The 285,696-nt window shown below is 46.5% G+C and overlaps 4 protein-coding genes, 2 long non-coding RNA genes, 1 other non-coding gene and 1 pseudogene across 12 annotated transcripts; 3 read left to right on the top strand and 5 right to left on the bottom strand.

Moving 5' to 3' along the window:
* Positions 1 to 26,281: 26,281 nt before the first annotated feature.
* Positions 26,282 to 28,094, bottom strand: LOC105466044 (DNA damage inducible transcript 4). Its single transcript, XM_024787991.2, has 2 exons — positions 27,887 to 28,094; positions 26,282 to 27,613 (listed from the first exon to the last, which is right to left on the bottom strand). The coding sequence occupies exons 1-2, from the start codon at positions 28,092 to 28,094 to the stop codon at positions 27,120 to 27,122; spliced, it is 702 nt and encodes a 233-aa protein (XP_024643759.1). The 3' UTR covers positions 26,282 to 27,119.
* Positions 28,095 to 28,364: 270 nt separating this feature from the next.
* LOC139356267 (uncharacterized) lies at positions 28,365 to 30,663 on the top strand. Its single transcript, XR_011607837.1, has 2 exons — positions 28,365 to 29,453; positions 29,790 to 30,663. It is a non-coding gene; the product is annotated as an uncharacterized lncRNA (long non-coding RNA).
* Positions 30,664 to 70,159: 39,496 nt separating this feature from the next.
* LOC105466048 (anaphase promoting complex subunit 16) lies at positions 70,160 to 90,025 on the bottom strand. Of its 3 annotated transcripts, none has more exons than XM_071069723.1 (5): positions 89,886 to 90,025; positions 87,433 to 87,711; positions 81,202 to 81,370; positions 73,841 to 73,915; positions 70,160 to 70,977 (listed from the first exon to the last, which is right to left on the bottom strand). In XM_071069723.1, exons 3-5 carry the CDS (start codon positions 81,341 to 81,343, stop codon positions 70,862 to 70,864), a joined length of 333 nt encoding a protein of 110 aa, XP_070925824.1. In that variant the 5' UTR covers positions 81,344 to 81,370; positions 87,433 to 87,711; positions 89,886 to 90,025; the 3' UTR covers positions 70,160 to 70,861. The 3 variants fall into 3 exon arrangements, with proteins under 3 accessions (XP_070925824.1, XP_011713185.1, XP_011713183.1); XM_011714883.2 differs by having other exon boundaries at positions 87,655 to 87,711; XM_011714881.2 differs by lacking the exon at positions 87,433 to 87,711 and having other exon boundaries at positions 89,886 to 90,009.
* On the top strand, positions 89,703 to 205,763 carry LOC105466046 (activating signal cointegrator 1 complex subunit 1). 4 transcript variants are annotated; one of them, XM_071069720.1, is made up of 11 exons: positions 89,703 to 89,817; positions 92,658 to 92,802; positions 95,075 to 95,174; positions 103,287 to 103,384; positions 108,998 to 109,176; positions 142,509 to 142,645; positions 153,283 to 153,402; positions 167,840 to 167,964; positions 172,831 to 172,916; positions 199,110 to 199,201; positions 204,328 to 205,763. In XM_071069720.1, the coding sequence occupies exons 2-11, from the start codon at positions 92,691 to 92,693 to the stop codon at positions 204,356 to 204,358; spliced, it is 1,080 nt and encodes a 359-aa protein (XP_070925821.1). In that variant the 5' UTR covers positions 89,703 to 89,817; positions 92,658 to 92,690; the 3' UTR covers positions 204,359 to 205,763. The 4 variants fall into 4 exon arrangements, with proteins under 4 accessions (XP_070925821.1, XP_011713181.2, XP_070925823.1 ...); XM_071069721.1 differs by lacking the exon at positions 89,703 to 89,817 and adding an exon at positions 90,098 to 90,247; XM_011714879.3 differs by lacking the exon at positions 199,110 to 199,201.
* On the bottom strand, positions 114,947 to 131,505 carry LOC105466045 (large ribosomal subunit protein eL15-like; annotated as a pseudogene).
* LOC112423920 (small nucleolar RNA SNORA36 family) lies at positions 125,266 to 125,399 on the bottom strand. The gene has a single exon (XR_003014526.1). It is a non-coding gene; the product is annotated as a small nucleolar RNA SNORA36 family (small nucleolar RNA).
* LOC139356266 (uncharacterized) lies at positions 196,306 to 199,403 on the bottom strand. Its single transcript, XR_011607836.1, has 3 exons — positions 199,304 to 199,403; positions 197,745 to 197,808; positions 196,306 to 196,442 (listed from the first exon to the last, which is right to left on the bottom strand). It is a non-coding gene; the product is annotated as an uncharacterized lncRNA (long non-coding RNA).
* Positions 205,764 to 213,407: 7,644 nt separating the features above from the next.
* Positions 213,408 to 242,816, top strand: LOC105466049 (SPARC (osteonectin), cwcv and kazal like domains proteoglycan 2). Its single transcript, XM_011714886.2, has 11 exons — positions 213,408 to 213,876; positions 229,405 to 229,413; positions 229,763 to 229,808; positions 230,053 to 230,167; positions 232,101 to 232,215; positions 234,224 to 234,338; positions 234,793 to 234,912; positions 235,406 to 235,624; positions 238,024 to 238,086; positions 238,978 to 239,115; positions 239,237 to 242,816. The coding sequence occupies exons 1-11, from the start codon at positions 213,688 to 213,690 to the stop codon at positions 239,380 to 239,382; spliced, it is 1,275 nt and encodes a 424-aa protein (XP_011713188.1). The 5' UTR covers positions 213,408 to 213,687; the 3' UTR covers positions 239,383 to 242,816.
* Positions 242,817 to 285,696: the final 42,880 nt, after the last annotated feature.

Below are 285,696 nucleotides of genomic sequence, written 5' to 3'. Positions count from 1 at the left end.
GGATGGCGACGGTCCCCTTGCTTGGCTGCCTAGCAAGCACCTCTGCATCTTGTGTTGGGGCTGCCTTCTCTGTGAGGCCTTCCCTGACTTCCCTGGGCCGACTCAGGCACCCCTTCTCCTGTGCTCCCCTGTGCTTTGTCCACGTCACCCCTGCAGCATTTCTCACATCATGTGGACCCTGTAGGGTCCCCATTAGACTGTGGGCTTCTGGAGGCCATGAGCACGGGGCAACACTGGACTCCCTCCCAGAGTGACTGAGGAGGGAGTTAGACACATCCCCACCCAGGGCCATCAGAGGCCGGGGCAGGGTTCCAACCCCAGCTCACCTACCTTGTTAAACATGGGCTCAGATGGCCCTGACATCCCTGCACCATCAGCAAGGGTGGGCAGCGTCAGAACTGCGGCCTGGGGCTTCCCTGGAAGTGTCCTGCTTGGGCCCAATGCCAGGCCCCAGGGCCCAAGGGTGAGCTACTTTAGCAGGCAGGCATTAGTTTTCTCATTTATGAAATGGGGACAATGAACCTGGTCACCTTCCTCTTCCTGGGAAGAATACGAGGTTAATGAATGCTCAAGACCGGACATGACTATACCTGAGGTGGAGCGCAGGCGGCCTGAGGCAGGGGAATGACCCTAGTGATCCTTAGCTCTCTCTGCCTGTGGGACACTGAAGGACGTGTGAGACCCACAGTTCAGTGCACCTGCTCACCTTGGCTTCCCACCCTGCCCTGGGTGCGTCTTGGCTTGGAAACCCGAATCTGCTTACTAAGCACTGACCCCACTCCATGCCCTGCCCGTGCCACGTCCACTCCACTGCACTAAACTGGGTTTCTTTGTTCGTTTCAGCAGACCCTCCTCATCGTGTCCGTCTTCCAGGCAGCCTTCTCATATAAATTTTGGGCATGCTGCGACTTGTTTACACTCTTGGCAATTGTCAAGGCTTTAGGTCCGTGTTGCTCCTCAACTTTCGACCCCCACGTCATGCTGACTTAGGATTGGGGCCACAACGTGTGACTACAATGTGGCCCGTCTTGGGAGAGCCGGCCCCGGGAGAGCCGACCCCGCCCCGCGGAGAAACAGGCGGCCCCTCCGTTGCCATGGCAGCCGGGAGCACCCCGCGAAGCTCCTCATTGGCCATCAAGTCGAGGTCCCGCCTCCACCATCAGAAGGGACCAACCAAGGCAGGCCGGGTGCGACCCAGTTGACGGATTAGAGGGTGACGCGTCTCCCCCCGTCGCTCAGGGAGACCCACGGACCCGCGATCCCGTTCCTCGCTGCCTTCCTGTGGGGTGCAGCCGTGGCCCTGGGTCGGGGTCGCGCTCGCGGGGCGCGCCTCGGGCGGGGTTGAGGAGGCGCAGAGCTGGGGGGCGCCGCGAGAGAAGGCCTCTCGGGCCGCCGGGGAGGGCGGGGCTGTGGCTGGGAGGTTTCCGAGGACCGTCAGGCGGAGGCGGAGGCCGTGCAGGAGGCGGAGGAGGAAAATATTAAGGAAGGTGGTGGAAGGGCCCCACTGGCTGAAGACCGCTGGGCTCAGGCGGTGGAAGGACTCTGGCCACGGAGTTGCGTGGAACCCTGTTCGAATCCCGCTCTGCACCTGCCTGCGGTGTGGCCTCGTGCCGCGAGACTTCCTGCCCGTGGTGCGGAAACGAGGGAGGGGAGCGGCGAACATCTACTTTGTGCTGATCCTTGTGCTGAAAACCCTAGTTTTCTCCCCAGGATTCCCTCAGAACGACCCTGAAATAGGTGGATGCTATCCTTATCCCCATTTTACAGATGAGGAAACAAGTTCAAGGAGGCTACGTGAGAAAAGCCCCGAGTGAGCTCAGTTCCCAGACGTGAGAATGATGTGGCCGGGTTGGTGGTTATCTGGGGGGGAAGTAGGAGGTGCCACGCCCACCCCTACGTGCGGGCATCCTGGCCGGCCCGGAAGGAAGAGTTCGTGCCAAGCCGTGAGACTCGGTGGTTTCCTGTAGCAAATCTGCGTCAGGCTCTCTCTCCGGGGTTAACCGCCGCAAACTGGTAACAGCGTCAGAAAGGGGAAACCGAGCTTTATCTGCAGAGGTCCCAGGGCCAGGGACAGCGGATTAAAGAACATGGAGGCAGGGCGCGGTGGCTCACGTCTTAAACCCAGCACTTTGGGAAACCAAGGCGGGATGATCGCTTGAGACCAGGAGTTTGAGACCAGCCTGGACAAGATAGGGAGACCCCTTCTCTAAAAATAAAGAAAGAAGATGGAGTCCGCCCCTCAGCGGAAGGAGGAAAGGGAGAAAGTGTTTCTAACTCCTTGTCCTTTCTTTCTTTTTTTGTGACGGAGTTTCGCTCTTGTTGCCCAGGCTGCAGTGCAATGGCGCGATCTCGGCTCATCACAACCTCCGCTTCCCGGGTTCAAGAGATTCTCTTGCCTCAGCCTCCTGAGTAGCTGGGATTACAGGCATGCGCCACCACACCTGGCTAATTTTGTATTTTTAGTAGAGATGGGTTTTCTCCATGTTGGTCAGGCTGGTCTCTACTGACCTTGTGATCCGCCCGCCTCATCCTCCCAAAGTCCTGGGATTATAGGCGTGAGCCACGGTGCCTGGAACCTTGTTGTTTCAAAACAGGCTGAGGTTCCCTCTGGAAGCCCCATTTAAGAAGAACAGACCCATGGCCTGGCGCGGTGGCTCACGCCCGTAATCCCAACACTTCAGGAGGCAGAGGCGGGCAGATCACCTGAGGTCGGGAGTTTGAGACCACCCTGACCAACATGGAGAAACCCCGTCTCTACTAAAAATACAAAAGTAGCCAGTCATGGTGGCACACGCCTATAATCCCAGCTACTCGGGAGGCTGAGGCAGAAGAATCGCTTGAACCCGGGAGGAGGCGGAGGTTGTGGTTAGCCGAGATCGCACCATTGCACTCCAGCCTGGGCAACAAGAGCGAAACTCTGTCTCGAAGAAGAAGAAGAACAGCCCCATTTAGCTTAGCCTAGTTGGGGTTGAGGCCTGGCAAGGTGTGATCCCCGTGGGACAGCACTGATGTGCTGCAAGGGAGGGCCTGAACCAGGACAGTGGCTGGAGATGACATTAGACTGGACCTAATCTCTAAGCCTCACGTTCCTCATCTGTAAAATGGGTTTGATCAAATTCTGAGGGTAATGAAAAATAATCCTGACACCCACTAGAACCTTTCTTGGTGCCACCCTGCAGGGGTGCCCTCCCATAACAGAGTTTCCACATAGTCAGGAAAAGGCTTTTTCCCAGATGCCCTCACAGTTCACCTCCTAGGGCCAGTGCTGCCTGCCTAGTCATTAACAAACACTTATGGAGCACCTGAGAGCTGATGTTTTTTGAGCCCTACCGTGCATTGGGTCCTATGGCTGGACTCTGGCTGACCCTTTTAATCATCCCAGAACAACCCTTCATTTGTCCTAAAAAAAAAAAAAAAAAAAAAAAAAATTCTCATTCCCATTTTGCAGATCAGAAAACTGAAAATCAGAGAGGTAAAAAAAGTTCACTGGTCGCGCGCAGTGGCTCACACCTGTAATCCCAGCACTTTGGGAAGCTGAGGGGGTGGATCACCTGAGGTGGGGAGTTTGAGACCAGCCTGACCAACATGGAGAAACCTCACCTCTACTAAAAATACAAAGTTAGCTGGGCGTGGTGGCGCATGCCTGTAATCCCAGCTACTCAGGAGGCTGTGGCAGGAGAATCACTTGAACCCAAGAGGCAGAGGTTGTGGTGAGCCACGATTGCGCCATTGCACTCCAGCCTGGGCAACAAGAGTGAAACTCCATCTTAAAAAAAAAGAAAAGAAAAGTTCACCATATGAATGTCAGACTCTTAATGATACAAATGCCAGAAAACCTGACTCAAACTGATTGATGCTAAAAAGGGAATCTACTGGCTCAGGAAACTGAGAACTCCAGGCATGACTTGATCTGGTGACGCCACAACGTCATGAAGACTCATATCCCAGAGTCTTTGCACTTGTTTGTACTTTGCCTTTGCTGTCTTGGGAAGTGTTTGGGCTCCATGAGCATCTGCTGCAGCTGCAGGAGTACATCATCGCAAGTTCTAGTTGGGTAGAAAGAGGCTCTGTCCTTGGGAATTGTGACACATGTCCCAGGTTTCACTCTAACTGGACAATTGGGGTCATGTGACCACACAGATACCAGAGGCAAGGAAGGAATAACCCTGTGTTGATTGGCAAGTCTGTTCACAGGCCCCACACCTGCAGCCTCACCTGCTCCAATGGGCTGAAAAGGAAGGAGGGAAGAAGGTTTCCCCAAAGGAGGAACTGAAGAGATATTGAATAGATGCCTATTGCTAACGCCCCAATGCCAGGGCTGCAGAACCCACCTCCTGACCTCCTCTGCACCTTCTACTACAGGTGCCAGTCAGGGAGAAATGGATTGGGAAGTGCGACTGTTGCCCTGGGAGAGTGCCCACCGCTTCCTCGCTGGTCCCATGTTAGTGGTCCCAAGTCGGTCCTCACCACATCCAGTGCCCATCCCCCTCTCCACCACCCCCCCACCCTGGCCCCTGTTGCTCCCTGGAGGGTCCTTGAAGCCCTTCTAATTGCTGTAGCCCGGGCGACTGCCTGCCATGCCTTGGAAGGCCCTCCATGTTTAGCTGGAGTGATGCAGTGTTGGGGGGGCCATTGCCTCTGGTTTCTCCAGCAGAGGGGAGTTTCCTCGGGGACTGGCACTGTGTTCTCCCTTCTTCTGTGTGTGGTCCCTGTCTGGGACCAGGCAGGATTTGTGCAGTGGGCAGCAGGTGTGATTTTGAGGGACACTAGGAAGGGCCTTACCTACCCCCTGTATGCCTCTTTTACTTTTTAAAATCCCATAATTAGATGGGATTTCACTCCTTTAATTCCTGTTAAGATTCATATGCCTCTGAGACAGAGTATAGTAGATCATCTTTTTTTTTTTCTTTTTTTTTTTGAGAGGGAGTTTCACTCCTGTCGCCCAGGCCGGAATGAAGTAGCGTGATCACGGCCCACTGCAACCTCCACCCGCTGGGTTCAAGCAATTCTCCTGCCTCAGCCTCCTGAGTAGCTGGGATTACAGGCATGTGCCACCCCGCCTGGCTAATTTTTGTATTTTTAGTAGAGACGGGGTTTTGCCATATTGGCCAGGCTGGTCTTGAGCTCCTGACCTCAAGTGATCCACTTGCCTCGGCCTCCCAAAGTGCTAGGATTACAGGCGTGAGTGGAGCATAGTAGATCTTATCATTCATTCACACTTTAGTGTGAAGTAGTTCACAGCATCCTTCCTGAGAGCAGGCACATATTAGGCACTTGATCATGGACACCATGCCTAATGTGTGCCCTGCTCTGATTCAAAACCTTCTCGTGCATTATCTAATTTAATCTTCACAACAACTCTATGAGGTAGGAACTAGTATAATCCCTATTTTACAGATGAGAAAACTGAGGTCCAGAGTAGTTAAGGACCTTGCCAAAGGTCTCCAAGCAGTGGAGCAGGGATGTGAACGCAAGAAGTCTGGTTCCAGAGCCTGCACTACCTATCCCTCCACTGAGATAATCCCTAACACTCTTTGGTTGACAAATGTATTCATATACATTTTTTGGGTCTCCATACAATTCAGCAAGGTAGTTGCTACGATCACTCCCATTTTATAGAGGAGACTATTTAAGTGGCCAAGTTCAGTCGATGGTGAGCAGCAGGTCCAGGGTTTAGACCAGTGCCCCATTTCAAATGGGCTCTTCTCCCTGGACCCCATGCAGCACCTGGTAAGAGGAGAGCCTTGAGTCAGTTCCCTGGTGTCCTGGGGACAGAGGGAGAGTGCGGTTCGGATGGAAGCTGGGAGCTTCCAGGACAAACTCAACCCTTCCTTCATTCTTCCTCTTCTCCCTCCTGTCTTCTCTTCCTTCTCTCTACTCATTCATTCATCCACCTGAGCACCTAGTAAGGGTCAAAGCTGTGGGTACCCAATGACCATAACAAGTGTCCCTCAAAGAGCTGACAGGCTAAAAACCTGGCCGGGCAAGGTGGCTTATGCCTGTAATCCCAGCACTTTGGGAGGCTGTGGGAGGATCACTTGAGCCCAAGAGGTCAAGGCTGCAGTGAGCCACGACTGCACCACTGCACTCTAGCCTGGGCTACAGAGTGAGACTCTGTCTCAAAACAAAACAAAACAAAAACTAACAACACGTGCTGTTTGTTGAGTGTTGATGGTGAGGGGGGCTCTGTGCTGAGTGCTGAGCGTGCCACACCCTCACAGCCATCTTTTTTAGGTAGGAGACAGGCTTAGGAAGGACTGCCCCAAGCCGGGCGTGGTGGCTCAGGAAGCGCTTTGGGAGGCCAAGGAGGGCAGATCGCCTGAGGTCAGGAGTTCTAGACCAGCCTGGCCAACATGGTGAAACCCTGTCTCTACTAAAAATACAAAAATTAGCCAGGCGTGGTGGTGGGTGCCTGTAGTCCAAGCTACTTGGGAGGCTGAGGCAGGAGAATTGCTTGAACCGGGACCCAAGAGGCGGAGGTTGCAGTGAGGTGAGATCACGCCACTGCACTCCAGCCTGGGCTGCAGAGTGAGACTATGTCTCAAAAAAAAAAAAAAAAAAAAAAAAAAAGGAAGGACTGCCCCAAGGCCTACTCCAGCCTGACTCCATAGTGGGAGCATCTCACCCCTAGGCTGGACTGCCTCCCTCTTGGAGTATAGTGAGGGCCAAGTGGATACTTAAGAATAATGAACACACACACCCTCTGGCTCTTTGACTCCAGCTCCCAACACCAGAGGCAGCCATCTCGGCTGTCTTCCAGCACTTGCCTACCACCAGGAGCCAGGCCACCTCAAAGAGGAAGCAGAATGGGGAGGGCCACCTTACACAGCAGGGACAGGCCACACACTTCAGGACCTGTGGATGGCACCTCCCAGGGGGACTGAATGAGAGTGACTTAACCAGAGCTTCTAGAAGGGCTTGCAGGGTGTTGGGGAGGCCTTGACTGGTCACCCTGTACAGTCTTCTAAGCATGACTTAATTGCGCCTCAGTTTCCTATTCTGTATTTGACCTGCTTACAAGCTGCATCTGAAGGATTAGCCATCGGAAATTTCCTGGAACCGGCTGGATGCTTCATCCTCTCTGCCTTCTGACCTGGTTCTTCCCTGTTCTTCATGGGGATGGTTTGCCACTTTACAGATGTGGAAACAAGGCTCAGAGGGGTGGGCCCAAGCCACCTAAGAAGTGTTAGAAATTTAATGTGAGAACCCACCCGGGTTTCAACTTTAATACCCTATCAAGTTTCTACCAAGCACTCACGTATGCCAGAGTCTGAGCTAAGCCTAGGAGATAGAGCAGTGAGCAGGGTAGGTTTTTCCCACCTCTGGGGCACCAATTCTAGGAAGAGGTGCCAGACAAAGAAACGATGTAGGACAAAGTGACAAGAGTTAGAAGACTTGGCAGGGCAGAGGACAGTGGGCTGCTCAGGGCTGTGTCAGCTCCCACACTTGGGAGGACCCAGTGGAGCAAAAGTTTCGGGACTGTGGAATTGCAGTGGGGGGGGCTGAGGTCGGAGATCTCAGTATTTCTGGCTTAAGTAGGGTGATGACTCAGAGGGAGAGAGTTGGAGCTACCTCACTCTCAAAAATACCTAGACCAAGCCCACTTTCAGCCTCTGCCGCTGCTCTGGGGCCATACTCTGCTTGCCTGGAGTTTCAAACCCAACAGTTTCCTTGTCTTGGGTGGTTTCCAGCCCCACCTGCTTTCCTGGAGCCTAGCTCATCCATCACTCCTGCCAGGCTTGTACCAGTGTCACTCTGAGTAACTCCAGGTACCCAGGTTGACATCACCTGCTCCTGATTCAGTTTGAGTCATTCTCCTCATTTATGGAAGGTGACTCTTGGTCATTCTTTTTTTTTTTTCTTTTTCTTTTGAGACGAAGTTTCGCTCTTGTTGTCCAGGCTGGAGTGCAATGGCACGATCTCGGCTCACCGCAACCTCCGCCACTCGGGTTCAAGCGATTCTCCTGCCTCAGCCTCCCGAGTAGCTGGGATTACAGGCATGTGCCACAATGCCCGGCTAATTTTGTATTTTTAGCAGAGATGGGGCTTCTCCGTGTTGGTCAGGCTGCTCTCGAACTCCCAACCTCGGGTGATCTGCCCGCCTCGGCTTCCCAAAGTGCTGGGATTACAGGTGTGAGACACTGCACCCAGCTAACTCTTGGCCATTCTTACCTCATGCTCCAGCACCTACAGCCTCTGGGAGGAGCAGGTCCCTCCCCAACCCTTCTGATTAACCAAGTCTATGGAAGCGAAGGGTGGGGAAACAAAGGCAGGCCTGGGCCCACCTAAAAATGAGGCAGGATCCCCAGCAGATGTGGGAGAGCCCTAGAAGGGAACTCTCAGCCATGAGAATTAACTCCTTCCCTCTTCAGCTCATCTCTGCCATCTCCTTTCCAATAATCACCAACATTCTCCAATCTACTTTCCTATTTTGAAATAATTTTTAAGTTTTTAATGTTTTTGTAGAGATGGGGTCTCGCTATATCGCCCAGGCTGGATTCAAACTCCTAGGCTCAAGCGATCCTCCTGCCTCAGCCTCCCAAATATTAATAGCTGGGATTATAGGTGTGGGCCATCACGCCAGGCTTACTTTCCTGTTTTTAACAGGAAAAGGACATTACCTGGGAAGAATAGCAATTGTTAATTGATCATTTGATTGATTGAGCTGGGCACTCTCTAGACATCATTAGAGTCTTACCACATTTCATTATTTGTTTTCATTTTCCAGATGAGGAAACTGAGGTTTAGAGAGGAGACCTGACTTGTCCAAGGTCATGCAGCAAGGAATTGGCTGAGCTGGGGTTGGAACCCAGGTGTATCTGACTTCAGAGTTGTTTAACCAGGGCCATGTACTTAATCACCCCACTCCCAGCTGCCAACAGATGGGAGAGATAAGAGGAAGATCACTCCACCCACAGAGCTGGAGCCTGCTTGGATCCAGCCTCATGCACCCTCCCAGGTCCCTTTGCAGTAGTGTAGGAGGGGACAGGAGCTCTACGCAAGAGTCTGAGGGCCATCACTTCCTTAGTGGGAAGAGCCCACCACAGGCACTCCCCTTGTGAGCGAGTGGGCCAGACCTGTGCAGCTTGGTAGGAGTCATGGCTGGGGATCCTGCCTCAGTTTTAGGTGGGCCCAGGTCTGCCTGTCTCTGTTTCCCCACTCTTTCCTCCCACAGCTGGTCCCTAGTCTGCTACGGATTCCTCCTACCAGCCTCTTGGACTCCAACCTCCCTTTCCCACCCATCCAACCTTCATGCCAGACGAGGTTGTACAGCTTGGAGCTGTCCCTTCCAACATGGAGGCCACTGGCCATGTGTGACTGTTGAGCCCTTGACATGTGCCTAGTGCCGCTGAGGAGCTGCACTTTAAATTCTATTTAATTTTAATTAATGTACATTTAAGTTTAAAAAGTGATACTCAGCCAGACAAGGTGGCTCATGCCTGCAATCCTAGCACTTTGGGAGGCCAAGGCGGGCAGATCACAAGGTTAGGAGTTCAAGACCAGCCTGGCCAACATGGTAAAACCCCGTCTCTACTAAAAATACAAAAATTAGCTGGGCGTGGTGGCAGGTACCTGTAATCCCAGCTACTCTGGAGGCTGAGGCAGGAGAATCACTTGAACCCGGGAGGCGGAGTTTGCAGTGAGCCAAGATTGCACCATTGCACTCCAGCCAAGGTGACAGAGTGAGACTCCATCTCAAAAAAAAAAAAAAAAGTAATACTCATTTCAGATATTGGAAAATGTTTAAGTATGTTTGTTTGGAACAACTTGGGTACATGAATCTACTTTTTCAACTGCAAATTTTATGAAATCTAAATACAGATGATTTTTCTGATGAAAATTTAGCAAATGCTGTAAATATAAGCTAGGTAACAGATTTTGGAGACTTAGTTAAAGAAAATGTAAAATACCGCCGGGCGCGGTGGCTCAAGCCTGTAATCCCAGCACTTTGGGAGGCCGAGGCGGGCGGATCACAAGGTCAGGAGATCGAGACCACAGTGAAACCCCGTCTCTACTAAAAATACAAAAAATTAGCCGGGCGCGGTGGCGGGCGCCTGTAGTCCCAGCTACTCAGGAGCCTGAGGCAGGAGAATGGCGGGAACCCGGGAGGCGGAGCTTGCAGTGAGCCGAGATCGCGCCACTGCACTCCAGCCTGGGCAACAGCGTGAGACTCCGTCTCAAAAAAAAAAAAAAAAAAAAAGAAAATGTAAAATACCTAATTCATATTTTTATATTGATTCATGTTTAATGATACCATTTTTATGTCAGCTTTTTTTTTTTTTTTTTGAGATGGAGTTTCACTCTTGTTGCCCAGGCTGGAGTGCAATGGCGCGATCTTGGCTCACTGCAACCTCCACCTCCCGGGTTCAAGCGATTCTCCTGCCTCAGCCTTCCTGAGTAGCTGGGATTACAGGCATGCAACACCACGCCTGGCTAATTTTGTATTTTTAGTAGAGATGGGATTTCTCCATGTTGGTCAGACTGGTCTCGAACTCCGGACCTCAGATGATCTGCCTGCTTTGGCCTCCCAAAGTGCTGGGATGACAGGCATGAGCCATCAGGTCTGGCCTTTTATGTCAGATTAAATAAAATATGTTATTAAAGTTAATTTCACTTGATTCTATATTTTAGTAAGGCTAATGGAAAATTTTAAATTACTTATATAGCTCTTATTATAGTTCCTTTTTTTTTTTTTTTGAGACAGAGTCTCGCTCTGTCCCCCATGCTGGAGTGCAGTGGCATGATCTCAGCTCACCACAACCTCCACCTCCCGAATTCAAGCGATTCTCATGCCTCAGCCTCCCGAGTAGCTGGGATTACGGGTGCCTGCTACCACGCCGAGCTAATTTTTGCATTTTTAGTAGAGACGGGGTTTCACCATGTTGGCCAGGCTGGTCTTGAGCTGCTGACCTCAGCGATCTGCCCGCCCTGGCCTCCCAAAGTGCTGGGATTACAGGCATGAGTCACCGCACCCAGCCTCGTATTATATTTCTATTGGACAGTGCTAGCCCAGAGGTTAAATGTGGAGGTTCCCTGGCTGTGGTGGCTCAGGCCTGTAATACCAGCACTTTGGGAGGCCGAGGTGGACAGATCACCTTAGGTCAGAAGTTCAAGACCAACCTGACCAATATGGTGAAACCCCGTCTCTAATAAAAATACAAAAAAAAAAATTAGCCGGATGTGGTGGTGTGCACCCGTAGTCCCAGCTGCTCAGGAGGCTGACGCAGGAGAATTGCTTGAACCTGGGATGTGGAGGTTGCAGTGAGCCAAGATCGGGCCACTGCACTCCAGCCTAGGCAAGAAGGCGAGACTCCGTCTTAAAAAAAAAAAAAATGAGGAGGTTCAAATTCTGTCTCTGTGTGTCCTTGAGCAACTTCACAAACCTCTCTTGGCCTCAGTTTCCTGACCTATAAAACAGGTGGCACCTCTCCCATAGAGTTGCTCAGAGGAATAAATGAGATAGTTTGTAAGGCACTTAGCACAGTGCCTGGCATATAGTAGGTGCTCAGAAAAAAAATAATAAAAAAAATATATATGTGTATATATATAGCTATTATAGACTTCCTGTTATCAAGACATTCCAAAATACAGTTCAGTTAATCTCAACAATATTTACTGAGGCTGGGTGCAGTGGCTCACGCCTGTAATCCCAACACTTTGGGAAGCGAAGGTAAGAGGATTGCTTGAACCCAAGAGTACCAGCCTGGGCAACAAAGTGAGATTCCCATCTCTACGAATAACAATAAGAACAATAAAACATTTAGCTAGGCGTGGTGGTGCATGCCTGTGGTCCCAGTTGTTCAGGAGGCTGAGGTGGGAGGATCACTTGAGCCTGGGAAGTTGAGGCCACAGTGAGCCGTGTTTGTGCCACTGCACTACAGCCTGGGTGACAGAGCAAGAAAAAATAAAAACAAACAAACAAAAATGATTGACTTAGCTATGTGCCAGGCCCTTGGGATTTGGTGGAGAACAAGCCCAGCAATATTGTCTGCTGTCATGGAACTCCCATCCTATAGAAGGGAGGTGGCCACTGAACAAAGACACAGGCTAACTTCTGGTGCTGATGAGGCCTGTGGAGAAAATGAAATGCGCAGCTGTGCTACAGGATGGCTGCTTTCGCAGGGGAGGCAAGGACATGCTGTCTTGTGGAGCAGGGGACAGTGAGCTAAATCTGATCCTCTAGTAGCTGGCCAGGGGATGCTCTGAGGGAAGAGCATTCCCTGCAATGGGACGGGCCAGTGCAGAGGCCACAGCACCAGCCCCTGCAATGGCTGTCTGTCTTCTGTATTCTACAATCGGCTTCACCATACTTTCCATTTCTTGGATCCAATTCTCTCCTGGCCACTGCACTGTCCCTGCGTGCATGACAACCTTTCTAAAGCTGGTCCACGTTATTTTCTTCCTCGTTATGTTCTTTTTTTTTTTTTTTTCTGAGATGGAGTCTTGCTCTGTCACCTAGGCTGGAGTGCAGTGATGCTATCTGGGCTCACTGCAACCTCTGCCTTTCGGGTTCAAGTGATTCTCCTGCCTCAGCCTCCCAAGCAGCCGGGATTACAGGCATGCGCCACCACGCCCAGCTAATTTTTTGTATTTTTAGTAGAGACAGGGTTTTACCATGTTGGCCAGGCTGGTCTTGAACTCCTGACCTCAGGTGATCCACCCGCCTCGGCCTCCCAAAGTGCTGGGATTACAAATGTGAGCCACTGCACCCGGCCCCTCATCTGTCATGCACTCTCCTGTCTGCCTAGCAAGTCTCCACCCTCCTTTGCCCCTCCAACTCTGGTCCCTTATTCTAGGAAGTTGCCCCTGGTGGTTCCTATTTCCCCTGGTCTCTCTCTAGGGTTCTTGTAGACTGAATACTTGATTCAGTACCATCCTGCCTCCAACCCCACTTCGTCTTTCTAGATCAGTTGTGGCTCCTCAACAAACTTGCCCCTTTCCTAGGGCAAGAACCAGAACATTCCTCCTACCACTGAGTTGAGCCATTTGATAAAACCTACGGATTGCCAGAGCTCGGCTCTGGGGAAACCGAGAAGCATGTCTGCCCAGCAGAATGGAAAATCCCCCAATGGGGGAAGGGCCGTGGAAATTTCTTAACGTTCTCCTTCCAGATTTGGACATGCCCCAGAAAGCAGTCAAGCATTTGCTCAGTGACCTGCAGGAAGGCTCTGTTCTTCCCACCCTGAGCCCTGTGCCCCGCCCCAGGCTTGAACCCAGGGAGGGTGACTGGGCGGGGCTGGAGGAAAACAGCAGCAGTGGAGGCTGGCAGCTGAGCTTTGCCTCAAAGAATCTCTCTTAGGTGTCATCCAGTCCCATCCCCTCAGTTCAAAGATGAAGAAACAAGGTCAGTGGAAAAATCAGGCAAAACCACAAGTCTCCCCATTCCCAGTTCAAGCTCCCTCTGTTGCCCCCTGTTGCTCGATTTCCTCATCTGCAAAATGGGAATAATAATAGTAGTAGCTATTTTGTAGTCGGTGATAGGTTAAGTGAGTTGAAGATGCGAAATATTCCATAAATATGGGCTATTTATCCTCTCCAGTCCTGAGCCTGACCTTTCTTGCAGCCCCGTGGTACAATGTGCAGTTCTCAACCCTCTCCTCTGACTTCCTAGAACATCCTTGAATACTAGAAATCCAGAGCTCTCATCTGGCCCCTCACCACTTACCGCCTTGTAGGAGTGGGTGCAGCAGGACTTGCCTGTTGAGGTATTTGGAGTGGGACTGGGGTGTAGCGGGATATGAAAGTGCTTGGAAGTATTGTGCACTGGTGGTGGGAATATAAAATGGTGCAACCACTATGGAAAATAGTATGGCAGTTTCTCAAAAGGTGAAAAATCAAATTACCATATGATCCAACAATTCTAATTCTGAGTCTACACTTAAAGAAGTAACAGCAGGGACTTGATGAGGTAACTATATACCCACATTCATAGCAGCACTCTTCACAATAGCCAAAAGATGGGAGCAACCCAGGTGTCTGTGACAGATGAATGGATAAGCAAAATGTGGTGTGTGCATACAACAGAGTACTATGCAGACTGAAAAAGGAATGGAATGATGTCACATGCTACAACATGTATGAACCATAAGGATATTATGCAAAGTGAAATAGGTCAGGCCGGGCGCGGTGGCTCAAGCCTGTAATCCCAGCACTTTGGGAGGCCGAGACGGGCGGATCACGAGGTCAGGAGATCGAGACCATCCTGGCTAACATGGTGAAACGCTGTCTCTACTAAAACATACAAAAAACTAGCCGGGCGAGGTGGCGGGCACCTGTAGTCCCAGCTACGCGGGAGGCTGAGCCAGGAGAATGGCGTGAACCTGGGAGGCGGAGCTTGCAGTGAGCTGAGATCTGGCCACTGCACTCTAGCCTGGGTGACAAAGCAAGACTCCGTCTCAAAAAAAAAAAAAAAAAAAAAGTGAAATAGGTCAGTCACAAAATGACAAATACTACCTAGTGGTTGGGTACGGTGGCTCACACCTGTAATCCCAGCACTTTGGGAGGCCAAGGTGGATGAATCACAAGGTCAGGAGTTCGAGACCAGCCTGGCCAACATAGTGAAATCCCACCTCTACTAAAAAAATACAAAAATTAGCTGGGCATGGTGGCTTGTGCCTGTAATCCCAGCTACTTGGGAGGCTGAGGCAGAATTTGCTTGAACCTGGGAGGCAGAGGTTGCGGTGAGCCAAGATCACGCCACTGCACTCCAGTCTAGGCAACAGAGCAAGACACCGTCTCAAAAAAAAAAAAAAAAAAAAAAAAAGACATGGCCAGGTGTGGTGGCTCACGCCTGTAATTCCAGCACTTTGGGAGGCCGAGGCTGGTGGATCACCTGAGGTTAGGAATTCAAGACTGGCCTGACCAACATGGTGAATGCTCTTCTCTACTACAAAATACAAAAATTAGCTGGGTGTGGTGGCATGCGCCTGTAATCCCAGCTACTCAGGAAGCCGAGGCAGGAGAATTGCTTGAACCCGGGAGGTGGAGGTTTCGGTGAGATTGCGCTATTGCCCTCCAGCCTGGGCAACAAGAACGAAACTCCATCTCAAAAAACGAAAAATAAAATAAAATAAAAAAGACAAATACTACATAGTGCCACTTATATGATGTACCTAGAGGAGTCAGATTTCTAGAGACAGAAAGTAGAATGGTGGTTGCCACGGGAGGAAGAAATAGGTTGTTGGGTATAGAGTTTCAATTGTAGAAGAGGGAAAATGTTCTGGAGATTGGTTGTACAATGGTGTGAATATACTTAACACCTACTAAATCATATGCTCAAAATGGTTCAGATGGCAAAATTTTTATTATGTGTATTTTACCACAATAGTAATAATAATAATAATAAAGTGCTTGGGTCGTGCACGGTGTCTAGCATGGTATGGTGGCGGGTGCCTGTAATCCCAGCTACTTGGGAGGCTGAGGCAGAAGAATCACTTGAACCCAGGAGGCAGAGGGTGCAGTGAGTAGAGATCGTGCCACTGCGTTCCAGCCTGGGAGACAAGAGCGAAACTCTGTCTCAAAAATAATAACAATCATAACAACAACAACAACAACAATAAAGTACTTGGAAAGTAGTCCAAATGGGCCTCTCCAGGAGATGTTGGACTTGAGCTGTCATGGTCTTTTTCATCCTTCCTGCCTTCCACAGGTGTTCTTTTAGCATTTTCTATAAGCCAGGCACAAGGCTAGGCACACAAAAACTGACATTCTATTGGCCAAGACAGACAATAAATAAAATTTGCACCAAAGTAATCATAGCTTCTCTTTGCTTTCCTTTTCTTAGTGAAATTTTACCATATTTACACTAAAGGAAACCATAATTATGAAGCCATAATTTACTTTTTAAACTTCCAGAGCTTTCTTTTTTCTTTTTTTTCTTTTTTGAGACAGAGTTTCACTCTTGTTGCCCAGGCTGCAGTGCAATGGCCCCATCTTGGCTCACTGCAACCTCCGCCTCCAGGATTCAAGCGATTCTCCTGTCTCAGCCTCCCGAGTAGCTGTGATTACAGTCACATGCCACCACGCCCGGTTAATTTCTGTATTTTTGGTAGAGGTGGGGATTCATCATATTGGTCGGGTTGGTCTCAAACTCCTAAACTCAGGTGATCCACCCACCTCGGCCTCCCAAAATGCTGGGATTACAGGCATGAGCCGCTGTGCCTGGCCCAGAGCTTACTTTATATGCTTTTTTGGGAGTGTTAAATTTTTTTTTAATTGAGGTATAATTTGCATGTAGCAAAATGCACTCTTTTTTAGATGTACAATTCCATGAATTTTGACACATGTGTATTATAAAAAACTCTATTGATATAATTTACATATAACAAATTTCAATGGATTTTAGTATGTTCAGACTTCTGCATCCATCACCACAATCAGTTTTAGAATATTTTCATCACCCCAAAAAGTAACTCGAGACCCATGAACCATCACCCACTCTTTTCCTCAAACTCCCAGCCCTAGGCAACCACTAACCTACTTTCTGTCTCTATGGATTTTCGTATTCTGGACATTTCATATAAATGGAATCATACAATATGTCATCTTTTGTGACATGCATCTTTCATTTAGTCTAATGTTTTGGAAGCTCATGCATGTTGTAGCATGTATCAGAACTGCCAAATAATGTTCCATCGTGTGGCTATGCTACACTTTGGTTTGTCTATTGATGGACACTTTTTGGCTATTATGAATAATACTGCTATGAACATTTGTGTACAAGTTTTTTTGTGTAGACATACATTTTCATTTATCTTGAATGTATACCTAGAAGTGAAATTGCTAGGTTCTATGGTAACTCTATGGTTAGCTTTTATTTTTTATTTATTTATTTTTTTGAGATGGAGTCTCGCTCTGTCACCCAGGCTAGAGTGCAGTGGTGCGATCTCGGCTCACTGCAACCTCCACCTCCCGGGTTCAAGGGATTCTCCTGCCTCAGCCTCCCGAGTAGCTGGGACTACAGGCGCGTGCCACCACACCCGGCTAATTTTCTATTTTTAGTAGAGACGGGGTTTCACCATCTTGGCCAGGCTGGTCTCGAACTCCTGACCTTGTGATCCACCCGCCTCGGCCTCCCAAAGTGCTGGGATTACAGGCTTGAGTCACCGCGCCCGGCTTATGGTTAGCACTTTGAGGAACTGCCAAACTTTTTTTTTTTTTTTTTTTTTGAGACAGAGTCTCGCTCTGTCACCTAGGCTGGAGTGTAATGGCAAGATCCCAGCTAACTACAGCCTCCAGCTCCCTGCAACTCCCACCTACCAGGTTCAAGCGATTCTCCTGCCTCAGCTTCCCGAGTAGCTGGGATTACAGGCGCCTGCCACCACGCCTGGCTAATTTTTGTATTCATATTAGAGATGGGGTTGCACCATGCTGGCCAGACTGGTCTCGAACTCCCAACCTCAGGCGATCTACCTGCCTGGGCCTCCCAAAGTGCTGGGATCACAGGCATGAGCCACCGTGCCTGGTTGCCAAACTGTTTTTCAAAGTGGCTGCACCTGGCCGGTGCAATGGCTCACGCCTGTAATCCCAGCACTTTGGGAGGCCGAGACGGGCGGATCACGAGGTCAGGAGATCGAGACCATCCTGGCTAACACAGTGAAACCCCGTCTCTACTAAAAAATACAAAAAACTAGCCGGGCGAGGTGGCGGGCGCCTGTTGTCCCAGCTACTCAGGAGGCTGAGGCAGGAGAATGGCGTAAACCCGGGAGGCGGAGCTTGCAGTGAGCCGAGATCCGGCCACTGCACTCCAGCCTGGGCGACAGAGAGAGACTCTGCCTCAAAAAAAAAAAAAAAAGTTCAAAGTGGCTGCACCAATTTACATTCCCTCCAGCAACGTGTAAGAGTTCCAGTTTCCCTGCATCTTCACTAACACTTGCTATCCTCTGATTATTCCCATTCTGGTGTGTTGTGGTACCTCAGTGTAGTGTTGATTCTCATTTTCCTAATGACCAGTAGTGTTGAATATCTTTTCACGAATGGCTGTTGTTGGGCACTTCCATATGTTCTTTGGAAAATGTCTATTCAGATATTCAGATCCTTTGCTCATTGTTTAATTAAACTGTAAGAGTTTCTTATGCATTCTAGATGCAAATCACTTATCAAACAAATGATTTGCAAATGTTTTCTTCCAGTCTGCGGGTTGTCTTTTCAATTTCATTCATTTTTTTTTTTTTTTGGCCCCCTGTGGTTGATATTTCAGTCTTTTCACTTTCTTGATGGTGTCCTTTGAAGTACAATTGTTTTTAATTTTCATAAAATTCAATTTGTCAGTCTTCTTTCTTATCATTTGTACTTTTGGAATCTTATCTAAGAAACAATTGCCAGGCCAGCGCAGTGGCTTACGCCTGTAATCTCAGCACTTTGGGAGCCCGAGGTGGGCGGATCATGAGGTCAAGAGATTGAGACCATCCTGGCTAACATGGTGAAACCCTGTTTCTACTGAAAATACAAAAATTAGCTGGGTGTGGTGGTGTGCGCCTGTAATCCCAGCTACCCAGGAGTCTGAGGCAGGAGAATTGCTTGAACCCGAAAGGTGGAGGTTGCAGTGAGCCAAGATAGTGCCACTCTACTCCAGCCTGGCGACAGAGCAAGACTCCATCTAAAATAATAATAATAAAAATAATTGCCGGCCGGGTGCGGTGGCTCTAAGCCTGTAATCCCAGCACTTTGGGAGGCCGAGATGGGCGGATCACGAGGTCGGGAGATCGAGACCATCCTGGCTAACACGGTGAAACCCCGTCTCTACTAAAAAAATACACAAAACTAGCCGGGCGAGGTGGCGGGCGCCTCTAGTCCCAGCTGCTCGGGAGGCTGAGGCAGGAGAATGGCCTGAACCCGGGAGGCGGAGCTTGCAGTGAGCTGAGATCCGGCCACTGCACTCCAGCCTGGGAGACAGAGCGAGACTCCGTCTCAAAAAAAAAAAAAATAATAATAATAATAATTGCCTAATCTGAGATCATGAAGATTTATTCCTATATGTCTTCTAAGAGTTTTATAGTTTAGCTCTTCCATTTAGACTTATGATTCACTTTCCACTTTGAGTTAATTTTTGTGTACAGATATAATTTTTATTTTATTTTTATTTTTTAGGGACTGGGTCTCCCTATGTTGCCCAGACTGGCCTTGAACTTCTGGGCTCAAGCAATCCTCCTGCCTTAGCCTCCTGAGTAGCTAGGCCTACAGGCACATACAGCATACCCAGCTATGTATATATACTTTTTAAAAAATCAGGTTTATTGATGCATAATTTACATTTAAAAATTTTATTTTTGGCTGGGCGCAGTGACTCACACCTGTAATCCCAGCATGTTGGGAGGCTGAGGTGGGTGAATCACAAGGTCAGGAGTTCGAGATCATCCTGACCAACATGGAGAAACCTTGTCTCTACTAAAAATTCAAAAATTAGCCGAGCGTGGTGGCACACGCCTATAATCCCAGCTACTCAGGAGACTGAGGCAGGAGAACTCCTTGAACCTGGGAGGCAGAGGTTGCAGTGAGCCAAGATTGCCCCACTGCACCTCAGCCTGGGCGACAGAATGAGACTCTGTCTCAAAAAAAAAAAAAAGAAAAGAAAAAGAAATCTCAAAAATTAGCTGGGCATGGCAGCATATACCTGTAATCCCAGCTATGCAGGAGACTGAGGCAGGAGAATCACTGAACCCATGAGGCAGAGTTTGTGGTGAGCCAAGATTGCACCACTGCACTCCAGCCTGGGCAACAAGAGTGAAACTCTGTCTCAAAAAAAAAACCACATATATACATTTTTGGCCGGGCACAGTGACTCACACCTGTAATCCCAGCACTTTGGGAGGCTGAGGCGGGCAGATCACTTGAGGTCAGGAGTTCGAGACCAGCCTGGCCAACAGGGTGAAACCTCTTCTCTACTAAAAGTACAAAAATTAGCCCGGTGTGGTGGGGGGCACCTGTAGTCCCACCTACTAGGGAGACTGAGACAGGAGAAATCGCTTGAATGTGGGAGGCAAAGGTTACAGTGAGCCGAGATGGCACCACTGCACTCCAGCTTGGGCAACAGAGTGAGACTCTGTCTCAAAAAAAACACAAAAGTTATTTTTTTCTTGAGACAGGGTCTCTGTCACTCAGGCTGGAGTGCAGTGACACAACCTCAACCTCCCTAGGTTCAAGTAATCCTCCCACCTCAGCCTCCCAAGTAACTGTGTGTACAGGTGTATATCACCACGCCCAGCTAATTTTTGTATTTTTTGTAGAGACAGGGTTTCACCGTGTTGGCCACCTCTGCCCATCTCAACCTCCCAAAGTACTGAGCTACCATAGCCAGCCCATTCAGTAAAATTAGTCAATTTAAAGTATACAGTTCAATTAGTTTCATTTTATATAATTACATATCTTATATACTTTAAAGGTTTTTCTTGGCTCATGCTTGTAGCACTTTGGGAGGCTGAGGGGGGCGGATCAGGAAGTCAGGAGTTCGAGGTGAGACTGGCCAACACAGTGAAACTCCGTCTTTACTAAAAAATACAAAAATTAGCTGGGCGTGGTGGCAGGTGCCTGTAATCCCAGCTACTCGGGAGGCTGAGGCAGGAGAATTGCTTAAACTCAGGAGGTGAGGTTGCACTAAGCCAAGATCGCACCACTGTACTCCAGCCAGGGCAACAGGGCTAGACTCTGTCTGGAAAAAAACGTTTTTCCTGGGAAATTAGGGATAGGGAGATTTGAGTGCAAGCCCATTTTCTCTTCTCCTTATGCCCCATGTTTTACTTATTAAAAGTATGTGTGATTATGTAGGTGTGTGTGATTGTGTGTGTGTGTGAGTGAGATAACTTTTTTTTTTTTTGAGATGGAGTTTCGCTCTTGTCATCTGGGCTAGAGTGCAATGGTGCCATCTCGGCTGGCTGCAACCTCTGCCTCCTGGGTTCAAGCGATTCTCATGTCTCAGCCTCCCGAGTAGCTGGGATTACAGGTGCCCACGACCACACCTAGATAATTTTTTGTATTTTTAATAGAGACAGGGTTTCACCATGTTGGCCAGGCTGGTCTCAAACTCCTGACCTCAGATGATCCGCCTGCCTCAGCCTCCCGAAGTGCTGGGATTACAGGTGTGAGCCTCTGTGCCCGGCCAAAAGAACATTTTGATAACAGCTTCTTAAGGGTTCCTACTTACTTTGGCTTTCTCTTGCAGCCCACATGGACCTATTTATACAGTACATAGGTTGAATGAATAAATGAGTGGCCGAGTGAATGCAGCCCACCGACCTCTACATTCAGAGCCACCAGCTCCACGTGGCCACAGGCTGCATACGCTGCCCCAGAAGTTTCCATAAAGCTGCCCATGGCTGGGATCAAGATGGAGGCTCTTCAGCTGGGCCCCTGTATGGGCATGTCTAGGGTTAATGGTTTTCTGATTTGTGATTCCTTCATAAAAAGCCCTTCCATTTCGGGATAATTACAGAGTCCTGTAATGGTCTATTAATTGGGCCTGGTTTTTGTGCCCACGTTTCCTCAGCTTCCTCAGGGGTGCCCCAGCAGTACTTGGCTTCCTCCAGCAGCCAAAGTAGGATGTGGCTGACCCAGGCTGCACCTGAGCTGGGAAACTGGTAGGGCTTGTGGGGGTTGAACGGAAGGCCCCAGAGGTAGGAGACCACACACTGCTCATCTTAGTCCTGCAAATCCCTCACTGAGCTCCTCTGCCCCTTGGCATTTCCTCCTGATCCATGAAGTAGAATTAAAGGAATTTTTTTTTTTTTTTAACGGAGTCTCGCTCTTGCCCAGTGGCACGATCTTGGCTCACTGCCACCTCTGTCTCCTGGGTTCAGATGATTCTCCTTCCTCAGCCTCCTGAGTACCTGGGACTATAGGCACACACCATCATGGCCCGGCAAATTGTTCTGGTTTTAGTAGAGACAGGGTTTCACTATGTTGGTCAGGCTGGTCTCAAACTCCTGACCTCAGGTGATCCACCTATCTCAGCCTCCCAAAGTGCTGGGATTACAGGCATGAGCCACCACGCCTGGCCTAAAGGAACCTTATATATAATGCTTAATATGTACCAGAATTAGAATAATGCAACTTAGAAGTATAGCTGTCTGAACACATCCCCCCAAGTGGAGAGTTTGGTTTTCTTTCTTTTCTTTTCTTTTTTTTTTTGCGACTGAGTCTTGCTGTGTCTCCCGGGCTGGAGTGCAGTGGCGCGATCTCAGCTCACTGTATGTAACCTCCACCTCTGAGTTGAAGTGATTCTCCTGCCTCAGCCTCTCAAATAGCTGGGTCCACATGCATGTGCCACCACACCCAGTCAATTTTTGTATTTTTAGTAGAGACAGGATTTCACCATGTTGGCCAGGCTGGTCTCAAATTCCTGAGCTCAAGTGATCCACCCGCCTCGGCCTCCTAAAGTGCTGGGATTACAGGTGTGAGCCACCGCACCCAGCCTTTTTGTTTGGTTTTTGTTTTTTTGTTTTTTTTTGAGACGGAGTCTCGCTCTGTCTCCCAGGCTGGAGTGAGATCTGGGCTCACTGCAACCTCCGCCTCCGGGGTTCACGTGATTCTCCTGCCTTAGTCTCCCAAAGTGCTAGGATTACAGGCGCCCACCACCACGCCCAGCCTTGTTTTTCTTTTGAATTCATTAAGGTTGTATGTTGACATGGCTGTTAAAAATTTATTTATTGATTTGTTTGTTTGTTTATTTAATTAGAGGGGTCTCACTGTGTTGCTCAGGCTGGTCTTGAACTCTGGGGCTCAAGTGATCCCCCCACCTTGGCCTTCCAAAGTGCTGGGATTACAGGCATGAGCCACCGGCACCCAGCCAATGTGGCTGTTAAGATGGTAACTTTGAAAAGCTGTTAGAGGAACGTAAGACAAGAGGGAACAGGAATCAAAGGGTGGTCCCTATTAAAGGCACTTGCTATGCAGCCAGCCGTGCCATGCTCAGGCTGCCATCTCTATCCAGTCATGGGCATCTTATCTATCCAGTCATAAGACCCACAAGGGGCCTTAGTAATGTTGTTATATATATCATTTCCTCACTGTCATTCCCACTTTACAGATGAGGAAACTGAAGCTTAGAGAGGTAAAGTGACTTGCCCCAGGTCATTGGCTAGGAAATGGCTGAACTGGGATTTGAATCCAGATTTCACTAATGCAAGTGGCTTTAGCCACTAACAACACTACCTCCCTTCCATGACTTTAGCCTTTAATATTCCTCTAAACTAGGCGGTAGGCTAATGAAAAAACAAAAAACAAAAAACAAAAAGCAACAACAACTCTTTCTAACCCTGCCCTCCTCTCCTCCTAGCCTGAGAGTCTGAGGCTGGTGAGGGAATCTTATGTTCTCTGAGCTTAGAGAGAGGGCATGACCCAAGGCTCAGACAGCCAATGCTTAATTAACCAGTGTGTGCCAGGCCTGAGGAGAACCTAGGGGTGTTCTATAGAGCTAGGGGGATGCAAAACAAGCGCATACAATGAGATCATTGTATGCCATGTTTTCACACTGCAATTGTGAAAGATGCGGGGAGGGGAGGCAGAAAAGAGCCATAAAAAGGCTGGAACTTGCTCTAGGCCTTAAAGGACAGGGCTTGCCAGCAAAACACAGGAACCATATCCTTGGTGGAAGGCACTAGAATGAGCAGAGTCTGGGGCTAGAGAAAAGGGCAGTCCAGACTGACTTGCCCCAATTAAGGGGAATGGGGGGAAGTAAGCCTCAGTAGGGAGTATAGGGCCCAACACCGAATGTCCTAAAAGGCCAGCAGTGGAATCTGGCAATAGGGAACCATTGCAGGTTCTAGAGCATTGACCCGATGAGGTGGAAAATAGATAAGAGAGGGAATCCTGTATAAAGGGAGGTAATCAGTGCACATTTTCCAGGCCAAATAGGGCAGTCTTTTTCCTTTCCTTTCCTTTTCTTTTTCCTTTCCCCTTTCCTTTCCTTTCTTTTTTTTTCCTTTCCTTCCTTTCTTTCTTGATCAGATAGGGTCTCACTAAATAGGACAATTTCTGATAGCATTTACCAAAGTTGATTTTTTTTTTTTTTTTTGAGACAGAGTCTCACTCTGTTGCCCAGGCTGGAGTGCAGTGGCACAATCTCAGCTCACTGCAAGCTCCGCCTCCTGGGTTCACGCCATTCTCCTGCCTCAGCCTCCCGAGTAGCTGGGACTACTGGTGCCCACCACCACGCCCGGCTAATTTTTTGTATTTTTTTGTAGAGATGGGGTTTCACCGTGTTAGCCTGGATAGTCTCGATTTCCTGACCTCGTGATCCGCCCCCCTCGGCCTCCCAAAGTGCTGGGATTACAGGCGTGAGCCACCGCGCCTGGCCAAAGTTGGTTTTATGTGTAGGTCTTTATAAGCTTTCTTAGCTTTCCGGCTTAGTAACAAATAAGCCTGCCCCATTTTCTCTTAGGGAGTCCAGTACCTGGAGCAAAGCTCCCTGCCACATCTTAGGAGACCTCAGGACCCAGAACTGTCTTGGGCCTCAGCAAGCCTCTTCCCTTTCACCCAGACTCAATCTACAGGTTTCCCACTTGCGGACCCTTCTGTCCTGCTGCAGGAGGATTTTCAGGCTCTGTGAGAATGAGGAAAACCAGTTTGGCTCTGGGAGAGGGTATCTCAGCTGAGCTAGCCTGGGAACCCAAGCTTTGATTTGGCCTCAGTCTGACTATCTAAGAAAAGGTGCGGTGCTGGGCTCAGCTGCATCCTTGGCTTGGAAAGCGGCTAATGCTGACCAATCCATCACTTCAGAGTAGAGTCTGTCTACTCTGAAGACAGACAATTGTTTCCTTGCTTCTCTTTTGAGACTGCGGAGGCAGGGTCATGAGCGTTGGCACATATCTCAGTTCCTGGGAAAGTGCCCTTCAGACTCAGCCCGGGTGTCAAGCTTGCTTCACTCTCAGCCCTGAATCTCAAGAGGCTGGCAGTGGACAAAGTCAGCCCTTATCCAAGAAGATGACCATTCCAGGGCTTGGGCCTCCATTTACTAATTTGTAAAACATTACAAACCCCTGCCGCCCCACCCACCCCTCACAGGGTGGCTATTAGGAGTATGTGCTAAGAAAATGGATGTGAGGGCTTTCCTAACACTGCTCTGGGCATCTTCACTGTTCTCACCATCCATTTCCAAATGCACTTCCAACCCAAGTTTATTCATTTCAGGGACCAAGTCATTCAGTTCTACCAAAGGGAGGTGGGTCTTCCAAGTCGTCGTAAAGTTTAGGACCCTCCATTGGAATCCCTGATGTAAATGCAGATTTCTGGGGCCCTGGCCCAGATGCACTGAGAATCTCCAGGAGGGCCCATGTGATCTGATTACATACACTCAAGTGGAAGAACCACTGTTTTACAGTCTTGAGCAAACAAAGCCTGTCTGGGACCAGGAAGAGAAACAAGGGAGATAAGAACTCTCCAAAGGCCAGTTGGTGTGGGTGGATGTAGTCCCAGGGAAGAAGGGGGAAAGGCCTTGGACTTCATCTGGCCCAACCCCAATTTGCCAATTTCTCTGATAAGGAACTTAGGACCCAGAGTGCACAATGAATCTTTTGTTTTGTTTTTAGAGACAGGGTCTTGCTGTCACCCAGGCTGCAGCCTTGAACTCCTGGACTCAAGCAATCCTCTGGCTTCAGCATCCCAAGTGACTGGGACAGCAGGTGCATAGAGGGCATCTGGGTGACCCAAGGCATCGTTAAAATAGGCCTGCTGTCTCCTTGCTCTCTAAGCCATTAGCACTCCTTCCCTCACCTGTGTGTGTGCAGGGAGTTCTGCACCCGCCTGGTCCAGACTTCCTTCCAGTGGCAGCTCACGCCCCTCTTGGTTCCTTGTCCAGTGAGAGGCATGAACTAAGTAGCCTTTTTCAAACTCCCCCTCTTAGCCTTTTCATATCCAGAGATAAGATTTGTAATTTTCATGATGGCAGAACAACTGTGATTTTTTCTCCCAGAAAGAAAAAAGGTATTTTCTAGTTCTTTCACTATTTGTTAAAGACGTTGGGCTCAGTGGGCCCTCCTGTCTGGGCCTTCTAACTTGGGCAGCCAGGTGAGTTCTCCCTCTGGAGACTCTGGCATGGTGGGAGGTCTGACTCACCCCCTACCTTCAGGGGTTTCCAGTGTTCTCCTAGTAGCTTCAGCCAGCACAGAGCCAAGGGTTCTTGGCACAGATGGCACACGGTACACATACCTCTGTCACCAGGCTGGCAGGCAGTCCCAGAAAGGGACGGAGGAACACACAGGTGAACCCCAGGGCCTGATGAGATCTGCCTTTCACTAGCACCCATCTCCCTCCTTTTCACTTCATGGCACTGATGAGAGACTCAACCAACTGTTTTAACAAACATGTTTATTAGAAAAGTAAAAAATATTGCATAGGTCTTAATACTTGAACATCAAGTGTATTCATGAACAGTGAGTATCTTATCTTCATGTAAACAGTTCTAGATGGAAGACCCGGATGGCACTCCTCCCAGGGAGGGGTTCCAGCCCCCACCCTCTCGGCCCCTCCCTCCCAGCTCAACTCCACAGCACACGGTGGGGGAAGGGTTGAATGCAGCTCCCAGGTGTATTTTTTCAAGTGTCAAAGATCCCAAGTGATCCCAGACACCCACCCCTTCCTACTCTTATATTCATGCGTCTGTAAGATAGCTGCCTACAACAGGTCAGTAGTGATGCTCCGATCAGAAAGACAAAAGATACAAAACAAACAAACAACACACTTGGTCCCTTCAGACCAGTGAGATACACAAACCACCTCCACGACCTCCCCCCTCCCTCTGGCTGCTCTGAGGAGCACGTGCCCTTTCACCCTGGGCCAGGCCGAGGCCTGAGCAGCCCAGCTGCTCTCTGGCTGTCACACCACTGTTAACTGTCAGTAACAAAAATAATAAGGTACATGCTACACACACATCCAGCTGGAAGCCTTGTTGGCCCCTAAGCCTTTGTTTCATGCTACAGTACTGAGGGGTATGTGTCCCCAGTGCACAGCCACCTGCACACAACTCAATGAACTTCCTGGGAAACACTGTTCCCCCACCTCCACCTTAGGTGGCTGCCTCAGTTTTCCAACCACAGGAATCAGTCCCTCAGCTCCTGCCTCTAGTCTCCACCCCAAAAGTTCAGCTGTCTCTGCCTTGGGGGGCACTGTCAGCCCCCGCAGGTTGAAGTTCAACACTCCTCAATGAGCAGCTGTTCCGAGCTGTACAGCTTCTTCTTGATGACTCGAAAGCCAGTGCTCAGAGTCAGGGACTGGCTGAAGCCAGGGAGGAAGGGAGAGTTGGCGGAGCTAAACAGCCCCTGGATCTTAGGCCAGAGTCGTGAGTCCAGGCGCAGCACGAGGGTCAGCTGGAAGGTGGGCACCAGGCTGGGGTCGAGTGCCAGCTGGCCCACGCTGTGGCAGCTCTTGCCCTGCTCCACGCAGACGTCCAGCAGCGCCCCCCGCAGGCCGCACGGCTCGCTGTAGGCCAGGCGTAGTAGTTCTTTGCCCACCTGGCTCACCAGCTGGCCAGGCATCAGCAGGCGCGCAGGGCGCCGCGAGCCCAGACGCGCCTGGGCCAGGCTCTCCTGCAGCAGCTGCATCAGGTTGGCACACAGGTGTTCATCCTCAGGGTCACTGAGCAGCTCGAAGTCGGGCAACGACACTCCATCTAGGTAAGCCGAGTCTGGAAAGGAGAGCACACAGGAAGGGGTATTAGAGCGGCTTCAAAAGGAAACGCACAGGCGGGGGAGGTGCTGTTTCCTTAAGAAACCAACGCTCCTTCCCACTCCGTGCCTCAGTTTCCGCCTCACTCACCTAATACTCCAATTCCCCCTGCCCCCAAGCAATCTGGGTCCCGATGGGATAGGAAGCCAAGGTGGTTCTGACCCCTTCCAGCACCGGCGCTTCCCCACCTTCCCGGCCCCTCGAGTCGCGTCGGCACCCGCCCACCGCTCACCTTCCTCCGGCCCGAAGCCACTGTTGCTGCTGTCCAGGGACTCGCAGTCCGAGCTCTCCAGGCTCGTGGAGCGGTCAAACCCCTCCTCTCGGGCCGCCGACCCCCAGGCTGAGCGCGGCGGCCGATCTGGGGTGGGAGTTCCGGACAAGGACGAGGGCGAAGACGAGGTGGACGACGACGACGAGAAGCGGTCCCAAAGGCTAGGCATGGTGAGGACAGACGCCAGGGCGTTTGCTGATGAGCACAGAGTGCCGGAGCGCAGAAGCCGCTGTAAGACAAGAGGGTCACCGACCAGGCGTCAGTCTGGGGACCAGACCAGACCGCGAGCTCTAGGACCCACACACAGAAGGGACGCTCACCAGCTAGCGCGGCCAGCGAGAACTGCTAAGACAAGTGCGTCCTGCCGCTCGAATGGGTGTGCGAACCGGTGCCAACCACCGAGAGCTGCCCAGACCTGTCCCTGCTCCACACTCGCACCTCCCCCTTGGCCTGCTGCTCCCTAGCACCAGCGCGGAGCAGCCTATAAGGACTAGCGCGGCAAGGCCACGCCTTCTCTGCGCCACGACCCAATCCAGACCCGGGAGTGTGGCCCGCCTTGGCCAATGGACTCCGGGCGCACGTAAGCAACGTTCTCTCCTGCCCGGTGACAGCGGCCGGGCCCCGCCTCCATTGAGCCCCAGAACGCTCGCAGCCGAACCCCGACCCACCGCCACGCCCCCTTTCTGGAAAGGATCCGCGGCGGCTGCAGCTGCCAAGGTCCCCGAGGGCGCTCGCGGCAGGGGAGGATCAAGGAAAGACTTGTTTATTATAGGGTTGCATTGCTGGGGGAGGGGACAGCCCGTGACCAGGCTAGGAGGAGAGGCAAGGAAGCGTGAGGGGGCGGCGGGCAAGGAAAATGGTTGCCCCCAGCGTCTTGGATCCTAAAGCTTCGGGCACAACTGGGAACACACGAGGGGAATGCCCGTGGGACGGCGGCGCGGGAGCAGACGTTAGCCCGGCCTGCCCTCGCGCCCTTACCCACTCTATTCCTGCTATGCAAAGGGTCGGGATATGGGGGTGGGGTCCACAAACTGGGCAGCTCCGGGCACCATGCTGCTGCTTCCCTAAGGCCCCACCTGCCCATCCTGGCGTTACTCTACAGCCCCAGGACATGGGTTAATGGGGATCCCTGCCTCCCAAACCCTATCCGCTTCCACCTTCTAACTGCTCCCAAGGAGAAGGCTTGAGGAGAGTGGTTAGAGGAGTGTGGATGGGCCTGGGTTCATAGCGCCCAGTGCAGGGATGGAAACGAGGATCCACAGCAGTTGGACTCACAGACCCGTCCTCCCGCCCGGCTGACTGCAGGCAGCGAGGCCGGGCCTCCCTGCCCGGGCGGCCCCCGGGTCCTAGCGCCCAGCCCTCGCATAGCGCTTTGTGTAAAAGACCCAGACGGTTGCATCAGGACCGAGGACCGAGATCTCTGGAAATGCCAGGGAGTGCAATGGCCATCCCCTATTTCGTCATTCAGGCGGGGCCGCAGGAAATCTGGCCTGGCAGCAGTGCTCGGAGGCTAACAGTGGTTGCCGAGGTGGGTGGAGGTTGGGACGGACTCGACCTTTATTGCTCTAAAGGTTTATCAGTCTGGGACACGGGGACCCTGATGGAAGAGGGAGCCAAACTTACATCAGACGCCCAGGGCCCCCGGGGCAAGCAAGGAACCTAACCAGATAGGCGGGCCTTGCCTCGGGTCAGGCTTGCTTTCGCGTGACAAATGACACTTGCAGGAGATGTCAGGCCACTGCCCTCCTCAACCTTCATCCCCACCCCAACTTAAAAAGAAAAAAGAAAAAGTTGACACTTGGGCCAAGACTTAGAACCTGAAAGAACCAGAATCCAAGCCCTGCACCCTACTCTCATTTTACAGGTGGGAGACCCACTTACGGAGACAAATTTATGGATAAAAAAAGAAATCGGGGGATCCAGGAGACATCTTAAAGACAGCTGCAGAATGGAATAGTTTGTGAGCCACTGGGACTTTCACGGCCTTCTCTTCCCATTCTTCAAGCTGTGTCACTTGTTGGAGCCTGAAAGACACCAGATTGCTTAACAATGGGGATATAAAAATTAAAAATAATAAATAAAAAGACACTGGATCAAGGCGGCTAGATGAAGTTCTTGGAGGGCTGGAGTAGATGACATGCTCTTGAAATCACTCTTTACAGAGGTGACCTGCATAGGTGCATCTTCCTGCTGGCCAGAGAGAAGATCTGAATTAATCCATCAGAACATTCACCTTTCCTCCAGGCTGACGGGGCAGGACACCTAAACACCCTCAGGAGATAGTTAGGATGTTTCTTCTTCTTTTTCTTCTTTTTTTTTTTTTTTGAGATGGTGGTCTCACTCTCTCGCCCAGGCTGAAATGCAGTGGCGCTATCTTGGCTCACTGCAAACTCCGCCTCCAAACTCCGACGCCTGGGTTCACGCCATTGTTCTGCCTCAGCCTCCCGAGTAGCTGGAACTACAGGCACCTACCACCATGTCCAGCTAATTTTTTGTATTTTTAGTAGAGACAGCGTTCCACTATGTTGGCCAGGCTGGTCTCAAACTTCTGACCTCAGGTGATCTACCAGCCTTGGCCTCCCAAAGTGCTGGGATTACAGCCGTGAGCCACCATGCCTGGCCTTTTTTTTTTTTTTTTTTTTTTGACAGGAAAAAAAATTTTAGGAAAATGTGGAACACTGACCTAAAGAAAGTACAGGCTTTTTTTTTTTTTTTTTTTTTTTTTTTTTTTTTTTTTTGAGACGGAGTCTCGCTCTGTCGCCCAGGCTGGAGTGCAGTGGCCAGATCTCAGCTCACTGCAAGCTCCGCCTCCCGGGTTCCCGCCATTCTCCTGCCTCAGCCTCCCGAGTAGCTGGGACCACAGGCGCCGCCACCTCGCCCGGCTAATTTTTTGTGTTTTTAGTAGAGACGGGGTTTCGCCGTGTTAGCCAGGATGGTCTCGATCTCCTGACCTTGTGATCCGCCCGTCTCGGCCTCCCAAAGTGCTGGGATTACAGGCTTGAGCCACCGCGCCCGGCCTTTTTTTTTTTTTTTAAGTAGATATTCATAAGAAAAAGAATCCGGGTTCGGTTTGGGAAGGTCAGTGTATTAGGAATCATTTATTCATTCAACAAACACCATCAAGACTGCCTAACAGTGTTCCAAGCACCTTTTTTTCATTCACTGTCTCCTTCTGTTAATAAAAGTTTCTTTTCAAAAGAAATCTATTAGTGTTATTTTCTCACTGTGTTTCTAAAAGGCAATTAAAAAAATAATAATAGGCCGGGCGCGGTGGCTCAAGCCTGTAATCCCAGCACTTTGGGAGGCCGAGGCGGGCGGATCACAAGGTCAGGAGATCGAGACCACAGTGAAACCCCGTCTCTACTAAAAATACAAAAAATTAGCCGGGCGCGGTGGCGGGCGCCTGTAGTCCCAGCTACTCAGGAGGCTGAGGCAGGAGAATGGCGGGAACCCGGGAGGCGGAGCTTGCAGTGAGCCGAGATCGCGCCACTGCACTCCAGCCTGGGCGACAGCGTGAGACTCCGTCTCAAAAAAAAAAAAAAAAGACTTTGTAACCATCCTCCCTACACTGAACACCCCCTCCCCGCACAACTCTGCAAATGGAGCCCTTCTGGGCAGGAGGAAGCTCCATCTCCTGGCCTCAGACCTCATTGGAGCTCTCACAGAACCTAGAAACCCCGCATTTAGTGTCCATCCACCCGCTCCTCCTCCCCTCAGGGCAAGGTGGGCTTAGCTGGACATGCTTCCACCAGCAGCCTTGGCCACCCAACTCTGGCATCCCTTCCTCCAGGAAGCCTTCCCTAGCACCCCCATCCCAACACTCCATCCCTTAGGTGCCTTCCTCAGAGCATCCTTCCAGCCTGTGTGTATCTTTGTTATTAATAATTCTTTCCACTTTGGTCTTCCCACTAGACAGTAAGCTACTTGAGGATGGCGTTCTACTCATCCTAACTTCAAGTAGCCAGCACTGTGCCCAGTACATAGAAAAGGCTCAGCAAATGTTCCTTGGATAAATACATGAATGAATGGATGAATGAATGGCTAGATGAGGCGAGAACGTGGCTTCTCTGGCTGTGGTGGCTCACACTTTTAACCCACACACTTTGGAGGTGAGAGGATTACTCGAAGCCAGGAGTTTAGGACCAGCCTAGACAACACAGTGAGACCCCGTATCTACAAAAAATTTTAAAATTAGCCAGGTGCAGTGGCTTATGCCTGTAATCCCAGCACTTTGGGAGGCCAAGGCGGGCGGATCACAAGGTCAGTAGTTAGAGACCAGCCTGGCCAACATGGTGAAACCCTGTCTTACCGGGCACCGTGGCTCACGCCTGTAACCCCAGCACTGTGGGAGGCTGAGGCGGGCGGATCACCTGAGCTCAGGAGTTTAAGACCACCCTGGGCAACATGGTGAAACCCCGTCTCTACTAAAATACAAAAAGTTGGCCAGGCGCAGTGGTTCACATCTGTAATCCCAGCATTTTGGGAGGCCGAGGCAGGCAGATCACAAGGTCAAGAGATTGAGACCATCCTGGCCAACATGGTGAAAACCCCATCTCTACTAAAAATATGAAAATTAGCTGGGTGTGGTGTTGGGTGCTTGTAGTACCAGCTACTCAGGAGGCTGAGGGAGGAGAATTGCTTGAACCCAGGAGGGAGAGGTTGCAGTGAGCCAAGATTGCACCGCTGCACCCAAGCTTCGGCTACAGAGTGACACACAGTCTTAAAAAAAAAAAAAAAAAAAAAAATAGAAGTAGAAAAGGAAAAGAAAAACCCTGTCTCTACCAAAAATACAAAAATTAGCCAAGTGTGGTGGTGTGCGGGGGGCGGAGGTTGCAGTGAGCTGATGTTGCGCCACTGCACTCCAGCCTGGGTGACAGAGTGAGACTCCACCTCAAAAAAAAAAAAAATTCTTGGGCGGGTGAGGTGGCTCATGCCTGTAATCTCAGCACTTTGGGAGGCCAAGGCAGGTGGATCACCTGAGGTCAGGAATTCAAGACCAGCCTGGCCAACATGGCGAAACTCCATCTCTACTAAAAATACAAAAAAATTACCTGGGCGTGGTGGCACGTGCCTGTAGTCCCAGCTACTTGGGAGGCTGAGGCAGGAGAATCACTTGAACCTGGAAGGCGGAGTTTGCAGTGAGCCGTGATCTCGCCACTGCACTCGAACCTGGCTGACAGAGCGAAACTCCGTCTCAAAAAAATAAATAAATAAAAAATAAAAATTAACTGGCCACGGTAGCACACATCTTTAGTCCCAGGTACTCAGGAGGCTGAGGTAGGAGAAACGCTGGAGCGGCCAGGGTTACAGTGAGCTATGATGGTACCACTGCACTACAGCTTGGGTGACATAGTGAGACAAAAACAAAAAGCACATGGCTTTCCCCAGAATTGCAGACACCTGCATCTAGATTCCCAGGATCTAGTGGGGCCTATGGGGTGCCTTCAAGAGGACCTTTCCATCCTCTTTCTGGCAAGTGCTGCCAAGAGCCTTGGATAGCTCTGACCATTTCCCTTCCTCCTCAGCTGGGGTCCGGGAATGGGGCTTCTAAGCCAATCCATTTCTTCCTCTGGAATACAGTCAGCGACTGCCGACCCCAGGAAACTGGGGAGAGAGGTGACACCTTGCAGAGGGCTGATCTGTTGCAGGGAATCTTTTTTTTTTTTTTGAGACAGAGTTTCGCTGTTTCGCTCTTGTTGCCCAGGCTGGAGTGCAATGGCACGATCTCGGCTCACTGCAACCTCCGCCTCCTGGGTTCAAGTGATTCTCCTGCCTCAACCTTCCGAGTAGCTGAGATTACAGGCATGCACCACCATGCCTGGCTAATTTTGTGTTTTTAGTAGCGACGGGGTTTCTCCATGTTGGTCAAGCTGGTCTCGAGCTCCTGACCTCCAGTGATCTGCCTGCCTTGGTCTCCCAAAGCGTTGGGATTACAGGCGTGAATCACTGCACCCGGCTTTTTTTTTCTGAAACAGACTTTTGCTCTTGTTGCCCAGGTCTCAGCCTCCTGAGTAGCTGGGATTACAGGCGTGCGCCACCACGCTTGGCTCATTTTGTATTTTTAGTAGAGACAGGGTTTCACCATGTTGGTTGGGATGGTCTCGAACTCCTGACCTCAGGTGATCTGCCCACCTTGGCCTCCCAAAGTGCTGGGATTAACACTACAAAAAACAAAAAAGTAAAAAAAAAAAAATTATCCAGATGTGGTGGCCCACACCTGTGGTCTTAGCTACTCAGGAGGCTGAGGCGGGAGGATCACTTGAGCCCAGGAGGTGGAGGCTGCAGTGAGCCGTGATCACGCTACTGCCTTACAGCCTAGGTGACAGAGTGAGTCCCTGTCTCATAAAAGAAAGAAAGAAAAGAAAGAGAAAGAAAGAAAGAAAGAAAGAAAGAAAGAAAGAAAGAAAGAAGGAAGGAAGGAAGGAAGGAAGGAAGGAAGGAAGGAAGGAAGGAAGGAAGGAAGGAAGGAAGGAAGGAAGGAAGGAAGGAAGGAAAGGGAAGGAGGGAGGGAGGCGAAGGAAGGAAGGAAGGAAGGAAGGAAGGAAGGAAGGAAGGAAGGAAGGAAGGAAGGAAGGAAGGAAGGAAGGAAGGAAGGCAGGCAGGCAGGCAGGCAGGCAGGAGGGAAAATTAACCATTTCAAAGTGAACGGAGGCCGGGCGCGGTGGCTCAAGCCTGTAATCCCAGCACTTTGGGAGGCCGAGACGGGCGGATCACAAGGTCAGGAGATCGAGACCATCCTGGCTAACATGGTGAAACCCCGTCTCTACTAAAAATACAAAAAAACTAGCCGGGCGAGGTGGCGGGCGCCTGTAGTCCCAGCTACTCAGGAGGCTGAGGCAGGAGAATGGCGTAAACCCGGGAGGCGGAGCTTGCAGTGAGCTGAGATCCGGCCACTGCACTCCAGCCTGGGCGACAGAGCGAGACTCCGTCTCAAAAAAAAAAAAAAAAAAAGTGAACGGTTCAGTGGTATTTAGTACATTCACAATGTTGTGCAACCACTACCTCTATCTGGTTCCAAAACACCTTCCTAACTCCCATGGAGGTCCTTTACCCATCAAGCAGTCACTCCCCTCAGAATGCTTTGAAGTTGAAATGTTCCCTTGTTAGCAGAAGTAGGGCTGGGTGTGGTGGCTCATGCCTATAATCCTAGCACTTTGGGAGGACAATGTGGGAGGATTGCTTGAGGCCAAGAGTTCAAGACCAACCTGGCCAACATAGTGAGACCCTCATCTCTATTTTTTTTTAATTATAAAAAGAGAAGAAGAAGAAGCAGGGCTGCCTCTTTGCACAACTCCAGAGGATGCTGCTACCATTAGAGTCTGCATGAACATGTGTCTTCTGGAGAGTAGTACTCCAGGGAGCAATCATCACATAGACACAACATGCAACATGGCAGCCGCAAGACAACCCTGGTGGGGATACTGGCCAACCTCTGAGCAGGAATGGGCTGGTGTCATGTCCCAGATGACTCAGGCCTCTGGAGTTGGTGATCAGGCCCCATGTCCCAGTGTCTGTGGCCAGGGCCCTGACCATGCAGAAACCCCGTCTCTTCCAGGGTTGCACTCTATTCCCATGGGACTCGCAGCAACCTGCAATTTAAAGTCAATGAGCACTCACTCCCGGCCACCTGCCCCTCCCTATTCAGGCGGTTCTGTCCTGAGCACCGGTTCCTACGGCTTCGGTCTGGCAAGTCGCCCCAGTCAGGTTTAGGAAGTTGAACCAGATCTTGGGGTGGGGGTGTGATTCCAAGAACCCCAGAATTCAGGATGGAAGCCCCTGGAGGTCAGCCAGCTCGCTCACATGTCTCTGCTTGGGGCGCCTCTGCAGCCCTTTGGACATTTCTCATTGCAGCTGGTGGAAGTGGCTGGTGGAGGAGCCGGTGGGTGGGGGCAGTAAGCAGAGGGTGGAGTGGTGGGAGGAGGTGGAGATGAGAAGTCAGCAGAAGTGTTCCCAGGATTCTGTGGCTTTCTTGAAAAAAAACAGGCCGGGCGCGGTGGCTCACACCTGTAATCCCAGCACTTTGGGAGGCCGAGGCGGGCGGATCACAAGGTCAGGAGATCGAGACCACGGTGAAACCCCGTCTCTACTAAAAATACAAAAAATTAGCCGGGCGCGGTTGTGGGCACCTGTAGTCCCAGCTACTCGGGAGGCTGAGGCAGGAGAATGGCGTGAACCCGGGAGGCGGAGCTTGCAGTGAGCCGAGATCGCGCCACTGCACTCCAGCCTGGGCGACAGAGCGAGACTCCGTCTCAAAAAGAAAAAAAACAAACAGCTTGGTCAAAATAGCATGATTATAAATGCACCTGGTTTAGGAGGCTTGTGAAAAGCTGAAGTGAGGGCTTCAAGGAGGATTTTGACTACCCTACTGGAGGGAAAGTTAAAAACTCAGCGGGGAGTCTTTTTGCAAATGAGGCTGCTTTTTGAAATGGAAATACTAACAATACAATGTATTGTGCAGTCTTTTTTTTTTTTTTGAGACGGAGTCTCACTCTGTTGCCCGGGTTAGAATGCAATGGCACAATCTCAGGCTCACTGCAATCTCTGCCTCCTGGGTTCAAGTGATTCTCCTGCCTCAGCCTCCCGAGTAGCTGGGACTGCAGGCACGTGCCACCACGCCCGGCTAATTTTTGTATTTTTAGTAGAGATGGGGTGTCACCATGTTGGCCAGGCTGGTCTTGAACTCCTGACATCAAGTGATCCAACCCCCTCCGCCTCCCAAAGTGCTGGGATTACAGGCATGAGCCACCGGGCCCGGCCTGTATTGAGCAGTCTTTCAAAGCAGTTTTTAAAAATCCGTTGTCCAGACTGGGCGCGGTGGCTCATGCCTGTAATCCCAGCACTTTGGGAGGCCGAGGCGGGCGGATCACCTGAGGTTGGGAGTTCGAGACCAATGTGACCAACATGGAGAAACCCCGTCTGTACTAAAAATACAAAATTAGCCGGGCGTGGTGGCACCTGCCTGTAAACCCAACTACTAGTGAGACTGAGGCAAGAGAATTGCTTGAACCTGGGAGGCAGAGGTGTGGTGAGCCGAGATCGTGCCATTGCACTCCAGCCTGGGCAACAAGAGGGAGACTCCGTCTCAAAAAAAAAAAAAAAATCTGTCGTCCAAGTATGCCCTGAGGAACAAATATAGTGCCATTCTACAGATGTGGACATTGAGGCTCAAAGTGAGAGTCCCATAATCTCTCCATGAACCAGTGGCTTTCATTTCAGGTCTGATTAATAATTAGAATCAGGCTGGGTATGGTGGCTCACGCCTATAATCCCAGCACTTTGGGAGGCTAAGGCGGGCGGATCACGAGGTCAGGAGTTCAAGACCAGCCTGGCCAACATAGTGAACTCTGATCTCTACTAAAAATACAAAAATTAGCTAGGTGTGGTGGCATGTGCCTGTAGTCCCACCTACTCAGGAGGCTGAGGCAGGAGAATCGCTTGAACCCAGGAGGCGGACGTTGCAGTGAGCTGAGATCGCGCCATTGCACTCCAACCTGGGCAACAGAGTGAGACTCTCTCGGAAAAAAAAAAAAATTAGAATCAGCTGAGGAGCTTGTAAAACCAAGATTTTCATCTCCTCAAGTCCCATTCTGATTGGGTAGGTCTGGGTGGGTTCCTTAGGAGCAAAATTCTCCAGGCGATTCTGATGCTTATCTTTAGTTGGGGTGCTTATTGACCTCTAGGAAAGAAAGATAGGCATGGGTGGGTTGGGGCAGGTGACAGCTTACAGCTGTGTAGACAGGGCTCACACGTGACAAAGGTGAGCTCACAGAAAACCAGTTCTACTTGGTTCTGCCCGGGGTCCTAGGTTTCCCAAGAAGTCATTTCCTCTGGGGAGAGGGCAGGGCAGTGCAAACCCCACAAAGGGTTAGGTTGATAAACCACCCATGCCAAGGAATAAAGGTTTTGAGAGATGGGAGAGTAGCCTGAGGATTCTGGCAGACCTCTGTATCCCAGCAGTAGCAAAGGCACAGACGGCCTACCAGACTTCATGCAGCCCACCCATCTCCAGCCCGTGCGGTCAAATGAGTTGTCCTGGGGACCCAGCCAGGCCTGGAACCTCGTCCTTCTGACTCCAGCACTGTCTCTTTTCTCCTCACCTGCCCCACTGGCTGTCAGGAAGGAACCCCATCCACTTAGGGGCCAGGTTTCTGCCAGCCATTACTAAGATCTCTCTCCATTCCTGGGTTCTGAACCCTTGTGAGGAGAGAAAGCAATAAAGTACAGGGAGGGCTAGGCAACCCCCTCTCTCTAGTGAGTCTCTTAAGCCTCGACTATCCCGGGGCCTGTGGGGTGAGAGGACAGGAGTCAGCAGACCTGAGTCAGGCTGTTTGGCCACTAAGGATGGATCGAAGTCTGGGCTGTGGCCCAGAAGCAGCCCCCAGGAAACATACTATGTCTTTGAAGCCCAGAAGTTTTATTACAAATAACGCAATTTTGGCTGGGCGCGGTGGCTCACGCCTGTAATCCCAACACTTTGGGAGGCTGAGGCAGGCGGATCATGAGGTTGGGAGATAGACTAACACAGGGAAACCCTATCTCTACTAAAAATACAAAAAATTAGCTGGGTGCAGTGGTGGGTGCCTGTAGTCCCAACTACTTAGGAGGCTGAGGCAGGAGAATGGCATGAACCCAGGAGGCCGAGTTTGCAGTGAGCCGAGATCGCACCACTGCATTCCAGCCTGGGCAATAGAGCGAGACTCTGTCTCAAAAAACAAAAAACAAAAAACAAAAAAAACCCCGCAATTTTGCATTTTATTGTACATTTTATCTGTGTTAATTTCAGTAGCAAATGTTTAGATTTCTTACTAGATTACTTAATTTCTCCCTCCAAAAAAAGAAAAAAACTTGTTTTTTTCTTTCTGCAACCTCTGCCTCCCAGGTTCAAGAAATTCTCCTGCTGCAGCCTCACGAGTAGCTGGCATTACAGGCATGCGCCACCACGCGGCTAATTTTTCTATTTTTAGTAGAGACAGGGTTTTGCCATGTTGGCCAGGCTGGTCTCTAACTCCTCGGCCTCCCAAAATTCTGGGATTACAGGCCGTGAGCAACCAAGTCCGGCCTTCATACTGAAGTTTTGAAAACATGGAACTAGAGAATCTCAAAGACCTCTTCAACCTCTACAAGGATCATAGCAGAGGAGGAAGATATGATAAATTCCATGGAGTTGCTTTCCCCCAAACCCCAGGCCTAGCCCATAGGACTGTCTGCAGGAGGCCTGCCAGAGAAGGTAGAAATAGGCATTTCAGCCATTTCAGTGTTTTTGCCTTTTGAGGGCTTCCAATTGGTCTACAATATGGAAATATTGATGATATCCATATAACAAAGGGAGAAGCAGGGATGAGGGTTTTTCCACCAACCTAGGGCATCTATGACAGGGGATGATGGAGATGATCAGGACCTGCTGCAGTTGGGACAGCCCAAACCCAGGCTCATCACTTGTCTGGACAGCAAAATGAGCTCACTTCATTGTTGTTGATTTTCCTTCCGGAGAAGAAAGGAGACCAGGAGGACCTGTCTGGCCTCTGGGTTTCCCAAAGGGCTGGGGTGAGTAGTGTTAGATCAGCAGAGAGAAGGGTCAGCCCTCTCACAGTCAGGATTCTTCTGTCAGTAGAATGAACCTTAAAATATTTTTTTCTTTTCTTTCTTTTTTTTTTTGAGATGGAGTTTCACTCTTGTTGCCCAGGTTGGAGTGCAATGGTGCAATCTCGGCTTACCGCAACTTCCGCCTCCCAGGTTCAAGCGATTCTCCTGCCTCAGCCTCCCAAGTAGCTGGGATTACAGGCGTGCGCCACTACACCTGGCTAGCTTTTTTGTATTTTTAGTAGAGATGGGGTTTCTCCATGTTGGTCAGGCTGGTCTCGAACTCCCAACCTCAGGTGATCCGCCCGCCTCAGCCTCCCAAAGTGCTGGGATTAGAGGCGTGAGCCACCACGCCCAGCTAAAATCTTTTAATGTTAAGATAAGCAGGTCCTAAGAGAGTACTCCTTCCAGCCCCCAACCTCCCCACTTTATGGACAAGGAACTGAGCTGCAGGGCAGGGAGCCTTAGGAGGTTCCAGGATCTCCCTCTCTCCTGGCATTTAGGCCCTACTCAGTCCTCTGGAACTTTCTTCTCCCTGCCTTTGGTCTCCTTCCTCACCCTTCTGCCACACCTCTAACCTCACTCGGAAGTGCATTTTTATCTCCAGTGGCCTTAATAGTCAAAGGCTTGGGAAACTCAGGTATATGCAAAAGGTAAAAGGCAGCTGCCCAGGTCTGCATGTTAAGCCTTTCTCTAGAACACCTGGGCTGGCAGGAAATGGGAGCTGCCAGCCCACCTGGCAATTTGCCATCTCCTCACAAAGATCTTTTTTTTTTTTTTGAGGTGGAGTCTCACTCTGTCGTCCAGGCTGGAGTACAGTGGTGTAATCTCAGCTCACTGCAACCTCTGCCTCCCGGCTTCAAGGGATTCACCTGCCTCAGCCTCCCGAGTAGCTGAGATTACAGGAATGCACCAACACGCCCGGTTTACTTTTGTATTTTTAGCAGAGACGGGGTTTCACTGTGTTGCCCAGGCTGGTCTCAAACTCTTGACCTCGGGTGATCTGCCCCCTTTAGCCTCCCAAAGTGCTGGGACTACAGGCGTGAGCCACCGCACCAGCCTCCTCACAAAGATCATTGACCCTTATGGAGCTCTTTAGGATTCTAGAAACACTTGCATAGGCCGGGCATGGTGGCTCATCGCTTGAACCTGGGAGGTGGAGGTTGCAGTGAGCCTAGATCTCCAGCATGGGTGACAGTGCAAAACTCCATCTCAAAAAAACCAAACCAAACAAACAAAAAAACACACTTCCATATTTTTTAGGGCTTTCATAATTTTTAATTTTTTTTTTTTTAATTTTGAGATGGAGTCTTGTGTTTCCCAGACTGGACACGATCTCGGCTCACTGCAACCTCTGTCTCCTGGATTTAGGCGATTCTCCTGCCTCAGCCTTCTGAGTAGCTGGGATTGCAGGCGCCCACCACCATGCCCGGCTAACAATTGTATTTTTAATAGAGACAGGGTTTCACCATGTTGGCCAGGCTGGTCTTGAACTCCTGACCTCAGGCGATCTGGCAGCCTTGGCCTCCCAAAGTGCTGGGATTACAGGCATGAGCCACTACACCCGGCCTTAAACTTTTTATTTGTCTTTTTCCACATGTTCTAAAGGATTTTCATAACTTTGTCAATAAAAATAACAACTGGAGGCTGGGCATGGTGGCTCATGCCTGTAATCTCACACTTTGGAAGGCCAAGGTAGGCAGATCACTTGAGTCCAGGAGGTCAAGACGAGCCTGGCCAACATGGTGAAACCCCATCTCTACCAAAGAGACAAAAAGTTAGCTGGGCATGGTAGAGTGCACCTGTAGCATCAGCATCTTGGGAGGCTGAGGTGGGAAAAACACTTGAGCCCAGGAGGCTGATGTTACAGTGAGCTGAGATTGTGCCACTGCACTCCAGCCTGGGCCACAAAGGGAGATTCTGTCTCAAAAAAAAGACTTAGGCTGGGCAGTGGCTCACGCCTGTAATTCCAGCACATGATTTGGGAGACTGAGGCGAGTGGATCACTTGAGGCCAGGAGTTCGAGACCAGCATGGCCAATGTAGTGAAACCCTGTCTCTACTAAAAATAAAAAAATTACCCAGGCTTGGTGGTGTGCACCTGTAATCCCAGCTACCTGGGAGGCTGAGGCAGGAGCCCGGGAAGCAGAGGTTGCGGTGAGCCAAGATCGTTCCACTGCACTCCAGCCTGCGTGACAGAGTGAGACGCTGTATCAAACAAAAACGAAAACCAACAAAACAAAAATAATGGCCTGGTACGGTGGCCCACACCTGTAATCCCAGCATTTGGTAGGTGGAGATGGGAGGATTGCTTGAATCCAGGAGTTCAAACCAGCCTGGGGCAAGTTGTGAGACCCCCATCTCTACTAAAAATTAAAAAACAACGACTAATATACCTGTGTAGAGTTTGTAGGCAGGACAGACCTCATCAATGTCACTGCACAGGTGAGAAAACTGAGATTCAGATAGATGCAGTGACGTGCCTACAGTCACATGGCGTCAGCAAGGCTGGAGCCAGGACTCTACATCTAGGCTCATTTCCTGATCCCAGGCAACCCACACTCTTAGTTGTAAACTAAAGGGGACTGTTAATGCTGGAAAGAGGGGGGTCGATGTTGTAGGGTGGGGTGTAGAACAGTCAGAGTGATCTTCTGTTATCGCTAAGAAGATGTTGACCCAAGAGACTTTCTCTAGGTCAGCCCTTGTTTTATCTGATCAGGTTCTTCCTCCCCCTGCAGAATTCAGCAGCACCTAGCAGTGCTGACTCAAATGGCAAGGCCGACTGACACTCGAGGGGTTTCCCTTTAGCTGACACCCTCAGTCCCAGAAGTGACAGTGATTCTGTTACCCCATCCCCCTCTGGAATCCTCCCCCTGGGAGCTCTGGGGTCCCATAGGAAGGCCACTCTGGGAATTGGTGCCTGTGAAGAGGGGCCCTTCCCCACCCCAGCTGTCCCGTATGTAATCCACAAAGGGCCAGACTCTGGCATAGGCACCCAGGAACCACTGCTGAATCTTTTTGTACTTAAAAGCAGCCGCACAGAAACACAAAAACTCTCAGACTCTGCTCCGGGAACTGGTGCACTCAGGAGCTTAACTGATTTCTCCGCGGTCTGCGGTGGCTTGTCTGGGGCCAGCGGGATGGGGGAAGGGAAGACCCCCCCCCAGCTCCCTCTCTCCTCCCTCCACAGCTGAGGTGCAACCTCAAGAGAGCGCTGCCGCCGGGGTGACAGATGCAGAGCAGCTGACTGGGGGGAGGGTCCAATCCCCGTCGACCCCCTACTGGGGGAAGCGGGGACGTGACTTGGAGAACGTGCGACTGAGGAACGGGAGGGGGATGGAGGGAGATGGGGAACGGGGAGGAGGGCGGGGCTGGCCCTGGCCCCGCCCACCCTCAGGAGGAAGGAGGCTCCTCCCACTGCCCGGGAGGAGGGCGGCCAGGCCACAGAGATGCTGAGCTCAGCATTTGGGGCCCCGGCGGCTGGGTGGGGGCAGGGCGCAGGGTTGGCGCCTTTCTGGTGAGAGCCCTAGAGAGGAGAGAGGGGGAGGGAGGGAGAGGCCGAGGAGGCCCTCACAACCCTGAGGCTGTAACTCTTCTCCAACCGGGTGGGTCGTGCTAACAAAGAGGTCTCTGTTGGGGAGGGGAAGGCTTCCTGGGTGTGCGCAAACCCTAAGGGATAGGGGGAAAGAATGTCTGTGAGTCACTACCCTAAACCCTGACTTAGCCCCGAGAACTCACGTCAGAGAGGCCAAACCTTTGTGCCCTCTGACCCCAGGATTGATTTGGTGGAGGGGGCGCAGGGCGCAGGGCTGCCCCTGTTGGGCTGCAGTCCCTACTGCCCCGGCTACCTCTGCTAGTGCAGGAAGGAGTTGTATTTAAGGCAATCTTGAAAAGTGCAGGGGGCATCAGCTTGCGAAGGGAAGCAAGGAAAACCTTTGAACCCACCTGGCACAAGTGGCTACCCAGGCCAGGCGGATGGGTGGCTATTTTTGAGTGACCTACATACCTATTTGCCTCTTTATCTTTTTATTATCACACATGGTTATTATGGGAGCTTTTCTTCAGCACTTAGTGCAGCTGATGCGTTCGTTGAGGGCTGCACAATAAGGTGTGTCGCCTCCCTCGCCAGGAAGTTTTAAGAGTGTCTGGGCCAGGAAAGAAGGTCATCAGTAGGCCTGCAGCAGCTTCCCCAAGCTCTTGCCACATGGAACAGGATCCTGACCCTGACACCCCCATCCAGATCTGGTCAGCCCTGGAGGCAGATGATGACATTCAGATTTGACAACAGGGTCACTGGGTTTTGCTGGGGCCTGAAGCCCCTCAGCCTCTGGGCTTTGTTGCTTGCAGAGGCTGACTCCATAGTGCTGCGGCCCCACACTATGGCTTTTCTGCACAGATGGAGCAAGGGATGCTCATCTGCAGATGAATTGTGGGCAGAACTGGTTTGGGATTTACTGCTCTGATTTTTCTTAAGTATAAGGAAGGAGAGCCTGGAACTTTCTGTTTATTTAACTTCTGTTCAGCCTCACTAGGGCCTCCCTCTCCAGACCTTTTTATAGCTCCCCATTGCCTTTAGAGCCAGTCTGGCTGCTTAGTTCAGCCTCGCAAGCCTCGGGGGCAGGCTCTAGATTCATCTCCCACCCACAGCCCAGAAGGGGAAAAACACATATGGTTCTAATTATATCTGAAACGCTCTTAAATTTTCCATAAAGTACAGTATGCATGGCTTTGTGTATACAACTTTGCATAGTAATATGTATGTAGATATGCAAAATATATACAGCCACGTAAGATGGATCCTAAAGAGAACATCAACAAAGGATAAGCATATAATTTACAGTACTTTAATAATGCTAAAGACAGACACATAGACCTGGAAGTGAGACTGGCAGAGGTCACAGCAGATTTTTCTCTTCTCTCATCTGGTGCTCCCACTGGGATAAAAAAATCTTTGGCCCTGAGAAAAATGGATGCCTGTACTCCTTAACGTGCTCTGTTTTAAAAAAAAATTTAATTAATTTTTTTGAGACAGGATCTTGCTCTGTCCCCCAAGCTGGAATGCAGTAGTGCGATCTCAGCTCACTGCAACCTCTACCTCCTGGGTTCAAGTGATTCTCCTGCCCCAGCCTCCAAAGTAGCTGGGATTACAGGTGTGTGCCACCCACCCAGCTAATTTTTGTATTTTTAGTAGAGATGGGGTTTCACCATGTTAGCCAGGCTGGTCTCAAACTCCTGTCCTCAAGTGATCTGCCTGCCTCGGCCTCTCAAAGTGCTGGGATTACAGGCATGAGCCACAGTGCCCAGCCATAATTAACCTTTCCCAGGTTCCCTGTGCCTGGTGAGATGCCATTCCTGTGGGGCCTCAGGTGGCTTCCATTCCAGCTTGCTCCTACCTTCACACCAATTACTCTTCTTCAATGCACTTCTCACCTTATAGCTGCAGCTCACACTCCAGGCTTGTGTTAAGCTCCAGGTCCTTTGAGAAGCCCTCCTTGAACAGGCTTGGGAACCCCCTTGTTCCCCTGCTGGAGAATTCAGGGTAGGGAGTCCAGCCCAGGCCTGCTTGCCTTGGAAGCCTGTGCTCAGTCACACAGCTGTGCATGAGTTGCTCCCTTCTCCTTCAATAGTTTTTTTTTTTTTTTTTTTTTTTGAGATAGAATCTTGCTCTGTTGCCCAGGCTGGAGTGCAGTGGTGCGATCTCGACTTACTGCAGCATCCGCCTCCTGGGTTCAAGCGATTCTTGGGCCTCAACCTCCTGAGTAGCTGGGATTACAGGCACCCGCCCCCATGCCCAGCTAATTTTTGTATTTTTAGTAGAGATGGGGTTTCACCATGTTGGCCAGGCTGGTTTTGAACTCCTGACCTCAGGTGATCTGCCTGCCTTGGCTTCCCAAAGTGCTGGGATTACAGGTGCGAGCCACCGTGCCTAGCCCAATCGCTAATATTGAAAGGATCCTATCCTGGGTCTGATGCTCTATCAGATTGTAAACTCTTTCAGAGGTCACATATTTTATTTTATTTTATTAATTAATTTATTTATTTTGAGATAGGGTCTCGCTCTGTTGCCCAGGCTGGAGTGCAGTGGCTGGATCTCAGCTCACTGCAAGCTCCGCCTCCTAGGTTTATGCCATTCTCCTGCCTCAGCCTCCCGAGTAGCTGGGACTACATTAGCTGGGACTACAGGTGCCCGCCACCTCGCCCGGCTAGTTTTTTGTATTTTTTAGTAGAGACGGGTCTCACCGTGTTAGCCAGGATGGTCTCGATCTCCTGACCTCGTGATCCGCCCGTCTCGGCCTCGCAAAGTGCTGGGATTACAGGCGAGCCACTGTGCCTGGCCGAGGTCACATATTTTATATCTTTTTTTTTTTTTTAGACGGAGTTTTCACTCTTGATGCCAAGGTTGAGGTACAGTGGCTGGATCTCGGCTCACTGCAAACTCCACCTCCTGGGTTCAAGCGATTCTTCTCCCTCAGCCTCCCGAGTAGCTGGGATTACAGGCACGCACCACCACACCCAGCTAATTTTTTTGTATTTTTAGTAGAGACAGGGTTTCACCATATTGGCCAGGCTGGTCTCGAACTCCTGACCTCAGGCGATTTGCCTACCTCAGCCTCCCAAAGTGCTGGGATTACAGGCGTGAGCCACCATGCCTGGCACATATTTTAAATCTTAAAACAAAACAAAACAAAATTGTTTTTATTTCTAAAATGTCTCACTATGCTGACCAGGCTGGTCTTGAACTCCTGGTCTTAAGCAATCCTCTTTCCTTGGCCTCCCAATATATGTATCTTTTTTTTTTTTTTGAGATGGAGTCTCACTCTGTCACCCAGACTTGAGTGCAGTGGCACAAATCTTGACTCGCCACAACTTCCACCTCCTGGGTTCAAGTGATTCTCCTGTCTCAGCATCCCAAGTAGCTGGAATTACAGGCACATGCCACCATGTCCAGCTAATTTTTGTATTTTTAGTAGAGACAGGGGTTTCACCATGTTGGCCAGGTTGGTCTCAAACTCCTGGTCCCTAATGATCCAACTATCTCAGCCTCCCAAAGTGCTGGGATTACAGTCATGAGCCACCACACCCGGCTGTCTTATATAAATCTTTAAATACCCTCTACCACCACCACTATAATTGCCCCCAATACACCCACACACACCCCTGTCCCAGTGTTGGGATATATACAGTATATGCTCAACAAGTGTTTGACCCAGAATTGAATGGAACTGGAGCCCACATGTGACTCAAGGTCAATGTGGAATCAGCAAGAAATCTCCGTGACCCCTCCCAGGCGGTGGGGAACTCTACTCCCTCTGAACTCGGCCAGCACTTGTTATTGTCATAGAAAGTTAAAACTGAAAGGGGGATTCCCCTTCTTGTATATTTGAGGAGAATAAAGGGGAAGTGTCCAGAATCTGGTTCCAGTGTGGGAACCAGATCCCACAGTCTGCTGGTATCTCTCCACTGCAGCTTGTTACCTCTTCAGAGAGGGTTGCCCCGCAATCCCTTCTTCTCGGTTGCCCGCAATCCCTTCTTCTCCCATGCTGTTTCCTTTCAAAGCACCAGTTCCCTTTGTAATCATTCATTCATCTACCTGTGTGAATGTCCAATGCCTGACTTTCCCACTAAACTGCAAGCTCTAGGAGGCCAGGGTTTGTATCTATTTTGTCCTGGATCTCCTGGTGCCCTGCACAAAAAGCCCAGCCCAGAGTTTCCAATAATAATATATGAAAACACAAAAACAAAACAAAACAAAACAAAAAAAGAATGAGGCCAGGTGTGGTGGCTCACACCTGTAATCCCAGCACTTTGGGAGGCAGAGGGGGGTGAATCACCTGAGGTCAGGAGTTCAAGACCATCCTGGCCAACATGGCAAAACCCTGTCTCTACTTAAAAAATACAAAAATTATCTGGGTGTGGTGGTGCATGGCTGTAATCCCAGTTACTTGGGAGGCTGAGGCAGGAGAATTGCTTGAACCCGGGAGGCAGAGGTTGCAGTGAGCCAAGATTGTTCCATTGTACTCCAGCCTGGGTGAGAGAGTGAGACTGTGTCTCAAAAAAAAAAAAAAAAAAAAAGAATGAGTATCTATATGGCCTGAGAACCTCCGTACATTTCCCCAGGGCAGCGCTGAGACTGGCTCAGAAAGTGCTGAGTTGACAGGTCTGGAGAGTTCCTTGCCAGGAGCTCCAAGGCAACACCTGGTCTTGAGCAGCTTAAGGTATATGGGGGCAATAGACACCTAGTGAATAACCCTACCACCAGGAAGAGGTTTATGCTGGGGATGACAAATCAGATTGGGGATTGGAATCTAGTAGTGGTGTGAAGGGCAGATTGGAGGTTGGAGACCTAAGGCAGGGAAACAATTAGGTCATGATTGCAAAAACTGAAAACCACCTGAGTGTCTCTGGTAGGAAAACAGTTAAATAAATTACAGTACATCCCAATCATGAGAAATTATGTGGGTGTTAAAAAGAGGGAGGTAGATTTTGGAAAGATGTCCAAGATCTGCTGTGAGGTGACAGGAACAGGTTGCAGAACAATTTGTACACTATAATCCCAGGCTGAGGGGAGACAAAAGAGGACACTCCTCTGCAGATACACGCACTTAAACATGCTGAGAAAACATCTAGAAGGATACTGGAGAAGCTGTTGAAGGATGAAAAGGCTTTTTCTTTTTCTTTTTCTTTTTTTTTTTTTTTTTTTGAGACAGAGAGAGTCTCACTCTGTTGCCCAGGTTGGAGTGCAGAGGTGCAATCTCGGCTTACTGCAACCTCCGCTTCTTGGGTTCAAGCGATTCACCTGCCTCAGCCTCTCAAGTAGCTAGAATTAACAGGCTTGTGCCACCACACCCAGCTAATTTTTGTATTTTTAGTAGAGATGGGGTTTCGCCATGTTGGCTAGGCTGGTCTCAAACCACTTACCTTAGGTGATCTGCCCACCTCAGCCTCCCCAAGTGCTAGCATTACGAGTATGAGCCACCACGCCCAGCCTACTTTTTCTTTCTACACCTTTTGCACTGGTAGATTTTTACCATGAACTTGTATTCTTTTCACAAGAATTGTATTTTTTTTTTTTTTGCTATGGCAGGATTGGGGGTGATGGGTAAGGAGGTGGCGTGGGGTCTGGACAACTGAGCCCCAGTGAGCAGTGCCAGGGAGGGAGGCCCATTAACAGATGGACAGGACTGGAACCAGGGAGGAGGCCGCAGAGCCATGGCACCTGGGATGTGGAATGGGGGGAAGCACAGTGCCGTGTAGGGGGCCTCGCTCAAGGTGATTGATCTCCACAGTGCCAGTGACCCTAGGCAAGGGACAAGCAGCCCATGGCCAGGAAACCCTGAATTTGGGGAACAAGGGCAAGGAAAGGAAGTAGGTCGAACTTTAGGACCCTACGGATTCCTTGGCCGTTAGCACCATCCTTCGGGTACAGACCGTTCTGGCTGTAGCAGGGAAACAAACAGATGAAGGAGGGGCCAAACCCCAGCCCCCGTGGGAGGAGGTCGGCTTCCTACCAGCCCTGGTGTTCCTGGGAGCGTGCCCTGGTTCTCTGCTCGCTCTTTTGGGCTGCCCGCTAGCAGGCCAGGCTAATGTCCAGGCCCAGGGTGAGAGGCCAGGGCTTCTGGCCCCTTTTGGAGGCTAAGCCCCTTCCCAGGACCCAGAGCAGAGGAAGCCAGAACAATGCTTTTCATGGAGAGATTGCAGGGGAGAGAGAGCTGGGTGGGGGCGGAGAAGGTTCTTGGCTCGTAGAAGCCAGTGAAAGCCTGCAGAAGGTCAAAGGTAGAGGAGTGCTCTGTGATTTCTGAGATGGCACCTCATTTATCTCATAAACACTTGCTCTGAGCCCAAGTCCGGTGGTAATGCTGCCCCTATGCAAAGCTGGATAAGTGGCTCAGAGGGACTCTGCCTGGGTCTTGTCTTCAGGGCCTCTGCAAAAGCTCCTGTGTACCAGGAGCAGCTGAGGCCTTTTCACAGGTGTCTATTTATTATACACTAGAACCTTCTAGAAGAAAAAAATTTTTTTTTTTTTTTTTTGAGACAGTCTTGCTCTGTCACCCAGGCTGAAGTGCAGTGGCATGATCATAGCTCACTGCAGCCTCAGACTCCTGGGCTGAAGTGATCCTTTGCCTTAGCCTCCTGAGTAGCTATGACTACAGGCATGTACCATCATGCCTAGCTAAATTTAAAAATTTTTCTTTTGTAGAGATGGGGTCTCTCTTTGTTGGCCAGGCTGGTTTTGAACTCCTCCTGCCTTGGTCTCCCAAAGAGGTGGGATTATAGGCATGAGCCTCCATGCCTGGCCTAAAGGAGGTGTTTTTTTTTTGTTGTTGTTGTTGTTTTAACAAAGCAAGAAACTGAGACGAGTGCCTTGCCCCTGACCACATTGTTAGGAAGTGATAATACTGGGATTCGAGGCCGGGTGCAGTGGCTCACACCTGTAATCGCAGCACTTTGGGAGGCCAAGGCGGGCAGGACAACTGAGGTCAGGAGTTCGAGACCAGCCTGGCCAACATGGTGAAACCCTGTCTCTACTAAAAATACAAAAATTAGCTGGGCGTGGTGGCGCACACCTGTAATCCCAGCTACTGGGGAGGCTAAGGCAGGAAAATCGCTTGAACCCAGGAGACAGAGGTTGCAGCAAGCCGAATTTGCACCACTGCACTCCAACCTGGGCGACAAGAGTGAAACTCTGTCTCAAAAAAACAAAAAGCAAAAGACAAAAAACAAACAAACAAAAAAAACAACTGGGATTCGAACCTGGGTGTGCCTATTTCCCACTTATAATTTGGTTGCTTAGAGCTCAGAACACATTTTCCCATAGAAATTATTCTGTAAGTGGTGGTTTGGCTGCCATAATGGCCTAGCTCACCCAGGGTATAGCCAGAATTAATTCTATGTTTCAGTACGGTTGTGGATGAATCAAGCTTCCGCGGGCTAGCCTGGAAACCCATGAGAGAGGGAAAATGTGTTGAGGGTTTGCCCAGCTGGGAACTCTTGCCCTTCCTATAGACACCTGGCTCAGGGCAAGCTGGCAGTATGGTGGATCAGGAGCATTTGCCCATTTCAGAGCTCTGCCAGCAGACCCTGGTGCATTTTAGTTGTTTACAGGAGTGGGACAGAACATCTGGCAGGTTTGGTGTTTGTAAGACAGAAAGTACAAAATGAGACATGTGTTAATTTTCAGATTGAAACTCAGTCTTTTTCTTTCTTGTACTACCTCTCAACTCCATACAGAGTCATCTTAGATCTTTTTCCTCTAGGATAGAGCACTAAAGGCATTAGCCAGGATTTACCTTCAACAAAACCTGACATCTGCCTTTGGAGTGGGTGAGTGACAATAACTGCACAGGGTTAGGAGTGCTGGAGATCACAGCAGCTGTTGAGAGAAGGAAGGATGGATCACAGCTCTTATAGTGATTTCAGGGGAAATACTCACTCATTCGTTCAACAAACATTTGCTGTGGGTGTGCTGGGCACTGTGCTGGTTCCTTTCATGGTGCTTCTGTTGCTCAAAGAGTCCTGGGCAGGGATGACTGTGGGACTCAGATCCAGAATCTTAGCATTGCAAGGAATCTTTTTACAAATGGAAACTGCAGTCGTTCATTAATTCAAAAAAGCTGGAGTATTGGATGTTGTGCTAAATACCGAGGATCCATAAAGTATGAAAATTGAGATCTAGGGAGAGGTGGGTAGTGATTTGTCCAGGGTCTTAATCCAGGATTCCAGCACCTGGACCAGAAGCTACCTTCCCAACCACAACCATGGCATTCTTGCCTCAGTGTGCCCCAGCCATTTTTGAGGATTCCTTCTGTTTCCCAGGACCGGGGTTTGGGGCCTGGGGAAAGGCCACAGAAAAGCAGTAGATTCCTTTCTTTCTGGTAACAACAATGCCTGGGGTCTCCCCTGGAGTGAGGGTTGGAAGATCTTCCTGTTGGCTGGAGTTCAGAAGGCTTAGGAAACTTCTGTCAGTTCTTTCTTTCTTTTCTTTTCTTTTTTTTTTTTTTGAGATGGAGTCTTGGTCTGTCACCCAGGCTGGAGAGCAATGGCGTGATCTCGGCTCACTGCAACCTTCGCCTCCTGGATTCAAGCGAGTCTCCTGCCTCAGCCTCCTGAGTAGCTGGGATTACAGGCGCCCGCCACTATGCCCAGCTAATTTTTGTATTTTTAGTATATACTGGGTTTCACCATGTTAGTCAGGCTGGTCTCAAACTCCTGACCTCAGGTGATCTGCCCGCCTCGGCCTCCCAAAGTGCTGGGATTACAGGCGTGAGCCACCTCACCTGGCCCTGTCAGTTCTTTCAATGAGCCACGTGCTCTCTGAATTCTGGGCCTTCATAAATACTGTTAGTTCTGCCCAAACCGCTTCTCCCAGTCTCCTTCATCTGGCAGATTTCTCTCCCTCCCCTCTGCGTCTCAGCTTAAAGATCTATCTCTTCTTCAAGGAAATGTTCCAGGGCCCTCAGCCTTGGATCCCCCTGCTCTGCGGTCACCTATGGTACCTGGCATGAGCCTCCATGCCTGGCCTAAAGGAGGTTTTTTTTTTTTTTTTTTTTTTTTTAACAAAGCAAGAAACTGAGGCTGGTGCCTTGCCCATGACCACATTGTTAAGAAGTGTTAGGAAGTGTTAAAACTGGGCACCTTGAACCCAGGAGTTCAATACCAGCCTAGGCAACACAGTGAGACCCTGTCTCTACAAAAAAAAATGAGAAAATTGTCTGTGCACGGTGGCTCACACCTGTAATCCCAACACTTTGGGAGGCTGAGGCGGATAGATCACAAGGTCCCCTGAGATAATCATGAGCCCTCAGGACCACTCCTACTTACTAAATGTCTTTGTTTCCACTGGACTGTGATCTCTAGGAGGGGCAGACACTCTGTGTTTTCGTTTTTGGCAATTGTGTGCCCATTATCTGAGCCAGTGCTTAGTATACAGTAGGTGTTCATTGTGTAGTTATTGAGTGACCATGAGCTGTAGCTAGGGGAAAGGCTTTCTAGTGAGTGGCTTTAATTTGTCATTCAATGACTGTGGATCAAGGACTCCACACACACAAGGCAAAGGGTGTGACTGGAGAGGATACAAAGATGACTTGGAAAAAGAGATTTGCAGTCTAGTAGAGGGGGTATAATCTAGAACTCAGTTCAAAAATTGCAAAGATGGGCCGGGAGCAGTGGCTCATGCCTGTAATCCCAGCACTTTGGGAGGCCAACATAGGCAGATCACCTGAGGTCAGGAGTTTGAGATCAGCCTGGCCAAAATGGCAAAACCCCATCTCCACTAAAAATACAACAAAAATTAGCAGGGCGTGGTGGCATTCACCTGTAATCCCAGCTACTTGGGAAACTGAGGCAGGAGAATTGCTTGAACCTGGAAGGCAGAGGTTGTGGTGAGCCAAGATTGCGCCACTGCACTCCAGCCTGGATGACAGAGTGACTCCATCTAAAAAAAAAAAAAAAATTTCAAAGACAGCCATGCACAGTGGCTCACGCCTGTAATCCTAGCACTCTGGGAGGCCGAGGTGGGAGGATCACTTGAGCTTAGGAGTTTGAGACCAGCCTGGGCAACATAATGAGACCTTGTCTCTATTATTAAAAACAAAACAAAACAAACAAAAAAGAAAGAGAAAAAGAATTGCAAAGATCTCTTCTAACCAGTGAGCCTCCATCCCCTCCTAAGTCCCCTCTCCTTCTCTGCTGGCCCACTGATCCTTGGCTATAGGACCCAGCATATGCCTGAGTTCCAGGACCTTACACAGCACAGAAGAATCCAGGAGCTGATGTGGCTGCTGCATAGAGGCTTATGGCAGCAGATCAGCAGTTGAGGGAGTTCATGCAGAGGGCAGACTCTCCTGGCTCTGAGCAGGGCAGGGCGGGACTCAGGCTCAGGCTCCTCTGGACAGCTCTGGGCCTACCTGCCTGAGCTTTTATCTGTTTTAGGGAATTCATTAAGAAAATACCAACCAGGTGTGGTGACTCACACCTTTGTAATTCCAGCACTTTGGGAGGCTGAGGTGGGAGGAAGGCTTGAGCCCAGGAGTTCAATAACAGCCTGGGCAACGCGGTGAGACCCTGTCTCTACAAAAAAAAAAAAAAAAAAAGAAAATTGGCTGGATGCGGTGTCTCATGCCTGTAATCCTAACCCTTTGGGAGGCTGGGGCAGGCAGATCACAAGGTCAGGAGTTTGAGACCAGCCTGGCCAATACGGTGAAACACCGTCTGTACTAAAAATACAAAAATCAGCCGGGCGCGGTGGCTCACGCCTGTAATCCCAGCACTTTGGGAGGCCGAGGCGGGTGGATCATGAGGAAAGGAGATTGAGACCATCCTGGCTAACATGGTGAAACCCCGTCTCTACTAAAAATACAAAAAAATCAGCCGGGCGTGGTGGTGGGCGCCTGTAGTCCCAGCTACTCAGGAGGCTGAGGCAGGAGAATGGCGTGAACCTGGGAGGTGGAGCTTGCAGTGAGCCAAGATTGTGCCACTGCACTCCAGCCTGAGCAACAGAGCAAGACTCCGTCTCAAAAAAAAAAAAAAAAAAAAAAAAAAAAAAAAAAAAATTAGCCAGGCATGGTGGCACATGCCTGTAGTCTCACCTACTTGGGAGGCTGAGGCAGAAGAATTGCTTGAACCCAGGAGGCAAAGGTTGCAGCGAGCGGAGATTGCACCACTGCACTCCAGCCTGGGTGACAGAAAGACTCCATCTCAAAAAAAAAAAAAAAATTAGCAGGGCTTGGTGGCACAAACCTGTAGTCCCAGGTACTTAGGAGGATGAGGCAGGAGGATCACTTGATCCGGGCAGGTTGAAGCTGCAATAAGCCAAGATCGCGCCACTGCACTCCAGCCTGGGCGACAGAATGAGATCCTGTCTCAAGCAAACAAACAAAAAATAAAAAAGAGAAAGGACCTTCAAAATCACCTGGAGAGAAACTTTGAAGGAAAATGCTCACATTCATTGCAAGAGTTTGAAATAATGCCTCAAAATCAGTTATCCTGAAGTGACATGAGACCTGCATCCAAGAACCTTTAATAAATAGTGGCGGCCAGGCACGGTGGCTCACGCCTGTCATCCCAGCACTTTGGGAGGCCGAGGCAGGTGGATCATCTGAGGTCAGGAGTTCAAGACCAGCCTGGCCAACATGGTGAAATCCTGTCTCTACTAAAAATACAAAAATTAGCCTGGTGTGGTGGTGGGTGCCTGTAATCCCAGCTACTCAGGAGGCTGAGGCTGGAGAATCACTTGAACCCAGGAGGCGGAGGCTGCAGTGAGCCGAGATCATGCCACTGCATTCCAGCCTGGGCAACAGAGGCAAAACTCCATTTCATAAATAAATAAATAAACAAAACTGGCATAGGCCAGGCACACAGTGGCTTATGTCTTCATCCCAACATGTTGGGTGGTTGAAGCAGGAGGGTTGCTTGAGCCCAGGAGTTTGAGACCAGCCTGGGCAACATAATGAGACCCTGTCTCTACAAACTATACAAAAATGAGTCGGGGTGGTGGTGCGCGCCTGTAGTCCCAGTTAGTCAGGGGGCTGAGGTTCACTTGAGCCTGTGAGTTGGAAGCTGTAGTGAGCTATGATCGCACTACTGCATTCCAACCTGGGTGAAAGTGAAACCCCCCTTTCTAAAATAAATAAATAAATAAAAATAAATACTGATGTTAGTTGTTCCTCCCAGTTTCTCTGAACCTCAGTTTTGTCATCTGAAGGACGTTTTGTTATGAGGGACATGAAACGCGACTGTGTGATGGCACCCAGCATGCTGAAGACGCTTTGGAAATGCGGGGTGGGTCAGAATCTTAAGTGCTGAGAGTCTGGTGGCTGGGGGCCTCACCTAGCAGGAGGACGCAATGGAGACAACCTCCCTGGGTCACACAGTGGGCTGCACACGGGTGCAGGCAGGGGAGCCAGGCCTGAGGCTAGGTAAGAGGCAGCACTAGGACCCAGGGGCCACGTATGCAGCAGGCTCTGCCGGATAAGTTCTCAGCCAGAACACAATGTTCTCAGTGTACCCACAGGAAACCCTGAAGAAGAGAACTGCACATGGCCTCTGCTGGGTGTGTTCTGGTCACAGCCTTTTATTCTTTTTCCTAACCTCAGTCCCCACTTTCACATCCTGTAACCTGCATTGCTGCCCCACCCCACCCTTGCTGGGCTGGTCCCAGGCCCCAGGAGAGCAATCAATGCAGGAAGTCCAAGGCCTGGCCAGGTTTTACCATTTTCAAATAAGACCCGTTTGCTTCTAACCTTGGTTTCCTGAATCGCGACCCTTTGAGATGGAAACTTTTTACAGTGCAGAAGGCAGACACTGGGGACAAAGTTGTATTTCTGCCATGGCAAAGGTCTTGGCCCAGAGGCAAAGGAAACAGCTGATGCCTCATACCACCACCTCCCTTCCTCTCTGAAGGCCGGGTCCCACCTGGGACAGGGGAGGGCCTCCACCGCCACTGCTGCCTGAATCAGAGGGAACTTGGAGCTGCCTGGGGGATCAGTGCCAAGTTTGGGGCAGAACATCCTATGATGTGGTTCCTAGTTTTTATTTCCACGAATGCTATAATATGTTGTCCCACCGAGCTATTTTTATTGAATGAAAAAAAAAAAAAAGCAAACCTCTGCAAAACCAGCAGTCCTCTGTTAGAAGGAAGGACAAGGTGAACTTTTCACTTCCTTCCCTGCAGCCTATCAACTCAGTCTGTGGTTTGATGTCACCCACACTCTGTGCTATATTCAATCTCAATTTTTGCCTCCTTGTTTTTGAAGCTGCAAGAGCAAGGCTCTTAAACCTATGTTTCTCCTGCTAGTTGCATGAGAATTTGAGAAGTGCCTTTTTAGTGAGTTCTCACAACAGCAAAATAGAGATCTATCAGCCTCTGGCCAGCTGCAGGCAAAGGTGGGTCTGAGGAGAGTGAACAAGGAGGGGAAGCTGTGAGAAACTCAGCACAATCCCAGCCAACTTCTGGCAAACTGCACTGTTGGGGGCTGCAGGTAAAGGGCAGAGCTCTGCACAGGCTGCATTCCTGCCACGTTAATAAGAGGCCTGGCCATTGAAAATAAGACCCAAGCCCGACAGGGTGGCACACGCCTGTAATCCCAGCACTTTGGAAGGCTGAGGCAGGTGGAGCACCTGAGGTCGGGAGTTTGAGAACAGCCTGACCAACATAGAGAAACCCCGTCTCTACTAAAAAAATACAAAAATTAGCTGGGCATGGTGGCGCGTGCCTGTAATCCCAGCTACTCAGGAGGCTGAGGCAGGAGAATCTCTTGAACCCGGGAGGCAGAGGTTGTGGTGAGCCGAGATCACACCATTGCACTCCAGCCTGGGCAAGAAGAGCAAAACTCCATCTCAAAGAAAATAAGACCCAGTGACTCTACGAAGCTCCATGAATAAGGCTCCTTCTACCCTGGCATTGTAGAGTCCCTTTCCAGATGTTGGTTGGTAAGAGGGTTTTCATGTGTCCTAGGCCTGTAGATTCAACTGGTTGCTTCCTAGACTGGCCCAAGCTCAGGGATTCCCTTCTCAGGGAAGAGGTTTCCAAAAGCAGGCAATACTGCTACTCCTGGGGAAGTCTGCTGAAGGCTGGGGGCCCCAAAAGACCTGTGTTCCGGTCTTGGTTTTGTCAACCTGATGGAGCCTGTGCAAATCACTTTCCCACTCAAAGATTTTCATAACTTTGTCAATAAAAATAACAACTGGAGGCCGAGCACAGTGGCTCACACCTGTAATCCCAGCACTTAGGTAGGCTGAGGAGGGGGATTAATTGGGTCAGGAGTTTGAGACCAGCCTGGCCAACATGGTGAAACCCCATCTCTACTAAAAATACAAAAATTAGCCAGGCATAGTGGCACACACCTGTAATCCCAGATACTTGGGAGGCTGAGGCAGGAGAATTACTTGAACCCGGGAGGCGGAGGTTGCAGAGGGCTGAGGTCATGCCCCTGAACTCCAGCCTGGGCGACAGCGAGACTCCATCTCAAAAAAATAAATAGCTGGGCGTGATGGCTCACGCCTGTAATCCCAGCACTTTGGGAGGCCTAGGCGGGAGGATCACCTGAGGTTGGGAGTTCAAGCCCAGCCTGGCCAACGTGGTGAAACCCCGTCTCCACTAAAAATACAAAATTAGCTGGGCATGGTGGCACATGCCTGTAATCCCAGCTACTCAGGAGGCTGCAGCAGGAGAATCACTTGAACCCGGGAGGTGGAGGCTGCGGTGAGCCAAGATTGCACCATTGCACTCAGCCTGGGCAACAAAAGCGAGACTCCATCTCAAAAAATAAACAAATAAAAGTAAGTAAATAAATAAATAAATAAAGAGAGGGTTGGGTTAGAGACTGTTGTTGTGGGTTGAATTGTGTTGTCCCCACTCCAATTTGTATGTTGAAATCCTAACCCCAGTATCTCAGAATGTGACCTTATTCGGAGATGGGTCTTGAAAGAGGTCATCAAGTTGAAATGAGATCAGTAGGGTAGGCCCTAATCCAGTGGGACTGGTGTCCTTATAAAAAGGGGACATTTGGGCCAGGCACGGTGGCTCATGCCTGTAATCCCAGCACTTTGGGAGGCCGAGGCAGGTGGATCACGAGGTCAGGAGATCAAGACCATCCTGGCTAACACAGTGAAATCCTGTCTCTACTAAAAACATAAAAAATTAGCCGGGCGTGGTGGCGGGCGCCTGTAGTCCCACCTACTCGGGAGGCTGAGGCAGCAGAATGGCGTGACCTCGGGAGGCGGAGGTTGCAGTGAGCCGAGATTGCGTCACTGCACTCAAGCCTGGGTGACAGGGCGAGACTCTGTCTAAAAAAAAAAAAAAAAGGAACATTTGGACAGAGACATGCATAGAGGAAAGACTAAGAGACATTGGGAGGGGATGGCCAAGGAGACAAGCCTGGAACAGACTTTTTCCCTCGCAGCCCTCAGAAGAAACCAATCTTGCTGGCACCTTGATCTTGGACTTCTAGCTTCCAGAACTGCAAGACAATAAGCTTCTGTTGTTTAAGCCACTCAGTCTGTGGTTTTTTGTTATGGCAGCCCTGGCAAACGAATATAATAGCCAAGGACCCTGCAGTCTTAGGCTGTAGGATTTTCTCCTGCCATACCTGCCATAACTTGGTGGCTTCCTCCCATCCCACATGGTCTTTCTGTAAATGACATCGTGCGTGAGGAGTGCTTGGCATAATGCCCCACATATAGTAACCCCTCACTCACCATGTGTTAATCATGATGAATGTTCCCAGGGTTCCCAGTGCCTGGGTGCTACTTGTACCTACCCTGAGACACGGGGTACAGAATGAGAGGTGTGAGTTCTGAACCCAGGCCCTCCTGATCACTCCTACCTTTGTTATTGAAGACTTTCCATCACCCTCAGCAACTTCCAGTTAGGCTCCTTCTAGGAGCCTAACTTTTTTTTTTTTTGAGACGGAGTCTCACTCTGTTGCCCAGGCTGGAGTGCAGTGGTGCGATCTTGGCTCACTGCAACATCTGCTTTCTGGGTTCAAGCGGTTCTCCTGCCTTAGACTCCTGAGTAGCTGGGACTATAGGCGCGTGCCATCATGCCCATCTGATTTTTGTATTTTTAGTAGAAGCAGGCTTTCTTTTTTTTATCTTTTTTTTTTTTTTGAGACAGAGTCTTGCTCTGTCGCCCAGGCTGGGGTCTCACCATCTTGGCCAGGCTGGTCTTGAACTTCTGACCTCATAATCTACCAGCCTCGGTCTCCCAAAGTGCTGGGATTACAGGTGTGAGCCACCGCGCCTGGCAGAGGCAGGGTTTCACCATGTTGACCAGGCTGGTCTTGAACTTCTGACCTCAAGTCATCTGCCTGCCTCAGCCTCCCAAAGTGCTGGGATTACACACATGGACTGGCCTAACTCTTAAGTGGAAAGTGCACAGTGGCCACAGAGCCAGCAGGGTAGATAAAGAGACTGCAATAACTCAGAATGGGAGATTGCTTATCTGCAAGAAATCCCCCTTTACAGTTGGAGGAGGAGTTGATCCCCAGGGTCAAGTGAAGCTGCAGACCTTTGGGGCTCAGCCTCTGTTTTCCTATTTGCCTGAGGACACTCCTTGGCTGGCAGGGTACCTGATAAGGCTTAACTACAGGTGGTGTCAGGGCTCTGTGCTTTCAACAGCAAGGCTGTCTTCCTCCTTGATCCTTCATCCTCCTCTTCCAGCATCTTTTCTAGCCCTCAGGATGGATACCTCTCTGTGTTGAGAGATGCCTTGGGGACAATGTTCTGCCTTCTTCCTGGCTCCCGAATCTATAGGTTTCTGGAGGCCATAGTATCTTGTACTCCAGCTGTGGTCTTGGGCTGCTCCCGAGAGTCTGATTTTCCTTTTCATTAACAGGAGTACAGGCAAAAAGCATTCTCCAGCCTTGAGCATTGGAGCAGGATTATAGACTGAGCCCTGAGTCCTTTCTGGGGAATGACATTGGCCTGGGATGGCAAAGTCCTAGGTTGTCCTCTGATCATTGTGTTTTTATTTGGAAAGCTAAGTCAATCTGACTTCGTAAGATATTACAGATTGACTCTATTTTGGAGACTGCAGAAAGTTTAGTGGGTAGAGTGTGACTTGATCAGCCCCCCAAACGTAACCTTTCAGTTTGCTAAACAAATGAAATGTCTGTGTTTGTTGGTTTATCTTCAAATATATGTCTGGAGATTTCTGAGAACAGAGTGGGAGAGAAAGGGTGTGGGAGTCCACTTCAGGCTTTTAGGGCCCAGGGCAAAAGGGAGGAGAAGCCATTTGGGGGAAAAACATCTTTCCATGATGTCCATATACTTTAAATGTGATCACTTCGGGCTGTCTCTTATCCTGGTTTTGGCTCAGAGCCCAGAAGGAAGGCTCCTTCTATAATTCTTTGTGTGTTTAGGACATATGCCTCTCCCTTAAAGTAAATAAACAACTAAAAATCTGTGAATGCTGTCTGCAGTCACAGCAGAAATACTGCTCACCACCTAATGGTCTGCAAAGATCACATTTGCTGCATTATACCAGCCGATGGGTCTAACCCTTCCAGACCCAGACAAGCCTGCTTTCTAAGTTATTTATTGTGCAAGTTGGGATTCTTGGCCTCTTTCTTAGGTGTCCCTGGCTCTTTCAGAGAAATGTGCTTTGGATGGAAAGTGGAGCGTGGTGAACAATCTCAGACAATCTGGTTCTTGCTTCCTTCTCCCGATGCTTCTCACCACACCCCCGTTTATGTGCTGTGCTCCAGCCACACCAAATGAGCTGCAGCTCCACATGCGTGTTCCAAGGGACCTGGAGTTCCTGACTTTGATTATGCTGTTCTCTGTGCTTGGAACACTTCCTTGGCATCTTCCCCTTTGTGGGTGGCGCGCTGTCTCTCATCATCACGTTCAAGAGCAGGCTCGCCTTCTCTAGGAAAGGCTCCTTGTCATCTCCTCGGCATTCCCACTCCCAAGTCCTCTTGGCTTCCATGGCAGCCTGTACAGACCATGGCCATGGCCTCATCCCATGGTATATACTGCATGCATCTGTTTACTCCTCTGCCTCTTCCATGGGTCCAAGAGGCTTCCAGATCTGACTACATAACTGTCATGTGCAACCCCCCTTTCCCTTAGACCTACTAGGCCCCAGGAATGAAGCCAGGAGTCTGCATTTTTTTTTCCAGCTTAATTCTGAAGCATGCCAGGTTTGGAAACTATTGCCCCCCCCTTTTTTTTTGAGACTGAGTCTCGCTGTTTTGCCCAGGCTGGAGTGCAACAGCACAATGTTGGCTCACTGCAACCTCCGCCTCCCTGGTTCAAGCAATTCTTCTGCCTCAGCCTCCTGAGTAGCTGGGACTACAAGCGCCCGCCACCACACCCGGCTAGTATTTGTATTTTTAGTAGAGACGGGGTTTCACCATATTGGCCAGGTTCGTCTTGAACTCCTGACCTCAGGTGATCCGCCCGCTTCAACCTCCCTAAGTGCTGGGATTACAGGCATGAGCCACGGCGCCCGGCCTGCCCTTTTTATTTCTCTTTCCCTAAACATTGCCTGTGCCACAGTAGACCCTCAATAAGTGGTTGACCCTGTTAGTTTCTCTCTGGGGGCCTCTTTTTGTTTTCACTTCCTTTCCTCTTCACCCTAGTCCAACAATTTGCTTAGCCCCTTACCCCTACCATGCAAGACTTTAGCCACCAACTGCTCATTTTTTCCATTCCTCCTGCTAGGCTGCTGGGAGCTGCTGGTGGACTTCCCCAAAGAGTGGTGCTACTGCAAGGCCTCTCACTGCAACAGGCTCCTGATTGGGTTTGGCAAGCCTTCTGACCTTAGGACACAGGCAGTAGGCCAACTTGCCTCTCCTTTACTGAGAAAATAGAGGCCATTGGATGGGAATGCCCCCTCTTCCTGCTGCTTCTCCTACACATTTACCCACATCAGCATCATCCTGTTCTCCTGCCTCATGCCAGCCAGGCTTTGGCTCCCACCTCCTCCCACTTTCTCAGGGATCCGTCCGTCAATTATCCCTTTTCTTTTCTTTCTTATTTTGAGACGGAGTTTCACTCTTGTTGCCCAGGCTGGAGTGCAACGGCGCCAACTCGGCTCACCGCAACCTCCGCCTCCCGGGTTCAAGTGATTCTCCTGTCTCAGCCTCCCGAGTATCTGGGATTACAGGAGCTTGCCACCACGCCCGGATAATTTTTGTACTTTTAGTAGAGACAGGGTTTCGCCATGTTGCCCAGGCTGGTCTGGAACTCCTGACCTCAGGTGATCCACCCGCCTCGGCCTCTCAGACTGCTGGGATTACAGGCGTGAACCACCGTGCTCGGCCAATTATCCCCTTTTTCTTTTTTTGACCTCTCCCATCGTAAAAGAAAAAAATGAGCTCTTCACTGTGCATTCTCCTTTAGCTGTCCCCCTCTCAGTCCCTCATTTTTGCCTCCCCTTCCCGTTGAACTTCTGGAAAGTGTTGCCCGGATTTAGCCCCACTTTCCCCCCCTCCCCGTCACTCTGCCCCACAGCATTCTGGCTCTGGCTCTGCTACCCAGAGATGGCTACTCTTAACACAAGGTCACCAGCCAGGCACGGTGGCTAAGGCCTGTAATCCCAGCAATTTGGGAGGCCGGGGCGGGAGGACTGCTTGAGCTCAGGAGTCTGAGACCAGCCTGGGCAACATGGCAAACCATGTCTCTACTGAAAATACAAAAATTAGCCAGGTGTGGTAGCATGCACCTGTAGTCTCAGCTAATCAGGAGACTGAGATGGGAGGATTGCTTGAGCCTGGGAGGGCAAGGTTACAGTGAGCTGTGATCTCACACCACTGCACTCCAACCTGGGTGGCAGAGTGAGATGCTGTCTCCAAAAAAAAAAAAAAAAAAAGTCACCAACAGTCTCCGTGGTAAGATCCCAATGGCAGGGAGTCGTGGCTCATGTCTGTAATCCCAGCACTTTTGGAAGCCAAGGTGGGTGGATCACCTGAGGTAAGGAGTTAGAGACTAGCCTGGCCAACATGGTGAAACTCTGTCTCTACTAAAAACACAAAAATTAGCTGGGCATGGTGGTGGGCACTTGTAGTCTCAGCTACTTGGGAGGCTGAAGCAGGAGAATCGCTTGAACCCAGGAGGCGGAGGTTGCAGTGGGCCTTCTTAATCCCTTGTCTCAATTGCTTGGCTGCACCATATATTGCTATTTGCAGCCTTCTTCTCAAAATGTGCTTTCCCCTGGGCATCTGTGAGGCCGTATTCCTTGTTCCCTGTCTCTGGGATCTTCTTGCTTTGCCTGTCCCTTACATGTCAGCATGCCCTGAGGGTCCCTCCCTGGTGTGATTCTCTCCTCACTCCATGGGCTCTCTCCCTGGACAAACTATCCACTCTCCACCTTTGTCTTAATAAACGCTTCCAGGCTGGTGAGTCCCAAATCTAACTCCAGCCCAGCTCACGCTCCAGACTATAGACCCGGGGAGTCACCTGCCTCTTGAACATCTCTGTAGCCTGCTGCCCTCTCTGTACCCAGTGAATGGTACCACTAGTCCCTCAGCTCCTGACGCAAGAAAACTTGGGTGTCCTCTGAGTTATCCAAGTTCCACCAGTCACCTAATCCTGTATATTACATGTCTTTTTTTTTTTTTTTTTGAGTCTCGCTCTGGCCCAGGCTGGAGCACAATGGCGCAATCTCGGCTCACTGCAACCTCTGACTCCCAGGTTCAAGCAATTTTCCTGCCTCAGCCTCCTGAGTAGCTGGGAGTATAGGTGCCCACCACCATGCCCGGCTAATTTTTCTCTTTTTTGTAGATATGGGGTTTCACCATGTTGGCTAGGCTGGTCTCAACCTTCCTGGCCTCATGTGATCTGCCTGCCTCCATCTCCCAAAGTGCTGGGATTACAGGCATGAACCACTGTGCCAGCATTATTTTGTTTTTGAGACAGGGTCTTGCTCTGTCACCCAGGCAATAGCACAATCATAACTTACCCTAGACTTGACTTCCTGGGCTCAAGCACTCCTCCTGCCTCGGTCTCTGGAGTAACTAGAACTACAGGTGTGTGCCACCATGCCTGGCTAATTTGTACATTTTTTTGTAGAGGTGGGGGTCTTGCTATGTTGGCCAGGCTGGTCTTCACTCCTGGCCTCAAGTGATCCTCCCACTTGGGCCTCCCAAAGTGTGGGATTACAGGTGTGAGCCACTACCCCCTGCCACTTCTCAAATCAAATCCATCCTCTGTCTCTCTCTTTTTTTTTTTTTGAGGAGTCTCTGTCGTCCAGGCTGGAGTGCAATGGCATGATCTGGGCTCACTGCAACCTCTGCCTCCTGGGTTCAAGTGATTCTCCTGCCTCAGCCTCCTGGGTAGCTGGGATTGCAGGCACCCACTATCATGCTCAGCTAATTTTTGTATTTTTGTAGAGATGGAGTTTCACTATGTTGGCTAGGCTGGTCTCGAATTCCTGACCTCAAGTGATCTGCCCGCCTCAGCCTCCCAAAGTGCTGGGATTACAGGCATGAGCCACTGCGCTCATCTTTAATTTGGCCTACAGTCATCTCTTACCTGGATGACCTCAAAGGCTTCCTAAGGAATCTGGCTCTCGCCACCACCAATTCTCCATCATTGCCTCCCAGTAAATTATCTCAGGTTTAACCAGATCTTGTCATGCTCCTGCCTCAAGCTCTTCAGTGGTTCCCCACTGTCCTCTGGTTGAAGTTCAGATTCCTTAGCACAGCCCACGAGTCCTACCCTCTGCCTTATTCTTGCCCTTATCACCTATGAATCAGTCATAATGAACCACCCGCAGCCCTACAAAAGTAGGATGCCCTTTCCCACCCTTAGGCCTCTGAAAATTGTATTCCCTCCACCTATAAAGTCCTTCCTTCCCACCCCACTTACTTTTTCTTCAGGTCTCAGCCTAAACCTCATCCTTCATTAAAACCTTCTCTGATGCCTGGCCCAGCTGGATTAGTTGTCTCTGCTATGGTATTGTCCAGCACCTCATGCTTTCCCCATTAGAGCAGTTATTACACTTAAAATGACCTTTCTGTCCCTCTTAATATTTATTTGTAAACTTCTTGAGGTTGATGACTGGGTCTTGTTTTACAGCATATCCTTGGCATCTAGCAGACACTAGACACACAGTGCTAAGTGTCTGCTGAAAAGAATGACAGGCATTTGGAAAGGAATATCCTCTCTATTACTGTTAGTAACAAATTGTATGTTGTTTCATTACCTGCTCTAAACAGGTTTTTTTTTTTTTTGAGACGGAGTCTTACTGTCACCCAGGCTGGAATGCAGTGGTGTGGTCTTGGCTCACTGCAACCTCCACCTCCCAGGTTCTACAGATTCTCCTGCCTCAGCCTCCTGGGTAAGTGGGATTCAGGCATGTGCCACCACACACGGCTATTTTTTTTTTTCTGAGACAGTGTCTCACTCTGTCTCACAGGCTGGAGTCCAGTGGTATGATCTCGGCTCACTGCAACCTCTGGCTCCTGGGTTCTAGAGATTCTCCCACCTCAGCCTCCCGAGTAGTTGGGATTACAGATGTGCACCACCACACCAGCTAATTTTTGTACTTTTAGTAGAAACGGAATTTTGCCACATTGACCAGGCTGGTCTCAAACTCCTGACCTCAGGTGATCTGCCCAACTCAGCCTCCCAAAGTGCTGGGATTACAGGTGTGAGCCACCGTACCTGGCCTCATCTAATTTTTGTATTTTTATTAGGGATGGGGTTTCACTATGTTAGCCAGGCTGGCCTAGAACTCCCGACCTCAGGTGATCTGCCCGCCTTGGCCTCCCAAAATGCTGGAATTACAGGCATGAGCCACCACGCCTGACCTCTAAACAGCTTATATTATAAAAAGAACCAGGCTGATTTGGGAAAACTCCTCCTTGGGAAACTTGACAGACAGGAGAAATTAGAGTACCTGTGAGGTGAGACTAGGTCGTGGATGCTGACATATGACCCTACCACCAGGCCCACGGCCCGGGGCCCATGACGGTAGGGAACCACCGGTGCCCTTTGCCTTGGCTCATCGCGTGGATGGGATCATATGACATATGAATGCTTTGGAACAGCTTCCATTTGTTCCACAGCCTCCACCTGTCAAGGTGACGTTATAGCTCTGGGCTGATATCTGGGTGATAGTCTTGGCTCTGCCCATTAACTATCTGAATTACCTCAGGGATTACTCCACTATGGATTTTGCCCTAGAAATAGCTAGTAGTTTCATTTATTTATTTATTTATTTTGAGACGGAATCTCACTCTGTCACCCAGGCTTGAGTACAGTGGCGTGATCTTGGCTCACTGCAATCTCCCTCCCAGGTTCAAACCATTCTCCTGCCTCAGGCTCCCATGAGGCTGGGATTACAGGTACCCACCACCACACCCGGCTAATTTTTTTATTTTTAGTAGACACGGGGTTTTGCCATGTTGGCCAGGCTGGTCTTGAACTCCTGACCTCAGGTGATCCTCCAGCCTCGCCCTCCCAAAGTGCTGGGATTATAGGTGTGAGCCATAGCGCCTGGCTTAGAAATAGCTAGTAGCTTCTAAAACAAAGGTAACACACAAATTCCTATGTCACTCACTTAGCAGAGACCTATGATATACCTACTATGTGCCAAGTAGTATCTTAGGTACTGAGGATGCAGCAGTAAACCAGACAAACAACATCCCTACTTCCTATATGTAAATGAGGGGTGAACTAGATGACCTCTAAGGTCTCTTTCAGTTCTACAATTCTGAGACCCTCTCTTTGACCAGATGCTAATAAATGTATGCACAGAAGGCTAGTGGCAAAGCATCAGGCTCCTTTGATGCAATCTCCATCCCAAACTCAGCTCTGGGAAAACAGGAAAAGATCTGGTATCATTACAGTCTGCCTGTAGCCCAAGCTTTTAACTCTCCCGAGTACCTGTTATTTAAGACTTACCTCTTTTATGAAATGAAAGGCTTGGTTTTGGTTGAACTTTAGGCAATTAAAAGGTGTGGCAAGATATTTTCGGCAAGGTTAGGTGCTTTGGCAAAAGGACAGGGAGAGGCAAAGCAGCCTCCTCTAAGTGTAGTATTTCTTTTCTTTTTTTTTTTTTGAGACAGTTTCACTCTTATTGCCGAGGCTGGAGTGCAATGGCACGATCTCGGCTCACCACAACCTCTGCCTCCTGGGTGCAAGCGATTCTCCTGCCTCAGTCTCCCGAGCAGCTGGGATTAGAGGCATACGCCACCATGCCCAGCTAATTTTGTATTTATAGTAGAGACGGGGTTTCTTCACGTTGGTCAGGTTGGTCTCAAACTCCTCAGGTGATCTGGCTGCCTTGGCCTCCCAAAGTGCTGGGCTTACAGGTGTGAGCCACCATGCCCAGCCTTAAGTGTAACATTTCCTACATTTGCCCAAAAGGGCGTCAGCTTCTTAAGCGGCTTCCTCCTTTTCCTCTGGATGACAGGAATCTCCCAGTTCTGGCCCCTTCCCTTTACAGAGGTGAAAGTCCTAGCCGTAAGGCCCAAAGTTTCTACCACTTCAGTATCTGGCACTCTGACTGGGATCAGCAGATTCCAGGACTCCCGGTCATGGAGGGGAAGGGGAGCCACAGGCTCCAAGTAAATGAGCAGATAAAGAGAGATACTTGGGTCAGGATCTTGATTTAGTTTCCAGACACTGTCATTCCGGTGTGTCAGCTATGGGATGGCAGTAATCAATAACACGTTTGTGTATTAGTAAAAATTCTGGACTTTAAAGCTGATGCTGGATAATTGTGAAGTCAAAAATGGGAAATTTTTTGTATGACTGTGTAAAACTAGCTATTTTACTGTTGATATCTCATCATCATGAGACAAAACAGTTATATAGGATTATATGTCAGACTGACATGAACAATTTTTTTTTTTTTTGAGGCAGAGTCTCGCTCTGTCACCAGGCTGGAGTGCAGCAGCTCGATCTCGGTTCACTGCAACCTCTGCCTCCCGGGTTCAAGTGATTCTCCTGCCTCAGCCTCCCGAGTAGCTGGGATTACAGGCATGCGCCACCACGCCCAGCTAATTTTGTATTTTTAGTAGAGACGGGGTTTTTCCATGTTGGTCAGGCTGGTCTCGAACTGCTGACCTCAGGTGATCCGCCCGCGTTGGCCTCCCAAAGTGCTGGGATTACAGGCGTGAGCCACCGCGTCCGGCCCCATATTGAATTTTAAGAGGGTATGCAGAAGCCAACATACAGCTAATTCCTGTCTGTTTCTGAGGAAGCCGTTCCTTCCTCATGCTCGAGATCTCTTTTTGTCAAGCCCTGGGAGGGAGGAGGGAAGGTAGCAGAAGGCTTATTTTCTCCAGGTAGTTACTTCATTCTACCATTTCATCAAAAGTTTTAGGATTTTTCCTAATACAGTGTGCTGGGTTGGGTTTGGTGGGATGTGGCATAGTGAACCTAAAAGAAGCTGCTTTGGATTCTGGCCGAGTTGAATTGAAGTCCAGATTTGGCTATTGACTTAGCTGTGCAGCCTTGGCAAGTGACACTTGCTCTGAGCTTCAAGTTCCTTTTCTATATTAGGGGGTATTATGTATCTTGCTGTGTTATTCAGAGGATTATAATTCATGCCTGTGACTGACTGGCACAAGAGATAACAGATGACAGATGAGCAACTGGGACCATCTTTGAGCCCAAAGCATGGTAACAGGCATTGTGGACGATGCAACATAATGACTGACAGAAAGGTACAGAGAGGGAGGTACTCTCTTTAAAAAACTGTAAGAGTCTTATTCTTGGTAAGACTAAAATAGCAGCTAAGTGATCAATGGTAAAGGTGTTTCAGAAAGCATTTTTGTTTAATGCTAAGATCACTTCAGTTTCCAAGGTCATATTAAGAAACATCCAATTTAGAGAAAAAACTCTGTAATAAGTTCAAATACCAAAGCGTAAAGATGAGGTAACACAGTGCCTGTGCTGCATGGTTATACAAATGAAGCAAGAGAAAGGTAGTGATTGCTTCTAAATTCTCACTGAAAATCCGATTTAAAGGTTTATTGCAGTCTAGGTATTTTTAATTTTTCCCTTGATTATCAAGATGGTTGATGCTAATAAGTACTGTTAAAAAACTAAAATGCTTTTGAATATGGAACTTCTTTTAGTTGAGAATTATTAATATGGAAAAGGTGAGTTGGACTGGTACTTCTCGTGCTCTGATTTTTTTTATTTTTATTTTTATTGAGACAGAGTCTCGCTCTGTCACCCAGGCTGGGGTGCAATGGCGCAATCTCGGCTCACTGCAACCTCCACCTCCCGGGTTTAAGCGATTCTCGTTCCTCAGCCTCCTGAGTATCTGGGATTACAAGCATGTGCCACCACGCCGGGCTAATTTTTGTATTTTCAATAAAGACCGAGTTTCACCATGTTGGCCAGACTGGTCTTGAACTCCTGATCTCTAGTGATCCACCCACCTCAGCCTCCCCAGGTGCTGGGATTAAAGTGGGGAGCCACCGTGCCGAGTCTCCAGTTTGCTTTAGAGGCAATAATGAGATGAACTATCAGGCAACTGGGATCTATTCCAAGTTCCGAGATTTTCTTCTGCCTGGGCTATGTGACCATGAGCAGGTGTTTAACTTCACAGGGCTCAGGCTCTTAACCGACTGAATGAGGTCACCACCTCCTGTCAGGTAGAACGTGTTAAACATTTTGAACTCTTCGGATTAAGGATAATTGCTACTGGGATTATATTTACTTATAATTAAGCAACTCTAAGCAGATCAGGTGCAAGTTATTAACAAGGAACAGACAAATGCTGTCTAAGGCAAAATTTGCATACAAGGTAATATATGATTATCCCAGTTGTTTACTGTGGAACGTGGGGTCCCATGAGGGAAAACAAAGTACATCTCTTAGCCTTCCAGGTTTTTCCCTATCATGGTATAAAAACTTACTTGAGGCCAGGCACAGTGGCTCATGCCTGTAATCCTAGCGCTTTGGAGGCCGAGGTGCGGGGGGGATCTCTTGAGGCCAGGAGTTCAAGACCAACTGGGCAACAGAGCAACACCTTGTTTCTTAAAAAAAAAAAAAAAAAAAAAAAAAAACCTACTTAAATTATCAGTAAGATAAATTCATGTATTCCTATAAAGACACATATCCCTGAAGAAAAGCCAGTCTACCATTTGTTTAGGAGAAACGGTTTTTAGATTCTCTTCTTCTAAAAAGTAATTTGACCTCTTAGCCTCATCCCAAATCCCTCAGATTTTGAAAGAATAAAGCCACCAACTTGGAGCTCTTTCAAAGGATTTATTTGCTACAGAATTGCTTGAGTCCACCAATGAGAAGAACTCAGGATTTCTGTGTTTAAAAGGATTTTGCTTACTGCTTTATTTTTACAAGTGTTGCCATATCCAAAAAGCACTTCTTTTTGCCAGCATTTAGCATGTCAAGAAGAGGTTAGAAAAAGTTAGAATCTATAGAATTGATGTCTAAAAATAGGAAAAAAAATGAATATTTAATCCTCATTTGGATAGCTCCTGAGTTGAAATCACATTCATCTGCAAAATAATTTTTTAGGTCAGAATGCTGTATTTTTAACCACAGATGCTGACCTTGACCTTGACTGGTGAATATTTCCAGGCACCGTATGGATGACAGGACAGATGCCAATCAGTTGGCCAAATCTGATATATGCCCTACCTGGCTTGTGAAAATTTTTAAGTATCTCTTAACTCTAAACCTTCTGGTTCTCTGAAACCGACTGTCTTAATCTGATTCCCAATACTTTTAAAAACAAACAAAATATTCCCTGAAAGATTATACATATAAGTATTTGTTGCCTGTGAATAGATACAGAGAAACCAAGTACAAATGTGCATTAACAATTCAGCGATGTAGCTGTGGATCTCTGGATGGCTATGCAAGCTGTGAGAAAGTCCCCCACTGGCTTTGCACTTGCTGCGCACCAGAGGCGACCATCCAGGCAGCATCAACCTGAAGAGGGGGTGAATCCCAGCAGCTGCTCGATGGGCTTAAACCGCCACTCGTCAGCCTCCAGCTCTTCTACCAAACCAGCTAGTTTTTCCATCCGAGCAACTTGCTGATCTGTAAAGAGTCGAGGAGAGAATACTATACAACAATGTATTACCCATGAGACTGCCACCAGCCACCAAGATGATGACTGGTATAAACATAATTTCTAGGCTGAGTGCGGTGGATCATGCCTGTAATCTCAGCACTTTGGGAGGACGAGGCGGGCGGATCACGAGGTCAAGAGATCGAGACGATCCTGACCAACATGGTGAAACTTCGCCTCTATAAAAATACAAAAAATTTAGCTGGACGTGGTGGCATGCGCCTGTAGTCCCAGCTACTCGGGAGGCTGAGGCAGGAGAATCGCTTGAACCCTGGAGGCAGAGGTTGCAGTGAACCAAGATTGTCCCACTGCGTTCCAGCCTGGCGACAGAGAGTGAGACTCCGTCTCAAAAAAAAAAAAAGTCAATTTCTAGATGGATTTTTTTTCCCCTCAAGATTCTCTCTTTTTTTTTTTTTGCGGGGGGATGGACTTGCTTTGTTGCCCAGGTTGCAGTGCAATGGCGCCATCTCAGCTCACTGCAGCATCCGCCTCCTGGGTTCAAGTGATTCTCCCGCCTCAGCCTCCTAAGTAGCTGGGACTACAGGCATCCACCAGTGCCCGGCTAAGTTTTGTATTTTTGTAGAGATGGGATTTCACCATGTTTGCCAGGCTAGTCTCGAACTCCTGACCTCAGGTGATCTGCCTGCCTCGGCCTCCCAAAGTGCTGGGATTACAGATGTGAGCCACTGCGCCTGACCCTCAAAATTCTCATAATGGGGTCTTATTCTATGCTGGTCAGAAGCTTAATTTTTTTTTTCTTTTTTCTTTGTTTTTGAGACAGAGTTTCACTTTTGTTGCCCAGGCTGGAGTACAATGGCATGATCTCAGCTCACTGCAACCTCTGCCTCCCGAGTCCAAGCGATTCTCCTGCCTCAGCCTCCCGAGTAGCTGGGATTACAGGCATACGCCACCATTCCTGGCTAATTTTGTATTTTTAGCAGAAATGGGGTTTCTCCATGTTGGTCAGGCTGATCTCGAACTCCCGACCTCAGGTGATCCACCCGCCTTGGCCTCCCAAAGTGTTGGGATTACAGGCGTGAGCCACTGTGCCCGGCCTATTCTTTTTTTTTTTTTGAGACGGAGTCTTGCTCTGTTGCCTAGGCTGGAGTGCAGTGGCGCGATCTCGACTCACTGCAAGCTCCGCCTCCCGGGTTCACACCATTCTCCTGCCTCAGCCTCCCGAGTAGCTAGGACTACAGGCACCTGCCACCATGCCCAGCTAATTTTTTTGTATTTTTAGTAGAGACGGCATTTCACCGTGTTAGCCAGAATGGTCTTGATCTCCTGACCTTGTGATCCGCCTGCCTCGGCCTCCCAAAGTGCTGGGATTACAGGCGTGAGCCACAGCGCCTGGCCTTTTTTTTTTTTAAGTCGGAGTTTCTTCTAATGTTAAAAGTCATTTTAGGCTGGGCATGGTGGCTCATGCCTATAATCCCAGCACTTTGGGATGCCAAGGCAGGTGGATCACAAGGTCAAGAGATCGAGACCATCCTGGCTAACATGGTGGGTGAAACCCCGTCTCTACTAAAAATACAAAAATTAGCTGGGCGTGGTGGTGGGTGCCTGTAGTCCCAGCTATTTGGGAGGCTGAGGAAGGAGAATCACTTGAACCCAGGAGGCGAAGGTTGTAGTGAGCCATGATCATGCCATTATATTCCAGCCCAGGAGACAGTGAGAGACTCCATCTCAAAAAATAAAAAAGTCATTTTAAAATAAAATGATCACATTTTCAGGATGTGCCCTATTCTTTTTTTTCCAGAGACAGGGTCTCACTCTGTCATGAAGGCTGGAGTATGCCTCCTGGGTTCAAGCAATCCTCCCACGCCAGCCTCCCAGGTAGCTGGGACCACAGGCATGTGCCACCACTCTCCACTAATTTTATATATATATATATTTAGAGATGGGTTCTCACCATGTTGCCCAGGTCAGTCTTGAACTCCTGGGCTCAAGCAGTCGTCTTGCTTCAGCCTCCCAAAATGCTGGGATAAGAGGTGTGAGATACCGCACCCGGCCCGGATGTGCTCTGTTCTTAAAAAAAGTATGCATCCTCCATGCCATAGTGATTTGTGGACTAAAATCCTAGTGTTAGAGGCAATTACAGCTTTTCCCCCTACAAAATGTTTCAATGGAGAAATGGTCTGGTGGGGGAACACAGTTTGTTGATGCAGAAATGAAGGCCTAGTGAGGCTTAATGTTAACAGAAAAGGTGTTACCAGGATGTTAGAGTATAGATAGACCAGGAGGTATTGTACAAATACTTGGAGATAATGATGGTAACCAGTGGAGGACAACAGTAAAAGGAGGTTTCGGACAGGAGAGGAAAAAGCAACACAAGAGAAGCAGGAAGCACTGACTCCCTGGACAACCAACTTTTTTGTTTTTCAGACAGGGTCTCACTCTGTTGCCTAGGCTAGAGTGCAGTGGTGCGATTCCAGCTCATTGCAGCCTCAACCTCCCGGGCTCAAGTGATCCTCCCACCTCAGCCTCCCAAGTAGCTGGGACTGCAGGTGTGCACCACCATGCTTGACTAATTTTTTTTTTGTAGAGATGTGGTTTCACCATGTTGGCCAGGCTGGTCTCGAACTCCTGACCTCAAGTGATCCACCTGCCTCAGCCTCCCAAACTGCTGGGATTACAGATGTGAGACACTGCACCTGGCCCCAAACTTAAGGCTCAATGTGGACATTATGACCAGATTAAGACCTAGAATGTTCTTAAATTTAGGAAGTCCACTAAAATAGCCTTGCTGAGTTTGGGGGTTTTTGTCACAGCCTCATCCAACCCCCAGCAAATTTATTCTCACAGTCAAGTACACAACACTCATGTGCTTACCATGTTTCACCTGTTTAAGCGTGGATGCCACTTGATAGCTAAAAACAGATTCGCAGAGGAATCTCTCAGAGCCATCTACAAACAAAAGGAGAAAAGGTTTTAATCTGCTGTAAGGGTTTTATGGCTTCTGATAAACCAAGTAAACTTGTTTATTCTTTTCCCTACTTCTACATTCAGGGTCTAGTTCTCAGTGTTTACAAAGATGGTATCTGTTTCATTTAGAACTAAGACTGTTATAAAAGCTATTTATTCTATACCTAGAATATTAAAATAGTCCCTCTACTTAAGAGTTTAAAAATAGTGTTTAAAAAAACAAAAACAAGAAACCTCAGTCTGATGTCCTGGTCAACACTTCCCTCTTCCCAACCTGAGAGTTCCTTAATGTTCTCCTGTATGTCAAGCAAACACTGGCAGCCGACACATTTGGCCATGTGGCTGGCTCCTGTGGTATCAAAATATAAAGGTTCACCAAAACTCCAAATCATTTTCAGTCTAAAAAACAAAGCTGAGGAAAAAACAATTGTTGATTTTTAATATATCAAATTACATCACTCTGATAAACACAGAGCACTGCCGGGAAATGTCATTCTGTGAACGCAAACTGTAACCTTGATTTTCCAACTGAACCAAAACACTGCAATTTGGATGATGATAAGAGTATGGTGCAAGTTCAGAACCTAGCATTGTACTGGTGCCAAGAACTGCCCAATAAGAAGTGGCCAACTCAGTTGCCACAGCAGTTGGAAGATGATCATGAAACACAAGCTAGTTCATGTTATTCCTTGTCAGGCAAGAGCTGATACAGCAAAACATATTCTCAAAAATTTACGGCTCATGTAGAAACATTTGATTTTTAAAAGGGTAGCAGAAACCATTTGGGGGATGTACCTTATTGCGAAAATCCTAAAACAAATGGGGAGAGAGGACACAGCTGTCCTTTTTCAGGCAGTACTTCATGTCAGCACTAATAGGCCTCAAACATTCACCCATCAATCACGGGTTGTTGTGTTGGCAAGGTATTAAGTGGCAAGGAGACAGGACTAACACATTCTGGCCTCATGCTGAGTTTCACACAAGGGAGATCTTATTTCAGAAGTCACAATAACCAATTACAAAAAAAAAAAAAACAAAAAAAACTATAGCTACTGTATCCAAAGAGCTTGAATATATAACCAAGAGGGCATCCTTCCAATATTGTCTTCAAAGTGATCAAAAAAAAAAAAAAGAGAAAAAGAAAAAAATGAAAGTATAATTATTGGGATGTATACTCTTTATATTCTTCAGAGAGAGTGTTACATTCTGTAAATTCAAACTTTTTTTTTTTTTGAGACCGAGTCTCACTCTATTGCCCAGGCTGGAGTGCAGTGGCACAATCTTGGCTAACTGCAACTTTCACCTCCTGGGTTCAAGCAATTCTCCCTGCCTCAGCTTCCAGATTAGCTGGGACTACAGGCGCCCGCCACCACGCCTGGCTAATTTTTATATTTTTTAGTAGAGACAGGGTTTCACCATGTTGGCCAGGCTGGTCTCGAACTCCTGACCTCAGGTGATCCGCCTGCCTTGGCCTCCCAATGTGCTGGGATTACAGGCATGAGCCACCACGCCCGGCCTTCAAACCTCTTTTAAACATACTGTGTGATATGGGATATGATCCCATCTTCTCCACCCAGTCCCATTTCTCTGGCTGAATATAAGTCACTTCTGAGCTGCTGATCGCCAAACTGGGCAAATAAATATTTTCATTTTAAATTAACAAAATAATAGCTGGGTGTGGAGGCAGAGATTGCAGTGAACTGAGATGGTGCCACTGCACTTCAGCCTAGGTGACAGAGTGAGAATCCATCTAAAAAAAAAAAAATAGTAACTATTACACTGACAATTCAGTTTAAAGATCTAGACAAGGTAATACATAACTTTTTTTTTTTTTTTTTTTTTTTTAGATAAAAGCAATGAACAGCAAATAACTATAAATTCCATGACAAGAAGAGGGACTGTTGAGAACATTTGACACCAATGATGTAATTTATTATAGGTCTTCTGTGTAAATGGTATGTCAGTAGTCATCATCCTATTCATACTCTTGCTTAAAAAGTCCAATTATAACTCATACTTTTAGAAAGAGGAAAGCATAGCTAGAGTTTACCTCCCAGGTGGTTTGATCCTGAACTTTAGGATTACACACATGGCAGTGGGAATTATGGACTATAAGGATCAGGCCAACATGTATATGGAAGCTCCTGAAGTGCCCCCTCTCACTTACATTTAATCACAGGCACCATTAGGATAAAATGGTTAAGTTGTGATATTTGCATATTTTCCTTGGTAATGAACTTCAAAGCAAAAGGATATAAGCTAAACTTTCAAAAAGGCACCTCTGCATGTCACTCTACCACACCATATGCCTGTGGAACACACTTTTGCTGATTTGCCGCTCCCTATTAACCACAAAGTCCAACTACTTCTTAGCCACCCTATTAGATGTGATATCAGTACCAGTCTAAAGCCTGGAGAGCAGAGTCAGCTGGGGGCAATCTCTTCCATTTAGAAACTGTAATGAAACCCTTTGTAACACAGCAAGTAGCAATACATCAGCTTTCCTCATAAGGGACAAGCAAAGGTTATAAACAGGGAAAAGTTCAGTAAATTACCCAAATCTAACACCATCGCCAACTCCAATAAATTAGGATGGTAACAAATACATTAAAAAGAATATTACCTCACAGTAGGAAATTAGACAATGCCAGACAATTTATACTTTAGTGGCTACAATGTCTCTAAAATACAGCCACTGATGGGCTGAAAGGCAGTCTTTAATGTGCTCAGTAACTGGGTGAGGACAATTTTGGTCAAGGGCAGGAGAATGCTGAAAACTGCTGCTTATGTGAGGTGTCTGTTCTCAGACAGCAGAGGCACAAAAAAGTTAATTCACAAGGTTAACTACAGATGATTTGGGTTTACTATCCTAGACTCATGAGGATATAACATCAAGTTGAACCTGCTGAGATTAAAAACAGCATCCATCCTTGATTCCTAACTGGTTTTGTTCCTTACTCTTGACAGGCAACCCTGTGCTCTATTTTCATATTCTTTTTTTTTTTTTTTTTTTAATGGAGTCTCGCTCTGTCGCCCAGGCTGGGGGGCAGTGGCATGATCTCAGCTCACTGCAACCTCCGCCTCCTGGGTTCAAGCAATTCTCTCAGCCTCCCGAGTAGGTGGCACTATACGCGCATGCCATGATGCTTGTTTTTATTTTGGTATTTTTAGTAGAGGCCAGGTTTCACCATATTGGTTAGGCTGGTCTCGAACTCCTGACCTCAGGTGATCCGCCCGCCTCGGCCTCCCAAAGTGCTGGGATTACAGGTGTGAGGCACCATGCCCGGCCTCTATTTTCATATTCTATTAAACTATTACTGGTCAGGTACATGTGTGTTAGATTTATTGTATAATAGAATAGTATCACCTATAAACATGGTAGAAAATGCTTCCAAATCCAACATCCTTACATTAAGAGTACTCTTTTCAATTTAATATTCTTGATTTGACCAAGAATATTAAATGGGTTTAGGGGTTGCTATATCTACATTATTTTTCACAGTCTTTAAGTGTAAGCAGCTTTAAGATTATCAGTAAAACTTGAAATCTAAGAAACACAATCAAAACTGTGCACTGTGTATTTATACTTACTATAAATGTATCCTACAACAGAGACCCAACACATTTCTCCATGAAGCATATTGAGATGGAATAAAAATGGATAGATCTATAACTCATTAGAACATCAACATTCAGACTAATCTTAGAAGCCTTTCTTCTTCAGTATCTCCACATAATTTGGTGTATACTGACAAAATGCTGATAGCTTTGAGACTGTGGAGGTACCTCCTGTATTAAATTCCTCTTATAGCTAAAATTTAAATGACTTTAATCTTAGAGCTCCATTATTGAATACTGATTCTTCTGCTGCTATAAAACTCATTAAGCAATTTAAATGTCTCCCATTTTTGATTTGTTTTGTGGGAAACTTCCTCAATACTAGATCTCTGCTGCATGTAAATGAAGTCATAATACAGTTTTAGCACCAAATATGGTAACAGGGCCCCAATTGTTCACTACTTCCAACCAGACTCAGTAATACTAACTTGAGTGTTTAGTTAACACAATTAAATAAAAAGGCAAAGAGAGAAGTATATATATCACTAATTACATATGCTACCTGGTCATCTACCTCACCACTAGTCATAATCCAAACCAATGCTAGGGAGCTCTACGGTCCCAGAGTCCCCCCGTGGTTTCCTGTCACAAATGATTTTGGGCTTAACCCATAACTCTTTTTATTATTTCTGATTATTCATCATCCCCAAAGCCAACTACAGTTTGTATCTTTTTTTTTTTTTTGAGACAAGGTCTCCATCACCCAGGCTGGAGTGCAGTGATGCAATCACAGCTCACTGCAGCCGCCACCTCCCAGGCTCAGGTGAACCTCCCACCTCACCTTCCTAAGTAGCTGGGACTACAGCCACATGCCATCACACCCAGCTAATTTTTGTATTTTTTCTAGAGACAGGATTTCATCATGTTGCCCAGGCTGGTCTCAAACTCCTGGGTTCAAGCAATCTGCCTGCCTCAGCCTCCCAAAGTGCTGGGATTACAGGTGTGAGCCACTATGCCTGGCCGATAGTTTGTATCTTTCTCACAGATATTCCTAGATTAGTTTAAAAATATATTTGTGTAAATTTGAAATATTAAGGCCAGGCACAGTGGTTCATGCCTGTAATCATAGCACTTTGGGAGGCTGGGGTGGGCAGATCACTTGAGGTCAGGAGTTGAAGCCCAGCCGGGGCAACATGGCGAAACTCTGTCTCTACTAAAAATACAAAAAAATTAGCCAGGTGTGGTGGTGGGCACCTGTAATCCCAGCTACTTGGGAGGCTGGGGCAGGAGAATCACTTGAACCTGGGAGGCAGAAGGTGCAGTGAGACAAGATTGAGCCACTGCACACCAGCCTGGGCAACAGAGCGAGACTCCATCTCAACAACAACAACAAAACAACAATAAAAAAATTGCAATACTTAAAGGAAAAAAGATCAATATATAAGTAAGCACTAAAATGCTAGAATCAAGTAAATTTTGAATCTTTAATAGGTTATTCCCCAAAGCTTTTTTTTTTTTTTTTTGAGATAAGAGTCTTGCTCTGTTGCCAGGCTGGAGTGCAGTGGCATGTTATCAGCTCATTGCAATCTCTGCCTCCCAGGTTCAAGTGATTCTCCTGCCTCAGCCTCCCGAGTAGCTGGACTACAGGCGCGTGCCACCACATCCAGCTAATTTTTTTTGTATTTTTAGTAGTGATGGGGTTTCACCATGTTAGCCAGGATGGTCTCGACCTCCTGACCTTGTGATCTGCCTGCCTTGGCCTCCCAAAAATGTTGGGATTATAGGCATGAGCCACCGCGCCCGGCCTCCCAGTGCTTTAAAAAAATTTATTATTATTTTTTGAGACACAGTCCCATTCTGTCACCCAGGCTGGAGTGCAGTGGCATGACCATGGCTCATTGCAACCTTGAACTCCTGGGCTCAAACAATCCTCACGTCTTGGCTTCCCAAAATACTGAAATTTTAGGTTTGAGCCACCACTTCTGGTCCCAGTGTTTTTCAAAATATGGAAGACTGCCTTCATGAGAAGAGCTTAGATGCTGGTAAAAAATGAACTCCTGAGCTACACCCTAGACTAATTCAGAAGCTCTAAGGTGGGCCCAGAAATATGCATTTTATTTATTTATTTATATATTTTTTTGAGACGGAGTCTCGCTCTGTCACCCAGGCTGGACTGCAGTGGCACAACATTGGCTCACCACAACCTCTGCCTTCTGGGTTCAAATGATTCTCCTGCCTCAGCCTCTGGATTAGCTGGGATTACAGGCACCTGCCACCATGCCTGGCTAATTTTTGTATTTTTAATAGAGAAAAGGTTTCACCATGTTGGGCAGGCTGGTCTTGAACTCTTGACCTCAGGTGATCCACCCGCCTCGGCCTCCCAAAGTGCTGGGATTACGGGCGTGAGCTACAGTGCCTGGCCAGAAATGGGCATTTTAAGTAAACTCTTCAGGTGATTTTTATGCCTCCTGGTAAGAATTATTAGTCTAGCTCTTCAAATGACATGGTTACAGCCTGTACCCTGATCTTGGCTAGTCAGTTAGCCAATGATGCTGAACAAGATGGTGAATGATTTGATGCAAATCTGGCTCTGGTGCTAGAAAAACCACACAGCATCATGCTGCAGTGGGTCAGGAGTCATGTTCACATAAAAGGGCACTGTATTAGCTTTTATTCCCTCTTAGAACCTTTCTGACAGGGTGAATCTATCTGTAGATTAATCATACTATAAAAAGACACATCAAACCTACTACCATGGGAGGTAGACAGGTGCCAGGATAAAGCAAACTGGAGTAGGAGGTCAAGAGAATTCCTGGATTCAGTGCTGACTCTGTTTTTTTTTTTTTTTTTTTTTTTTTTTTGAGACAGAGTCTCGCTCTGTCACCCAGGCTGGAGTGCAGTGGCTCGGTCTTGACTCACTGCATGCTCTGCCTTCTGGGTTCATGCCATTTTCCTGCCTCAGCCTCCCGAGTAGCTGGGACTACAGGCGCCCGCCACCACGCCCAGCTAATTTTTTTTTTCGTATTTTTTAGTAGAGACGGGGTTTCACCATGTTAGCCAGGATGGTCTTATCTCCTGACCTCGTGATCTGCCCGCCTCGGCCTCCCAAAGTGCTGGGATTACAGGCGTGAGCCACTGTGCCCGGCCAACTCTGTTTTTTTGAGACAGAATCTCATTTTGTTGCCCAGGTTGGAGTGCAGTGGCATGATCTCGGCACATGGCAACTTCTACTGTTCAAGTGATTCTCCTGTCTCAGCCTTTCCAGTAGCTGGGATTACAGGCGCCTACCACCATGCTCGGCTAATTTTTGTATTTTTAGTAGAGATGGGGTTTCACCATGTTGGCCAGGCTGGTCTCGAACTCCTGGCCTCAAGTGATCCGCCTGCCTTGGCCTCCCAAAGTGCTGGAATAACATGGATAAGCCACGGTGCCCAGCCCTACCTCTGCCTTTAACCTGGTCAAATTACTTAACTTTTCTGGATCTAAATAACTTTAGATGACTTCCTTGATTTCCAAAGTCCTTTTCAGCTCCAACATTCTGATTCTGGAGCAAGACTGTTTTTAAATATATTATTTTGAGATGGGGACAAGAGATGAAATGTAGAGCTGAAATCAGGGCAAACTCATCTTTAATCCACTTAATAGCTTCTTCACAATTAATATTCATTGCAGGTCTGAATCCAATTATTCAGAAAGCAGCATGAGATCACCTTCTAACATCTCTCCAGCTCCTTTGGGGTAGGTGAAAAGGGCTTTCCGTGGTGGGGCAAGGTCTGAGACACTGAAACCAGATCCAGTGACAGAACTTCCACTGACCCCACCAGCTGAAGAGGATGATGATGAAGCAGCCATTTCCTCTCTAGCAGAGTTCTTACTTCACTACAGAGAAAGAAAAACAGCAATTGGCAAGTTTATGGAAGTGAGAGTGACAACATTTCATTCGAGCTGCCGTAAGGGTCAGCATGCAGTTTTATAAAGAGTTAGCTCCCCGTTTTTCTATCCTCTCTACTTTCATGATATTTTATTGATGTCTCAGGCCAAAATATCAGTCAGGTTTTGAATTGAAAATAAGCTTAAGAATAGTATATCTACTTAAAACATGAATTCCTACCATTAGCAAACTGTTTATGTCAACTGAGATTGACTGTGGGTGATTCATGAGTTATGAAGGGGTGATATGGCAGTGCCAAGGCAGAAATTTGACTGAGGAAATAAGTTATATGAGGATAAAAGCATCACACTTCACAGGACAGTTTGTCTTGGATACATCCTGATCAAGCCACATAAATAAATTATAATATTTTCCAAATAAAATTCCAGAGTAACACTGTGTTCTGTTCCCAGGGAAGGGGAACTAGTTAGGAAATACCTATTGGCCTTCTCATTAAAAATTAACTTTTGGCCAGGCACGGTGGCTCACGCTTGTAGTCCCAGCACTTTGGGAGGTGGAGGCAGATAGATCACCTGAGGTCAGGAGTTCAAGACCAACCTGGCCAACATGACGAAACCCTGTCTCTACTAAAAATACAAAAAAAATTAGCCAGACGTGGTGGTGGGCGCCTCTCATCCCAGCTACTCGGGAGGCTGATGCAAGAGAATCGCTTGAACCCGGGAGGCAGAGGTTGCAGTGAGCCTGGGTGACAGAACAGGACTCTCTCTCAAAAAAAATTAACCTTTTCATTCAAATGTAATACCCAAACTTATCACTTGGTGGCGTCCCAAAACCGGAACAAAAAGTTCAGGAAACAATCTTGGAAATCATTGCCTATTATGAACAGAGCACCTGTGAGTGTTTAACCTTATTGCATATCAAAAAATGCAAATGTTATAGAGAAAACTGTCCTGAATACATGACACCTTACTAAAGTTCAAAACAAACACTCTCTTTGCCACAGAAGCTTACACGACTTTAACAAAAATTCTAAAAAGTGTATATGGTATTTTATTTTTTTTTTTTTTGAGACACAGTCTTGCTCTTGTCACCCATACTAAAGTGGCACGATAGCAGCTCACTGCAACCTCCACCTCCTAGGATCAAGCGATTCTCCTGTCTCAGCCTCCCAAGTAGCTGGAATTACAGGCATGAGCCACCATGCCCAGCTAATTTTTGTAGTTTTAGCAGACACGGGGCTTCACCACATTGGCCATGCTGGTCTCGAACTCCTAACCTCAGGTGATCTACCTGCCTTGGCCTCCCAAAGTGCTGGGATTACGGACATAAGCCACTGCATCTGGCCTCTTTCCATTTTTTTTTTTTTACAACAGAGATGAGGTCTTGCTATGTTGCCCAGTCTGGTGTGTATATATGTATGTACATATGTATTTATTTACGGAGTCTCACCTGTCGGCAGGCTGGAGTGCAATGGCGCGATCTCTGCTCACTGCAACCTCTGCCTCCCAGGTTCAAGCGATTCTCCTGCCTCAGCCTCCTGAGTAGCTGAGACTACAGGCGCCGCCACCAAGCCCAGCTAATTTTTGTATTTTTCGTTGAGACGGGGTTTCACCATGTTGGCTAGGATGGTCTCCATCTCTTGACCTCGTAATCTGCCCGCCTAGGCTTTCCAAAGTGCTGGGATTACAGGCATGAACCATCGTGCCCAGTCAGTCTGGTCTTTAACTCCTGGTCTCAAGTGATCCTCCCACCTTGGCTTCCCAAAGTCTCACTGCGCTCAGCTCTCTAAAAAGTGTACACAGTATTTTTTTTTTTTTTTTTTTTTTTTGAGACGGAGTCTCGCACTGTCGCCCAGGCTGGAGTGCGGTGGCGCGATCTCAGCTCACTGCAAGCTCCGCCTCCCGGGTTTACGCCATTCTCCTGCCTCAGCCTCCAGAGTAGCTGGGACTACAGGCGCCGCCACCTCGCCTGGCTAATTTGTTATATTTTTAGTAGAGACGGGGTTTCACCGTGTTAGCCAGGATGGTCTCAATCTCCTGACCTCGTGATCCGCCTGTCTCAGCCTCCCAAAGTGCTGGGATTACAGGCTTGAGCCACCGCGCCCGGCCGGTATACAGTATTTTTTAAAGAAAAAATGGCCAGGTGCGGTTGCTCACACCTGTAATCCCAGCACTTTGGGAGGCCGAGGTGGGTAGATCACGAGGTCTGGAGTTCGAGACCAGCCTGGCCAACACAGTGAAACCCCATTTCTACTAAAAATACAAAAATTAGCTGGTCGTGGTGGTGCGCGCCTGTAATCCCAGCTACTCAGGAGGCTGAGGCAGGAGAATTGCTTGAACCCGGGAGGTGGTGGTTGCAGAGAGCCAAGGCTGCACCATTGCACTCCAGCCTGGGTAATAGAGTGAGACTCCATCTCAAAACAAACAAACAAACAAAAAAATTAGCCGGCTGTGGTGGTGGGCGCCTGTAGCCTCAGCTACTCAGCAGACTGAGGCAGGAGAATCACTTGAACCTGGGAGGTGGAGGTTGCAGTAAGCTGAGATCACTCCATTGCACTCCAGCCTGTGTGACAGAGCAGACTCTGTCTCAAAAAAAAAAAAAAAGGTTTAGTGCCACGCTGTCTAGTAGAACTTTCTGCCATGATGGAAATGTTCCAGTGTTCTATTTCTGCACTGCACAATATGGTAGCCACTAGCTTCATGTTGTACCTATAAACTGGTATGACTGAAAAACTGTATTTTAAATTTTATTTAATATTAATTAAAATTTAAGTAGTCACATGTGGCTATTGGCTGCTGTAATGGATAAAGTTCTAGTATTTAGATTAAAAATAACTTTATATTGATTTGTACACTTGAAAATGGCTAGTGGTTAATTTTATGTTATGTGAATTTTAACCCAATTAGAAGAAAGGACTTCAAAAAGGATTGTAGGCTGGTGGCTAATGCCTATAATGCCAGTACTTTGGGAGGCCGAGGCGGGCAGATCACCTGAGGTCAGGAGTTCAAGAACAGCCTGGTCAACATGGCGAAACTCCATCTCTACTAAAATACAAAAATGAGTTGGGCATGGTGGCAGGTGCCTGTCATTCCAGCTACTTGGGAGGCTGAGGTAGGAGAATAGCTTGAACTCAGGAGATGGAGGTTGCAGTGAGCCGAGATGGTGCCATTGCATTCCAGCTTGGGCCACTAGAGCAAAACTCCATCTCGGGGAGGTGGGGTGGGGAGGAGGAAAATGGATTGTAAATGAATTTTTCTCTATAATGGTCAGACAGAATTTTAGCTGAGCTGTTTTTTTTTTTGGCCAGTCAGGTGAAGCAGTGGGAGCGGAAAAGGAACAAAGAAATCTGTAACTGGTGGTGATCAGTTAGTGGAAACACCACTGTACCTAGACCAGACTGAATTTTTTTCTTTCTTTTTTTTTTTTGCTAGTTGCAAAATGAACATATTTATTATAAAAGAGTTGAAACCTATTGTTTTGAGGCAAGCTCTCACTCTGTCACCCAGGCTGAAGTGCAGTGGCGTGATCATGGCTATTGCAGCCTCAATCTCCTGAGCTCAAGCAATCCACCAACCTCTCAACCTCCCAAGTCGCTGGGACCACAGGTGCATTCCACTATGCTCAGCTATTTTTTTTTTTACTTTTAGTAGAGACAACTTCTCACCATGTTGCCCCCAGGCTGGTATAGCTCTCCTGGGCTCAAGCAATTTTCCCACCTTGGCCTCCCAAAGTGTTGAGATTACAGGTGTGAGCCACCATGCCTAGCTGAAACTTATGTTTTTTTCTTTTCTTTTCTTTTGAGACAGAGTTTCCCTCTTGTTGCCCAGGCTGGAGTGCAGTACCGCAATCTCGGCTCACTGCAACTTCTGCCTCCCGGGTTCAAGCAATTCTCCTGCCTCAGCTTCCCAAGTAGCTGGGATTATGAGCATGTGCCACCATGCCCAGCTAATTTTCTATTTTTAGTAGAGATGGGGTTTCTCCATGTTGGTCAGGCTGGTCTTGAACTCCTGACCTCAGGTGATCCACCTGCCTTGGCCTCCCAAAGTGCTGGGATTACAGGCGTGAGCCACCGCACCTGGCCATGTTTTTTGAAAATAGAAAAAAGTGGCCAGGCGCGGTGGCTCAAGCCTGTAATCCCAGCACTTTGGGAGGCCGAGACGGGCGGATCACGAGGTCAGGAGATCGAGACCATCCTGGCTAACACGGTGAAACCCCATCTCTACTAAAATACAAAAAAAATTAGCCGGGCGAGGTGGCGGGCGCCTGTACTCCCAGCTACTCGGGAGGCTGAGGCAGGAGAATGGCGTGAACCCGGGAGGCGGGGCTTGCAGTGAGCTGAGATCCAGCCACTGCACTCCAGCCTGGGCAACAGAGCCAGACTCGGTCTCAAAAAAAAAAAAAAAAAAAAGAAAAAAGTGAGGAAATGAAATACAAATATAAAATTTATATACATAAAATCCAGTTTCCTAGTAAGGAAAATGATATAGTATGTCTTGAAACACTGGCTGTTCTGTTTGCTTAATTTTGTGATGAAGATTTAAGGTTGTTAGAGAAGCAGAGCTTGCTTTCTGACTTCATTACATGTCTATAAGTAACACTGATTAATAGTGAAGTGGGAACCCGGAACAACGGTAGAACAGCTATTATAACAAGACTGTCAGCAAAAATGCAAATTGATTAATGACATTTTATTTTATTTTATTTTTTTGGAGACAGAGTCTCACTATGTTTCCCAGGCTGGAATGCAGTGGCACGATCTTGGTTAACTCCAGCCTTGACCTCCTGGGTACAAGTTATCCTCTCACCTCAGTCTCGCGAGTAGCTGGGACTACAGGCATGTGCCACCAAACTCCACTAATTTTGTTTATTTTTTGTGGAGATAAAGTCTCACTATGTTGCTCAGGCTGGTATCCAATTCCTGAGCTCAAGTGATTCTCCCACCTCAGCCTCTCAAAGTGCTGGGATTACAGGCCTGAGCCACTCTGCTCAGCCGACATTTTCAATCTTGTTATTAGATCACTCTTCCTTTTTTCTCTGAGCTAACTTTTCAAATTGTACTCATATCCACAGAGGCAACAACTTTTGGAGTTAGATTAATATCCAATCTTCCGGAATACACTGGGTCAAAATATAGCCTGACAAGTTTTTGAATTGTTTTTGAATTTAAGCAGTAAGGGATCAGGTCCAAATCTCTAAGTGAATACCTGGTGGGATTCAAATAAAGTATACAGACAACTTAGCCACCTTTTGGAGAGTAGCTCAGTCTTTATTTCCCATCAGTTCAGAGTAGAACCCATGGTGAACTGTTTATATATCTCACCTAAGATTTAAAACTCTATAATAAATGCTCTATTCAGTTGCAAATGCTTTATACTTTATATTTTGAAGTCAGGTGCTCAGCAGAGCACCCAAGCAACTGCCAGAGTGAGGACAGCTTCTAAAGGTAGCCACAGTGTGACTTCTAAGCTGAATATAATCAAAGGAATTCCCTTTCATCCTGTTTTCTTTCAAACTCTCAGAACTTCTATCGTTCCATACACAAAACAGCCAGAGTTAAAAACTGGAGCACAGAATTAGCACAAAGCTAACTTTAAATAAGCAGTTTTCTGCTGAGGTGGAAGGATAAACCTAAATAATTTCTAGCTCTAAAGATTTCAGTTAAATTTTGAACGCTACCAGCAAGTGGTAAATGAGAGTAAAGCAAAACTAATAAACTCTAGGTTGTAACTGCTCTCAGGGCAGGCATTAACTGATCACCAGAACCAAACATAACACCTGGTCTATGGTAAGGAAGTAGCTGTTCATTTCAGTAAATGTTTGCTGAGTGAATTAAATATTTCACAGAAACCAGATTCCTTAAAAGTCATCTAACCCAACTTCCTCATTTTATACATGAAAAAATAAAACTGAGGTATAGAGACAATTTTAGCTTATCTGCTGTGACATTCTGAAGCAATGGCTTGTTGGCATGTCATTTGTCATGTGCAAGGTAAAGCAGCATAGTGGGTAAGATTATGAAGCCTCTCTGAGTTCTGGTTTTGCTACTTACTTGCTGCAAGACTGTGGACAAATCATTTCACCCATTTATGCCTAGTGTTCCATTATTGGAACGCTAAGCATGTGGGAGTTATTTATATCGTACTGCTCAAGGTCATTGCCAAGGTCTGATGGCAAAAATGTAAAAAATTGCAACTTCTTTTTTTTTTTTTTTTGAGATGGAGTTTCGCTCTTGTTGCCCAGGCTGGAGTGCAACGGCACGATCTTGGCTCACCGCAACCTCCGCGTCCGCCTCCCACTTCGGGATCTTTTTGTTCCTTGGTTGTCTTATCTGCAAAACGGGAAACAGGTTGAGTACCCTTCATCCCAAATGCTTGGGACTGGAGGTATTTTGGATTTTGGATTTTTTCCCAGGTTTTGGGATATTTGCATTATACGTAATGATTAAGCCTCCCAAATCCGAAAATCTAAAATTCAAAATGCTCCAAAAAGCACTTCCTTTGACCATCCCGTCAGTGCTCAAGTTTTAAATTTTGGAGGATTTTGGATTTCTAGATTAAGGATACTCAACCTGTAATAACATCACCTACCTCACACAGGTGTGACAAAGATTAATTAATACACGTAAAACACTTGGAACGGTTACAGGCTTAGTAAACACTTCATAAATCTTGGCTGTTCAAAATCATTAACGGAGAGTTACTCCTGAGTGTTTTTTCCTATGCAGATCCCAGTTTTTCATACTTACTATGAAAAAACTTCATGAAAAAAGTCTTAATTCTCTCCATCTAACAGAGTTAGCAAGCTCCCAGAGGGGAAAGAATCTGCTCAGGAGGAGGGCCAATACCTTCTATTAAGCACTTTACACTTTCATTTTTATTTATTTATTTTTTTTGAGACGGAGTCTCGCTCTATTAAGTGCTTCTATTAAGCACTCCAGGCTGGAGTGCAGTGGTGCGATCTCTGCTCACTGCAACCCCTTCCCGGGTTCACGCCATTCTCCCCTCTCAGCCTCCCGAGTTGCTGGGACTACAGGCGCCCGCCACCACTCCCGGCTAATTTTTTGTATTTTTTTTAGTAGAAACGGGGTTTCACCATGTTAGCCAGGAAAATCTTGATCTCCCGACCTCGTGATCCGGCCCGCCTCGGCCTCCCAAAGTGCTGGGATTACAGGTGTGAGCCACTGCGCCCGGCCTACACTTTCATTTTAAGGTTCATGATCTTAAGAAACATCCTGCCACCTTCGAAGTCTTTCTACCCTCAATGCCGAGCACAGAACCTGGGTCACAGTGTTTCCACAGTGCTTCCTGAGCATTTCGGATGAATGAATGAAGAACAAATGACAGAACGCAGGGCTCAGCAAAGGTTATGCAGGAGATAAGACAAGCGTGGTGTCATCAGTATTGGTTCATTACGGATTTTTTTTCTCATTGTGCAGATCTATTCGCACAACTCTATTTTCAACTAGTCTGAGAGGCCCACCGGAGGTGCTCAGTAATGTTCTGTTGAACAAATACTGATGAAGTATCCTGGGATTTGGCCCTGTCAGGGAAGTTGGGGCTGACAGTGGAGATCCTCACAGGAGAGTAACGATGCTTTGTGGACAGATTGCTGTGTCCGAGCTAAGATGCTTAAACATTTACTTCATGTACGGCAGGGATGACCTCGCATTCGTAGTTTTTTTTTTTTGAGACGGGGTCTCCCTCTGTCGCCCAGGCCAGAATGCAGTGGCACAATCTCGGCTCACTGCCAGCTCCGCCTCCCGGGTTCACGCCATTCTCCTGCCTCAGCCTCCCCAGTAGCTGGGACTACAGGCGCCTGCCACCACGCCCAGCTAATTTTGTTTTGTATTTAACACGGTGAAACCTCGTGTTAGCCAGTATGGCCTCGATCTCCTGACCTCGTGATCTGCCAGCCTCGGCCTCCCAAAGCGCTGGGATTACAGGCGTGGGCCACCGCGCCCGGCCTTCATAGTTTTATGAATATAAATTCCTTTCCTTTCTAACAGACATATGCCTATTTTCTTAAAAAGAGTAATTCCTTAAAAGTTCCTACCCTAGTACAAAGGCAAATCATTACAAGCAATCATTAAATTCCATCATCAAAAAATCGTTCCACTTCAAGACAGCTGGATTACAACCCAAACCAAACAGACGCCGCAGCTGTAACCGGGGGTGGGGTGGGCGTGGAGAGAGAGTGGCCAGAGAGGGGAGCGGTCAGAACACCAGCGGCTCCCAAGCTAACTCCGAGCCACATTTCCCACCCAGCTGGGTCCACAGGAAACGACGCCATCGGCGCTGTCCCACTGCGCAGGCGCCACCCCTTGGCCCGCATGCGCACTCAGTCAAACCCGGCCTGGGAAAATTTCCTGTCGCACGTCTGCTACAGCAGTCTCCTGTTTCTCCTCCTACCTTCTCCATTTTTCTAGTCCCTGCAGGTAGGATCCTAAGGGTTAACTCCCTTTTCACCAAGCTCCCGAGGGCCCTTCAGCCCTCGGCCTCTTACCTCAGCGGCTTTAGCACTTTCCCCTACAGCCCCGCCCCCAGGACCAGCCGGAGCGGTCACGCTCACCACGACAAGGACGGCGGCGTGCTCGCGCCTCCACGGAGGGGCCCGCGGCGAAGGCGGCGTGCGCGCGCCCGTGCCGTGGTGGGCGTGGCCGGGGCGGAGACGCGAGGAGTGGAGCCGAGAACGCGCTCGTGGAGAGGAATTCCGGTTCCTTTGCCTCCTCGCCCTACCTTGGTTTACCTGCAGCCGCCTAGTCCTCTTCTGCTCCTTCTCTTTGATGATTCGGGGTCTCGGCTTCCCTCACGATATTGCAGAAAGACACGGCTTTCCTCTTCCTCTCCAAACCACCTCGAAGCAGGGTTAAGTTGGTTATTCCCGCCTTTTCTTCCGAGCAGTCTCGTAGCGCAAGGCCATGTAGGACTGGTAGATGCTGCGTTTGCTGTCTCCGCGACGACTACCTGTTTTTCCGGAGCTCTTGTTCTGAGGGCCCGACTTTCACCTTAGTCTGCTTTTGTGGGGAACTTTTTTTTTTTTTTTAGCTTTCGCCTTGAAAGTGTTTTTTCATTGAGAACTTTAGAGGCCTCAGGGAATAGACCACTGGGTTGTGATGTCATCGACTATTGCTAGTGATGTGCTCTTTTCCTCTATCCATGTCGGTTTACCTTCTATGTTGTTATTTCTCACAAAACCTCTTCTTGGTCCTGTAAGCACACAAATAATCAATTATTATTTTATTTTATTTATTTTTTTGAGACGAAGTCTCGCTCTGTCACCCAGGCTGGAGTGCAGTGGCGCGATCTCAGCTCACTGCAACCTCCGCCTCTCAGGCTTAAGCGATTCTCGTGCCACATCAGCCTTCCGAGTAGCTGGGATTACAGGCGCCCGCCACCAAGCCCGGCTACTTTTTGTATTTTCAGTAGAGACGGGTTTCACCATCTTGGCCAGGCTGGTGTTGAACTCCTGACCTCAGATGATCCACCCACCTCGGCCTCCCAAAGTGCTGGGATTACAGACGTGAGCCACCGCGTCCACGTTGGCTTGAGCGTTAGTGTATTTAGTAAGGATCAACTTGTTTTCTTTGGAACTCTGCAGTATTTTGGGCTTCAAGACTAAGCTGTACGTGGTAGGAATACTAGCTGAATTTAACTTCAGCTAGCCTATAAGGAACCTTTGTTTCCTAAATTATGGATCCATTAAGTGGTGTGACCAGAAGCTTGGCTTCTCAGTGAGTGATGTGCATTTTGTTGGGCAGTGGCCTGTAGAAACTGGATTCCTCCCCTCAGCAGTATATTGGTCTGAGAACCATATTGGTTAAGTTGTTATTAATTTACTGCTTTGACAGGCAACTGGAACTGATTGTTTTGTGTGAATTTCTAGCACCTCTGAAAGTACTTAGGGGCTTTTTTTTTTCTGGATGGTTAAGTGTATTAAATATCCCTCATTGTCTTTATCTTGCTAGATAGAGTCTGCTGGAGGCAGTGGCTTACTCCTGTAATCCCAGCACTTTGGGAGGCTGAGGCTGGTGGATCACCTGAGGCCAGGAGTTCCAGACCAGCCTGGCCAAAATGACGAAACCCAGTCTCTACTAAAAATAACAAAAAGTTAGCCGGGGGTGGTGGCGGATGCCTGCAGTTCCAGCAACTTGGAAGGCTGAGGCAGGAGAATCACTTGAACCCGGGAGGCAGAGGTTACAGTGAGCAGAGATTGTATCATTGCATTCCAGCCTGGGGGACAAGAGCGAGACACCGTCTCAAAAAAAAAAAAAAAAGATACTGTGCAAATGGTTAGATAACCACTGAAGTTCGCATTTTACTTATTAGGTTAAAGTAATAAAGAGAGCTTTATTCTCTCTTTCAAAGGCTGCCTTTTATTTTTAATCTCTTTGTTTTTGAGAAACAGGGTGTTGCCATGTTGCCCAGGCTGGTTTCAAACTCTTGGGCTCAAGCAGTCCTCCTTCCTCAGCCTCCCAAAGTGCTGGGAGTACAGGTGTAAGCCACCATGCCCGGCCCTTTTCTCTTTTTCTTTCTTTTTTTTTAAGACGGAGTTGCGCTCTGTTGCCTAGGCTGGAGTGCAGCGGTGCGATCTCGGCTCACTGCAACCTCTACCTCCCGGGTTCAAGAGATTCTCCTGCCTCACCCTCCTGAGTACCTGGGATTACAGGCGCGTGCCACCATGCCCAGCTAATTTTTGTATTTGTAGTAGAAACGGGGTTTCACCCTGTTGGTCAGGCTGGTCTTGAACTCCTGACCTGGTGATCCGCCCACCTCGGCCTACCAAAGTGCTGGAATTACAGGTGTGAGCCACCGCACCTGGTCCTCTTTTTCTTTTCTTAGAGGGGAGGCCTCACTATGTTCACAAGGCTGGTCTTGAACTCCAAACTCAACCAATCCTCTCACCTTGGCCTCCCAAAGTGCTAGGATTACAGATGTGAGCCACTGCTCCCCTCCCTCCCTCTCTCCCTTCCTTCCTTTCTTTCTTTCTTTCTTTTTTTTTTAAAGAGTATATGCCTTTTAATCCCTTTTTTTGGGGGGGTGGGTGATAAATAGTTTACAAATTACTTTGCTCTCTAGAGTGAGCCAGTGTGGTAGAAAATACAGCAGTTAACCTAAACTGGTTTACAGATGGGAAATCCAATGGGAAACAGTGCTGCTTTTGTGTGGGAGATACTGTGAACTGATGCCCAATTCAGACCTACACAATGGTTCAGATACTAGAGATAGGACGTTTAATTCTCACTAAGAAGGGTAAGATGGTAATTATATTTTTCAGGACGTCATCAGAATATTATTTGAAGAAAGTGTCATGGAAGTTCTGCGTCCACAGCTTATAAGAATTGATGGCCGGAATTACAGGAAGAATCCAGTCCAAGAACAGACCTATCAACATGAAGAAGATGAAGAGGACTTCTATCAAGGTAATCCTAGTTGCTTATTGGTCAGATAAGAAGTAAAATGTCCTGTGTATTGTAGGATCAATTTTTTGTTTGTTTCAATGTGTTTCTGTGTCAGCACTGAAATTTGAGATGTTTGGCCTCATATAGCTCTGTTTTTGTTCATGTCTAAGGGTACTGATGAGTTTGAGTTTAGCTGAAGTGTTTTTGGTTGCAATTTATAAGTTATGTTTCTTCTTTGTACAGAGGTTTAAATATCATAAGGAGAAATTTTAGTTATTAATATTAACCATTAATATTCTATGACAAAATTAAGTTCCTTTGTCTGTGGAGTTGTAATTATTATTATTATTAGAGATGGAGTCTCGCTCTGTCACCTAGGCTGGAATGCAGTAATGTAATCTCCACTCACTGCAACCTTTGCCTCCCAGGTTCAAGTGATTCTGGTGCCTCAGCCTCCCAAGTAGCTGGGACTACAGGCATGTGCCACAATGCCCAGCTAATTTTTGTATTTTTAGTAGAGACAGGGTTTCACCATGTTGGCCAGGCTGATCTTGAACCCCTGACCTCAAGTGATCCACCTGCCTCGGCCTCTCAAAGTGCTGGGATTATAGACGTGAGCCACCACACCTGGCCCTAAAGTAATTATATATAAATTTTTGAAATAAATGAACATATGTATTTAGTCCATTGCCCAGTAATGTTACCAAAATCCTCAGATGCCTATGTCCCTTTTGTAGAACATCGTGGTATTTGCATGTAACCTACACACATCCTACTTTAAATCCTCTCTTGTAATACATATGATACACAATACAATGCAAATGCTCTGTAAATAGTTGTTGTACTGTATTGTTTATTATTATTATTATTATTATTATTTTTTGAGACAGAGTTTTGCTCTTGTCACCCAGGCTGGAGTGCAGTGGCATGATCTGGGCTCTCTGTAACCTCCACCTCCCGAGTTCAAGCAGTTCTGCCTCAGCCTCCCCAGTAGCTGGGACTACAGGCGCCCACCACCACACGTGGATAATTTTTGTATTTTCAATTGAGATGGTGTTTCACCATGTTGGCCAGCCTGGTCTCAAACTCCTGACTTTGGGTGATCCGCCTGCCTTGGCCTCCCAAAGTGCTGGGATTACAGGCATGAGCCACCATGCCTAGCCTGTATTGTTTTTTAATTTGTTTTATTTTTATTGCTGTGTTGTTATTTTATTTTATTTTTTCCAAGTAATTTTTTTTTTTTTTTAAGAGACAAGCCCATTCTGGAGTGCAGTGGCACGACCTTGGTTCACTGCAGCGTCACCTCCTGGGCTCAAATGATTCTCCCACATCATCTTCCTGAGTAGTGGGGACTACGAGCATGTGCCACCATGTCCAGCTAATCTTTGTAGAGATGAGGGGTTTTACTTTGTTGCCCAGGCTGGATTTTTTTTCAAATATTTTCAGTCTGTGGTTGGTTGAATCCACTGATGGAGAATCCCTGTATATGGAGGGCCAACTGTATATAGAAACCTTTGGTAAAGTTTAGTTTGTTAATCAGGCACAGTGAGAGATTAATAACAATCACTAACAAAATAGAACAGTTATAACAATACATTGTAATAAAGGTGATGTGAATGTGGTCTCTCTGTCTCATGCCCAGTATCTTATTGTAGTAATGGTTTCGGACAGCAGTTAACTGCAGGTAACTGAAAACTTGGAAAGCGAAACCACAGATGAGGGGGAACTACTGTATACATGTGCTACCTTCCCAGGGTTCCAAGACTGAAAGATTTAAAATAGTCATTATGTGTTTTTTTTATGGTTTATTTCTTATAAGATCAGGTCAGGCCGGGCGCGGTGGCTCATGCCTGTAATCCCAGCACTTTGGAAGGCCGAGGCGGGCGGATCAGAAGGTCAGGAGATCGAGACCATGGTGAAACCCCGTCTCTACTAAAAATAGAAAAAAATTAGCCGGGCGCAGTGGCGGGCGCCTGTAGTCCCAGCTACTCGGGAGGCTGAGGCCGGAGAATGGCGTGAACCCGGGAGGCGGAGCTTGCAGTGAGCTGAGATTGCGCCACTGCACTCCAGCCTGGGCGACAGAGCGAGACTCCGTCTCAAAAAAAAAAAAAAAAAAAAAAAGATCAGGTCAGAAGGAGTATCAGAGCAGTGTCATGGAATGTACAGTGTCTGGCTGTTTTTTATGCCTGTGTATTGCTTTTTTTAAACCCCAACAGCGGTTGACAGCTGAGGCAAAAGCTGTTGTCCACAGAGCAACATTGTTTCTGAGTGAGATGTCATGGTTTCTGTGCAGGCTCCATGGAGTGTGCTGATGAGCCCTGTGATGCCTACGAGGTGGAGCAGACCCCACAAGGATTCCGGTCTACTGTGAGGGCCCCCAGCTTGCTCTATAAGTGAGTCATGTCCCCAACAGCTTCATGGGGAGAGACTTCCAGGAAACTCAGTGGGAAGTGGACTCTTTGGTCTTCCATACTTATTGCGATGCTTGATTACTAATGATAAAATGATAAAATGTCCTAAAGTGTCAGAGGACTGATTACAGATTAATTTCATTGTTCCACATGCATCACTAAGCTGATTTTGCCTCTTGTGTTAGGCCATTCTTGTGTTGCTATGAAGAAATACCTGAGCCTGTGTAATTTATAAAGAAAAGAGGTTTCGGCCAGGTGCGGTGGCTCATGCCTGTAATCCTGGCACTTTGGGAGGCCGAGGCAGATGGATCACGTGAGGTCGGAAGTTCAAGACCAGCCTGGTCAACATGGTGAAACCCTGTCTCTACTAAATATACAAAAATTAGCTGGGTGTGGTGGTGAGCACCTGTAATCCCAGCTACTCGGGAGGCTGAGGCAGGAGAATCACTTGAACCTGGGAGGCAGAGGTTGCAGTGAGCAGAGATTCATGCCATTGCACTCCAGCCTGGGCAACAAGAGTGAAACTTAGTCTTAAAAAAAAAAAAAAAAAGAAAAGAGGTTTCACTGGCTCATGACTCTACAGACACTACAAGCATGGCACCGGCATCTGGGGAGGCCTCAGGGACCTTTTACTCTTGGCAGAAGCTGAAGTGGGAGCAGGCATGTCACATGGTGAAAGCAGGAGCAAAAACCATGGGAGGTGAGGTGCCACACACTTTAAACAACCGGATCTTGTGTGAGCTCACTCATTGCCAAGGAGATAGTGTTAAGCCATCATGAGGGATCTACCCGCATGTTCCAAACACCTGCCACCAGGCCCCACTTTCAACACTTGAGGGTTACATTTCAGCATGAGATTTGGCAGGGACACAGATCCAAACCACATCACCTTTTATTTATTTTATTTATTTGTTTATTTTGAGATGGAGTTTCGCTCTTTCACCCAGGCAGCAGTGCAATGGGACGATCTTGGCTCACTGCAACCTCCGCCCCCAGGGTTCAAGCCATCCTCCTGCCTCAGCCTCCTGAGTAGCTGGGATAATAGGTGCCTGCCATGCCTGGCTAATTTTTGTATTTTTAGTAGAGATGGGATTTCGCCATGTTGGCTAGGTTGGTCTTGAACTCCTGACCTCAGGTGATCCACCTGCCTCGGCTTCCCAAAGTGCCAGCATTATAGGCATGAGCCTCTGCACCCAGCCTATTTTTATTATTATTATATTTTTGAGACAGAGTGTTTCACTGTTGCCAGGCTAGAGTGTAGTGGCACAATCTCAGCTCACTGCAGCCTTGACTGCCCAGGCTAAAGTGATCCTCCTACCTCAGCCTCCCAAGTAGCTGGGACTGGCACACACCACCAAGCCTGGCTAATTTTTTGAATTACTTGTAGAGATGGGGTTTTACTATGTTTCCCAGGCTGATCTTGACCTCCTGGACTCAAGTGATCCTCCCACCTTGGTCTCCCAAAGTGTTGGAATGAGCCATGCCCAACCACCATATCCCATGTTACCTTTTAAATATCTTTTTTTTTTTTTTTTTTTAAAGGCAGGGCTTTGCTTTTGCTTTGTTACCCGGCTGGAGTGCAGTGGTGCGATCTTGGATCACTGTAGCCTTGACTTCCTGGGCTGAAGTGATCCTCCCTGCTTCAACCCCCCAAAATAGCTGGGACTATAGTTGTGCGCCACCACACCTGGCTAATTTTTTGCATTTTTGATAGAGACAGGGTTTCTCCATATTGCCCAGGCTGGTCTTGAGCTCTGGAACTCAAGCAGTCCACCTGCCTTGGCCTCCCAGTGGGCAGGTATTACAAATGTGTTAAATATATTTTGAATCTACCAGCTATCTGTATCTTCACTGCTACCCCTCTGCCTTTTCTGTGGATTACTTAAAATAGCCTGCTTATTGGTCTCTGCACACAGATACACACACACACATATATTTTGAGACAGAGTCTCACTCTGTTGCCCAGGCTGGTGTACAGTGGCATGATGTTGGCTCACTGCAACCTCCTCTGTTTTGGTTCAAGCGATTCTCTTGCATCAGACTCCTGAGTAGCTGGAACTACAGGCCTGCACTACTACACCTGGCTAAGTTTTGTATTTTTAGTAGAGGTGGGGTTTTACCATGTTGGCCAGGCTGGTCTCGAACTCCTGACCTCAGGTGATCCGCCCGCTTGGCCTGCCAAAGTGTTGGGATTACAGGCATGAGCCACCGTGCTTGGCCACAAATGGTTTCATCAACCTTGATAGCAGTCTAAACACCTATTAAATATAAAATTTTCCTGGAATATGACCAAATCAGGCTCTAGTGACGTTTTTTCCTAAGAAACATGATTTTAGAAAGTCGTGGCTCAGTTTCCTGAAGAAAAAAAAAAAAAAAATCAGTGTAACAGGTCTTGGTTTGTATCTGCTACTACTGAGGTGTGTAAAAGTTCCTTGCATGATTCTAACTTGATAATCTTTTGATTTCTCTATATTCTAAGCACTCCTTATGTGCCAGGTGACTTGCATGTTAGATTAGGTATTGGCTCTGATAAATCCTAATTAATAGATAATATTTACTCAGAAGGCTGAGTGTGGTGGCTCATACCTGTAATCCCAGCACTTTGGGAGGCCAAGATGGGAGGATTACTTGAGCCCATGAGTTGGAGACCACCCAGCTTGGGCAACATGGTGAGACCCCGTTCTACAATAAATGAATGAATGAATGAATGAATGAACAAATGAATGAATAGAAATAGGTAAATTAGCCAGGCTTGGTAGTGAGTGCTTGTAGTCCCAGCTACTTGGGAGGCTGAAGCCGGGAGTATTGCTTGAGCCCAGAGGTTCAAGGTTACAGTGAGCTATGATTGTGCCATGTAGTTCCACCTGGGCAACAGAGCAATATCCTCTGTCAAAAATAAATAAATAAATAAATAAATAAATAAATAAATACTAAGAAGATTTTCTTTCTTAGGAAGAATTTCTGTAGGCTTATTTGGATCAAGAAAGAAATTACCTGGCCAAACTAATTTATAATCAGAGCCTAATATTGACAACACCTGTCCATGGGTTAGGTCTCATGCTGTGGTTCTTAGCCTCAGGTGCACAGGAGAATCATCTGGGGAGTTTCTAAAATTCCCAGTGCTTGGGTGCACCCTAGACCAATTAAATCAGAGTCTGTGGGAGCAGGACTCAGATATCACTATTTGAAGCCCCCCAGGTGATTCCAGTGTATAGCCAAGACTGAGAACCACTTGACCTGGTAGGAGTTTCCTCTTATGTATTCAACTAAGGAGTCACCTTGTCACTGCTTATTTGTGTTATTGTAGTGAATATTTTATTTATTTTATTTTATTATTTTGACACGGAGTCTCACTCTGTTACCCAGGCTGGAGTGCAGTGGCGTGATCTGGGCTCACTGCAACCTCTGCCTCCCCGGTTCAAGCGATTCTCCTACTTCAGCCTCCCGAGTAGCTGGGACTGCAGGCATGCGCCACCATGCCTGGCTAATTTTTTTGTGTTTTTGTTAGAGATGGAGTTTTGCCATGTTGGTCAGGCTGACCTCAGGTGATCTGCCTGCCTTGCATCCCAGAGTGCTGGGATTACAGGCAAGAACCACTGTGCCTGCCCTATAGTGAATATTTTAGATTTTCCATGGAAACCTCTTTTCAGTCCAACTATACTTTTAACTGGAAAGATACCAGTATGGGTTTAATGAGGATAGCATGTGTCATGCTGCATACCTGTTGACTTCAACAGGGATGGCACCATGTTAGTCTGGGGAACAGACCCAGAGCCAGCAAGTGAGACACAGGGTTTATTGAGGGGACTTGCATAAAGGGCGGTACCGTGGTGGTGGGCTGGACAGAACTTCAACTGCTTGGAAAAAGCATACAGTTTATATAACATTTCCACTTCGCACCCTGCCCCTAGCAGACATCACTTGGCAACCTTTATTTAATCCAAAGCAAAGGCCCTCGATCCCCTGTATGGCTTGGGTTCCATAAATGGGTCAGGGATTCAGATGTTCCTCATGCATAAAGGAATGGATCTCTGGGTTGGAATGAATTCAAGCCAGGTTCTGTAGCTTGGAACTCTGAACACATATTCTTCTTAGATCATAGGGTGATTCTCAGGTAGGCTTAAGTTATTACTGTCAGGTGTGTCTGCCATACAGGGTCCTTCTCCTGGTATGCTTAACCTGCTAACGTTTGGGGTATCTGCCCAATGGCATGGACTGTATGGAGCTCTGTGCCACTTATTGGGAAGCTCTTTCATATATGATCACGTTTAATCCTTATGACAACCTTATGACAAATAGGTACTATTCACTCCATTTTAATTTAATTTAATTTAATTTTTTTTTTTTTTTTTTTTTTTGAGACAGAGTTTCGCTGTTGTTGCCCAGGCTGGAGTGCAATGGCACGATCTCGGCTCATTGCAACCTCCACCTCCCGGGTTCAAGAGATTCTCCTGCCTCAGCCTCCCTAGTAGCTGGGATTACAGGCATGCACCACCATGCCTGGCTAATTTTGTATTTTTAGTAGAGATGAGGTTTCTCCAAGTTGGTTAGGCTGGTTTCAAGCTCCTGACCTCAGGTGATCTGCCCGCCCCAGTCTCCCAAAGCACTGGGATTACAGGCGTGAGCCACCATGCCTGGCCTCTTTTTTTGTTTTTTGAGACGGAGTCTCGCTCTGTCGCCCAGGCTGGAGTGGAATGGCACAATCTCGGCTCCCTGTAACCTCTGCCTCCTGGGTCCAAGTGATTCTCCTGCCTCAGCCTCCTGAGTAGCTGGGATTATAGGCATCTGCCACCACACCCGGGTAATTTTTGTATTTTTAGTAGAGATGGTGTTTCACCATGTTGGCCAGACTAGTCTTGAACTCCTGACTTCAGGTGATCCACCCGCCTCAGCCTCCCATAGTGCTGGGATTACAAATGTGAACCACCATGCCCAGCCAACTTTAATTTAATTTTATTCAGTTATTTTTTTGAGATGGAGTCTCCCTCTGTCGCCCAGGCTGGAGTGCAGTGGTGCAATCTCTGCTCACTGCAACCTCTGTCTCCTGGGTTCAAGCAGTTCTCCTGCTCAGCCTTCCAAGTAGCTGGGATTACAGGTGCCTGCCACCACACCCCACTGATTTTTTTTTTTTTTTTTTTGAGATAGAGTTTCACTCTTGTTGCCCAGGCTGGAGTGCAGTGGTGTGATCTTGACTCACTGCAACCTCCGCCTCCCGAGTTCAAGCAATTCTCCTACCTCAGCCTCCTGAGTAGTTGAGATTACAGGCACCCGCCACCACCGCTGGCTAATTTTTGTATTTTTAGTGGAGATGGGGTTTTACCATGTTGGCCAGGCTGGCCTTGATCTCCTGACCTCAGGTGATCTGCCCACCTCGGCCTCGCAAAATGCTGGGATTACAGGCATGAGCTACCACACCACCTTGAGCCACCTTGCCCGACTTTGCTAATTTTTGTATTTTTTTTTTTTTTTAGCAGAAAGAATTTTTATTTATTATTATTATTTTTTATTATTATACTTTAAGTTCTAGGGTACATGTGCATAACGTGCAGGTTTGTTACATATGTATACTTGTGCCATGTTGGTGTGCTGCACCCATCAACTCGTCATTTACATCAGGTATAACTCCCAGTGCAATCCCTCCCCCCTCCCCCCTTCCCATAATAGGCCCCGATGTGTGATGTTCCCCTTCCTGAGTCCAAGTGATCTCATTGTTCAGTTCCCACCTATGAGTGAGAACATGCAGTGTTTGATTTTCTGTTCTTGTGATAGTTTGCTGAGAATGATGGTTTCCAGCTGCATCCATGTCCCTACAAAGGACACAAACTCATCCTTTTTTATGGCTGCATAGTATTCCATGGTGTATATGTGCCACATTTTCTTAATCCAATCTGTCACTGATGGACATTTGGGTTAATTCCAAGTCTTTGCTATTGTGAATAGTGCCGCAATGAACATACGTGTGCATGTGTTAATTTTTGTATTTTTAGTAGAGACGGGGTTTCTCCATGTTGGCCAGGCTGGTCTTGAACTCCTGATCTCAAGTGATTCATCCGCCTTGGCCTCCCAAAGTGTGGGATTACAGGCGTGAGCCACTGCACCTGGCCTATTTTTATTTTTTTAGAGACAGGATCTCACTTTGTCACCCAGGCCAGAGTGCCATGGTGTGATCATAGCTTACCATAGCCTTGAACTCCTGGGCTCAAGGGATCCTTCTGTGTCAGCCTCTTACTTCATTTTGATAAGTGAAGAAGTAGGCTTACAGTAGTTATATGAGTTCCAAGGTTTGTTTGATTCTAAAGCCTTTTAAACCTCAACCACTTTGCTTTCTAAGGTGCTGAAGCCTGGATTATTAATAGCACTTTGAACCACGCTTTTTGTGGTAGGCTTGTTCACTAGCCACATAGTAATAAACTGGAGCCCGATGGAAAGCACTCCTTTTTTTTTTTTTTTTTTTTTTTTCTGAGATGGAGTCTCGCGCTGTGTCACCCAGGCTGGAGTGCAGTGGCGCGATCTCGGCTCACTGCAAGCTCCGCCTCCCAGGTTCATGCCATTCTCCTGCCTCAGCCTCCCAGTAGCTGGGACTACAGGCGCCTGCCACCACGCCCGGCTAGTTTTTTGTATTTTTAGTAGAGACGGGGTTTCACCATGTTAGCCAGGATGGTCTCGATCTCCTGACCTCGTGATCCACCCGCCTCGGCCTCCCAAAGTGCTGGGATTACAGGCTTGAGCCACCGCGCCCGGCCGGAAAGCACTCCTAATTGATAGGTGGGAATACAAAGGCCCGACAGAGTTTGGTGCCCTACAATCTCCATCCCCACACAAGAAAAACCACTTGGAAATTACAGACTTCCAATCTTCTAAACATCTTATTTTTAAAAACTGGCTTACTGTAATAGATCCTAAGGGAAATAATTGGGCTTTGTTATCCCATGCACAAACAAACCAATAGTTTTAGACATAGTCATCTGTGGTATTGGGTACCGTAATTGAAGTCATAGAGGTTGAAATAACGTTGATGACAAGGAGTTCTTTCTCTTAACTCTGTAGCCCTGTGATGGCCTCTTAGTGCTTTATAGACTCTGAAACTTCTCTCTTGGGATTCAGTAGTCTCATTCACTTGAACACATCAAATGACTGTGGGTTCCAGAAGATAACTTTGGATTGTCAGAATATTTATACTTGGAAGTCCAGGCAAGTAATGTAAATGAGTCAATAAGGGATTGAAGTGGGAGTGATGGGGATTGTGAGCTCATGTCCCGTCTTCATGGGGTAGTCGAGAGTTGGCTGTAGCTCACTGTTGCCATGAGTCCTCAGATATTCTAATTTTTCTATTTAAAAAAATTTTTTAAAAATTTTGTTTTTTGAGACAGAGTCTCGTTCTTGTTGCCCAGGCTGGAGTATAGTGGTGCAATCTCAGCTTACTGCAACCTCTGCCTCCTGGGTTCAAGTGATTCTCCTGCCTCAGCCTCCCAAGTAGCTGGGATTACAGGTGCCCTGTTGCCACGCCGGGTTAATTTTTGTATTTTTGTAGAGATGGGGTTTTGCCATGTTGGCCAGGCTGGTCTCGAACTCCTGACCTCAGGTGATCTGCCAGCCTCAGCCTCCCAGAGTGCTGGGATTACAGGCGTGAGCCACTGCGGCCAGCCTAAAATATTTTTTTAGAGACAGCGTCTTACTCTGTTGCCCAGGCTGGTCTCAAACTCCTGGTCTCAAGCAGTTCTCCCACCTCAGCCTTTTGAGTAGCAGGGATTACAGGTGTGAGCCACTGTACTTGCTGGCCCGCTTTTCTTTCACTGAATTGCAGACCCAGATTTTAAATCTAATTTTGAGAAGCAAATGGGTGTTGGGCATGGTTTTTCTATCTATGCATTGAATTGGCTATAGGGCCAAAAACTCATTTTTGCCAATGACTGTAATGCAGCATGTTCTAAAGCTAGTTGACTTGTAATTTCTTCCACAAATATTGGGCTTTTACTGAATCACTTTTCTGTAAGGGAGTATCTCTAGTCACAAAGGATTTAAACATGATGAGGTTCTTTATTTTAGTACATTTTGACTTAATCTTCTTTTAATTACTTTTTCTTTATGTTACAGGCATATAGTTGGAAGGAGAGGGGACACTAGGAAGAAAATAGAAATGGAGACCAAAACTTCTATTAGCATTCCTAAACCTGGAGAAGACGGGGAAATTGGTGAGACTCACTACATATAAGTTACATTTGAAGTCACTTTTGCATGTTTATGGAATAATGTAACCAACTGCAGGGTTTAGTAACTATGTTTTCTGTGGGGTTCTATAGCTATGGGCTTTTTCTTTTTTTTTATTTTGACTCGGAGTTTCGCTCTTGTTACCTAGGCTGGAGTGCAGTGGCACGATCTCGGCTCACTGCAACCTCCGTTTCCCGGGTTCAAGTGATTCTCCTGCCTCAGCCTCCCTAGTAGCTGGGATTACAGGCATGTGCCACCACACCAGCTAATTTTGTATTTTTAGTAGAGACGGGGTTTCTGTATGTTGGCCTGGCTGGTCTCGAACTCCTGACCTCAGGTGATCCTCCCCTCTTGGCCTCCCAAAGTGTTGGGATTATAGGTGTGAGCCACCATGCCCGGCCAGCTGTGGGCTTTTTTATGTTTTATCAGTACCAGTCTCCCAAATGAGGAAATATAGAATTATATAACCTTATCTTGATTGAGTACCTGGGCCTTAGTTTTACACTTTACCATACATCGATGGAATAAAACTTCCAGATTTCAATGTGTATTAGGAGATTTCTTTTTATGCTTTGGTACTTTGAAATGGACTTGTGAATTTTTTCCAGTTAGAATTAGAGAAAAATCAATGAGATCAGTGAATATGAAATGGAGTTCAGCCTTTTCCATTGTGTTCTCAGTTTTTTACCCTTGATTTTATAGACCAGAAAGGAAATTATAAGAGTAATGATTAAAATAATGTAACTTGACTCAAATAACTGTTCTGATAAGGAAAAATAGTTTAGTAGTATAAATCAAGTTAGAAAGTGTCTGTACCAAGCCTCGGTGTGAACCAAGGGCATAGGCTTTTGTTGTACAATGGCTTTGAGTGAGGGGCATTGTTAGGACAAAACTGTAAACTCATTCTGGAAGGATGGAATTTTTTTTTTTTTTTTTTTTTTTTTTGAGGCAGTCTCACTCTGTTACCCAGGCTGGAGTGCTGAGGTGCAATCTCAGCTCACTGCAACCTCTGCTCCCCAGGTTCAAGCGATTCTCCTGCCTCAGCCTCCCGAGTAGCTGGGACTACAGGCGTGTGCCACTGAATCCAGCTAATTTTTGTATTTTTTGGTAGAGACAGGGTTTTGCCATGTTGGCCAGGCTGGTCTTGAACTCCTGGCCTCAAGTGATCCTCCCACCTTGGCCTTCTGAAGTGCTGGCATTACAGGTATGAGCACCGTGTCCGGCTGATGGAACTTTTTTAAAGTCAAAGAGTGCAGCAACCTCCAATAATTCATTAACCCATTTTCTTTTTCTTTATTCATTTAAAAATTTTTATTTATTTTTTATCGAGACAGGGTTTCACCATGTTGCCCAGGCTGATCTTGAACTTTTGGTCTCAAGTGATCTGCCTGCCTCAGCCTCCCAAGGTGCTGGAATTATAGGCATGAGCCACCATGCCCAGCCTTTTAGTCCTTTATTTTATTTTTTGGGGGGACAGAGTCTCTGTTGCCCAGGCTGGAGTGTAGTGGCATGATCACAGCTCACTGCAGCCTCTACCTCTTGGACTCAATCAATCCTCCCATCTCAGCCTTGCACAGCTGGGACTGCAAGCACGTGCCATCACACCTGGCTAATTTTTGTGTATTTTTTGTAGAGACAAGATTTTGCTATGTTGCTCAGGCTGGTCTCGAACTTCTGCACTCAAGCGATCTGCCTGCCTTGGCCTCCCAAAGTGTAGCATGTCGCCCAGGCTAGAGTGCATTGGCTCCATCATAGCTCACTGTAGCCTTGAACTCCTGTCTCAAGCAATACTTTTCCCTCAGCCTTCCAAGTAGCTGGGACTACAGGCACTTGCCACCATGCCCAGCTAATTTTTAATATTTTTTTGTAGAGATGGGGTCTTACTATGTTGCCCAGGCTGGCCTTGAACTCCTGGGCAGAACGATCCTCCTTGGCCTCCCAAAGTGCCGGGATTATAGACATGAGTCACTGCACTCAGCCTCATTTTCCATAATTGTTAATAGACTGTATTGTTTTTGCAGAAAAAATTATAAGTACTCTTTTTCATTTTATGTTACGTAAGAATGATCACCTTGACTGGGGACAGTGGCATATACCTGTTAGGCCAGCACTTTGGGAGACTGAGGTGGGAGGATCGCTTGAGCCCAGGAGGTTGAGGCTGCAGTGAGCTGTGTTCATGCCACCACACTCCAGCCTGGGTGACAGAGCGAGACCTTGTCATACACACACACACACAAAAAAACAATCACCTTGACAGCAGATAAATAGCAATTGACTTTACAGCAGTGCTGTCCAAAAGAACTTTCTGTGATAGTGAGGATGTTCTATATCCGTGCTGTCTAGCACAGGAGCTGTATATGTCAGGTACTGGTCACATGTGACTTTGAGTATTTGGAATATTGCTAGTGTGACAGGAACTGAATTTTTACTTTTACTGAATTCTGATTAACTAGCTGCATGTGGGCTCCCATATTGACCAGTGCAGTGACAGTTTTCTCTAGCTCCTTGGTAATGTTAGCAAACTCGAGCATTAGAACTTTTAACATCATTTGGAAGGACTTTTGTTAAAGTAAATGTTCAGTTTATTAGAATTATAAGTGCAAAAGTTTATTTTCCTTAAGTTATAATGTTCGAGTTACAAATACCAAAGTCATTTTATAATTGCATTAAACCTTACTTCATCTATTTATTTTTATTTTTATTTTTTGAGACGTAGTTTCGCTCTTGTTGCCCAGGCTGGAGTGCATTGGCACGATCTCGGCTCAGCACAATCTTGGCTCACTGCAACCTCTGCCTCCTGGGTTCAAGTGAGTCTCCTGCCTCAGCCTACCAAGTAGTTGGGATTACAGGCGTGCGCCATCATGCCTGGCTAATTTTGTATTTTTAGTAGAGATGGGGTTTCTCCATGTTGGTCAGGCTGGTCTTGAACTCCCAATCTCAAGTGATCAGCCAGCTTTGGCCTCCCAGAGTTGCTGGGGTTACAGGCATGAGCCACCACGCCCTGCCCTAATTTTTTCTCATTATAAAATTAGTGCATGCTTTCAAAAAAGAGAAAGCTTGCAGAAATTATATATAAGTTATAAATGGAAGTCTCTTATAGTATTAACCCCAAACATAATTGCTATTAACACTTGTTATATGTTCCCTGTTTTTTCTATCTGTGTAGTAAGTTATATAATATTTTTTATTGCAGTAAAATTATAACGTGGTATAAATCTGGAGACCCTAGCCATTTTAATATACTAGAGTCATTCCAGAACTTATCCAGAAAAGGGTAGACAGGCTATAAAGATTCCATTTCAACTTAGAAAGCACAAATGTTGCAGTGTGGAAAACGAATGTGTCAGGCTGGGCTGGGTGGCTCATGCCTGTAATCCTAAAACTTTGGGAGGCCTAGGTGGGAGGATCACTTGAGCCCGGGTGTTCAAGGTCAGCGTGGGCAACATGGCAAAACCCCATCTCTACAAAAAAATACAAAAATTGGCTGGGTGTGGTGGCATGTGCTTGTAGTCCCAGCTACCTGGGAGGCTGAGGTGGGAGGATCTTTTGATATGGGAAAGTCGAGGCTGCTGTGAGCCATGATCACACAATGCACTCCAGACTGGGTGACAGAGCGAGACTCTGTCTCAAAAAAAAAGAAAAAACAAAGAAGAGAAAATAAAAACTAGGCAGGCGTGGTGGCTCACGCCTGTAATCCCAGCACTTTGGGAAGCCGAGGTGGGCAGATCATGAGGTCAGGAGATCGAGACCATCCTGGCCAACATGGTGAAACCCAGCCTCTACTAAAAATACAAAAATTAGCAAGGCATGGTGGCTTGCACCTGTAATCCCAGCTACTCAGGAGGCTGAGACAGGAGAATCGCTTGAACCTGGGAGGCAGAGGTTGCAATGAGCTGAGACTGTGCTACTGTACTCCAGCCTGGGTGACAGAGTGAGACTGTCTCAAAAAAAAAAAATTAGCCAGGCGTGGTGGCACACACCTGTAATCCCAGCCACTCAGAAGGCTGAGGCAGGAGAATTACTTGAACCTGGGAGATGGAGGTTGCAGTGAGCCGGTATCGTGCCACTGCACTCCAACCTGGGCGATAGAGCAAGACTCCGTCTCAAAAAATAAAAATAAAAATACAAAGTTGGGTTTGGTGGCTCATGCCTATAATCCTAGCATTTTAGGAGGCCGAGGCGGGCAGATCACGAGGTCAAGATTTCGAGACCAGCATGGCCAACATGATGAAACCCTGTCTCTACTGAGAATATAAAAATTGGCCAGGCGGTGGTGGCGCATGCCTGTAATCCCAGCTACTTGGGAGGCTGAGGCAGGAGAATCGCTTGAACCTGGGAGGCGGAGGTTGTAATAAGCCGAGATCGCGCTACTGCACTCCAGCCTGGGCGACAGAGCAAGACTCTGTCTCGAAAATAAAATAAAATAAATAAACTAGCTTATTGATTTTGTGCAGAAGTAAAGTATATAGAAAAACCAAATTTATTGGTTAGAGTAAATTGAGTTGTGATGTGAAGTCAAGTCTGCAGTTGCAGTGGTGTGATATTTGCTGTCATTTATCCATTTCTTTTGTGTCTCTTAAATTAGAGAAATCAGAGAAGGAAATGATCTAGTAGGTTTTAATCCTCTAGACAAGGATCTGGTCTTGTCTGTTTTGAAATCTCAGGCAATGGAACATCAGAAGCTTTTTTTGTTGTTGTTGTTGTAGTGACAGAGTTTCAGTAAATTGCCTAGGCTGTCTGGAACTCCTGGCCTCAGGCAATCCTCCTGCTCTGGCCTTTGCCCCAAAGTGCTGAGATTACAGGCGTGAGCATGCCTTGCCTTCTTTCTCTCTTTTCTTTCTTTCCTTCCTTCCCTTCCTTCCCTTCCTTCCTTTTCTTTCCTTTCTTTTCCTTCCTCCTTTCCTTTCCTTTTTCTTTCTCTGTTTTTTCTTATTTTGGGTATCCCTAAGGGTAGAATTTCTGGATTATATGGTAAGTCTATGTTCAACTTTTTTTTTTTGATACAATCTAGCTCTGTTGCCCATGCTGGAGTGCAGGGGTTCAATCTCATTTCACTGCAACCTCCACCTCGCCGGTTCAAGCCATTCTTGTTCCTCAGCCTCCCAAGTAGCTGGGATTACAGACATGTGCCACCGTGCTCAGCTGATCTTTGTATTTTTAGTAGAGACGAGGTTTTGCCATATTGGCCAGGCTGGTCTTGAACTCCTGACCTCAAGTGATCTGCCCACCTCAGCCTCCCAAAGTGCTGGGATTACAGGCGTGAGCCACCACACCCAGCTGTGTTCAACTTTTTAAGGAATTACCAAACTTTTTCATAGTGACTACACCATTTTACATTCCTGTCAGCAAGAGTTTGCTTTGTAGTATTTGAATTCATTTTTCTACTTTATATGCTGTCTTAAGGGTATTCTATTTTTAAGCCTCATTCTGCTTACATTGAATTAATTAGCAGTTTTCTTTGTTATTGTCCCCGTTTAGATTCATATATGCATTCAGAACTGCTTTAGCTTCTCAGAAATGACAGTATCAAGAGGTCCCATATTTTATAAGCATTTGGGGGTCCTTGAGCATGTTTACCCTTTGTTCTTTGTTTACAGTAATCACTGGCCAGCATCGAAATGGTGTAATTTCAGCCCGAACACGGATTGATGTTCTTTTGGACACTTTTAGAAGAAAGCAGCCCTTCACTCACTTCCTTGCCTTTTTCCTCAATGAAGTTGAGGTTCAGGAAGGATTCCTGAGATTCCAGGAGGAAGTACTGGCGAAGTGCTCCATGGTAAGCACAAACAAAACAAGAAGGTTAAAAAAAAAAAGTTAAATATAAAAAGAATACAAAAATGGTTCATAAATCAAACAGTAGGGAGTTATAAACTTCTTCCCCCAACAAAAAAGATAACTATTTCTTATGACTTCGTATAATATTGAACTGAAAAAAAAGTGTATGGACATATCAGCTCATAAGTTTCTGTATATTACAGAAATGTCTTTAAAAAATTTTAGCACAGGCTGGGCGCGGTGGCTCAATCCCAGCACTTTGGGAGGCCGAGATGGGCGGATCACGAGGTCAGGAGATCAAGACCATCCTGGCTAACACGGTGAAACTCCGTCTCTACTAAAAAATAATACAAAAAACTAGCCGGGCGAGGTGGCGGGCGCCTGTAGTCCCAGCTACTCGGGAGGCTGAGGCAGGAGAATGGCGTAAACCCGGGAGGCGGAGCTTGCAGTGAGCTGAGATCCAGCACCACACTCCAGCCTGGGCGACAGAGCGAGACTCCGTCTCAAAAAAAAAAAAAAATTTTTTAGCACATATCAGGCTGGGTGCGGTGGCTCACATCTGTAATCCCAGCACTTTGGGAGGCTGAGGTAGGCAGATCACTTGAGGTCAGGAGTTCGAGACCAACCTGGCCGACATGGTGAAACCCCGTCTCTACTAAAAATACAAAAAAAATTAGCTGGGCCTGGTGGTGCGTGCCTGTAATCCCAGCTACTTGGGAGGCTGAGGCAGGAGAATTGCTTGAACCTGGGAGATGGAGGTTGCAGTGAGCCAAGCAGTGAGCCAAGATTGTGTCACTGCACTCTAGCCTGGGAGACAGAGTGAGATGCCATCTCAAAAAAAAAAAAAAAAAAAAATTTAAGACACAGAATGCTCATCCTAATAGACACACTATTCTGCATCTTTTGGGTGGTAATGTTAATGAGATGCCATTATCTGTAGATCTTCTGCCTTTGGGCAGTCATGGCTCATTTGAGATTAGTAACTAAAAGACAAATTTGCATATAGAATTGCCATACTTAGATAACAGTGAAATGCTTGTGACCAGGATAATAGCAGATAATCCAGATTAGAAAACAAGTTTTAAACTCATTTTGGATATCAGTTAGTTGATTTTAAAAAATGTATATTGATTCAAAAAAATGTATGAAAGCAATATATGTTTATTATGGAAAATTTAGAAAATACAGAAAAGATTAATAAAAAATCATCCATAATTACACTACTGAGAGATGCTGTGACATCATTACTATATGTGTGTGTGTATCAATGTGTCTGTACACTCACATACTTTTTTTTTTTTTTTTTTTGGAGGCAGTGTTTCATTCTTGTTTCCCAGGCTGGAGTGCAATGACTCATCTCAGCTCACCGCAGCCTCTGCCTCCCAGGTTCAAGGAATTCTCCTGCCTCAGCCTCCTGAGTAGCTGGTATTATAGGCATGCGCCACCAAGCCTGGCTAATTTTGTATTTTTAGTAGAGATGGGGTTTCTTCACGTTGGTCAGGCTGGTCTCGAACTCCTGACTTCAGGTGATCTGCCCTCCTTGGCCTCCCAAAGTGCTGGGATTACAGGCGTGAGCCACTATGCCTGGCCCACTCACATACATTTTAAAAATAAAATTTAGACTGGGCATGGTGACTCATGTCCTAGCTACCCAGCAGGCTGAGGCAGGAGAATCACTTGAACCAGGAAGGCAGAGGTTGCAGTGAGCCGAGATAGCGCCATTGCCCTCCAGCCTGGGCAACAAGAATGAAACTCATCTCAAAAACAAAAAACAAACAAAAAACACACACAAAAAATCTGATTTCATTAACTGTTCGGGTGACTTGGTTTTGTAATGGCTACTTACTGTTCTATTATATGGATATATAATTATTTAACTTTTTAAATTTGTATTTTGTTATGTGTATGCTGAATACATTTTTCTGCATTAGTGGGTTATTTTACTTAAATTCCTGGAAGTGAAAAAACAGTTTATGTGTGTGTGTATGAATTTTTCGATAATGTATAGACATCCAGATTACCTTCAGGAAATCTTATAGCACTTTATGCTCCAAACTAGAGTTTTCTTTAGGTTTCCTTTCCCACTTTTGCCAATACTGGATGTTATCATTCTTTTAAAGTTTTTTTTTTTTTTTTGGTATTTCAGTTCACAAAAAATACTGTCTCATTGCTTTACTGTTTATTCAATTATTTGTGAGATAAAGCGTTTTCCTTTACTTAACTCTGTTTATTCATGTCTTGACCCATTTTTCTCTGGGAGTGTTCTTTTTAAAAATTTATTTGTAGGAGCATCATATATATTAAGAAGATCAGGCTGGGTGCAGTGGCTTACGCCTGTAATCCCAGCACTTTGGGAGGCCGAGGTGGGAGGATCACGAGGTCAGGAGATAGAAACCATCCTGGTCAACATGTTGAAACCCCGTCTCTAAATTAAGACCATCCTGGCTAACATGGTGAAACCCCGTCTCTACTAAAAAAAAAATAAATAAAAATCAGCTGGGCATGGTGGTGGGTGCCTGTGGTTCCAGCTACTTGGGAGGCTGAGGCAGGAGAATGACCTGAACCCGGGAGGCAGAGCTTGCAGTGAGCAGAGATCATCCCACTGCACTCCAGCCTGGGTGACAGTATGAGACTCCGTCTCAAAAAAAAAAAAAAGATCAGTATTATTTCATAATTTACATTTAGCTTTTTAGTTCATTTAGAATATGTTTTGATATACAGTAAGAGATAAGACTGTAACTTTTTAAACACCTATTTTACCAGTTATCCTCTGAAGAATTAAATTTTTTCAATTTTGTCTCCAAAGTTATTATAATTAAAATGGACTTTTTTGGGGTATACATGTCTATGAATTCTTTTTTCTTTTTATTTTTAAATTTTTAAAATTTTTTTTATTTTTTGAGACAGAGTCTCGCTCTGTCGCCCAGGCTGGATGGAGTGCAGTGGCCGGATCTCAGCTCACTGCAAGCTCCGCCTCCCGGGTTTACGCCATTCTCCTGCCTTAGCCTCCCGAGTAGCTGGGACTACAGACGCCCGCCACCTCGCCCAGCTAGTTTTTTGTATTTTTTAGTAGAGACGGGGTTTCACCGTGTTAGCCAGGATGGTCTTGATCTCCTGACCTCGTGATCCGCCCGTCTTGGCCTCCCAAAGTGCTGGGATTACAGGCTTGAGCCACCGCGCCCGGCCCATGTCTTATGAATTCTAAAACATGTTTAGATTTCTGTAACTACCACCACAATTAGGATACAGAACAATTCCACCCCAAAAACTCCCTCATACTCTCCCTTTATAGTCACCTCTTCCTCATCCACAACCCCGGCAATCACTAATCTCTTCTTCACTGTAGTTTTGTCGTGTGTATGTGTGTGTTTGTGTTTATGTGTGTTTTGTTTATTATTTGTAGTTTTATCTTTTTGAGAGTGTCATATAGATGGATTCGTATAGTGGGTAACTGGCTTCTTTCACTCAGCATAGTGCTTTTGAGATTCATCCAAGTTGTGTGTATCTCAGGAGTTTGTTCATTTACTATTTCTGGGTAATATTTTACTTTATGGGTGTGCTAAAGTTTGCTTATCCATTCACTCATTGGAGGACACTTGGGTTTTTGCAGTTTTTGGCAATTATGATTAGAACTGCTGTAAACATTTGTGTATGGGTTTTTGTGTGAACATAAGTTTTCATTTCTTTACAGTAAAATACCCAGGAATTGGGTTGCTGTGATGTATGCTAGGTGTATATTTAACTTTACGAAACACTGCCAAACCATTTTTCAGAATGCATGTACTGTTTTGCATTCCCAACAGCAGTTTATGAGAATTCCAGTTGTTCTCCATCCTCACTAGCATTTGATATTATCACTATTTGTTATTTTAGCTATTTTAATAGCTGTATAGTGACATCTTATTGTGGTTTTAATTTACATTTCTTTAATGGCTAATGGTGTTGAATTAGTTCATGTGCTTTTTTGCCATCCTTTTATTATCTTTGGTGAGGTGTCTGTTCATGTCTTTTGCCTGTCTTACAATTGGGTTGTTTGGCGGGGTGCAGTGTCCCATGCCTGTAATCCCAGCACTTTGGGAGATGGAGGTGGGTGGATCACTTTAGGCCAGGAGTTTGAGACGAGCCTTGCCAACAGGGCAAAATCCCATCTCTACTAAAAATACAAAAATTAGCCAGGCACGGTGGCGTACATCTGTAATCCCAACTACTCAGGAGGCTGAGGCACGAGAATCACTTGAACCCAGGAGATGGAGGTTGCAGTGAGCCAAGATGGTGCCACTGCACTCCAGCCTGGGTGACAGAGTGAGACTGTCTCAACAAACAACAACAATTGGGTTTTTTTCTTTTCTTTTCTTTTCTTTTCTTTCCTTTTCTTTTCTTTTTTTTTTTTTTGAGATGGAGTCTCGCCCTTTTGCCCAGGCTGGAGTTCTATGGCCCGATCTTGGCTCACTGCAACCTCTGCCTCCCGGGTTCAGGCGATTCTCCCAGCACAGCCTCCCGAGTAGCTGGGATTACAGGCACGTGTCACCATGCCTGGCTAATTTTTTGTATCTTTAGTAGAGACAGGGTTTCACCGTATTGGCCAGGCTGGTCTTGAACTCCTGACCTCGTGATCCACCTGCCTCAGCCTCCCAAAGTGCTGGGATTACAGGTGTGAGCTACCACGCCCAGCCGGATTGTTTTCTTAATCATTGAGTTTTTAGGGTTCTTTATATATATATTGTTGATAAAAGTCCTTTCGAGTATATGTGATTTGCAGATATTTTCTCCTAATCTGTAGCTTGTCTTTTCATTCTCTTATTTGTGTCTTTTGTAGAGCAAAAGTTTTACATTTTGATAAAGACTAGTTTATTGATTTTTTTTTTGTATGGATTGTACTCTTGATGTTATGCCTAAAAAATCTTTTCGGCCGGGCGCGGTGGCTCAAGAATTGCTTGAACCTGGGAGGCGGAGGTTGCAGTGAGCTGAGATGCACTCTAGCTTGGGCAACGAGTGAAACTCTGTCTCAGAAAAAAGAAAATTTTTTTCCTAACCCTCAAATATGAAGGTTTTCTTTAGAATGTTTATAGTTTTGGTTTTTTATATTTAGATCTATGATTCAGTTAATTTTTTTGTACAAGATGCAATATTTAGGTCAAGGTTCATTTTTTTGCGTATATATGTCCATGCTATGCTTTTTTTCTTTTAAAGAATTTATTTTAAACTTATTATACCACACAGTATGTTTTATACACTGACACAGAACTTCCTAATAAGATAAAGCAAAGACAAAAAAGTTTCTTATTAGAAACAAGATACGCCATCACTTATTGTCTTCAAACATTATTGCACTTTAACTTTTTTTCCCCCCCTGAGACGGTGTCTTGCTCTGTCGCCCAGGCTGGAGTGCAATAGTGTGATCTCGGCTCACTGTAACCTCTGCCTCCCGGGTTCAAGCGATTCTCCTGCCTCAGCCTCCTGAGTAGCTGGGACTACAGGTGCCTGCCACCATGCCCAGCTAATTTTTATATTTTAAATAGAGACAGGGTTTCACCATGTTGGCCAGGATGGTCTGGATCTCTTGACCTCATGATCCGCCTGCCTCGGCCTCCCAAAGTGCCAGGATTACAGGCGTGAGCCACCGCGCCCAGCCTGCACTTTAACTTTCTTAATTTGACAAAGCATTCATGAAATAATCTGCAGACTAGCTTTAACAGACAAATAACACTTGTAAGCAGACATGACTATCCTAAATTGTTTATTAGGTATGAATTTTACAAACTTTACTTACATTAGTGGTAACAGTGGAGCTGGAAAGTATTGTGCCTTCTCCAGGCTGCCCAGCGAGAACCACCAATAGTGTGGTGGAACTTATGGCCCTTTCCAAGGCCACGGCTCTTTCAGCCTGCATCTCCTTGTGCTTGTGGACTGGTTTGGTGATCCACTGGGTGTCAGGATTTCTTCTGATAGCTTTATGGAATGGATCAATGAGGATAACCTCAAAAAATTTGTATGTGGAATCTTAACCAATCCAGTAAGAATTCAGGACTCTCAGAGCCCCACAGTGGCATCCAGCTCATTCCTCTGCAAGAGACTGAAGGCTTCAGGCAAACTTTAGCTGGTTAACACCACGATGGACAGGCTTGCTGTAAGTTGCACCATTAGGAACTAGGTGTTATCGGCCACCACAGCGAACACGAATCCTATATATAATGTAACCTTGCTTGGTCTTGTAGCCCAATTGGCGCACTTTTATCAGGCCGGGTGGGGAGCCCTGTGGAGGGCAGAGAGCTGGCGGTACTGCCAGCAGCAGACCCTCAGAAGAAAGCACATGACATCAGATTGCTTCTTTCTCCATAGCTCCTGGATATACTTGTATGCACTCATCTTGGCTTCCCTGATGGTTGCTGCCAGATGGAAAGGCTGTACTTTCTTAATCTTATAGTGAAGACAGAAATAAAAGCATTTGGAATAAAATAGAACAATGGTTAATATCTTTGGTTCTTTTTTTTTTTTTTTTTCAGATGGAGTTTTGCTCTTGTTGCCCAGGCTGGAATGCAGTGGTGCGATCTCAGCTTACCACAACCTCTGCCTCCTGGGTTCAAGTGATTTTCCTGCCTCAGCCTCCTGACTAGCTGGGATTACAGGCATGCACCACCACGCCTGGCTAATTTTGTATTTATTTTAGTAGAGACAGAGTTTCTCCATATTGGTCAGGCTGGTCTCAAACTCCTGACCTCAGGTGATCCACCTGCCTCGGCCTCCCAAAGTGCTAGGATTACAGGCATGAGCCACCTTGCCTGACCAATATCTTTGGTTCTTGAGACAGATGGACTTAGTTCTGATTTTGAGTTCTTCAGTCTGTGTGAACTTGGACAAATGAACTTCTCCAAATCTTTATAGCCTACTTGGGAGGGTTGTAGGAAGGATCAAATGAGATGACTGGCTGGACAAGGTAGCTTCGGCCTTCTAAACTCAGCACTTTGGGAGGCCGAGGCTGGAGGATTGCTTGAGCCTAGGAGTTCAAGACTGCCCTGGGCCATTTAGGCAGCCTCTGTCTCTATAGCAAATAAAAAATTAGCTCAGAGTGGTGGCACATATCTGTAGTTTTAACTACTCAGGAGGCTGAGGTGGGAGAATGCTTGAGCCCAGGAAGTCAAGCCTGTAGTGAGCCATGATTGTGCCACTGCACACCAGCCTGGGTGACAGAGTGAGACCCTGTCTCAAAATAAATGTATGAGATGACATAAAGAACTCAGCATGGTACTTGATGCATAATAAGCGTTTAATAAATGGCAGCTGCTACTCCTGCTATACTTTACTGCCAGTTAAAGTTGTTAGTATTATTTGGAGGGTAAAGAGTAGATAAAGGGTAGCTTTGAAAGTTGTGGCAAAGTGAAAATGTTTTGGGTGAAAACTTTTACAATATTCTTTTTTCTTTCTTTTCTTCCTTACTTCCCCTTTCCCTTTCCCTTTCTCCTTTTCCTTTCCTTTTTTCGATCAGGTCCATATTGCTAATGGTAGTCTTAGGTGTTAGAATACAGTGAGACATGGACATGCAGTGTTAGAAGTATTAAAAACCAGGTCGGGCACGGTGGCTTATGCCTGTAATCCCAGCACTTTGGGAGGCCGAGGCGGGTGGATCACTTGAGGTCAGGAGTTCAAGACCAGCCTGGCCAACATGGTGAAACCCCATCTCTACTAAAAATACAAAAATTAGCTGGGCGTGGTGGTACGCACCTGTAATCCCAGCTACTTGGGAGGCTGAGGCAGGAGAATCGCTTGAACCCAGAAGGTAGAGGCTGCAGTGAGCCGAGATCATGCCACTGCACTCCAGCCTAAGTGACAGAGTGAGACTATCTCAAAAAAAAAAAAAAAAAAAAAAAAAAAAAAAAGAAGTGTTAGAAACCAAGTGCTTTTGTGGGGTAGGGGATGAGAATTAGTAAAATTGCTTATTTGTGAAGAGGCCTATGAAGGTGAATAGATTCAGATTGGGCAAATACAAGAGATGGCCTGAGCTTAGTGTAGAATTGTAAAACCAATTTTTTTCTTTTTTTTTTTGAGACAGACTCTCGCTCTGTCGCCCAGGCTGAAGTGCCATGGTGTAATCTCGGCTCACTGTAAGCTCTGCCTCCTGGGTTCAAGCAATTCTCCTGCCTCAGCCTCTCCAGTAGCTGGGACTACAGATGGCCACCACCTGTAACTGTAAAAAGTCAGTGTCAATAAGTTTAATCATTCACACCTGGTTGATTTTTGTATTTGTAAAACCAGTTTTAATGACTAACTTTGCATTTATGTGCTTAAATAAGGCCATATCTATAAGGAAAATACATATATGTGAATGTTAATATCAGTGAGCCATCAGAAAATCATTTTTCCCCTTAACATTTTGTAACAAGATGGCTTCATTCTCAGTGGGAATGGAGAGTGGGGTAGGAGATCAGAAACGCTGAGGTTTCAGTATAGTCCAGTACTGTTTTGGGGAATGAGGGCTGGTAAGTTTTGAAATTATTTAACTGGTAAATGCGAACTAGTTGAAGCTCAGTCATTGATATATTCTTTGGAATGATACAAATACCAGGTATGAGACAAGCAGATGTGTAATAAGTTAGTCTTTTTTTTTTTTTTTTCTGGGTACGTGCATGCACATCTGCTTTCTTGGATTTCTTTTTTGGCTGCTGATATGGCTGACAGGGAACAAACATTGGAATTACTGCTTTAATTTGGCCAGAATGAGCTTGTTTGCTGTGAACATCATGCTGGCCTTAATCAGTCCAAAGGACTTCCTTCCTGCTTTCAGGGAGACTGCATATTAACATAATCTCTTTTCTGTCTTCAAATCAGGCCCTGATAACAGCTGGAAATAAGCACAGCATTAAAGAGGAAATCAGTAAAGGACCATTATCTAGATTATATGGAAGAGATTTTTAGTAAGTTTCATTCTGATGTTAGAATGACACGAAGATGGCTATGAAAGCCTGTAAGCACTTTCCAATAGTACTCTGCATTTATGACTCAATTTATGTGAGTTCTCTTCTACAAGGTTTGAAGAGCAAATACCTGTTCACAGAGATAGCAGTTGTTTTCTGAGAGACTGTGGGGTTTTCAGTTCTTTTGACTCCTCTGAAACTCATTTGACATCTCTGAGAGTTTCCTCATCTTTAAAGTAGGGATGATCTCAACATTCCCTTGCTTAATAGCATAAGAAAAAGATAGCATCTCTTGGTACAAAATCTCTTGGTTCATAAATTTTTTGAATATACATGTATATTTGTAATATATGTTTATTCTCCAGGTGCAGTGGTGGGCACCCCAGCTACTCAGGAGGCTGAGGCAGGAGGAGAGCTTGAGCCCAGGAGTTCAGCCTGGGCAATGTAGTAAGACCATGTCTCTACAAAAAAAAAAAAAAAAAATTATATTCTTTTATATTATATTACTTTTTAAATTAATACTTATATTTCAGGTCCATACATTAGAAGCTAACTCCCATTTTTAATTGCTGTGAAGTATTCTGTGAATGTACCTTAGTTTATTTAATCAATCCTCTATTGATGGAACATTGGAGGAAATTATTTTTATTAAATAACACTGCAGTGAACATCTGTACATGCATCTTTTTGTCTTTGACTCCTGGTTTCTTTGGGATAAATTCTAAGAGGTAGAATGACATGGGTTAAGGGAATGCAAACTTTAAATTTTTTCATAGTTTTTTCCATTCTGTTTTAAAAGTCAGTTTTAATGAGTTATACTTTATATACAACATTATAATGCACTCGTTTTAAGAATATGACTTGATGAGTTTTGATAAAGGTATACACCAATGTAACAACCATCACAAACAAGATACTGAATGTTTGTATCACCCTCAAATATTTCTTTCCTCTGCAGTTGATGCCCTCTCCCTCCCCTCTCACCTCCTACCATTGATTCCAGGCAACCACTAATCTATTTTGTGTTGCTATTAGGTTTCCCTTTTCTAGAACTTTATATGAATGGAATTATATGATATGTAGTCTTTTGTGTGACTTTGTTTTTGGTTCAACATTAATATTTTTGGGAGTCATTCATGTTGTGTGTTATGGGAGTTTGCTGCTTTTTATTGTTGAGTGGTATTTCTTTGCATGAATGTACCACTTTATTCATTCAACCCTGATAGATGTTTGGGTGGTTTATAGCTGGAGATTTCTTTATCTGTTCAACCCTGATAGATGTTTGGATGGTTTCTAGTCTTTGGCCATTATAAATTTGTGCGGAAATCTTTGTGTTCAGTATATGTTTTTATACCTCTTGGGTAAATACTCAGTAGTGTAATTGTTGGATCATGTGTATGTTTAGTTTTATAGGAAACCGTCAGATCTTTTCCCAAGGTGGTTGTGCCTCTTTTATACTGCTACAAATAATGTATGAGAGTTTAGGTTGCTCCACATTCTTACCAACACTTAGTAGTGTCTATCTTTTTTTAATTTAACCCTGTCTAGTGGGCATCTCATCATGGTAGCTCATTGTGGTTTTTATATACATGGCTGATGCTGCGAAGCATCTTTTCATGTGCTCATTGCCTATTTGTATATCTGCCTTTGTGAAGTACCTGTTCCAATATTTTGTCCATTTTTGTTGTTGTTAATGGTATTTTAGCTTTTTCTCTTTATGGTGAAATATACATAACATAAAGTTTACCATTTTAACCTTTTTTAAAAAAGTGCATGATATTGTTTATTTAACTTTTTTTTTGTTTCTTACTATTGTGTTATAATTTTTTCTTTTTTTTTTTGAGGCAGAGTCTTGCTCTGTCGCCCAGGCTGAAGTGCAGTGATCTTGGCTCACTGCAAGCTCTCTATCAATACTGATTTTCTATCTACTTGTTCTTTTAATTATTGAGAGATGAGTGTTGAAATCTCCACCTATAACTGTGGATTCATCTATTTCTCTTTTCATTTCTATCAGTTTTTTCCACACTTTCTTAATAAGATCCTTTTATAATTATAAAATGTTTTCTATTCCTGATAATATTCCTTGTTCTGGTCTACTTTTTTGATGTTAATATAGCCATTCCAACTTTCTTTTCTTTTTTTTTTTTTTTGAGACGGAGTCTCACTCTGTCGCCCAGGCTGAGTGCAGTGGCGCGATCTCGGCTCACTGCAAGCTCTGCCTCCCAGGTTCACACCATTCTTCTGCCTCAGCCTCCTGAGTAGCTGGGACTATAGGCGCCCACCACCACGCCCGGCTAATTTTTTTTATTATTTTTAGTAGAGATGGGTTTTTACTGTGTTAGCCAGGATGGTCTCGATCTCCTGACCTCATGATCTGCCCGCCTTGGCCTCCCAAAGTGCTGGGATTACAGGTATGAGCCACTGCGCCCGGCCTCTAACTTTGTTTTGATTAACGTTTGTACTATATATGTATTTATTTCCTTTTACTTTTAACATATTTGTGTCTTTATATTCAAAACAGGTTTCTTTTTAGACAGCATATAGTTAGGTATTGTTTCTTATTTTCAAATTGCAGTCTGACATCTCTACCTTTTAACTGGAGTAGATAGAACATTTACATTTAATGTAATTTTAGCTATGGGTGGATTAAATCTACCATCTTAGTCTTTGTTTCTCTTTGTCTCTTCTTTATTTATATTTTTGGTCTTCTTTGTTCTTTTGTTGTTTGTTTCTGTTTGACTCTTCTTTGTACCCCCCCCCCCCTTTTTTTTGGATTGAGGGTTTATTTATTTATTTATTTTTTTGAAACTGAGTCTCGCTCTGTTACCCAGGCTGGAGTGCAGTGGTGCAGGCTTGGCTCACTGCAACCTCCACCTCCTGGGTTCAGGTGATTCCCCTGTCTCAGCCTCCTGGGTAGCTGGTACTACAGGTGCATGCTACCACACCTGGCTCATTTTTGTATTTTTAGTAGAAATGGGGTTTCACCATGTTGGCCAGGCTGGTCTCCAACTCCTGACCTCAGGTGATCCGCCCTCCTTGGCCTCCTAGAGTGCTGGGATTATAGGTGTGAGCCACCATGCCCAGCCTAAGATTTCTTGTAGTTCAGGTCTGCTGGAAATAATTTCTGTCAGCTTTTATTTGTTTGAAAAAATTTTTAATTCACCTTTTTTGGAAGATTTTTACTAGTTATAGAATTCTAAATAGTTTATTCTTCTAGGGCTGTGAACATATAATTCCACTGTCTTCTGGCATTTATTGTTTATTTTATTTTTTATTAAAAAACTTTTTTTTTTTGAGACATGGTCTCACTCAGATACCCAGGCTGGAGTGCAGTGGTGCAGTCTTGGCTAACTGCAACCTCCACCTCCTGGACTCAATCCTCCTGCCTCAGCCTCCCAAGTAGCTGATACTATAAGTGTGTACCACCATGCCCAGCTAATTTTTGTAATTTTTGTAGAGATGGGGTTTTGCTGTGTTGCCCAGGCTGGTCTCAAACTTCTGGGCTCAAGCAATCCAACTGTGTCAGCCTCCCAAAGTTCTGGGATGACAGGTAAAGAGAGCATTGTTTTTTTTTTTTTTGAGATGGAGTCTTGTTCTTTCGCCAGGCTGGAGTGCAATGGCGAGATCTCAGCTTACTGCAACCTCTGCCTCCCAGATTCAAGTGATTCTCCTGCCTCAGCCTCCCAAGTAGCTGGGACTACAGGCACATGTCACCATGTCCAGCTAATTTTTGTATTTTTAGTAGAGATGGGGTTTCACCACATTGGCCAGGGTGGTCTCGGTCTTTTGACCTTGTGACCTGCCCACCTCGGCCTCACGAAGTGCTGGGATTACAGGCGTGAGCCACCGCGCCCGGCCAGGAGAGCGTTCTTTTCTTTTCTTTTTTTTTTTTAGACAGGGTCTCATGTTGTCATCCAGGCTGGAGTTCAGTGGCACTATCTTGGCTCACTGAAACTTCTACCTCCCAGGCTCAGGCGATCCTCCTGCCTCAGCTGATCCTCCCACCTTAGTCTCTTGAGTAGCTGGGACTACAGGCGTGTGCCACCATTCCCAACTAATCTTTTGTATTTTTGATAGAGATGGGATTTCACTATATTGTCCAGGCTGGTCTCGAACTCCTGAGCTCAAGTGATGCACCCATCTTGGCCTCCCAAAGTGCTGGGATTATAGGTGTGAGCCACCGGCCCCAAGAGCATTCTTTATTTTGTGTTTTTCTTATATTTCCTCTTGTTTAGCTTTAAGTTACACTTTCTCAGTCAGAGTACTGTATAGGTAATGTTATGTCCTCAGGCTGTCACATCTAGGGGCATGTAATCTGTGTCTGCATTACATAGGTGATGTTACATTTGAATCAACGTGCTACTCAGTTTCTCCTAAGTGTAATGACTGTATTTTATTTTTGTCTTGCAACTAATAAGCAATCTGCAGGGAGATACTTCAAAAGATCGTTCAAATATCCTGTTCCTCATTAACATGTCTCCCTGGGTTCTGTATCCATTGATGATTCTTGCCTGATCCAATCTTTTACCATGATGGTTGCAAAATGATCATTTTCCAACTCTAAAGCAGTCTCTCTGCATTTAGTAGTTAGCTTTCTACACCCTACTATAAGGAGGAGACCTACCTTCTCCCCTTACTTCATAATTTATCTATTTATTATTGGTATGGTTTTATGAATTTTTCTTTTTTCAAGGATTTATATAAGTTACTATTGTGCTTAATTATTTTGGTCGTTTAAAAAATTATCTCAGATTGTCCCGGGGTCTTCTCAAACCTTTTTTGGGGATATGTCTTCCTTGGGCCTGTGCATGTGCCTTTTTTTTTGTTGTTAAACAAAATATTTAAAGACAGGGTCTCACTCTGTCATCTAGGCTGGAGTGCAGTGGTGCATTCATGGCTCACTGTAGCCTTGAACTCCTGGGCTCAAGTGATCCTCCCAACTCAGCCTCCTGAGTGGCTGGGACTACAGGCATGGGCCGCCATGCCTAGTTCATAGCATATGCTTTTTTTTTTTTTTTTTTTTTTAAAGTTCGCCTGTAGAACATCATACACCCGGGCCTGTCGGGGGCTAGGGGGCTAGGGGAGGGATAGCATTAGGAGAAATACGTAATGTAGATAATGGGTGCAGCAATCCACCATGATATGGATATACCTATGTAACAAACCTGCATGTTCTGCACCCCAGAACTTAAAGTATAATAATAAAAAAAAGACCAGAAAAAAAAACCAAAATAAAATATGAATAAGTATATAAAAAAATAAAGTTCCCCTGTATATGTAGCTGCTTTTAAATGTCCTAATTTCACTGAGTCTTACCTCTAATTCTTCTTGGACCCTCAGGTGGTCTATTGTATTCCTCTGCCAGCAATCCTTTTGCCCCAGGTACTCACGATATGCACTCTCTCACCCTGCCGTGGTTCCTGCCACTGCTTTCAGTGGCCTCCAGCCTGGTATCCAGACTATGCCACCATTCCCATTAGCCCTCCGAGTGAGGTGAGACAGCAGTCAGTTCCTCAGGCAGCCCCACACAAGCCAGAACATTGAAGCTAGTTCTATTTTTGCTCCATCCTGAGGGAAGAGCTGGAAATTGGATAGCTTCTTCCCATTGATGGGACAAGGTGGGACAGATTGAGTGGGACAAGGATGAATGAAAATGGCACAAAGTTTTCTACCACTTTGAAGTGTGACCTTTTCATGGTTAGGTGTATGTTTGGTTCCTGCAACTTCTTAACTGGTTTTTAGGGTTTTTCTAAAGCTACTTTGGTCTGTATGTTGTTATTTGATGTGTCCATGGGGGAATGAGGGCCTACAACTTCCTAGTCTCCGTTTTTGCTGTTTCACTCCAGTTTTGTATAATTTTCAGTCATTATTTCCTCGGATGTCTTTTCTTTCCTTTTTTCTCGTTTCCTTCTGGAACACCGATTACATGTGTATCAGAATACTTGAGGCCGGGCGCAGTGGCTCACACCTGTAATCCCGGCACTTTGGGAGGCTGAGGTGAGTGGATCTCTTGAGGTCAGGAGTTTGAGACCAGGCTGGCCAACATGGTGAAACCCCATCTCTACTAAAAATACAAAAATTAGCTGGGCATGGTGGCACATGTTTATAATCCCAGGTACTTGGGAGGCTGAGGCATGAGAATCGCTTCAACCTGGGAGGTGGAAGTTGCAATGAGCTGAGATGGTGCCACGGCCCTCCAACCTGGGCAACAGAGTGAGACTGTCTCAAAAAAAAAAAAAAAATCACTTGATATTGGTGCACAAGTTACTGAAATTCTGTCCAGATGTTTTTTTCCCTCTGCTTCGGTTTTCCAAAAATAGTTAAATATTCCTTAAGTCTCATGTATAGTTCATGAAAAAAAAGAAAAAAAAATTAAATATTCCTTTACTGTTCAAAATTTTTGTTTTTCCAATTTTATAATATTAAAATCTGTTTATCTTCTTTTTTTAAAATTTCAGCTTCTATTTTGTTTTTATTTTATTTCTGAAAAGCAACCATGTATGAAAATAATTCAGTTTCTTTTTATCTTAGCTCATCAGACCTGACTTCCTAAAACTGAATGTAACTTGTCTGTTAGTCCAAGCTCAGTAAGTCTTCAGCCTCATCAGTCCCATCTCTTCTAGGCATCTTTAACTGTTGATGTATTAGACCCAAGCAGGCATTTTTTGTAAGATGAGAGGCAAATAGGCCAGGTGCGGTGGCTCACGCCTGTAATCCCAGCACTTTGGGAGGCCGAGGCAGGTGGATCACAATGTCAAGAGATTGAGACCATCCTGGCCAACATGGTGAAACCCTGTCTCTACTAAAAATACAAAAATTAGCTGGGCATGGTGGTGTGTGCCTGTATTCCCAGCTACTTGGGAAGCTGAGGCAGGAGAATTGCAGGAGAATTGCTTGAACCAGGGAGGTGGAGGTTGCAGTGAGCCAAGATCATGCCACTGCACTCTAGCCTGGTGACAGAGTGAGACTCTGTCTCCAAAAAAAAAAAGAGAGAGAGAGAGGCAGTTGAACAGAATAATGCTTTTTTTTTTTTTTTTTTTTTTTAAATATTTTTGTTTGTTTATTTATTTTGAGACAGAGTCTTACTCTGTCGCCCAGGCTGGAGTGCAGTGGCCCTATCTCAGCTCACTGCAAGCTCCGCCTCCTGGGTTTATGCCATTCTCCTGCTTCAGCCTCCCGAGGAGCTGGGACTACAGGTGCCCACCACCCAGAATAATGGTTTCTAACTAATCATCTCCTGTAGCCCATTTCAGTGTCCCAAAGTTTAGTTAACAGAATAGGGAAGCTGCCTTGAACTGAACTCAATACTTGGGAATCAGCTTCTATTTTAGATTCAGAGGTACATGTGTAGGTTTGTTACATGGGTATATTATGTAATGCTGAGGTTTGGGTATGACTGATGCCGTCACCCATGCTGCTTCAGGTTGTATAGTTTCTATAGTTGTGTCTTCACGTTCACTGATTTTTTTTTGAAGTGTCTAATCTTTTGTTAATCCCATTTGATGGAATTACCATTTTTGATTTTTGATTTTTATATATTTTATGAGACAGGGTCTCATTCTGTTGCTCAGGCTGGCATGCAGTGGTGCGATCTTGGCTCACTGCAACCTCTGCCTCCTGGGTTCAGGTGATTCTCCTGCCTCAGCCTCCCGAGTAGCTGGGATTACAGGCACATGCCACCACACGTGGCTAATTTTTGTATTTTTAGTAGAGACAGGGTTTCACCATGTTCGTAAGACTGGTCTTAAATTCCTGGCCTCAAGTGATCTACCTGCCTAGCCTTACCAAAGTGCTGAGATTACAGGTGTGATCCACCGTGCCTGGGTAGCTCTTTTGTTTTTTATCTCTTGAAGTTCCATTTGGTTCTTTTTTTTTTTTTTTTTTTTTAAGACAGGGTCTCACTCCGTTGCCCAGGCTGGAGTGCAGTGGCACAACCTTGGCTTACTGCAACCTCTGCCCCCCGGGTTCAAGCAATTCTTATGCCTCAGCCTCCTGGGTAGCTGGAATTATAGGCATGTGCCAACATGGCTGGCTAATTTTTGTATTTTTAGTAGAGATGAGGTCTCACCATGTTGACCAGGCTGGTCTCAAGCTCCTGACCTCAAGTGATCCACCTGCCTTGGCCTCCTAAAGTGCTGGGATTATAGGCGTGAGCCACCGCACCCAGCTGGTTTTTTAAAAAATATTTTTCTTTTCTGTCATTAGTATTTTTATGTTTTGTTTTTTTTTTTTTTTAAAGTTGAGTTTCATCACTGGAACATTTGGATTGTTTCCACTTATGGGATATTATGAATAAAGCTGCTATTCATGCATTTTTTTTTCCTGCTAGTAATCTATGATATTGTAAATTAGCCTGAGTGTCCCACTGTTTTTATTCACTCAATTGATAATTGAATGATATATAAAATAGCAAATATTTATTGAGCTTTATATTTTGCTAGACAGTGTTCTAAATGCCTCCTATGCTCATTTTGTTTAATCTTCATTCCCTCCCTATGAGGTAGGTATTTATATCTCATTTCACTGATGAAGGAATGGAAGCTTAGAGACAGTAACTTGCCTAAGGTGCCACAGCTAGTGGATGCCACAGTGTTAAGTAGAGCAGTGATACGAAGTTGTGTAGGATCTAGCATCTGCTCTAGTTTATATAATCCAATAGAACAAATAGTTGACAGTTCTGGGGGTCACTGAGGAAAAGTTATTTGAATGGGAAAAAAAATACCCTGTGAAACAATTGAAGACGTTTTGATGGTTGCTTGCTAATCAGCTGACCAACTGCTAACCAACTATATCAATCTTTCAGCAGGCATTTTCAAGTGAGAACAGCCTTGACTGGAATTCGGTAATAATTTGGACAGTATTTGAGGGTTTAAAAAAGAGCAGCAGGCCAGGCGCAGTGGCTCACAGCTGTAATCCCAGCCCTTTGGGAGGCCAAGGCAGGTGAATCAGTTGAGCCCAAGAGTTTGAGATCATCCTGGGAAGCATGGTGAAAACTTGTCTCTACAAAACATACAAAAATTAGCCAGTCTGGACAACAAAGCAACCTCCTGTCTCGCCGGGGGGGGGGAAAGAAAAGCAGAGCTTTCCACTTTTGCTTGGGTTATTATTCAAATCATATGCTCTTCCTGAACTGTTCAAAAGAAGTGTCATATGGATCAGATATTATCTAAGGATGTGTTCATTATGATGTCTGCCTTCAGTCCTGGTTCAGGACTTAAGAAGGTGAGACTCTTCATCTTCTAAAAAAAATTGATGTTATTAATGTTTATTTCCTTTTTTGAGAAGGTGAATTTATTTTTCTTTATAACTCATGACAAATACATCACGTGCTTTTGGGATCTCTGATATGAAAGGTTCTGTTGAAATGTCAGGTTATAGTTTACCCTACCTTATGAGTTTTCTATTGCTGTATAAAAAATTACCACAATCTTAGCAGCCTAAAACCACACCCATGTATCATCTCACAGTTCTCTTTAAGTTTCATAGTTCTGCAGGGCAGAGGACCCAGTGGACTGGACTGGGCTCTCTGCTTAGGGTCTCACAAGGCCAAAATCAAGATGTTGACCAGACTGGTATCTCATCTGGAGGCTCTTAGGAAGAATCAACTTCCATGTTCATTCAGGTTGTTGGCAGAATTCAGATCCTTGTGTCTATACATCTGAAAGTGCCATTTCCTTGATACATAGCTGCTCTGGCTTCATCAAATCCTTCTCATGTCAGATCTGACTTCTGCCACCAGCCAAAGACTGCTTTTTAAATAGCTCATGTGTATAGATTAGGCTCATTGGGATAATCTCTCTCTCTTAAAGTCCGCTGTACCATATAACACAATATAATTCATAGGATTGATACATTATCACAGCCACAGGGTCCACCTACAACCTGGATTATACCAGGACAAAAGGGCATTAGGGGTCAGTCTGAGAATTCCATCACAGCTATTAATTTTCATTGTTAAACGTTGTTGTGAAGGTCACATTTTTGGGGCAACAGGCAACTTTTCTACGCTCAGGTCTCATTCTATCCTCCTGATCATCCTTCCTTGAACATAATTCTTTCTTCCTTTGAAACAGTCGGCCTCTTTTTCCTCTTTGTTTGGTAGCAGACTTGTCCTTGACCTCACCCTTTGCTCTTCAAGGAAACTGAATTTACCTTTTAGGATAGCATTCCCTGAAATCACCTTTGTTTGTGTTCATCTGTTATATAAGAAATATTGTTTGACTGCAGACATTATCACTATCATCCCTGTGCTTCAGTTCCCTAAGCCTGAGTATTTAATGTAGGATTTAGCTGCTCACAGACATTGGCAAGCTATTCTTCATCTGCGTGATCTGCAGATAAGCTACACCTTATTTTTTCACTCGTTTCTTGCATTAAGATTCAAAGATGTCTCATTGCCTACAAATTCAGGAAGTATATTACAACCCTGTATATCTCTCAATCATTCTTTAGCTAGTAATGCTGCTATAATTCCACTTTATCTCACAGCAGGGTCCAGTAGAAAGCACATCAGTAATGAAAAACAGTAATTCAAAACCATGTGCAGTGGAACATTTGAAGGCTTATAGATCCATCTGAAGCAACAGGGGATTTCTCAGGCTGCCTAGAGAACCTGAATCGGTTATAGCTGCAGAAACTGCATAATTCTGCTCATATTGCAGCGTGAAGGTTTACACTGGGCAGAATGGGTAATGGGTCTGCATCCCCCTAACTCCCTCAGGCAGGGTTTTTTTTTCCGGTTAGTATTAGTGACTGAAGAAGAAAATGTTTATATAAAAGCTTTAGTGTATAATTTAGGATTTTTCATGTATAAGGGGAGTTGCAGGATTTGTAGTTAACTTTTGAACTGATTTAGAATGAAGATGGGATAGTTGTCTTTGGTTTTAAGGAAAATTGTAAAACCCCCTGATTTCTGATGTTCAGTAGGAAAGTAAGAAAAGAAAATATTTAAAAGTTTCATATATTGTCCCATTTTGGGGAAGATACTAGTTTTGAACAGGTTTTTGTGTCTTATTGATTCATGCACTATTTATTAAATGTCTACTTTATACCAGGTATACATAACATATAGGACATATTATGTGCCAACAATGGACTCTGCTGTTAAGGATCCCATACTCTAGGGTGTAGGAAATAGACTTCTTCCAGAAATAGTTGCAGTGTTGTGAGATAAGTGCTACTAGATAAATGCAATGGGTATCCAGAGGAGAAATTCTGTAGTGGTTGGAGAAGGCTTGATAAAGGAGCTGACAATTGAACATTCTTGAAGGGACAGGAGTTTGGGCTAGGCAGGCAAATGGGGCAGGGAGCATTGCGCAGAGGAAATGTCACTTGTGAGGTATTCAGGGGAGAGTGAGGAATTTGTTAAGGCTGGTACTTAGAAAGAGGTAGAGTTAGGAAGAGGTAGGAGTTAAGAGTGGAAATGACATGGCTCCCAAGTTGTGAAAGCTCTTGTGTGGGTTAAGGATTTTGAATGTAATATCCTATAGATAGTAAGAAAATAGTTAAGACTGGGCATAGTAGGTCACACCTGTAATCTTAGCACTTTGGGAGGCTGAGGTGGGAGGATCCCTCGAGTCCAAGAGTGTGAAACCAGCCTGGGCAACATAATGAAACTCCATGTCTACAAACAATAAAAAAAATTAGCCAGGCATGGTGGTGTGTACCTGTGATCCCAGCTACTTGGGAGGCTGATTGCTTGAGTGGGAGAAGGATTGCTTGAGTCCAGAGATAGAGGTTACAGTAGCCATGATTATGACACTGCACTCTAGCCTGGCTGACAGAGCGAGATCCTGTCTCCAAAAGAAAGAAAGAAACAAACTAGTTGAGATTTTAAGCAAGGACTGTGATGAACTTAGCACCGTAGGAAAAAAATGGAAGGCAGTGTGGAGGATGCCTTGAGAGGTAAGGAGTTGGGCACCAAGGCAGGTACCAGTTGGGAGGCTATCAATACTGTCTATTGAAAGGACAGGGTTTGTGGCATATTCAGGAGGGGATGTATTCCAAAGATATTACAGAGTTCTGCTCTGAAGTTGGGATAATAATGGTATTTATGTTACAGTGTTGATATGAAGAGTAAATGAGTTAAGAAGTTTAAGGTGTTTGGAGCAGAGCATGGCACATAGTGCCGAATAAGTATTATTGTTGTTATAATTGTTCTAATTATTGCGGTACCAAGTAAGACTTGTAATAATCCCATGGGTTACAAAATGGAGGGGAGGGAAGGAGTGGCATTAAGAAGCAGCAGCAGATCTCTCTTACGCTATTAACCCATCAGAAATGTGAGAGGGACTAGGGTCTGTCTTTGGGAATAAATGTAAGTTGAGTAAATGCCTTGCTAACGAGTGCTTTCAAGTAACTATGGAGGAATAGTGAAGCTTTTAGAAGCGCAGGCTGAAGGATTCTTTGTGCTCATCTAAGGTAAGTGGGGTGGTGCATCCGTTAGTGAGGGGAGATGCTCTTCACTCGTCTTTAGTGGGTAAAGATCTTTTTTTTTTTTTTTTGAGACGGAGTCTCGCTGTGTCACCCAGGCTGGAGTGCAGTGGCGCGATCTCGGCTCACTGCAAGCTCCGCCTCCCGGGTTTACGCCATTCTCCTGCCTCAGCCTCCGAGTAGCTGGGACTACAGGCGCCCGCCACCACGCCCGGCTAGTTTTTTGTATTTTTAGTAGAGACGGGGTTTCACCATGTTAGCCAGGATGGTCTTGATCTCCTGACTTCGTGATCCACCCGCCTCGGCCTCCCAAAGTACTGGGATTACAGGCTTGAGCCACCGCACCCGGCCTGTGGGTAAAGATCTTTAGACAATGCATGAGAAGTTCTTTTCTCTGGTCAATATAAAAGCCCATGCTTGAGTATTTGTCCACGTTTTAAGAACCTCTCCACTTTCTTGTAATTATGTATGAATAAATAGAATTTATAAGCCAGGAGAAACAAAACCCTTTTTTCTAAAGCTTATACAGCTTAACACAGTATTTCATTAATAGCACATAGTGACTTGCAAATCAAAGTCAGCTTTTCTGAACATTTCTAAAGAATAATGGAAATGACTCAGCAGAGCCTGATTTAGCTTCCAGTGCTGCTTTAAAAGGGAGAGCAAAGATGGCATTTGTCTAGTGCTGCACAGTCATGTAAAAAGGAAGAGGGGGAAGCTTGTATTAATTCCATACTACTGTGTGCCAGAGACTTCACTTGTGTTTCATTTAATCTGTAGAGCAAACCTGAGAAGTATTGTCTGTTTTATAGATGATGAAATTAAGCTTTGTAGCAACTGAGTAACTCACCTGGGGTCATGCTGCTGATAGTTGGCAGAATTTGAACATAGGCCTGTCTGGTTGCATAGCCAAATGCCCTTTTCATCACTTTGCCGTATTGGAATGACTTCTTTATATGAATGAACTTCATATCACCTGCCCAGAAGCAATTCTACAGGATTTGGCCATAAAAAAAGAAAGAAAATACGACGAGTATAGGGAAAGCATGCATGTTTTCTCTTTTTCCTTGCATAGAATATCAGAAAGTGAATTGGTAGATCCCTCACACATAATCTATTTTGTTAGCAGATAATTATTTAGGTTTTGTGGGAACATGTAAAAAGTTTATAGGTCCTTTGACTTACAGGTAAACCAGGCCACCTCCCTTATTTTACAGAGGAGGAAGCCGAGGCTAGAAAAGTGACATGATTTGCCTAATTACAGCTGCTTTGTGACACAGTTGGAATTAGAATCCTAGACTCTCTACTCCGGGTTAAAGGCACAAACCTTTGTTACACCTGGAGTTCCTAAAAGATATATGTGAATATGATTTAAGAATTATTTTTTGTCTCTGGCAATTGGCATGTACCATCAAGGCAGAGGACTATAAATTATTTACATTCTGGGTGCTACACATTTGGATCAGATTCTTCACTATCATGTAGTGGAGCGTGAGCTTACAGGTCTATGTCTGGAGAGAGGCCTCCCTTCTACTTGCTGACAGCTCTGGCAGTTGCACCTGTGTTATATCCCATCTCATGGAAAGGATGGTTGAGCTTTAAGGAAGCAGAGAATGCTTCATGATGGACTAATCCATACTGCTCTCTACTGGCCTTTTCCCCAAGCTTGATATCTGTAGATTTTATTATGTCTTGTTAGTTGTTCCTACTAATAGTATTATGAGCACTTCTGCCCCAGTCGAGCCCAGGGTGCTGGATTAAAAGTGATACCAGTGAAGGGCCTGTGATGATGTGGTGACTGCTAGTGGTAAATCATGAGCTGCAGTTTGAATGAGAGGGCTAAGGTCCGTGCACCCAGGACTGATGAGTCAGGACATGACCTTGAACTCGGTGAACTGTGAGTTGGGCATGTACATAAGTTTTCTTTAGAGGAAGCTTTTGCATGCATGCATGAGGCTTTATTTAACAAGAAAGAAACTGAGGCTCAGTGGTGGTGTGACTTAGCCATAAATAAACATGTTTATTTTCATACACAAAACTGCCCCAGGAAATTCCTGTTACTTCACCTTTGCTTCTCCCTGCTGGGTGGAAGGTCAATACCATTAGAACTTTGAGGCGCCAGCCTGGGTGGCCAACCTAATGGAGTAAGATAGTTCCAGCTCCAAGTAATGGCGAACTTGGAGCAGGGCCCAGTGTAATTAAACCCCTGCAGTAAAGAATTTGACGTTGGTTGGTCTTCATTCATCTCAGTGAATGGGCTTGCAGCAGGAATATGATATATTCCGAGCAAAGAAAAACAGTGGCTCTAGAGATTTATGCTGTTGCCTTGAAGATTGTTTGGTTCCAAATTAAATTTAGATTATTCAGTAAGAGAAAAGTTTCTCTTGGTAGATGGCATTGTGAGGTAGGGCAGTTTAGAGAGTTTCTCCATTCATTAAAAGACTGTCCAGTGGAGTTACTTGTAAACTATATAGTCTACAGTAGAGTGAAGGATTATTTGAACCCTTATGACTCAAAATTCCAAAAAGGACTTTTGATTGTGTGACCCTTAGGTGTCCTGTCTGTACCTTTTCCTACTCCATTGCCTTCTGTGTGTTTTGTTTCCCAGTACTGGGTGTTTCCTTGGCAAGTAAACTCAAGTTGACTAGAGTGCTAGGCTCCCGAAGGGTAAGGCAGGGAAAGCAAAGCTGTAGAACTTCATTTTTCTAGCTGGGTATTAGGGCAAATTTATGCAAGATAAGGCTGAAGAATAAAGAGAAAGAAAAAGGAAAAAAGAACAATGGAATGTGAAAGTGACTGAGATAGTAAGCTGGGAATTTTAAACCATTAGGCTGTTTTCCTCCTATGTTTCCTAGTCATTTCCGGGTCTAGAAAGGTACTTATGTGTGCTTTCAGGCCTTTAGAATTGAGTCTGGCTCTACTAGTTAAGTTTTGATTTGGCATGCCAGTGACAGGGCATTTTTTTCCCTCGTTTTTCTCTCTCTAGTCACTATATTATGTATTTTTTATATATTATATATAATGACTATGTATTATATATATGTAAAATATAAAAATATTATATATAATATAAAAAAATATATTTTTAGAGGAACTAGGGTAATTTTACCTTTAAAAAGTCTCAACATTGGGCTAGGTGTGGTGGCCCATGCCTGTAATCCCTCACTTTGGGAGGCTGAGGCCAGTGGATCACTTGAGGCCAGGAGTTCAAGACCAGCCTTGTCAACATAGCACAACCCCGTTTCTACAAAAGAAAAAGAAAAAAAGAAAAGCCCAACATCTATAAAAGCTTAAAAACAAATGGTTTCCTCTTTTATTTGTGCTTAGAGTTTTTCTTTTCCTTTTTTTTTTTTTGATACTGAGTTTTGCTCTGTTGCCCAGATAGCAGTGCAGTGGTGCAATGTTGGCTCACTGCAACCTCTGCCTTCCAGGTTCACGTGATTTTCCTGCCTCAGCCTTCAGAGTAGCTGGGATTACAGGCATGCACCACTAGGCCTGGCTAATTTTTTGTATGTGTAGTAGAGACAGGGTTTCACCATGTTGCCCAGGCTGGTCTCGAACTCCTGACCTCGTGATCCGCCCGCCTCGGCCTCCTAAAGTGCTGAGGTTACAGGGGTGAGCCAGTGCACCAGCCTTGTGCTTAGAGTTTTTCTAAAAAAACTTCAAAATTGTTCAATGTAACACACATCAGAAGACGGTACAGAAAAAATGGATGCTTTTATAACCACCATGCAGGCTGGAGATACAATCTTATCAGCACCCTAAACTTCCTTGTCTTGCCTCTGTCTTCTCCTGAAGGGTAACCACTGTCCCAACTTTTACAGTAATCACATCCTTAGTTTTCTTTAGTTTTATCACCCAAGTGTATTTTCCCAAAGATGCCTTAAAAAACATTTTGGGAAGGGGGCATGTGACAGGCAGAACAATGGCCCTCCAAAGATACTCATATCCTAATCCCATAACCGGTGACTATTGCCTTTTATGGCAAAAGAGATTTTGAGATGTGATAAAGTTAAGGATGTTGAGATGGGTCTTTATAAGAGGGAGTCGGACTGAGCATGGTGGCTCACACATGTAATCCCAGCACTTTGGGAGGCCGAGGTGGGCAGATCACTCCTGAGGTCAGGAGTTCAAGATCAGCCTGGCCAACATGGTGAAACCCCATCTCTACAAAATTAGCTGGACGTGGTGGTGGGCGCCTGTAATCCCAGCTACTCGGGAGGCTGAGGCAGGAGAAGAGCTTGAACCCAGGAGGCGGAGGTTGCAGTGAGCCAGGATCTTGCCATTGTACTCCAACCCAGGCAACAGAGCAAGACTCTGTCTAAGAAAAAAAAAAAAAAGAGGAAGTCAGAAAGGTCGGAGTCAGAGAAGGAGACGTGACAATTAAAGTGGAGATTGGAGTGATGTGACTCTGAGCCAAGACATTCAGGTAGCCTCTAGAAGCTAGAAAAGTCAAGGAAATGATTTGCCTTGGAGCCTCCTCAAGGAATGCAGCCCTGCTGACTCATGTTAGACTTCCGACCTCCAGAAGATGGTAGGTTAAGTTCGTATTGTTGTAAGCCACAAAGTTTGTGGTAATTTGTTATAGCACCAATAGAGAATTTATGCAGGAAGTTGTTTTAAACTCACAGAAAAGTTGAAGAAAAGAATAGTATCCTTTACTCAGATTCACCTATTGTTAATATTTCACTATTTGTTTTAGTATTCCATTTTTTTTCTTTCTGAACTGCTTTAGAGTGAGTTGCACATGTCATAGCTCTTTAATCCTAAATATTTCAAAATATTTTAATTAAAAATATTGGGGGGAGTGGCATGGGGTCTTGCTATGTTGTCCAGGCTAGTTTTGAATTCCTGGTCTCAAGCTATCCCCTCCACCTCAGCCTCCTGAGCAGCTGAGACTATAGGCATGCACCACTGTGTCTGGCAAAATTTTTTTTATGCATAATAGTGTTATAGTTCTCAACCTCAATACATTTAACATTGATAGTTTTATCTAATTTACCATCCACGTTCAAATTTTGTCGCTTAATCCAATAATATCCTTTGTAGCATTTTTTCCCCCTCTAGTTTGGGATTCAGTCTAGGATTAGGTGTTGTTTAATTGTCACGTTTCTAGCTTCCTTGAATCTGGAACATTTCCACAGGCTTTCTTTGTCTGCCTTTCTTCTTTTTTTTTTTTTTTTGAGTTAGAGAGTTAGAGGCTCACTCTGCTGTCACCCAGGGTGCAGTGTGGTGTTGTGAGCACCACTGCACCTTGAACTCCTGGGCTCAAGTGATCCTCCCACCCCAGCCTCCTGAGTAGCCAGGATTCCAGGTGCATGGTGCCCCACCGGCTCTTTGTCTTTCTTGACATTGACTTTTTAAATAGAATGCTTCTCACTTTTGATCTGTCTGGCATTTCCTTATGAGTAGACTTAGGTATTCCTGGATGGAGTATTGTGTAAGTGATGATGTGTCCTTCTCAGAGTATACAGTGTCCCTCGCTGGTGATGTTAATTTTGACACCATCCAGTCAGTGTTGATTAATTTCTTTATAGTTACTGTATTTTTACCTTTCAACCAATAAGCAATCTATAAGAGGACATTTTAAGACTATGCAAATATTCTACTCCTCAACAAAATTTCTCCTTAGATTTAACATCCTTTAATGATTCTTGCCTGAATTTTTTTTTTTTGAGGCGGAGTTTCGCTCTTGTTTGTCACCCAGGCTGTAGTACAATGGCACGATCTCATCTCACTGCAACCTTTGCCTCCCAGGTTCAAGCAATTCTCCTGCCTCAGCCTCCTGAGTAGCTGGAATTACAGGCGCGTGCCACCATGCCCTGCTAATTTTTGTGTTTTTAGTAGAGACGGGGTTTCACCGTGTTGGCCAGGATGGTCTCAATCTTCTGACCTTGTGATCCCCCTGCCTGGGCCTCCCAGAGTGCTGGGATTACAGGCGTGAGCCACCGCCAGTGAGCTAGCCAGGTGTGGTAGCTTCAGGTGGGAGGCCTGCTTAAGGCCAGGAGTTTGAAACCAGCCTTTGCGACATGATGAGACCCCATTTCTACAAAAATTAAAAAAAAAGTTAGCTGAGTTTGGTGATGTGAGCTTGTAGTCCCAGCCACTTGGGAGGCTGAGGAGAGAGGATTGCTTGAGGCCAGGAGTTTGAGGCTGCAGGATTCATGATCCTGCCACTGCACCCCAGCTTGGGTGACAGAGGAGACCTTGTCTTAAAAAAAAAAAACAACGTAGACACAACTTATTTAACAGCTTCATTAAGGTATAATTTACATGCCATAAAATTCATTCATTTTAAGTGTACAATTTAGTGATTTTAAATAAATTTACAGAGTTGTGCAATCATTACCACAATCCAGCTTTAGAACATTTCCATCACCCTAAAAAGTTCCATTTTGCCTGTTTGCCATCCCACTCCTCACCACAGGCACCTGTTAACCTGATTTCAGTCTCTTTAGATTTGTCCTTTCTGGACATTTCATATAGATAGAATCATATATAATACATAGTCTTTTGCATCTGGCTTCTTTTACTTAGCATAATGTTTTGAGGTTTAGCTATACTTTTGCATGTGTTAGTAGTTCATTACTTTTGATTTCCGAATAGTGTTGCATATATGGCTAGCCTCTGTTTTGTTTCTTCATTCACCAGTTGATGGACTTGTGGATTGTTCCTATCTTTGGCTGTTATAAATAATGCTGCTGTGAGATTCACGTACACATCTTTAGGTGGACCTTTGTTTTCATTTCGTTGGGTAGAATCCTAGGAGTGAAATGGCTGGGTTTTATTTTTTTCTGTGAATTTTTGTAAATTTATGTTTAATTTTTTGAGTAACTGCCAAACTGTTTTCCAAAGTGGCCGTGCCATTTTACAAATTTCTACTTTGCAAAGTGGCTGCTCAGTTTTTCCATAGCCTCATCTACACTTGTTATTATCTTTTTGATTATAATAATTCTGATGGGTCTGAGGTAATATCTCATTTTGGTTTTGATTTGCACTTATTTAATGACTAATGATGTTGAGCCTCTTTTCATAAGTTTATTAGCCATTAGTATATCCTCTTTTGGGAAAATATCTGTTCAAATCTTTAGCTTATTTTAAAATTGGATTATGTATCTTTTTATTGTTGAAGTTTAAGAATTTCTTATGTTTATATTTATCAGACATAGGACTTGCAAAAGTCTTTCTCCCAAATATTTTTCTCTGTGACTTATCTTTTCATTTTCTTGATAGTATCTTTTGAAGTGCAAGTTTTAAATTTTGATTAAGTTCACTTTATCCATATTTTTTCTTTTATGGATTATGCTTTTGGGGTCATATCTAAAAAAAGGCAGATATTTTGTGTGTGTGTGTGTGTGTGTGTTTTGTAGAGAAAAAAAACTCAATTATGTTGTTTTTTTTTTTTTCTCTACAAAAAGAAACATGTTTGCCATGCTGGTCTTGAACTGGTCTATGTTGCCCAGGCTGGTTTTGAACTCCTGGCCTCAAGTGATCCTTCCGCTTTGGCTTCCCAAAGTGCTGAGATTTCAGGCATGAGCCACTGTGCCTGGCTAAAAAAGGCAGATGTTAAAACCACTTTCCTTTCATCGAATTATGAGATTCTCTTTATTTTCAGGGCTAATACAGTGGTTAGATCCATTTATTGAGTGAGTTGTGTTGAAATGCATAAGGACTTGCCTCTGGGTGGTGTCCTATGGTCCTAGTCCCCTTTGGGCAACTATTACTAGGAAGGCTATGTATATAATGTTGATCAAAAGTATAGGCTTTGGGGCCCGACTGCCTGGGTTTGAATTTTGACCTCATCTCTTCCTGGCAATGTTACCTTGGGAAAGTGGCTTAATTTCTCAGTGCCTCAGTTTCCTCATCCGTAAAGTATGGATGATAATAGTGCTTCCCTCATAAGATATTTGTCTGTACGTTGCATAGAAAACGTTTGGAGCAGAGCAAGGGCCCAACAAATATACCGTTATTGCTGAGGAGCAATTCTCAGTTGTAGTTTGGGATGGAGTTGTGCATATTAAAATCATTTGAGGGGCTTTGCATGCCTTTTCTAATGTGGCAGGCCATGGGTTAGAGATGCTGGGGTGATAAGCCTTGTACTTAGCCTTCCTTGACACATTTAAAGCTGATTGTTCCTTACAGTCACTTTCATTAAGTGAGGCAATTTGTATTGATGTGTGGAATCGCAAAACTTTCCATCAGATGTAAAAATAGCTCAAGCTCCATTAACACTTAGAAAAGGAAGAATCAACTAACTACTGTTGCCAAGGCAAATATTAGGCAGTAAGCCTTAGGCAAACCAAGAACAGGATGTAAGGTATTCACATTTGATAAAATACATTTCTCTGCCTTTGGGGCATTTTGTTAGGCCAGACACCTGATTATACAATAAGAACTTGCAATTCAGTGATAGCATTCCTGTTTCGTTCTATACAATAAGAACTTGCAATTCAGTGATAGCATTCCTGTTTCGTTCCTGTTGGAATAGAAGAGCTTCAACTTTTTTTTTTCTTGTTTTCATTTGCAGAATGAGATTAATGAAATTTGAGACCTACCTTCCTTTAAAAGGGATCCATGGTCTGATATGGGTATAGTATCAATAATTTATAAAGAATTCTTATAATTCAACAATAAAAAGACAATTTTTAAATGGGCAAAAGATTTTAGCAGACATTTCTCCAAAGAAGACGTACAAATATCCAAAAAGCACATGAAAAGATGTCATCATCATTGATCATTAGTGAAATGTAAATCAAAACCGCAATGTAATACCACTTTATACCCACTAGGATCGCTATCATTTTTTAAAAAAGGAAGTGTCAGTGAAGATGTGGAGAAACAGGAACCTTCATATACTGCTGCTGGGAATGTTTGTTAGTTCAGCCAATGTAGAGAATGGTTTGGTGGTTTCTGAAAAGTTAAACATAGAATTGCCATGTGACCCAGCAGTTCTACTCCTGTACCCCAAATAACTGAAAGCATATGTCAACACAGAAATTTGTACACAAATGTTTATAGCAGCATTATTCCTAATACCTAAGGTGCAAAAAACCCAAATCTTCATCAGTAGATGAATTAATAAGCACATTTTGGTACATACATACACTAAAATATTATTTAACTCTAAAAAGGAACGAAGCAGTGATAATGCTTCAGCTTGGATGAACCTTGAAAACATCAAGCTAAATGAAAGAAGTTGGTCACAGAGGTCTTATGTTGTATGATTCTTTCTATATAATGTATCCAGAATAGATAAATTCAGATAGACAAAAAGCAACTTAGAGGTCACTAGGGGATGGGACATGGAGAAAGAGGAGTGATTATTTAAATGGGTATGAGGGTTGGACATGGTGGCTCACGCCTATATTCCCAGCGCTTTGGGAGGCCGAGGTGGGCAGATCACCTGAGGTCAGTACTTCGAGACCAGCCTGTCCAACATGGTAAAACCCCATCTACAAAAAATCCAAGAATTAGCCAGGAATGGTGGCAGGCGCCTGTAATCGCAGCTACTCAGAAGGCTGAGGCAGGAGAATTGCTTGAACCCAGGAGGCAAAGGTTGCAGAGAGCCAAGATTGCACCATTGCACTCTAGCCTGGACGACAGAGCAAGACTCCATCTCAAAAAATAAAAATAAAATAAAAATAAATAAAGTAAATAAATAAATGGGTATGGAATGCTTTTATCAGGTGATAAAGTTTTGCTATTAAAGAATGCTGGTGGTTGCACAACATTGAATACACTAAATATAAATACTGCTGTATTGTATACTTTAAAATGGTTAATTTTATATTATGCAAATTTCACCTCAGTTTTTTAAAAAAGGGATTCATAAGGTATATTTACTTTTTGTGCTTCCCAGAGCCAAAATTTTTTTTTGGAGACGGTGTCAGTCTCACTGTGTCACCCAGGCTGGAGTGCAGTGGCGCGATCTCGGCTCACTGCAACCTCTTCCTCCCAGGTTCAAGCAATTCTTCTGCCTCAGCCTCCTGAGTAGCTGGGATTACAGGCATACACCACCACACCCGGCTAATTTTTGTATTTTTAGTAGAGACAGGGGTTTCACCATGTTGGTCAGTCTGGTCTCAAACTCCTGACCTCAGGTGATCTGCCTGCCTCGGCCTCCCGAAGTGCTGGGATTACAGGTGTAAGCCACCACGGCCGGCCAGAATTTCATTCCTTTTTGAGGCTGAATAATATTCCACTGTGTATATATACCACAGTTTGTTTATCCATTCATCTGTTGATATACATTTGGGTTATTTCCATCTTTTGGCTGTCGTGAGTAGTGCTTCTGGAAACATGCATATACATGTATTTGAGTCCCTTTTTCAATTCTCTTGGGCATATACCTAGGAGTAGAATTGCTGGGTCACATGATAATTCTATGTTTAACTTTTTGAGGAACTGCCAAACTGTTTTTCACAGTGACTGAGTCATTTTACCTTCCTAGCAACAATGTATGTGGGTTCCCATTTCTGCACATCCTGGCCAGCACTTGTCATTTTCCATTACTTTGATTATAGACAGTTTAGTGGGTGTGATATGGTAACTCACAGTGGTTTTGATTTGCATTTCCCTAAGTGACTAATAATGTTCATGTGCTTGTTAGCCAGTTCTGCTTGTTAGCCATTTGTATTTCTGCCTTGGAGAAAAAGTCTATTCAAGTCCTTTTGTCTGTTTTTGTTTTTGTTTCTTTGTTTGTTTGTTTTTTGAGACAGAGTCTCACTTTGTCACCCAGGCTGGAGTACAATGGTGTGATCTTGGCTCACAGCAACCTCTGCCTCTCGGGTTTAAGCGATTCTCTTGTCTCAGCCTCCCGAGTATGTGGGATTACAGGCGCCTGCCACCACACCCAGCTAATTTTTATATTTTTAGTAGAGATGGCATTTCACCATATTGGTCAGGCTGGTCTTGAACTCCTGACCTCAAGTGATCAGCCTGCCTCAGCCTCCCAAAATGTTGGGATTACAGGTGTGAGCCACCGTGCCTGGCCCCGTTTCCCATTTTAAAATTAGGTTCAACTGGGTTCTGTAGCTCACACCCATAATCCCAGCTATGCAGGAGGCTGAGGCAGGAGGATCACTTGAGCCAGGAGTTTGAGGTTACAGTATGCTGTGATTGTGCCACTGCAGTCCAGCCTGGGTGACAGAGCAAGACCCAGTCTCTTAAAAAATAAAAAAAAATTGGGCCGGGCGCGGTGACTCACGCCTGTAATCCCAACACTTTGGGAGGCTGAGGAGGGCGGATCATGAGGTCAGGAGATTGAGACCATCCTGGCTAAAACAGTGAAACCCCGTCTCTACTAAAAATACAAAAAAATTAGCTGGGCATGGTGGTGGGCGCCTGTAGTCCCAGCTACTCAGGAGGCGGAGGCGGGAAAATGGCATGAACCCGGGAGGCGGAGTTTGCAATGAGCCAAGATCGCGCCACTGCCCTCCAGCCTGGGCAACAGAGCAAGACTCTGTCTCAAAAATAAATAAATAAATAAATATAAATAAAAAAATGAAAATATTAGATTGTATATTCGTTGTTGAATTGGAAGAGTTCTTTGTATATTCTGGATACTAGACCCTTATCAGGTAAATTACTTGCAAATATTTCTGCCATTCTGTAGGCTTCTTTTCACTTTCCTGATAGTGTTCTTGATGCACGAAAGTTTTTTAATTTGATGAAGTCCAGTTTATTTCTTTTGTCGTCCATGTTTTTGGTGTCATATCAGAGAATCCATTGCCGAATTCCAGGTCATGATCTATTTTGTGTTAATTTTTTTTATATGGTAGGAGGTTGTAGTCTATCTTTATTCTTTTGCATGTGGGTATTCTATTGTTCCAGCATCATTTATTGAGGAGATTGTCTCTATTGAATGGTCTTGCCACCTTGTAGAAAATCACTTGGCTGTAGGTGTGTGGGTGTATTTCTGGGGACTCAATTTTATTCTTGCCATTTGCCTTTGTAAGGGCAGAGTTTCTTGTTTTTCTCCCTTTGATAACAGGATCATGGGGTTGACAGCAGCATTTTCCAGAATCCTAAAAAGCTTCATCTCACTATTGGGATGTTGGTGCTTTTGAGTGAGGAAGAGATCCAGCAGACATGTGAGATGCTGCAGAAGTGTAAAGAGGAATTCATTAAGTGAGTAATCCTCAGGGATGGGGTTGGGTGGTCTACCTGGGCTGGCTTCTTTTTGGTGTTACAGACTTTTTTTTTGAACTAGAGGGTGTACGACATGGGAAGGATTCATGCGATTCGATGGAGCCTACTCAGGTAATCTAGGCTAACCTCTCATATCAGAATCTGTAGCCTTAATCACATCTACAAAAGTCTCTTTGCCATGTAAGATAGAATATTTATAAATTCCAGAGAGTGGGACATCAACATCTCTGGGGGTCATTATTCTGTCTACTACAGTAACCCAAACATTATAACACGATTCTCTGGAAAGTCTTCATTATATTTTAGAAACACTGACTTTCTTTTTTTTTGAGACAGAGTCTTGCTCTGTTGCCCAGGCTGGAGTGAAGTGGCGCAGTCTTGGCTCACTGCAAGCTCCGGGTTCACGCCATTCTCCTGCCTCAGCCTCCCGAATAGCTGGGACTACAGGCACCCGCCACCACACCCGGCTAATTTTTTGTATTTTTAGTAGAGACGGGATTTCACTGTGTTAGCTAGGATGGTCTTGATCTTCTGACCTTGTGATCCGCCTGCCTCAGCCTCCCAAAGTGCTGGGATTACAGGTGTGAGCCACTGCACCCAGCCTCTTTTTTTTTTTTTTTTCCCAGTACAAATAATTTTATTTGATTCAGCAAGAATTTAAAAAGATAAAGCCTTTTAAAATTATTATTATTATTTTATTTATTTATTTATTTATTTTTAGAGACAGAGTCTTGCTCTGTTGCCCAGACTAGTCTCAAACTCCTGGTCTCAAGCAACCTTCCTGCTTCGGCCTCCAAAAGTGCTAGGATTACAGGTGTGAGCTGCCATGTCCAGCCAGTTCATAAAGGATACCAGAAATAGTCTAAGCAATCTGTTTTGACTCAGGGAAAGCATTACTGTTCTGAGGGCAGAGTTGTTACTCTTTTTTACTGTAAAATTTTAATTTACACATACATCTGACATAACAGATTTTTTTTTTTTTTTTTTTTTTTTTGAGACGGAGTCTTGCTTTGTCGCCCAGGCTGGAGTGCAGTGGCCGGATCTCAGCTCACTGCAAGCTCCGCCTCCCGGGTTTACGCCATTCTCCTGCCTCAGCCTCCCGAGTAGCTGGGACTACAGGCGCCCACCACCTCGCCCGGCTAGTTTTTTGTATTTTTAGTAGAGACGGGGTTTCACCATATTAGCCAGGATGGTCTCGATCTCCTGACCTCGTGATCCGCCCGTCTCGGCCTCCCAAAGTGCTGGGATTACAGGCTTGAGCCACCGCGCCCGGCTGACATAACAGCTTTATTTCAAAGAACCATATCTTCCCGTATTTCCCTTTACTTTCTTCCTTTTACTTAAGACTGACAAAGGAGAGAAATGTGAAAGCCAATTCACTCAAATAGTTTTTTTATTCCATTCTTGTAGGCAGGCCCCATGCTATTCTAACATGGCCTTGTAGAAATGGTTTACCTGGTTCATTGGATAGAACAAGGTAAAAGGATCTAAAATTTTTCTCTAGTTATGTTGTATATGAAACTGTGTAGCTGGGTGTGGTGGCTCACACTTGTAATCTCAGCACTTTGGGAGGCCGACGCGGGCAGATCACGAGGTCAGGAGATCAAGACCATCCTGGCTAACGCGGTGAAACCCTGCCTCTACTAAAACTGCAAAAAATTAGCCGGGCGTGGTGGCAGGTGCCTGTCGTCCCAGCTACTCGGGAGGCTGAGGCAGGAGAATGGCGTGAACCCAGGAGGCGGAGCTTGCAGTGAGCCGAGATGGCGCCTCTGCACTCAAGCCTGGGCGACAGAGCGAGACTCCATCTCAAAAAAAAAAAAAAAAGAAAAAAAAGAAAAGAAACTGTGTAATACAAACACTTTATGGGCCAGTTATCCTTTTCCACTAATTGTTTTAAAGATAAACTATTTTTCTTGAGCAAGATCATAATCTGATAGGGTTTGCAGTCTCCTACCCTTTCTGAATCTGAGAGAGCAAAAACACTTCTTGTCATGTTCTTTGCTCAGTAACAGACATACCTGTTTTCTTTAGATCTTACCGGAAATGCAAAATAATTTGGTGTTTGTCATTAGATACTTGCCGTTTCCCTTGTATAAAGCAAAACATTATGCTTTATTTTACAAAGTAGGGCAGTTTTACCTGGTTTAAGGATCAATTCTGATACTTTAACTTGTTTCCAGTTTACTTTTTGCTAAACTAAACTGAAAGCTGCTGCATTTCCTTGGCTGCCATTGGGATAATCTTGCTAAGAAAAAATTTAAAGGTAGATAAAATATTTGTTTAGAGAAGTATTTGTTCTTTTTACCTTTTGAAAATCAGGTCACAGGTTTTTAATCACTGAAGCTTTATCCTAAGCTGTGGGAAGATTTAGCTGAGTTCCTCCCTTTTATGTCTCTTGGTGCCTTTTGTGACTAAATGCCAAATCGGAGCCCTTTAAGCATGTCAGAGTTAGTGTGCCTAGGGAATAAAGAGCAGTCTTAATAGTTCCTCAGAATTTTTGACATGACAGTATGAAAACAGTAATTGTAGTTTTTCAAATTCAGCAAAGCTTTTGAAATAGGACAAAGTTACCCTGCCAAAAATCTGCAGTGCATGCAAAAATTTGTTTAAAGATGCTCTTTTTAAAAAGCTGGAAAGATGTGGAACCAGCGAGTAAAATAAAGCAAGCCTCCCCAACCTTCTTCTGATTTCCCCCGTCACATGCATTTGTTTAAAAAGTAAAAAGTGCAAAACCGACTTACTTCTGAGAAGACACAACTTCTTAAAAAAACAAAAAGGGCACTTCTGTTAAAGCTCTGGCAAGTAAATCAGTGAATTGGATCATTGAATTTTTTCTTGCTCTTTGACCTTAATCTTTGTGCTTGGTATATACTTAGAAAAAAAAATTGTAAATAATGACATTTCTAACCTGAACCTTTTATGGTGTAGTGGTCCCAAATTAAAATATGAAAGGAAAACACTGAAAAATGAACAGACCTGTACATAGTGTGCTGTAGTTTAATTTGATGGTTTTTAAAATTGAAGGATTGAAATAAATGTGGCTATATTGGAATTTGATTTAAACTGTGGTGCTATATGGCTATATTAAAGAAATGAGTAGTTGAGTATTCGTTTTAAATTTGGGGGTAGTTTTTTAATTTGAAGGATGCTATAAGACCAAAAACAGGATTTTTGTTTCAGTTTTTCAGTGAAAGGCTTATGTAGCTCTATAGATTTTGAATGAATTATTCAGTGTTTAGTAAATTCGGAAGCTCCGGCTGTGTCCCTGTTGACTTTTCTTTGTGAGATGTAGGACACAGACCGTGCACTGGCTCTGAGTATGGAGTCTGACAGATATGCAGCTCTTCTTCAGTCCCAGCAGCACCCTCCTGTGCCTCAGTTTTCCCAGCAGGTCTGACGTCAAACCACAGAAGTTTAAAGGGACTAGAAAGAGGAGAGAAAATACCCATGAACAAACGTTAATGCCTGATTATTGCCTCACGTGGCATCAGTTGGAAAGTAATTTGCTTACTGGTGTCCCAGATGTAATTGTTTGGCCACCAAGACAAAGTGTTTATCGGGCAAACCATTGGATTTCTGTCCTGCTCTTTAATCTCCCTCTTGATAAATCTTAGGGGTAGGTTGAAAGAGTTTGTGTTTCTGCTCATAAAGCAGGCTTTGGATCCTGTTTCGTTGTTTCTAACTTTTTTTTGTTCTTAGTACCCCATCTAATTCCAAGTATTTGAGGTAGTTAAGAGGACATGTATACAAAAGAAATGTTACAGTCAGAGATTTAGAAACCATAAGGATGGTATAGGGAGAAAATTCTACCTGAAAATCAAGGTAAGATAGTAATTGTACTTGAGCATTAAAGTTTGGTACTATTTTCTGACACCAGTGTACTTGAACTAAATTACAAAAAGAAGTACACCACTTATTATAGTTCTTGTCTGATAAAAAGCAGTATGACAATTTTTTTTTATAGTTTAAAAAAGTTTTCAGTTGTGGTAAAATACAACATAAAATTTGCCATCATAACCATTTTAAGTGCACAGTTCAGTAGTGTTAAGTACACTCAGGCTGTTGTGCAGCCAACCCCAGTATAACAGTTTTTTCAGGAGAGTAACCTTTTCTGGTTCTCAGTCTGTCAAAAGTTTGTCATGTAAATCTTAATAAAGAATGCTAAATGATGATGGACAATGTCTTTAACAGGAATTTTGCAGAAGATAAAAACATTGTTCTTATGGGTCTTTCTTCTGTTGACCCTAGAAATTGCAGATGTAACATTAAATATAACCCATTAAAAACATTTTAGTGGGAATCTAAGCCAATGGTGTGATGCTTTCTGGTGATTTAACTATGCAGGGTGAGAGCTTTAGAAATGGTGGGGGATGTATATTTAGTGTGAAACTTTTCTTCAAACAGACTTTTTTGACTTCACTTTGATAGGATTCAGTGGCAATCTTTCAAATTGAATTCTTTGGCTAGTGCTTGGAATGGAGATATATTGTGTATTGATTGAAGCTACATACCTCAGATGACAGTTCAGAGCTTGGCTTGTGTTTTGAAATGTTTCACTTCTTATTAGAGGTGGCTATAGGAAGACTTATTATGATCGGGGCTGTAATTTTTCTTTTTTTTTTTTTTTTTTTTTTGAGACGGAGTCTCGCTCTGCCGCCCAGGCTGGAGTGCAGTGGCCAGATCTCGGCTCACTGCAAGCTCTGCCTCCTGGGTTCACGCCATTCTCCTGCCTCAGCCTCCTGAGTAGCTGGGACTACAGGCGCCCGCCACCTCGCCCGGCTAGTTTTTTGTATTTTTTAGTAGAGATGGGGTTTCACCGTGTCAGCCAGGATGGTCTCGATCTCCTGACCTCGTGATCCGCCCGTCTCGGCCTCCCAAAGTGCTGGGATTACAGGCTTGAGCCACCGCGCCTGGCCAATTTTTCTTAATTAGAAAAAGCATCTGGGCCAGGCGCAGTGACTCAGGCATGTAACCCAAGCACTTTGGGAGGCCAAGCTGGGAGGATTGCTTGAGCCCAGGAGTTTGAGACCACACTAGGCAACATGGAAAGAAAAGTATCTGCCTAAAATAGTTGAGTTACTAATTTCGTACTGAGAAAAGTTTTGGTCTTATGCAATAATAAGGCCTTGAAGTGTTAAGGGAATCTTTACTATTAGGATTCCTAGGCTACAAAGCATCCCCATGACCTGGGTTCAATGTCAAGACAACTTTTTTTCCAGCTGTCTTTTGATTGATCCTAAAATCTCTTTTTTTTTTCCTTTTTTTTTTTTTTTTTTTGAGACAGAGTCTCATTCTGTCACCCAGGCTGGAGTGCAGTGGTGAGATTTCTGCTCACTGCAAGCTCCGCCCCCTGGGTTCACGCCATTCTCCTGCCTCAGCCTCCCGAGTAGCTGGGACTATAGGTGCCCGCCACCACGCCTGGCTAGTTTTTTATATATTTAGTAGAGACGGGATTTCACCGTGTTTCTCCTTGTTAGCCAGAATGGTCTCAATCTCCTGACCTCGTGATACACCCGCCTTAGCCTCCCAAAGTGCTGGGATTACAGGTGTGAGCCACTGCGTCCGGCCTGATCCTTTTGTTTTTAAGGCAGCACCACATTTTTACTTAATGACAATATAGCATGTATATTATACTGTTCTTGCATTATTGCTATAAAGAAATACCAGTGACTGGGTAACTTATAAAGAAAAGAAGTTTAATTGGCTCACAGTTCTGCAGGTTTGCAAGAAGCATGTTTGGCTCCTGGGGAGGCCTAAGGAAGCTTCATTTATGGCGGAAGGTAAAGGGGATCAAGCATGTCACACGGCAAAAGCAGGAACAAGCAACAGAGAGTGGCAGGGGAGGTACCATACACTTTGAAACAAGTAGATTTTGTGCGAACTCAGAGTGAGAGCTCGTTTATCACCAAGGGGTGCCCCAAGCCATTGACGAGGTCTGTCCCCATGATCCCAACACTTCCCACTAGGCCCCACCTCCAACATTAGGGATTACAGTTCAACAGGAGATTTGTGCAGGGACACATATTCAACTAATATATCAGCCTGTGACCATATTCTTCTCAAAATTGTCCAGAACAGCTTCCCCCTTAAAACATCCATTTAATGTTTACCAGAGATTTATTGAACACCCATTTTGTATAAGGCATGGTGTCAGATTTTGAGGATATAGATGTGGATAAGATGGAGAAAGTGCCTATCCTCCTGGGGTTTGGAGAAGACTGTGCAGTGAGCTGATTTTTAATTGGGTTTCAGCATGGCACAACAAGGCCTTTTCTGGTTGGAGTACAAGTTTCTTTAATAAGGGGCCCAGGAAGAAAACAGGATGATGGAGCTTTACTTAACACAAAGGTAATACATGTTAACTTTAGGAAAGCCAGTAATTATAGATACACAAAAATAAAATATCACTTGTAATCTTACCACTTAAAAATAATTACCATTAACATTTTGGATACATATATGTATGTTTTTCCTTTGATGTGTAATTTACTTACAGTAAAAATGCACAGATCTTAGGTGTAGTTGATGAGCTTTGACAAAATGTCTATACCTGTGCAACCTCACCCAAATCAAGACGTGGAACATTGCCATCACCCCATGAGGGTCCCTCATGCCTTTTTCCAGTGACTTCACTTCTCCCAGAAGCAACCTCTGTTCTGATTTCTATTGCATAGATTTGGTTGGTTTGTTTTTTAATGTCCTCAAATAGAATTATTCAGTATATACACTTTTGTTTTGGTTTATTGTGGATATTTTTTAAAATTTTAACTTGTTAATGGGTAATACATTTACATAGTTCAAAAATTTAAAGTTGCAAAGGATATGCAGTGCAGTTTCTCTACCACTGAAATTCATCAACCACCTGCTTTCCTCTCTAGAGGCAACCAGTGTGTCACTTTCTCTGTATCCTTCCAGGGATTTTATAGATGTGTAAACAAATATATATAACATATATTTTTTCTTACCTCCATCTTTTGTACAAGTAGCATAGCATGCACATTGTTGTAGACCTTTTTTAAAACTTAGAAATATAATTTATTATATCAGTTTTATATATTATTTTATATCAGTTTTTAATCAGTTTTTTGTATCTTTTTATATCAGTACCTAAAATCTTCCTTAGTCACATGTATAGTTTATTTATTGCTCATAGTTATTATAGTTTATCTAATCAGTACCATGTTATTTGACTTTTAGTCTGTTGCCAATCTTTTGATACTCGAAACAAAACTTTATGCCTCATTTAAAACCCTATGCATAGGCCAAGTGCAGTGGCTCACACCCATAACCCCAGCACTTTGGGAGGCCAAGGCAGTCTGATGGCTTCAGCCCAGGAGTTCGAGACCAGCCTGGGCAACATGGCAAAACCCAGTCTCTACTAAAAATACAAAAATTAGCCGGACATGGTGGCACACGTTTGTAATTCCAGCTACTTGGGAGGCTGAGGCACAAGAATCGCTTGAACCTGGGAGGTGGAGGTTGCAATGAGCCAAGATCACGTCACTGCACTCTAGCCTGAGTGACAGAGTGTGACCCTGTCTCAAAAACAAAAACCCTATGCATAAATTATTTCTCATAAATATGAGTCTATTCTTACTGCATCATGCTAAGAGGCACATATTTGTCTGGTTGTTTCTTTTACTGTTAATATTCAGCTTGGTCAGTTGGTTCAGGTGTGGTCATGACCATTGTTTATAGAGCTCCTCTTTAGAGAGGTCAGTTTATATTTCCCCCAGCCTTTTGCCCAAGTTTTTAGCAGCCATTGGTGATCATTGTCAAGATCTATTATTATTATTTTTATTATTATTATTATTTTTGAGATGGAGTCTCACTCTGTCGCCCCGGCTGGAGTGCAGTGACATTATCTTGGCTCACTGCAAGCTCCACCTCCTGGGTTCACACCATTCTCCTGCCTCAGCCTCCCGAGTAGCTGGGACGTCAGGCACCCGCCGCCACACCTGGCTATTTTTTGTATTTTTAGTAGAGATGGGGTTTCACTGTATTAGTCAGGATGGTCTCGATCTCCTGACCTCATGATCCACCCGCCTTGGCCTCCCAAAGTGCTGGGATTACAGGCATGAGCCACTGCGCCTGGCTGAGATCTATTATTTTATCAGGGGTTGCAAGATTCTAATTTCATTGTTCTTTCTGCATTTACTAGTTTTGGAGTTCTTCTGTAAAGGAGAACTTTATCAACAGTTACACAAGTTGATGTGTAACTGAATTCATAATTGTTTCCTTAGGATGGGCTCCTGGAAATGGAATTGCTTGGGGAAAGGGTTTTTATTGAAGAAGACTTCTCATAAATATTGACAGATTGCTTGTAAAGATGTGATATCAGGCTGAGGGCAGTGGGTCATGCCTGTAATCCCAGTACTTTGGGAGTCCGAGGCGGGAGGATCACCTGAGGACGAGAGTTCAAGACCACCCTGGCCAATATAGTGAGACCCCATCTCTACTAAAAATACAAAAATTAGCTTGGTGTGGTGGCAAGCACCTGTAGTCCCAGCTACTCAGGAGGCTGAGACAGGAGAATCACTTGAACTTAGGAGGCGGAGGTTGCAATCCGAGATTGTGCCATTGCACTCCAGCCTGGGTGACTAGCAAAACTGTCTCAAAAAAAAAAAAAAAAATCCTTTGCCCACTTTTTGATGGGGTTGTTTGTTTTTTTCTTGTAAATTTGTTTGAGTTCTTTGTAGGTTCTGGATATTAGCCCTTTGTCAGATGAGTAGATTGCAAAAATTTTCTCCCATTCTGTAGGTTGCCTGTTCACTCTGATGGTAGTTTCTTTTGCTGTGCAGAAGCTCTTTAGTTTAATGAGATCCCATTTGTCAATTTTGGCTTTTGCTGCCGTTGCTTTTGGTGTTTGAGACATGAAGTCTTTGCCCATGCCTATGTCCTGAATGGTACTACCTAGGTTTTCCTCTAGGATTTTTATGGCATTAGGTCTAACATTTAAGTCTCTAATCCATCTTGAATTAATTTTCGTATAAGGAGTAAGGAAAGGATCCAGTTTCAGCTTTCTACTTACATTTCTCAAAAGAAGACATTCATACAGCCAACAGACACATGAAAAAATGCTCATCATCACTGGCCATCAGAGAAATGCAAATCAAAACCACAATGAGATACCATCTCACACCAGTTAGAATGGCGATCATTAAAAAGTCAGGAAACAACAGGTGCTGGAGAGGATGTGGAGAAATAGGAACACTTTTACACTGTTGGTGGGATTGTAAACTAGTTCAACCATTATGGAAAACAGTATGGCGATTCCTCAAGGATCTAGAACTAGATGTACCATATGACCCAGCCATCCCATTACTGGGTATATACCCAAAGGATTATAAATTATGCTGCTATAAAGACACATGCACACGTATGTTTATTGCGGCACTATTCACAATAGCAAAGACTTGGAATCAACCCAAATGTCCATCAGTGACAGACTGGATTAAGAAAATGTGGCACATATACACCATGGAATACTATGCAGCCATAAAAAAGGATGAATTTGTGTCCTTTGTAGGGACATGGATGCAGCTGGAAACCATCATTCTTAGCAAACTATCACAAGAACAGAAAACCAAACACCGCATGTTCTCACTCATAGGTGGGAACTGAACAATGAGATCACTGGGACTCGGGAAGGGGAACATCACACACCGGGGCCTATCATGGGGAGGGGGGAGGGGGGAGGGATTGCATTGGGAGTTATACCTGATGTAAATGACGAGTTGATGGGTGCTGACGAGTTGATGGGTGCAGCACACCAATAAGGCACAAGTATACATATGTAACAAACCTGCACGTTATGCACATGTACCCTAGAACTTAAAGTATAATAATAATAAATTAAAAAAAAAAAAAAAAAAAAGGCCAGGCGAGGTGACTCACACCTATAATCCCAGCACTTTGGGAGGCCGAGGCAGGCAGATCACAAGGTCAGGAGATCGAGACCATCCTGGCTAACATGGTGAAACCCTGTCTCTACTAAAAATACAAAATAATTAGCTGGGCGTCGTGGCAGGTGCCTGTAGTCCCAGCTACTTGGGAGGCTGTGGCAGGAGAATGACATGAACCCGGGAGGTGGAGGTTGCAGTAAGCCAGGATCGTGCCACTGCACTCCAGCCTGGGCAATAGAGCGAGACTCCATCTCAAAACAAAACAAACCAACCAAACAAACAAAAAAATAAAGATGTGATATCAGTTTACACCTCCACCTTTGTTATATGAGTGAAACGCTGTTTGTAACTTGTTGAAATAGTAGAGATGGGCACCTGAGAGATGAGCCAAGATAGTAAATGTCTTTATGGATCAGAACTGTCATCTCTTAACTTCTCTATGAGACCGTGCTAATAAACTGGTATTGGGATAAATATAGTGTGACATTGGAAATACTTTCCAGTGTTTTCCAATTTGTGTGCATTGAAAATTTACTAATTTTGAAATTAGAAGGGCAATTAGATAATGTTAGGGAAAAAACACAACTACTATGTTTTTGTACATATGTAAGTAACATACATATTTGACTATGTATATTAACCATGTTTCAAAATATAATAGCCCTCTTAGCTTAAACAGTTACAGATATCTTAATGCTTTTTCCTTTGCAGTGACATTTCTGGGGGTAAACCCCTAGAAGTGGAGATGGCAGGGATAGAATACATGAATGATGATCCTGGCATGGTGGATGTTCTTTACGCCAAAGTCCATATGAAAGATGGCTCCAACAGGTATGTTTCTGGAATGCTGCTTTGTTTCAATCAAGAGGTACCTAAAATCATCCTCAAAAGTTTGATTAATTTTGATTCCTTTTCTTTGAGTTCTTATTGTAAAGAACATGTTAATTATTTCTCTCTCTCTCTCTCTTTCTTTCTTTTTTTAATAATCTCCTGGAAGAGGAATTTGTTGTAGGAAAAAGTATCATACTTTAAGTCTGACTTTTAGGATGGGGGTCTTACTATGACCAAGCTGATCTCAGCATCCTGGGCTCCAGGGATCCTTCTGCTTCAGCCTCCCAAGTGGCTGTGACTATAGGTGCGCACCCTGCACCAGGCTAATCTGGTAGCTGCTGAGTTACTTGGGTAACGGGTGTTGATAGTTAGTCTTTGTGGAACTCAGTGGTTCCTTTGTGTTTTCCAGGATAAGAGGCAGGAAGGATGGCATTTTAGAATATGAGTTTCAAACGTGATGTAATGCGGTTGTAGTGGATACCAGGACAAAATGGGGATGAAAACGTTACCAACTTCATAGGGTTATTAATCTTAATTTTGGCTGGGCGTGGTGGCTAATGCCTGTAATCCTAGCACTTTGGGAGGCTGAGGTGGGTGGATTGCTTGAGCCCAGGAGTTCAAGACCGGCCTGGGCAACAGAGTGAAAGAAGCTATCTATAAAAAAAAAAACAAAAAAACAAACCAAAAACAAAATTAGCCAGACATGATGGTGTATGTGTGTAGTTTTAGCTGCTCGGGAGGCTGAGATGGGAGGATCACCTGAGCCTGAGGAGGTCAAGGCTGCAGTGAGCCGCGATCACACCACTGCGCTCCAGCCTGGGCAACAGAGCGAGACCCTGCCTCCAAAAAAAAAAAAAAAAAAAAATTGGCCGGGTGCAGTGGCTCACGCTTGTAATCCCAGCACTTTGGGAGACTGAGGTGGGTGGATCATGAGTTCAGGAAATCGAATTCACCCTGGCTAACATGGTGAAAACCCATCTCTACTAAAAAAATACAAAAAATTAGCCAGGCGTGGTGGCGTGCGCCTGTAGTCCCAGCTACTCAGGAGACTGAGGCAGGAGAATCACTTGAACCAGGGAGGTGGAGGTTGCAGTGAGCCGAGATCGCGCCACTGCACTCCAGCCTGGCAACAGAACGAGACTCCATCTCAAAAAAAAAAAAAAAAAATTAAAAAGATTAAATTACTTAAAATGCTTAAAATAGTGCTTGGCACACGCTTACATTATCAAAACATCAAAAAATGTTTACTTTTTTTTAATTATACTTTTTAAAGTTCTAGGGTACATGTGCACAATGTTCAGGTTTGTTACATATGTATACATGTGCCGTGTTGGTTTGCTGCACCCATTAACTTGTCATTTACATTAGGTATTTCTCCTAATGCTATCCCTCCCCCAACCCCCCACCCCATGACAGACCCCGGTGTGTGATGTTCCCTGCCCTGTGTCCCAAATGTTCTCACTGTTCAATTCCCACCTATGAGTGAGAACACGCGGTGTTTGGTTTTCTGTCCTTGCGATAGTTTGCTCAGAATAATGGTTTCCAGCTTCATCCATGTCCCTACAAAGGATATGACCTCATCTTTTTTTTTATGGCTGCATAGTATTCCATGGTGTATATGTGCCACATTTTTTTAATCCAGTCTATCATTGATGGACATTTGGGTTGGTTCCAAGTCTTTGCTATTGTGAATAGTGCTGCAATAAACATACGTGTGCATATGTCTTTATAGTAGCATGATTTATAATCCTTTGGGTCTATACCCAGTAATGGGGTCACTGGGTCAAATGGTATTTCTAGTTCTAGATCCTTGAGGAATCGCCACACTGTCTTCCACAATGGTTGAACTAGTTTACACTCCCACCAACAGTGTAAAAACGTTCCTGTTTCTCCACATCCTCTCCAGCACCTGTTGTTTCCTGACTTTTTAATGGTCACCATTCTAACTGGTGGGAGATGGTCTCTCATTGTGGTTTTGATTTGTGTTTCTTTGATGGCCAGTGATGATGAGCATTTTTTCATGTGTCTGTTGGCTGCATAAATGTTTTCTTTTGAAAAGTGTTCATATCTTTTGCCCATTTTTTGATGGAGTTGTTTGATTTTTTTCTTGTAAATTTGTCTAAGTTCTTTGTAAATTCTGGGTATTAGCCCTTTGTCAGATGGGTAGATTGCAAAAATTTTCTCTCATTCTGTAGGTTGCAAATGTTTACTCTTTTTAATTTTTGTTATTACCACACCTACGTCCCTCCCAGCGATTCTCAGTCTGCAGTTGAGGCAATTTCTAAGGCTGGCCTTGGCATCCAGAGCCATTTCCAGTGTTAATGTCATTTATTAGTTGAATGGAAGCCTTTGGTGAACAGAGAAGCCCCACATGCATTGGAAATTTGTTTTTGTGTGGTCTTTTTATTTAGGGCAGGGTAGAAGAAGGTTCACACTGAGCCAGAAACCTAGAGAAAATCTGATTCTCTAGGCAGGCTCCCACATTTATTTGCTTTATTTGATGGTGAAACGTTATCTCTACTAAAAATACAAAAATTAGCTGGGCATGGTGGCGGGTCCCTGTAATCCCAGCTACTCGGGAGGCTGAAGCAGATAATTGCTTGAACCCAGGAGGCGGAGGTTGCAATGAGCATAGATCACGGGTGGGCAACAGAGTGAGACTGTTTAAAAAAAAAAAAAAGAAAAGAAAAGAATGCATTATTAGCAATAGAGAAGGCTATTATATATGATAAAGGGTTCATTTTACCAGGAAGATACACCAGTTCTAAACCTGTATGAGCCTAATAGAACAGCCTCAAAGTAGATTAAGTGAAATTTGTATAGTTAATTTTTTATTAGGGAAAAACTGAGAAATCCTTCATCATAGGAGGAGATTGCAACCTATTTCTCAATTATTGGTAGATCAAGCAGATATAAAGTCAGTAAAGATACAGAATATTTTAACCATGAACAAGTTTCATCTAATAGTCATCTCTGGAATTATATGCCCAGTAATTAGAGAATTCATATTCTTTTCAGGCACATGGAACAGTAGAAAAAAATTGATTACATACTAGATCATAAAGTAAGGCTTAATACATTTTAATGAGTTGGTATCTTACATATTATACTTTCTGACCAGAGATAAAACAAGGTTACCTGCAGTTACCAAGTTATTAGGAAATAATAAGGGAGTTTGAGGCGTGGTGGCATGCATCTGTAATCCCAGCTACTTGAGAGGCTGAGACTGGAGAGTTGCTTGAGCCCAGGGGTTTGAGGCCGGTCTGAGCAACAGCGAGACCCTGTCTCTTAAAAAAAAAAAAAAAAGAAGAGCGAGTTTAGTAAGGTGATTGACTATAAAATCAGTCTAATAAAATCATTTGGTTTTCTGTATACCAGCAGCAAACAGAAAGCAGCATCATTTAAAGTAAAACACATTTATAGTAGCAACAAAAATTTTAAGGAAATTAGGAATAAATATGACAAAACACATTTAATACCTTTTTTTTTTTTTTTTCCTGAGACGGAGTCTCACTCTGTCACCCAGGCTGAAGTGCAGTGGCACCATCTCTGCTCACTGCAAGCTTCACCTCCTGGGTTCACGCCATTCTCCTGCCTTGGCCTCCCGAGTAGCTGAGACTACAGGTGCCTACCACCACGGCCGGCTTATTTTTTGTATTTTTAGTAGAGACGGGGTTTCACTGTGTTAGCCAGGATGGTCTCAATCTCCTGACCTCGTGATCCACCCGCCTCAGCCCTCCCAAAGTGCTGGGATTACAGGCGTGAGCCACCGTGCCCAGCCCATTTAATACCTTTTTGCAGGAAATTATAAATAAATTGAGAGACTATATAAATTGTATGCAGGTGTATACTACATGTGTAATGGAAACGAAGTATCAGGAACAGGATGGGGAAGTATTTAAAAGCCACTGCACTCCAGCCTGGGCAACAAGAGTGAAACTCCATCTCAAAAAAAAAAAAAAAAAAAAAAAAAGCCACCACTGTAGTCCAGCTAAGAAGCAAAGAAGGCCTGAACTAGAGTAGTAGCAACGAGAATCACGTGGTTGCAAGAATAGTGAGATCTGGCCGGGTGCAGTGCCTCACACCTGTAATCCCAGCACTTTGGGAGGCTGAGGCGGACAGATCACCAGAGGTCAGGAGTTCAAGACCAGCCTGGCCAACATGGTGAAACCCCGTCTATATGAAAACCAAAAATTAGCTGGGCATGGTGATACATGCCTGTAATCCCAGCTCCTCTGGAGGCTGTGGCAAGAGAATTGTCTGAGCCTAGGAGGTGGAGTTTGCAGTGCGCTGAGATTGCACCACTGCACTCAAGCCTGGGCAACTGAGGAAGACTCTGTCTCTCCAAAAAAAAAAAAAAAAAAAAATCTGCTGGATTTGGCAATTTTCTGAAAGTAGAGGGTAAGAATAAGATGAATATGAACTCTTATGACTAAGCTGGTTCCTCTCAGGAATGCAAAGATGAATTAGGAACAGAAAATCTAATACACTATCCTACTAAATGGGTCAAATTAAAAAATAATATCTAAGTGCATGACTAAAAGACTTTGGATAAAATTTAATATTTTTAAAAACAACTTTCAAAAAATAAAAATAGATATTGTCTAATATGTCTGTTTTAAATTAGCAATCATATTGAACAGTAATATACTAGGTTTATTCCCATTACAATCAGAAAACACGATTGCCTACATTTATCATTAATATTAAACTCATTGTTCTGAAAGTTTTGGCTAATACCCCAGCTACAGAGACAATTTTTAAAAGTACATAGGTGTTGTGTGGGAAAATGTTTTTAAAAGACCAAATGGTCATTATTTGCAAATAAATAGCATTCTACTAAAAATACTTGTAAAAGCTTTAACATTGATAAGAGATCAGTAAAAGGGCTAACAAGCAGTCAGACAAAAGATAAATATCAAAAAATAGTTTAGTACCTACAAACTGGTACCAGGCATTGTACCAGATACCACAAGGGAAACAAAAATGGGTACAATGGCCCTTATCTTAGGGAGCTTAAATCTATTCAATAATTCATCTGTTACAAGGAAGGGTAATTTTAAAAATAGAAGAAAACTAGGTAGATGTTTGTTAAGAGGTATGAGGTCATTGCTGGTAAAAGTACAAATTAATATAAGCTTTCTAGAGAGCATGTTGGCCTTTTACTCCCAGTATTTTGTTTTATATTTCTTAGACTTGCTGATTCTTCCTGTAGAAATTTATCCAATGGAATTAATCAGAAATATGTACAAATATATGGATTTTCATATAATCCCGATTACAGTATTGTATATAACAGTAAATACTGGTGGCAGTCTAAATGTTCATCAACATCAAATTGATGGAAAATAAACTATAGAACATCTGTAGAATAGAGAATACTGTGGGTTGACTAAACATTATATCTTGGGAAAGTATTCACTGTAGATTACAATGTGTTAAAAAGAGATTACAAAGCAATTTGTATACTGACTTCCCCCCATCTCAAAAGTGGGAAGAGAGAGCAATTAAGTCAGTTAGCCTGGTTACATAAACAATTTGCCAGTCATTATTTCTGAATAGCAAGCAATGTTTTTCTTTTAGCTTGTCTGATGTATGTATGTGTGTGTATGTGTGTATATAGTGTATATCTGTATGAACAATTTGATGTTATACTTGGTATACTTGGCCAGGTCCAGGTTAGTAGTAATTAGTGTGTGCTTGTAAGTGGTAGAATTGTGGTTTGACCCCGCTCTGTTTGACTGTAAAGCCTATGCTTATGGGACACAAAGAGGACATTTAAAATAAGTGGATATAGTCTACTCTTTTGAGATGTTTGGTGAAAAGATGAGAGAGGTAATTATGTGTGCATTAAATTCCACAATGGTGCAGCAGCCCAGCATCACTATACATAGTTTGCCATCTTCTTTTCATAGCCAAGCTTCTTTTTACATTGTTTTTGCCTATAAAAATGAAATCTTACAGATGGGTGAAGTGAAAATTAAACAGTTCCTTTTCCCCCTCCTCCGAATCTTGAGTTTTCTTCCCCAGAGCAAATACTGAGAGTCATTGTCTATGCATATAATTTTACGTAAATTGATCACATTACACTTGTATTTCTGCAGTTCTTTTCTTGTGAAATATAACCTAGACGTTACTTTTATGTTAGTGAATATAGATATTATGAAATACTACTGCATCAGTCTAAGCAATAGCTTGTGTACCATAGGACTTTGCTTAAAAATCTTTCATTTCTCATCATCTTTTGAATTCATAATCCTCAGTCTAGCATTCAAGATTTTCCAGTATGACACCATCTTTATACTTCAGCTTTATCTCCCACTATCTAGTCCCTACCCTGGGCCCCAGCCTGCTTCATTATTGGTGGATGATCCTTTGTGTCTTTGTTAATACTGTTTCTTGTGACTGAAATTTCCCTTATATTACTCCTCTTTTGTCCAAATGCTATTTCTCTTTCTGCTTGCCATCCTTTTTTCTTTCTCTTAAATAGACTGTAAGATTTTTGGGGGCAGGGAGTATGCGTTATTCAGCTGCCTTTCATAATGCATGACATAGATGTTCAAAGAACGTTTGTTATTTATTCATTCAACTGACACATAAAAATGCATTGAGTGCAGTTAGCTTCTTATCCTAAGCCCATCCTCCTTGTAACCTATTCTGGTCCTAACCCCGCTACAATCTCTTCAAATTTTAAATTACCCAAACACTCTGTATTGCTTATGTCATTACCAAAATCTACTTTATAGTCTCATATAAAACTAACAAAAAATTTATCTTGGTAGATTGTAGATCTGTTAATAACAAAGACCGTCTTTGCTTAGTTTTTATTCTTGTAGTCACTAGGATAATGTCTGTACACAGTGAGCACTCAGGAAGCATTAATTGGATGGAGCTGAATTAAATTGGGAAACAAAAGCCTGAAATTTGCACTTTCTAGGCAGTCAGTGATCATTCTGCAGCACAAACTCCTTATCTGTAAAGATGGTCCTGGAATGCTTGAGCTTTGTAGCATTTACAGGCCTTTAAACTAAGAGCTTAGATTTAATGCATTATTAACTGGCTTCTGTTTTCAAATCCAAAGCACTAAGTGATAAAGCTGCTTAAGAATAATTCATTCCTTTTTTCATAGCAACCCTATGTTATTTTTAATTTACTTATTAGGAAGCAAAGGCATAGAGAAACTTTGTGACTTATTCATAAACAGGAAAGGATCAATCAAGTAAGAATTGATCAATGAAGTTAGAAATGGCTGGGCGTGGTGGCTCATGCCTGTAATCCCAGTACTTTGGGAGGCCGAGGTGGGCGGATCACAAGGTCAGGAGATCATCCTGGCTAACACGGTGAAACCCCATCTCTACTAAAAAATACAAAAAATTAGCCGGGAGTGGTGGCAGGCACCTGTAGTCCCAGCTACTCGGGAGGCTGAGGCAGGAGAATCACTTGAACTGGGGAGGCGGAGGTTGTGGTGAGCCAAGATTGTGCCACTGTACTCCAGCCTGGGCAACAGAGTGAGACTATCTAAAAAAAAAAAGTGACATATTGTCAACCTGAAATTTAGTGATTATGTCCAAGTACCCTTAAGCTCTCTTAATAGAATTCCAAAATATTTGCTATCTGTGAATTCATTCATGAATGCATATGAAGACTGTTGAGCACTGATTATGTGCCAATTAGGCATTAGTTTAGGTGCAGAGATAGAACAGTGAATAAGACAAAGAGCCAGTCTTCATGGAGTGCACAGTGAATTGAAAACAGAACAAGTCGGGAGTGGTGGCTCACACCTGTAATCCCAGCACTTTAGGAGGCCGAGGCGGGCGGATCACCTGAGGTCAGGGGATCAACCTGGCCAACATGGCGAAACCCATCTCTGCTAAAAACACAAAAATTAGCTGGGTATGGTGGCGAGTGTCTGTAATCCCAGCTGCTTGGGAGGCAGAGGTTGCAGTGAACCAAGACTGCGCCACTGCACTCCAGCCTAGTTGACAGAGTGACTCTGTCTCAAAAAAAAAAAAAAAAAAAAAGAGAAAGAAAACAGCACAGGCTGCCTGTAGACTTGGATTCTGGTTCCTCTGTCACTGACTGAGCAACCCAACCTCTCTGCATCATTTCCTCCTGCGTAAAAAGAGCAGGTTACACTAGAACTTTTTAAAGGACATTAGTCCCTTCAAAGTTTTGAGTCTGTAAATTGTCAGAAATCCTAGTTTTCCAGAAAGACAAAGGTGGAAACTTGATTTCTTTCATGTGGTCTGTTTAGTTTACTTACGCCAGTATTTCGTGCTTCGTGTTTCATGTTCAGTTTTATGTAGCTGAACTCCCTGTCTACTTTTTTTCTTTAAGAGAAGAAGCGGGAAAGTGAGGAATTATTCTGTTGTGATTTGTAACTGAGGTGCAATTTGTGGTGCATGGTTATATTCAGACCTAAGTTATATTTAGAAATATTGTGGTTCAGCCAGGCGCAGTGGCTCACGCCTGTAATCCCAACACTTTGGGAGGCCGAGGCAGGTGGATCATTTGAGGTCAAGAGTTTGAGACCAGCCTGGGCAACGTGGCAAAACCCTGTCTCTACTAAAAATACAAAAATTAGCCAGGTGGTAGTGACGCACGCCTGTAATCCCAGCTACTTGGGAGACTGAGGCAGGAGGCTCGCTTGAGCCTGGAAGGCAGAGGGTTGCAGTGAGCCAAAATCGTGCCACTATACTCTAGTCTAGGCAAGAGAGTGAGACCCTGTCTCCAAAAATAAATAAATAAATAAATAAATAAATGGAAGAAGAAATATTATGGTTCTGCGATGGTGTTAATCAGAAACTTTTAAAACTAGTTTACCTGAAAATTTTTTCTGATTAGGTAACCTCACCGTCTATAGATACACACTTAACACAAAAAGGTTAAGTGTTTATCTGTGCATGGTGAGGTTATGTTTTCCTTTTTATGCTTTTTGGTACTTTGCATGTATTCTATAATGAGCTTTTATTATTTTTGTAATTGGGGAAAAAGATTAAGATAAGTATATAAGGAAGCACAACATCTCTCTTAACTGGTTTCCAGGCTTTTAGGGTTTTTTTTTGTTGTTGTTTTTCCTTATGCTTCTTGCTTTTTTTTTTTTTTTTTTTTTGACATGGAGTCTCGCCCTGTCACCCAGGCTGAAGTGCAGTGGCGCAATCTTGGCTCACTGCAACCTTGACCTCCCGTGTTCAAGCTATTCTCCTGCCTCAGCCTCCCAAGTAGCTGGGATTACAGGCATGCACCACCGCACCCAGCTAATTTTTTGTATCTTTAGTAGAGATGGGGTTTCACCATGTTGGCCAGACTGGTCTCGAACTCCTGACCTTGTGATCTGCACACCTCGGCCTCCCAAAGTGCTGGGATTACAGGTGTGAGCCACTGCGCCTGGCCTGTTTCTTGCTTCTCAAAAACTGTCATTGATGACCTGGCATGGTGGCTCACACCTGTCGTCCCAGCACTTGGGGAGGCCAAAGAAGGAAGATCGCTTGAGGCCAGGAGTTCAAGACCCACTTGAGCAATATAGCGATACCCCGTCTCTACAAAAGGTTTTTTAAAAAAATTAGCTGGGCATGATGGCATGCACTTGTAGTCCCAACAACTTGGGAGGCTGAGGCAGGAGGATAGCTTGACCCCAGGAGTTCAAGGCTGCAATGAGCTGTGATTGTGCCACTGCACTCTAGCCTGGGCAGCAGAGTGAGATCATGTCTCTTAAAAAAAGAAAAACAAGAACAACAGCAAAAACCAACCGTCGGTTTCCTATGGCCTACCAAATAAGAGTCCAATCCTGCCTGACCCATGGGGCCTTCATAGCTTGGCTTCAGCCTGCCCTTCCCTTTCTACAGATTTTCTCCAGTCCTTGAATGGATTGTGTTCTTTGACATTCAATCTCTCAATTACTCAGGACAAAAATTCTTTTAGAATCACCTTCACTTCTTTGACTCCCTTATATCAGGGAATCTCACTTCTCACCACTTCCAGTGCCACTGTCCCAGCCACCTGCGTGATTGCCACAGCCTCCTAACTGCCTTCCTGCTTCTATCCTGCCTCCACTGCTATCTGTCCTCCACACAGCAGCCAGATGATGTCAGTCTTCTGCTAAACACCCTCCAAAAGCTCCCACCTCACTCTGTAACTACTAAAGTCCTTCCACGGGCCTGAGAGCTTCAGGTAACCTGGTCACATCGCTCCGACCTCGTCACTTCTCTCTTTCTAATTTCACTGAAGTTTCACTACTGGCATCCTTTCTGTTCCTCAGTCCTCCTGTGCATATGCCTATCTCAGATATGTGTATTTGCTGTTTCCTCTCTCTAGAATGCTTTTCCCTCAGGTCTCTGTCAAATGTCATTTTATCAGGGAGACCCTTCCTAATCACTCTACCTAACATAGTGCACCTATGTTAGCTGCACTATGGTCAGCAGAGTGAGATCACACTCTACTCCCTCTCTGCCGTTTCACCTCCTTCAAGGCACATGGCACCCCGAGGTGCGCGTGTGTGTTTGTTCATTCCTCCTACCGGAATGTGAGCTGCACAAGAGTGGGGCTTGTTTTGTTCACTGCTGTGTTCCTATCACCTATGACCACACCATCCTTTGAGGTCTTGTTCTGTCCATTTACCCTATTGCCTGGTTTCCTTTTCTTTCTCTGTTGGATAATTTCTTGTCAGTAAGCATTTTCAACGTTTTCTCCTCATTGAAAACACACACAGCCCTCACTCAACTCCTATCTTCAGATTCCCCAGGTATTCATTTCTCTCTTTCCTTTCAAGTTTCTGGACAGAGTTATGTGCGCTTCCTGCCTTCCCTCCTCTCTGGCTCCTCCCTTGGTCCTCCATCACAAGATTTCTATCCCCAGTATGCCAGCAAAACTGCTCTGATAGAGGGCTCTAATTGTGAGAAACAAGGAGGCATAGTTTTGCTTTTTTTCTTTTCTCGAGTATTGTACTGTACGGTTATTCCTTTTTTCCCCGTTGTAATTCCCATTTCAGCGTCTCTGAAGTCTTCCTGCTCTTATTTCCTCATCCTTATTGGTTGTCTTTGCCGATTCCCAGGTGGCTGGGACAGTGGCACTGGAAGTGGTGAAGTGAGATTCCCTGGTATAAGGGAGTCAAAGAAGTGAAGGTGATTCTAAAAGGATGTTTGTCCTAAGTAATTGAGAGATTCAGTATCAAAGAACGCAATCCATTCAAGGACTGGAGAAAATCTGTAGAAAGGGAAGGGCAGCGATGAAACAGAAAGGCAGGCTGGAGCCAAGCTGTGAAGGCCACGTGGGTCAGGCAGGATTGGACTCTTACTTGGAAGGCCATGGGAAACTGAGGGTTGTTTTTTGTTGTTGTTGTTTTTCTTTTCTTTTCTTTTCTTTTTGAGACGGGGTCTCCCTCTGTTGCCCAGGCTGGAGTGCACTGGCAAGATCTCGGCTCACTGCAAGCTCCGCCTCCCGGGTTCACGCTGTTCTCCTGCCTTAGCCTCCTGAGTAGCTGGGACTACAGGTGCCCGCCACCGCGCCCGGCTAATTTTTTGTATTTTTTTTTAGTAGAGACGGGGTTTCACCGTGGTCTCGATCTCCTGACCTTGTGATCCGCCCGGCTCGGCCTCCCAAAGTGCTGGAATTACAGGCTTGAGCCACCGTGCCCGGCCTTGTTTTTCTTTTTTTTAAGAGACATGATCTCACTCTGCTGCCCAGGCTGGAGTGCAGTGGTACAATCACAGCTCACTGCAGCCTTGAACCCCTGGGGTCAAGCTATCCTTCTGCCTCAGCCTCCTGAGTTGCTGGGACTACAAGTGCATGCCACCATGCCCAGTTGATTTTTTAAAAATTTTTTGTAGAGACGAGATATTGCTATATTGCTCAAGTGGGTCTTGAACTCCTGGCCTCAAGTGATCTTCCCTCTTTGGCCTCCCAAAGTGCTGGGATGACAGGTGTGAGCCACCATGCACATGCTACTACCACCCAGCTAAGTTTTGTATTTTTAGTAGAGATGGGGTTTCGCCATGTTAAAAGCATCTATCCCGTGCTTTTAACTACTATTGCTACACTGACAACTCCCAATCTGTCATTTGCCTAGATTTTTTCCTGGGCTCCAGGCCTGTATTTCCATCTCTTTTCCTGGACATGTCCTACTTGCATCCCGTGCCACATGTGCAAAATCCTGCACAGTATTAACCTCCTCCCCGAGATGACACAGCAGAACAATAAGCAGTTGCTTCCCCACAGCCTCCCACCTTGGTTAGTGAGCCACCTGGTCATTTTAGGCAACACTTGGGAGTCATTCTCAACCACTTCCTCTCCCTTAACACAGCCAGATCCGAATGGGCACCAGCTTCTCTCTCACATAGCTCTTGTGAACCCATTCCCTTGTCTCAGTTCTCACTGCCCTACCATAGTTTAGTCAGGGTGTCCAAACTTTTGGTTTCCCTGGGCCACATTGGAAGAAGAAGGAATTGTCTTGGGACACACATAAAATACACTAACACTAATGATAGCTGATGAGCTAAAAAAAAAAAAATCACACAAAAAAACTTATAATGTTTTAAGAAAGTTTACGAACTTCTTTTGGGCCGTATTCAAAGCCGTCCTAGGCCACGGGTTGGACAAGCTTGGTTTAGGTCTTTATCATCCCCTCCTCACCCCCTTTATTTTACAGATGGGATCTTGCTCTGTCGCCCAGGCTAGAGTGCAGTGGTGCAATCATGGCTTAATGCAGGCTTAAACTCCTGGGCTCAAGCAGTCCTCTTGCTTCAGCCTTCTGGTAGCTAGGACTGTAGGCACATGCCACCATGAGTGGGTAATTTTTAAAAATGTTTTGTAGAGACACAGTCTCACTATATTGTCTAGGCTGGTCTCAGACCCCTGCCCCAAGCAATCCTTGCACCTCAGCTTCCTAAAGTTCTGGGATTACAGGTGTGAGCCACCATGCCTGTCCCCATTTCCCCCTTTATAGTACAGTCCTTAGGAATATGGACTCTGAAGCCAGACTGCATACATTCTAATTTTGTTTTTCTTTTTTGTTTTGTTTTGAGGTGGAGTCTCACTCTGTCACGCAGGCTGAAGTGTGGTGGCACAGTCTCGGCTCACTGCAACCTCTACCTCCTGGATTCAAGCAATCCTCCTGCTTCAGCCTCCCAGGCAACTGGGATTACAAGCATGTGCCACCACGCCCAGCTAATTTTTGTATTTTAGTAGAGACGGGGTTTCACCATGTTGGCCAGGCTGGTCTCGGACTCCTGACCTCAAGTGATCTTCCTGCCTCAGCCTCCCAAAGTGCTGGGATCACAGGCATGAGCCACTGCACCTGGCCTCTTCTAATTTTGGATTTGCTACTTAGTTTTTGTCACTTAGTTTTGTGAACTTGGTCAAGTTTTGTAGCTTCTCTGTGCCTTGGCTTCTGTATTGGTAAATAGGGATAATAATTGGTTATAAGGATTAAATGGGCCGGGCGCGGTGGCTCAAGCCTGTAATCCCAGCACTTTGGGAGGCCGAGACGGGTGGATCACGAGGTCAGGAGATCGAGACCAACCTGGTGAACATGGTGAAACCCCGTCTCTACTAAAAAATACAAAAAACTAGCCGGGCGAGGTGGCGGCGCCTGTAGTCCCAGCTACTCGAGAGGCTGAGGCAGGAGAATGGCGTGAACCCGGGAGGCGGAGCTTGCAGTGAGCTGAGATCCGGCCACTGCAACTCCAGCCCGGGAGACAGAGCGAGACTCCGTCTCAAAAAAAAAAAAAAAAAAAAGGATTAAATGATTTAACAGATAAAAAGTGCTTAGAACAGTGCCTGATACATCATGGTGATGTTGACTGTTGAAATAGCCACCTAGCTGACTGACCTCTGTAGCTGTTCCTCTTCTAAAGCCTTTCCCACTCTGCTACTGAGTCAGCTTTCAAAAATGGACATCAGACCACATTATTCCCTTTTGAAAGTCTTTCTGTGGCTTCCCTAATCTGACCACTACTTATAGACTTAGCTCATCTCCATTGTCCCTTTTCTCTCACTCTCTGTCATAGCTGTACTGTAAATAGTTGACAGTTTTTTGAATATGCTGTGATTTTGCATGCCTTGGCATCTTTGCACATGCTATTTATTCTTCTACTTGAAGTGCCCCTTCTTCCCTGGTGTTATTTGCAAATCTTTTAATGATCGTTCCAGACTATGTCTAAACCTCCTGTGGAAACCTGGCCCTCTCCATGTAGAGCTGATCACTCCCTTCACACTCACCGTAATATATTGCCATCATTTATTTCTACTATCTGTTAAGCAAACAAGACTGAGCTTTAGCTCCCTGATGGTGGGAGATGAGTCTCTTCTTCTTCCTCTCGTGATGCAGGGCTTTGTATAGTGATGAGCACAGAGCAGAGGCTCCATAAACATTGTTGAATTAGTAATCGCATGTTCGGAAGTTTACTAAGATTTCTGCACTACTTTTCTCCAATTTCTCCAGGCTGCAAGAATTAGTTGATCGAGTGCTGGAACGTTTTCAGGCATCTGGACTAATAGTGAAAGAGTGGAATAGTGTGAAACTGCATGCTACAGTTATGAATACACTATTCAGGAAAGACCCCAATGGTAAGTCCCCCAGAGAACTGTAGCACAGTTTGTGATCAGTGGCCTTGTGGCATCTCTGAGGTTTACACAGAATGAGCTATCAAAGAATCTCTGATATACTTCTTTTTAGACCTCTTAGCTTATTCTGATGAGCATAGTAGAGGTGGGCAAGAACATATATAGCATGGGACTATGGCTTCCAGATCTTTTATTTCTGTCACACATAGGATTGCCCATATTTAGCAAATAAAAATATAGGACGCTTCAGTAAATTTTATATAAACAGTGAATAAGTTTTTGGCATAAGTATGTCGCATGTAATACTTGGTGGCTATTTTTTTTTTTTTAAAGAGAGAAAGGAAGGTGAGCTAGTAAAAGTAAATGTTAAGTCAGTGTTTCTCAACTGGGGGTGATTTTGCCCCCAGCTAACATTTGGCATTGTCTGGAGACATTTTTGGTTATCATGGTTAGGGATTTGGAGATGGGTTGCTGCTGGCACCTAGTGGGTGCTGTCTAACACTCTACAATGCGTGGGATGGTCGCCCACGACAAAGAATTATTCTTCCCAAAATGTCGTAGCACAGAGGTTGAGAAACCTTGTGTTAAAATAATAATGTTTTTCTTCATGGACTCTGAGCCTTTTTATAAAAATGCCTTGTTTTAATTCTTGATTTGGGATAGGTGTTTATTTCAAAAAGAAGTTTTCTTTTCTTCCTGTCCGTATCTCCAAAGTGAAAGCTTCTCTAGTACCTTCAGCATCTGATCAGGAGTCACACATTTAAGCCATATGAAACTCTTCCTTCCAAGATTCGTGGTTCAAAATACACTAGCACCAAGATCACATATTCTGGTTTCATTTCCTTTCTTGGGCCCGACCTTGGTTTTAGAAAATCTAGGTGGGGTCCATGCACGGTGGATCACGCCTGTAATCCCAGCACTTTGGAAGGCTGAGGTGGGTGGATCACTTGAGTTCAGGAGTTCAAAACCAGCCTGGCCAACAAGGTGAAACCCCGTCTCTACTAAAAATACAAAAATTAGCTGGGTGTGGTGACACATGCCTGTGATCCCAGCTACTTGGGAGGTTGAGGCAGGACAATCGCTTGAATCTGGGAGGCGGAGGTTACAGTGAGCCAAGATCGCACCACTGCACTCCAGCCTGGCGACAGAGCAAGACTCTTTCTCAAAAAAAAAAAAAAGAAAAAAATCTAGAGGAGAAGAGAACTCCATCAGGACTTGAACCATTGACTTTTTGTAGGTTTTTAGTTAGGACAATTTGTGTGTCCCTTTTAGTTAAGGTACGTCTTTTAATTTCTCTCAGATATGTACCAAAGATCCCAACTGGAAATCATTTGATATTAACCCAGTTTGGTTAGAGCCATGGTAGGACCAAGAAATATATAGCTATCTAGTTATTAGTTCTAAAATGTTACTATTTTGTGATATCATATTGAATTTTATTTAAGACTTATGAATAAATCTCTATTTTACTTTTGAGAACACTGAGATTAAAAGAGCTTCAAGTAACTCAGTCAAAGCCTATATATTCTTGTTTGGGTAGGTGATAGAATAATCCAAAACTTTGAACTTGTTCCAGTTGAGTGTGTGTGTGTGTGTGTGTGTGTGTATAAAATATATATATATAATATATATATAAAATACATATATATACTTTTTTTTTTTTGAGATGGAATCTCGCTGTGTCACCCAGGCTGAAGTGTACAGTGGCGCGATCTCGGCTCACTGCAACCTCTGCCCCCTGGGTTCAAGCAGTTCTTCTGCCTCAGCCTCCTGAGTAGCTGGGATTACAGGCACCTGCCACCGCGCCCAGCTAAGTTTTGTGACCTCGTGATCCACCTGCCTTGGCCTCTCAAAGTGGTGGGATTATAAGCATGAGCCACTGTGCCCGGCCAAGTTGAGCATATTTCTTTCCTTCGGGGAGTAGTACTACAGAAAGTAGGAATATTTTAGGTATCTATGTATTATAATGTAGCTTGTCCAGTAGAAACATATAACTAGGTTTGTGCTGTTTGTTTTATTCTGGACAGTATATTTTAATTTTGGAAAACAAATTGAGAATCCCCTGAGGTGATGTGCATTTTAACATTACTATGTAATGGCAGAGTTTCAGAACTCTGGAGTATACCCTAAATTTATTGTTTCAGAAGACATATGGTATTAAGAAAACTGTCTGTGATGATTGAAGTATTCTGTATCTGTAATATCCAATATGGTAGCCACTAGACACATGTGGTTACCGAGCACTTGAAAGGTGGCTAGTGAGACTGTGAAAGTGAACTTTTATTTTTAATTTTAATTAAAATTTATAGAGCCACATCTGGATAGGGGCCTCTGTTTTGGGTGTTGCAGGTATAGACAGTATTTTATTAGACATTTGTTAGCTATCAGTACATTTTCCATTTGTCTTAGTCTTTAAATATTTGTTCAGAGCTCTTAAAACTACATCATGGTCCATTGTTAACTAATCTCTTAACACAGAAAGAGTTCATATATGTAGGAATCTGTATATTCTAAGTTGTGTGGATCCAGGTTTATATTCAGTTAGCACTAGAGCTTTATATAAGAGAGTGTTGTGTGTTCACAGTCTAGTTATCCCTCTGTTTGCAGATTTTCAAAATATAATCACTTTATTGAGATATAATTCACATACTATACAATTTACTCTCGATATATATATATATATATATAATTTAGTGGTTTTTAGTCTGGTTAAAGTTGTATAGCCATCACCACAATCAGTTCTAGAACATTTTCATTACCCTAAAATGAAACCCCATACCCATTGGCAGTCACTTTCCATTTCTTCCTACCCCTCTTACTCTGCCCTCCCCTGACCTCCACCAAGCCTTAGGCACCACCTGCCTACTTTATGTCTCTATAGAGCTGTCTGTTTTGGACACTTCATATAAACAGAATCATGCAGTATGTGATCTTTTGAGGCTGGCTGCTTTCACGTAGCATAATATTTTCAAGGCTCATCCATGTTATAATATAGCAGTACTTCATTCCTTTTTTGTTTTCTGTGTGGGTTTTTTTTTTTTTTTTTTGAGACAAGGTCTCTGTTGCCCAGGCTAGAGTGTAGTAGAGTGATCTTGGCTCTCTGCAACCTCCACCTCCCACACTCAAATGATTCTCCCACCTCAGCCTCCAGAGTAGTTGCGACTATAGGCGCATGCCACTACACCCAGCTAATTTTTAAACTTTTTCTTCTTTTTTTCCCAAGATGGAGTTTCACTCTTGTTGCCCAGGCTGGAGTACAATGGGGCAATCTTGGCTCACTGCAACCTCTGCCTCCCCAGGTTCAGGCGATTCTCTTGCCTCGGCCTCCCGAGTAGCTGGGATTACAGGCGTGCGCCACCATGCCCGGCTAATTTTTGCATTTTTAGTAGAGACGGGGTTTCACCATGTTGATCAGGCTGGTCTCCAACTCCTGACCTAAGGTAATCCACCTGCCCCGGCCTTCCAAAGTGCTGGGATTACAGGCGTGATCCACCACACCTGGCCTAACCTTTTTTTTTTTTTGTAGTGACAAGGTCTCACTATATTGCTCAGGTTGGTTCCAAACTCCTGGGATCAAGTGATCCTTCTACCTCAGCCTCCCAAAGTGTTGGGATTACAGACGTGAGCCACCATGCCTGGTGCTTCATTTTTTTATGGCCGAATAATATTCCATTGTATGGATATGCCACATTTTATGTATCCATTCATCAATTGGTGAACATTTATGTTGTTTCCACTTTTGATATTTATTTGGTATTAATGTATTTGTTGTTCTTTTGCAACTTCACACATTCCCTTTCTCCTAATTTTAAGTTGTGAAACATGCATGGCATTGGGATCTTTGATTAAGAGCATTCTTCTCTTTAGAGAAATAGTTCCATAGTTACGCATGTGCAACTCCAGTGGGCTAGCTGAAATGTATTATGTATTCTGTTCATGGAGTTTTTAAAACTCTAGATATATTTGATCAATTCTGGCCTAGTACTCTCCTTACTTATATAAGTAAAATAATGTACTTAAAGGTGGAAATAAGTATTTTTGAAGGTCTGTCAGTGGGTAGGAAATGATTAATATTTCAGAAAATATTCTGAGTTAATTCTTGAGGATGCTTTGAATTTTTTGTGCTCTGGACTCTCCTGTATTGAATTTTTACTTGAAAAGGACATGAAATGATGTTACATTTTTTTTCTTTCCTGTTTCCCTCTCCTTTGATATTCTTTTTGTTGCCAACCTTTAAGGATGTCTTTTGAGATATGCAACCCAAATTAACTCAAGAAGCTAGAGCACAGCTTGGTTTAGGCTAAGGTCATAGATTTGCTGCATTTCTGTGTAGAATGTCTGTAAGGATACCTTTGATTGCAACTAAAGGGCTCTTTTTCCTTTGGGGGAAGTCCTTAAATCAACCCAGAGCATGAGTGCCAGCAGTTTTGACTAGCTAATGTGTGAACCCTTATGTGTTTTTACATATTTAAAATTATATGCCACTTTTCTTGGATCCATAGAACGTAAGGAACCTTTGAAGATCACTTAGTCCTACCTCTCACTTTGTCAGTGAGGAACTAAGGTCCACAATGGAGACGTAATTTGCCTAATAATGTAGCTAGTTGCATAGTTAGGAATATATAGTGAGTGCCTGGAGAATGTCAAATGAATAGATTAATGAATAAATGTATATTGAATGAATCGTTGACAGAACTGAGACTAGAAGCCAGGTCTCTTGATTCATGGCCTGACATTTTTCCTCTGCATTATGCCACTTTCCAGGTAGTACATGAAAATTTTGCTAGTTGTACCTATGTACCTATAGAAGTCCAAGAGAAAACAACCAACCAATCTGAGCTTCTAACATTATCTTTGGAATATTTACAGCTGAAGGCAGGTACAATCTCTACACAGCGGATGGCAAATGTATCTTCAAGGAAAGAGAATCATTTGATGGCCGAAATATTTTAAAGGTCAGTATGAAGCAGAGTGAATTGGAAATCCTTTGGCACATGTCCTAAATAAAGGAGGAAAAGGAATAGTTCTCCTTTTAACAATAGAGTATATTTTTTCATACTACTTCATACTTTTTCTCATACTTGTTTTTTTTAATTATCTAAAGGGAAAGAGAGGAAAAGTAGATGGTCCCCTTAAGGTTTTGGCACTTCTAGAGTATTTGAAATTGGTGGTTTGTTTGTTTATTTATCTGAGACTGTCTCGCTCTGTTGCTAAGGCTGGAGTGCAGTGGTGCAAACATGGCTCACTGGAGCCTTGACTTCCTGAGCTCAAGTGATCCTACCACCTCTGTCTCTCAAAGTGCTGGAATTACAGGTGTGAGCCTCTGCACCCTGCCTGAAATTAGTGATATAAGAAACACTTAGCAAAAAAAAAAAAAAATCCTTAGGTATTCCAACTACTTGGATTCATAGAAATAAGTTGATTTCAACCGAAGTTTTACTCTGTACTTACTTCTAGAGGTTTGAGCTTGTATTTTTTAAAGTGGAAAATAATTATTTGTCTTGTTTAGTAGATTTTTCTCTTTACCCACAAAGTCAATCTCTGTACTGGCTTTATAATCCATTTTTACTTAGAAACAGCCTATGTCCTAAAAAGTAGATGGTCCATTTTTGACTGTGGAAGCTTTGCCTTTCTGAGTGTTGAATTAATCTATGAAATGAAAGTAAAGGGGTTCTTCAAGATTACATTTATCTTTCTCCAACAGACTACCCTTCTGTAATTTTTGTGATTTATGCCTTCTCTATCAGGTTAACATGCCATTGTTCCTCTGGACAAAGAGAAACATAAGTTGATACTAATGGAGAGGTTTTCAGTTCTTCTTTTCACATGCTCTGTAAGGGTTTAGGTCATTTTCAAGGCTTTGGGTGTTTTGCTGAGATGGAGGAGGGAGTATATAATAACATCAGAATAAGCTTTAGCTTTAGAAATGCTTTTACTTTTTCTTCCCTATCTCACCCTCCATTTCCTTATCTTGTCGCTTTACAGTTTTTTTTGCCAAATGCCTAATGTGGCCCCATTGCCTTAATTAATGACATCACTCTTCAACAGCTGTGACTGCTTACCAAGGAGCCCAATAGGTCAGTGCCAGCCATCGACTCAGACAGGCATTCCCGCACCCGCATTGCAGAGCTATGCCAAGTCCTTCCTTTCCTTGATATATTTTCTCTTTTTGAGTAGTTTTCTTGTTTTTGAGGTAGCTCTGGGTTTGAGTGGCAGGCTGCTAATGAATTCAGTTGTAGTTAACTTGACTGTTTTTTCCAGGCTACAGCTTCGGTGTGATATGAATCTTTCTCCTCCTTTATCTCCCTTCTTTGGGGATTTTCCAGTATCACAATGAATTACTTTGCTTTTTGTTATTGTTAATTTGGTTAAGAAAGAAAATAGACTGAATGGGGAAAGAAATCTTTAGGAATGGCTCAAAGCCAACTGGGTTTTCTGGAGTTAAAACTGAAGCCTTGTGTGTCGGTACAAGTCAGGTGTGAGGTGCTTTGACATCTATAAGAGTGGGGTGATGGCAGAGAGCCTGTTGGGTGGCTGTATGGAGCTCTTACCTTGGTATAGAATTTCTCTCATTCTGGGAAGTAAGTTTTCCATTTAACTATGCTTTTTCCTGAAATCTTCTGAACCACCCCAGTGATGATATGAACGTAGCTCCCTCTGGTGTTGACAAGGACTTGCTATATCAGTAATACCCTTATTAATTCAAGCCAAATCACTTTTAGACCTGGACCTAGCTAGGTTCTTGGAGACCATTTAGTCCAATTCCCCACTTTAATCTCTGACACAAAATCTACTAAGGTAGGGCTGGGCGCGGTGGCCCACGCTTGTAATCCCAGCACTTTGGGAGGCCAAGGCGGGTGGATCACAAGGTCAGGAGTTCAAGACCAGCCTGGCCAACACAGTGGAACCTCATCTCTACTAAGAATACAAAAATTAGCCGGGCATGGTGGTGGGCACCTGTAATCCCAGCTACTCAGGAGGCTGAGGCAGGGGAATTGCATGAATCCGGGAGGCAGAGGTTGCAGTGAGCCAAGATCGGGCCATTGTACTCCAGCCTGGGCAACAGAGCTAAACTCCACCTCAAAAAAAAAAAAAAAAAATCTACTAAGGTAAAGTGACTTGCCAGAGGTACTGTAGTTAGTAGCAGAGTCTGAATCAGAACAGAAAGACTCAAAACTCACAAATTGAGCATTGTGTTCTGCTGCCTCCCATAAAGATGCCCAGTGTTTAGGTAGAGAACATTAGGTATTTGAAGTTGGGTCTATCTGCCTGAACTGGGATAATGGCCAATTAAAGTTTGTTTCATAAATGGTGGGGCAGTGAGTGTGCCAATTAGTCTAAAACCGTAGCTAGTTAATAATTAGATTCTTGTATTGAACATGATATCAACACTAACCGAAATACTTACTGACTCTATACCATCTGCCAGACTATGTGCCCTAAAGATGAAACAGTCTTTGTGATACAATGCCTGCCTTCTAGGAGCTTCCAGTCCTTGAGGGGTACAGCTAGTTAATAGACAATTAGAATGTAGAAACCATGGAGTGAGTTATGGACAAGTGCCTTTGACCACAGATAGTTATGATGACATATCCTTTAGTATAGTATCTAATATTTACTCTTTAATCACTAGTTCCAGAAAAATAATCTTTCACCTGTGTTCAATCAAGAGAATTAACTACTTTTTAAAATAAAAGTAAATTGTGGGCTCCAACAGTTACCTCCCACCCCCAACACAGAGGCAATTAAGTGTTTGTGAAGTAGCCGTAGTCCACCCACCTTTTGGCATTACCATGAATGGACATGTCTTTCTCAATTAAAACATGAGACTCTATGGCCCTGCCCTTAAAAACAGGATTTAGAAAACCAGTGGACTTCATATATATATATATATATATATATATGTGTGTGTGTGTGTGTGTATAGTTTTTGTACAATATGAAATTATTATGTTTAGAAAGAAAAAAATCAATTTCACTAACAAGATAGGAACTGACTTGGAGTAAACAGAAAGGTTAACTGCATTGGTTGTTAAGGAGCCCAGGCATACGTGTGCAGCATATTAACAGCTACATAGGCCAAGGATCAGGAATGCTGGTGATGGGAGGCAGCCTTAGAAAAAAAATCAACTTCATCTACTATTCAAAGAGAAACAAAACAAGAAAGAAAGTCATTGCTCATTGCTGTAAGAATTTAATGAGTAACAGCCAATTGCTATTCTACTCCATGAAGAAAATTGGTTCTTTTGGCTTGGTATAATATGTGTTCTGGGTGCCTTAATAAGAAAAAAAGAAATCTTTAATGACTAATGCAGATGGAAGCCACATTTTTCTTTCGTACAGCTTTTTTGAGAGTTGTTGCAGCTGTAATATACTAGTGTCTGGTTATTCCTAGTTAAAATAAGAAAGTCTTTCCCTAAGAAAGACTTTGAATTAAGAATTGACAACTAGATTCATTCTCCTGTGTTATTCAAACCTGAAAAGGAACAAACATATTTGGTTATGGTGTTTTTTTACGGAAAAGTGCCAGATAGCTCCAAAAGGAGGATGCATGAGTGAGGAAGACTTAGGCCAAATTAATGGGATGGTGCCCCCTCAGAGAGTATCCATTTCTAATCTAAGAGATAGCAAAAAAAAAAGGTGCTGTTTGTATAGCCTTAGGCAGTGATAAATTTATAATTGGAGAAATCATACTGACCTAAAGACACACTGCCTGGAAGTAACTGCTCCCTCACTAGCTAGAAGTAAAATGGTCATTAACTGCCAGCTTCTAGGGAGAGAGGTAATGACAGTCTGTTTGGGGTCTTAAGCAATAGAATCAGTGTTCCAAGATTGTGCTGTCAGCAGATTGAACCAGGGGTTCAAAAGCATAGCTTCTGACTGCAGAGTGAAGAGGAGGCATTAGAGCCCTAGATTGTACTCATCAGAGAAGGTGGTATGGTACAAATAAAGGCACAGTGATATATTTGGGAAAGAATGGAAAGTACTATAGGTCTAAAGTCTGAGGATAGTGTAAAAGTGCATTATCTTTAGACACTTAAAAATCCTGGAAAATATAAGCCATGTAAAAGGGAAATGAATTTGTACCTTTTCTATTTTATATATAAGAATCTTTAAATTTAGAGAAAGAAGAGACTGGCAGTATTAAACTGACTGTATTAATTTTAAATACTTTCCCCTGAAAATGTTTTAAATCTCTAGCCTCACTGAGACTTTTCTTGAAAGATGTGACTGAGTCACCCACGTATTTCATTCAGTTTTGGTTTTGTCCCATCTCTGTTCTTTAGAGCCTTTAAAAGGACAATTAGAATGAATAAATTTAAATGAGATCTTTATTTAGTTTGCTTTACTTAGAGACATTTTTATGAAGGAAGCTTTTAAAAATACTGTTTATTCTTTTTTGCTGAAATATATATATATATGTACATGAGACATACATTTACTGTTGAACAAGTAGTCATAAAATGAACAGTGTTGACTACTACCAAGGTCAAAGAGTAGAGTCTGCCTCCCATGCCCCTCCCGGGAGACTCTTTAGTCAGTCTGTCCTAAGGGAACAAAAGCACAATTAACTTCTTAAACACTCTCAGGGGAGAGGCTTGTTTTGAATGAATTTTTTGTTTTGAAGTATTAGAAGAGTGTTGAAAAGATAAATTCAATTTTTTTTTTCTAGAGGACAGAGAAGAGATGTGAGATTTAGAACTATGTGGTCACTTTTTAAAAAATTTCATGAACTTTATTTTTTTAGGTTCACAGCAAAATTGAGCAGAAAGTATACAGTGTTCCCAAATGCCCCCATCGCTGCACACGCACAGCCTCCCCCACTTTTGGCATCTGACACCAGATTCATGCATCTTTAAAATCAATAGGCCACACTGACCACCATTTACATTAGGATTCACTCCAATTTTCTCTATTGAGTTCCTCTTTTCAGTTATATTCATTTCTGCTCCGATTCTTTTTTTTTTTTTTTTTTTTTTTTTTTTTTTTTTTTGAGATGGAGTCTCGCTTTGTTACCCAGGCTGGAGTGCAGTGGCGCGATCTTGGCTCACTACAAGCTCCGCCTCCTGGGTTCACGCCATTCTTCTCCTGCCTCAGCCTCCCCAGCAGCTGGGACTACAGGCGCACGCCGCCACGCCCTGCTAGTTTTTTGTATTTTTTTTAGTAGAGACGGGGTTTCACTGTGTTAGCCAGGATGGTCTCGATCTCCTGACCTCGTGATCCGCCCGTCTCGGCCTCCCAAAGTGCTGGGATTACAGGCTTTTTTGTATTTTTAGTAGAGACGAGGTTTCACCATGTTAGCCAGGATGGTCTTGATCTCCTGACCTCGTGATCCGCCCGCCTCGGCCTCCCGAAGTGCTGGGATTACAGGCGTTAGCCACCGCGCCTGGCCTCTGCTCTGATTTTTTAAATTATTTCTTTTATTCTGCTTAATTTGGATTTAATTTGCTCTTTTCTAGTTTACTAAGGTAGAAGCTTAGATTATTGATTTTTTAATCATTTTTCTTTTCTAACATACGCACTAAATGCTATAAATTTCCCTCTAAGCACTGCTTTTGATGTATCCTACACATTTTGATAAGTTGTATCTTCATTTTCATTTAGCTTAAACTGTTTTAAATTTCTCTTGAGGTGTCTTTTTTAAAAGTTAATTTTTAATTTCTTTAGGTATAAGGCCTCATTGCTCTGTCACCCAGAGTGGAGTGCAGTGGCACAACCATAGCTCATTGCAGCCTGGAACTTATGGACTCAAATAATCCTTCCACCTCAGCCTCCCAAGTGACTGAGACTACAGGCATGCACTGTCATGCCTGGCTAATTTTTCTTTTAAATTGTTTTGTAAAGATGGGGTTTCACTATGTTATCCAGGCTGTTCTCTAACTCCTGGGTTCAAGCAATCCCCCCACCTCAGCCTTACACAAGGTTGGGGTTATAGGAGTGAGCTACCACACACAGCTAAGAGAAACCAGCTAAGGGTGTGGTAGCTAAGGTCTTTTTTTTTTTTTTTTTTTTTGAGAGGGAGTCTCGCTCTGTCACCCAGGCTGGAGTGCAGTGGCCGGATCTCAGCTCACTGCAAGCTCCGCCTCCCGGGTTCACGCCATTCTCCTGCCTCAGCCTCCCGAGTAGCTGGGACTACAGGCGCCTGCCACCTCGCCCAGCTAAGTTTTTTGTATTTTTAGTAGAGACAGGGTTTCACTGTGTTACCCAGGATGGTCTCGATCTCCTGACCTCGTGATCCGCCCGTCTCAGCCTCCCAAAGTGCTGGGATTACAGGCTTGAGCCACCGCGCCCGGCCGCTAAGGTCTTTTTGACCCATGTGTTGGTAAGAAGTGTGTGTGTTTGTGTTTTTTGTTTTTTTTTTTTTTTTTTGGAGACCGAGTCTGGTTCTATCGCCCTGGCTGGAGTGCAGTGGCATGATTTTTGCTCACTGCAACCTCCACCCCCTAGGTTCAAGCAATTCTCATGGCTCAGCCTTCCAAGTAGCTGAGATTACAAGCGCGTGCCACCACACCCAGCTAATTTTTGTATTTTTAGTAGAGATGGGGTTTCACCCCATCAGGATGGTCTCGAACTCCGGACCTTGTGATTCGCCCACCTTGGCCTTCCAAAGTGCTGGGTTTACAGACGTGAGCCACTGCACCTGGCTGAAGTGTGTAGTTTAATTTCCACCTATTTTGGGATTTTCCTGCTATCTTTGTTATTACTTTCAAGTTTAATTTCACTGTGGCCTGAGAGCAGACACTGTGTGATACTATTCTTTTAAACTTATTACAGCAGTATTTTGTGGCCCAGAATGTGATCTGTCTTCGTCATTGTTTCCTGTGAGCCTGAGAAGAACATGTAATCTGCTGTTGCTGGATGAAATATTCTATAGATGTCAATTATATCGTCAGTTGGTAGTGCTGTTGAGTTCCACTATATCCTCACTGGTTTTATGCCTTCTGGATCCATCTATTTCTGATATATGGGGGTTAAAGTCTCCAACTATAATAGTGAGTTCATTGTTTCTTCTTGCTTCTGTCAACTTTTACCTCATGTATTTTGACACTGTTTTTAGGCACGTATGTGTTAAGGATTGTTAGGTCTTCTTGGACAGTTGATCCTTTTATCATTATGTATTGCTCCCTTTTATTCATAATAACTTCCCTTGCTCTAAAGTTTGCTCCGTCTGAAATTAATATAGCTACTCAACTTTCTTTTAGTTAGTGTTAGAATGGCATATCTTTCTTTATCCCTTTATTTACTTTTTCTTTTCTTTCTTTTTTTTTTAAAGAACCCATCTATGCTGGGACATCCCTTTATTTTTCATCTCTGTGTGTCTTTATATTTAAATCGAGTCTCTTGGCTGTGTACAATGGCTCATGCCTGTAGTCCCAGCACTTTGGGAGGCCCAGGTGGGAGGATCACTTGAGCCCAGGAGTTCAAGACCAGCATAAGCAACACAGTGGGACCCTGTCTCTACAAAAAATTTTAAAAATTAGCTGGGCATGGTGGTGCATGCCTGTAGTCCCAGCTACTTCGGAGGCTGAGGTGAGAGGATCACTTGTGCCTGGGAGGTTGAGGCTACAGTGAGCTATGACTGCACCATTGCACTCCAGCCTGGGTGACAGAGTGAGACCCTGTCTCAAAATAAATAAATAAATAAAAAGTCAGTCTCTTGTAGACAATATATTGTTTGGGTGCTTTTTTTTTTTTTTTTTTAAATCTAACACTCTCTGTCTCTTAATTGGTGTATTTAGACCATTGATGTTTAAAGTGATTATTGATTAATATAGTTGGATTAGTGTTTATTATATATGTTACTGTTTTCTACTTATTGCCCTTGTTCTTTGTTTCTAGTTTTGCCTCCCACCCTTTTTCTGCCTTTTTTTTTGTTTCATTTGAATATTATATATAATTTCTTTTTCTCTCCTTTCTTAACATATCTCTTATACTTGTTTCTCCCTCATTTTTTGAAGGATAATTGCACAGGGTTCAGAATTCTAGGTTGATAGAGTTTCTTTCTCTCAACAGTATTTCACTCCACTCTCTTCTTGATTGCGTGGTTTCTGAGGAAAAGTCAAATGTAATTCTTATCTTTGCTTCTATATAGGAAAGGTATTTGTTTTTTCCCTTTGGCTCCTTTCATAATTTTTTCTCTATCTTTGATTTTCAGAAGTGTAACTATGATATGCCTAGGTACAGTTTTGTTTTGGTTTTTTTTTTTGGGTTTTTTTTTTTTTTTTTGGCGTTTCTTCTGCTTGGTACTCTCTGAGCTTCCTAGATCTGTGGTTTGGAATCTAACATTAATTTGGGGGAAATTCTCAGTCTTTATTCCTTCAAATATTGTTTCCATTCCTTTTTTTCTTCTTCTTCTGGTATTTGCATCGTGTATACCTTACATCTTTTGTAGTTGTACCACAGTTCTTGGATATTCTGTTGTGTTTTTTCAGTCTTTGTTCTCTGCTTTTCAGTTTGGGAAGTTTCTGTTATCATATCCTCAAGCTCAGAGATTCTTTCTCAGCCATGTCCAGTCTGCTAGTGAGCCCATCAAAGACATTCTTTATTTTTGTTATAGTATTTTTATTATTTATTTATTTACTTATTTATTTATTTTGAGATGGAATCTCACTCTGTCGCCCAGGCTAGAGTACAGTGGCACAATCTCGGCTCACTGCAACCTCCGCCTCCTGGGTTCAGGCGATTCTCCCGCCTCAGCCTCCCGAGTAGCTGGGATTACAGGAACCCACAATCATATCTGGCTAATTTCTGTATTTTTGTAGAGATGGGGTTTCACCACATTGGTCAGGCTAGTCTTGAACTCCTGACCTCAGGTGATCCGCCTGCCTCGGCCTTCCAAAGTGCTGGGATTACAGGCGTGAGCCGCTGTGCCCAGTTGTTACAGTGCTTTTCATCACTAGCATTTCTCTTTGATTCTTTCTTAGAATTTCCATCTCTCTGCCTACATTATCCATCTGTCCTTGCATGTTGTCTCCTCCATTGGAGTCATAGTTGTTCCTGGTCTGATAATTCCAATATCCCTGCCATTTCTGACTCTGGTTCTGATGTTTGCCCTGTGTCTTCAAATTGTGTTTTTTTGCCCTTTACTATGTCTTGTAATTTTTTGTTGAATCTGAACATGATGTACTGGGTGAAAGGGACTCCTGTAAAAAGGCCTTTTGTGGTGTGATGGTGAGGTTGGAGGGAGGGGAAGTGTTCTGTAATTCTGTCATTAGGTCTTAGTCTTTTGGTGAGCTTGTGCCACTGGACTGTGAATGTCACCTGTGCTTCTCATCACCCTCGTTAGGTGGGACAGGATGGTTAGAGGGGCCCCTATGTGGAAGGCTGGAGGGAGCTGAGGTGGGGTTCCTGCACATGGAAGGTTAGTGCCCACTAGGGCTGGATATTTCTCTTCCCCACTGTGGATGGCTAGAGGGGGCTGGAGTTGGGTATCATCCTTCTCCTAGGTATGTTAAGCTTTCATAAAACCCCAGCAGGTTAGGCTCTGGTAAAATAGTTTCTCCTGAGGGCAGGCTTTGTTAGGAACAAAGTGGTCTGGTGTATTTCAGAATGGTTCTTTTATTCCTCCCCCTGCTGGAAGCAGGAGGCCAAGTAGAGCTCCTGGAGGTAAAACTACAAAAACCTTTGGTGAGTTGGTTCCCTGGAGTTTCTAACTTTTAGACTTGTCCACACAGCCTGTAGCAGTTTGTCAATTACAGTTAGGTTTCTCCACTCTCTGGAGGTTTCTCCTGTGGGTTTCTGCTCCATTGTGATTCTCTGTATCTACCTGTGTGTATCTCCAGTTTTGGGGGCAGCAGTTTGTCCCCAACTTCACCTCTCTGATAGACCTATGAAGAGTTGTCAAGGTTTTAGTTTGTTCAGCTTTTCACTTGTTAGGATGGAGTGGCGACTTCCAAACTCCTTTATGCTAGACTGTAAACTAGAAGTCTTGTAGCTTTTTTAAAAAGATACTAATGCTTGCAAAGGAAGACTAGCATTTAGAAAGTGTATTATTTCTTTCTTTTTCTTTTCTTTTTTTTTTTTGAGATGGAGTTTTGCTCTTGTTGCCCAGGCTGGAGTGCAATGGTGCGATCTTGGCCCACCGCAGCCTCTGCCTCCCAGGTTTAAGCAATTCTCCTGCCTCAGCATCCCGAGTAGCTGGGACTACAGTCGTACACCACCATGACCGGCTAATTTTGTATTTTTAGTAGAGACGGAGTTTCACCATGTTGGTCAGGCTGGTCTCGAACTCCTGAGCTCAGGTAATCCACCCACCTTGGCCTCCCAAAATGTTGGGATTATAGGCGTGAGCCACCATGCCCAGCCAGAAAGTATATTATTTCATTTGAGGAAGAAAACATTGTGTCTTTTTATTATCCAGTTTTATTATTCAGTTCAATATTCAGCCATATTATGTACTGTTTTTGAAAATTATTTCTTTGTCACTTGGCTCTTCTTTAGATTTTTTCCTCAAAACTCAAATTTCTCAGAAAGTCTTTCCTTGATTTTCTATTGCTGAATGTCTCATTGTACTATTATAGCAGGATATATAACAGCAAATGGAATTTAGGATAAAGTTATTGTCCCTTGATTTTCACCATGGCTCTTGTGCCTTTTTTACTTAGTTATATTTCTATGACTGGACATTTTAATATTGTTTAAGTAAAATCACTAGCAGATGTCACTTCTTCTCCAGGCTTTTAATGCTAACATACAAACTGCAGTTCAGTTGGTCATACTAATATTTTATAATAGCGTTTACATATAGCATTGAAAGCAATTACATTATTCTTGACAATCATGTGAAGTAGATAATTGTTAGTGAAACAAATATACAACTTTCTGAAGAATCATTTGGAAAGTAAAAATGTTATTTAAAAGGATCAATTAGAGAATGAGAGAGTCCTTGGAGATTACATATATGCACTCACATATACATATATTCAATCAAAGATTGGAAGAAAGAGTCAAGGAAATCTCTGGCAAATGGCAAAGAGAAAATGTGAGGGGAAAATATGACAAAGAGGGTTCTCAATCAGTGCAAAAATTAACTATTAGGGTTCTAAAAGAAGGAAGTAGACCCTAAGGTCTTGAATTTGGATGAAAGAGGCTCTGAACTGGTAGTGCTCCCAGGCATATGGCAGTAGCAAACAGAAATCTCTGGAAGAGGGTACCATCATCCTCTGTCTAAAAATATTCCTCCAGGGAACTTTTTCTCCAAAAGTGACCAGTACACAGTCAAAGGTGATTAGACATAAGAGGAAACCAGTCACAATAAGCAAACAGACTTATAAAACTCATAAATATATGATATACTAGAGTTATCAGACTTGTACTAAAAACAACTATGCTTACTGTGTTCGAAGAAACCAAAGCCAAGCTTAAATTTGTTTTTTAATTCTTAAAATTTAAAAAGCCAAACATGGTGGCTCACGCCTGTAATCCCAGCGCTTTGGGAGGCTGAGGCAGGAGAATCGTTTGAAACTGGGAGGTGGAGGTTGCAGTGACCTGAGATCATGCCACTGCACTCCAGCCTGGGCAACAGAGTGAGACTCCATCTCAGAAAATAAAAAAACTAAAATACGGAGATGAGGTCTTAACTATGTTGCCCAGACTGGTTTCGAACTTCTGGGCTTAAGTGATCCTCCTTCCTTGGCCTCCCAAGTGCTAGGATTATAGGCATGAGTCACTGTGTCTGGCTGGCAAGCTTAAAATTTTTATTAGAGAATTGGGAACTATTAAAAAGAAAAACCAATATAACAGTTCTGAAAAAGAACCAAATAGAAATGCTAGAACTATAAAAGGCAATAACTGAAATAAAGAGCTCAATGTATGGGTTTAGCAGCAAATAAAACATAGCTGAAGAGGGAAATAGTGAACCAGAACATCAGGAGAAATTATCTAGAATGATGCATAGACAGAGATAAAAATTACAGAAAGAGAACAAGACATTCAGGATAGTAAGTGAGAAACCTCAGAAGGAGAGAATGGGGCATAGTTGGTGAAAAACATCAATCTAAAGATTAAAGAAACCCGATGAATTTTAAACAGGAACTCTGTTAAGTGAGCTTATATGGTACTTTGCTTTCTTACAACTTGTGGCTCAATCATGGACAACATTAACTAAACTACTTGAGTCCTAACAGTATTTAAACTGATGGCCAAAATTTAATGGCAATATCTACATTACAAAGAATAAAAAGCAGGAAATTCAGCCAAATAATGCATTTCTTAAAGTAGGTTATTAAAAAAGAAAGAAGAATAAAAGTATTCAGGATTCCTTTTACTATTCTTATTACATTTCTATAAGTCTAAAACTATGTCGAAATAAAAAGTTTTATAAAGAAAGAAGGACAGACAGACATGGACTTAGGAGCTTAGTAGGACACTTAACCATTTGGGGTGGGTGTGTGTTTATATAGCACCTTCCAGAAAAGTTTGTTGATTCTTGGCTATATCTTTTTGCAATGTTTACAATAGATGAACCTTTTATTAACTGTTGATCTTACCACATAAATTGGGCCATTTGACTTCAAAGAGTGTAAGAATTTAATTGGTATAAAGAACAACTTTCTGATTAGAGTGTTTCATATTAGAGCAATTTACTAAGAAGGTAGCTGCATCTTTCATGGGAGTGTTTTTTGTTTTAAGAAAGGATAACCCATTTCTCTAGTCTGAGTAAGCACTATAAAGCCATTCTTCCTACCACCATCCCTTTCAGACTAGTCCCTATTTATTCTCCCCAACCTGTCACCTCTATCATTATACCAAAATAGCACTGTAAAAAGTCATTGATAGCCCCTATTTGTTCAGTGCCTTGATCTACTTTTACTTTTTCCCCAGTATCCACATGGAAAGTGTTAAGCCCTTTTCTCCTTCAAATGCTTTCTTCTCTTGGCTTCAGGGGCAATTGGCTCTCCTGGTTTTCTTCCTGACTCTGGAGCTGCTTTTTAAAAAATTCACTCCATAATATGTCTATTCCCTAAGGTTTTGTCCTTATCTCTGTGTTTTTCTTTTACTTCAGTCTTCGTGTATTCAAATGATACTTGTTCTTCAAAGTCTAATACAGATATTACCTTTTCCTTAATGGTAAGAGCCGTCCAAATCAATGGAGCTCTCTCCATCTCTCAGCGCCCCGCCTCTCCCTACTTTGATTGTTCAGAGACCTCTTAGGTGCCTCTCAGTGCTTAGCAGTGTGTCTTGTACCTGGCAGGCACTCAGGAAACTTTTTTGGAAGTGTTTTCTACAGACATCAGATTTTGGAAGGAGCGGAGAAAAAGATTTTTTCTTATGCATCAATAGAACACTGGATTTGCCAGAGAGGATATTTTTTGCCTTGTACTTCATATAATAAACTCTTAAAGCAGGACTTGGCAAACTGCTGTTTGAAGGCCAAATGTGGCGCACCACCTGTTTTTTTTATGGCCCTCAAAGCAAGATTAGTTTTTACATTTTTTAATGATTATAAAACATCAAAAGAAGAATACTGTAATACTTCATGATGTGAAAATTATGTGAAATCCAAATAAGTAAAACTTTATTGAAACACAGCTCAGCTCATTTATTTACATACCGTTTGGCACAGTTGAGTAGTTGTGGTGGAATCCATGTGGCCTCCTGGCCTTTTAAAGAAAAAGTTTGCTGACTCCTGTCTTAGAGGTTAGAGTTTAGTTTTTCTTTTATTTCATCCAACACAATTTTGCTTTATGATTAAATATGATGCACTTATTTAATAGGCCTTCAAGATAAACTAATTATGTCATAAAGATTTAGTTAATAATCGTCAATCCCATTGAATTTCTGTTTATTTTCATTTCTAGCAAATGTTTATTTCTTTTCTTTTTTTTTGAGATGGAGTCTCACTCTGTGGCCCAGGCTGGAGTGCAGTGGTGTGATCCCTGCTCACTGTGAGCTCCGCCTCCTGGGTTCACACCATTCTCCTGCCTCAGCCTCCCAGGTAGCTGGGACTACAGGTGCCAGCCACCACGCCCAGCTAATTTTTTGTATTTTTAGTAGAGACGGGGTTTCACCGTGTTAGCAAGGATGGTCTCCATCTCCTGACCTCATGATCCGCCCGCCTCAGCCTCCCAAAGTGCTGGGATTATATAAAGGCATAAGCCACCGCTCCCATCCGTTTATTTCTTTTTTAAAGTGAGGTTACTCAACTCAAGAAAAGAGAGCCACAAACTGAATATACCTATAGCTCATACTCACAATCTTTCAAGTTCATTTCTCAATTAAATTTGATTGCAACTTTATTATTACACATAGCAACACTCAGCTGATAAAGATAATAATGAGCTTAAATTTACATTTAACTTTCTTTTATTTCAAAATACATCCAAAACTAATTGTGTGCTTCTCTGTGGTATGCACTAATTAACTTGAAACATGGACAGTGATTTTGTTTGCAGCTTCATTTATGCCTTATTACAGAAGCTATTAATAAAAAATACTGAATGAAAAATAAAGTGCACTGAACTTGCAAGTGAATGGTGCTAATTTTACAATTAACATGAATGTCAGAAAAATGTGAAAGCTTAGGAAGGAGATTGTGATGAGACATCTTGCTAGAATATGGTGCTTTGTTAGTGATAAGATAGGGCTCTGCCTCCCTTCTTTGATGGTGAAAAATGAAACTCATAAAAATAGGAGATTGCAGAAGATTATTAGGGGCTTTTCATATTTTGCCAGCAATAGAAAAACAATAGACCATGTTTTAAAGGATCTGAAAGACTTCTGACAGGTGATTGGGCAGTTCCTTAGAGCATCAGATTTATAAGGAAAAAGTACAGTTTGAAATGCTTCAGTTTGGTGTCGTAGCTTCTTATTTCAGTCTGTTTAGGGGGTGAGGGAAAGGAAAATTCAAATCTAAGCTGTGTTTCACCATAACTTTTCCTCGGAATTTTTAAATGTGTTTTATGTGTTACTTTGCCTGGACAGTGAAGTCTAATGAGAGCATCTGAAGATACGGCTGTCAGTGAGGTGAAACCATTGTTAACATGGAACTGAAAAACAAGAAATTGGCTGGTTTTTGGCAAAAGCCAGCATTTATTCCGGGAAGATGCACCTTCCCTGGTCTGTGGCTATCTGTTTCTACGTGATGTTTTTTGCTCTCTTTTGAATTCATGTTCACAGGTTATTCCTCTTTGCAGTGGAACTGGAATACTTCCATGTGTTGTTTTGGCTCAGGCAGGAAATGATGCAGGGTTTTTGAAAGGGCCCAGCCAGCACAGTAACAAGAAATAGGCCATGGTTTGGCAAAGGCAGGGAAAATAGAAAAAAAATTAAGAGGTTAGCATTGCCTTTCTTAAAATCATCTCTTGTTCTTATCAGAATGAAAATAAATATTGGGTAATGTTTATTGAATACCTACTAAATATGAAACACTAAGCTACATGCTTGCTTGATGCATTTGAGGGAGGGGGAATAAATATTCAATTGTCTGTGGCTCCTATGATGTCATTCTTACGAACTCTTTGAATGGGATGTCTGTTCTTATAGAAAATACTCATCTCTTTTATGTGTTCATTTCTAGGACTGTTCATATTATTTTGGATGTAGTTCACTGATGAAATGAGTTGTATGTTGGTTTTTTTTTGAGACAGAATCTGGCTCTGTTGCCTAGGCTGGAGTGCAGTGGAGGATCTCAGCTCACTGCAACCTCCACCACTTGGGTTCAAGCGATTCTCATGCTTCAACCTCCTGAGTAGCTGGGATACAGGTGCATGCCACCATGCGCAGGAAATTTTTGTATTTTTAGTAGAGATGGGGTTTCATGTTGGCCAGGCTGGTCTCGAACTCCTGACCGCAAGTGATCCATCCACCTCAGCCTCCCAAAATGCTATGCTTACAGGTGTAAGCCACTGCGCCTGGCCGTTGTTTTTTTAAATTGTGGTAAAATATACATAAGATTGGCTATTTTAACCATTTTTAAGTGTACAATTCAGTGGCATTAAGTACATTCACATTGTTGTGCAACCATCATCACTATCCATCTCCAGAACTTTTTCATCATTCCAAATTAAAACTCATTTTAATGAACAACAACTCCCCATTTCCCCTTCCCCTTGGTAACCACCACTCTAGTTTCTGTCTCTATGAATTTGACTACTCTAGGTACCTCATGTAAGTGGAATTGTACATTTGTCCTTTTGTGTCCAGTTTATTTCACTCAGCATAACGTTTTCCAGGTTCACCTATGTTGTAGCATGTGTCAGGATTTCATTCCTTATTGAGTCTGAATATTATTCCGTTGTACATATATTCTGCATTGTGTGTTTTTAGCTACAGTATAAGCAAACCAGTAGCAGAATATAAATCTGAATGCAGAGATGGTGACAGGGCACTGTCTTCTTTGAAGCAGCCCTTTGTTAAGAGACCAGACCAAATGAAACTATGTTCTGTAATCCCAGCACTTTGGGAGGCCGAGGAGGGCGGATCACGAGGTCAGGAGATCGAGACCATCCTGGCTAACACCGTGAAACCCCGTCTCTACTAAAAATACAAAAAAATTAGCCGGGCGTGGTGGCAGGCACCTGTAGTCCCAGCTACTCAGGAGGCTGAGGCAGGAGAATGGTGTGAACCCAGGAGGTGGAGCTTGCAGTGAGCTGAGATCGCACCATTGCACTCCAGCCTGGGCTACAGAGAGAGACTCCATCTCAAAAAAAAAACAAAAAATGCTGTCTTCCCCCATATCCCAGGGATGAAACAATTTTAGAATTAATACTCAAATGTGAACGTTATTATTACAAATTAAAAGTGAGAAAACGGTATAAATCAACCAGAAATCCAATTCAGAGTTTACTCTCTCAATTGTAGGTTAAAACTTTGATTTTTTTTTTTTTTTTCTGAGACAGGGTCTTGCTCTGTCACCCAAGGCTGGAGTGCAGTGGCGTCATCTTGGCTCACTGCAGCCCCAATCTCCCAGGCTCAAGTGACCCTCCCACTTCAGCCTCCTGAGTAGATGGGACTAGAAGTGTGTGCTGCCACACCCAACTAGTTTTTGTATTTTTTTGTAGAGATGTCTTGCCATGTTGCCCAGGCTGGTCTCAAACTCCTGGGCTCAAATTATCTACCCACCTTGGCCCCCCAAAGTGCTGGGATTACAGGCATGAGCCACCACGCCTGGCTTGATAGCAATTTCTTAAATTATAGTGGCCTTATCATTGTGACATGCGTGGAGACAACCCTCTCTCTCTTCCAAGGCATTTTGCTTGTTTGACATCTAGCCCACACCTTTGCAGAGGGCAAGGAGGGCCATCTGAATTAGATTATAGAAAAGTGTGTGTTGTAGTCTATAAAGTTACAGTGATGCTACTCAAGGTGTGTTTCCTTTGGTTCTAACAGAGGATGCAGTGTTTCATGTCTTCCAGTTTAATGAGGTAACTTAGTTGAAAATAACTTAGATGATAACATGTGGCAGCCTTTCTCCCCTCTTCTAGGGAGCCATTCCAAGGCCAGCCGTTATTTGGACTGCTGTTATTTATATGTATGTGTACTCTTTGCATTGTCTGATGTTGCCTAGGGACGTCTGATTTGCTTTTTTTTGAGACAATAGAGTCTCGCTCTGTTGCCCAGGCTGCAGTGGAATGGTGCGATCTCAGCTCACTGCAACCTCCACCTCCCCGGTTCAAGCGATTCTCCTGCCTCAGCCTCCTGAGTAGCTGGGATTACAGGCAGGTGCCACCACGCCCAGCTAATTTTTGTATTTTTAGTAGACACGGGGTTTCACCATGTTAGTTAGGCTGGTCTCGAACTCCTGACCTCATGATCCACTCGCCTCGGCCTCCCAAAGTACTAGGATTACAGGCGTGAGCCGCTGCACCCGGTGTGATTTGCTCTTTAACTGCTGGATGCTGCCTTGTTGGTGGAGAAGTTGGAGTAGAGATGGGCTGAGGCTGGTGACTGGTTTCCTCCATGCTGCTCCTGAATCTGTTGCCTTGGCACTATAGTCAGCCCCTTTGTGCCCAGCCTCCCAAAAGCCGGGGACCAGGAAGAAACCCTGTTGTTGTCTCCTATGTATTCCCCTCTAAGGATTCATTTCTGTTGACTTGATCTTCCTTTCTACTGTGTGATATGGAGACCAAATATTTATCTTCTATTGCATTTGTTTGAGGGACCATTATGAATAATACCCGAGGGAAGATGACCACACCAGAAATAAGAGCAATAAGAAGAGGCATTTTTCTAAGGGAGATAATTTATCTGCAGAAACATCATCTAGGTTAGTTCTGAAAGGGCGCCTGCCCTTAGGGTTGCTGGTCACAGGCTTGAAGAGTCTCTGCTAGCCATCAGCCCCAGGGGCAGTTTTGTCCGGTAAAGCAGTAATATTCATGCCCTGTGGCAAGGCTTCCTTGGGAATAAATCATGCAGCAAGTTGAACTTTCAACTCTCATCTCTGAGGCTAATTCTGCGAGGTAATGTGGAAACGGGCAGAGTGTGCCTAGCCTGTGCGGAGATTAGGTATGGGTTCTCCAGCCGTGTCAGTGTAGCCTCTTTTCTCCTCCACCTCCTACCCCCACTCATGTTTTTTTTCTTGCTACTTTTCAAAATTGAAAGACTGCAGAGAGGGGAAATCCCTTGGCATTTTGAATATTGAGGTGCTCAGCAGAACTGCCTGGCATCCTGTTTGTATATAGCGGTTTTAATTTGCCCTTTAATAAGTCATTTGGCCTTACTAGCAGTCTTAAACTTGATAATCCTTACATCAGCAGTGAGCCTCAGGCCAAATTCCCAAAGTGCATCCCTGAGTGATTATTTGAAGGAAGTTTTCAAACCTTCCCTCCCTGGCTCTGTTTGTCTGCCTTCTGCCCGCACATCCTTAGGTCAGGCTAATGCTCATTTGAGCATTCCTCTTGCTCACTGCAGCAAGACAGGCAGGTGATTTGAGAGCAGGATGAGTGAGGGAAGTTCCTGTTCCCATTCTGTGCAAGGAATGCCATCTCAGTCAGTGGAGAGGGGATTTGGGCTCTGGGGAAACACAAGCCTTTTGGTACTATTTTAATGGAGACAAAAACAGGAGTGGCCTGCTGATGGGTTGAAAAATCACAGCTGTTCTACTGACTTGACAGCCTTTTTGCTGCTCTCCTCACAGGGGCCACGATGATGATAAGAATTGCTCCTCTCGCAGACTGCCCTTGACCTTGTTCCTTGCATCTGAGGTGCCCAGGCCTTCTGGAAGTGCATTATGTCCTCTCTTTTATTGGCTATTATTAGATACTATAATATTATTGGCTCTCACACCACTGATCACTGCAGTCTGATGTTTCAGATTAAAAGTGGCATCTTGGGCAGAGTTAAGGCTGTATTTGGAGATGACTCTAGGATAGTCACTACCTGCCAATCTCGTTGTCTTTTATTCTGAAGTAGATGTTCCTATTTTGATCTTTAAAAATATTACAGCCCTATGAGACCAGATAATGATTGCAGAGCCTGTAAGCTGTCAGAGTACCTGATAAACCTTCTCCTTTTTTCTTTTAAGGATACTCTGCATTTTGGTTCCTGCAGTGATGCATTAGAGATTATAGTCAGTGAGTGACAATAATAATCAGAGCTCAAAATTTCATCTTACAATTTATCTTACTGTAACTGCAGAACATCCTTGTAAAGGATCATCCCTGTTTAAAGATGGAGAAATTGAGGGGAGGGAGCGGGTCTGTAGTCACTGATAATGTCGACCAACAATAATGGAAAGGATCAGAACTCAGCTTTTAAAAGTTTGTTCAAGTGAAAAGCTGGGAATGGCCATTCGGGAAACAGGGACTTCCGAGAAATGAGGTCAGTGCTTAAAGTTAAAAGTTAAGGTCCTGCTTATATAGGCAGAAAACAAAGAAATTTAGTAGGTTTGTAACATTTTCTATACAAGGTTGGTTTATGAGCTATAATTTCGTTAATTACAGTTTGTTTTCTTTTCTGTACAGCTTGTTTTCACTTCCTTTCCAACTGAAGAGTGTAGGACCTGGCATGGTGGCTCACGCCTGTAATCCCAGCACCTTGGGAGGCAGGGGTGGGAGGATCACTTGAGCCCAGGAGTTTGAGACCAGCCTGGGCAACGTGGAAAAACCCTGTCTCTACAAAAAATGCAAAAATTAGCCAGGCATGGTGGCACGCACCGGTAGTCTCAGCTACTCGGGAGGCTGAGGAGGGAGGATCACTTGCACCTAGGAGGCAGAGGCTGCAGTGAGCTGTGATCATGCCACTGCACTGCAGCCTGGCTGACAGAGTAAGACCTTGTTTCAAAAAAAAAAAGAAAAGAGTGTATGTAACATACCATCCTAGATGACGTGACAGTCTTTTAAGTCTCTGTATGAGAAGTGTAAGAGGGAAGTTTAATCTGTTATGAAGAGCAACAGTTAAAAGGGAAGGGGTCTTCTCTGGCACCCTTTATTCATTTACAACAATTTACAAAACAGTGTAGGTGAGGCAAAAGGCTAATCTATAATCAGAAAAACAACACTTACAGCTGCCCAGGTTACAGCTACAAGTTTAAGTGACCCACATAATCACATTCCCTTAAGTCTTACAATATGTTAAGATTCCAACAGCTTAGATTTTGAATTACATATTTTCACAATAGGAAAGCATTAAAGTCTAGTCCGCCCCAAGAAACTTTTTGTCCCCTTTCTTCAGTAGAAAAGAAATTTCTATTTTTTGTACCTAGGTGAACGTATGTGTGTCTGTGTGTAGAGGAGCATGACTTACCTTAGGATAAACAGGATTAGTTACATTCTTTTGTGATGATATTTAGAAAGAATCCACTTGGGCAGAGCCCATATGAATATTTTTAAAGTAGATGGAAGGTTTTTTTGTACTCCGGATGTGGTGGATCTCCATTTCCTTGTTGCCTCTTCGTACCTCCCACGTTTGGTCTCCTCAGAAGTAATCTCACAGGTGGCCCAGAAGACAAATGCATTGTATTTGGCAGAAACTCAGAATCTTTTTTTTTTAGGTTTGAGGAATTTTAATAAGCATAACTGAAACAAAATTTTTTTTTGGAGGGTGAAACTTATTTGTGAACTTAATTCTTTTTGATGACTTAACTCCCAATAAAGTGATCTTAATTCTAAGTGAGATTAGTAACATAACATATGAAGAACCTTGATTTTTTTTTTCAAAATCGATTATATTTTTAGTCTGTTATTTATATATTTCTGTTTGCTCTCTGAAGTCATACTAGTCCTGTACCTCGATGCCTCTTTTATGAGGAATGCATCTGAAATATACCATTATTTGTTTTGATGTTTTGCAATTGGGATCTTCCAAGGGCTGTGATGATAGCTTTTCACATCATTTGCTTCTCATTCTTCGCTATCTTTTTGTATATGCACAGCCTAAGGATGGACCTGCTTCCCCTCTTGGCATTCTTTGGTACATGTTTGTTAGTGGAATTGAGAGGCACATACACAGTGCCTTGTGGACATGGCCTTCTACTGGCCTGTCTCCTAGGCCTCATCCCAGGAACTCTTAAATTTCTCTCACAGTATTAGTGGTCCTAGCTTGTCCCTGTTTCTTATATAAATGGCGATAATAATGCTCAGCTCTGGTTTATATCATAGCAATTTTTTGGAGTTAATGAGCTGGGCTTTGTAAGACACTTTTAGATCCTTAGATGAAAGGTGTTATTTAACCACAGCAAGGCTTCACACTGGGAGTGCCTTCCCAAAGAGCTCAAAGTACTTGTCAGCCTGTCTTCTGTTCATCCTCATACCATCCCTGGTAGGGAGGTAGGTGGTTACGCATTATTATTAAGTACAAAATAGTGTTGTTACTGTTACTTTTATCTATAAGTGGGATAATTGTGAGAAATAGAAGTTGGTAAAACAGACTATGGAAGAAAAACACTGGGAAAACCTCAAAGTAGCATGCATTTGCTATTCCTATTCACTCTGCTTTGAGTTTCAAAAGTCTGATTGCCATACATGATAACAATAGCATCCTTTCCTAGAGAGAAATACGACCTAGTACATCCTTCTAAATACTTGAATTAATTGAACTCCCTGCACTTACTTTTAGTTGCTCCAGATTACATCCTAAGGGTTGGTTTATCTCATGTATATAAAAAATGATTATAAATAGCGTAAGACTTGAATATTTTGAATTTTCGTTTTTAACTTCAAAACGGAATTTCTTCTTATTCAAGTAGTATTGAGACAGCAAATAGTTCACCGAGACCACCAGCACAAGAAGTAGATTTTCTTAAGAGGGATCTTGGAAGAGAGTAACCATAGCTTTGTCTAAGATTGAAGAAAAACAGTGAGCCTCATTTGGGGAAGCCAAGTGAGCAGGGATCCCCAGCAGATTGTCACTGTGCTGTTGCAGACTGGTCATTCGTTCGGTTTTGTAGCCCGAGGTCACAGATATGAGAAGAGAACGCCCCTCTCCACCTTCCTCCCCACCTCTGTTTGAGATTGCCGGTTTCATTTTGGCAGCCTTGTTGAATTTGGAGTTATTTCTGGTCTTTCATGGCTGTGTCACAGGGCAGTGGGGAAGGAGTAGAAGGTTTGAAACGAATGCAAGGAAAAATAACCACAGTGAGCCCTTAAATCTTGCTATTTGTTTTCTTTCAGTGTATACCACAACATTACCAGAAATCAATAATTCCGTCTGTGTTCTCCCTAGGAAAGAAACATGTACAAACTGAAAATGGTAGGCTTTACAGATCATGTGAGCAGGGGACAGCAGGATGGTTGGATTTTATCTTGCCATTCTTTGTCAGGGAAACCTTTATTTTGACCAAAAACCTTTCATCAAAGGTCCACATTTCTCTCTTACTTGGTGATAGGAAAAATTTGTTTAATTTTCTAAAGATATTATTGATGCAGGATTTTTCTTGACCAGTTCGTCAAACTTGTGATGGGGGTGGCCCAATTTATTTGGCTCTCTGTGCTCAACCCTTGTGGGAGGGAGCATGTGAGCGAGTGAGTATGGGATCTGGCCGGCCATTTTGGGTGCTGGCAGAAGCAGGCTCCGTGTGGGCCCTGTGGCAGTGCCCAGGTGAGGGTGCCAGCGACCTCCAAAGCCCCAGAGGGCGTGTTAGAATGCTCTTTTAGTCCCACTGTCCGTGGACAGCAGTGTGTGATCAGCTCAGTGGTACCCTTGCCTCGTCATGTGGGGTGGCTGCCCTCTGCCAGTGAGGGCAAAGGGCCAGTGTGACAGCCTTTTCTGGGTACCCGCACCCAATGGGTCCTGAACTCTTGTCCGGAATCCAAGAAGAATGAGGTTGCCCAGACACTTGAAGGATATTGAAGGTGGAGAATTTTATTAAGCGATGGAAATGGCTCTCAGCAGACATGGGAGCTGGAGAAGGGATGGGACGGGCAGGTAATCTTACCCCAAAGTCTGCCTGTTTCTGGCTGGCTATTCCCGCAAGTCCAGCCATCTCTCTTCCGGAGTCCAGCCATCCCTCTGAAGTCAAGTCGCCTCTCTCCAGTCAAGCCGCTTCTTTCCCTCTACCAACTGAATCTGGGGTCTTTATAGGCACAGGATGGGGGGCGGGGTGAGCTGTAGGCAGTTTTGGAAAAGGCAACATTCAATTGGTAAAAAGACGTGATTTATGAAGAACCAATCAGGAGAGAGTGGGCAAACAGGGATAGAAGTTCTCACTTTGGTCTGTGGGTTTCAGGCTTCTCAGCTTGAAGGTGGGGTTTTGCTGGGGACCTGCCCCTGTCTGCCTAGAATTTCTCTGCCTCCTGTCTCCGTCATTATGAGTACTCAATAGAGGATAGCAGCTGTGTGCATAACAGTTTTCAAATGTCATACTTACACTTACTTAGGTTTTACATTTCTTTTTTTTTTGAGATAGGGTCTCATTGACTGCAACCTCTGCCCCCACCACTCGCTCAAGTGATCCTCCCACCACAGATGCACACCATCACACACGGCTAATTTTTGTATTTTTTTGTAGAGACTGGGTTTTGCCATGTTGTCCAGGCTCGTCTTGAACACCTGGGCTAAAGTTATCATCCCATCTCCGCCCTGCAAAGTACTGGAATTAAAGACATAAGTCACCATGCCTGGCCTGGTTTTAAATTTTTTTTAAATCGTCCAAGTCAGTACTTATTATTTACTAATTATATCACAGCGATTGGCAGTTTTAATCCTATTTCCATTTCCTCATTAAATATTTGTAGTTTTGTGTACTGTTCGTTGTTATGTTCCTTTATAGCAGGTTTTAAAAAATACTGACTTCCATAACAACAGGGCTGTGTGTGTGTGCATGTCAGGGAAAAATGTTTTCAGAAAGAAAATGGTTTAGGTTTCAAAATCCCCAAGGGAATTGTTATAAAACAACAGGAAAAAAAATTCAATGTGATTCAGACACCTTAACTAGATGCTTTTTCAACTTAAATTTTTCCTGTTAGGTCTGTTATTTTCCAAACAATACAACACTTTGCTCTTCATGTTTAGTTCAGGTTCAAAAGAGCAACCAAGTTTCTTTTTTAAACTTGTAGTTTAAGCTTTTTCTTCTTTCCCCATTCAAATACCAAATTAAATATAGTCTTTTAGTTGACTCGTGCTTATTTTCATCCAGAATTCAATTAAAATGCTTCCAGCTGAGCTAGAGCCATCCGATTCTTAAACCAGGTCCAGGAAAAGCAGTGGCAGTGAATATAGGAACAGCAAGGGAAAGAACATGTTCATTTCAGTCTTTGGGAGTTGTCTGGGTCAGCGTTCCTCACCGTGGCTATTTAATGGGGCTGTGTTTCAGGGGGAGCCACCCACAGTAAGGGGCAGTAGAGTAGAGGAATCAAAGGGCTCAGACTCTAGAGTGAGGCTGTTTGGGTGTGAATCTCAGTTTTTTACCTTTATTTTGTAGGAGAGGAAAGATTTCTTCTCTCGCCCATCACTTGGTTCATGGCTGAGGCCCCTGTAACAAAAGTCAGATTAATAAGAGAAAAGCATACAAATTTATTTAATACAAGCTTTATATGACATGGGAGCCTTCAGAAATAAAGATCCAAAGGAAGAGGTAACTTGTGTATTTTTATAAGTAGGTTTGATAAAGGTTTTATAAGTAGGTTTGATTTTTATAAGTAAGTTTGACTGTCATGGAGAAGTATGGTTGGAAAACAAATGGTGTGGTCTAATGGTAATAAACTGAAGGGAGGCTTAGTAAGGCCTGTTTGTTCGGATTCTTCTCTATGCCCTGTATCTTCACAGATAAGGATATTTCTTTCCTCTGGGTAAAGGGAGGGTACCTGTCGAATGAGGGTCTTATGACCTGCTTCAGAGGAGAAGAGCAGGAGGTCACAGGACAGCCTTCGTAGGTTTTATCATCTGCTTTAGGGAAGAAGGGCTGTGGAAGGTAAGAGAGACTTTCCTGCTTCTGCTGTTTGCTCAAATGCCAAGGTGCCATATTTTGGGAAGTCCTGAACACCATCAACTTTGTTTGTGTTTTTAGGCAAGTGACTTAAGCCATCTAAACCTAAGGCTCAACTGTAAATGAGAATTAATCATAGGATCTATTTCCTGGGGTTGTGAGGATGCAATGAGATAATGGTTGGCACAAGTGTTTACTTAATAAATGTCGACTGTTGCGATCTTTATTAGTGTTGTTGTCAATACCTACATACTTTTGGTTCACTTTGATCTTTTTTTGTTTTGTTTTGAGATGGAACTTTGCCTTGTTGCCCAGGCTGGAGTGCAATGATGCAATCTTCGCTCACTGCAACCTCTGCCTCCCGGGTTCAAGTGATTCTCCTGCCTCAGCCTCCCAAGTAGCTGGGATTACAGGCTACCGCCACCACGCCTGGTAAATTTTTGTATTTTTAGTGGAGACGGGGTTTCACCATGTTGGCCAGGCTGGTCTTGAACTCCCGACCTCAGGTGATCCTCCCACCTCGGCCTCCCAAAGTGCTAGGATTACAGGTGTGAGTCACCACGCCCAGCCAATCTTTTAATATATAACTATTGGCATTAGGTAACTTTGTTTTTAAAATCTGTTATGATAAATGTGGGTTCATAAAAATTAAAGTTGACATGGTAAATACCATCATAAGCAGAGTCAAAAGACAAGTGACAAACTAGAGGAAATATATGTATATTTGCAACTTGTGACATAGACAAAAAGTGTTCATTTCCCTAATATAAAAAGAACTACAACTCAATAAAGAAGGGACGATCGTAAAGCTTTTTATGGTGATCTGTTTCCACTTAACTGTGCTACAGATGTCTCTGATGCGTATTCTCAGAGCCTACCAGGAAAATCCTAGAATCGAGAAGGGCTTGGGACACAGAGAGCTAGTGGGTGTGATACAGCCGTGAGTATGCAAACACACCTGAACTTGTTGTTGTTGTTCTCCCCATGAAATAGCTCCCTCTCAAAAATGTTCTGTTACTATCAATGGCAGCCTCATACATACCCATTTGACCCATCATCACTGATTTTTCCATCTCCTTCTCATCCAGAAAGTCACCAAGGCATTTCTATGTTTCTTTTGTAATTTTTATTTCAGGTTTGGGGGTACTCCATGTGAAGGTTTGTTACACAGGTAAACATGTCACGGGGGTTTGTTGTACAGATTATTACATCACTCAGGTATTAAGCTCAGTACCCAGTAGTTATCTTTTCTGCTCCTTTCACTCCTCCCACCCTCCACCCTCAAGGAGGCCCCAGTGTCTATTGTTTCCTTCTTTGTGTTCGTAAGTTCTTATCATTTAGCTCTGGTCTGTTTCATTCATAGTTTCATTCATGGCTTCATTTATTCATTCACATCTGCTCCAGTCTTTCCAACTATTGCCTGTTTGTAGTTGAGACACTCAACATCATCCTCATGACTGAATGACTACCATGGTCTCCTTTCTTTTCTTTCTCTTGTTCCCTTCTCCAGTCAGCACAACACATCATACCCAGGTTCATCTCCCTAAAACATGGTTTTCATCTTGCGCCACCAACCTACCCTAAAGCCTTCAGTGGTTCCCTACCGTGTAGGATGAAGTATAACTTGTGAACTTGAGCCTCAGGTCCCCCAGACACCCTTAATCTGATTCTCCTTCCTTCTGTCTTTCTCACTGCTTAAGTCTAGGAACCTTCCAAACATCTAAACTGTTTGCCTGGCCCAGCCCACCATGCCCATTTCTGCCTTCGTGCTGCCTTCCCCCCTCTGTGTTACACCCTATACTTGCCACAAGGCCCAGCTCAGGTCTGGTCTCCTCCAGATGGCTTTCCTAGGTCCGCAGCCCTCAGCATCCCTTGTTTCCTTACCTCCTGCTTTGTTTATTGATGGCCTATACCTCTCATCTCACACACTTAACCTTTACTGCCTATATTGTTTTAGGTAAACTTTTTTTGTTAAAGTAGAACATACATACAGAAAGCTACACAGATCACAGAGTAAAGGACTCAGTGACTTTTCATAAGGTGGACACACCCAGGTCATCAGCATTTCTCTCTTCTGATATGCACTCTCCCTAACGAGATGGTAAGCACTTGGGAAACAGAACTACTTTCCCGTGCCTCTTTGCATGAAAATGTATAACATCAGGTGCTCAGCAGTATTCCAGATCAGGAACTGAAGCTAAGAAAGAGATCCAGGTTTTTTACAAATAAGAAACATGTAGAAATGTCCCCTGCCCCCTTGATTTGAAGTAATACAATTTGGCAAGTCCTGTTCAGAAATTCCTTGGTGGGAATCTATACATTAGACCTTTAAATCCAGTCTAGACAAGTGCATGTCATAGTTTTCTCTTTCCAGACTTGGGGATGTACATAGACATCTACAGCATTCGTTTTCATTGTCATTTTGTCCAACAGATATTTATTGATCAGATGCAGTTTACTAGATAATGTTTGTTACAGTACAGTAGGATCCAGCTTCTTCCTCTGTAGGGCTTATATTTTAGTGAGTCATTAGAAATAATTGATAGAACTAAAAGAAAGACTTAAGAACAAAGATACGGCCAGGCGCGGTGGCTCATGTCTGTAATCCCAGCACTTTGGGAGGCCGAGGCGGGTGGATCATGAGGTCAGGAGATCGAGACCATCCTGGCTAACACAGTGAAACCCCGTCTCTACTAAAAATACAAAAAAATTAGCCGGATGTGGTGGCGGGCGCCTGTAGTCCCAGCTACTCGGGAGGCTGAGGCGAGAGAATGGCGTGAACCCGGGAGGTGGAGCTTGCAGTGAGCCGAGATTGTGCCACTGCACTCCAGCCTGGGCAACAGAGTGAGACTCCGTCTCAAAAAAAAAAAAGAAAAAAGTTACATTGGCGGGATGTGGTGTCTCATGCCTATAATCCCAGCACTATGGGAGGCCAAGGAAAGAGGATCACTTGAGCCCAGGATTTCAAGACCAGCTTGGGCAACATAGCAAGACCCTGTCTGTATTAAGAAAATAAATAAAAAGGGGGGAAAAAAAAACAAAGAATAAAGATATAACAGGCCGGGCATGGTGGCTCATTCTTGTAATCCCAGCACTTTGAGAGACCAAGGCAGGCGGATCACCTGAGGTCAGGAGTTCGAGACCAGTCTGGCCAACATGGTGAAACCCTGTCTCTACTGAAAAATACAGAAATTTTCTGGGTGTGGTGGTATATGCCTGTAATCCCAGCTACTTGGGAGGCTGAGGGAGGAGAATCAATTGAACCTGGGAGGCAGAGATTGTGTTGAGCTGAGATCGCGCCACTGCACTCCAACCTGGGTGACAGAGAGAGAATTATCCGTTACTAAATAATTGTAAACATATAGAGAGGACAAGAACAGAGGTAGGAAGGGTGACATGAAGATTGGCACTGGCACTAGGGTCGTCTGGATGAAAAATCCATTTGTTGTGATATTATCAAAAGGTATGAAAGAACATGGCAACTTACGAAGGTGAAATAAATACAAGGGTAATGATGGCAGAGAGACATTTTAAAACATCATAAGAAATACCATACGGAAATACCATATTGCTACGAAAATACCAATTTTCCATAGCACTTTACAGTTTACAAGGTACTTAAAACCCTGCTCAGTGAGCACACAAGGTACTTGTACTGGCTCTTTTTTTGGTTTGTTTTTTGGTTTTTTTTTTGAGACGGAGTTTCTGTCTTGTTGCCCAGGCTAGAGTGCAATAGTGCAATCTCGGCTCACTGCAACCTCCGCCTCCCAGATTCAAGCAATTCTCCTCCCTTAGTCTCCTGAGTAGCTGGGATTACAGGCATGTGGCACCACACCCGGCTAATTTTGTATTTTTAGTAGAGACGGGGTTTCTCCATGTTGGTCAGGCTGGTCTCAAACTCCCGACCTCAGGTGATCCGGCTGCCTCAGAGTGCTGGGATTAAAGGCGTGAGCCACTGCGCCTGGACTTGTACTTGCTCTTATGAGGTCTTTGCCCATTATGATCTTTTGCCCCTGTTGTGGTTGGTGCAGTGGGTGGTGTCTTCTACCCACAGTCACACAGCTTACATGTCTGGGCATACGTTTAGAATCCAGCAGTCTTTCCACAGCCTGCTCTTGCCTTAGTGGACGTGAGAATTTATGTTCAGTTATCTCTCTCAATTTTTCTGTTACTGCATTGCAGTCACATCCCAGCTAACTTCATGATTGCTACATTTGCTGTTTCCTTAAACCTGGAGCAGGAGAATATCCCTGGCAGATTGATGCTGTCTGTAGGCCATCTGCATAAGGCAAAGTTAAGTCATGGGTGGGTCACTTGCAGCTCCTCACGGCGGCCTCCCCACTACTTGAAAACATGGGCACAAAGAGAAGAAGGTAGAGAACCCACAGGCTGCCAATCCTTAAAAAGTAACTTGTTGAAAGTATTATGAGTTTCCTTTTAGTTTTCTTTTGTATTGTCTTTTATTGCCTCTTTGGTTATATGCTTTTCTGTACCTAGAAGGCTTCAGTTTGCAGAGCTATAAATCTGTCAGTCTTAGTGACGTGTCTTTCACTTCAAATTAATGTTCAGCAAAGGGATTAGCAGATAACCGTTTCAGGCCGAATTTCTTTACATAAAAGGGTGGATATGGTTTGAGTAGGCTGCCAAAGCCAGGAAGAGAAGTTAATTGTGTAAATCAATGCAGGCAAGAGCTGATCACCTTTCTGAAACACAAGACAATGCAGCACACAACCTCTAAATAGATCTTTGGGGTCAAGTTGATGTCATGTTGAAGAATCAATATTTACTGGACTTTGTAAAGTTAACCTTTAATGAACCCTCAGGCGTTTTGCTAGGCCATTAATTGCAGGAAGAGGAAAAGCAATGGTGGCCAAGGTCCGTGTGTGGAGGTTGTATAAAAATAAGTGAAAAGACAATCACTTGCCCATGTGCAAAGGTCCCCTCAAGCATCGTTGGGGACATGTATCGCAAGGCTTTCTTGGGACCAGGTATGGTGGCTAATGCCTGTAATCTCGGTACTTTGGGAGGCTGAGATGGGAGGATTGCCTGAGTTCAGGAGTTGAGGCTACAGTGAGCCATGATTACACTACTGCAATCCAAGGTACTCCAGCCTGGGCACCAGAGCGAGAGACCCTATCTCTAAAAATCAAGCAAAGGCTTTCTTGGGATTGTACTGACATTTTAAGAAAGAGCAATTCCTACATCCTAACAGAGGAAGGTACATGCTTTACTCTTTGACAGTCCTTATTCAGGCAGTATGGCTGCATTTTCCTGGGATGAATTCTGATGTCATTTTGGGTCCTGCCTTATAAATGTGGTAATCACAAAGTCCAGTCCCTCTTGAAGTATGTATGGTTCATCCCTCCCTCTGACACACTTGACAGCTTTTATAAAGTACAGGATCATAGTAAAAAGTGTTTATTTTAGGTTGCTGGCTTGAATCCAAGTCTAATAAAGGTATTTGATAAGTAATCACTTGTACTTGTTCTGTTGGCAAGTAAAAGTGTCCCTCGGGTTGTTCTGTGTGTGTGTGCATGTTTTGTGCCCCTCAGTGGCTAGTCTAAATCACTTGTGAGTCAAGAGCCTTATCTTCTATTTATTTTAGTCAGCGCTCCTAACAAATGGCGTTGATTAGGCATATGTTATGTCAAATTTAACCCTGGTGCAACAAAGCCGGGATCCCTGCATGGTCAGTCACTGGAAGTCAGAAGCAGCCTGGTCAGGCTCTGTGAGTCAGGGTGTGGCCACGGGGCGTTTGCTACAAATTCTTGGTCATATCTGGTCAATAGATGACTATTGGATTTGACTTTTCAGAACCTCTTTCTCTGGTGCATTTGTTAGGGGAGACTTTAGAATTAATCAGAGAGAAGAGCTGGCTGTTCTTTTCTCACTCCCACCCCCATCCCTCCTCTCCTGGATCATTATTCAGAGTAAACACTGAAAAGAAAAAGCATGAGAGGTTTGTTGGGATTGTTGTGGTTTGGTGTTTTTACAAGAGAATCTGATGTTTAATACTTTCATCTATACTTTAAATATTCATTCTGGGTTTTTATTCTTCCTTTTTAGTTGTTTGAGAACTTCTACTTTGGCTCCCTGAAGCTGAATTCAATTCACATCTCTCAGAGGTTCACCATAGACAGCTTTGGAAACTACGCTTCCTGTGGACAAATTGACTTCTCCTGAGGTAGATCTTGGAAAGCACTAGAAACTGAACATCCTCACCAGGTGCTGAAGAAAAGTCTCTTCATTTTAATTGCCAAGCAGAGATGTGCACATTTGGATGGTGACTTTCCTGGGTGGTGCCTCTAATGGTGTCTACAGCCATCAAACTACCAGCCGAGATGGTGGTGGGCATAAAGAGAATTTGTGCCTATAACCCTTAGTGTGTTCTGGTTTTTTTTCTTTTAATTTTTAAATTGTGGTAAAATACTCATAAAACATACTGTCTTCATCATTTTTAAGTGCACAGTTCAATAACATTAACTGTTAATACGTTCATATTGCTGTGTGGCCATCACCACCGTCAATCTACATAGGCTTCTCAGCTTGTAAAAAGGAAACTACTCATTAAACAGTCATTCCCACTCCTCCCAGCCCCTGCAGCCACCATTCTGCTTTCTGTCTCTCTGGTTTTGACTATTCTCAGTATCTCATATAAGTGGAGTCATACAGTGACTTGTCTTTTGTGACTGGCTTATTTCACTTAGCATAATGTCCTCAAGGTTCATCCATGTTGTGTCAGGTGACAGGATTTCCTTCCTGTATTATACATATAATGGAATGTTCCGTTACATGTGTGTACCACACTCTGTTTCTCTATCAGTGAGCACTTGGCTTGCTTCCTCTTGACCATTGGGAGTAGTGCTAATACAGACAAGGGTGTCTCTGCCTTTAATTCCTTTACCACCCAGAGTTTTATCTTTAGCAAAATAACTATTAAAGTTTTTTGCCTTTTACTTTGCTTGATCTATCATTTTCCTACCAAAGTTTGTCCTCTTTATATTTGTTGGATTCCTGTTCCTTCACCCCATCCCCACCCTCATCTTCCCATGCCCCTGATGGAGTTGCAGTGTTGTAGCCCTTTTGTGTTTACTTTTCAAGGCAGCAGCAAAAGAAACTTATGATATCAGCAGGACTGTGCAGAGTTCCCTGGAAGAATGTCAGCCACAGGAGGCACTCACTCCTCCCTCACCACGGACCAGCAGAGGGAGAGGAGAATGCTGGGGAGCCCCAGCCTCCCACTCGTCCCTCTTCACATTCTTCCTCCTTCCACGCCCTCTCCTCCTTCTCCTTCCACGCCCTCTCCTCCTTCTCCTTCCACGCCCTCTCCTCCTTCTCCTTCCTTATTCTTACCTTGATTCTTTCTTTCTTTCTATTCTTTAAGTCCACTTCTGAACTCTGTGTTAAGTCGCTACATTGTGAGGGCTGTGTCTAACACTGAGATTTATTATTGGGACTGCACAAATCACTTGTGAATAAAATGTTTGACGGTTTTTCTGTTAGTATAATCACATAGTTTGAATTTGACCCCCTTCCTGTGTTGGAATACAATGTTGCCCTCACTTATTTACCAGCATAGCTGTGTCATTCATGGAGGACTTACATATTAGTACCTGCAAGGTTGATTTTTTTTTTTTTTTTTTTTTGAGACAGAGTCGCTTTGTCGCCCAGGCTGGAGTGCAGTGGCGTGATCTCAGCTCACTACAAGCTCCACCTCCTGGGTTCACGCCATTTTCCTGCCTCAGCCTCCCATGTAGCTGGGACTACAAGCGGCTGCCACCATGCCCAGCTAATTTTTGTGTGTGTGTGTATTTTTAGTAGAGACGGGGTTTCACCGTGTTAGCCAGGATGGTCTCGATCTCCTGACCTCGTGATCCGCCCATCTCGGCTCCCAAAGTGCTGGGATTACAGGCGTGAACCACCGTGCCTGGCACAAGGTTAATTTTTTCCCCAGAAGGCCTCCTCTTTCTACGGATATTCATTTTCTATATAAATTGAGATGTTACCTCACCTCAGATTGTTGTTAGATGGCACTTGGGAATGAGTGCTCCAGGGACAGTGCTGAATTCTGAAGCTGACTGTGGAGTTAATGCCCCATCTCCTCTTGGTGTGCCTCTGTCTCGTTGGTTTCTTTCTGACAAGCCATTGGGCAACCTCAGCCAGGAAGTAAATGCCACTTCTTTTGGGTGTCTGAGACTTATGACTAACATTTGTAGGAATTTTTTTTTTAAGTTTTTTGTCTTTGGAAAATTTAGCTTTATATATTGAATACCAAATTTTTTTTTTTTTTTTTTGAGACAGGGTCTCACTCTGGCACCCAGTCTGAAGTGCAGTGGCACAATCGCGGCTCACTGCAGCCTTGACCTCTTGGGCTCAAACTATCCTCCCGCTTCAGCCTACCAAGCAGCCGGGACTACAGGTGTGCTCCACCATGCCTGGCTACTTTAAAAAAAAAAAATTGCAGAGATGGGGTCTCACTGTGTTGCCCAGGCTGATCTCGAACTGCTAGGCTCAAGCCATCTTCCTGCCTTGGCCTCCCAAAGCGTTAGGATTACTGGTGTGAGCCACCACACTGGGCCCAAATACCAAATTCTAAATAGAATTGGAAATTGTGTTATTGAGAATTTAGTGATTACTCTTCCCTATATCTTGTTAAGTAATTCTTCTCAAGTTGTTTGCATTTTTCTCTCTCTTTCTCTCACAAGTTATAAAGTGAGGTTTTCCACAGGCTCTGTGACACGACAGCATCGTCACTCTGGTGGTTAATGGAATGTGTGTTTGTGTATTTCTGTGTTCTCTAGAGTTTTGTAAGTTGGTAGGTATTGGTAGAATTGGAAAGTTTTTTAAATTTAAATTTTAAAAAATTCCTTTTTTTCGCGTGCTGTGGTAGGCAGACATAAAATGTTCTTTCATGAGGTCTGTATTCCAATTTGGGGGACAGTGTAGCTCTAAGGAAATACAGTTTTCAGGGCTGTGGTGGAAGAGGGAGTAACAGTTTTGATGTAGAACTTTTATGAAAAAGCAAAATGGTAGAGAGCAACAACAGTAAAAGGGTTAGAGTTAGGGTTAGAAAAGAATTTTTCTAGATTCAGGCCCCCTCTCACCAAATGATAATGGGGTAAATGTTGGAGGATTTGCTGCTGCTGTGCTTACAATCAAACCTTCCTTCATATTACTGTTTTGTAATTCATTCTACACTGAAATAGTTCATTGTACCTAACACTGCTCCAGCCAGCTTTTGAGGCACTGACTTCACCCTCAATTCCTCTAAGAGGAAGAGGGGAAAAAAATCTCTCACTTGCTACTTCACAGAATCTGTGTTGTTATACATGGAACTTTGTTATGGAGAGTAATTTTTATTTTAGAAACATTATAAATGTTTCTTGTAATGATTATTTTTAAAGTGAGCTCTAGAGTTTCCAGAACTGGGCGTTGAGTAGAATCCAGCATTGTAATAATTCAGATTTGGTTCCTGTTTTCCCTTGCACTGTGCTGGAACTCACTGTCCTGGAGCTCAAGGGAACCCAGTGGCACTGGAGGTGTATTGAGTCAATGGAACACCTGTCAGCTTCCATCTTGATACCATAGGGAGCATGAATGTTCAAGCCTATGCTGCTAGAAGTGAGGAAAGTGGCTGCCATTATGGTTTTTATTACGGCTTTTTTTTTTTTTTTTTTTTGGTAAAATGTCCTTTTAAATGAAGACAAGTTTACTTTATGAAAAATAACCAAGTTTATGCTTTGTGCTTTTGTCAGTGTGTGTTATACTTCAATTTAAATCGGAGGCTGAAACCAGAGGTTTGCTTGAGGCCAGGAATTCAAGACCAGCGTCGGCAAACTAGCAAGACCCTGTCTCTACAAAAAAAAATAATAAATGAAAATAAATTTTAGCTTCCAGAGGTAACTACTCCCTATACATTTAGACATATATAAACTATGAGAAGTTAAGAAATTTTTTCACAAATAATAACTAATATTAGTGGAGTGCTCACATATGTTATTTTTTGTACATTAATTCAGTCTTTACAATAGCCCACTTAAGTAGGTAATATTGTCCCCATTTTACAAACTGAGGCTTAACAAGGTTAAGAAGTTTTCCTTAAAGTTGGGGGCAGTGGCTCACACCTGTAATCCCAGCACTTTGGGAGGCAAGAGGATTGCTTAAGCCTAGGAGTTCAAGACCAGGCTGGGCAACATGGTGAAACCCTGTCTCTACCAAAATAAAAGTACAAAAGAAAATTAGCCAGGCATAGTGGCATGTGACTAGTCCCAGCTACTTCAGAAGCTGAGGTGGGATCAATTGAACCCAGGAGGGCAAGGCTGTAGTGAGCTATGATCACATCACTGCACTCCAGCCTGGGTGACAGTGAGACCCTGTCTCAAAAAAAAAAATTGCCTTAAGTCATATAGATTGTACCAGCAGCTCTCAAAGTGTGGACTTTGGACTTCTAGGAGTCCCCAGGAACCTTTTAGGGGATGTCTATGAGGAGGTCCAAACTGTCTTCATGAGAATACTAAGGTGCTACGTGCCTTTTAAACTCATTCTCTCACGAGTGTTCAGTGGAGTTTTCCAGAGGGTCTGTGACATGGTGACATCACTCTGATGGTTAGTAGAATGTGTGCGTGTGTACTTTTGTTTTCTAGAATATTGTAAATTGATAGGTGTAGGGTATAAATGTGTGTGTTTTCAGAGATTAACTCAGTTTGCTGCCAGTGCTTCTACTGTGCTCTTACTAGCTGTTTTCATTTATACCTGCTGCTGAGTCATGACGACCCAAAATCTACATGTTGAAGCTCTAACTCCCAGTTACTCAGAATGTGACTGTTTATTTGGGGACTGGGCTTTTAGTGGGGTGATTAGGTTAAAATGAGGCTGTTAGGGTCAGCCCTAATCCAGTCTGTCTGGTGTCTTTACAAAAAGAGGGAATTTGGACACACAGAGACACCAGACTAGTGTGTGCACAGAGGAAACGAGGACACAGCAAGAAGGCGGCCATCCTGCAGGCCAAGAAGAGAGGGCTTAGAGAAACCAGACCTACCAACAGTTTGATCTTGAACTCTGAGCCTCCAGAACTGTGAGAAAATAATCGTCTATTGTTGAAGCCACCCAGTCTGTGGTACTTTGTTACGGCAGCCCCAGCGACGGATACGCTTGCTGTAATGCAGAAGCTTATGTGCGACTCTTGTCTTCCTCTGAGCCAGACACTAAAGAGATTTGTAAAACTGTAAAACAGTGCCACTCTCTTACTAATTTGGGGGAGGGGTGGAGACTGTTGTTTTTCATAAAATATTCTGTTTATATGAAATGGGTACATTTTGGCCGGGCGCGGTGGCTCACGCCTGTAATCCCAGCACTTTGGGAGGCCGAGGCGGGCGGATCACAAGGTCAGGAGATCAGACCACGGTGAAACCCCGTCTCTACTAAAAATACAAAAAATTAGCCGGGCGCGGTTGTGGGCGCCTGTAGTCCCAGCTACTCGGGAGGCTAAGGCAGGAGAATGGCGTGAACCCGGGAGGCGGAGCTTGCAGTGAGCCGAGATCGCGCCACTGCACTCCAGCCTGGGCGACAGAGCGAGACTCCGTCTCAAAAAAAAAAAAAAAAAAAAAAAAGGGTACATTTAAAGTAAAAAAAATTTAATTCTTTGATTTTCAAATACAGTAAATATCACTATATATATAACTCACCTAAACAAAAGTTCTTTGGGGTCCTTAGTAATTTTTTAGTGTTAAGCGCTCCTGATGCCAGAAAGTTTGAGAATGGCTATACTATACTGTACTTCCAAATGGGATCCTATTATATATGATCTTATATAATGAGCTTTTCTCACCCAGCAATACATAGTGGATCACACTGGTCTTTAATAGATACAGATCTACATCATTATTTTTAATGTCTGGACCGGTAGTCTGTTATAGGTATGTTTTATCCTTTAATGGCTAATGGGCATTGAATTGGTTTCCAGGATGGGCTATTATGAACAATTATCTTTGTGAATTTATCTTTTTGTGCTTGTGGGATCATCTAGAAATGGAATTAAATGGGTTTTAAGATGTATTCAGGCCAGGCATGGTGGCTCACGCCAGTAATTCCAGCACTTTGGGAGGCCAAGGCGGGTGGATCACATGAGATCAGGAGTTTGAGACCAGCCAGACCAACATGGAGAAACCCCATCTCTACTAAAATACAAAATTAGCCGGGTGTGGTGCTGCATGCCTGTAATCCCAGCTACTCAGGAGGCTGAGGCAGGAGATTTGCTTTGGAACCTGGGAGGCAGAGGTTGCAGTGAGCTGAGATCGCGCCATTGCACTCCAGCAAGGGCAACAAGAACGAAACTCCGTCTCAAAAAAAAAAAAAAAAGATGTATTCAATTTGGATTTCTTATTAGAAAACTAAGGTTTCTCTTCTCCATTTTAGAATTGCTAAATATTAAGTGCAAACAGAAAAATGTGTAAAATATATGTACCAATTAGCACATATACTTAGCAGCTCCTCGTGTTTGGGGCCATTGTCTTGAAAAGGCTGACCTGCCAGTAATTCTTTCAAACATTAGGAAAACCAAGCTGGGTGTGGTGGCTCATGCCTGTAATCCCAGCACTTTGGGAGACCGAGGAGGGCAGATCACCTGAAGCCAGGAGTTCAAGACCAGCTTGGCCAACATGGTGAAACCCCATTTCTACTAAAAACACAAAAATTAGCTGACCATGGTGGTGGGCACCTGTAATCCCAGGTACTCAGGAGGCTGAGGCAGGAGAATCGCTTGAACTTGGGAGGCAGAGGTTGCAATGAGCTGAGATCCACACCACTGCACTCCAGCCTGGGTGACAGAGCAAGACTCCGTCTAAAAAAAAAAAAAGAAAGGAAAACTTTTTCTTTTTCTTCTTTTCTGTTTTCTTTTGAGAAAGAGTCTCACTCTGTTTCTCCAGCTGGAGTACAGTGACACGATCCTAGCCCAGTGCAGCCTTAGCTTCCAGGCTCAAACAATTCTTTCGCCTTAGCCTCCGAGTATCTGGGACCACAGGCATGTGCAACTTGGCTCATTTTTAAAATTTTGAATAGAGATAGGGTCTCGCTATGTTGCCCACGCTGGTCTGGAACTCCTAGGCTCAAGCCATCCTCCTGCCTCTAGTCCTCCTAAAGTGCTGGGATTACAGGTGTGAATCAGCACACGTGGCCCTTTTTTTCTTCCTTGTAAACTAAAACTATTGGCCGTTTCCTACAAGTTTTACATCAGTCATCTGGAAATTGGGGTTCTTCTTCCTAAATAGCATTACTATTGGCTTCACTAATGGGACTGGACTAGTATTGACCCAGCTTGAAGGTGCTACAGAAGGCGAGTCCCACTGGAGAAGCTACCTGGGACTGTGGGAGCCATTTTAACCCTGAGAGTCTGGAGACAGCTATTGTCATATTGATGGGCATCTTGACAGCACCTTTCCAAACTCTTCATTTAGCAACTTTGGTAACTCTGGAAGCCCCTAAGATAGCACGGGAATGGGACAGCTGTGGTATCTGGTACCTATCTCCTAAGTGCCTTAGAGATATATAGTTAGCTCTGCTAAAACACACACACACACACACACACACACACACACACACACACACACACACAAGGATTGTAGGATTGAGATAGTGGAGAAGATGGCAAATTTTCATAAATTTTCAGAACTATGGGACACCGTGGCCTTCTCTTCCCAACCAGAGGGAAGACTAACTTTTAAAAAAATGCCTATTATGCCCAGACACTTAGTATGTAATTTTGCTTGCACTTTACAGCAATTTTAATGGTGGTATTACCATTAATTTTAGTTAGAAAATAGGTAATTGCTCAAGAATCTAGCCAGTAAGTGGGATTCTGTCCCCCAGTCTCCATGACAGCAAGCCGTGCTCTCCCACTGTGCAGCGCCAGGACACACCCAGGAAGAATGCTTTATTACTGTGAGATGAAGACGTCAATGGCCAGGGCCTCACTGCAGCACCACCAATAAATCCAACAGCAAAGGAAACAAGAAAACACGGAAAGGGAGCTATTGTTTTCTGTTTTCCCAAGGAGACTCCAGCCTGAGCCACTGAGGCATTCAGAGTTCCCAGACAGGCCAGATTCAGGGTGAGGAGGAACCTTGTAAGCTATGTTTTTTCCTACTGATTAAGATCATGTTTTTCATTGCCTTTTAAAATTTTATTTTTTAGATCACAGCAGCTAAGTCTTTTTAAAAACACAGTCTAGGCCTTGGGTCACAAAAGTTCACTAGGTTTTGTCCCATTAGATGATGTTTCCTCTTTAATGTATTTGTAATGTAAACCTCTCCCCATTTCTGCTCTGATCTTGGGACTGTGGCCAGCCTCCAACCTTTCCCCGCTGGTATGTCAACATTTAAATCTACAGCCAATAAGGAGGGTCACAGTTTCAACAAAACACCTTAAACAAAACCAGCACCCCACCCCATCCCCGCACGTCCCAGCTTCCCCAGTGGCTCATTCAAACTAACTTAAAGTCAAAAAAAACATAAGCAAATATGCCTTTTCCAAATTTGCAGCCTCCAAGGCAGATGAAATGGTCAGACATTTGCCTTTTAGGGTTGTCCTAGGAAGAGCTAACAAAAAGGGTGACAGCCCCTAAACAGCTGCTTGGGAAGGAGGACATCTGCCTCTGTTTCACCAGCCACTCAGTGCTCAGGCCTTGCCTCGCGCAACGCGGTGCCACTGGGGAGCAATGGTTCTGAGCAGCCAGTTGTTATATGGCTTTTGTTTTAACGAAGCCACCCATTACGGTAGAGCCATAACTCCAGGAAGCCAGCTGTCAGGGTTGTGGCGCAGGCCCCTGCGGGTGGGAGGCAAGGGGAGAAAAACGGTGTCTGGCCAAATTCCCTTTCTGACACCTGAGCCTGGCTGGCTTTGTAACCGGAGAGTTTTGCGCCCTTTCCCCCATCCCATCTTCCCCGGGGAGATCCTGGGGCCCTTCTTGCTCTCCATCCTTGGAGGGAGCTCAGGGACATTTCGGGATTCTGATTTCTTGGTCTGCAACTCCCTGTGTGCCAGGCTGGGCTGGGCCCCGCTGCGGCTGGCTGGCGTTTGGCGCTCTCATCCAGAGAGCGCTTCGCTTTGAAATCTACCCACTCCTTTTTTTTTTTTTTTTTTTAACCAGGTATGATGATGTCAAACGTGATGCTGATGCTACAGTTACAGCCCCTGCTGGCGCAGCCTCTCTGATTCTGTCTTCCTCTCCGCGTCCAGTGCTGGGCTTTTTCAGACAAGTGCATCTCCTAACCAGGTCACATTTCAGCCGCGACCCACTCTCCGCCAGTCACCGGACGCAGACCGCGGGAGGAGGGCTGAGGACAGCCGCGTGCTCTTCACCAGCAGCGGGGTGGGAGGAAGGACATTAAAATACTGCAGAAGTCAAGACCCCCAGGTAGAACCCGGACCACGATGCGCGCCCCGGGCTGCGGGCGACTGGTGCTGCCGTTGCTGCTCCTGACCGCGGCAGCGCTGGCCGAAGGTGACGCCAAGGGTCTCAAGGAGGGCGAGACCCCCGGCAATTTCATGGAGGACGAGCAATGGCTGTCGTCCATCTCGCAGTACAGCGGCAAGATCAAGCACTGGAACCGCTTCCGAGACGTGAGTCCGCAGGGCCGCCCGGGCAGAGGCCCAGGGTTGCAGGTTAGGGGAGTGAGCTCCAGGATCTGCGGGAGTGGCCGCCGCACGTCGCAGCCCAAGGCTCCGCAGCCCGGCCGGCTAATTACACGGAGAGTAAACAGTATGGGGGGTCACAGCCTGGCGCCCCTCCCCTGTCCCTGTGGCCCTGGCCGGCGGCCCTGGGACCCCCCCAGCCCCGGGACCCTCAGCCCCACACCCGCCCGACACTCCGGGGGCGCACTCTCCCGGGTCGCCCCTGCGGGCCGGGAGCGGGAAGGGGTGCGGGGCCGGGGGAACCCGGGCTCTGGCTGCTGCTGGACCCCGACCCGCTCCCCCGCTGCGTTGTGCGAGCCGCCCCCGGGCCTGTCCCAGCCACGGGGATGCTGCAGGCTGCACATACGGGGCACTGCAGCACCGGCAGGTCTGGGTGGGGCCGGCAGTGAGGGTGGCATCGGCTCGCGCGGTGCCCTCTGTTCCCACCGTGGGCTTTGCGGGAGGGGGCAGCAGGGGACGGGAGTGTGGCCGGGGCTCTGGGTCTGGGGTCCCAGCAGCTTTCCTAGGCGAGATGGTGGAAGGCGTGTCTGTACGGGGGTGGGCTGGGGTTCCCGTGCAGAAGGGCGCGCGAGGACCCAGGAGGGTTTTCCTGGACCAATCTTTCAGGGGGGAACCCAGCTCGGAGCGAGGGGAGCAGCTCGGAGCCGCAGGAAGGCTCCCGACTCGGTGGGCTTGAGAAGCCCGGGAGAGCCCAGAAGCTGGGTCTGGGGGCCCCCGGCGGGCGCCGCCCGAACCCCTGCGTAACCTTGGGCCGAACTCCGCGGGGTGGGGGCGGGGGGGCGGCTGCGGCACTTTTGTTTACCGGCACCTGTGGATCGGAGGGGAAGTCGCAGGCGGCGGCCTGGCGGGCCAGCTCCTTCCTCCGGGCCGGGCCGGGTTGTGGGCTGGGGAAGCAGGGGTGAGGCAGGGCGGGCGGAGGGTGTGGCTGGACCCCGAGATCGTTGGGGGTGCTGTGGGAGATGGGCCCGGATGCGCCAGAGGCGACGCCGGCTGCTCCTGGCGACCTGGTGCTCACCATCACCCTGACCCCAGAAAACCTCTTCTAGGACCCCGGTCCTTACTCCTGCTTCCCTAGATTCCCTCGTCCGACCCACCCAGTACAACGCAGGCCACACCATGACCTCTCCGGTTTTCTCTTAAACTGTGTGCATCCACAAGTTCCTTGGAAATTTGTTTAAAATACACTTGCTTCATAGGCTGTCCAGTCAAGTAATGGGAAGAGGCAGAGATTTGGATCTTTTTGTTACCGTCAGACAAGTGACTGTTTCTCCCCAAAGTCAAACTGGCAGGTTGTAATTCACAGAGGACAGCAGGAACCACGGGTAGCCAGGTCTCCAGGCTGAGTGGCCGGGCCCCCGATGGGCTGCTGATCTCCGCCTTCTCCCCACTTGCGACCTGTCCAGCCGCAGGAGCCTTGAGCCCCGCGAGGCCTTCCCGAGGCACCTGCAGGCCCGGCGCAGATGAGCCGCAGTCTCCTGCCGCCTCCTGGGCAGCAGCCCGGCCGCAGCAGCGAGGGGGTGGCAGCAGGCCGGCCCATCCGGAATCCATGTGTCACTGGCCTGGGCCTCCCTCCGACTCACTGGCTGTTTGATCTGCCAAAATGAGACCAGTGAAGGTCAGAGGGAAAAGCGATGCTTAATCAGAATAGGAAAGGTTTAAAATAAAAGATTCCTCCCCACCTCCCTTCTTCCACCTGCTTCTAATAGCCAGCTCAGTGGGTGAGAATAAATGACTTACTGCTTGACCCCATGGCACTGGGCTGCCCACCTGTCTCCCTGTATTGGTGCCAACCACTTCCCCCTTCCTCCCATGCTCATCAGAAGAAGGGCACTAGATTTGAAAGTCTTCAGGACTTGCACATATAAGATTTATGGGAAAGCTTTAGGCGTGTGTTGATTTTGGTAGCCTCAGGCTTTTGTAGGGCAGATGTCCTCTAAAACCCCATTGAAGGTAGTCCTGGCTGCAGGAGGACAGGGTCAGGGAGAGAAGTAGGACAAAGAAGGCTGGGCAGGAGGGCCTGGCCCTGGGGATCTGTTGACAGCCTCTGCAGAAAGGCAGGAAGGAGGCTGCTAGCTCAGAGCCACTGCATTGCATAACTCTAGGGGTGTCACAATAGAAATGTCGCCCCCTGAAGTTGTGCAGTGCACAGACAGTATACAGGGTCCCCACCAGCACTAGAAACGTATTCCTCTTCTGCCAGAAGAAGCCCTACTTCCTGCCTAAGGGCTGAAGGCACTCTAACTGGGCCCAGTAGCAATGGGCTTTATATTTCCATTAGGCCAGCTCTTTGGAAAATATGCTCCTTGGTTCCTCAAAGGAGAGATGGGAATTTCATTTGAACCCCTTAAGGGGTTGCAAGGTTGAACTGGGACTTTGTTCATAACCCCATAATGGTACAGGGCCCCTCATTTGCCCTAGTAGGGTGGAGGCAAGCAGGAGGAGTGGGATACTCTCAGGCAACAGGATTGGGAGGGAAATGCCTCATTAAATGATGTGGACAGAACTGAAGGGGGAAGTTGAGGGAATCATGTTGAAAGGGTCAGGAGAATAAAGAAGAGCAAGAAAACTTGAGGAGTTGCTCCACTTTGGAATTGGCCAGAGCTGGTTGAGAGGGAGCGCAGCTTAGCATCTTTCTCTGAGCACCAGGATTATAGGGAAGGCAGGATTTACCAGTTGAGTAATCCTCCCCTCCAGTGGGCTCAGGGCTTTCACAGCCTGCGCCTGGCTAGATCTCTTCTAATGCTAGGTGCCCGACTGCCAGGGAGGAGGGGATTCTGGCAGAGGAGCAGGGAGGTTGTGGACTCCACCTGGCTCCCTGGCCCACAGATCTAGCCATGCCCTGCCCTGGGCAGTCCTGGGCTTTTCCAAGCCCTGCTGCCCGATGCTCCTACCTCCCAATTCACTCCCTGCACAACTGGGTGGAATTTAATGCAGGTCTTTGGAACAAAGCATCTAGGGCCTAGAGGGATGGACACTTGGAGGAGACAGGTCCATTACACAGCATTCTTCAGGGCAGGCTCCACAGAGCTTGGCTATGAAGAACTGACTGTTCTCTTTCTTCTTGGTTCTTCTCTACTTTGTACTCCACTTCTACGAAGTTTTCATTATATTTATGAGTGTCTTGCACAGTGCTTGGCACCCAGGAGGCGCACAGTTCATATAAGTTGAGTCTCTGGTGCAGTGAGCACTCATGTCTGCCAGTCCCTACGGAAAGCACTTTAATTTGAGTGGTCTCTTGTGCCTGTCGACGACCTGGGAGATAGTTATTGTTACTTTACAGACTACCATTTTATGGTTGTAGAAACTGAGGCACACAGAAGTAACTTACCCAAAGGTCAAATAGCTAGTAAGTAGCAGAGCTGAGATTTGAATCCAAGTCATCTCACTTAATTTTGCTTTTCAGGGAATTCTAGGGCTCACCCTTAGCAAAAGTGAGAAGGAAGGGTCTATCCTGAAGAACAAAGTCTACCCTGGCTCGTGTCCTCTGAGTCTTCAAGGATGCCCTGAGTAGGAGTGTCACCTCCTGAAGGTGGGCCAAAGCCCCCAGTGTCTCCAGCAGCCTTCCCATAGCCTGCTCCCCACCCAGGCCTAGCAACACTCCAGAGGCAGCTCTCCACCCAGGAGGGGCTGGGGTGCAGTGTGCTGGGACAGCTCTGGCCTGGGTGCAGGTTCAGACTCTGCCACTGACTGGCCCCAGGATACCGGACACATCACATAACCCCTCTGAGCTTCGGTTTCAGACTAGGAAACTAAAAGGGACGCATAAGCCTGAAGGCACCTTGTCAGGGGGCTGGAGGGCTTCCAGGGCAGGTACTATGCTCCTTCCCGATGGAAAAACCACCAGATGGGTCCTCATTTCTGGGGCTGGCCCACACCATGCCTGTCCCTGTGAGAAAGACGTTACTGCACGTTCACTGTCACTCATTCACTGCAGATCTGAGCACTTCCTGGATGCCAGGGACTTCATCATGATCCTGGAGTCTGGTCCAGGGATATTGTTACCTGCTGGCTACATATGAGTCTCATGTGTTTAGGAACACCAAAAAGGCAAGTAGCAAGTAGCCACAAAGGGGCTCCCTCCTGACCACCCCTCCCTGCTTCCCACCCCACACACCTAAACCAGCGTGAGTGTGGGGATGCGCTGCGCCAATGTCTGTGGGTAAGTGTGGGTGTGTGAGAAGAACCCAAAAGTGGGTCAGGATGGATTTCATAATTGGGGTTTGGGTCCTCTGCCAGATAAAGTGACTAAAAACAAAATAAAACATATAACAACAACAACAACAATTGGGGTTTGAGAATGGAAGGGTGGGCCTTTCCCTGACCTCCCCTCCACCCCGGCTTCTAACTGGAGCAGTGTCAGCAGAATGATGGGCTCTTGAACACCCAGCCAGACTCCAAGCCTGGGAAGAGAGGGAGAGAAGAGCCCTCTTTGCCTGGAGAGGCTGTCGTATGCTACTCCAGTCTTGCAGCAACCTGAGAGGATGGGAAGCCAGCACCCTCCCCTCCCCTTCTCGAAGAGGTCAGAAGGCTACCTGGAGCACAGAAGAGCTCTGTCCTACCCTGAGCCCCAAGGGCCAGAGAGAGTGCTCTGCTCATCTTCCCAGTGAGGGGATAGAACTAGTTGTGACCTTAGGGCAGCCACTTCACCTTTATGGGCCTTGATTTTCCTGGTGGTTTAGTGGGGAGGCGAAACCAAATCATCTACAGAGGCTTTAGCATGCTGTGACTCCAGGAAGAGCCTGGAAATGGCCTGGCCACCCACAGGTATACCCTGCCTATCCTGCCACACCACCGCCACAGGCTGGGCAGCAAGTCTTTGGGTTTAAGGAAGAGATTCTCTTTTTTCTCCAGAGAAAGTACCTGTGACCAGATTAGGGGAGGGTATATTAGCTGGAGACCAAGAAACCTGAGAAATGGGGCCTAATGGCATCTTGGGGCAAGCACCAGGCTGAGGACGCACGTATCATCTCTCTTAGTTAGCTAGTTAGCGTGGGCTGCTGTAACAAGATACCAGAGATGGGGTGGCTTAAACAACAGAGATTTATTTTATCCTCACACTTCTGGAGGCCAGGAAGTCTAAGATCAGGATGCTGGCAGACTTGGTGTTTGATGAGGGCCCTCTTCCTGGCTTACACTTTTCTCATTATAGCCTCACATGGCAGAGAGAGAGAGAGCATGAGCTCTATGTAGCCTCTTCCTTTTTTTTTTTTTTTTTTTGAGACAGGGTCTCACTCTGTCACCCAGGTTGGAGTGCAGTGATGCAGTCCTGGCTCACTGCAACCTCCACCTCCTAGACTCAAGCGATCCTCCCACCTCAGCCTCCCAAGTAGCTGGGATCACAGGCACACACCACCACGCCTGGCTAATTTTTGTATTTTTTGTACATAGGGGGTTTCACCATGTTGCCCAGGCTGGTCTTGAACTCCTGGACTCAAGCAATCCACCCCCTTCCACCTTCCAAAGTGCTAGGATTACAGACATGAGCCACCATGCCAGCCTCTAGCCTCTTAAACAGACCCCGATGAGGGCCCTACCCTGATGGCTTACCTAGACTGAATCCACCCCCCCAAGACCCCGCCTCCTAATCAACTCCCATTGGAGGTCAGGATTTCAGCATTTGGGTTTGGGGGAACACAAACATGCAGTCTACAACGCCATCTCTGCGTCTCCTTGCAGGAGCAATGTGGGTCTTCTTAGATTTGCAGATGGGAAAAATGTATGCCCAGGCCTAGGCCTGGATACAGAATTTAGATACCACTGTGCCCAGCCTCAGTGTGCAGACCTGGCCCGGCTGTGGCTCTTGAAGTGTGCCAGCCTCTGACTGCCCAAGGGCTTGGCCAGCATCCAGTTGCAGGTGTGGCTCCTTCCTTGGGGTTCCTGCAGCGTTTATTGGCCATAACTCATTTGGCACAGGTTTAGATGCCACCTCATAGCATCACTTAAACTGCGGGCTGTATCTTCCGAGTCCTCCTGCTGGTATTTGTAATGTATGTTTGTCACATTCCTCCCATCGTAATCCCCTGAGGACAGGGTCTGGGAACAGACTGCCTCGCGTAGCTTACCACCCCATCCCCAGAGCATTGCATGGGGTGTTTGGCACACAGTAGGTGCTCAATGTAAACGTGTGCACTGTGGCATGTTAGAGCCAGACAGGATCTCATCCAGCACATTCTCTGCACCCCTCCCTCTCCTCTCCAAGTAGCAGGGCTGTGGGTTCAAATAAAGAGGGGCTGGGGTGCTGGTCTGACTGTGCTGGTGATTTGGGGAGATCTCTTCCTCTTCCTGAACCCCAAAACATTGGGACAAACACAGCAACACGCTCAGCACCCTGAATTTCAGTGATTCATTTGTGGGATAAGGGAGTGAATGATAAATGAAGGACGACTGTCCCCGGGTCTCCCTGTCCTTCAGCCCTCTGTGCCTGTCCCTGGCTGCAGCCAGTCTCCCACTTTATCCTGTGGAGAGGGTGCTCTGAGCCTCTTCCCCACTCCCACACCTTATTATGCCCAAAGAGTGTGCCAGTCACCTATCAGACATGTGGATGGTGGGGACAGGGCTCCCTCGGGTAGAGAACAGCTTCTGTAGGGCGGGGTGTGCAGCCCCCTCCTGCTCTCTGCCCTAACACCTGCCAATCTGTCAAGGCTGCCCTGTACAGAAGGGTAAGCCAGACCCCGCTGGTGTCTTACCTCTGCCTGGATGCAAACAGCTCGCTCCTTCCCTGACCCCCTGTCCCCTGGCACAGGGCAGAGGACGCAAAGAGTCTGAAATCGTTCAGGCTCCTATTCTGCTGATCTCCAAGTTCTCAGTTTGGAAGAACTGGGGGAGCAGAATCCTGGAGGCTCAGAAGCACTGAGCCCCACATTTCACAGGTAAAGAAACAGGGCCAGCCGGGCGCGGTGGCTCAAGCCTGTAATCCCAGCACTTTGGGAGGCTGAGACGGGCAGATCACGAGGTCGGGAGATTGAGACCATCCTGGCTAATATGGTGAAACCCCGTCTCTACTAAAAAATACAAAAAACTAGCCGGGCGAGGTGGCGGGCGCCTGTAGTCCCAGCTACTCAGGAGGCTGAGGCAGGAGAATGGCGTACACCCGGGAGGTGGAGCTTGCAGTGAGCCGAGATCCGGCCACTGCACTCTAGCCTGGGTGACTGAGCGAGACTCCGTCTCAAAAAAAAAAAAAAAAAAAAAAAAGAGAAACAGGGCCAGAGAAAGGGCAGAAAAAAAAAAAAGAAACAGGGCCAGAGAAAGGGCAGGCACCTGCGACACCGCTCCTCTTGCGGCCCGGGGCTCTTCCCCTGCACCATGGCCTGTGGCTCAGCTCCAGCCCTGGGGGTCTCCCTCAGACCTCCCTGGGGCTTGAATTCTGACCCCCATCCCCATGTTCCAGCAGGGAAGCCAGGGTCCTGAGGCAGCTCAGAACACAGCCCCGGGCCTCTCACTCCTCCCACTGTTCTCTGCCCTTTATGGACTATTGGGGCAGGGACCAAGGACTAGGGCAACCACCAAAATGCCACTGGACCAGCAGGGAGGTCAGGCCCCGGGCATCAGGTGGGTGTTGGCACAGGCATACCTGAGCCCAGGCCCAGCCCGGCTCCTGGCACGCGGGGAGTGATGATAAGCACATTTTTGCCCTCCAAGGAAATTCCTCTGAGGGCAGAGGAGGTGGGAGGCTGGAGTCTTCTAGATGCCTGTCTCCTTCTGTTTATCCAGGCCTAATACAGCCTCTGCCGCCGCCTCCAAGAGAGGGGCAAGTATTTATACCTGGCCCCTCTGCCCCCCACCCCCCTGCCCAGCCACCCCCACCCCCTCGCAGGGATGCTGCCTCCCCAAGTGCCCTCTCCCGGGTGTGTGATGGGGTGTTAATCCTCAGCAGAGGAGGATCCCAGGTGTCGCCACTGGGCCCCGCCTCGCTCTTTTCTGGGTCCTTCTCTCTGTGCCCTGTGGCTGTTTCCAGGGAGGGCAGGAGAAGGCCACAGAGGCCAGCTTCTTTCCAGTCCTGGGCCTTCTTCGGTGGACTGGCCTCCGTTACAGGCTCCCTTGCCTGAGGAATGAGGTCAAAATAATGGCAGGTACAGGGCCTCTCAGATGCTGAGCCAGGCCTGGCCCACTTCCATTTTTAGAGATTCTTGGTCTATTAAAAAATGAAGAAATGCCGTAACAAGGTTAGGGAAGTTGTAGTGTATTCAGTCTTATGATGACCGTCTTCTTTCCGTCCTCTTGCTGTGCTTCTGGCTGTGTGGCAAGTGGAGACAATGTCAGACATCCATATTGAGGCCCCTTGTAACACTGAGATCCTACAGAGCCTCTGCCCAGCCCTGCCCCTACGCTCCCCGGGTGTGTGCCAGAGAACCCGGGGTTCAGGTGTCCTGTCTTGTGTGTTTTGAAAGTACAGAGCTTCAGTTCACAAAGTGCCCTTGCAGACATGATTGCTCAGGTTCTTCTGTAGCTCAGAGGGGAAGGCAAGGGGGTCTTCCTTATTTTGCAGCCAAGGAAGCCAGTCCAGCAAGGGAAGCAACTCACTTGCTGGCAGTCAGTGGCAAGACCAAGCAGGAGCCCAGGCCCCCCGAGTCCTTGGTGGTGAGGGGTATGGGGGTAAGGTCTCCCTGTCACACTGTGCTGCAAAGAAGCAGGTGGATCTTGACCCCATAAGCCAGGGTCTGGAGGGCTGCTCTTCTTTGCTGATGCGCTGCTGGGCCCCAAGCTTCCCACCAGATGGAGAAGCTGGGAGAGATTGGGTTAATTCAAGCTGTGAAGTGAGCGGGTGATTTGGGTGCTAATTAAAATGACAGGAAGTAAACAGCACTTGGAAACACCCAGCATGTGCCCCCTAAGCCTGACTAGGCTTGCGCACTCACTGCTGTCTCCCCCAGCCTGGCGCAGTGGGCACCGTCTCCATGGCAACTGAGCTGAGCTGCAGAGATCAAAGCTGGAGATGGGTTAGCTCCAAACCAGCCAAACCAGGGGTCGTGTGAAGGGGTTTCTGAAAAATGCCTGGAGAACGGGGGCCCCCAGGTGTCTTCCTCTTCCACCGCCAGACCCTCCCCTCCTAACTGCAAAACTCCCTGCCTAGGGCTTGAAGCTGAGTTGGTGTGGTAGGAGAAACCACCTGTGGGCTGGGATTGGGCCTCCTGGGACCCGCCCCTGGCCTGGGACTTTTTTCATCAGCTAACATTCATGGAGTACTGGTTAGAGGCATGGATTCTGGAATCACAGTTCTGGGTGCAGCACTCTTCTCCTTTGCAATTGCTGTGTGACCCTGCATAAGTCACTTAACCTCTCTGAGCCTCAATTTTATCATCTGAGACATGGAGATAATAATAGTAATGTTTCTTAGAGTTGTTGTGAAGAGGAAACAAGCCAATGAATGTAAAATGTTTAGCATAATGCTTGCCAAGTGGTAATTGCTGTAAAGATGTCAGCCAGTGTTAGGAGTGTGTATTACTAGATGCTGGGCATAGAGAGAAGAAATTTACATGATCTCTGCCCTCAAGGAGGGCATCCAAGGAACTGGCCATCTAACTAGGGCAGAGTGAGGCGGAGGCGACATTGCCTGGTGTCACTGGAGCAATGGTAGACTTCTGTGAGGTGCAGCTGGCCTGAAGGATAAGGAGTGGGGCTCGGGAAGATGATGGCCGAGCTGGGTTTTGGGAGATGAGTAGAAATTCTGGGGCTGACGTGAACTGGCATTCCAGATGGCGAAGGCTGTGCTGGCCATGCTGGAACCTTGCAGGAGGGACCTGGAGCCGGGGTAGCCAGGGAGAGATCAAGAGAAGATGGAATTTCTTCTGTAGGTGACAGGGAACCCGTGAAGGGCTTTCAAAATATAATACTTATGATATTTTTTATTATTTTTAGAATTTATTTTATTTTATTATTTATATTTATTATGATTATGATTATGTTTTTTCCCTTTATTACAAAGTAATATATGTTCATTGCAGAAATTTTGGGGAAAGTTGGGGAAAAGCGGAAAGATGTCAGAATTCTCTGTATTCCTACCCAGCAGAGGAAATGACTATTACCATTTTGGTGTAAATCCTTTTCACCTACTCACTTTCTTTTTCCCCAAATGAGATCAAACTGTATATTCAGTTTCAAGGAGGGAGAGACCGGGTCAGAATTGTGTTCTGGAAGGATCTGGGTGGCCACAGCCATGTGGAAGATGGTGGGAGGAGGGAGACCCTCAGGAGGCGCTGCAGTTGTTCGGGTTGGGGTGGTCCAGGCCAGTGGGTGGAGGGCAGGGAGGGCAGGCAAGAGGGATTTGGGAGGGGAAGGGGCAGGACAGTCTTTGGGTTGGCAAGGGTGGCACTGTGAGCCCGCTGCGGGAACAGGCCTGGAATGGGAAGCAGGAGCCTGGGTTCTCCCGGGACCAGCCTGTTCCTCAGCACACCTTGTATTGCTTTGTGTGAGGCACCCTCGGAGGGAGGAAGAACGGCTGCTCTTTTTCATCCCAGAGGCCCTGTGTTTGGGGTGAAGACACCCAAGAACATCAGCAAAGTGTTAGACATAAGCACAGAGCGGGAGGGACCTGAGGCCTCATGGCTGGCTCAGTGGTCTCTAAGCTGCCTGCCTAGAGCCAGCGCAGAAGCCTGGCCCAAGCTGGGTCTTGCCCATGGGATTCCAGAAGTCTCAGGTAGCACGTGGGTGCTGGAAGATTTAAAAAGCTCCTCGGGGAAGGGCACGGTGGCTCATGCCTGTAACCCCAGTGCTTTGGGGGGCTGAGGCAGGAGGATCACTTGAGCCCAGGAGTTGGAGATCAGCCTGGGCAGCATATCAAGACCCTATCTCTATGAAAAAAACCACACCAAAAGTTAGACAGGCATGGTGGCACATGCCCGTGGTCCCAGGTACTTGCAAGGCAGGAGGATCGCTTGAGCCTGGGAGTTTGAGGCTACAGTGAGCTATGATCGTGCCACTGTACTCCTGCCTGGGTGACAGAGCAAGACCCTGTCTCAATAAATAAATAAAAATAAAGAGCTCCTCGGCTGATTCTAAGGCACAGTCACCACTGAGGTCCTCATGGCACAGTAAGGAAGTGACTTGTTTGAGGACACGCCGTGGGCCAGGCTGAAAGTGGACTCCTGGTCCAATGCCCCTTCTATGTCCTCTCTCTACCTCCTCCTCCTCAGTGCAGACACTGGTCTTCTCTCAAGGAGAGATACTCTAACTTATGGGGTGGGAGTAGGGGATGGGGAACCCTGGCTCAGTTCCTCTTTTGTCTTGCAATCTCTGGCCAGTTGCTGTTCCTCTCTGAACCTTCATTTTCTCCTTTCTTCTGGTGTTGATCCTGTTGGCTCTGACTACTTCATAGGACTGTGAAGACAAAAGGCAGACCCATCCAAATTCCTGGAGAGAACTTACTCTAAAAGCACCATGCAGGCTGGGCACAGTGGTTCACGCCTGTAATCTCAGCACTGTGGGAGGCTAAGGCAGGAGGATTGCCTGAGCCCAGGAGTTCAAGACCAGCCTGGGCAACATGGCAAGACCCCCATCTCTATTAAAAAAAAATGTTTTTAAATTAAAAGCTTTACTCATATAGATAGGTAGATAGATAAGCATATCTAAGCACCATGCAATACAAGCCATGGGCTCTTCCAAATCCCCATTTTCCAGGTGAGGTTGGCAGCAGAGCCACCTGCCAGCACTCTCAGGTGTGGAACGGGGCCTCTGTTTCCTGAGAAGCCCCGGGTGCCCTGATGAGACTATTTCTCACAACTGCTAATGAGCCCACTGGGGTGCCAGAAATAGACACCCAACGCTGCACTGAAAGGCATTATTCGCACTTGCCAACAAACACCTTCTTATCAGCTTAAAGGTGGCACCAGCCCACACCTGGCCTCAGGGGCCCTCAGTGTGTCCCTGGGTTTTGCCCTCAGAGTGGCCACTCCCAAGTTGCCCACAGGACTTCCTCATCCTTCCTCCCTGCAAGACCACCTAGGGGACTCTCCTCACACCGCCTATGGTCTCTGCTGTCCCCGTGGTGGCCTCTCCCTCTCCACTTTTACGGGGTTCCTCATGTGGCATCTCTGTCCCCCATTTCCCCACCCGCAGTCCGGGGCCTGTTCGGCTTTGATTTGTTAAGTGCTTCTTGGATCCCAGGCACCCCACAGGTGCCATCTGCTTTAATCTCTGAGTAGTGCCGTGAGGCACTGAGCCCCTTGAGGTCGGGTGCTTGCCCAAGGTGCACTGGTCAGGGGAAGCCTGGGGATCTGCAGAACCCCAGGGCCCTGCTCTCCTCGTCCCTCTCTGGCTGGCTGTCTTTGCTCTCCTGGGAGTGAGGGTCCTGGAATCCAGATCCACTGGGGCCCTCCATCCCTCCCACCCAGCCTGGCCACAGCAGAGGCAAAAAGCCAAGGCTGGAACCTGGGGCAGTGCTTTGCACAGAAGGGGCTGCCTCCCTGCCAACTGAGTCAGGAGGGGAATAGGGGATGGTGGAGCTGCTGGGGAAGTCCCTTTCTTAGAACTCCCACCCCATCCCCACTTTCCCCCAAATTTCTAATCAGAAATTCTTGGTCTTGATCTTTGAGAATCCACTGTGGCCGGGCGCGGTGGCTCACGCCTGTAATCCCAGCACTTTGGGAGGCCGAGGCGGGCGGATCACAAGGTCAGGAGATCGAGACCACGGTGAAACCCCCTCTCTACTAAAAATACAAAAAATTAGCCGGGCGCGGTTGTGGGCGCCTGTAGTCCCAGCTACTCGGGAGGCTGAGGCAGGAGAATGGCGTGAACCCGGGAGGCGGAGCTTGCAGTGAGCCGAGATCGCGCCACTGCACTCCAGCCTGGGCGACAGAGCGAGACTCCGTCTCAAAAAAAAAAAAAAAAAAAAGAGAATCCACTGTGTACTGAGTCCCAAAGATTCCACTCACAGCCTGGCTGGAGGTTAAGGCAGCAGGGTTGGGCCAGAGGATGGAAGTATCAGGGGCCTCAGATGACGCCCAGGGGCTGGAGGTGCCTTCCGTACTCCCACTCTGGGCAGGTGGGTTATGGGCACACAGATCTTGTTGGTTGAGGGCAGGTATGGTTGAGGGCTCATACCTCCCTCCCAGCACCCAGCCATTTCCTGTCACCTGCACAGTCTTGTCCCCACCCTTGCCCCAGGGGATGATGGGTACAGATGGGAAGACCCCAGCTGATGGAGACCAGTTGCTACTTTTGCCCCAACCCTTGTCATCATGGCCTCAGCAGCTGCACCTCTCTTGGCCTCCCTCCATCTTCTGTGGGGTGGACCCCCAGCAGAGGACCCCTGCACCCCGAGGAGCTCCTGGAGAAGGCTTTGTTGGTTTTAGCAAATGAGGGAAGTGGTACCTCCGCGGAAGCTTGCCTAGGGGCTCAGGAGTGCTCAGGTCAAGCCCCAGGGATGGGGTGGGTGTGACGCCAGGTGCCCCGCAGGCTCCCAGGAAGCACCCCTGCAGCCATCCTCTGTCTGCTCCTGGGCCCAGGGGCTGTGGGACTCTTGGCTGCTGGGACAGGTATGTGTGGGCCAGGTGTGGGCCGAGCAGAGGGGTGGGGAAGAGGCTCAGTGAGAGAGACAGAGGAGAAAGGGACACAGGAACACACGGGGACGCAGGTGAAAGCAAGAGAAAGAAGGAGAGAGAGGGAGAGAGCCGGCCTGGGCCCTCACGGGAGCAGTTTGTGGTCCTCCCACCCTCTCCCTCCTTCCCGTCTCCTGCTGCCTCCCTCTCGCACTGCGGAAGAGGCAGGAAGGCCAGCCTGAGGGAGAGCCTCGAGTGCGAAACTGGAGGCTGCTCACAGAGTGGGTCTTGTCACCTCGTTTCTGGATAAAAACCATCTGGCACTGGGTGAACAGTGTCCTTGTTAGTGTCCTTGTTTTCCTACTGTAGCTAAACACGTGTGTGCATATGTCCACCTGTGCATAAATGAGGATGTGCATACACACAAACGCACCTGCACACACACGCTACATAGTACAGACCTGTGAGTGTGCATGAGTGCACCTGGGTCTGCATAAATGCACACATGCACAGAAGCATGCACTCGGGTCTATGCCTGTGCACACCGCGTCTTTCTTGGTGGTAATGCCAACTGCTTGCTCGGGTCTGGCCCCTTCTGGCCTTTGTCCAGGAGGCCTCACCCTGCCTGCTCTGATGCTTGCCAGCTTCCAGGGGAGGCTTCAGAAGCCTGAAGGCCTTGGGATTTCAAAGCCCTTTAGGCACGGTTCTGTGTGCCCACTGCTGCATGCATGTGGGTGCCCTTTGGTGCCATGGCCCCGTGCGCTTTTCCCCTAGACCTGACAGCTCTGCTCACCCCTGCACATCTCCGTTCCTTTGGGCTAGGGCAGAACTCAGGATGAAGGGGGCAGCTGCGCATGACTTCTCATGCCCTTCTCCCCCCCAGCTCCCAGAGCCCCTCCTGGAGCCCCACGCAGAGGAAGTGGGCAGCTGGTCCTTGTAACTGCCAGCCTCCAGGCCTGGGAAGCCCCCTCCTTGCCTGCCTGGCAGAGCTTCCACCAGGAGTGCCCTGGGACTGTTTGGTGTTTTTTAGCAACTGTCTCTGCCCTGTAGGGGAAAGGGAGGAAGCCAGATAAGTTGGGTGTTCTTACCAGGGAGCTGGGTTGGGTGGGAGGTGCTCTGCCTCTGGCCACTCTGTGGTCCATGGCCTGAGAGGCCCCTGCAGCCGAGCAGGGTGAGAAGGTCTCCCTTGTGTCTTAGGCCTCAGAGAGTGTGTTGTAGCAAGAAGAGTGGCCTGTGCTGGGTGTCGGGACACCTGGGTTCTGTGACAGGAGGACCTGGGTCAGGTCATCTCCTGTCTCTGGGCTTTCTCCTGCACAAAGAGGGGGCTGGACCAGGTGACCTCGTAGGACCCTTTCTGGGTCCTCTGCCTCTGAGGATTTGAAGCTGACCTGTGATAACTGGGGAAGCCTCATCACAGGCATGGCCTCCCCACTCACTCCGTGCACCAGCTGAGCTCTGTAGAGAAGTGAGACCTTGAGCAAAAAGCATCCCTTTGCAGCCTGGATGAGAGGGCCTTCCTCCCGCCTCACTCACATGGTGGGCAGAGGTCAGGAGAGCGGACTGACAAGGAAGGGGCCTTGGCAGGAGACAGACAGTGCACCGTTTCTCAGGCAGTTTCTGGGACACCCAGGGCACAGGCATGAGAAGCTCTGTTCCCGTGCAGTGTGGGCCCCTCGGACATCTGTCCTGGTGGTGGGGCTGGGAATGGAGTGGGGGTGCCCCACCCTCTCAAAGAAAAAGCCTCTTCTTCTCCTAAGGTCAGTCTTAAGCTCTGTGGTGAACACGTAAGAATACTGGCCTCCTATTGGGGTTCCTGGGGGTCAGAGGAACACAGCCATCAAAGGCCATTGCTCAGCACCCATGGCCACATGACGAGGCAGGGGACCCCAGAAACACCAGATGGCCTCACACTGATATCCCCATCTTTCTCCCTTTCTCCTCCTGCTCCGTTTTCCATGGCTTGCGGCTGTTCCCTGATCTCCAGGAAGTGGAGGTGAGTACTGCCGGGGGCCCAGTCTGTGTGGTCTCTGCAGAGCACATCCCCTCCCCTCCTGTCCCTCCACACCCTCACTCTGACTTGCCTTCCCTGCCAGCCTCCAGTGTGGCGCGGGGGCAATAAGGAGCTCACGGGAGAGGCTGGAAAGGATTCTAGACATGGGTTTACAGGGATAGAGGTGTGGGGAAGGCAGCTGGCAGGGCCTGGGTGGACAGGAGTCAGCCACCAGGATGACGGCCATTGGCACATGGCATTGCTGGCCCGGCCTCTCCTTGGCCCCGCAGTTGAACCTCTGGGATATGGATCTTAGCCCTTCCCTTCTCCCTTGTCCCTCTCTGTCCTCTAGGACGACTACATCAAGAGCTGGGAGGACAATCAGCAAGGAGATGAAGGTAACATGACTCTCCCGGTGGGGGAAGGTGACTGACAAGTGTGAAGACTTGAGACCAGAGGGCAAGCCCTGACCCCGCTTGGAGGCTCCTTGAGCAGCCAGGCCCTGTTAGGGGTGGGACTCCTGAGCTCAGGAGCTCTGGTTATCAAGGGCTGCTGGAGGGAGAGGGCTCCCAGCTCAGAAGCGGGGCTGGAGGTTCTTGGGTTCTCCCAGGTGACCTGTGTCCTGACTCTGTGCCCCTGTAGCCCTGGACACCACCAAGGACCCCTGCCAGAAGGTGAAGTGCAGCCGCCACAAAGTGTGCATCGCCCAGGGCTACCAGCGGGCTATGTGCATCAGTCGCAAGAAGCTGGAGCACAGGTGAGGGGTTTGGGGAGGTGGGAGCCCTGGAGGGGGTGTGTTCAAAGAGCAAGGGCTCAACTGACCCTCTCCTTATGAATTAGCCATCTACTGCTGTGAAATAAATTATAAAACTTAGTGCTTAAAACAGCAAATATGTATTATCTCACATCATTTCTGAGGGTTGGAATCCAGAAGTTGTTCTCTTAGATGGTTCTGGCTCAGGGTCTGTCTTGAGGTTATAATCAAGGTGCTGGCTGGGGCTGTTTCATCTGAAAGCTTGTCAGGGGCTGGAGGATCCACTTCCAAGCTCACTCTTTTTTTTTTTTTTTTTTTTTTGAGACGGAGTCTTGCTCTGTCGCCCAGCCTGGAGTGCAGTGGCCGGATCTCGGCTCACTGCAAGCTCCGCCTCCCGGGTTTACGCCATTCTCTTGCCTCAGCCTCCCGAGTAGCTGGGACTACAGACGCTCGCCACCTCGCCCGGCTATTTTTTTGTATTTTTTTACTAGAGACGGGGTTTCACCGGGTTAGCCAGGATGGTCCCAAGCTCACTCTTATGCTCTTGGTTGGAGGCCTCAGTTCCTGGTCATGTGGACCCCTCCATAGGGATGCTTGAGTGTCCTTACAACATGGCGGCTGCCTTCACCTAAAGTAAATCATTCAAGAGATGAGTGAGGAGAAAGCCACACCATATAAGAACAATTACCAAACACTGTGGGATCCAGGGAAAGTCACATCTCCTTTTTGGGCCTTGATGTAGTATCTCTAAGACAAATAAGTTAGACTAGATAATTTGAGGTTCCTTTCAGCTTTGACATGCAGTGACTTCATGAAATATTTAAGGTGGTAGCTTGTGAGAGGTTGTAGCTTGCTGAGGAGAAAGGAGTGAGGGACATTTAAGGAAACCTTAGCTCCAGCTGGGTGTGGTGACTCACGCCTGTAATCCCAACACTTTGGGAAACCAAGGTGGGTGGATCACCTAAGGTCAGGAGTTCGAGACCAGCCTGACCAATATGATGAACTCCTGCCTCTACTAAAAATACAAAATTAGCCAGGCATGGTCGCTTGTGCCTATAGTCCCAGCTACTTGGGAGGCTGAGACAGGAGAATTGCTTGAACCTGGGAGGCTGAGGTTGCAGCGATCCAAGATCACGCCACTGCACTCCAGCCTGGGTGACAGAGTGAGACTCCATCTCGAAAAAAAAAAAAAAAAAAAAGGAAGTCTTAGCTCCAGCCCAAGGACAAGGCTTTGTCTGGCTTCAAGACCCTGGAAAAGGTTCCAGTTCCCTCCCTTCTCTCCTGAATCACAGAAGATGAAAGATGGAGTTGCAGTCTTAGAAGGCTGCAGGGGCGTGGCCGGTAATGTAATGCATGAAGAGCGGTTTTTTCACCGGCCGCTCTGTGGAGCACAGGCCTGGCAGCTCCTTCTTGGCCCTGGCCCATTATGTGGGAATGCAGGTCCAGGACTCCCATGTCTTCCATTTTTCAAAGAAAGGCCAAGAATCCAGGTATTTATGTGAACTCTCCCATTTGGTAAATGTTAGTGCATAAATAACTCAATTTAAAAAAAAAAAAAAAAACCCTTGGTGGCCAAATATGGCCCATAGGTCATCAGTTTGCAACCTCAGATTTGGTCTGACCCCTTAAGTGAAGTGTGACTCCCTTTTACCTCTGGCTGTCAGACCTGGAGTTGCTACCTGAAGGCCCCATGGGACTCAGTGAAGCCTGGAAGAAGCGAAGCTGGGGGAATTTATGCCTTGCCCAGTTGGTTCAACCCTCTGAGCTGGAGGAAGGTCTGGCAGCAGTGTGGGGAGGGTGGGCAGGGGCAGGAAGGGGCTGATCTGCTGGAGGTTGCTGCTGCCTTCCTGTTAGAACAGGTCTCCTCAGCCCTCCTTCCCCTGCTCCTTCCTCATTGTCACCTCCACCCTGGTGTGCTCCCCACCCTCTCCTGTAGGATCAAGCAGCCGACCGTGAAACTCCATGGAAACAAAGACTCCATCTGCAAGCCCTGCCACATGGCCCAGCTTGCCTCTGTCTGCGGATCAGATGGCCACACATACAGCTCTGTGGTGAGGAGCCCTGGCCCCAGGTAGGGTGGGGGTGGAGTCACCCGAGGCCACAGGAAGCAGAAAGGATGACCCAGCTGGGGCCTCCCAAGGGGTTTCCAGGACTGAGGTGGGGCCAGATGGCAAGGTCAGTGCGTTCAATGCAGCCAGCCATACTGGGGCCACCTGCAGCCCTGGCTGGGACTACCTGAGAGTTGGAGCCAGACCCTGTCTGTCCCTGACCTCGGACAGGTGCAGGTAGGGAGTGGGGCCTGGAAGAGACTCTGCGGTCAGGTAACTGCAAGTCAAAGGAACTGAGGGAAGCCTCAGCCAAGTGTCCATGGCTGTGGAAGAAGGAGCTCTGGCATCCAATTGTTAGAGGGCGAAGAAAGAAGGATTTCCACAGGGAGGCGCCAGTGTTCACCAGTGAGCAGGAGCCTTCTGGGGCAGCAGGAAATAATCCTCCATAAGAAGGCGATGGAAGAAGGAACTGACTGGGAGAATGAATTCGCACCTTATGGGGATTTTTGTGAGGATTTCAGGAGACAATATTTGAGAAAGCATTTAAAAAATTTTAGGCTGGTCATGGTGGCTCACGCCTATAATCTCAGCACTTTGGGAGGCTGAGACGGGTGGATTGCTTGAGTCCAGCAGTGTGAGACCAGCCTAAGCAACATAGTGAGACCCTGTCTCTACAAAAAATATAAAAATTAGCTGGGTGTGGTGGCATATGCCTGTGATTCCAGCTATTTGAGAGGCTGAGGTGGAGGCCAGGAGTTCGAGGCTGCAGTGAGCCATGATTGCACCAGCCTGGGCGACAGAGTGAGACCTTGTCTCAAAAAAAAAAAAAAAAAAGTAACATAGAAATACAGATGCTGATTATGAATGTTTTTACTGGCAACAAGGAGTCAGGAATTACTTGGTTTGGGAGGGCACTGACAGCTGGCTCGGGGTGGATGCCAGGGCTGAGGGGCCTTCCTGGAGTGAGAGGCAGATTTCAGTCACCTGCTGTGGGTGATGATTGACGTTGCTGTGGGGATGAGGTCACCAGGGAGAAGAAAGGGAGGAGAGAGAGAGAGAATGAGGAAGAGGCCAAGGCAGAGGCTGTATTTAGGAGGTGGGAGGGGTGCAGAGGAGCTGGCAGAGCTGGCAGAGGGAGGAGGAGAAGAAGAGGAGCTAGTGTCCCACGACCCAAGGCCAGGGCAAGGTCTGGGCAGGACGCTGCAGTGTGGCCTGGTTCGGGGATCATGCTGTCCTTTAGGGAGGTGGAGTCAGCAGGAAATCTGGCTTTCACCCTGGCCCATGGCCTTGGGCAAGTCACTGGGCCTCTCTGCGCCTTGCTGTTCTCTGCTGAGCAGGAGAAACCCAAGCCTCCCAAGTGAGACAATGTTATCGAGTGCTGTGATGACCCGCTTCCCATTAGCAGCCGCCCCATGAGAAGAAAGAGATATGACCAGGAGAAAAGGCTTTCATGATGAGGAGTGCATGAGCCCCTCTCAGAACCTGGCTTTAGCAGGCAGCCGTGGCAGAAGCAGTTCTCAGTGAAGGCCGAGGAATTGTTAGATGCTCCATAGGCGGTGCTGTGTCTTCTCAGGAGAGCTGAGAAAAGCCCACTGGGGTGACTGTGGGGAGATCACTGAGGGAAGGGCTGATGGCTGATTACACAGGGACCAAGGAACAGGCCATGAGAACCAGGGGGAGCGACAGACAGCTAACACAGGGGAGGGGTGACGGGGCAGGGAGGGAAGGGGAGATGGGTGTCCTGGGAGGGACAAATCCTCAGAGAGGGCCGAGCAGGTACATGGGAGCCTGCATGGCTAGGACCAGCTCTGGACTCCGCTTCCCGGGCCCTGCCTCTCTCCACCGTGCACCTTGGTCTGCAGAGGGACCAAGAGGGGCCCTTCCGGCTGTTCATGGGTGCTCCATGGGGGGAGGCAGATGTGGCTGCCATGGGAGACTTGAGGGTGACCCCAGTTGTGGGGACCCCTGGGGTAAGCCCTCAGTCCCCTGTCCCACCTTTCCCTGTGTGCAGTGTAAGCTGGAGCAACAGGCGTGCCTGAGCAACAAGCAGCTGGCGGTGCGATGCGAGGGCCCCTGCCCCTGCCCCACGGAGCAGGCGGCCACCTCCACTGCCGATGGCAAACCAGGTGAGGAGAGCACTGGGCCACCAGGCTGGGGGCGCTGCAGGGCCTCCTGGCACCTCCTTCAGGGCTCTAGGATGGTAGAAGAGGTGTGCAGAGCAAGAGGGAAGTGGCAAAAATGCAGAAAGGCTTCAGGGAGCTGTGAGGTCAGAGGTCCAGGTTAACACAGAGCAGGAGGCTTGGGCTCAGCCCTTGTTTCCCCCCCTGGGTGCCTGAAAGATGGGCGGAGGGAGGGACTCAGCCACAGGGAATCTGGGCTGTGTGTTTTTCATGCTAGGAAGGAGTGGGTGGTGGGAGATGGGAGAGGACTCAAGAGGAAGTCCGATTTCCACCTTCCCATCTGCTGCTGCCTCCCTGACCCCTGCTCAGCCTCCTGGCCTGTAGGGCAGGATCCCAGACTGAGATCGAGCCTGCTGCTCCACTGCACATTCACCCTCCATGCCTTCTCTCTGTTCTGCAGAGACTTGCACCGGTCAGGACCTGGCTGACCTGGGAGATCGGCTGCGGGACTGGTTCCAGCTCCTTCATGAGAACTCCAAGCAGAATGGCTCAGCCAGCAGTGCAGCCAGTCCGGCCAGCGGTAGGAAGCTTGCTGCTCCGCCTGGAGGAGGGAGGGAGATAGGGAAGGGGCTGAGGACACAGGTGTATGCTGAGCCAGCCCACCCTTGCTCCTTCCTGCTGGACTCTGGGTCCTACAATCTGGGCCCCAAAAGAACCTTCACCCCAAAGAGGTCGACTTCCACCAGAGCAGGAGGGATACTAGTTAGCTAGTAGGAAGAACTTAACATGGGTGGAGGGAGCTTAAACCCTGACATGGGTAGCCCAGGGAAAGCAGGAATTCTTTTCCCTGAAGGGCTTTCAGAACAGGGTTTTGAATGGTTCAGGCATAGTCCTATGTGGAGGTGAAAGGAAGGACCCCTGGCCATTCTCGAGTTTGTCAATGCCATGGTTAGATTCCAAGCTGCCCAGACTCAGAACAGAGGGCTGGGGCTGATGGTGAGGTGGAGGGCTGGAGGGCTGGAGAAACGACTGAAGAGCTAGATGAATCGTGCCTGAACCTGGTCTTTTCCCAGGGCTGGACAAGAGCCTGGGGGCCAGCTGCAAGGACTCCATTGGCTGGATGTTCTCCAAGTTGGACACCAGTGCCGACCTCTTCCTGGACCAGACGGAGCTGGCTGCCATCAACCTGGACAAGTACGAGGTCTGCATCCGTCCCTTCTTCAACTCCTGTGACACCTACAAGGATGGCCGGGTCTCCACTGCTGAGTGGTGCTTCTGCTTCTGGAGGGAGAGTGAGTGTGACCCCTCTCCCAGGCCCCTGCCTCACCCGTGTGGGCTCTGCCTGAAGTTCCAGGCTCTCTTGGGAAGTCAGAGTGGCTCTTTCTTGGCTACGTCCCCAGACTCAGCACTTTCCCAGCTTGCCCACTTCCTGCACTCCCTCAGGGCTTCATCCTTTAAGGCCCGGGGAAGCCAACACTTTCAGCTCCCTTACTTGGCAGGCTCCCAGGCGGATCCAGATTTTGTGGGTCCTGACGCTTATATACTTTTGGAGGTCTTCTTTAAGAAAGAGTTAAAAAAAAATCCCAGCATTTTGGGAGGTCAAGGTGGGAGGATCATGTGACCCTGGGAGTTGGAGACCAGCCCAAACAATACAGGGAGACCTCATCTCTATGAAGAAGAGAAAAAAAAATAGCCAGGCGTGGTGGCATGCGTTTGTGGTCCCTGCCACTTGAGAGGCTGAGGTGGCAGGATCGCTTGAGTCTAGGAGGTTGAGGCTACAGTGAGCTGAGATTGTGCCACTGCACTCCAGTCTGAGCAACAGAGCAAGAACCCTGTCTCAAAAAAAAAAAAAAAAAAAAAAGGAAAGAAAGGGTATGAAAAATTACAAATGTAAACTTTCTGGGGCCCCTCGGGAGGGCTTGGGAAAGGGCTGTATAAATGAGGGTCTTAGAGCTGAAGATGCATTTGCTTCTCGGTGATTCTTCTTTTGGGCACATCTTACGTTTTGTGCCGCCAATAGGTGATTACATACGTTGTCATCAACCTTAGAGATGTGATGACATTTCTCAGCTGAATATACCTGAAGCCAGAGCTTTCGAACCAGAGTCCTCTCTGGGGAGACTGAGGTCCCCAGGGCTCACCTGACCTGTGCGGCCGGAGCTGGGGAAGCCCTGGTGTTCCTCGCTGGATGCTTCTCCCCATCTTGGTGGGGGATCGGCAGTCAGGGCCCAAAGCTTCAGCCCGAGCCCCACCATACGCTAGTCAGGGATCCCCGGCAAGTGACCAAATCTTTCTAAGTTCTGCTTCTTCATCTGCCTCAGGAAATAACAATACCTATCTTGGAGCCTGTTGTGAGGATGTGCCAAGAAAATCTGTGCAGAGCACCGTGTAATTCACAAATCCCTCTGCAAATGCGTGATGTTGTGATCTGTTTCAACACTCTGACTGCCCAGCCCTCCTGTGACCTGTGTCACTCCAGCACTTTGACTTTCCAGGCCTTTGAAGGCCATTCCATCCATTCTGTACAGCAGCTTTCTTGGGCAGGAGGCTGGGAACTGTCCTCATTTTACAACCAGGCAGGCTTCCAGGTTGGAGAGGTGGGGACTTCCCAAGGTCGCAGACAAGTTAGAGGCTGGCTGCCAGTTACAGTCATGCGTCACTTAATGAGGGGGATACATTCTGAGAAATGCATCATGAGGTGATCTCCTCACTGTGCAAGCATCACAGGAGTGCTTCCACAGACCCCGGTGGTGTGGCCTCCTGTGCACCTGGCCCATTGCTCCCAGGCTATAGCCTGTGCAGCATGTTATGTGCTGAATACTGCAGACACATAACATGTAACCCATAAATGCTTACCATTGTTACAATGGTGTTACAATGGTAAGCATTTGTGCATCTAAACATAGCTAAACATAGACTGGGCGTGGTGGCTCATTTCTGTAATCCCAGCACTTTGGGAGGCCGAGGAAGGTGGATCACCTGAGGTCAGGAGTTTGAGACCAGTCTGGCCAACATGGTGAAATCCCGTCTCTATTAAAAAGACAAAAATTAGCCAGGCATGGTGGCAGGCGCCTGTAATCCCAGCTACTTGGGAGGCTGAGGCAGGAGAATCACTTGAACCTGGGAGGCAGAGGTTGCAGTGAGCCAAGATCGCGCCATTGCACCCCAGCCTGGGAGACAAGAGCAAAAGTCCATTAAAAAAAAATAAAATAAAATAAACAGCTAAAAACAGAAAAGGTATGGTAAAAATAGTGTTGTAATCTTATGGGACCACCATCCATTATTGACTGAAATGTTGTCATGTAGCGTGTGGCTGTATTTTCAGGCCTGGGAGTTCTCTCTAACATTCACTCTAGCATTACGTTCCCCTGGGGTCTCTCACCCTTGGGTGTCTATGTGTTCACCCCACCTCCTCTTCTGAATCCTGTTATTCCTCTCATGGGTCCCTAGGACTTCTTGGGGACCTCAGGTCATCCACAGCTGTGGGATGAGCTCCCCTAATTAGAGACTGGGTGTTTTCATGCCACAGAGCTCCTGTGCTTCCCACCCCTGCTGTGGGGTGGCCCTGTGTCAGAAACGGGGTGTTTTCATCTTGCAGAGCCCCTGCCTGGGTCTCTAAGCCTTGAAGGGCTCAGTGCGTCCCCCCAGCACCAGGGGACAGCCCCATCAGAGATTGCTTCTCTCCCCACAGAGCCCCCCTGCCTGGCGGAGCTGGAGCGTGTCCAGATCCAGGAGGCTGCCAAGAAGAAGCCAGGTGAGGGGCCAGACCAGGCACTCAGAGGAGGAGGTGGGGACGGCTTCCTGGGTTCGTCTGAGACCCAGTGGCTCAAGCCTTGGGCCTCATGGCAGACATGGAGCCCAGAGGAGGCCCTGGCCTAGGAAGACAGGAGAGGGATGCCCCCTTCCTGTGTCTATCCTTGTAGGGGGCAGGGCCTCCCAATCTGCCCCAGAAAAGCGTGTTCTAGGCACTAATTTTATGCCCATCCATGCCGGAGCTAGAGTTTGGGATACAGAAGGACGCTGGAACCCTCGAGTTCAGTTTCCTTCAGCAAGCGTGTGACTAGTGTTTGAGTGAGGCGGCTCCCTGAGAGACATTCCCTCACATACTCCATAAACACCTGGGGGCCTTCTCCAGAGATACAACAGCAACAGACCCAGCTCAGAGCGGGTGGCAAGACAGATGCACTCCTCGGCCTCATAACCCTTTAGCTTGGGCCAGTCAGGAGACACACAACACACAAATGGACACACCAAAAAGATAGAACCAGCAGTGTGACCTGTACACAGGCGCCCAGGACCTTCAGCTGCAGGGCCTACAGGAAAGCGAGTGGGCCCTGGAGGCAGGTCAGACTCCGAGTGGCTGGGAGGAGAAGGCTGGGCTTTCCTGGCAGGGGACAGCCAGGCTGGAGGAACTGTGGGAGGATGGAGAGTGTCGAACCCGATGAAGTCAGACTGGCTGTCCTAGAAGATCTGGGCCACAGAGTCAGGGAAACCGATGGGGTGGCTGGGAGCTGGCACAGGGGCCTGAGCAGTGGTTCAAGGAAGCGGGTGTCCTCATCTCCAGCGAGTAGAGCCGGAGGTCACCTCTCTGAGGGGCCCACAGCCCAGGTCCCTGCTCTGACCTGCCTGGCCCCATCTCATTCAGGCATCTTCATCCCGAGCTGCGACGAGGATGGCTACTACCGGAAGATGCAGTGTGACCAGAGCAGCGGCGACTGCTGGTGTGTGGACCAGCTGGGCCTGGAGCTGACTGGCACCCGCACGCATGGGAGCCCTGACTGCGGTACGGGCTGGGCGGCTCGGGGCCCTCTGGGGGCCCGGGCCTGGGGGGCCCTTGTCATAGGATGCCAGGTGGGGGCGTACCAGAAGCTCCCTCACCCCCTGTTGGCTTGGTCCCCTCACAGATGACATCGTGGGCTTCTCGGGTGACTTTGGGAGCGGCGTTGGCTGGGAGGACGAGGAGGAGAAGGAGACGGAGGAAGCAGGCGAGGAGGCCGAGGAGGAGGAGGGCGAGGCAGGCGAGGCTGACGACGGGGGCTACATCTGGTAGATGCCCTCAGGAGCCGGCGGCCGGGGGGGACTCAACAGCAGAGCTCTGAGCAGCAGCAGGCAGCTTCGAGAACGGATCCGGAAATGCAGTCAGAAGGACCCTGCTCTACCCGGGGGGACCGGGAGTGTGAGTGTGCATGGCATGAGTGTGGCACAGACGGCTGGGATGGGTGACAGTGTGAGTGCGTGTGTGTGTGGCATGTGCTGACAAATGTGTCCTTGATCCACACTGCTCCTGGCAGAGTGAGTCACCCAAAGGCCGCTTCGGCCTCCTTGTAGCTGTTTTCTTTCCTTTTGTTGTTGGTTTTAAAATACATTCACACACAAATACAAATTGACAGGTCAAAATCCATGAAATGAGATGCCCCCAGCCGCGTCCCCCAGCCTAGCCCTGACCCCTTGGGTTCCTACCCTGGCTCGACCAGCCCTTGCCTGCCCTTCTGCCTCTCGCTTCTGAAGTCAAGCTCTGGCCTGCGAGCCTGTCCCCATTGCAAAGGGGAGGGAGGGCAGGGAGCTGTCTGCCGGCTGAGGGCCTCCCAAAACTGGGCCGATGTGGTGTGACATCCCCACCAGCCTCAGATGAGTCGGGCCAGGACGCCCAGCCACAGCAAGCCCTGTCCCTCTGCTGATCCCCAAGCACTGGAAAAACTCTCCTGACCCAAGGCAGAGTGATGAAGGCGGCGGCGGAGGAGGAGGGCAGCAGCTGAGAGGCCGGGGACAGGGTGCCTTGCCAGGCTGTCCAAGGTCTGTCCCAGGGGGCCCAGGTGGTGCGGGTAGAACAGGGTGGGGAGAGGGGTCGGCTCAGCAGGAGGAGGCTGTGGCTGCAGAGACTGGAGGAGCTTTTAGGAGTTGAGAAGGGGCAGCTCTGAATCCCAGACCCTGGAATAGCCTGTCCCTTTTCTCTGGGTCTCGTGGTGGAGCCATGGTCTGGGCTGCTCTCTTGGGGACACTGGGCGGTGGTTACACAGTTGACCTCTGCCTGGCTCCCCCTTGGTGCAGCCCATCCCATGGGGTGCTGCTCCTGCCTTCATCCCCTTGCTGGGGTCCCCTCGTCCACTTGAGGGCGCCTGAGGGCCAGCAGCAGCAGGCGAAGAGCCTGGGTCTAGGCTAGGGGTGTGTGTGCCCACCTCCTCCCTGACCCTTAACACTCCCGTCCTGCCCAGACCAACAGAGAGACCTGTCCCTGAGACCCCAGAGAGAAGCAGCTGTCGAAGGCTGCAGGCTTCCCGCGCTCTGAGACCATGATCTTCCTCCTGCCAGGGGAGAGCCACCCACAGGCCATGTCCAGCCCCACTCCCCGCAGCCCCCCGGGGTTTCCTTCTGGCCCCTCTGAAGATCCCCTAGGGTTGCCCCAGCAGAGGGGCTTCCCCAAGCTCTGTTTCGAAGCCTGCAGTACGGAAAAGTGAGAAGTCAGAGGGGACAGGACCGGTGCAGCTAGGCTCTGCGGCCACACCTCACACCTCGCTGTTCCCAACATCCCCTGAGCAGTGTAAGCTCATCTCACCAGATGAGAAAAGGCCCCGTGCATTTCTTTTGCTTGTTTGTTGCTGTTTTCCCCACCCGTCAAGTTCTCCCCATGGAAGCAAATTCCTTAACACCTTTGGTGGAGAATTTCTTACCCAGACTTGGGGCTGTGATGCCCTTCAGTGCGTGAGAGCAGCGTGCGTGTGTGTGCCTGTGTGTGAACCTGGGGGCCGTCTTGGTGGCCTGGGAGTGTGAGGAGGGGCCTCCTGTGTGCTGGGTGGGCGGCAGGTGTGGGGTCAATGCGGTGAGGCTCTCTGGGTGAAGCTCCCAACCTGGCAGTCCCCAGCCTCCCAGCATCTGCGAGTGTCTGTTGGACTTTACAGAAGAGCCTCACCCTGTCTGCCCCTCACTCTGCCCTGGAATCAGCATCTTCCGAGTCCTTCTTGGGGGAAATAGCAGAGCCCCACTTAGCCCCATAAACCGCTTTCCATTCCGCAGCCCAGTTCTGATTGTTGAGGTGTCATGCCATTCCAGGTCCCCCAGCCCCTTCTTCCTCCTGTCCTCTCTCTGTCCTCCACCTCCCCCTCCAGCCCCGGCTCAGTTCAGGGAAATGCTGTTCCACATCAGCCCTCTGCTCTCTGAGGCAGCCGCGCCTCTGACTCGGAGCTACTTGAAACTTCGCTCTTGCTAGGATTGAAGTCTACCTGTCTCTTCCCTCTGCCCCAGCTGGAGTTCTGGAACTTTCCTACTGGGGGGAGGTTGTTAAGGATGCTGGGGGGCCTGGGAAGGGAAGGAATTCAGAGGAAGGGTGTTCCCTGTCCTCTTGTTGTCGCCCTCTGCTCCTGGGGCACGTGCTCCCTCTGTCTCTGGGTCTTCTGACTGTACACGTTTGTGTGTCCTTGTAAATATGTTTTAGCAAGAAAGCAAAAGGGATTGAACTAGCCTCTGGCAGGATTGCAGGGGTCCAGCCTTGCCTGTCTCAGAAGCCTCTACACTGCTTTTTGCCCCACTGAGACTGGGCCCCTCAAAAGGTAGACAGAACAGCAGCTCCCAGTGGGGCTGAAGGTCGGCCTCCAAGTGGCTTCTTGTTAGACAAGGTTAAGATTTCCTCATGATCAATGTTGCAGATTGGTCCTTCCTCAGCTCCTTGATTCATGCCCTTGACCAAGGGGCCTGCCACCCAGCCCCTCCAGCACCCTCTCCTCGATGCCTTGCTTCTTCCTGCCCCCACTCCCCTGGCTTAGGCAGGTAAGGGAATTAGGGCCATGCTGGAAGAAGCTTAACCATGTGTTCAAAGAACGGTTTCTTGCTTGCTTGGTCCTGGAACTCCCCTTGGCTGCCCCAGGCCTCCTTGGCCCGTGGGTGCCGGGGGAGGTGGATGTCAGATCTGGTAGGTTGGAGCACAGAAAATAAATGTGCCTTGAGAGACCACTCAGAGAAGGTCCAAGGGTGATGGAGAAGGAAGCATGGCCTGGGAGCTTGGAAGGGAGGGGCGGTGGGTGGTGGCATCTTGACTGCCCCCTGTTGTCCCACACGGGGGTGGTCACACCTCTTCACTCCAGCCCGCCTGGCTTCAGCCTTCCATGAGCTCCACCTGCTTCCAACTTCACCTTGGAGGGGGTGGGATCTGTTGGCATCAACACGGGACCCCCTGCTTCACCAAAGCCCGAGCCCTCAGCCCTTGGGGAGAACGAATGGCTGAGCTTTGATTCCCGGGGTCCTTGAGAGGCTGCAGGCTGGTGGCAGTCCCAGGGGAGAGACACCACGGGTGCAGAAGGAGACCCAGACATCCCGAGGAAGTTCCCAGCGAGCAAACTGCTTTCCAGCCTGAAGCCTGCTTAAACTGTGTGATGTGCAATAACCGAGCTTAGAGTTAGGAATTGTGTTCAAGTGCTTGGATTTCCGTCTGTAGATTTAAGTGCTGAAATTGTATCTCTCAGTAATTTTAGATGTCTTTAAAAAATCGAAAAACCAAGTGTTAGACTGTGTGTGTGCGTTGATGGGCACTCAAGCGTCCCGTGAGTCATCCAGCCATCCCTTTCCCCTGCACCCGATCCTCTCACGTCCCGCCCCACCTCCACTTGGGGACGCTGCCTCGTGTCGTCTTTATCTGCCTATTACTCAGCCTAAGGAAACAAGTACACTCCACACATGCATAAAGGAAATCAAATGTTATTTTTAAGAAAATGGAAAATAAAAACTTTATAAACACCATCTGCTGGCAATACTCGGATTATTCTTACCCTTGGTATTATTTTTCACAAAAACAGCATTTATGGCTGGGCGCGGTGGCTCACACCTATAATCCCAGCACTTTGGGAGGCTGAGGCAGGACGATCCCTTGAGCCCAGGAGTTTGAGACCTGCCTAGGCAACATAGCGAGACCCTGTATCTATCCAAAAAAAAAAAAAAATGTTCTAAAAATTAGGCTGGGAAGAGGGGGCAATGTGTGAGGCTAAGGATTGCTTGAACCTAGGAGGTTGAGGCTGCAGTGAGCTATGGTTGTGCCACTGCACTCCAGCCTGGGCAACAGAGGGAGACCATATCTCTAAAAAGATAAAAATACAGTACAGTACAGTTCAGTGGCATTTAGTACATTCGCGTGTCGTACAACCATCACCACAATCCAGCTCCAGAGCATTTTCATCCAGGGTGGGAGCTTTTCAGAGACTTCAACCACCTCTTAGCAAATGGCTTGTGAGAATGGTAAAACCAACTGAGACAGCGCCGTCAGTGGAGTACGTGAGTATCGGGCCCTTACGTGCTTGTCAGCGTTATGATTCTATTTTTTAAATTTTTTTTTGAGATGGAGTCTCACTCTGTCGCCCAGGATGGAGTGCAGTGACACGATCTTGGCTCACTGCACCCTCCACCTCCCAGGTTCAAGTGATTCTCCTGCCTCAGCCTCCCAAGTAGCTGGGACTATAGGCACCTGCCACCATGCCTGACTAATTTTGTAATTTTAGTAGACATGGGGTTCCACCATGTTAGCCAGACTGGTCTCAAACTCTTGACCTGTAGTGATCCTCCCACGTCGGCCTCCCAAAGTGCTGGGATTACAGGCATGAGCTGCCACGCCCAGCCCATGATTCTATTTATTTTTTATTTTTTTAAAATTTTTTGAGACAGAGTCTCTGTTGCTCAGGCTGGAGTGCAGAGGTGTAGTCTCAGCTCACTGCAACCTCCGTCTCCCTGCTTCAAGCGATTCTCCTGCCTCAGCCTCCCGAGTAGCTGGGACTACAGGTGTGTGCCACCATACCCGGCTAATTTCTGTATTTTTAGTAGAGACAGAGTTTTACTCTGTTGGCCAGGCTGATCTGCCAACCCAAAGTCCTGGAATTATAGGTGTGAGCCACCACGCCCAGCCAGAGCAGCAGAAGAATAACCATGTGTCTTTTATTTCTGGGATTATCTGAGCTGGGGGACTGTCATCATCATTCTGTGACTTTTCTTCTCTTAGGCCTTGCCCACTCCTCACTAGACGTGTCTTTTAACAAATCCTTTTGCGGTGTGGAGGGGGATGGAATCTGGGCACAGGAGCTCTAAGCTCTAGCCCTGGAGATAGCTAACTGTGACCTTGGGCCAGGATCTGATGGATGGATCACATGTGGTAGCCAGCCCCAGTGCTTTCCGAACAGCAAAAGCGAGCCCCCGGTGACAGCCTGCAGCCAGGGCAGGCTCTGCCCGTCTGGCTGCAGCGGCTCCTTAGGAAGGGGAGCTTTTGGCCGGGCGCAGTGGCTCAAGCCTGTAATCCCAGCACTTTGGGAGGCCGAGACGGGTGGATCACGAGGTCAGGAGATTGAGACCATCCTGGCTAACACAGTGAAACCCCGTCTCTACTAAAAAATACAAAAAAAAAAACTAGCCGGGCGAGGTGGCGGGCGCCTGTAGTCCCAGCTACTCGGGAGGCTGAGGCAGGAGAATGGCCTGAACCCGGGAGGCGGAGCTTGCAGTGAGCTGAGATCCGGCCACTGCACTCCAGCAAGGGGGACAGAGTGAGACTCCGTCTCAAAAAAAAAAAAAAAAAAAAAAAAAGGAAGGGGAGCTTTTCTGCTATTCATTGTGTCTCGCTGCCACCAGCAGGCTCAGACTTGGAGGCTCAGGAGCTTTCTGGAAGGTGGTATGAGGAGCGATGGGGTTTGCCAAGGGGCTGCTCCCAGCATGTAGGATGAAAGGGGTGGCGATGAGAACAGCGGTTTCGGATTCGGAGTGGCTAGGAGGACCCTGCAGCCTGCTGAGGGGGAGCCTTCTGAATGAGCATCTTCAATCATCAGGGAAATGTTGGCTTTTGTACCTGGCGGATCGACATTTGCTCAGATGACGGGAAGCCAGAGGCCAGCCAGGGCCCCAGCTTCTGGAACAATCCTTCCATTGTCACCATGTCCTGTCAACCTGAGTTCTCAGGGTTCCTTGGCCCAGCAGCAAACAGAGCATTGCTGGGGACAGGCCCAGGTGCCGACCTGCAGTGCAGACGTGCCTGAGGCCGTTCGGGAAGCTGTCACCGGAGCCCAAATGCGTGGGGACCTCGCTTTCCCTCAGCGTTTAGCCTCCTGGGAACAGGGTCTATGTACTGACTTCTCTCCAGTGAATAACTGGGGCCTGGGAACAAATCTGAAAGAAAAAACCCAAACTGCACACAGAGTCCTACAGGAGCCTTTCCCTCCTTTGTGCAGAGCTCAGAGAGGAGAGGGGGTGCATTTGACCAAAAACAAACAAAAACCAGAACTTTTTATATTTGAGCAAAATAGGTGAGGGAGAGGAAAGGAAAAAAAATGTTTTTATGTTCCCTTCAATGCCCTATGTCCTTTACATCATCATCATCATTATTATTATTATTACTATTCAGAGCAGGTTTCGCACTCTGTTACCTAGGCTGGAGTGCAGTGGTGAGATCATAGCTCACAGCAACCTCAGACTTCTGGGCACAAGTAATCCTCCCACCTCAGCCTCCCTAGTAGCTGGAACTACAGACGTGTGCGACCATGCCCGGCTAATTGTTAAACTTTTTGTAGAGATGGGGGTTGCCCAGGCTGGTCCTGCACTCCTGGGCTCAGCCTCCCAAAGTGCTGGGATCACAGGTGTGAGCCAGTCCAGGCCGCGTCTGCTGTTGAATCCCCTCAGCAACTCCACGAGGCAGGGATCACCAGCCATTCAGACCCATTTATGGATGAGAAGACTCCGTTTCCCAGGGCTGATCTTGGCTCAGGCAGGGGTGTGCGGTGGAGCCTTGGTGTTGCTCCAGGCCTGGCTCACTGCAAGGTCAGCTGCCCAGGGCTGTAGCCACTCCTGGCGTGCCTCCCGCACTGAGATAATGCCCACAGTGGAAAATCCTGTGTTTTCATCAATAAGTCATGGTTGAATGTGGATGGGAGCGTGGGTACTGGGGAAGTACAGAAGAAGGTAGGATATAGAGATTCTGCCAGGCTCTGCTTCTGAACTTGGGTCAGCACCTCTCCATGGGCCTCAGTTTCTCCATCTGTAAGATGAGGGGATTGGACTCAATCGTCCAGTGTTGTGAGTCTGTGAAAACGTGCACAGGTGAAAAAACAAACAAACAAAAAACAAAAAACATGCACAGGTACGAGTCCAGAAAATGTCTTGTTAGGTTCAGGATTGTCTTGCTTTCTCTCTCTCTCTCACATTGCACATTTGCTGTGACTCTGCCACTGTTTCCCTGGAAGGATGGGCATCCTTGATGCACCCCTGTGGGATGGGTCAGCCTCTAGAGAAAGCTGGGCTGACCCTTGAGGTGGAGCTCCTGCTCCGGCTGCCCGTCCTCTTCTGGTTCCCGCCATGCCAGTAGAGGAGAGGGTGGATGCCTTCCAAATCTCCCAGGAATATTTGCTTCCCCGGCCCTGGTGGGGAAGGAGGCCTCTCCCTGCACTATCTCCTCTCAATCTCCTTAATTAAATTAATTAATTAATTAAATTAATTTTTGAGATGGAGTCTCACTCTGTCACCCAGGCTGGAGTGCAATGGCATGATCTCGGCTCACTGCAACCTCTGCCTCCCGGGTTTAAGCGATTCTCCTGCTTCAGCCTCCCGAGTAGCTTGGATTATAGGTGCACCACAATGCCCAGCTAATTTTTTTTTTTCGTATTTTTAGTAGAGATGGGTTTTCACTATGTTGTCCAGGCTGGTCTAGAATTCCTGACCTCGAGTGATCCACCCACCTTGGCCTCCCAAAGTGCTGGGATTACAGGCATGAGCCACCGTGCCTGGCCTCAATCTCCTTTACAGTCTGTCTGAAGGGGAAAAAAAGCAAAACTATTTTTCTCTCTTCTACTCTCACTCTGTCAACACAGAAGGCTTCCCCTTTGGTCACCAAAATGTGTGGGGATTTTTCTCTACACACCAAGTTGTTCTCCAGGGGACACCACCTAGGTGTCCCACATTCAATTCAATTCCCACAGTGCCTGGAGAGAGTGACACATCCTGCAGGTCAGGGCTCAGTCCCACCAGGCGCAGTGGCGAACTGGGAGGCCAAAGTGGGAGGATGACTTGAGGCCAGGAATTTGAGACCAGTCTGGGCAACATAATAAGACCCAATCTCTACAAAAAAAGCAAAACAATTAGCCAGATGAGGTGGCATGCACCTACAGTCCCAGTTACTTGGGAGGCTGAGGGTGGAGGATCTCTTGAGCCTGGGAGGTCAAGACTGCAGTAAGCCATGATTGCACCACTCCACTCCAGCCTGGGCAAGACAGTGGGACTCTATCTAAAAAAATTAAAATTAACGAATTTAACAATTTTAAAAAGGGCTCAGTCCCACAAGGCTGCCCCCACCTCAGATGCCAGTCACAAGCCCCAGGTTCTGACCTGTGCTTCTGACCTATGGGCTATAGATCAGGGTTCTCAACTCCTTCCTCAGGTTCAGTTAATTCGCTAGAGTGGCTTGCAGAACTGAGGGAAACACCTTTACCCATTTATGGTGAATGATATTACAGAGGACACAGATGAACAGCCAGATGGAAGAGACGCATAGGGTGAGGTGGGTGGGAAGGATGTGGAGCCTCCATGCCCTCCATGGGCACCACCCTCCAGGACCCTCCATGTGCTCAGCTGTCAGGAAGCTCTCCAAACCCTGTCTTTTTGGGTTTCTGTGGAGGCTTCATTACGTAGGCATGACTGATGAAATCACTGGCCACTGGTGATCGCCTCAACCTTTGGCCCCTCTCCCTTCCCCAGCGGTTGGGGAGTTGGTTCCCCTGGCAGCCAGCCCTCATCACAAGGCTATCCAGGAGCCCCCCAGGAGTCACCTCATTGGAACAATAGATGCTTATATCACTCCGGAAATTCCAAGGGATTTCAGAGCTCTGCGTCAGTAGTTCCCATTACTCAGGAAATTACAAAGGTTTTGAACTCTGGGTCAGGAACTGGGACAAAGACCAAATACATATTTCTTCTTATATCACGATATCACAGTCAGTGACACCAACAGAGACTGCATTCTCTCCTCCGCAGCCCCAGCCTCCTCCCCAAATCTGCCAGGCAGCTGGCTCCAGCCGGGTCCTCCAACACTCCCCTCGTCCCGGAGGGCCAGCCTGGGGCCTGGCAATGCCCAGTTGTTCAACATGAAGGAGATCTGCCCCAGGGCCCCTAGGACCACCCTGGAGGGGCCCCCATCAGGCGAGGCAAGACCCCTGGGCCAGGGCTGAGGGGGCCTGTTCACTTGCTGAGGTGCTGATGGGCAGGTGATGGCCTGTCCTGCAGCAGTTAGAGGGCAGCGAGGGAGACGCGGGCTCCTACCTTTCTCTCCCTGCACCCCTTCTTCAGCATTGTTTCCAGCAGGCTCGGGACTCCACTGAAGCTGGGTCTCTTTGGTTTTTCTCCTTGTCCTCTCCCTCTGCTCACACACTGGGCTCCAAGGAGCCCATTCAACCCCAGATTCTTGGATTCAGAATCCTGGGATCATCAAATCCCAGAGATGTCAAAGCTCGCTTGGTCTGCCCCTTCCTTAGAGCTACACCATCTGCCCTTGACCCTTGGAGATGGGATGTCAACTTGGATGAGTTTATTGAACCCTTGCTGTATAGAAGGCTCTTTGCTTATCAGGCTTGGAGAAATTGAGTTAGGTGGTGCAAAAGAGGATACAGAGGGAAATAGTGCCTGGCCTGCTTTAGGAAGCCCACAGTCCAATAAAAAAGACACAAGAACGTGTGTCCCAGTGTGATTCTTCTTGGGGAGGAAGGTGCTTTCCCAGGGGTTGCAAACTCATTGTGAAGGGGTGACGGGGCCTGTGTGACAGTAGGGAGGGCTGGGAACAGTGGCGGTCTGCTGGGTGCATACCCTGTGCAGAGGGGGCTGCAGACCTTGTGCATGCTGTGGCTGGGAGGCAGGAAAGGATTCAAATGAAGCCTGGAGAAGTAGTTGGGGCCAAACTGTCCAGGCTAAAGTCTACCTTCTAGTTGAGTATGGATACATCATACCTGCTGAATGAATGCATTCCCCAGCTCAGCCCTGATCACCTGTCACTTGGACAGTTGCAGCAGCTGGCAAACTGGGCTTGTAGCCCCTTCCTTTCTAGTGCTCCTCGTCCATTTTTGTCATAACTACCATTGAGATGGGTGAGGTGGGGTGTTTCTTCTACATAAAACCCTCAATGACTCCCTACTACCCACAGGGTGAAAGTCAAGTTCCTTCACCTTTTGAAAGCCAGGAGAATTGGTCCTTGCCCTTGTCACCAGCCTCATTGTCCTCCCTTTTCCCTCTACCCTCTGTGCCTTACAACCTTTTGCTTAGGGCTGCACCCCCTGCCTGAAAATGTTCACCACTCCTTTCTTGACTTTCCTACACATCCTTCAAAATCCAGGCCAAGCCAGGTGCAGCGGTGCATGTCTGTAGTCCCAGTTGTTTGGGAGGCTGAGGCCGGAGGATCACTTGAGCCCATGAGTTCAAGACCAGCCTAGACAACATAGGGAACCCTTGCTCTTAAAAAAAAGAAAATTGGCCTGGTGCAGTGGCTCATGCCTGTAATCCCAGCACTTTGGGAGACTGAGGCAGGTAGATCGCTTGAACCTAGGAGTTCAATACTGGGCAACATGGCGAAACCCCATCTCTACTAAAGATACGAAAAAGTTAGCTTGGCATGGTGGTGGGTGCCTGTAATCCCAGCTACACAGAAGACTGAGGCAGGAGAATCGCTTGGACCCAGGAGGCAGAGGCTGCAGTGGGCCGAGATCGTGCCACTGCATTCCAGCCTGGGTAACAGAGTGAGATTCCGTCTTAAAAAAAAAAAAAAAAAAAAAAAATTAACCCAGCTCAAATATCATGACTTCCCTGACCTCCGCAGGCAGAGAGAACCGGGCTGCCTCTGCTCCTGGATGGCCTTGCACAGGCCTCTACCCTGCCCTGGGCTGGATATAGGATATATCTATAAGGATATAGAACTGGGTCACATCTTCTTGACTCCCTGAAGCTCCTCCTGCCAAGCTCTTTGGGGCACAGATCATGTCTTGTCACATCTGTACCCCGAGGCCTGGGCCTGGTGGGTAACCAGGACATACATTGAAATGAATGCGTGAATGAATGATCTTGACCCAATTCAGCCCGACATCACCCTTACACTACCTTCTCTACCTGTCATTTGAATATCATCCATGTCTAAAACATCCACCAGCCTGGCCAATGTGGTGAAATCCCATCTCTACACAAATATTTAAAAAATTATCTGGAAGTTGTAGCACGTGCCTGTAATCCCAACTACTTGGGAGGCTGAGGCAGGAGAATCGCTTGAACCCGGGAGGCGGAGGTTGCAGTGAGCTGAGATCATGCCACGGTACTCCAGCCTGGGTGACAGAGCAGGACCCTGTCTCAATAAGTAAATAAATAAATAAATAAAATAAAACATCTACAAGCACTCCTAGTACTTTTTCTCACCATTGGAGATTCATTTCTTTTCAGTTACTTTAAACAATTTTACTTTTCCCTTCAGAATCTTTCTGTAAATTTTTTCCAAGTTAATGTATCCCAGCTGCTTCTTGTTGGAAACCAAAATGTCAATACTTTACATGAATTTCTGAAAATGTTATATTTAGTTAAAAGAAACAAGTTTTTAGTAATTTTGATTTACAAAATTTGCACCAGTAAATTCGGTGGCTGCATCTAAGGCATTTTGGTATTTTGGAAAATTGGCCTACTTTCTACCTCCTGAACTTTTGTCCTAGCTTATATTTCAAAGGGAGCTGTAATCCAAAGGAATGACTGAGGGTGGACATGTGCATCCTTTGGAGAGAGTCTGATTTGTTATCTTTTCTACCCTATTCATAACTGACTTCAGTTCACATCCCTGTGCTTTTTCAATGTCACCTTTTTCAGCACCAAGCACCCACCAGAAAGTGCTCTGGAGTGACCTGTCTGAACCGGAGAGAGGGCTGCTGCCAGGATGGGCACCGTCTCCCTTTGCTTTCACTGGTTGCTTGGTCTGCAGGGGCAGGGTTTCAGAAACAGGACTGTACCAGCCAAGAGCCTTTGGTTGCAAGTGACAGACACCTACCTAACTCCGACTGGCTTAGACAGAGAAAGAATGTATTGGCTCTCATAGAATGTGGGGATCCTGAAGCAGGTCTTGGAATTGAAGGAAGAATTTGAGGAACCAGGTCTTCGGGGATGGCAACTGTGAGTTCAGCACCCTGGGCTTCTCCATGCTGACTGTCTTCGCTTTACTGTTTCTTTTCACCTGTTGGCCTCAGTCTGTCTGACTCCTGATGGGCTGTCTCCATGTGGCAGGGAACAAGACTGCCCCAGCAGACAGAGAGCTGGTTGCACCCAGAATCTGTATACTAATCCCAGGGAATGACCCTGATTGGATCCGTTACTGTTGCCAAGTGGATGGAATGCAGTGATTGGCCAAGTCTGGGCCAGTCATGTGCCCATGCTTGCCTCCAGGGCCTTGGTCTATTACCAGGGGAAGGACCCTGGAAAGACACAAAACCAACAGCCCTCTCTATATAAGAGGTGAGTGAAATAGTTTAACTTGAAGGAAAACCCCTGGGGAGGTGTGTAAATGTCAAATTCTTTACTTAGCATGCTTGGGGACCCAGGATTTTGTAAAGATTTAGACTCTGCTGTTTCATTTCAACCTACTGACCCCACTCAGCCACAGGGCTCCATCCAACTAAGCTCATTGCTCACTGCTTAGTGAAGAAACATTCATGGAAGGGATGGGTGGATGAATGTTACTGTGCATGACCCACACATTCCTCCTCTGGGCCTTTCACTGCTTTATCGCCTGGAATATGCCTTGCACTCCCACCAGTTTCTGCTTGTCTTGTCATAGCCGTCCCTGAAGCCCAGTTCAGGCGCCACCTCTTCCATGAAGCCCTCCCTGATCCCACAACCAGCAGGATTTCTTTTCTTTTTATGATCTTGTTTCCACCCACTTTTTTTCAGTGTTTTCCAGGTACCCTTCCCCCCATTTTTTATAGACTCTAGCCTGATTTTGTGTTGTTGGTGTTGTGTACTGGTTTAGCAGAAAGAACTTTCCAATGATTAGTCCATCACCCAGTGGGGAGATGTGAGCTTTCCCTCCCTTGAGGCTTTAGAGCAGAGGCCTGTTTGGGGGTTGTTGTAGAAGAGCAAGGGTTTCCTGGGGATTGCATGTTAGTTTTCTAGGGCTGTCATGAGAAATGACCATACACTGGGTGGTTTAAAACCACACAAATTTATTCTCCCACAGTTCCGGCAGCCAAAAGTTCAAAATCAAGGTGTCAGTGGGGTTGGCTCCTTCTTGAAGTTCTTGGGGAGGATCTGTGCCAGGCTTGTCCCCAGCTTCTGGTGTTTGCCAGCCATCCTTGCATTCCTTGACCTGCAGATGCCTCACTCCAGGCTGTCTCCATTTCCATATGGCCTTCTCCTCTGTGGCTCTCTATCTTCCTCCTCTTCCTGATTCTTCTTCTTCTCCTCTTTCTCCTTATCCTTCTTCTTGTCCTTCTCCTTCTTCTTTTTTTTCTTTCTTCTTCTTTTGTTTTTGAGACAGGGTCTTGCTCTGTGGCCCAGGCTGGAGTGCAACAGTGTGATCATAACTCACTGTAACCTCAAATTCCTGGGCTCAAGTGACCCTCCTGCCTCAGCCTCCTGAGCAGCTAGGACTACAGGTGTGAACCACCAAGCCTGGTTAATTTTTAAAAATTTCTGTAGAGATTGGGTCTTGCTATGCTGCCCAAGCTTATCTCAAACTCCTGGCCTCAAGCAGTCCTCCTTCCTCGGCCTCCCAAAGCATTGGGATAACAGATGTGAGGCACTGCACCCAGCTGGTATCCTCCCTCTTCCTACAGGGACATAAGTTGTTGGATTTAGGGCCCACTCCAAATTCAGTAAGATTTTATCTTCAGATGATTAACTAATTACGTCTGCAAAAATCTTATTTCTAAATAAGGTCACATTCCAAGGTTCCTGGTGGACACAAATATTTGGGAGTTATTATTCCACACACTACAGGGACCGTGTGCTGGAGAAACTGAATGTAAACCACAGAGGCCAGACAGGTAACTGGAGAGTACAGGCCTCGGCCTGTCATTGTCAGACCTGGCTTTCCAAAGAAGCCAGAAATCTGGATTTGTACATAAAATATCTAGATTTTTAAATGCTGGTAACATATGAAGAACCTGGCCCCTATATGCATACTCTGTAGATAGCGCATCTATAGGTCTCATTCCGCCTTTGGAGCAACCAATTTGTGATCTCTAGTGGAAGCTCTAAAACTTGGCTTCTGTGAGCTCAGGAAAAAAAGCACGGATTTATGCACTTCTGCCAGTAGCCACCAGAGGGCGCGCCAGCCATTGTGTTAGAAAAGGCCTCTGACAACCAGGGCCGGGAGGTGTCCAGGGAAATCCAGCCGAGGTTTTTCAAGTCTGGGAGTGGATGGCATCGGGGGAGGTCTAGGATTAGGCTAATGACCAAAATTCATTCTATTTGACACTTACTCTTCCATAATTGTCTCCTAATCTTTTATGCCTGGTACCTCTTGTCCACTAAAGATACCTGCTCCCTTCGCAGACAAAACAAGTTCAAAAACAGCAAAACAAACAAACAAACAAAAAAACACTACAGGGAAAAGAAAGTAATAGCCAACAATAACCATTTGATGATTTTTCTTGATTATGAATCAATCAATTAACTTAAGAAAATTGACACAGGCTGGGTGCGGTGGCTCACACCTATAATCCCAGCACTTTGAGGGCCGAGGTGGGCGGATCACTCGAGGTCAGGAGTTCGAGATCAGCCATGGCCAAGATGGTGAAACTCCATCTCTGCTAAAAATTCAAAAATTAGCCAGGCATGGTGGCAGGCGCCTGTAATCCCAGCTACTCAGGAGGCTGAGGCAGGAGAGTTGCTTGAACCTGGGAGGCAGAGGTTGCAGTGAGCCGAGATCACGCCACTGCACTCCAGCCTGGGCAATAGAGCAAGACTTGTCTCAAAAAAACAAACAAAAACAAACAAACAAACAAACACCGTTCATGTACCCACCCCTAACTTCAACAATTAACAACTCATGACAAATCTTGGTCCCTCTATGTACTTTTTGTTACTTTGCTGGCGTATTTTAAAGCAAATCCCAGGCATTGTATAATTTCACCCCAAAATACTTTAGATAGACACATTGTTTTATTTGTTCTTTTATTGTTACTGTTATTCTTTGTTTTCCACCAGAGAACTAATTCACAGCTAACAGACTTGAGGCTGATCAGCAGCCAACATGGGCAGATGAGAGCCCCTCTTAACTCATCTCAGCCTCAACTGTCTTAGGGGTGGGAGCAAACACCTTTTCCATCATTTCCATCTGAAGCTCCACTTTTCTGTTTTCCACCTTTATTTTAAATTTTAATGGAGATGGGGGTCTCACTAGGTTGCCCAGGTTCATCTTGAACTTGTGGCCTCAAGTGATCCTCCTGCCTCAGCCTCCCAACATCATGTAGATTGAGGGATGTTGCAACCATCTTTGGAAAATATAATCTTCCACACAGAGCCATCACCAATATCCAGTGCAGGTAAGAACTGGGATAACACATGTGAGCCACAGTGCTCAGCCTCCACTCATGTTTTAAAAATCAGATAGTATGGTTAAAACTCAATGATGTATTTTATTTTTTTATTTTTATGTATTTATTTTTTGAGATGGAGTGTTGCTCTGTTGCCCAGGCTGGAGTGCAGTGGCGTGATCTTGGCTCACTGCAATCTCCACCTCCCAGGTTCAAATGATCCTCTGCCTCAGGCTCCTGAGTAGCTGGGATTACAGGTGTGTGCCACCACACCTGGGTAATTTTTGTATTTTTAGTAGAGATGGGGTTTCGCCATTTGACCAGGCTGGTCTCGAACTCCTGACCTCAAGTGATCCACCCACCTCGGCCTCCCAAAGTGCTGGGATTACAGGCATGAGCTGCTGCGCCCAGCCTCAACAGTGTATTTAAATCATTGCCTAAACTCAGCCCTGCTGACAGACAAAGATGGCCACTGCCAAAACCCATTTCTTGGCCGACACGTGGTGCCTATCACAGCTCAAAGTGTTTGCCACATCATGAGGCCTATGATGGCTGAAATTGGTGTAGATAAAAGGTAGTCTTAGGGTGTCCATGTCAAATGTTCAGTGCCTCAGTTTGTCCATGTCAAATGTTGCATCTGCCTCAGTTTGTTCTTACCTGCTCTGGAAATTGGTGATGGCTCTGTGTGGAAGATTATATTTTCTACAGATGGTTGCAACATCCCTCAATCTACATGATGTTGAGTGACCTTGACATTTCTTCCATGGAGAGGTCTGTGTCCTGTGTCTTTGCATCTGATGGGCCTGTGGCTTGCTCATAGCCGATAGAAAGCAACGGAAGTAACATGGATGACTTCCGATCCTAGCCTATAATATGTGATGCAGCTTCTGCTTGGTCAGTTAGAATACTTGGGCTTGGAGGCCTGAACTACCATATAAGTAGACTAACCATCCTGAGGCTGCCATGCTGTTAGGAAGCTCAAGCTGTCACACATGAGGAGACCACGTGGAGAGGCCCTGAGACTATATGAAGAGAGATACGTGGCCATCCCTAGCAGTTCCAGTCTTGAGCCATTCCAACACCAGCCTCCATCTGACTGCAACTTTATGAGATCCTTCCTGAGCCAGAACCACCCAGCTGAGCCCATTCTGATTTCCTGGACCTCAGAAACTGTGAGAGATAATAAAAGGATTGCTGTTGTGAACTTTAGTTCACTAAGTTCTGGGGTGATTTGTGACTCAGCAATAGATATTTGGAACACTCTTGAATATGTTCTGCAGATTTTCCTCTGAGGTTGGTGGAAAAGCCCTTCTAGGCTTGGGTGGAGTGAACAGCTTTGTGTATATTCTGATTTCAGTAACCTCCAAATATTCTTCTATTTGTGCCAGACAGTCGACAACTCTTGGCTGACTCTTTGTGATACTGCTACCTGTCCTTCTTATGAAGACGTGAACAGCGAGTGTCTGACCCCATCTCACTCTACCCTATTGTGAAGCAATGAGTCAGCCCCTTTCCTGAATGGGGACAGCCGAGGGGAGCTGCAAGATGTTCTCCTGGACAGATGCATCATCTGATATTTGCAGACGCCTCAGCCCCTGATGGAGACTTCCCTGCACCCTGTTCTCACACTCTATATGAGCCAGCCTCCTCTCTCTCAGGAGGCTGAGGCAGAGGATCGTTTGAACCTGGGAGGCGGAGCTTGCAGTGAGCCAAGATCACGCCACTGCACTCCAGCCTGGGCGACAGAGCGAGACTCCATCTCAAAAAATAAATACATTAAAAAAAAATCTGAACCCCTTCAGAGTTCAGAGAACCCTCTACCCTCTTTAATGCCAAAATCAGTCACTTATTTTCTCCTATGAACACTGGGAATTAGTAACTGACCACATTTTTGTTTTTGCTTTGGTTGCTGGAAGATATGTGGCCACAGTTGTGGCTTACCATGATAAGGGTATAGATCATACTGGTAGGAAAATGATGAAAAAATACACAATTCTAATACTCAGAGATAAGAACGCTTTGAAGTTTGTGGTACAGCCTCCTAGACTACACACATACATGAAAGTGGGATTTCACAATACATACAGTTTATACTGTGACTCTTAACTTCTTGGAGGCCATAGTCATTTCAAGAAGGTCACGAGACTTCTAGCTCCCTTTGAGGAAAAATCCTCTTAGGCCTATACATACAAGCTTGCCATTAGATTCTATAAATACATAAGTAGTAAATTAATTAGGTTCTATACCTATAATTTCAGTATTAATGGCTGCATAATAAATATTATTATGAATTGAATTGTGTGGCTATATTGTAATTTATTTAATCAATTCCCTATCATTGAACATTTACATGGCTTCTGATGTTCCTCTGTTTTAAACTATACTCAAAATCTCAACCTGGTGTGGTGGCGGGCACCTGTAGTCTCTACTAAAGAGGCTGAGGCAGGAAGACTGCTTGAGCCCAGGAGTTTGAGGCTGCAGTAAGCTAGGATCCCACCACGGCACTTCAGCCTGGGCAACAGAGTAAAACCCTGTCTCTTAAAAAAAAAAAAGTCATTCTGAGCATTTCGTCCCAGTCTTCATTTACACTGGTTGCATCTAATGTGTCCTTGTAGCTGCTTTAGATCTTCTGTGGAACAAGGCAGGGCATGTTTAAATACACACAGTGTTTTAAAAATGAGAAATACACCTTGGAACTGTCCCCAGCTGTGGCTCCAGGCAGCTCCCGGTCCTGCCTCACCCACAGCTCCAGGAGGCCGGTGGAAGCAGGACCAGGCCCGGTGTCCAGGCAGCAGGCGTCAGTGGCGCCTGTGATACAGGCTGCCTGGACAGAGGAGCGGTGATTTATGTCGTGGGTTGAGGAAGAACAGAGGCTGTGTGTTCATTCCTGGAGTCAGGACCTCACAGAGCTGGGGTGGGGAGGGGGCTGGGAACATGGCAGAGGCTGGCTCTCAGTCCTGTTTACCTCCTGGATGAGCAGGAGGGGGAAGCAGCTGGCTTCCAAGGGCCAGGGTGCACCAGCCGGCTGGTCCGTGTGTCCACAAAGGCGGCCCTTCAGCAGCGGGCAGGGGCTGTGTCCTCGTGCCTGCCGGCACTGTCTGGAGGCTGCCCATGGAGGTGGGAAGGGCCCAACACAAACAGCCACCAGAGAAAGGGGCCTTTATGGCCAGTGGAGGATGGCTGCTGGACTGCAGGGAGGATGCCAGCGCTGTGTGGCCAGGGACGTGGCCAGCAGGTGCTGCTCCAGGCCGTCTTGGTGTGGTTGCACCAGAGCATTCGGGGAGAGGCTGTATGCAGTGCTATGGGTCGGGGGCTTGTCTGTACTTTCTTCCTTCCTCCCTCCTTCCTTCCCTCTTGCCCTCCTTTCCTTCCTGTCTATCTCCTTTTCATTTTTTTGTAGGGGAGTGGTTTCCTTCCTTCCTTCCTTCCTTCTTTCCTTCCTTCCTTCCTTCCTTCCTTCCTTCCTTCCTTCCTTCCTTCCTTCCTTCCTTCCTTCTTTCCTTCTTTCCTTCTTTCTTCTTTCTTCTTTCTTCTTTCTTCTTTCTTCTTTCTTCTTTCTTTCTTTCTTTCTTTCTTTCTTTCTTTCTTTCTTTCTTTCTTTCTTTCTTTCTTTCTTTCTTTCTTTCTTTCTTTCTCTTCTCTCTCTCTCTCTCTCTCTCTCTCTCTCTCTCTCTCTTTCTTTCTTTCTTTCTTGTCTCGCTCTGTCGCCCCGGCTGGAGTGCAGTGGCAAGATCTCGGCTCACTGCGACCTCCACCTCCCAAGTTCAAGCAATTCTCCCGCCTCAGCCTCCCAAGTAGCTGGGATTATGGGCACCTGCCACCACACCCAGCTAATTTTTGTATTTTTAGTAGAGATGGGGTTTCACCATGTTGGCCAGGCTGGTCTCAAACTCCTGACCTCAGGTGATTCACCTGCCTTGGCCCCCGAAAGTGCTGGGATTACAAGTGTGAACTGCCACATGGGGCCATGAGCATCTTTTCAAACGGTGATTGGCTTGCTGATTTTCTTGCTGTCAGTTCCCTCTGTACATGCCTCTGGGGAACCCTTGTGGAGTAGGGGAGCTGGGTCCTGTTCTCTTTCTTCCTGGGTGACACTGTCTTGCACTGATTGTCCGTTTCTTCAGTGTTCAAGGAGTGACAGTGTCACCTTTCAGGGTTGTTGTAAGGTAGTATCAGCTCGCAAAGCACCGTTGCTCACAATCATCCTGACCACCTTTGCCGGGTGCTCCTTATAGACTGAGCTACACCCTCCACACGCCCCACCTCACCTAATCAGAGCACCCTCGTGAGATAGGGATGGCCGTTTCATCTACATTGCAGATAGGAAAACAGACCCAGAGAGGTTAAGCTGCTTGCCCAAAGTCACCCAGCAAGTAGACAGCAGAGCCAGGGTCCAAACCCAAGTGTGAGTTTGAACTCAGCTCCTAACTGCAGCGGAGCCTCCCCTCCCTCGGCGCCCCGTGTCACCTCTGCACGGATGCTCCCCTGTCCCTTGGCACCCTGTGTCACCTCTGCACGGATGCTCCCCTGCCTCTGTCATCCCCAAGAAGCCCCCTCTTCTCCTCCTTTCCCCAGAGACCCTTCCTCACCCAGCCTATCTCTCTTTCTGCCCTGCCAGCCCTTCAGCAGAGTGAGGACAGTAGGCTCCTGCCGGCCAGAGTTCACCCCAAACAGCTCCCTTACTGTTCAGCCAAGGAAACTGAGGCCTCGAGAGGGCCAAGGACTCATTCCAATCACACAGCAAATTAGCCACAGAGAACCAGAGCCCAGGCCTCCTGACCCCTTCCTCATTAGAACATTCTTTGCATGCCCTGTAGAGTTCATTGGGAACTGCTGAGGAATCTGTACCAGTTTGACCTGAATATGAAGGCATGTTACTTTCTATCCAAACACTGCTATCGGCTGGGGGAAGCCAAATGCCCCAATTTCTACCCCTTGGAGATATCTTGAGAAGATTCTCTGTTTTTCTGCTGACGTGGTTTTCTAAATGAGTCCTGTCTAATTTAAAGTGCTGGTCTTGTTCCTGATTGGCCACTGCTTCTGCACACCCTCGTGTGGGTCAGAGCCGAACCCTCACTGTGAAGGGTCTCTGACACTGAGGGGGCTCTTCCCCTCTTCATTTTGCTTGTTGTTGGGGACAGGAGCAGAATCGGGATGCAGGGGACACTCATGGGTTGTGGGTGGCTGAGCTCTGACATCCCAGCTCCCGGGGCCCTGCAGCTATGGGGGGTCTGTTTGTAGATGGGGTGCATGGCCTGCTTGGGCAGTGCCCAACTTCATGGCAGCCCCCCCGTGCTGAGGACCCTCAGAGAGGGGCCCTGGGTCCTGCCCACAGTCATACCCTTTACCCCTTCTCCGGCTTAGGTCCCTGGTTCTTCCCCCATCCTCACCCCCACCTGCAGTGTTCCTTCTCAGGGCCCCCTTTCCTGTTTCCAAGGGCTGTGGGGGCCTGGGGCACCCCTACATTTGCTACTCAGGCCTCCTGCCCAGGCTGCTTCTCAGGTATGTGGCCTGTGCCATCGCCCAGGCCCTGCGCTTAGAAGGGCTTGGCTTTTGGTTTAACACTCTGCAGTCGTCTTGAGATTCCTCATAGTCTTTGACCAACCTCAAAGTGTTGGTCAGGTATCTTATAAAACATCATTCAGTTTGGATTTGTATGATGCTTTTCTCCCAGTTAGACTGGAGTTATGGGTTTGGTTTTGTTTTTTTAGACAGAGTCTCCCTCTGTCACTCAGGGTAAAGTGCAGTAGCACGATCTTGGCTCACTGCAACCTCTGCCTCTCCAGTTCAAGTGATTCTCCTGCCTCAGCCTCCCGAGTAGCTGGGACTACAGTTATGCACCATCATGCCTGGCTAATTTTTTGTATTTTAGTAGAGACAGGGTTTCACCATGTTGGCCAGGCTGGTACTGAACTCCTGAGCTCAGGTGATCTGCCCGCCTCAGCCTCCCAAAGTGCTAGGATGACAGGTGTGAGCCACTGTGCCTCCTGTGTTATGGGTTTTTGGGAGGACCCCAGAGGTAAAGTGCTCTTCTCCTCACCTCATACCAAAGGCACATGGTACAAACATGGCCTCACCACTGACGTTAACCTTGCTCAGGAATCTTTGAACTAGAGCCCTGCATTTTTGTCTTGTGTGGGGCCTTGCCTTTATCCCACGCATCCATGAACACCCACTGGTGCAGCTTGCCCTCCTGTCATCCTGTCCCACGAGCAAGTGAACCACGATGACAGTTCGGGCCTCGTGCACAGGGACTGGGCACCCCATGCATGCCAGGCCCTGTCCTGGGTATTGGAGGCAGTGGGGAAGCCAGATAAAGCTGAGCTCCGTGGATTTCACAAGTTTGTGAATCCAGGAAGATGAGGCAGAAATAAAGCAGATGAAAATAGTCACCAACACCCAGCAGGCTTGGCTGCTCTACCAGGGCAGGTCAGGAAGGCCCTCCTGAGAAGGTGACTCGAAACAGAACTAAATTAGAACCGTTGTTCAATCCAGCAATCCCACTACTGAGCATCTACCCAAAGGAAAAGAAGTCATTATATCAACAAGATACCTGCATTCATATGTTTATAGCAGCACTGTTTACAGCAGCACTGTTTATAATAGCAAAGATATGGAATCAACCTCAGTGTCCATCAACGGTTGACTGGATAAAGAACATATGGTATATATACTTATAGAATACTATGCAGGCATAAAAAAGAGTAAAATCATGTCTTTTACAGCAGCATGGATAGAACCAAAGGCCATTATCTTTTTTTTTTTTTTTTTTTTTTTTTTTTTCCTGAGATGGAGTCTTGCTCTGTCACCCAGGCTGGAGTGCAGTGGCGTGATCTCGGCTCACTGCAACCTCCGCCTCCCAGGCTCAAGTGATTCTCCTGCCTCAGCCTCCCACGTAGCTGGGATTACAGGCACACACCACCACAACTGGCTAAATTTTGTATTTTTAGTAGAGACGGGGTTTCACCCTGTTGGCCAGGCTGGTCTCGAACTCCTGACCTCAGGTGATCCACCTACCTTGGCCTCCCAAAGTGCTGGGATGATAGGCGTGAGCCACTACACCTGGCCAAAGGCCATTATCTTAAGTGAATCAACTCAGGAAAAAAGTCAAATACCACATATTCTCATTTGTAAGTGGGAACTAAAAAATGTGCACATGGACCCACAGAGGGGAATGAAGGACACTGCTGACTCGGGAGGCAGGGAGGGAGTGAGGGGTGAGGCATTACTCAGTGGGTACAACGTAAACTATTCAGGTGATGGTTGCACTAAGACCCCAGACTTCACCTTACACATGGAACAAAACTGTACCTGTACCTCTTATATTTATATAAATTTTTTTTAAAAGAGAGAAACTGAGGCCTGAAGTGTGAGGGAGCAGCAAGGGTTCCAGGCAGAGGGGACACCCTCATTACCATGCCTGGGTGGTGAGAGACGTCACGGGGTCATCCCCAGCCCCAGGTGTCCAGTCTTGGCTCAGGTAGGCATCTCCCGAGATGAGGGCCCGGCCCTCCCCAAGGCTCCTGGGTGCATCTTGCTGCAAGTGCCATCTCCACAGCTGCCAGTTATCCCCGGGCAGGAAAGCGTGGGCGGTTGGCCTGCTCCTCCTGGTTTTCCATCCTCCCTGTCCTCCTAGTCCTCCCTGGCCTCCTCACCGCCACCCGCCCTGTAATTTCCTGTCTGCCATGGGAGCTTATTTGGGACATAACCAGGAATTGTCTCACACAAGGCAAGAACAGGGTTCTCAGTGCTCACCCTGAGTCAGGGCGGCTGCCCACCCACTACCACGACTTCCCTGCAGAGGCCTGTGCTGTGGAGGTGTGGCTGGCAGAGCCCTGACCCTGTGGTGGGGGGCTTGGACCTTGTCCTGGCATGCTTCAGCTCACTGGGTGACCCTGGGTACGTCACTGACCCTCTCTGGACCCTTCCAAATTAACGCCACACAGTTCAATTGAGGAGAACTTAGAATCCCATGAGAATTTCAGGTGGCGAGGAGCCCGGCATCATCCCAGGGTGCAGAGGGGGAAACTGAGGCTGTACCATAACACATGAGACATCAGAGGTGGCATCAGGGGTGCAGGCTTTCAGTCTGGCATCACAGTTCAGAAGCTTTCCAGTGTGGGGACAGGAAGCTGGGCCTAGACAGTGGAAGACTTGTCACTGTTCTAGTCCCATCTCTGACCCCCACTGACCGTGAGGCCTGGCCACACAAGACCCTCAGAACCTAGGTTTCTCCATCTGGAAAATGGCGTTAAAGCTCTTTTCTCCCAGGGTTGCTGTGAAGTTGAAATGCAATAAGCAATGTTAAAGGGTCTTGTAGGGAGCATCTCCCGGGTAAGGGTCCTCACTCTCTGTAGGATGAGACCCCAGTCTCAGCCCTGCCCAAGCCTCTGAGAATATAAACCTCATGTGACTGAGAGACAGCTCAGAGGCACAGCTGTGGAAGACACCTCCTCCTTGGTGGCTGGGAGGAAGTCACGAGGGGCGCTGTGACAGGGACAGACCTTCTTCAAAGGCATCTATGGGACAGTGGCTGACTACAGATAAGGAAGCCTTGAAACCTCAGCTTCCTTCTCTATAAATACAGATGCACATATTAGCAATTTACCAAGTGAGAAGCTGCCTGGCTTACTATTCGACGGCTTTTTATCTGCGAGGGCGGCATGAGGCAGGTGTACGTGCCCCCATTCTGCAGACCAGGAGCGAGTGACAGGGGAGCCCACTGCCAAGCTTGAGCCCCGACCTGCCATTCTCCAGGCGGGGAGGGGTGGGCTCCAGAGACCAGGTGGGACCAGGGAGGTCTGAGAGCCTGGGGACAGGGTCTAGCCTCCAACTCTGAAAAATCACATTAGGTCACCAGGGGACAGGGTGCTCTGAGGAGACAAAACAAGGCCAAACCACTTCCCGGCCGGGTGCTGGAAGTCAACACCTACTCTTTCTACTCTATAAATAAATTTCATATTTAAATAAATATGGAACAACGTGACTTTTTTTTTCCCTTCTGCAAAAGAAAAGAGCATTTATCCCACCTCCAGAAGCTCATTTCTTCTTTCCAGCTCCTCTGACATCGCCCGGGGGCAGCCAGGGAGGAATTTTCTCTTCTGGGATGACTGGATCCCAGAATCAGGCACATCTGGGCGGCGCCTGCTCCACAAGCCACAGACAGGCCCTGTGCCCACGATTCTGCTACAAGTCGTTGTCCAGAACTCAGAGCGGATTTTCCCGTGGAAGCAGTATTGCTAGGTGACCGTGATAACCATGACTCCATGGACACTCACTTGGAAACAATCTTGCGTGTGGGTCTTTGGTTCCCAGGCTAGACCAGCAGCCTATTTTGGAGGCAGGAGGAAAAGGCAAGGGCTTTGGGGTCAGCTGTGTCCTGGTTGTGTGACCTTGAGAAGTGACTCAACTTCTGAGCGCCTCCCTTCCCTAGTCTCCCTTCCCCAGTCTGTCAACACTGGGAGATCATTCTCCAGGGCCTCTTGCATTCCTGCTTGTCTTGTGACAGCTTTTGTTCTGGATTATCTTTTCAAGGATGTTTGTGTAGTCAACAGCCTAGGAAGTGTACACAGAGTAGCTGAGACAAGTCTCAATCAACTTAGAAAATTTATTTTGCCACCGTTAAGGATGTGTCCTCAGGAGGTCCTGAGGACATGTGCCCAAGGTAGTTGAGGAACAGCTTGGTTTTATACATTTTAGGAAAAACATGAGACATCAATCAATGTATGTAAGATGTATACCGGCTGAGTCTGGAAAGGTGGGGCAACTCAAAGCAAAGAGGGGGCTTCCAGGTCATAGGGTGGATAAGAGACAAAAGGCTGCATTCTTTGGAGTTTCTGATTAACCTTTAACTGAATACCCAATTTACAGGAATAGCTACTTGTGCCATAGTCCGGCTTAGTGAAACAATAGGGCAGAGGAAACAATCAGACCTGCATTTGTCTCCCGTGAGCAGAGGGATGACTCTGAACTCTGTCTGTCCTTTGTCCCCAAGGAGTTTCCTTGTAGGCATTCCTTGTAGGCAAATCGTGAGGGAGGTATGTAGCTTTATCTTGGGAGGCAGGTTTGCACTACTCAGTTCCCAGGTTAAGGACCTGCTTGACTTAGTTCCTGGCTTGATTCTTCCCTTTGGCTTAGTGATTTCCGCATCTCCCTCCAGGGAAGAGGGAAGATTTCTTTGTTTGTTTTCCAGGGGAATAAAAACAATGTTTCCCTTCAGGGCAAGTTTACTGGAAACCCCCTTCTAAGATTGGGAGTTTTCCAGGTTCAGGATTCTTCAGCTAAACCCACTGAACGTGGGCCCACCTCCAAATCTGCCCGATGAAACAAGGGGAACCAAGGCGAACAGGAACGCCTATCGCCTGCTGTGTTTGAGCAATAAAGCCCTTTGTCTGGGCCCCAGGAGTCGCATCTTCTGCCAGCATCCATGAAAGCAGGACAGGCTAGCTGGCTAGCCTGAAGGCAGGGCGGAACTCAGACCTCCGCAGTTCTTGACGGCCAATGCCATGCTTATAATACTTACCTTGTTGCTGTGAGGGAGATGCCGGGCCGTGCCTTGCCCTTGGTGGGTGGTTAATAAAAGGTGATTGTGGCCGGGCGCGGTGGCTCAAGCCTGTAATCCCAGCACTTTGGGAGGCCGAGACGGGCGGATCACGAGGTCAGGAGATCGAGACCATCCTGGCTAACACAATGAAACCCCGTCTCCACTAAAAATACAAAAAAATTAGCCGGGCGTGGTGGCGGCGCCTGTAGTCCCAGCTACTCGGGAGGCTGAGGCAGGAGAATGGCGGGAACCCGGGAGGCGGAGCTTGCAGTGAGCTGAGATCGCGCCACTGCACTCCAGCCTGGGCGACAGAGCGAGACTCCGCCTCAAAAAAAAAAAAAAAAAAAAGGTGATTGTGACAATTTTACTATCAGTGGCCAGGAAGTTAGTTATTTACAAGCCACACGGGATTCCCACCCTGAGTGCCCATGGTATAACTGGCCTTAGCCCTGGGATTAGAAATTCCATTCCTTCTGTGGGGTCTGGGAGCCTGGCCAGGCTCACTGCGCATGGGGGAGGGGCTCCAGAGGGTGAAAGTCCTCCTTGGTCACCCCTTCAGCCCCTTGGGGTAACCGCTATCACCCATGTAAAATATATCTTTCTAGATCCTTCCCTGCACATCAACATGTTTAGAGAATGTATAGCAGTTTGTTTTCACGTAAATGATTTATACTGTATGTGTTGTTTTGCAATTTTCATTTTTCACTTAAAAATATTTCCTGGATACCTTTCTCTGTCAGCCCACTTAGCTTCTGACTGCTGCATACCTTTCACAATAGGACTCTCCAGCCATGTGTCTGCTCCTCCCTCGTGGTGGACCTTTGGTTCTTTCCATTTCTCATCAATTCAAAAATGCACATTGTGTGGCCGGGCGCGGCGGCTCACGCCTGTAATCCCAACACTTTGGGAGGCCAAGGCAGGTGAATCACCTGAAGTTAGGAGTTCAAGACCAGCCTGGACAATATGACGAAACTCCGTTTCTATTGAAAAACCAAAAATTAGCCAGGCGTGGTGGCACGCGCCTGTAATCCCAGCTACTTGGGAGGTTGAGGCAAGAGAATCGCTTGAACCCGGGAGGCAGAGGTTGCAGTGAGCCAAGATTGTACCGCTGTACTCCAGCCTGGGCAACAGAGTGAGATTCTGTCTCAAAAAAAGAAAAAAAGAAAAAAAAAGAAATGCACATTGTGTGTTGGAAAGCCTTCCTGGGTGCACAGGGCAGGGCTTCCCTGGGGCAGAAGCAAAGATTCCATTTGCACATTACAGCCTTGGAAATGGAGGCCCGAGGGGCTGTGATGTCTCAAGATGAGGTCACACCAGGCGTCTCAGCCCCTCCTCTCAGGCCGCAGAGCCTGGTGTCCTCCCCCTTCCTCTCCGCTGGGAGTCTCTGCTCTGAAAGAGGAGGGGAGGGACCAGGAGATCAGGCTGGGGAAAGGAGGGAAGGGGTGACTAGGTAACAGGGCGTCCTCTCCCTGTGATGCTAGCAGACCCACTGGGGACAATTGGGGAGGCAGCACAGAGACCCCTGAGGAGCTACCACACTGGAGGGGAAATATGGCCACCAAGGGCCACTGGGCCCCAGGTCTCCTGAGAACCCTCTCCTAGGTGACCTGCTTTGGAAAGAGGCTCTGTCCAGAGTGACACTGACTCACAAGCTATCAGGTAGTCCAGCCCCTTCGAGCTCAGCCTAGAACCCTGCATCCGCCAGCCCTAGGTCCTCTCAGGCTGCTGCCCCTGTCACATGTTCTTACAGTACAGATACTGCAGAGCAGATCAGTCAGGTCAGCCAACGAACGCACAGGGCCGGGGGAAGAGGCCAGCCGAGCCTGTGCAGCTCACCCCTTTTCACAGCAGACCAGGTGACAGAAACGCCAACTCGGGTCCCCGAGAGCTCCTGCCATGCTTTGTGCTGGGCCTGCTGGGGACATCCATGGAAGGCACAGCTAGCTGAGGTCAAACTGGCAGGAGGATTTAGAAACTTCTAGGTGACATCACACAGTAACAAGCAGAACAGACCTAACTAAAGGTTAACTAGCCAACCACCAACTGGGAACTTGAAATGTGCGAGGCACTGTGTCGAGCTGGCTCCCATCTCTCCTGCACTGGGAGGTCAGTGTTATGACAATCCCCCTTCTACAGACCAGGAAACAGGCTCGGAAGGGCACAGAACTTAGTCCAGTCCTGCAGGGGATAAGTAACGTGCCTGGGACTCAAACCCAGGCCTGTCTGACACTGGCCTTCTGCTACTAAATGGTTTATAACCTTTGGAGTATTATGGACCCCTGTGAGACTTTTTTTTTTTTTTTTTGAGACGGAGTCTCACTCTGCTGCCCAGGCTAGAATGCAGTGGTGTGATCTCAGCTCACTGCAACCTCTGCCTCCCAGACTCAAGCGATTCTTGTGCCTCAGCCTCTGGAGTAGCTGGGTCTACAGGCATGTGCCACCACACAGGGCTAATTTTTGTATTTTTAGTAGAGATGGGGTCTTGCCATGTTGGCCAGGCTGGTCTCAAACTCCTGACCTCAAGTGATTTGCCCGCCTCAGCCTCCCCGAGGGCTGATATTACAAGTGTGAGCCACTGTGTCACTGCCCTTTGAGATTCTAATGGAAGCCTGGAGCCCTTTAACCAGAAGAGTGCCTGAGGTGTAAACACACAGCATGTGTGTGCAGGGCCTGCTTCCTGGGCGTATGGCCTGTGCAGTTGCACAGGACTCCAAATTCATAAGAGCCCCATCTTTGGTTTAATGCTCTGCTGTTGCCATCATGAAATGCTTAACGCTTTTGTACAAGGGGTGCCACATTTTCATTTTTCACTGGGCCCTGAAACTTATGTAGTCTGTCCTGCATGTGCTACACTGGCATGCACGTGTCCACATGCACCACCACTTTGCAAATGACTTCAGGTGTGCAGGAATCCTATAGGCCATTATATTCTCAGGAGATACCATTTTTGCTTTGCCCTGCACCCTGGCAAGCTGTGTACATGTGCACGTGTGTGTGTAGGAAACTGTCTGGTGAATCCGAGTGCGGGCAGGGAGCCGGGTCAGCAAGCAGTGGGGGGGCTGCAAGGCTGGCATTGACCTCCACACAGCCCATGACAGCAACTCCTACACCACTGGGAGAGGGAACCAGTCCTAGTAATAAATAGCCCTTATCCTCAATCCATGTCCTTAAAAATCTGTCCCCTTCTTGGACAGGACAAGGGGCCTTTGTCAGGCATGGTGGCCTCAGAATAAACACAGGAAGGCGACCAGCGGCAGATGCTCGGACTGCTGTCTGGGGCAGAGTTTTCTAACTCAGGCTTGGCATTTCACTCAGAATGCTCCTGCCTGTGGCCAACTGGAGGGATCCCTGTGCCCATCCCTGAAAGCAAGAACGTCCAGGCGGGCAACAGGGACGCAGAGATGGTTACAAGCCTCTGAGGACAGAGAGAGCACCTGAGCCTCCGCAGTCAGGAAGCGGCAGCTGGTGTGGGAGGGGGCTTTATACAATCTTCCCTTGGTCTGTGTGACCTTGGGCAAGTGGCTTTACGTCTCTGTGACTCAGTTTCCTCTCTGTAAAATGCAGGTGATCACTATACCTACCCCGGGATTTTTGTGAATGTTGAATTACAGTCTAATATCCTTCCAACAAAGCACAATAAATAATAACTGCTGTTATCATTATCATTATTATTATTTAAAGCTAGATTAGAGGACAAGGCTTCAACATAGCTGTGCTTTTAGTTTCATGGTTTGTTAATGTTTATTTTTCAAAATCAGTTAAAGCCCCAAGTGAGAGATCATATGCGGGGAGTGGGGAGGATTCACCAACAAAGGTTGGAGAATTAATACTGGATGAAAAGTACCCAGTGGAGAGACACAGGGCTGGTGTGTGTGTGTGTGGGGTCACCCCATGACACAGGAGTCTAGAGTGCCTGGGAGGGGATGGGTCACAGTCTAAGGCTGGGACTCTCTTCAGGGAAAGGCTTGGAAGAGGAGCATTTCTTTTCTTTCCTTTTTCTTTTATTATTATTTTTTTGAGACAGGTCTGTCATCCAGGCTGAAGTGCAGTGGCACGATCACAAATCACTGCAGCCTCGACCTCCTGGGCTCAGTGATCCTCCTGCCTCAGCCTCCTGGGTATCTGGGACTACAGGTTCATGCCACCACTCCCAGCTAATATTTTTTTTAAGTTTTTGTAGAAATGGGGTCTTGCTATGTTGCTAGGGCTGGTCTCAAACTCCTGGGCTCCAGTGATCCTTCTACTTTGACCTCCCAAAGTGCTGGTGTTACAGGAAAGGGGTCTCAACCCCATGTCCCAAGAGAGGGTTCTTGGATCTCACACGAGAAAGAATTCAGGGCAAGTCAGCAGTGCAAAGTGAAAGCAAGTTTATTACGAAAGTAAAGGAATAAAAGAGTGGCTACTCCATAGACAGAGCAGCCCTGAGGGCTGCTGTTGGCCCATTTTTATGGTTATTTCTTGATGATATGCTAAACAAGGAGTGGATTATTCATGCCTCCCCTTTTTAGACCATATAGGGTAACTTCCTGATGTTGCCATGGCATCTGCAAACTGTCATGGCACTGATGAGGGTGTAGCAGTGAGGATGACCAGAGGTCACTCTCATCACCATCTTGGTTTTGGTAGGATTTAGTGGCTTCTTTCCTGCAAACTGTTTCATCAGCTAGGTCTTTATGACCTGTATTTTGTGCCGACCTTCTGTCTCATCCTGTGACTTAGAATGTGTTAACCATCTGGAAATGCAGCCCAGTAGGTTTCAGCCTCATTTTGTCCAGCTTCTATTCAAGATGGAGTTGCTCTGGTTCACATGCCTCTGACACTGGAATTACAGGCGTGAGTCATCTTGCTGGCCTCTTTTCCTTTTAATAACAGCCAAGGGGCTGTTTCTGTGTCTTCATGTGTGACAGATTCACGTGTGACACATTACTGGGCCCAGCCTCGTCTTGGGTCCAGTCACAGGAATAAGGACCTCTGGGGGGTGTGAGCAGCCTCCTGGCACAGAGCAGGACAGGGTGTTGGGGGGCCAGGGAGGCTGGCAGTGGGGACTGGAAGGAGGGTCCCATGCTTCACCCCTCCCCCCAGGGCTAAGGAAGTTCTGCCCTGGAGTCCTGGGGTCTGAGGGAAGGGGAGATTCAGTCATCACCATTCACCCTCCCCCAGTATTTCAGAGGAATTGCAGCCATTTCTGTGGACAAGGCGGCCTGTTGTCTGTGAGCACTTTATGATTTTGAAATTCATCCCTGCCATAATTATAAGGTAACATTTGGAGGGCTTTCTACATGCCAAGCTCTTTTCTAAGCCCTCCTCTCCGCTTTTTTTTTTGGAGTCAAGGTATCGCTCTGTTGCCCAGGCTGGAGTGCAGTGGCTCTATCTCAGCTCACTGCAGCCTTGATGTCCTGGGCTCAAGTGATACTCACGCCTCAGCCTCCTGAGTAGCTGGGACTATAGGCATGTGCCACCACAGCTGGCTAATTTTTAAATTTTCTGTAGAAATTTTAATGGGGTCTCGCTAAGTTGCCCAGGTTAGTCTCCAGCTCCTGTCCTCAAATGATCCTCCTGCCTTGGCCTCCCAAAGTGCTGGGATTACAGGTGCGTGCTGCTGCATCCGGCCTCTTTGAAAGCTCTGTCTGCATTATCTCGTTCAAATCTCACAACATTCACGATGTTCACGACTTGTTAGGGATGAGAAAACAGGCTGAGAAAGGGACAATCACGAGCCCCAAGTTGCCCAGCCAGGGAACCACTGTGAGCCGGGACGGGAACTCAGCTCAGGGGAACGTCATAACTGTGTTCTTAACCACAGTTGGCCCAAACATTGGGTCCCTAAGCCCATGGCTTCAAGCTGGCCCCTCTGTGGGACAGAAGCAGCTCTCCCATCTGCTGATGTTTCTCTCTACTAGCCCCTCAGCATCGGGCCAAGGCAGCTGACCCTTTCCCGGTGCCCACATACCTTGGTAGCAGAGAAATGTCTCAGCATTTTTACTAGCTTTTCAGATTAAAAAAAAAATAGCCAGGTGTGGTGGTGGGTACCTCTATTTCCAGCTGCTTGGGAGGCTGACACCCGAGAATTGCTTGAGCTCGGGAGGCGGAGGCTGCAATGAACCGAGATTGTGCCACTACACTTCAGCCTGGGTGACAGAGTGAGACTTCATCACAAAATACCCCAAAAACAAAAAAAGGGGAGAAGAAGGAAATGGGGAGGGGTAGAACGGAGGCTCAGGAGAGTCAGAGACATGAACCACAAGAAACTGGGAGAGGGGCTGATCTTTCCGTCTCCCGTGAAGGCAGCCGTGACATCCTCCACCAGAAGGATGAGTACCTGGGGCTGGAAGGGGTTGCACCACTTGCTCGAAGCCAGCAGCCTTGTTCCTGACAACCTGACACCCTCACAGACCCACCATCGTTCCCCTGCACAGAGCCCCAGCATTGAGTGGGTTGAGGCGGGATGTGAGGCAGTGTTTGCAACAGCTCAAGGCTGCAGTCCAGGGTGACCCTGCCTCCCCTTAAGCTGCCTTCCCCGGGAAAACAAACACAAGGCTGCCACCAGAACTGTTTGTTCCAGCCAAGCCGCAAAGATAGGGCCCTTGCTCTCACTCTCTGTAGGAAGATAGGAGCCTCACTCCCATAGCGCCGGTTAGCATGGGACCAAGCTCCTTCTCCTGGCTTTTTGTAATGTTTCACTTTGTCCCATCCATCCTAATACACACACACACACACACACACACACACACTCACACACTCACAGGAGGTCTGGCCAGGGTTCTCGGCACATGAACATCATTTTTTGTAGGGGAAACTGGGATTCATTTCGGATCATCCACTCTTTCCTCCCTCCTAAGACAGTGTTCCTCACATTCTGCTACCTCAGACGAGGTGGGGCTCAGGCTTTGTTCAAGCCGTATTGCTTCAGCCTCGTAATTTCACGACCTTGAGCAAGTTACTTTACACCTCCAAACCCTGGTTTCCTCATCTGCAAAGTGGGAAGGATAAAATAATCTACTTTGCAGAGTTGCTGAGAGATTGTTTTACTTTTGTTTTGTTTTTGTTTTGTTTTGCTTTTTTGAGACTGAGTCTCGCTCTGTTGCCCAGGCTGGAGGGCAATAATGCAATTTCGGCTCACTGCAAGCTCCGCCTCCCGGGTTCAAGTGATTCTCCTGCCTCAGCCTCCCGAGTAGCTGGGATTACCACCAGGCTGGGTTAATTTTTGTATTTTAGTAGAGACGGTGTTTCACCATGTTGGACAGGCTGAACTCCTGACCTCAGGTGATCCGCCCACCTCAGCCTCCCAAAGTGGTGGGATTATAGACGTGAGCCACAAAGCCTGGCCAAGATTGTTTTATGTCAACAGTGAAACAGTATCTGGTACAGAGTAGGTGTTAAACAAATAATTGCTATTGTTATTTTGTTGTTATCTGATCCTCACCTCTATCCTCAAAAATATCTCCAGTTGACTCAGTTATTCCTCTTTTATAAATCACTAACAAAAACAACACGTATCAAAACACCACTCTGTATTCCATAAATATGTACAATTATTATGTGTCAATTGAAAATAAAAGGGAAGGCCGGGCGCGGTGGCTCAAGCCTGTAATCCCAGCACTTTGGGAGGCCGAGATGGGCGGATCACGAGGTCAGGAGATCGAGACCATCCTGGCTAACACGGTGAAACCCCGTCTCTACTAAAAAATACAAAAAACTAGCCGGGTGAGGTGGCGGGCACCTGTGGTCCCAGCTACTCGGGAGGCTGAGGCAGGAGAATGGCTAAGCCCGGGAGGCGGAGCTTGCAGTGAGCTGAGATCGCGTCACTGCACTCCAGCCCGGGCGACAGAGCGAGACTCCGTCTCAAAAAAAAAAAAAAAAAAAAGAAAAGAAAAGAAAAGGGAAAAAACCCAATACAAACAAATAAAAAACACCCAGGTATGTTTCAGCATCTCCCGTCTCCTTGCGGCACTAACTCCTTGCCACACTTCACCTGCCTCAGAGCTGAGTAAGCTTCTGGAGCTTTGGAGGAAGTCTTGGGTTAGAAATGAGAGATGTTACTGGCACCTGAGAGGGGGAAGCTGTGAGCAGGGACAGGAGAGACTGCTCAGCTGCAGCTCAAGTCCGGAGTGGTTCAAGGGGCATGGCTGGGGGACAGAAAGCGTCCACTCCCTTGCCTCCTGTACTAGCGCAGGAACCATGCAATAGGCATTCAAATATGCAACTGGCAGGAATGTCATTTGTGCAACCATTTCAGAACATTGGTTGGTAGGCCGGGCATAGTGGCTCAGGCCTGTAATCTCAGCACTTTGGGAGGCTCAGGTGGGAGGACTGCTTGAGTCCAGGAGTTAGAGACCAGCCTGGGCAACATAAGGAGACCCCATGTCTATTATTTTTTAAAAACAAAAACAAAAACAACAACAAAAACAACATTAGTTGGCACCATGTATTGAGAGATACTAAAATGTAGATTTTTGTTGTGGTTGTTGTTTTGATATAGAGTCTTACTCTGTTGTCCAGGGTGGAGTGTAGTGGCACAATCTAAGCTCATTGCAGCCTCTGCCTCCTGGTTTTAAGTGATTCTCATGTCTCAGCTTCCCAAATACCTGGGATTACAGGCATTTACCACCACACTGGGCTAATTTTTATATTCTTAGTAGAGACGGGGTTTCACCATGTTGGCCATGCTGGTCTCGAACTCCTGACCTCAGGTGATCCACCCACTTTGACCTCCCAAAGTGCTGGGATCAGAGGCGTGAGCCACCGTACCCAGCCTAGATGTCCTTTGATGCTAAAGTTCTGTTAACAGCAATGTATCCTAGGAAGATAATAGAATACATGAGGGAAAAACCCCCAGAGATGCAGGTTGTGTTTTTTTACATAAAGAGGTTCATGTTATGCTATTTAGAATAAAACAATTTGAAAGTAAATATAATGCCCCAGATTAATGAGTAGTGGCACCAAGTGTGACACCTCTGATTTAGTGAGGATTAGATTCAGTCTTGAGTAATAGAACACTCAAAATTAGAGCAACATTATGAAATACAAACTTCACACACATTCCAGAGATAGGCTATCCAAGGCTAGTGTCGTGCCTTATCAAAGACTCAGGAGACTTCTATCCAGTTCTGCTGTGCCCAGTGAATGACTTTTACTCCATGCTCCAATATGGCAGCTTGAGTCTTGCCATTATGTCTGCATTTGAGCTGTCATGAGGTGGAAGAAGCAAAAAAGAGTACCACTCTCCCTTTATGAAATCGCACCTAACGCTTCCACTTACTTTCCATCTTTCCATTGGTTGGACATTAGCCACATAGGTACACCTAGCTGTAAGAGATGCCGGGAAAGAAGATAAGACAATAAAGAAACATCTTGCTTTTTCTTTTCTTTCTTTTCTTTTCTTTTTTTTGAGACAGGTTCTCGCTTTGTCACCTAGGCTGGAGTGAGGTGACACAATCATGACTCACTGCAGCCTCCACCTTCTGGGCTCAAGTGATCCTGCCACCTTAGCCTCCCAAAGTGCTAGGATTACAGGCATGAGCCACCACGCCCAACCTAGACAGTTGACTTCTGACCCAGAGCCCCAAGGGGTCAGGGCTTCGGAGCCTTACAGCGTTGGGGTTTCATTCCATTTTTGTACCACAAATATGTCTACAATGATTTTGAGTGTGACTATGTTTTTTATTTTCTAAAAGAGGGGATGGTTTTAAATTTTCCCTTTTAGAGGTGGAGGTTGCAGTGAGCTGAGATCACACCACTGTGCTCCAGCCTGGGCGACAGAGTCAGACTCCATCTCAAAATAAATAAATAAATAAATAAATAAATAAATAAATAAATAAATTTTCCCTTTTAATGTTTTGCCCATTTAATGCTGTTTCTGGGACCACAGGGCCTCAAAGCATGGATGTGAAACTAACCTGACTAGAAGCCTTCCCCACTTCCCTTGCCTGCATTTTACAGATGGTAAAACAGATTCAGAGAGGCAAGAAGGCTTGGCTGCGGGGCTGCACAAACCCAGTCATAACATGACTTACAGGACTATTGACACCTAGACTTTAAAACTTTCCAGCGATTTTCCTCCCGTCTGAGATAAGGGAATCCTACACCAATTCAACATTTTTTTTCTCTCTCTCTCTCTTTTTTTTTTCAATTAGGCTGGGAGGCTCCCGGGGGGAGGTTATGGGCAAAGATGAAGATTTAAGAAAATGAAGATGGAGTCTGCGTGTGCTGGGGCTGGGAAGACTGAGGGGTAGGAATCTGTGTGGAGAGGGCAGGAAGGTATGCGAATCAACACACACATGCACACAGGCGCACACACACCTATATGCACATACATGAGCACTTACACGTGCCCTTATGCCAGTTCCCACTCGGCTTGTTTGTATCAGACCCAAGGAGGCAGGATAGGGGTGAGCAGTCATGTCTTCTAGATCAAGGTCTGACAGCACCTACTGTGGCGTCATAAGGATTAATTTTGTTTTAATTTAATTTCTTTTTTTTAAGATGGGATCTTGCTCTGTTGTCCAGGCTGGAGTGCAGTGGCACAATCTCAGCTCACTGCAACCTCTGCCTCCTGGGTTCAAGCGATTCTCCTTATAGGCGCTTGCCACCATGCCTGGCTAAGTTTTGTATTTTTAGTAGAGGTGGGGTTTCACCATGTTGGCCAGGCTGGTCTCAAACTCCTACCTCCTGATCCACCTACCTTGGCCTCCCAGAGTGCTAGGATTACAGGCGTGAGCCACTGCACCTGGCTGTCAAAAGGATTAATTAGGATATTGCCTATAAGTGCCTGGCCCAGGAGAGGTGTAATGTGTGTGTCTTCCTCCCCAGTCCTCCTTGTGGCTGCTGGGTCAGCGTGCTTGCCTGCCTGATCTCTCTTTGAGGCTCCTCTGAGCAGGATTGGCCAGCATCCATGGGCCACTCCCTTCCTGAATGTACTGGGACCCAGTCTGCAATGAAGTCATTGTTTGAAGCATCTGCTCTTTGTTTGGTAAGTCTTCCCAAAGGGGGCTGGAAGCCCACAGCTCCCCTCTGCTGGGCCTAGCTGGAGGCAGGGTCCACAGTCTTGCCTTGGCATCCTTGTGATTTATGCCCATGTGGGTCTGGCCAGGCGGAGGGATAAGGGTCATAGGATCTCGGCTGTTCCAAAGACCAAGGCGAGTCACTTTCTATCTGCTCAGTGGTAAGGAAGGCGAGTCATTGGGGATCTCTGCACATAGACAAGACGAGGGAATGTTTCTCCCACAACAAAGGAAAGAAGGGGAGGCACTTGAGAGAAAATCAGAGCAATAAGATGTCAAGGAAACGCAGACTCAGAGCCAAGAGGCGCCACCAAGCGCTCCTGTCCCAGAGCTCAGCCAGAACCGGAGCAAGGCCGGGCCGCGTGGAGACGGCTCCTGCAGAGCCGCAGTGGGGCTAAGACTAGGATGTGGAAAGGGAACAGGAGTTAGATGAGGTGGAAGCAGCTGGAGCTTAGCAAGTACTTAACTGAGAGCCGGATGTTTCTGCTTATTTTATACTTTTGTGTTATTTATTATTTTAGAGTCCATGTCCTGCTGAAAGTGCTTATTTTTATAATGTGCTCTCGTAGTAGGTTCTCCATAACTGGCCTTGGTGGTGTGAACCCTGGCTCTCCTGGGATACCCTGGGTGCTTTTAAACAACAGCTGCCAAAGAAACCCCACTCCAGACCAACCAAATCAGTCTCTGAGGACTGGGGGAGGGTGGTGGTTCTCAAAGTTGGACCCGGGGACCAGCAGCGTCTGCATCACCAGGGCACTTGTTAAAGTGCAAACTCTCAGGCCCCACCCTGACAACAGAATCCAAAGCTGTTAGGTTGGGGTCCAGAGATCTGTTTTAACAAGGTCTTCAGGAGCAAGGCGTCAGATGTCCAGGAAAGTGTGAGAGCCAGTGGGAGATTTTAACTTGTGTCCAGTGCTGAAAACCACTGGGTTTGTTTAGTATTGAGTTTGGGGACTCTTTCTTCCCTGTTGAGGGACAGAGTTCAGAATGAGGAAAGCTGGTCTCTCTCTACTCCCTGTAGGGGAAGGGGGATAATGACTTTACCATTCTTTGAACATCTTCTACATACATAAGTGAGAATAAGAAAAATAGATGGCCACAATTAACGTCCCTGACCACTGTTCTATCTCCAACACCAGTAACAAAAGAGATCCACCCCACCCCTGCACAGGGCAGCCTTGCTAACTCTCCTGAAATGCTAAGAGGTCCAGGACCTGCAAACACAAAGCCTTTTTCTTAGCTTTTGGCACCTCCTTCACAACCCTGATCCTGGAAGAATTAATCGCTCATTTAGAGTAGTGGAGTTGTTGTGGGAAGTGGGTGGAGTGGAAACTTCTAGGAATCACAACTTCCTTTTTTTTTTTTTTGAGACGGAGTCTTGCTCTGTCGCCCAGGCTGGAGTGCAGTGGCCGGATCTCAGCTCACTGCAAGCTCCGCCTCTCGGGTTTAAGCCATTCTCCTGCCTCAGCCTCCCAAGTAGCTGGGACTACAGGCACCGCCACCTCACCCGGCTAGTTTTTTGTACTTTTTAGTAGAGACGGGGTTTCACCGTGTTAGCCAGGATGGTCTCGATCTCCTGACCTCATGATCCACCTGTCTCAGCCTCTCAAAGTGCTGGGATTACAGGCTTGAGCCACCGCGCCCGGCCCACAACTTTTTTCATTCACTTCTCTCTCTCGTTTTCAACCTGATGCTCCCGTCAGCCCTTCTGACGTGCTCGTCAGCCACAGTCACTTGGCTTTGTCTCGGGTCATGAGACATCCACAAGCAGAGGGGCTGCAGCTTCCCTCCAGGCCAGATCAACAGGAGGATGGACTCTAGCTGAAGTTCCATGACCCTTCTGCCCTCCTGGTCTGGGAGGAGGGGCATGTGTGTGTGTGTGTGTGTGTGTGTGTGTGTGTAACAACTACAAGGTGCCCCAAATCCTGTTCTCCCATATCCGGAAAATCTGTGACCTACATAAAGCCAGCTCCTGCCTAGTGAGGAACAACAGGAAGGGATAGAAACCAAGGGCAGGTGGTCGCTTCCGGAGGCTGCTGCTGGCTCCAATGGGCATGCCTCTGTCTGGCCCATAATCTTGATATCTGAACACATGGGTCTCAGCTCACCTGCCAGATGCGCCCCGGTTCCCACTTGGTTATTCACCATCCTCCTCTTTCCTGCCTGTCTCTTTGCCTCTGTGGATCTTTGCTGGCAACCCCACGGGGTTTCTCCTTGGCTTCTTCTAAGTCTGCTGGGCAAAGGAAGATGTCTTGGATGTATTAAAATCAGCCCCATATTGGGGCCAGATGTTCCACAGCAAGCGAGGTGGTCAGGACTGAAGTCAAGAAGCGAAGTGAGGAAACAAGGAGGCTCCAGTGATGAACGATGGTCTCTCCTCAGCCCTTACTGAAAAATCTCCTTTCTGTCTTATTTTGCTCTCGGTATGAGCTCTGCTCTTCCTCTCCTCCCAAATCAAACATTTGGTGATGCATTTCTGCAAACTTCCACGTCTCGCTCTGGGGCCAGGAGACTGGTGTTTGCTCTGCTGTTTCTTCCAAGCCCTCTCTGCAGAAAAGGGCACGGAGGAGAACATGCAGGCGTTCTGGCAAGTGTGGGCTGAGGGCCTCACAGCAAGTCTGAGAGCGAGCGCCAGCCTGGCGGGGAAGAGCTGGTGGGGACAGCTCTCGGGGACTCTGGGTGATCACAGGATACGGGCAGAGGCCAAGGCTTATCACCTTCCCAATTGCAAAGGTTATATTAATAATTATAACAGTAATTAGTCATGGTGATAACAGTGACGGTAACGGATAACTGTGGGGAACTGCGCCGGGGCAGCACACGGGATGTATCATGTCACTTAGAGCCTCCAACACCCTCCGAGCTAGGGTCCTGGCTTTATTATTATTCTCTCCATTTTGTACTTGAAGACTGCAGCTCAGAGCGGTCTCAGCTAACCCAGAATGGAATTGGGATTTGAACTCAGGCAGCCTGACTCCGAAGTCCATGCTCTTAACTGCTATGTGATGACACGAGGAATACATGTTTGTTAAAGAAATTGTTAACAATTCAGATAAAGAAAGGGAAAACCATAAAATACTCGCCATCTACTGTCAACACTTTGGCTTCTTTTTTTTTCTGAGACAGAGTCTCGCTCTGTCTGGCCCAGGCTGGAGTGCAGTGGCGCGATTTCGGCTCACTGCAAGCTCTCCTCCCAGGTTCACGCCATTCTCCTGCCTCAGCCTCCTGAGTAGCTGGGACTACAGGCTCCTGCCACCATGCCTGGCTAATTTTTTTTTTTTGTATTTTTAGTAGAGATGGGGTTTCACTGTGTTAGCCAGGATGGTCTCGATCTCCTGACCTCGTGATCCGCCCACCTCAGTCTCCCAAAGCACTGGGATTACAGGCGTGAGCCACCGCGCCTGGCCATCAGCACTTTGGTTTCTATCTTTCCAGTCATTTCTCTGTGCAGATATATTCACATTAGAGATAATATTTCATCTCACAAAAATGAGGTCATATAGTGCTTATTGTTTTACAGCCCACTTTTGTCATCTAATGTATCCTAAACATTTTTAATTGTCATGAAAAAAACTGCAGGATCATTTTAATGGCTGCAGAGAATCCATCATATGTAACCATAATTGATGTAACCAGCCCCCTGTCATTCAGCACTTGAGCAGTTTTCCAGTTTTTCACTATTATAAACAACATTTAATGTTTAATGACATTAAATATTAGCATTCAGCCACAGTTACTTCCTTAGGATAAATTCCTGTAACTGGGCTGGGCACGGTGGCTCACGCCTGTAAAACTAGCATTTTGGGAGGTGGAGGTGGGCGGATCACTTGAGGCCGGGAGTTAGAGACCAGCCTGGCCAACACAGTGAAACCCTGTCTCTACCAAAAAAAACAAAACAAAACAAAAAACAAAAAACAAAAAAAAAAAAGAAAAGAAAAAATTTAGCTGGGCACGGAGGCATGTGCCTGTAGTCCCAGCTATTCAGGAGGCTGAGGCAGGAGAATGGCTTGAACCCGGGAGGTGGAGGTTGCAGTGATCCGAGATCGCCCTGCTGGACTCCAGCCTGGGTGACAGAGTGAGACCTTGTCTCAAAAATAAAATAAAATAAAATAAATTCCTGTAACTGGATTTGCTGGATTAAAGGGTATGGAACATGTTAAGATGTTTGATATATGTCACCAAACTGCCCTTCAGAAGTCTCCCATCAGAAGAATGGATGTTTCCCCACACCTTCACCAGCAGTGGGTTTTGTTTTTTTTTTTTTTGAGACAGACTCTCACTCTGTTGCTCAGGCTGGAGTGCATTGGCATGATCTTGGCTCCCAAAGTGCTGGGACTACAGGCATGAGCCACTGGGCCCAGCTAGGTTTTGCTATTTTTTAAAAAAAATATTGCCAGTGTAAGAGGTCACCGTTATTTGGGTTTGCCTTTCTTTGATCTCCACTGAGTCTGAGCTTTTTATTCCTGTGTTTATTTTGGGCTTGCATCTGGAGTGGAGCAGGAGACTTTGTCTAGGAGCTCTTCATGTGGTGTTTCCCTGCCTTTGCCAGCATCACTGGCATCAAAAGCCAAATTCTTTTTTTTTTTTTTTGAGACAGAGTCTCACTCTGTTGCCCAGGCTGGAGTGTAGTGGTGCCATCTTGGCTCACTGCAACCTCCGCTTCCTGGGTTCAAGCAATTCTCCCTGCCTCAGTCTCCTGAGTAGCTGGGATTACAGGTGCCCGCTGCCATGCCCAGCTAATTTTTGTAATTTTTAGTAGAGATGGGGTTTCGCCATATTGGCCAGGCTGGTCTCGAACTCCTGACCTCAGACGATCTGTCTGCCTTGGCCTCCCAAAGAGCTGAGATTACAGGCGTGAACCACTGTGCTTGGCCACAATCTTGTCATTTTTGAAACCAACCCAATTATCCTATAGAACTGACGTTTATGGCTTCTTTGGAATAAATATTGAAATGAAACCTCCCAGTCTTGAAACTTGATAAAGTGACATTTGCCTTATCTGAGTTCATTTCTCAGGAAACCAACCATCAGGCCTTCCAGATAGTATCAAGGAGTTGAAACTCACCGGATCTGGACAATGACAGGCCAGATTGCCTAAGCCATGATTTCCTAAGCCAATGCCTGCCTGCTGTTGACCAACTCCTCTTCCTTATCCCTCCCTAATTCTTGCTTTCCTAGATGTAGTTACATTTCTTCCTTGCTATATAAACCCCTAAGTTTAGTCAGTCAGGGGGATAGAGTTGAGACTGACCTCCTTGGACGCGGTACCCAGTTGAAGCCTTCTTCACTGGCAACCCTCATTGTCTTATTGTCTTAGTGATTGGCTTTCTGTGTTGTGAGCAGCAGGACCTAGCCTGAACCCCTGTGGTTTCAGTAACAATTTCTGGAAAGGAAAACCATTAGAACTGCCTGTTTTACCCTCTTTACTTCTACCTCCGGCTAGGCTCTTAGCATAACAGTAATCATTTCTGAGTGCTTACTATGCGCCAGTCAATTTTCTTTTTTTTTTTTTTTTTTTTTTTTGAGACGGAGTCTCGCTCTGTCGCCCAGGCCGGAGTGCAGTGGCCAGATCTCAGCTCACTGCAAGCTCTGCCTCCCGGGTTCAAGTGATTCTCCTGCCTCAGCCTCCCGAGTAGCTGGGACTACAGGTGCCCGCCACCGCGCCCGGCTAGTTTTTTGTATTTTTTAGTAGAGACGGGGTTTCACCATGTTAGCCAGGATGGTCTCGATCTCCTGATCTCGTGATCCGCCCGTCTCGGCCTCCCAAAGTGCAGGGATTACAGGCTTGAGCCACCGCGCCCGGCCAAGGCGCCAGTCAATTTTCATGCATTAACTTAATACTTACAACAACTCCACGAGGTAGATACCAACTTTATCCCCATTTCACCGATGAGGAAACTGCAGCAAAGACAGGCTGGGTACTTTGCCATAGGCCACACAGCCATGAAATGGGCAGAGCCAGGACTTGAGACCGGGCAGACTGGCTCCACATTCCACACTCTTATCTTCCATGCTATACTAACACTGACATTTGCAAAGATGGCACATCACTGTGTATTTAAAAAAACATGGCTGGGTGTGGTGGCTCGTGGCTATCATCCCAGAACTTTGGGAACCCAAGGCAGGAGGATCACTTAAGCCCAGGAGTCCGAGATCAGCGTGGGCAACATGGCAAAACCCCTTCTCTACAAAAAATACAAAAAAATTAGCTGGCTATGGTGGTGTGCACCTGTGGTCCCAGCTACCCAGGAGGCTGAAGTGGGAGGATTGCTTGAGCCTGGGAAGCTGAGGCTGCAGTGAGCCATGATCATGCCACTGCACTCCAGCCTGGGCAACAGAGTGAGACCCTGTCTCAAAAAAAAAAAAAAAAGTTCTTCCAAATGCTTCTTGAACTTTATGACCATTAATTAATTAATTAATTAATTCATCCAACCACTGATCTTCTGGGTCAGACACAGTGGCAGGCTATGTGAATGCTGAGTTCAGGAACCGAGGCTTAAACACCCCTCAAAGAGAAAGAGAAGGGCATTGGCATCTAGAAGTAAGACGTCAGCAGCATTCCCCTCTAATGGGCGTCTTGGATTCCTGCTTCCATGAGCAAGTCTTGATACATGTCTTCTCAACCGTTTCCCTGCTCCCCAGCTGAATAGGATACGTGTCAGGAAGTGGTGGGTCAGGCCGAATGTGAACATGCCACTATTTGGGCTGGTCAGACCCCTCAAGAGCCGGGGCTGGAGGGAGAAGCACTGCCGATCAGCCAATGCTTTGAGTGAACTGATTTAAACCAGGGTCTTCTTGGTCCTAAGGGTCGGTCTCCACGGATAGAGACAGAGGCAGAGGGCATTTTTTTTCTGGGAAGAGAAACTGCTTAAATAAATCAACCTCAAGTCAGGGGAAAGAGAATGTTAAAAAACAGAAGTGGAATGAATGAATACTCCCAAAAGGAACGAGAAAACTCTGCCCTGCTCACTTGTCCAAACTCTGGGAATTGCTCCATGGGGTATCTCAGAGTTGGTCCCTGGAACCTCAGTTCTGGTTTTCAGTATTTGTCCTTTCAGTATTTGTCCAGGTTTACAGCCTGCCTGCCTGGCGCTCATGCTGAGGGACTCATTCTATGTGGCCCTAGGTTCTATTACGAGCTCTACTCGGGCCCCTATTCCAGACTTCAAAGTATTTGTTGATTCAGGCTCACTGTGAATCAGGCATGCTCCATACAGCACCCTACCCTTCCCGTCGATATTATCCCCCATTCTATGCGTGAGCCAGCCGAGGCTCAGAGAGGGCAAGTCACTGGTCCAAAGTCACACAGCCAGGACACATTGTTGCTATTCAAGCCTGGAGAAGAGCAGACTCAGGGCAGACTTTGGAAAGCTGATACCCAGGAGACGGCTGGTGCTTGCCCTGTATGATCCCAGAGGGAAGCCTGCGATTCTGGCTTGGGTTTCATAGCATGCACACAGTATCTTCACCCATTTGTATTGCTATTAGGTGGGTGCAAGCAGTTTTTTACATTAAAGTGATGGCAAAAAACCCATGACTTTTGCACCAACTTAATATAATAAAATACCACAGAGTGGGCAAGTTCTAAACAATAGAAATTTATCTCTCAAGTTCTGGAGGCTGGATGTCCAAGATCAAGGTGCTGCAGGTTTGGTGTCTGGTGAGGGATGTTCTCTGCTTCCTGTCTTATTCTGGCTTCTTCTGGAAGGGACAAGTGCTGTGCTGTCACATGGCAGATGGCAAAAAGGAGCGATTGCTCATTTCCTCCAGCCCTTTCATAAGGTTGCTAATTCCATTCTTTTTTTTTTTGAGACAGAGTCACTCCGTCTCCCAGGCTGAAGTGCAATGGTGCGATCTCGGCTCACTGCAACCTCTGCCTCTCAGGCTCAAGCGATTCTCCTGCCTCAGCCTCCTGAGCAGCTGGGATACAGGGGCCCGCCACCACGCCTGGCTAATTTTTGTATTTTTAGTAAAGATTCGATTTCACCATGTTGGCCAGGCTGGTCTCAAACTCCTGACCTCATGATCTGCCCACGTTGGCCTCCCAAAGTGCTGAGACTAGAGGCGTAAGCCACAGCACCCAGCTGCTAATTCCATTCTTGAAGGCTCTCTCCTCATGATTTACTTTCTTTTTTTTTTTTTTTTTTTGAGACGGAGTCTCGCTCTGTCGCCCAGGTTGGAGTGCAGTGGCCGGATCTCAGCTCACTGCAAGCTCCGCCTCCCGGGTTCACGCCATTCTCCGGCCTCAGCCTCCCGAGTAGCTGGGACTACAGGCGCCCGCCACCTCGCCCGGCTAGTTTTTTGTATTTCTTAATAGAGACGGGGTTTCACCGTGTTAGCCAGGATGGTTTCGATCTCCTGACCTCGTGATCCGCCCGTCTCGGCCTCCCAAAGTGCTGGGATTACAGGCTTGAGCCACCGCGCCCGGCCATGATTTACTTTCTAAACGTCTCACCTCTTGATACTATCACATTGGTGATGAAGTTTCAATACATGAATCTTGGGGGACATTCAAACCATAGCACACAGCCCATGGGGTCTTAATACATCGGGTGTGAGGTGTGAGGCAAAGGATAGGACAGGAGGATCTAGGCCTGGAATCTGAGGATGAGTGGCATGGGTTCATGTTCCGACACGGCTGGCCATTTCAGCTCTCTGTGCCTCATTCTTCTCTCTGTGCCTCATTCTTCTCTCTGTAAAATAGAATACACTTGATCAGACCAAACCACTCTGCTTCACTCTGCCTTTCAATGGCTCTCTATAGCTCTTAGGAGCAAGTCAAACCTCTTTTACTTAGTACATTCGGGCCCCAGTTTTCCTCTCCAGCCTCCTGTCTCATCACCGTCTCGGCCAGAGCAAACTGCTTCTTGGTCTCCAAACTTCCCATGTCCCCTTTATCCTCTTTGCACACACAGTGTCCTCTGTCACTCTGTTGAGCTTTCCTGTGTGGGAGAGAATGGAGCAGCATTTGAGCCCAGGCACTGGGCATTGCCATGCTGATCACAGAGACAGCGTGCCCAAGGGGTCTGTGTGCCTTACAGAGGAGCATGCCCCACCACGTGCACCGAGGCAGAAATGAGTTGAAAACATTCCAGGGGGGCAGCTCTGGCATGGACTGGATGCAAGCCTGACCCTGTTCACCTCCAGGTGGGCAAAACCAGCTGTCCTCTTCCTCCATGTTTATTCTGGCCACCTGCTCAGATGGGCGGGAGAAGTCTAGGTAGGTACCATGAGAGATGGCCAGGGGGTGTTCAGTTCCATGGTGTGCAGACCAGGGAGAGCAACCACCTCATTCCTGAGGTCTAAGCATTAAGAAGCCTAGAGTGTGT

Source organism: Macaca nemestrina, chromosome 9, assembly GCF_043159975.1.
Source record: "Macaca nemestrina isolate mMacNem1 chromosome 9, mMacNem.hap1, whole genome shotgun sequence".
In the NCBI taxonomy this organism is placed as follows: domain Eukaryota; kingdom Metazoa; phylum Chordata; class Mammalia; order Primates; family Cercopithecidae; genus Macaca; species Macaca nemestrina.
This window is presented reverse-complemented; position numbering and strand designations above follow the sequence as displayed.

Coding starts and splice junctions, on each gene's coding strand:
- LOC105466048 (XM_071069723.1), bottom strand. CDS start 81,343: ATGGCTGCTTCATCATCATCCTCTTCAGCTGGTGGGGTCAGTGGAAGT. Junction 73,916..81,201: donor AGCTGGAGAGATGTTAGAAG/GTGATCTCATGC, acceptor TTTTGTTTGTAG/ATGGCTCTGAGAGATTCCTC. Junction 70,978..73,840: donor GCTTAAACAGGTGAAACATG/GTAAGCACATGA, acceptor GACTCTTTACAG/ATCAGCAAGTTGCTCGGATG.
- LOC105466044 (XM_024787991.2), bottom strand. CDS start 28,094: ATGCCTAGCCTTTGGGACCGCTTCTCGTCGTCGTCGTCCACCTCGTCT. Junction 27,614..27,886: donor TGGCTTCGGGCCGGAGGAAG/GTGAGCGGTGGG, acceptor TCTCCTTTCCAG/ACTCGGCTTACCTAGATGGA.
- LOC105466049 (XM_011714886.2), top strand. CDS start 213,688: ATGCGCGCCCCGGGCTGCGGGCGACTGGTGCTGCCGTTGCTGCTCCTG. Junction 235,625..238,023: donor CTTCTGCTTCTGGAGGGAGA/GTGAGTGTGACC, acceptor CTCTCCCCACAG/AGCCCCCCTGCCTGGCGGAG. Junction 239,116..239,236: donor GCATGGGAGCCCTGACTGCG/GTACGGGCTGGG, acceptor GTCCCCTCACAG/ATGACATCGTGGGCTTCTCG.
- LOC105466046 (XM_071069720.1), top strand. CDS start 92,691: ATGGAAGTTCTGCGTCCACAGCTTATAAGAATTGATGGCCGGAATTAC. Junction 92,803..95,074: donor TGAAGAGGACTTCTATCAAG/GTAATCCTAGTT, acceptor GTTTCTGTGCAG/GCTCCATGGAGTGTGCTGAT. Junction 167,965..172,830: donor ATTCAGGAAAGACCCCAATG/GTAAGTCCCCCA, acceptor GAATATTTACAG/CTGAAGGCAGGTACAATCTC.